The sequence below is a fragment of the Clinocottus analis genome, unplaced genomic scaffold, assembly GCF_023055335.1.
Source record: "Clinocottus analis isolate CAN_PGR_092001 unplaced genomic scaffold, fCliAna1.0.p SCAF_14, whole genome shotgun sequence".
In the NCBI taxonomy this organism is placed as follows: Eukaryota; Metazoa; Chordata; class Actinopteri; order Perciformes; family Cottidae; genus Clinocottus; species Clinocottus analis.
The window spans coordinates 2797786-3073038 of NW_027175865.1; the positions used below are offsets into that span (position 1 = coordinate 2797786).

The 275253-nt window shown below is 45.5% G+C and overlaps 27 protein-coding genes, 2 long non-coding RNA genes and 3 other non-coding genes across 52 annotated transcripts; 18 read left to right on the forward strand and 14 right to left on the reverse strand.

Moving 5' to 3' along the window:
• The first annotated feature begins 3845 nt into the window (after positions 1–3845).
• Positions 3846–9431, forward strand: mbpa (myelin basic protein a). 5 transcript variants are annotated; one of them, XM_068575527.1, is made up of 7 exons: positions 3847–4132; positions 5946–6041; positions 6412–6438; positions 7337–7357; positions 8675–8758; positions 8889–8909; positions 9291–9359. In XM_068575527.1, exons 1-6 carry the CDS (start codon positions 4013–4015, stop codon positions 8889–8891), a joined length of 351 nt encoding a protein of 116 aa, XP_068431628.1. In that variant the 5' UTR covers positions 3847–4012; the 3' UTR covers positions 8892–8909; positions 9291–9359. The 5 variants fall into 5 exon arrangements, with proteins under 5 accessions (XP_068431626.1, XP_068431628.1, XP_068431630.1 ...); XM_068575525.1 differs by lacking the exon at positions 8889–8909 and having other exon boundaries at positions 3846–4132; positions 9291–9431; XM_068575529.1 differs by lacking the exons at positions 8675–8758; positions 8889–8909; positions 9291–9359 and adding an exon at positions 7783–8650.
• A 2013-nt stretch (positions 9432–11444) lies between these two features.
• zbtb22a (zinc finger and BTB domain containing 22a) lies at positions 11445–16051 on the reverse strand. 2 transcript variants are annotated; one of them, XM_068575059.1, is made up of 4 exons: positions 15412–16051; positions 14494–14712; positions 13572–14394; positions 11445–13010 (listed from the first exon to the last, which is right to left on the reverse strand). In XM_068575059.1, exons 2-4 carry the CDS (start codon positions 14698–14700, stop codon positions 11893–11895), a joined length of 2148 nt encoding a protein of 715 aa, XP_068431160.1. In that variant the 5' UTR covers positions 14701–14712; positions 15412–16051; the 3' UTR covers positions 11445–11892. The 2 variants fall into 2 exon arrangements, with proteins under 2 accessions (XP_068431160.1, XP_068431161.1); XM_068575060.1 differs by lacking the exon at positions 15412–16051 and having other exon boundaries at positions 14494–15391.
• On the forward strand, positions 15902–22013 carry scn1bb (sodium channel, voltage-gated, type I, beta b). Its single transcript, XM_068575064.1, has 6 exons — positions 15902–17263; positions 17359–17522; positions 18530–18767; positions 19143–19284; positions 20827–20905; positions 21477–22013. The coding sequence occupies exons 1-5, from the start codon at positions 17215–17217 to the stop codon at positions 20894–20896; spliced, it is 663 nt and encodes a 220-aa protein (XP_068431165.1). The 5' UTR covers positions 15902–17214; the 3' UTR covers positions 20897–20905; positions 21477–22013.
• Positions 22014–22114: 101 nt separating this feature from the next.
• Positions 22115–26034, reverse strand: naxe (NAD(P)HX epimerase). 3 transcript variants are annotated; one of them, XM_068575061.1, is made up of 7 exons: positions 25896–26034; positions 24811–24998; positions 24584–24692; positions 24260–24370; positions 23838–23948; positions 23329–23476; positions 22115–22873 (listed from the first exon to the last, which is right to left on the reverse strand). In XM_068575061.1, exons 2-7 carry the CDS (start codon positions 24981–24983, stop codon positions 22674–22676), a joined length of 852 nt encoding a protein of 283 aa, XP_068431162.1. In that variant the 5' UTR covers positions 24984–24998; positions 25896–26034; the 3' UTR covers positions 22115–22673. The 3 variants fall into 3 exon arrangements, with proteins under 3 accessions (XP_068431162.1, XP_068431164.1, XP_068431163.1); XM_068575063.1 differs by having other exon boundaries at positions 25962–26025; XM_068575062.1 differs by having other exon boundaries at positions 24811–25026; positions 25896–26021.
• A 1083-nt stretch (positions 26035–27117) lies between these two features.
• Positions 27118–33835, reverse strand: LOC137784615 (lamin-A-like). Its single transcript, XM_068575428.1, has 14 exons — positions 33672–33835; positions 33131–33284; positions 32299–32673; positions 30785–30941; positions 30241–30366; positions 29949–30119; positions 29705–29830; positions 28817–29037; positions 28454–28727; positions 28256–28363; positions 28054–28173; positions 27908–27964; positions 27541–27741; positions 27118–27435 (listed from the first exon to the last, which is right to left on the reverse strand). Exons 3-14 carry the CDS (start codon positions 32652–32654, stop codon positions 27400–27402), a joined length of 1953 nt encoding a protein of 650 aa, XP_068431529.1. The 5' UTR covers positions 32655–32673; positions 33131–33284; positions 33672–33835; the 3' UTR covers positions 27118–27399.
• A 668-nt stretch (positions 33836–34503) lies between these two features.
• Positions 34504–41239, forward strand: usf2 (upstream transcription factor 2, c-fos interacting). 2 transcript variants are annotated; one of them, XM_068575846.1, is made up of 11 exons: positions 34504–35614; positions 36291–36334; positions 36575–36690; positions 37213–37332; positions 37517–37670; positions 37763–37850; positions 38146–38190; positions 38735–38793; positions 38920–39011; positions 39249–39377; positions 39801–41239. In XM_068575846.1, exons 1-11 carry the CDS (start codon positions 35577–35579, stop codon positions 39888–39890), a joined length of 975 nt encoding a protein of 324 aa, XP_068431947.1. In that variant the 5' UTR covers positions 34504–35576; the 3' UTR covers positions 39891–41239. The 2 variants fall into 2 exon arrangements, with proteins under 2 accessions (XP_068431947.1, XP_068431948.1); XM_068575847.1 differs by lacking the exon at positions 38146–38190 and having other exon boundaries at positions 34505–35614.
• A 595-nt stretch (positions 41240–41834) lies between these two features.
• tekt2 (tektin 2 (testicular)) lies at positions 41835–45243 on the forward strand. The gene is made up of 10 exons (XM_068575935.1): positions 41835–41940; positions 42549–42708; positions 42824–42949; positions 43154–43359; positions 43454–43597; positions 43713–43827; positions 43975–44082; positions 44228–44371; positions 44499–44578; positions 44696–45243. Exons 2-10 carry the CDS (start codon positions 42553–42555, stop codon positions 44883–44885), a joined length of 1269 nt encoding a protein of 422 aa, XP_068432036.1. The 5' UTR covers positions 41835–41940; positions 42549–42552; the 3' UTR covers positions 44886–45243.
• Positions 45244–46762: 1519 nt separating this feature from the next.
• si:dkey-211g8.9 (free fatty acid receptor 3) lies at positions 46763–47821 on the forward strand. The gene has a single exon (XM_068576007.1). The coding sequence runs from the start codon at positions 46763–46765 to the stop codon at positions 47819–47821; it is 1059 nt and encodes a 352-aa protein (XP_068432108.1).
• Positions 47822–52275: 4454 nt separating this feature from the next.
• Positions 52276–53211, forward strand: LOC137784996 (free fatty acid receptor 3-like). The gene has a single exon (XM_068576008.1). The coding sequence runs from the start codon at positions 52276–52278 to the stop codon at positions 53209–53211; it is 936 nt and encodes a 311-aa protein (XP_068432109.1).
• Positions 53212–55069: 1858 nt separating this feature from the next.
• ago3b (argonaute RISC catalytic component 3b) lies at positions 55070–70710 on the reverse strand. Of its 4 annotated transcripts, XM_068575373.1 has the most exons (22): positions 70547–70710; positions 70070–70353; positions 67117–67300; positions 66855–66975; positions 66475–66683; positions 66217–66353; positions 65917–66051; positions 65160–65247; positions 64911–65058; positions 63934–64053; positions 63693–63836; positions 62655–62821; positions 62147–62331; positions 61814–61973; positions 61609–61699; positions 60740–60934; positions 60443–60577; positions 60119–60220; positions 59732–59931; positions 57505–59392; positions 55989–56116; positions 55070–55408 (listed from the first exon to the last, which is right to left on the reverse strand). In XM_068575373.1, exons 2-20 carry the CDS (start codon positions 70086–70088, stop codon positions 59284–59286), a joined length of 2649 nt encoding a protein of 882 aa, XP_068431474.1. In that variant the 5' UTR covers positions 70089–70353; positions 70547–70710; the 3' UTR covers positions 55070–55408; positions 55989–56116; positions 57505–59283. The 4 variants fall into 4 exon arrangements, with proteins under 4 accessions (XP_068431474.1, XP_068431475.1, XP_068431472.1 ...); XM_068575374.1 differs by having other exon boundaries at positions 55070–56116; positions 62655–62788; XM_068575371.1 differs by having other exon boundaries at positions 55070–56116.
• Positions 69670–73652, forward strand: olah (oleoyl-ACP hydrolase). 2 transcript variants are annotated; one of them, XM_068575379.1, is made up of 9 exons: positions 69670–69842; positions 70145–70250; positions 71715–71821; positions 71912–72042; positions 72216–72354; positions 72468–72567; positions 73035–73204; positions 73287–73369; positions 73486–73652. In XM_068575379.1, the coding sequence occupies exons 3-9, from the start codon at positions 71799–71801 to the stop codon at positions 73626–73628; spliced, it is 789 nt and encodes a 262-aa protein (XP_068431480.1). In that variant the 5' UTR covers positions 69670–69842; positions 70145–70250; positions 71715–71798; the 3' UTR covers positions 73629–73652. The 2 variants fall into 2 exon arrangements, with proteins under 2 accessions (XP_068431480.1, XP_068431481.1); XM_068575380.1 differs by lacking the exon at positions 70145–70250.
• Positions 73653–73999: 347 nt separating this feature from the next.
• slc9a3.1 (solute carrier family 9 member A3, tandem duplicate 1) lies at positions 74000–88918 on the reverse strand. 2 transcript variants are annotated; one of them, XM_068575369.1, is made up of 16 exons: positions 87340–88918; positions 80645–80947; positions 79661–79821; positions 78468–78546; positions 78127–78304; positions 77817–78037; positions 77507–77709; positions 77327–77416; positions 77157–77227; positions 76942–77071; positions 76719–76861; positions 76168–76294; positions 75785–75958; positions 75578–75632; positions 75383–75475; positions 74000–75040 (listed from the first exon to the last, which is right to left on the reverse strand). In XM_068575369.1, the coding sequence occupies exons 1-16, from the start codon at positions 87713–87715 to the stop codon at positions 74775–74777; spliced, it is 2670 nt and encodes an 889-aa protein (XP_068431470.1). In that variant the 5' UTR covers positions 87716–88918; the 3' UTR covers positions 74000–74774. The 2 variants fall into 2 exon arrangements, with proteins under 2 accessions (XP_068431470.1, XP_068431471.1); XM_068575370.1 differs by lacking the exon at positions 87340–88918 and adding an exon at positions 82068–82206.
• A 1175-nt stretch (positions 88919–90093) lies between these two features.
• On the reverse strand, positions 90094–94230 carry LOC137784590 (uncharacterized). Its single transcript, XR_011077419.1, has 4 exons — positions 94053–94230; positions 93807–93969; positions 91821–91913; positions 90094–91471 (listed from the first exon to the last, which is right to left on the reverse strand). It is a non-coding gene; the product is annotated as an uncharacterized lncRNA (long non-coding RNA).
• Positions 93964–101608, forward strand: lipea (lipase, hormone-sensitive a). Of its 4 annotated transcripts, none has more exons than XM_068575376.1 (11): positions 93964–94005; positions 95861–96223; positions 96644–96928; positions 97043–97133; positions 97224–97369; positions 97465–97650; positions 98172–98324; positions 98507–98651; positions 99319–99546; positions 99856–100283; positions 100806–101608. In XM_068575376.1, the coding sequence occupies exons 2-11, from the start codon at positions 95984–95986 to the stop codon at positions 101058–101060; spliced, it is 2157 nt and encodes a 718-aa protein (XP_068431477.1). In that variant the 5' UTR covers positions 93964–94005; positions 95861–95983; the 3' UTR covers positions 101061–101608. The 4 variants fall into 4 exon arrangements, with proteins under 4 accessions (XP_068431477.1, XP_068431476.1, XP_068431478.1 ...); XM_068575375.1 differs by having other exon boundaries at positions 93975–94005; positions 95976–96223; XM_068575377.1 differs by lacking the exon at positions 93964–94005 and adding an exon at positions 94030–94393 and having other exon boundaries at positions 95976–96223.
• A 1379-nt stretch (positions 101609–102987) lies between these two features.
• apoea (apolipoprotein Ea) lies at positions 102988–105098 on the reverse strand. Its single transcript, XM_068575792.1, has 5 exons — positions 104990–105098; positions 104742–104791; positions 104207–104366; positions 103427–103714; positions 102988–103324 (listed from the first exon to the last, which is right to left on the reverse strand). The coding sequence occupies exons 2-5, from the start codon at positions 104782–104784 to the stop codon at positions 103018–103020; spliced, it is 798 nt and encodes a 265-aa protein (XP_068431893.1). The 5' UTR covers positions 104785–104791; positions 104990–105098; the 3' UTR covers positions 102988–103017.
• Positions 105099–106864: 1766 nt separating this feature from the next.
• Positions 106865–108738, reverse strand: apoa4a (apolipoprotein A-IV a). Its single transcript, XM_068575793.1, has 3 exons — positions 108699–108738; positions 107797–107950; positions 106865–107444 (listed from the first exon to the last, which is right to left on the reverse strand). The coding sequence occupies exons 1-3, from the start codon at positions 108736–108738 to the stop codon at positions 106865–106867; spliced, it is 774 nt and encodes a 257-aa protein (XP_068431894.1).
• A 2745-nt stretch (positions 108739–111483) lies between these two features.
• Positions 111484–112462, forward strand: LOC137785085 (apolipoprotein A-IV-like). Its single transcript, XM_068576123.1, has 3 exons — positions 111484–111517; positions 111599–111746; positions 111833–112462. The coding sequence occupies exons 1-3, from the start codon at positions 111484–111486 to the stop codon at positions 112410–112412; spliced, it is 762 nt and encodes a 253-aa protein (XP_068432224.1). The 3' UTR covers positions 112413–112462.
• A 994-nt stretch (positions 112463–113456) lies between these two features.
• tomm40l (translocase of outer mitochondrial membrane 40 homolog, like) lies at positions 113457–118428 on the reverse strand. Its single transcript, XM_068575538.1, has 10 exons — positions 118392–118428; positions 117032–117240; positions 116830–116897; positions 116481–116573; positions 116273–116374; positions 115557–115662; positions 115290–115412; positions 115126–115202; positions 114912–115014; positions 113457–114242 (listed from the first exon to the last, which is right to left on the reverse strand). The coding sequence occupies exons 2-10, from the start codon at positions 117237–117239 to the stop codon at positions 114103–114105; spliced, it is 1020 nt and encodes a 339-aa protein (XP_068431639.1). The 5' UTR covers position 117240; positions 118392–118428; the 3' UTR covers positions 113457–114102.
• Positions 118429–119361: 933 nt separating this feature from the next.
• LOC137784474 (probable ATP-dependent RNA helicase ddx6) lies at positions 119362–130198 on the reverse strand. The gene is made up of 13 exons (XM_068575165.1): positions 129981–130198; positions 127118–128232; positions 126922–127026; positions 126580–126709; positions 126219–126365; positions 126003–126097; positions 125722–125844; positions 125230–125358; positions 124870–124986; positions 124711–124774; positions 124530–124631; positions 123947–124167; positions 119362–123861 (listed from the first exon to the last, which is right to left on the reverse strand). The coding sequence occupies exons 2-12, from the start codon at positions 127355–127357 to the stop codon at positions 123953–123955; spliced, it is 1467 nt and encodes a 488-aa protein (XP_068431266.1). The 5' UTR covers positions 127358–128232; positions 129981–130198; the 3' UTR covers positions 119362–123861; positions 123947–123952.
• Positions 130199–130694: 496 nt separating this feature from the next.
• msto1 (misato mitochondrial distribution and morphology regulator 1) lies at positions 130695–135609 on the forward strand. Its single transcript, XM_068574986.1, has 14 exons — positions 130695–130867; positions 131583–131712; positions 131839–131908; positions 132176–132251; positions 132653–132710; positions 132799–132949; positions 133162–133276; positions 133387–133521; positions 133610–133762; positions 133952–134083; positions 134183–134367; positions 134536–134640; positions 134935–135047; positions 135143–135609. Exons 1-14 carry the CDS (start codon positions 130784–130786, stop codon positions 135403–135405), a joined length of 1770 nt encoding a protein of 589 aa, XP_068431087.1. The 5' UTR covers positions 130695–130783; the 3' UTR covers positions 135406–135609.
• Positions 135610–136758: 1149 nt separating this feature from the next.
• LOC137784387 (serine/arginine-rich splicing factor 6-like) lies at positions 136759–142335 on the reverse strand. The gene is made up of 6 exons (XM_068574987.1): positions 142101–142335; positions 140441–140694; positions 138862–138968; positions 138406–138620; positions 138215–138292; positions 136759–137736 (listed from the first exon to the last, which is right to left on the reverse strand). The coding sequence occupies exons 1-6, from the start codon at positions 142205–142207 to the stop codon at positions 137181–137183; spliced, it is 1317 nt and encodes a 438-aa protein (XP_068431088.1). The 5' UTR covers positions 142208–142335; the 3' UTR covers positions 136759–137180.
• A 460-nt stretch (positions 142336–142795) lies between these two features.
• xkr8.3 (XK related 8, tandem duplicate 3) lies at positions 142796–146563 on the forward strand. The gene is made up of 3 exons (XM_068574988.1): positions 142796–143393; positions 144175–144362; positions 144601–146563. The coding sequence occupies exons 1-3, from the start codon at positions 143068–143070 to the stop codon at positions 145350–145352; spliced, it is 1266 nt and encodes a 421-aa protein (XP_068431089.1). The 5' UTR covers positions 142796–143067; the 3' UTR covers positions 145353–146563.
• A 354-nt stretch (positions 146564–146917) lies between these two features.
• LOC137784907 (XK-related protein 8) lies at positions 146918–148756 on the forward strand. Its single transcript, XM_068575882.1, has 3 exons — positions 146918–147247; positions 147472–147662; positions 147913–148756. The coding sequence occupies exons 1-3, from the start codon at positions 146952–146954 to the stop codon at positions 148671–148673; spliced, it is 1248 nt and encodes a 415-aa protein (XP_068431983.1). The 5' UTR covers positions 146918–146951; the 3' UTR covers positions 148674–148756.
• Positions 148757–149413: 657 nt separating this feature from the next.
• eya3 (EYA transcriptional coactivator and phosphatase 3) lies at positions 149414–161512 on the reverse strand. The gene is made up of 19 exons (XM_068575879.1): positions 161411–161512; positions 159171–159275; positions 158734–158783; positions 158480–158574; positions 157562–157642; positions 157397–157451; positions 156960–157069; positions 156535–156666; positions 156243–156328; positions 155483–155660; positions 155188–155357; positions 155002–155085; positions 154806–154895; positions 154365–154423; positions 154053–154210; positions 153772–153886; positions 153362–153483; positions 153167–153267; positions 149414–152422 (listed from the first exon to the last, which is right to left on the reverse strand). The coding sequence occupies exons 2-19, from the start codon at positions 159225–159227 to the stop codon at positions 152342–152344; spliced, it is 1824 nt and encodes a 607-aa protein (XP_068431980.1). The 5' UTR covers positions 159228–159275; positions 161411–161512; the 3' UTR covers positions 149414–152341.
• A 554-nt stretch (positions 161513–162066) lies between these two features.
• Positions 162067–173711, reverse strand: si:ch211-195b13.1 (STKc_SGK domain-containing protein). Of its 2 annotated transcripts, none has more exons than XM_068575881.1 (13): positions 173418–173711; positions 167016–167091; positions 166299–166377; positions 166167–166207; positions 166019–166076; positions 165828–165911; positions 165555–165686; positions 165340–165452; positions 165089–165212; positions 164912–165007; positions 164666–164821; positions 164465–164554; positions 162067–163974 (listed from the first exon to the last, which is right to left on the reverse strand). In XM_068575881.1, exons 1-13 carry the CDS (start codon positions 173443–173445, stop codon positions 163810–163812), a joined length of 1242 nt encoding a protein of 413 aa, XP_068431982.1. In that variant the 5' UTR covers positions 173446–173711; the 3' UTR covers positions 162067–163809. The 2 variants fall into 2 exon arrangements, with proteins under 2 accessions (XP_068431982.1, XP_068431981.1); XM_068575880.1 differs by lacking the exon at positions 173418–173711 and adding an exon at positions 167538–167790.
• A 22320-nt stretch (positions 173712–196031) lies between these two features.
• LOC137784908 (uncharacterized) lies at positions 196032–199855 on the forward strand. Of its 2 annotated transcripts, XR_011077438.1 has the most exons (7): positions 196032–197131; positions 197359–197401; positions 197746–197820; positions 198258–198327; positions 198861–198925; positions 199521–199639; positions 199734–199855. It is a non-coding gene; the product is annotated as an uncharacterized lncRNA (long non-coding RNA). The 2 variants fall into 2 exon arrangements; XR_011077437.1 differs by lacking the exon at positions 198861–198925 and having other exon boundaries at positions 196039–197131.
• On the forward strand, positions 197523–197658 carry LOC137785283 (small nucleolar RNA SNORA9). Its single transcript, XR_011077480.1, has one exon. It is a non-coding gene; the product is annotated as a small nucleolar RNA SNORA9 (small nucleolar RNA).
• Positions 198412–198547, forward strand: LOC137785282 (small nucleolar RNA SNORA9). Its single transcript, XR_011077479.1, has one exon. It is a non-coding gene; the product is annotated as a small nucleolar RNA SNORA9 (small nucleolar RNA).
• Positions 199009–199144, forward strand: LOC137785281 (small nucleolar RNA SNORA9). The gene has a single exon (XR_011077478.1). It is a non-coding gene; the product is annotated as a small nucleolar RNA SNORA9 (small nucleolar RNA).
• Positions 199856–201104: 1249 nt separating the features above from the next.
• Positions 201105–204489, forward strand: rbm43 (RNA binding motif protein 43). 2 transcript variants are annotated; one of them, XM_068576017.1, is made up of 3 exons: positions 201105–201160; positions 202478–202572; positions 202669–204489. In XM_068576017.1, the coding sequence occupies exon 3, from the start codon at positions 202669–202671 to the stop codon at positions 203779–203781; it is 1113 nt and encodes a 370-aa protein (XP_068432118.1). In that variant the 5' UTR covers positions 201105–201160; positions 202478–202572; the 3' UTR covers positions 203782–204489. The 2 variants fall into 2 exon arrangements, with proteins under 2 accessions (XP_068432118.1, XP_068432117.1); XM_068576016.1 differs by having other exon boundaries at positions 201140–201185.
• Positions 204490–206209: 1720 nt separating this feature from the next.
• Positions 206210–239530, forward strand: myo1g (myosin IG). 2 transcript variants are annotated; one of them, XM_068576151.1, is made up of 22 exons: positions 206210–206643; positions 209697–209905; positions 210589–210682; positions 210802–210967; positions 211901–211954; positions 212089–212184; positions 212406–212522; positions 212626–212832; positions 212952–213097; positions 213165–213279; positions 213383–213553; positions 213878–213948; positions 217135–217209; positions 217323–217455; positions 219484–219650; positions 220238–220445; positions 221615–221838; positions 222651–222795; positions 225229–225333; positions 225991–226104; positions 228804–228961; positions 238864–239530. In XM_068576151.1, exons 1-22 carry the CDS (start codon positions 206549–206551, stop codon positions 239024–239026), a joined length of 3033 nt encoding a protein of 1010 aa, XP_068432252.1. In that variant the 5' UTR covers positions 206210–206548; the 3' UTR covers positions 239027–239530. The 2 variants fall into 2 exon arrangements, with proteins under 2 accessions (XP_068432252.1, XP_068432253.1); XM_068576152.1 differs by lacking the exons at positions 225229–225333; positions 225991–226104; positions 228804–228961; positions 238864–239530 and having other exon boundaries at positions 221615–221698; positions 222651–222794.
• A 7921-nt stretch (positions 239531–247451) lies between these two features.
• si:dkeyp-92c9.2 (uncharacterized protein LOC571482 homolog) lies at positions 247452–253310 on the reverse strand. Its single transcript, XM_068576304.1, has one exon. The coding sequence runs from the start codon at positions 253220–253222 to the stop codon at positions 252242–252244; it is 981 nt and encodes a 326-aa protein (XP_068432405.1). The 5' UTR covers positions 253223–253310; the 3' UTR covers positions 247452–252241.
• Positions 253311–275253: the final 21943 nt, after the last annotated feature.

The following is a 275253-nucleotide window of genomic DNA, read 5'->3' on the forward strand; positions in this document are numbered from 1 at the left end:
AATAGTTGTTGTCACCTTTCTCACAAGACCTTGAGTTGGTAAGATCCATCCTCTGGAAACCACAAATATATCTATTGAGTTTTATGGCAATCCATTCATTTGATGTTGAGATATGTTAATTTGGACCCAAGTGCTGATCGACTAGTATTTGCATCTCGCTAGTTGCTAGCTAGTCTCGCTAATCTCGCTAGTTGCTTGATGATGGCTGCATCTGTTTCAGAAGAGTTTTAACTAATTCCTGAAGAAGCCCAATCTGTGTCTGCACACGTGATGGAACAGAGGACGTCTTTCTTTCTCCCTCTCCCTCCAGAAGCAGATAGATATTCAGCTGCTTCTCCGAGTGGGCGTCTTTGGTCTGGAATCGACATTCCTGCCGAGGGTTCAAGGATATCTCCCGTGTTTGTGTCCCACAGCTCTCTCGCAATGGCCGCCATTGTTTTCCCCGCGCCCCGGCCTCGACCTTCCAGGCCCCCGTCGGACAAATCCAAGACTCTTCTTCTGGACGCCGAGGCGCAAGCGGCGTGGTCAGCCCACTCTCCTGCATTCCTGTTCGCTACCTCTGTGAGGGCCCGTGGGTGCTGCGCCGAGGCCCAACGGCACGAACAGACGCAGCCTGTGTGCAAAGAAGAGTGGATAAACATGTCTCCCTCTGAGTCCATCCCCATTTTAATGTGTTTGTTCAAGAAACTATGCAACTATGGTTCCTCCATAGACTTCAGTTATACGGGCACTCGTGTTTAGATCAACGCTTCCTCCGCTAACATATTAAGGATCGAGTTCCTCCGTCTATTTATTGGCTGAATGCTCTCTAGTTGAGGCACGTGCGGTCGCCAAAAGATGAATAACTTTGTATTAGTGGCGGTATTATGAGGGCTAATTTTGAGGGCAGTGCTACTGGCGCTTTGAGCTAAATGCTAACTATTAGCATATGACGTGCTCAAAGTAACAATACTAGCATGCTAATGTTTAGCAGGTTCATCATCTGATTTTAGCGAAAACAGCCAAAGAAACTACACTTATGAAAAGTTAGGGATCAGAAAGTCTTTAGGATTCATCATCTGAGAACCACGAATGTCCGCACAACACGGTGGGGCCAATGTGCCGCGTACGTTTACCCTGATGAGTGAAAGGCTTTGACCTGCTGGTGGTGGCAATACAGGGAAATACAGGGGATCAGGAGGATTCATCATCCGGGGAGCATGAATGTCCATGGCAATCCATCCTACAATTTGTTCTCATATTTCAGCCTGGACAAAAGTGACTTTACCAGCGTCAGATATCTTTAGCAATATTAAAGAAGAGTCTTGTAGTTGTTTTAAGTCTATTGTTAACTGTGACTTAAAATTAAAAAGTACACTTTTACTAAATGTTGTCAAAATTGTCCGTCAAACCTTCCTTGAAATAAACTGTTTTATCAGTTAATTCAGTTTGCTGAATGACAAAAATGTTTGTGTTTGATATGGATGGGACATTACGTCTTTTTTCAGTGTATTGTTGCCCTCTGTGATTATTCTGTGATGCAACATATGAAAACAGCCAGCTCATAAGAAACTTATTAACTCATATCATGTGAAGAGGGAGAAACGTCCGGCTCCATTGTGCCGACATCAGCAGAGGGGCCTGGTAAAGAGAGACGACATGATGAGAGCTTCATCCTGTAACGCAGCTCAGCGGCACCGCGGCACAGCAGTCAGCGAACCTCATCTTTGTCCATTTTCTGTCTCATTTTGAAGGTTCAGCCCACGCGGTGGGCTTACCTCAGTGAGAGTCCATAAAAGGAAAGCGGGTCAGGTATTACTCGTTACGTGTCGGACTGCCGTCCGAAGAAACAAACATGGAGTCTGTCGGGCCGGGAAATTAATCCAGCCAGAAATAGAGAATAAAATCTCCTCATAGTCTCCTCACGTCCTGTTTTATAGAAGCATGCCACATGTTTTCATGTAAGTTATTATTTTGGGGATTGATGCTTCAGCCCACTTTACCTCGGACTGCTTCGTGCCCACTCAAATGCAATCATAATGAAAGCAGCAGGATAACAGGATGAAAACAAATTCATGAAACTCTGCAGCTGCTGTCATGTGTCACATGTTCTGTCGCATGAAAACAGACTCACCCGTTTTGCTGCACACTTTTGTTTTTCCGACCCCTGAAAGTTACTTTCTGACTTGAAATAAGAAAGCATCCATAACAACAAGTCATCTGTTCCAAAAAAAATATGAATATTCCGATGCTGCATGGGTGTTTTCGGACACAACTTAGCATAACAGATGCTGCTTTGTTTGCTGGGTGCTGAAGGCCGCAGCGGGCGAGCCGACACACCCAGAGCTCCTTGTCGTGATGAAATGTGGGACAATGGCAAAGATAAAGTTACACAGCTCCGACATTCAAAGATCATTTGAAATCATGCATGAAAATCTGACAATGGCAGAAACCAAGAGGTTGGACACAGAGACGTAACGCTGACCTTTAACTCCAGCAGGTCACCTGTGAGTGACACATAAAAACATCTAAAAGCTGGACACCTGAAGAATTATTGAGCTCAGCAGTGTGTGTGTGTGTTTAAGAAACATTATGATGGAAATATATGATGGCCATTTTAATCTAGGATTAATCAAAACAATACAACATTAGGCATCATTACCAAGAGGAACCACCATATAAAAACATATTAAAAAATATTCCTACTCTGATTTGGTATCAAAACCTTCCTTTCTGTACAAATTGCATGTTTCGACAATTAAATGGCGAACACTTCAGTTCTGAAAGCTGCTCAGAAATTGTCAATACACCTAGAAAACCCATTCATTATCTGATTCCCCAACTTCTGAAGTTTGTGGTTGTGAAGTTTCTTGAGGCTGTGATTACGTTGGAGGTCACAACAGGTCATGTTTCATCCCGAAAGGAAATTCAAGGTCCGAGTAGCTCAAGGCATCACAGCATAGCATAGCTAGCATAGCCAGTAGATATTAGCTAGATATTAGCAGTCACACCCAATTCCATGAGTTTTGGGAATCTCATAGCGTGGGCCTGTCTGTAGAGGGAAGATTCATGGGTATCCAGAGAATTATTTGCATTAACATCTCTTTCTCTCACCATGATGTAGCGTGACTCTGGAGCATTAGCTAGCCTTCTTCTCGACAAGCTAGCAGGACATGGTCGTACCAACCTTGAGGCGCTTTTAAAAGCCTGTTGCAGCCTCTTAAAGACAGCAATGTCGGGCCCTGGACCGCTGCGTTCCAGTTTGGTTCAATCTTTTTACATTTCTTATGTTAAATATTCATCCTTGTCAGCGCCGTTAGCCATAAACGTCAGTCTTTAGCCGAAGCTGTATGGATTTCAATGGTTTCACCCGAATTACCAAACCTGCAAAGTCACCACAGGTTTTCTTGGAGCAGACACAGATAGTTGGCGCTTGTCCACAGGTCTCCACACAAGAAGCTGTTCTCGGCCTTCCCGGGCCTCTCCTTATGTTAAACCGGGCGACCGTACATCCAATTTAAACTCGATCCATCGAGAGGATATGTGAGGCCGATTCAACAATGGCCTCACAGAGCCGCGGTGCTGCTTTGCATCAGGGTGTGAGTGCAGACTCAGAGATAACCCTTGTTGTCCCTACGGCCCGGGGTGAAGCAGATGGGGGGGTGGAGGGGATGGGGGACGGGGTGGGGGGGGACAAAGGCCCGGCCCATGCGGAGGGCGGCAGTGACTGACACAGCCACTGAAGCCCCGAAGAATGCCTGGAGCCGAGCCAGAGCCATGGACCTCACTGGCGTCCCCTCCCTCCTCACACCTGACCCTCCTCATGTCCCATGATGCCCTGCGGCCGCGGGGGGACGACACCTTCAAAGACGGCCCCCTTCGGCACGTCAGAGGACCAGAGAGCCACCCTGAAGGAGCAGCAGATCCCAGCGTCGGCACTGTGGGCTTCGAGGACCAGCTTGTTGGAAGAGGACTACCGACGAGACGAGACACAGGTCAACCACACCCGACCTCGGCGAGCACGAGCACGAGCATGGCAACGGCAAGCACCTCAGGACAGAGCGGCTTCGGGCTCGGCAGGAAAAAGAAGAACCCCGGTCTCATGGATCAAATTACCAAGTTCTTCGGAGGAGACAAAAAGAAAAGGAGCAAGGTGAGCGTCCACGCATCTGCAGCAAAAGGATCTTTCTTCTTCTAGAACTTCTCTGCTTCTTAAAACTTTGGCTTGATGTTAAAAAAAAACTCTTCAATCAGATCGTCAACGCACCAGACTGAAGAAGTTCAGTTCACGTATATAGTTATCCAACATATTAATGATGTCAGAAAAACAACGGCAATGCGTTTTTGGAGATTATCCACTGGGTTCAGAGACATTTAAGCTGCAGGAAAAAGTTACAAAATGCACACAAAACAAATCTAGATGAGGGTTTGCAGTGGACATTGAATCTCTGATCTCCTTCAGCTCGTCTCTGAAGCCTTCAGGAGACTTTTAAACTGAACTTCACACATTCTCAGATAGTCATTTAATTATTTTATATACTTTTTTGGGCTTTTTGCTTGAGCTCTGACGTCCAGACGCTCCTCAATAGAGCTTTTGGAGCGGCCATTGTCTCATTTTGGGCCTTTGAATATTGAGGCACAAGTCCACTTGACCTGCACTATATTTTAGGATTTCAATGTCATTTGAAAAAGCAAATTCACGCTCATGGTGCTTTTGTTTCTGGATGGAAGTTTTGGGGGGGTTTTGCCAGCCAAGCTCACCCGTGCTGTTATTTTGTGAGTAAATTTACACAGTACACTAAATTCAATAAATAGTGTAGTCTTCAATGTCAGCCTGGCCCTGAGCGGCAGATAGAAAACCCAGGATCGGACTCTTGGGCCCCTCGGGCTCCTGCAGCTCGCGCTCCTTTTCATCTGACATCCAGGTGTCTCCGGTGTGGAGGCTTTGCGTGGCGCCTTGTTGTCTGAGCTTGCATCTTTTCCCTCGTATGTCCCCGGCAGAAGAACACATGATTTAGATGGAGAGACATCAGTGTGTCAGATGTGTGAGATTGTGTGTCAGCCGGCTACGACCTGAAGAATCTCTGCAACCTGATAACGCACCATCGTCCACGACACAACCCTTCACCCTGTGAATCTGTAAAGGCTATTTCCATGGAGTATTTTTAATAGCCTCTAATTGATTTAATTAGCAGATTTCCTGTCTTCTCGCATGATTACGGTCTTTTTTTCTTCCTGTACATCGTGAGATGTGAAACTGCTGTAATTACTGTAATTATGACATTAGCTACAGACCGATTCATGGGACATGGCAGACGTCTTTTCAAGCTCATGCCACTCAAAAACTGCACAGTGCTGTTGAGTTACAAGGCAGTGCATGTGAGATTCAATGAGAGACCTTTTTGACCCTTTTGGATCACATCCCCAGTCATCTTTTACTCCTTATTACATTTTTTTCTTTAAATAAATAGGACGTGTGCTTACTTAGGTGTGTGTGTGTGTGTGTGTGTGTGTGTGTGTGTGTGTGTGTGTCCACGGTCCTCTGCAGCTGCGTATCCTGCAAGATTATAACCCCGCCTACTTTTTAGCGGTCCAGTAAAATGTACAGGATTTTAAATCCCTTTGGAAGGATAAGGATATATTTATTGTCATTGTAAAAAAAACATACAACGAAATTAAGTCGGCAACAAAAAGTTAGGACAGCAGTAACAGAGAAAAACATGTATAAACACATGTATAAGAACATGTATAAAACATGTATCAGAACATGTATAAAAACATGTATAAGAACATGTATAAAACATGTATAACATGTATAAAAACAGGACGTCCTACTTTAAAATGAGACATTTAAAACAATAGATCAAAGCTAAAACACAGGCATTAATGGTTTTTAAGTAAAATGTGTTATAAATATGCATTCCTGTTTCACGGTGACACCTCTTGACCTCTGTTGCTCCTCTCAGGGCTCGTTCCGGGGTCACCTGTCCACCTCGCCTCAGCAGTCCTCCGCCCGCCGCCGGACCAATGAAAACGCCGTGGTGCATTTCTTCAGGAGCTTTGTGAGTTTCATGTCGTACATAAAGTCCGCTGTGTTGCGTCACGCTGAGCTCCTCTGGTTTTCATCACGTTTAGTATTCAGTGTTTGACGTCTCACTCTGAGGCCGCTGTGAGTGTCGACAACACAGAACAAACCCAGTTCACCGCACGCCGCGTGAGCGTCTTCTGTCACGCTCTTGGCATCATCAGCTTTTCCCCTCGACTCCCTCGCTGATTACAAAGCTGCATGACTTCATTTCCACACTGATCGAGACAACTCAGGGAGCTTTCAATCAGCAGCTTAATAACTTGTTTGATTTCAGATCGGTGTTTGTTGTTCTGTCAGTCACTCTGTTGTTGTTGTTGTTGTCGTTGCTTCTCGGTGTCTCTCAGGTGTCCTCTCCTCGTCCTAAATCCAGGGTGAGTCTCATTTTTTCCTCACAATATCTGTAGATGATCTAAGATGCAGAGATGCATTGATCACTTTCCTTCTCTACTTTGTTCTCCATCATGTTTCTCAGCATCAAAGTTACAAGAGCATTTTGTTTTCAGCGTTTTTATTCAATACCTGGTCGGGCGTTTCATTGGAAACCTTTGAGCCATTATGTGTGGGAGTTTATAACTTCAGCACCAACCCGTTGGTAGCGTCACATTAGATGTCTGACGGCAGTGACGAAACAACTAAAATATGAAATATGTCCCATTAAAACTATTTATATCGCCAGCAAAATACTCGAAGCCAAAAGTCAAAGTTGACTTATTTTACTGTACATTTGTGGTACTTATTTGAATCCAAAACCACAATCTTTTCTTAACCCTAACCAAGTAATGTGATGCCTAAACATAAAGTCTGAAGTACAGTGGTCGTATTAGCCTTTCAATCTGTTGGTGACACTAAATGAAAAGTCAGGAGAGCTTCATCCTCTGGGGACCATGAACGTCTGGATACCAAATGAAATGTACAAGCCGTTATTGTGAAGCTGCTGAGGTATTTCCCACCGCCAGCGTGGCTAATAAATACTACACATAGTGGCTTTGAGTTGTCGATGGAGGGAGTGTTTTTGTGCAACTACTCACGCTTCATTTGACGGCGTCACAAAGCAAAAACGTTGAGGCCCTCTGGTCCAAAAAAAGTGAACCTACGTTGGTGATCGCCAAGTGGAAATCACCCATCTTTCACTCTTTTAATAAACCATCACATCGCTGCTAATCCCGCCCATTTAATATCTTTTAACTGGAGGCGGATGCGGGTACCGCGACGGTCCGCTCAGTGTTTCTCATCTCATCATGTCACTGTCTGTTTCTTTTTCATGTCCAGTGGAGAGACGCCCTGGGCTTGGTACGTCACACAACTTCCCTTCACGAATCGAACAAAAGCCCCGTTTTCTGACTGCGCCGCTTCATGTGTGTGTGTGTGTGTGTGTGTGTGTGTGTGCACGCAATGATCCCATACCCAATCCGTCTGCAGAGAGCTCCTCTGCATCGTGTCCTCTGTCTGCGGCGCGCCCCGTGACCTTTAACCTCCAGCGCTCGCCCTGACTCTCTCTCCCCGCTGTGTGCTTTCTTTCCTCCTCGAAGAGAAATACCCTTTTGCACCCGAGCGCATCCATTGTAGACGTGAACAAAAAAGCCGATTCTCCGAGGCCGAGCTGCCTCTAGACGCCGTCGCCACGAGAATAAAAACACTCCCGTCCGCTGCAGAGAACGTTGGCTCGTTTGGTAAATTCATGTCGTTGCAATAAATTCTTCTTTGCTTCAATCCAGAGCGACTCGCTGCCTCTGGATGACTTTGAAACCGCTCGACTATTTATGAACCACAGCCGGTAAACATTTTCTCTTAGGACCTCTTGGCCTGCATCTTCCTCCTCCTCCTCCTCCTGCTGCTCCTCTTCATCCTCCTTCTTCTTCTTCCTCACGCCACAATTCCTCTGTAACACCTCCACCTCCTCTGTGCCAAGAGGAGGACTCACCGATCCATCTGTTTTGGCTTTTCCACCTTCTTTGTGTCCTCTCATCTGTCAGGCGACCCTGGGACAGCAATGTCTATGTGTGTGTGTGTGTGTCTGTATGTGTGTGTGTGTGTGTGTGAAGGTTGCCGTGATCAGAGTGTTCATGTCTCCTCCCTCTCACAATAGCATGAGGAAGATCAGGAACAACTGTTTTCCTCCACTTCTCACTGACGCCGCTGTCACAGAGAAACCACGACGCTTACAAGCAAAGTCAGGGTTCTGTATTGAAACACGTTGATGACTCTCAGGCCTTCATAACTTGTCTAAAAGTTACATAATGAAGGAAAGAACACACATGATTGCACCTTTTATTGCCCACAGCACATTCAAAACTGCCCAAAAGGTCGATCCTGACCCGATCGCAGAGGATGAACGGTGAACAAAGCGAGTTTTTTCTCCCTTTTTGAAGCACTTTATCAACGTTATGTTGTTGTATCCGACAGCAGTAGTTGTCATAACCCTCCCTCTAAGATCTTCAAACGGTTTACTTACTGTCTCATCACGCAAGAGGGGGAAGGCCGTCGATGTAAAGCGGATTAAGCGTCTGCTTTGAAAGGTTAGGCAGTGACAGAGCAGTGGACCAGGTCTCGGGCCCCCGGTCTCGGGCCCCCGGTCTCAATCTGTGCTCACACGCCGTCTTTTTCTAGGCCTCGTCGCCGCGCGCCGAGAGCGCAAAGTCGCCGGTCAGGAGACGCAGAGACCAAAGCACACTGTCCAGGATCTTCAACCTGGTGAGCTGACTCCTCCCCCTTCTTCCCAATGTGTCACTCAAATACACTTCCTCTCTTTTCTATCTTGTAAGACTGGGCTTCATAAAAAAAAAAAAAAATCCTGTCTGTGTTTGCCCCTCGAATGCAACAGTGACGCTCTCACCGGAGACCAGTGAGTAATGAATAAATACAGTTTAACGACTCACCTCTTCAGTCCCATCCATCAGCGGCTGCTGTCATCTTAATAAACTCACCAGCTTGCGGGGGCGGCGTCCATCATCCGCGCACTGACACCGACATGTAAACCCAGTTATTACATCGCTCACACGCGACTTCATTCATGTCTGCAAGTGCAGATCTACCTCGACGTTTATCTTCAGCGTGGACGATCTGCTAGAAACCTCGATAAATGTGAAGTACTCGACAATCAAATCGCTCGTTCCTTCCGCACAGTTCTAACTGAAAGCTACTTCACGCCCTCATGGATGCCATCTCTGCGGATAGATAGCCTCCTCATCCTCCTCATCCTCATCCTTCTTCTTCTTCTCTCCAGGGTGACACCAAGTCCCGTCCGCCCCCAAAACGCTGGAGCACCATCTTCTAAGCGCTCAGACCGCAGAGCCGACGCCGACGGGACGAGATGGAGGAGGGGATCGAGCGGCAGACGCACAACCTCGAGAAACGCTAACCCACTAACACGAGCCCTCCCGCGTGTGCAGACGGCGACGGCGAAACCAAATCCGCTCTCCGGGGTTGCTTGCGGCCGCTGGGCCTCTCTGTTCTAATCCTACTTCCACGGATAAATCGCTTGTCTTGCTGTTTAGAAGAGGTTCTGGTCGTGCTTTTAGTAAAACACCCCGCCACTGTAGGAATCGCCCATCCCTTCCAGTATCCTGATTCGATGGTGCTAGTTTTTTCTTTCTATTTTGTTTCCTGTTGCGTGCAGTTTTTTTGTACACAAGTGGCGCTTTGTGTGCTTTTCTGGAAACCCGACACCGCCGAAACGCCCTAATGTGAAAAGCTAAAACGGGGCGCGGTCTGTTCCTCGAGTGAAACCGACTGGAAACCTGCGCTGAGTGGACTTTATATTGTTTTAATGCAACTTGTTTTTGTATAATTGTGCTTCGGTGTAATTAATGACGATGTACAGGATGATGTCATCCCCCCAAAAAATGCCCTTTTCAAAAGCACTGTCTCCATTGTAGCTCGTGGATGTCGTTTGTTGTGAGTTTTGTGGTTGCATCTTAAATTAAGTTTGAGGTTTTAACGTCATTTGTGTTTCCTTCAGAAGACGACGGGCAGCAGTTGGTTCAATCTGATGGTCGGATAGTATGTGGCTCAAAGGTTTAAGGTGGAGTGAGGCGGGATGAGGAGTACTGAACGTTGCATTCAAATGTTCTGACGTGTAATTTGTCCATTTTTATTTGTTTGTAATAAATGTGCATGCGACGTTTGTATGTTCACTTTAACGGGACGGTCAGTAGAAATGTACAGGTGGGTTTTGTTTTGCTGCACGAGTGTTACGTTTTTTAATGTTCGGCCGAACTAAAAATAAAACATGTTACGTCTTCTCTCAGCTATTAAAGGTTTTAAAATATGTCCATTCTGTTGTCTTCATTACATTATATCTACATTATATATTTATGTCTCATTCTTTGTCACCTTCAAATATTTAGTTGGCCTTCGCTGGACGCAGCAGACGATTAGCTAGCTTAGCATTATGGATACAAAAACTGCACAAATTGGACCCGTAGGTGTGAATGTGAGCGTGAAGGTTGTCATAAGTATAACTTTGCATCGTGTGGATCGTATTAGAGGTGAACTGCTTTGTTATTACAAGAAACACTCTTATGACGATAGCAGAGGCTGCAGCTTCAAGGTTTACTGAGAAACTCAGAAGGGAAAATAATTGTATCAGCCCCGAACTCAACCCATGATCCATAACTGAACACTGACACACACACGCTGGAAAAAAATCCTCTGGAGGCCAATCATCCATCTGAGGCGGTAATCCTGATATCAAAGGGTTGTACGAACTGGAAAAACAACACAACCAGATCCCAATTAAGTCCAGCTGTACGTTTTGTCCTCGGGAATCGAACGCCGAACAAAGACGACGCTCAGGAGCGGGAGAGATAATGCTTCACATCATTAGAAATAACGCCGAGATCGAACTCTTCAAGGACAACCGCCTCCGAGAACACAATTAGCACAGCGCGGTGTCGGCAACTTCTGTGTTGCCCACGAACACAAGCATTCACTCCAGCAACTAAATACATGTCTACAGTGAGAACATTGTGCCTCAAATGTATTAAAACTTTTGGTTGTGTACACTGGTAGAGCTCTCTATGTATAAAGAATTGATAGGTGCATATATTTCTTCTATTTTAAGTCTTTTGTAATATCTAGACCTTGAGTCTGTAATAAAAGATTGATTGATTGTAATTCCCCACACTGTGTGCTAATTTAACTGGCACAGTTTGTAATTGTACAGTAGCTAATGTTCGCCATTCAAATGGAAATCCCCGGCCGCTGAATACACCCGATTACATGAAATGAGTCCTATTGCTTGGCTCGTCATCTTTCAGTGTCTTTAAAGGAATCAATGGAGGACGCTTTTGTACGACGTGAACGCAGAAGAGAGCAAGAGAGACCTCTGCTGCTCCACCGTTGTGCTGCAAAGAACCGTTCAGAAAGGAGTGCAAGGTGTTTTTTAAATGAGCATTTAATCATTTAGAAAAATCTAAAATGCTTTTATAACAGCATGTACCAAGATTCCCTTTCTTTGCTTAGTGTGAAGAGACATCAATGTGTCACAGAGAACATCGTCTATGCCCTTTTATTCATTTTTATAATGCAGATCAATGGCACATGATTTATGTGCAAAATGCAAATTAACTTTTATTGGGCACAAGAAGTACCTTCACAACACAGATGTTCACTTTACAGCATCACTAAACAAGAACTTAGGCTATGTATGATTAAAAAAGGGCCACTTGATAACAGCATACGATTGTATTGTTCCTTTGTGTGTTCAAACAGCCACGGCATGACCAGAACAGACATGAGAAGGAATGAAAGAAAAGCGTCCGCTCACAGAAGCCGTCGATGATTTTGTGTCCGTCGTGTATTTGTGTTCAGTTCCACGTGAATGATTAATTTCCGCTGAAGCTCTCGCTCACCTCCTCTTTAAAAACGTGACTACCGGCGTCCAGGTTTTGCGACTGAGTCCTCAGCTCGTCCACGATGCCGGACACGCTGCCCAAGAGGCCGCGCATCCCGTCCTCCATCTCCCCGTGGAAGTCCACCTCCTCGACCTTCACTTGACCTCCTGTCGTCCCGAGAAAGGCCTCGCCGTCTTCAAACCCGTAACTGAAGCCGTCGTCCATGTCCGGCGCGGGCGCGCCGGCGTTGTTGCCGTTCGCCGAGGAGCTGGAGGCGAGTCTCTCGCATCGGGCCTGATGCCGGAGGAAGCTGTCCCTCCAAATGACCTTCTTTCCGCACAGGCCGCACTCGTAAGGCCGCAGCCCTCCGTGAGTCTTAAGGTGCTTGGTGAGGTGGTGCTTCATCTTGAAGGACTTGGTGCAGACGGGGCAGCCGAAGGGCCGCAGGTTGAGGTGCTGCATCTTCACGTGCCGGTCCCGCATGCTCTTCAGGGTGTAGGCTTTGCCGCAGTGGCAGAAGTGGACCTTGCCTGTGTAGGGGGCGCCGGCGAGGGACACCGAGGAGGACGAGGACGGAGTCGGGGGCGAGGAGGGCGGCGGAAACGAGGCGGACGACGGAGACAGGTGGCGGCTCGAGGTCGGGGTCGTCGAGCTCCCCTGTCCCGCGCCGGCGGAGGGCCAGTTCACCTCAGACGCCGCCATGGTGAAGTCGGGGGACGCGGGCACTAAAGGCCTCTGGGAAACTTGTCCCGTGCCATCTTCGATCTCGTCATATGTGCCGCGGCTAAACGTCCCTTCTGCGAAACACTCAAAGTCTGCGTCCTCCTCCTCCTCGTCGTCTTCCTCGTCGTCTTTACTGCAGCTGCCGGCCTCTCCGTCCGGCGGCCTCTGCTCTTGCTGAGACCAGGGACCCGTCTGCCACTGCAGCCGCACGGAGACCGGACAGGCGGGGCCCGGGACGCCGTCGCCCGTTTGGCAAGCGTGACCGCTGTGCAGGTCGGAGGCGGCGTCTCTTCCCGACAAACTTCTCTGCACTTTCTCCTTGATCTCCTCCGCGCTCGTCTTCACCGCGGCTTGTCCGACACTCTCATCTGAAATTGGGCGGAAGTCTGCAGAATAAAAGTAAAAACAAGATCAGATCAAGGAGAAGTAATACGTGACATCATCGCAACACCTTTTTTGGTGACATCACAGATATGCGTCTGTGAGAATCATAATCCCGGATTCCTGTCCAACTTCAAAATAAGTTATTCAGGAAAACATTTTGTAGGTCAGAAATACAACAATTAATTCATGAATCAATTATTTTAAAATGTTCATTTTGTGTTGTTATGGCAGTTCCCTTAATACATTTTACTGTATTAAAATGTCTTGGCGGTTCGGCACAAGAAGAAGACTGTGAAAAGACACAAAATGAAGACATTGTGGTTGCCGTAGGATTTTCCGCTTTCGGGCGACAACACTTCTCAGCATGTGTCAAAACTTAGAAATGTTTAGTTACGTTTCTCTGCGCCAATTTCGAAATCATTTCACAGTTCCACCACACAAGTGACCTCATTTTAAGACACGACCCTCTTTCCAACGGCGGAATTCCTCTTCAATAAAAAGGACTATTTGCGTGTTAGAAACATTATCAGTGGTCAAAGTGAAAAGAGGCCTTTGTATCGTACCGCAGTGCCCCATTTGTGCGAAGCCTCCTCCCTTTTTCTCTACCGCTGCTGCTGCTGCTGCTGCTGCTGCTGCTGCTGCTCCTCCTGCTGCTGCTGCTGCTGCTTCTCCGACTCCCTCGTCTGCCTCGATCCCTCTTTTCTCCTTCCTCCTCTTCTCCTGCGTCTCGTCACTGTCCCCGCTCTCTCTATTCAGCCTGTCGCCGCCCGCCGGCGCCTGTCGCTGTTGAAACCTGGCTTTCTGCTTCATGGCCTCGCCACCAGGGAACCCGCCGTGGTACCGGCTATTGTGGCCCGGTCCATCGTGAGCGAAGTGGCTGGCTTGCTTGCTGTGGCTCGAAACCCACGCCTCCTCGCAGTTGCCGTAATCGCCCTCCGCATAGCCAGCGAGGGCGTCAAGCTGGGAGTCGGCTAAGTGCTGAGCCGGTGACGGCCGCGGTCGCCCCCATCTGGGGAACTGCTGCGGACGCCGCCACGTGGCTAATGGCGGCAGGGCGTCCGGCTTTCTCTCCTTCCTCCTTCCCTCCCTTTCCAGGTACAAGCAGTCGGTGCTGCTCGGGGACTGCTGGCGGGACGCGGTGCCAGGGTGGGCCGCGGCGGCCTCCCCGGGGCTAGCTTCTGCTGAGGGCCGGGGCCTCTTCAGGATCTCCGTGCACTTGTCCACGATGTGCCACATCTGGAGGAAACTGGCCACGGTGACGTAGTTCACGATGTCATCGTGCACGATGCTCAGCTGGCCCGTGTAGGCCGAGCTCAGGACGCTCTCGAAGGCCACCGGGTCCATGACCGAGGGGAGGGAAACGGTCGTGACGTTCTTCAGCAACACCTGTCGAGAGATAGCAGAGAGAGGACGCACTGAGCTTTTGAAAAGACGGGGCCGAGCGGAACCTCATTGTGAACGAATTAACGATCCAAACCGGCCCACCTGGTCGTGAAAGTAAGGCGAGGATGCAGCGAGCACGCAGCGGTGAGCCCGGAACACCTGCCCTTGCACCTGGATGGAGAGGTCGCACAGCCGGCCCTCCTCGCGCTGCCGGTTCAGATTGTCCAGGACGGCAGCACGAGCACCGGGGAAGCACACCTGCACCGTCAAACCAGCGGGAGCAGCAGAAGCACTGCAGGTCGCATCCATGGTCTCACAAAACTACAGACAAGAATAAAACATTACAAAGCGCAAATGGACCATTTCGAATATTTTGTCCACACATTGGTTCTTGTACTTCTCTTTGCTCCAGTTACACTTTCTTTGTGTGGTTTTAAATTACAGTATGTGTGAATGACTAAAGTACAACTCTGGTAATGGAGTGATTACATTATCGAGCAAAAACTAAAAACACATCCTTAGATTTTCTCCTGAAAGTGTGTTGAGTCGGTTTAAATTGTTATTTGGACAAATCAAGTATCCTCTAATTACTTGTTTTCCCAATTAACACCAACAGTACCTAAACATATTCAGCTGGCTGTCAAACAAGATGAACAAAAGCAGTAAATCCTCATAACAGAGAAGCTGGAAAACGCCCCTTAACAATTCATTCATCGCCTTTTAAATGTATCGTAATCTTACATTATACCGCTAACTAGCGTTTGAACAGAACTAATCGATTGATTGGTTCAGCCACATCCTCAGGTGAAAGTGGGCAGCCTGTCTATAAAGATATTGATTTGTGATGAGCTTCCACCTGATGATCATCTGACGTTAGCTCGTTAGCCACTGTGAGCCCCCACACGGACGGTCGCTAAAAATCATTGTTATTAACATGAGGTCTGGTGTGTGCTCTCATTCAGCGTCTAAGTTAGCTAGTTAGCTCACACGTTAGCCAGCTAGTTAGCATCGTTACTTTACCTTCGGTGTGCCGGTGTGTTCAGCTTTTTAGTTTTACTTTTATAGAGAGCTTTGTTGGCTATGTGTAGCACAACATTATCATGCGTGAATTCCAAATGCAGCGTGACGTTGCCGTCGCTCCTCTGAGTCGGACATAGCGATAGCAGCAGGCTCGTGGGCGCCAGCAGCGGCGGCGGCAGCAGCAGCCGGCCCGGAGGCGTAGCTGTTGCGAGCTGGTCGACCAAACAGCATCGTCGATGCTAACTCGCGCCGTGAGAGCGTGTTTGGTGGTAAAGTGGAGTTGTTGTCAAATGCCGTTACACCGGCCAGCTGATACAAATCTTACCTAACTATGACTATTACTGTTATAGCAGCTGAACTGGTTATTATGCGTGGGCAGTTATTGTAAGTTACTAACTGACGCGGAGTTAAAGGACCGTTAACATTAGCATAACATGGCCCCGCCCCCCTGCTGGAGCTCTCTTAAAGGGCCAGTGCGCTCTGATATCAACTGCCCCGACTGTTAAAGCCCTTTGTTGCTCATTTAAACGCGCTGTAATCGCTCCGCGCGGCCCCCGCAGTGGCCCCTCGGACAGAGCATTGCTTGTTTCAGGGTAAAAACAGCGGGTCAGAAGCCAAACATTCGTCACGTTACAGGCACGTCCTGTTTTTCTCTCTCTCTTCTTTTACCGCAGTGCATCTGCAGCTTCCTGTGATGTGGCGCAGGAAGAAAACACGCACACACATGCAGGGACACACGCACACACGCACGCATCGGTAACAGGGACAGGACGCTTCTAATAGATTAGCTGTTATTATTTTTTGGGGGAGGAGGGCTGGCGTCTGTTTTACCCGCAATGCCGGAACGAGCAAAGCATCTCTTCTACGAGCGCGCGGCTCATTAGACGACTGGACATACAACGTCTTTCCATCATCCAGCTGTCATCACAGGGGAGTACGCGATTTTTTTTTTATCTTCATCCTCTTCTCCATCTTTTTCTTCTCGGAAGAGACGACTCGAGGAGAGGATGCCTCGATTCCAGGACAGTGTTCAGTGATCCGTTTGAAGATAAGAATTGCCCATCAAATCTGTGTTTAACAAGCCTATTGTTAGCATCTAACCTGCAGAATATAGCCATTTCTGCACCCAGAGCATGCAAATTCAATATATATATATATATGCACTGTATGTGTAAGTGTATTGCAGAGGGTCAGTAGCCTGCGTGTTGCACATTATATAAACACACCTAACCTTTGCAGAGCATGTGGCCCCAGGCAGGTCTAATGGTCGCTCTGTCCATCTCACGTTAAGACCTCAAGGGAAGAATAAACAGCAAATACAATTTCAGGGGTGTTGATCTGGGTAAACACTGTGAGTCAGACATCCAAATTGTTTCATATGCAGCTGGAAAATTAAAAGCAGAGAAAGAAGACACTGCTGGAATGCAGCAGCTATAGAGCTATACCAGGAGCGGGAGGGGGCTTTGGCAAGAAGAAGCATCAATAATTCAAAAAAAAATAACTCAGCAACCATTAGTGTATAACTGTTGAGGGCGTCCTCTCGGCCTGTGGGCGGATTCACTTTACGTTGCATGTTTGGCCGATTCAGTAAGTGACTGACGCTTCATCCAGGCTTCTTCATACAGAAAAAGAAAACCTTTGTAAACATCCGTTCAATTACTACAAAAGCGGGGGTCCAGTGTATTTGAAGTTTCAACAACAACAGTCTTTTGGAGCTCCACACCAGGAGCGCTGCTGGTGAAGTTGGTCCATTTCTTTGAGGCTCCTCATCAAATAAAACTGCTCCTCCAACATCCGGCTGACATGGCAGCATCACACCTCCTGCTCCTTACTCTCCTCTGCAGCATGTTTGGTGAGTGGAGTCGACCTGTGTGTGGCCTTTTGTGATGTGTTGTTGCATTGTGTTAAACCAAAGTAGTGAATAATGCCTTTCTTTGTTTCTGTCAGCCTACTCCCGTGGGGCCTGTGCAGAGCCGGACTCTGACACGGAGGCGGTCGCTGGCAAGGGCTTCAAACTGGGCTGCCTTTCCTGCAAGAGGAGGAGCGAGGTGCCGGCGTCCGCCACCGTCGAATGGTACTTCAGGGGGAAAGGAGAGGCCGACTTTAATCGCGTGAGTGTGCAAATCATCCTCCCCGGGAGAATTTCTTAGTCAGGTGCCGGCACGCAACATAACTGACGCAGCACATTGTGGAGTACAGGAAGTGTTTGTGCTTCCAAAGGAGTTTAAGTCGTGCAAGTATCCTTACAATCTCACTGTCCTTGAGACACAAGCTTTTTATATCTATATACAGTCCACACACCAGCTTTCCGACCCCCCCCCCTTCCCTCTCTCGCACACACCCACACGCCCTCCATCGCATCATAGCGCCCAGTGTCGAGGTCACGGTGGGGTTCAGAGGCGATCAATCGTGATATGTTACACCACAGGGATAATTAAAGCTCCAGAGATGACACGCGGACAGGTTGACCTCGTCCTGTGTTTGCACAGCTGCGATAAATTCAGCATAGCTTTATTTGGAAATCAACCAAAAAAAAAGGATTCCAACATCCTGTGCAATAAAATATTCCATAAAGTATGAACATCTGGATTTCCTGCTGTCTTTCTGTATGTCGCAAGAAAAACATGTATAAGGATACATAAAGACGGGTGCAGACACTTCAGGCTCCCGGATATGAAGTAATCTTACTTGCGTTTTTTTTTTAAAATGTGTATTTGTTCTTATTGTTATCATCTTTAGCACTAAAGGGACACCACTTCACTCCCCTATACGCTTTTTTATTGTTTGCTGACTGTTGTTTTTTCTTTTTCATACACGGTAGATTTATATGTTCTTTATAGACATATACTGTATATGTGTTACACATATATATATATATATATATATATATATATATATATATATATATATATATATATATATATAATGTCTACAGAGTTATACATCACTTATTCACTTATAGTTCATACAATAAAGAAGAAAGTAAGGACATTAAACTGAAAAACTTTGATATTTAGTGCACAGCAATATTCAAAGGCCTCATGTGTATGTAAATGATGTATGTATGTATATGTCGTAGCAGCATTTTTGACTAACGCTGATGTCTCTGTGGCCCCAGATCTACACCTACAACGATGAAGGCCCGAACATCGAGAGCGACAACTTCATGGATCGCGTGGATTGGAACGGAAGCAAGAGGAGCCACGACATCCAAGACGCGTCCATATACCTGCTCAACGTCACCTTCAACGACTCGGGCACCTACCAATGCTTCTTCAACCGCATCCTCTTCTACGACAACTACGAGTACAGCATCGTCATCAGCAAGGTGGTCCACCTCAGCGTGGTCGCTAAAGGTAGGCGCTGAGATATGAGAGCAGATTGCATCCCGTCCCCGTTGACAGATTCAGCTTCTCGGTTATTTCATGTGCAGTTCCCTCTATAAAATCACAGTCAGCACACGCTCTGAAAATAGATGGCCCAGTCTGCGTTTGCTGTGCACCCAGCGAGCCTTTCGAGACCTCCGTGTGCAGAGGAACAAGATCATAGCCGCTTTGAGTTTGATGCAAATTGTGATATTTCCCCATAAATGGTCAATGTAAGGGAAAGTATGTTATTTAGCCAGACAACCCTTAAAATGTACAAGATGATCAGCCGGGTTCTCTCCAGCGCTAAATATCTGTTTTTGGGGTTTGTCTGATTTCTTGATTTCCTGGCTTTCGTGCGTGCAGCCACCAGAGGGACGGCCTCCATCGTGTCCGAGGTCATGATGTACGTGACCATCATCGGCTTGCAGGTCTGGCTCCTCATAGAGATGATATACTGCTACAAGAAGATATCAGCAGCCGGGGAGGAAGCGTTACGAGAAGCGGCGTAAGTGTTTTGTTTTTCTATACTGCCTTACATCTGTGCACATATTCAACTCACAATGTGAAAACCCTGTAACTCCGATTTTAGTTTGATTGAAGGATTTTACAGTGCTTTTTTTAATTTTGGTATAGATGAGGTGATTCTTTCTTGACTAATGCAAATGACTTTAGCCAAAAATTAGTGGTCAAGCTGAACAGTTCTTGAAAAGCAGCCACTTTGGAGATACAAGGTTTTTATCCAAATAACATTGACGTGTGAATGTGTGTATGCTGTTGAGCCCAAACAAAGTGCTGGATTTTTAAGGCAAATACCTGCATAGATATTTAAGTTTCCAAAAAAAAAATCCAGTAACGATATATCACAACATAAACACAATTGTTTATTGATCAGGCTACCTTAAATTTGTCTGTTAAGGATTTGTTGTGAGTTATTAGCCAGCATGTATATGCTGATACTGATATATCGTTCGGGCTCTTAGTGTGCAAAGCTTGAAACAACACACAGCTGGAGTAAGACCTGGTTGTGTAACCGGGTCTTACTTCAAAACGCCAACATTTTGGCTGCAAAATCAATTGATTTCAACGGAATCGCCGTGATCTGTAGAGAGGAAGCTATGCTAGCTTATTAGCTTAACGGAGGGCTGCGGGAATACGCGCACGTTTTTTTAAAGCTTTTATGTGTTTTTAAAATGGCTGTTGCTAACACGTAATGAGACTACAAAGCGCATCATTTACTGCCTTTCTTTATCTTTTTGACAAGGGAACTAGTGCGATGCTAACTTCCTGTAGCACTCTAGCTCCACTTTTCTTTAACCCTCAGTCGGTCTGCTCCACCAAAGAGGAACGGTTTGTGGTTTTTGAGTCGATGCTACAAATATGTCTCTTAAATACAATGTATTGTCCTGTAGAAAGAAGCATGAGTTATTATTAGCGACCAGTAGTGATTTGCTAGCTCGTTAGCAGTTAGCTCACCTATACTGGCAAATAGTCGCTACACCACCAAGTTTCGAAGGACATATTTGTTTCTGGTGCGACTGGGCCTTTACTCTAAAAACCAAACTCTTTGAATATGTTTAAAATTACAATAAATGATGCTTTGAAAAGTGTGTATTTCCCCATGAATACTGCCATGCTATGTTATTCATGCTGTATTGTGAAGTCACACCTATAATTTTAAACTTTTACTTTGTTACATCCTCTCTTTGGTTCATATTACTCTCCTCTTCTTTATACCCGTTCTCTTACAGCACTTATTTTAAAGATTATTAATGTTTCCATCCAGTTTGTGCCTTTTCACTTGTTTGTCTCTTTGTCTCACTCCCTCTTGTCTATTTGTCATGTTTTTCGTCTTGTCCGTCCCACCCTGTCATCCTCCTCCCTAGTAAAAACCAAAACCTTCCTCCTGTAAGTCAAAAAAAAAGGAACACAAATCTGTCATAGATAGCTGTGATGTTTTTGTTTTTTGCATTTTTCACCCATTTTATTGTGCTCAAATTTGAAATTCGTCAGTTTCACAACGTTGTTTTTTTTTCTCTTTCTCTCCTAGAAATGCTGAATATTTAGCGATAGCCTCGGAAAGTAAAGATAACTGTGCGGGGGTGCAGGTCGGAGAATAAATAGCACAGGTATGTTTGTGGAAAAGCACGTCAGGAGCATTGTTCCCAGACACAACGCTTCCTAGAGCTGGGTATCGAACCTCCGTCCTTTTCAGTTTTTTTCTCCATTTTAAGAATTAAGTCATCATTTTGCCAATTTCAGACTGCACAGACTATGTTGCATTCATATCTATAATCAATTTTTGACAATTTTGGAAAGTAATTGTGAACACTTATTTTGTGCTGAGAGAAAAACTCGACGTATGTTTAATTTTTAAACCTCTCTATTTTACATTTGGACAAAGGCGAAGTGTTCCACATGTTTGCAGTCTTCAAGCTAGGCTAGCCTCAGCTTTTATATTTACCGTACAGTAAATATATTTAAAGAAATCTCTTGCTACTCAGCTACTCGTATTAATTAACTCTTGAAAGCTTGAAAGGTATCCACACAAAAACTCTTGATTGTGAGCTAGTATTAGAAAATAAACGCCCAGCCCTTGGTGTTTATATTTTTTAGAGTTTCTAATGTTTATGAATGAACAGGATGTCCTTTAAACACAGTGCTATTAAATGCATTAATACATGTTGTCTTTATCCTCAGGCTTCTCCAGTGGGCTGAACACATCCTTCCACCCTCTGACCTGCATGTAGACAGCTTGGGGGGGGGACTCCTCTTCATATCGAGCCTCTATTTTCCCTTTACCTTGACAGAGATCACACTTGGATAATGACGTACAAGGAGAGCATGGTACCAGCACTGTATATAGTCTTCTGCGCTGCAAAAGCATGTTCTGCACTTCTTGGAGAAATCTGTGCTGCATCAATGAGCCACATAGTCAACAGCATATCCTGTACCCTCGGCCTTCCTTTAAGTATACGTGTTCACACATTGATATCAAACTCATGCGGTACTGTGGGCGTCTCTTGGGACGCCACGCGGCTGATTAACAAAGAAAGCTTTATACTACATAATCACCACTTAATGTATAAATAGTACAACACACAACATGTACGTGAATTTACTTAAAAAAATACTAAATAGAATGTGATGGACTACGATAGACTGTCTTTCCAGTTGCTAGTTGTACATTCAATGAAATCTTAACATGTACTAATAAAAACTGAAGAAAAGTACACGCGGTGCCGAAGTCTTCCTTTTCTTCAGAGGGTGGAAATGGACGGCTTTTCGATCCAGAGGTAATAACAACGCGAACCACCAATCAGACCACCGACCGACAATCAGCGTTTGGGTTGTTTTTAATTTCCACCGCAACGTCAAAGTGCTGCGCTTTCACGTGAACAAAAGAATCATCCAGAGAGTTCATAAAGATCTATTACAAGCCCCACATTGGATTTACAGCCACCACCATCCACTTAACGGGAACAGATCAAATCCCCAACCTTTTTTTATTTGATTTATTTCCAAAGGCTGGACCGATCGATTGATACCGCTCTGACGCCAGCATGTTCAGGACAGAGCTGGAGTTAGGAAGAAGTGGAAATCGTGAACGAACACAGCGACATGTGCAACTGCAAAATAAGCAATTTTCACATATACTGTTATATATTCTGCGTACAAATAAAATCAAACAAGCTAAGTGTTTGCATGTGAGCTTTAGAAGCTAGCCGATTCCATCTGTTTTCAGTCTTTATGCTAAGCTACGCTATAACCTCCAGTGCGGTATCGATCTATTCATCCAAAGCTTAGAGAAAAAGAAAATAAATAAGTGGATGATTGTTTCCCCCGTCGTGTTTGAAGACACTCTTCCTCTCATTGCGTGCTCAGTGCATCGTCCCCCTACAGGCGTAACACACAGTCCAGGCCCGGGTACTGAGGCAGGTTGAGCTGGTACTTCCTCTCCAGGCCCGGTGGCACAAACCGGCCTCCCAGGAAGTGGTATCGCCCCCTGAACAAGCCGGCGGACTTCTTGGGAGCCGTGAGAGAGATGAGCGTGTCGGGCTGCAGTCCATCCGCGCTGCCCTGCTCCACATCCCACCCTGAAAGAGAATATGAAGAATAAAACGAACAGGATGTCAAAACCCGGTCCAGGATTCTTCTTCTTCAACGGTGAAAATGCAGAATAGATGGAAGTCGTGAATATCCGATCAGTTTTTCAGATGTTTCGGTTACAGGAGGATTGGTCTCCATATGCATGGAAGAAATAACCAATACAATACTTTGTACATGTCCCACATATCCCTGTGAAACAGCATTGTTTTCATTGTTTATACACATACATATATACACATAGTTTCGTCCGGTGTCTACTAATATCAGGTATCGTAGAGCTCTAGGTGCCCGCCTATGGAGAGAATTTTTTTCCTCTATAATTCCTGGTTTAATAACGGCAGGACGTCACTCAGTGACGACAGGAGGAGACTCTCAAAGCCGATTGGCTTCCGCGTCACCCGAATGAGGCGAATCCCTCTTCTCCAGCGGGTTGAGGACTGACCTGAGGGGATGTCGATGCTGGCGACGGGGACCGTCGTCTTCTTCAGCGTGTCCAGGATGGAACCGAAAGGCTCTCGCACCGCCCCCTTGAAGCTGAAGCCGAAGATGGCGTCTACCACCAGGTTGTAAGCCTCGTCGATCACCGCAGCCTGAGAATTCATGTTTGTTTTTTTTTAGGATTACTTATGCTGCGGATTACACATCTCCAGCATATGTAATGAAACATTTGGAAACATAAGTGATTGAGTCTGCTGCATCAGTAGTTACCAACAACACAATGGACTGCGTTGTCCATTACAATAAAATCTCTAACCCTAATTCCCCCAACGGGGATCATTAAGGCATCATCCACTCGAAGCTGCAGCCTCCTTGAGCTCCATCTCACAATGTCTAAAACAGATGCCGCATAGCTCGAAGCAAAATACACACTCGTGAAGACAATTAGCAGAAGGGCTTGTCTTCGGCCCCGTGTGTGGGATAGCGATGCTGCATTATTGATTAACGGCAAACCTCAGGCATCTCCGTCAGGAAGGGGATCTCCATTTTCTGGCACTGCGTGGTCAGGCCCTGGAACAGAGGCTTGTTGGGCTTCTTCGGGTACAGGACGGTGGGCTCGTAACCCTGCAGGAGGACATTTGTTATTTTCTATAGTTTAAAAAATTAACAGCCGCAAGTTAGACACAAGTTAGACACTTTTAAACACAAGAGGAGGGTTTCTTTAAACTGAAAAACACACTTTTTAGAAGCTCATTGTATTTTTGGTGTAAAAAATAAGATGCAAAAATAACTACAAACTATAACTGTCAAGTAACTATACTGGAGTACAAGTTAACAAGTACCCCAAAACATGAACACAATGACTCAAAACTGTTCTTCAGGAACTTTCCACCACCGCTGCAGAGTGTCTTGTCACTCGAGCGAAGGCCACTCACAAAGAGTTTGAGATGTCGTGCACAGACCAGGCCGTCGCCTCCATTGTTCCCAGGTCCACAAATCACCAGCAGAGAAGGTCTGGCCTTGACCAGGGAGGTGATGGGATAAGCCTGTTTGGGGGGAGAGAACAAATCCATTACACTATCTGACAAGGAGAAGAGGATTTTCTTTACAGCAGCTACTGAAGAGAAATGCTTCTAGCGATGAAGAGGTCAGAAGTAACGCAATCATTCCTGCCTAAACTCATTTAGACAGATCCATGTACTGGAAATCTGTTTTTTTTTTCCGGTAACACACAAGAAAAACCCGATTTGATGTCTCACCCTGCCGATGGCTGTGGCACAGCTGAGTCCAGCCAGCTCCATCAGCTGGTCCACGCTGAAGCCGTACTCACTGAAGAGCTCCTCGTCAATGTGCTGGGCCTCCTCCTGCCTGTGTGGAGCATCAACAGGTCAGTGTGGACAGTCTGTGTGTGTGTGTGTCGATACACACACACACTTATATTCTGTAAGTATTTCCGCTGCTCTGAATACAAGATGTCAAACTTTACCCGAGGTATTTGATGGTCTGGGCCATGGTGGAAGCAGGCCTGCTAGAGAAACAGTCCCTCTCGTGGTTGTTAGCTGCAGCGGACAGCGGACATGCCCCGGTGCGAGCGAGCACCGCCGCGGCCCTCGAGGTCACCAGGAGGCCGATACCGAACAGAGCCCGCGCACTCAACATCCAGGTGGATCCAAACTGCCGGGACAGAAGAGACCACAGAGATCTACTGGACTGAAGGAAGCCGGTCCACACATCCAATCAGTGATCAGACAGAATCCTACTGCAAGTACACCCTACTGAACAGGCTATATCTATTATTCTGGAGATCTTTTTTGTATTAATTGAGTGTGTAAAATCTTAAAAAAAACATCTATACAATTTCACAGAGTCCAGGGTCAAAATGTTTGGTCTAATAAATGCTGAGGAGATCAGTCAGTGGATCGAATAGTCAATGTATTAATCGTTTGCCGGTACCTGCTAGGATGTACTGCTTTGCTTTCTTTTATATTATGGTGAATTTAATTTTTTTTAATGAGACATTACAAAATAAAAGCTATTAGTAAACGTCAACTGTAGCTCTAGGAAACTGTGATGGACTAAAACAATGACAATCTATAAATACATCACTATCAGGACTACATCTCGAATTAAATTAAACCAAGAAAAGCACAAATGTTTTAAGCTTGAGCTTCAATTATGTGTTTCACAAAAGAAAATACAAATAAACACTTTTCATTTGTTAGAATTTCACCTTAAAAAAGAAAGAAAACTGATTAAAATCTGCCAAATGTGAAAAAATGTAGCGAACAGAGTGAGAACTAGTTGTTCTTAATAACATGGAGTTACTTGATGACTGCAACATAAACCTGATCACGTCAACACACATCACAATGACGTCACTGATCGTCTGCTGTCGTCATGCAGCTCCATCTGTACCAGCGTGACATAGCAGCTAGTTATCCTCTGATGGACGTGACAGGACGCGTCACGTCTGTTCATTGAAGTCTCTAAACAACCTAAAGGTGTCCGGGCTGCGCAGCGGTTGTATGCTAAGCTAACTCTCGGCTCGAGCTAAACTTTGTCTGCACTCACCGAAATGTCAGCGAGCCGTCCTTTAAAATAACTTCACATGCACGTGTCCTCTAGGAAACAACTTACGAGTCAATCACACACAGATAAAACGGCACCGAGCAACGACACTTGAGGCGCAATGGTGTCTCCCACTTCCGGGTTTGAAATCATGTAAACGCGTCGATTCTAATTTCAAAATAAAAGTCCGAGTACTGAGTATTGTTTTGAGCAGCGGAAAATGCTCTTGAAACATCAAAAGTAAAGGTAGCCTACTCATCGCAGAGAGTGTTATGTTGTTATATACTCTCTATGTAGGTAGATAGATAGATTTTAGACTGCATTATTAAATTATGTCGGTAGAATGAAAGCTCAAATATGAATCTGTAAATGAACTTAAGCCGCTGATTTATGTAAAAATAGATTAACAGTGGAAAGCTGCATTGAAGTGTCTTGAAATGGCACTTATTGTAAGTACATGTTTGAAGTAACTGTACTATATTACTTCACTCTTAACTTCATATGAATATAAACACATTATCACTATGAATGAAGTATCATGTGTGAGAGAGAAAGATTTCTCTTGTTTTGAGGTAGAAACACTTATAATGGTCAAAAGAACATCACAGTTATAATATAGTCGTGCTAGCTATAGAGAAAGAGAAGAAAAAAACATATAATTAGTCAAAGTCATCGTTGACTTTGTTTATCGTGCTTTTGGTCTATTTTTGTAAATTATATACACTCAAAATATGAGTGTATGAGGTGGAGAGAGAGATAACTGTATACAGCATATGTATATATTTATATATCTCTAAAATAATTTAAGCTGCGCTGGATAATTTGTACACTATTATCATTTGTGTTTTATTAACATGATATCAATTTTTTTTAATATATATATACTCATATTTGTATATATATATGTTGATGGTTTTAAATAGACAGCTGTAAAATATGTAATATATTTACTTTTGTTGGACCACAATTAAAACAGCCTGCCCATCCTAATATTTCTGTACAGTAAGACAACAGTCAATACTGCAAGTACTTCTACTACCACGTCATCATCATTGAACGAGACACATTCTGAAAACATTTTATTGATATCAGTAAAAAGAATACACAACATTCTGCAGATCTGTAACAAGGTTGGGGTCAATTTACTTGAAGTAGAAGCTCGTTTTATTTCATAAAAAAATCAAAGTAAGAGAAAAAAGAAATTTACTGCAATCCCGCTGCTGCACCATGTTCACAGAGTGTAAATCTAATGTAACTATATGAGAAGCATAAGAAAGTGATGATTTGTTTATCATCTAAACTATTTAAATCATCTTTCATATTCAAGAACATATTTCATTAGCATGCCTATGTACATTAGAAAAAAGCAGTATAAAGTTGTATTGCATTGAATAATTGAAAATGATTTAAAAGTACAACTACACTAAATAACTACTGGTAACTAACTAACTAAAGAAGTAATCACTAAAAACTAAAAAACAGAGTGTTCAGTGTGGGTCCAGGCGGCTCACATGATTGGACACTTCTCCATTCTGGCTCCAGTCTGAAAGGAAAGATCAACAAAGTCACCGTCATCTCAATCATTTCAAAATAAAAGCAGAATAAGTCAAACACTTTAGAAAGAAAGCCGCGGTGTTGCGGCGCGCACCTTGCGAGGCGTGCTGGTGCTGAACACGTAGGAGTGCGGCAGCAGACCCGAGGAGATCCCTCCGCTGCGGAAAGAGCGGGAGGCCGAGCTCACGGTGCAGTGGCTGCCGGGTTTGTCCGAAGCAAGTCCGCAGGAGCCGCAGACCACGGCCCGGCTCCGCAGGTTGTACTCGCTGTCTCCACAGGTGCTGTGAGCCACCTGCTGAGATCGGAGCGTTAACATCCAGACATTTCACGAGCACACATTATGTAGGCGTTGATTGATTTGCTGTGGTTAAAAACTGCCCCAAAAGCAAAGATTGTTTTATTTTGAAAGGGGCATTTGTCATGTAGATTTCTGCGGAATGCGTGAACACAATTGCTCTCACCATGTCATCATCGTCCTCCTCAAACTGTGTGCGGGTGACCTTCCTCATTGCCATTTCCTGGAGGGAAAAAAAAGTTCAGAGTGTAACACAACTGAAATAATTAAGGTTCAAATAAAGTAACACAAGACGGAGGGAGTGTAGCATACCTCGCCGTTGGCGTTTATCAAGGTGGTCTGCAACAGGTCGCCGGTGCCCCAGGAGGGCTGAGTCTTCCACACCAGGTCAGAGGGAGGATTGTGGGTACCACCGGCACCGGAGGCCCAGATCTGAGAGCGGGGAGCAAAGGGTGAGGAATCTGTTGTTCGTCGGCAATCTTGACTTGCGATTGAGTAAAAAGGCGCCGCTTACCGTGACCCTCTGGCCGGCCTTCAGGGTGAATTTCACCGGGAACTTGAAGATGATGGGAACGCCGGACCCCACCTGCCGCTTCACCTGCCAGTTCCCCAAATTCTGATCCTGGTGTGTTGCACAAAAAGTCAGCGGGTCAAACCCTCCGAGTCCGATTTCTGAAGCTGCCATGACCGGATGTCGGGAATATCGGCTCACCTCATCCGATTTGTTGCCCAGTCGGACGTATTTCCCGTCCAGGTCCACCTCGTCCACGGTGACCCGCCCGCTGGCCGAGGCCTGCTGGGCGATGCGAGTGCGAGCCACGGCTCCGCCGGCGACGCTGGAGGCCTCGCTGTCGGTGTCGTTGGGGCGGCGCCTCTTGCCGGGAGAGCTCTGGGCGCTGTAGTGGACCGTGCGAGAGTTGGCCGCCGACGTAGAGGAGCGACTTCCTGTCATTTTGGCGGGCGGGGGGCTCGGGGAGAGACGGAGCCTGCAGGGGGGGCAAACGAAGGTGTGAGAGGCGGAGAAGAAGTCTCTTTACTTTGTCCGATAAACTCATTGCGAGTCGGCCCAGCGTACCTCTGCTCCTCTCCCTCCAGCAGCTTCCTGTACGCACATATCTCCATATCCAGAGCCAGCTTGACGTCCAGGAGCTCCTGGTACTCGTCCAGCTGCAGTTGCATTTGCGCCCTCATCTCGGCCATCTCTCTGTCTTTCTCCCCCAGCATGCGGCGGCTGGAGTCGCGCTCCCGAGACAGGGCGTCCTCCAGGTCCCGCAGCTTCGCCTCGCGGGCCGCCAGCTGGAAGGAACAGAAGGATCACGCGGTTATTGTTTGACAAAAATTTGACAAGTCTGAAAGCCTAGCTTCATCGGTGCCAGACGCAATAAACATGCAATGAAATTATTTAATATGACTCTACTTCTCTCTTGATGTGTTCTCTCAGTAAACCTCGTAAACATGAGATGTTTATGTCTCAATCTCTAGTTTCAAGTCTTCTTCAATACAGCATGATGTTCATTAAGTAAATGATGGTCTATTTAGAGTAAAGTAGAGTATGGTAACCATCATGCTTTAGGGCGGGGCTACAAGGTGATAGAGAGGTCTCTACCACGGCGTTGTCTGGTCTGGGAGTTTTCATCTTACAGCTTGAACCCTTTCACAGTGAGTTCATGAAAGTAAATTGCACTTAAAAATGTGTTCTTCAGTGTTTGGTTGTCCTAAGCTCCACCCCTCTTGAGTCAGTTCAGGTTGCAAAAAACAAGATGGCGACCGCCTAAATTGTAGAACTTCAAACGGGTGACGTCACGGTGACTATGCCCACTTCCTGCGTTGAGCCCGGTGGCTCTACATCTGCACATGTGCGTCGTGATGCAATGCACCGTGCATGCGAGCGTCTCGCATGAGTCCCAATGAGAACCGGATCTGAACGCGATCTGTGTGAAGCTGCTGCTCGTTTCCCGGTCACCTGTTTCTGCAGCTGGCTGAGCTGAGAGGACATGGACTCCAGGCGGATCCGGGTCTGTTGGAGCTCCTCGTGCGCCGCCCCAACCAGGTGGCCGCTCCGGTCCGCCGACTGACGAGCGTTCTCCAGCTGACGGAGGGAAACAACGAGGTAGAGCGCGACTGAAACGCAGTCTGAACGGTGCGGTCCTATAACATGTCACCGATAGTTTATCTCTCACTGAACTCTTGTAAAACTGACGGTCTACCTTGGTGTTGTAGGTCTTCTCGATCTCCTCTTTGTACATCTTGACCTGCAGTTCGTGCTGGCTGCGCATGTCCATCAGCGCCTCGGCCAGCTTGCTTTCAAAGTCCTGCATGTGGCCGCTGTCCAACTCCACCATGCGCGACTCATGGCGGCGCTTTGTCTCCCGCAGCTCCTGTTGGAGGATCGCGGGGAAAAACCACACATACGGGTTTGGTCAATGTGGATGTGATCAACATGAAAGTTCCTTTTTGAAGAGGATTAACACAATAAGAGCTCTTTTCAGGGAGTCTGACCTCGGAGTGGAGATTCCTGGAAAACTCCAGCTGCTCTTTGAGGGTCTGGATGCGGTTCTCCCCGTCGACCCTCCTCAGCATCTCATCCTGCAGCTGCTTCTTGGCATCGGCCAAGCTGGTGTCCAGCTGAGAGAGGAGCAGAATATTAGCGGTGCACAAACGTTCACAGTGAAGAAACGTGCAGTGAACACAGTCGAGCGGCCAGAAGAGAAAAGAGACAGCTCTTCCAATCAAAACGTCTGAGCTCTGGCAGCCGTGACAGAAAAGCTAAAGTGGGCAAAGAAAACCACGAATGAATATTATATTCTGCTTTTTCTCCTCTTACAAAACTCCACTGGAAAAACTCCCAGATAAAGAGAAGCTAGTGGTTGAGACGGAAACAGGGTTGCGAAATATGTCTCTGATAAGCTGACATTGATCGTCACAAAGTGGAAACAAACAGAGGGACAAGCCCTTGAGTTGTAAAGCTTGTGGGCTAACTAATTGCAGAAAGATTGACCCCAGATGTGTTCCTCCCGGAGCCGAGCGGAGGGTTTGAGTTTACCTTGGCAAGCTGCGCCTTCAGGTCCCTGTTCTCCACCTCGAGGCCTCGCTTCTCGCCCAGAGCCGTGGACAAGGACGCGTCCTTTGAGTTCAGCAGGGCCTCCAGGTCTTTGACCCTCAGCTGCGCTGCGGCCAAATCGGACTCCTTCTTGGTGTTCCTGCAACAGCCCACACGAGTCTCAGGTGTTAAGTTTCATCTTGCCGACAAGCGCTGATACGGGATATCCTACTCAGACACACGTCCATTTTGCTTTGTGACTTAAGGGGCCGAGTGGAAAAAGGAGTTACTACAGTTTCCTTCACGTAGTCAAGTTAAACAAACATGAGCTATTTTTGAATAAGGATGCAGGCCGGGTCGGGTGAGGGGAAAGACCTCGGCGCGTATGAGTCACAGGCCACAGTGATCCTCATGTGCGGCGACCACAAACCACAGACGTTGGTGTTTGGCCCGAGACTCTGCCATGGCAACGGGCTTCGGCTTTGCCAAACACACTTCGGCCCCCGTCGTCTCAATATTTATGGAAAGAAGAAAAAACGGATCCCAGGGCAGAGCCCCGTAAACACTGCCACGTATTGTGTGCGTAGCGATGGCTGTGGCGAACGCAGGAGAAACTTGGGGAAAGAGTTAGTCATCGGCATCTGGATGTGGCGGCTCGGGGAAGGAGTCGGATTCGAGGTCCGACGTCAGACGAGCGAGGAGGAGGACGGCACGCTGGAGCCAGGGAGTGGCCCCGAGGCTCGCACGGTGTCAGCAAATTGAAGCATGGGGCTATTGGAGGCTAATGAGTAACTGTTCTGCTGCTGTGGGCCGCACGCGGACACGTTAGAGACGTTAACGCTGCAATCACAGACACACACTCACTCACACTTTAACGGGCACATGGGGGGCTTTTCCCTTGACGGAGATTTGGCTGAAAGTGGGGATTTCAGAAGCCTCGAGGCAGCAAAATATCTGGTTTCTGTCGAGTCTTCTCCATTTTATGAGAGGGCAAATCAGGCTGATTTCGTTTATTTTGGACCTGTAATCTTGGAAGGGAAGCTGCTAGCTAGACAATGCCTCGCTTTGTCGATGTCTGCCGTTGATGTCGGTTTAGTGAGTCTCACTTTAAAGCGAGCCGTTGTTACTTTAGCTGAACAGCAGCCTCTGTGGCCGCAAGTGCTAATTATGGGATAATAATGAACGCTCAAACAATAGTGGAGAAAAGAGGCATCAGAACAGTAGTTATATGAAGTTTGTTACCTTTAGCACCATAGTATTAAACTCATTATTATACTAGCTAATCATTACTAACCATATTGACTTGAGTGAAGGCATTTTTCAAAAGTGCATAGTCTCACTTTAATTGTAAACTAGTCTCACAGGCACACATGGACACTTTTGAGGGGTTCAGGGGCTTTCCTGTGCCGAGGCCCCCCGACAGACATCCTCCACCCCCTCAACCCTCGTCCACGTGATTTACAGTTTGACAACTTTTCCTGTTTCATTCGAGTTCGGACCGGCCGCGATGGACCCACCTTGCCTTCAGCTCCTTGTAGTCCTCCCGCAGCTTGCCCAGCTCCAGCTGCAGACGCGCCCGCTCTTTGGCCACAGAGTCCAGAGTCTGGCGGGCGTCGGCCAGCTCGGTCTCGTAGGCGGCCTTCAGGCCCGTCAGCTCCCGGCTGACCTCGGTCTCCGACTCGGTGATGCGCAGACGCAGGCCGGCGTTCTCGGTCTCCAGGAAGCGCACCTTGTCGATGTAGGCGGCCAGCCGGTCGTTGAGGTTGCACAGGTCATCCTTCTCCTGGAGCCGGGTGATGCGGTTCGGGGACAGCGGCGTGTTGGCACCTCGGGGAGTGTTGGCACCTCGGGGAGTGTTTTTGGGTGTCGCCATTGCCTTTTTTCTAGCTTTCCTGAAACAGAAGGCCAACTTAATTATCCTGAAAGTTTGTCCCTTCTGATGGACAAATGCCTCTGGAGGCTTTGGGCTGGGCAATGGGCCGGTTATATAACTAACACACAGGAGGATGGAGGCAGTTGGCCACACAGTTCTGTCTACAAATCTACATTCAGCATCCACCACTGTTACTATTCAAACAAGTGAAACACATGCCGGATCCGTCCACTGAGTTTTTGTTTTACATTCAAGGGAAAAAAAAGTAATAGCTGCAAGTTTAGAAATATAAAAGGAAACATCTGTGCATGTGTTTCCAGAAAGGCTTTAACTCTTTGTGAGCGTAATTACATAAAACAAGCAAAAGACAAAGAGCATAATTGAGCAAAAGACATGGGAGGGGTTGTCGACTCCACCCTAAAATCAAAGAAAAGTCTCAGAACACAAATAATGCCAACGTTCACAGCCAGGCCTACCTTTATAATGCTGCTCAGAAGAAGATAAACGTCTGCTCCGAGTACTTTTGTAGACTTCTCTTGCTAATCGCCTTTGTGTCGTCTTTGGGTCAGAGTTTCCTCTCTCGGTTCTCCAGCTCGGTTCTGTCTGTTACTGCGCTGTCTGCAAATCCATCTGTGGTGCCCATGTAGGAAGGAATGAGATGGGAGGAGAGAGGTTGGCCTCAAGTTTGGCACTTAGTAGGTGGTTGTTCCTCTCTCTCTCTCTCTTTCTCTTTCTCTCTTGCTCTCTCTCTCTCTCTGTCGCTCTCCCTCTCTAATGGGTGTGCAATCTGAATGAATGAGTCACCCGCTACTCAAAGAAATGCACAATGCCATGTGATACTTACAAGGGATAATTTTAATAGGATGAGTTCTATTCATTCGCACGTTAAAATTAAAAAGTTATAGAACAGGTTTAAACTTAAGTTTACAGAGCCCGGCGCTGAATTGATCCCACTCCCTCATTATTTAATTAAAACGTCTGAAAGGTCAGTTCAGGTTACAGGAACGGGTTTCTTACACTGGGGGGCAGTGGTCCTTCCTTTTGGGTGCTGTTTTGAAGGAAGTAGAGCAAAAATGTCCTTCCAGTGGAGAAAGCGAGATGCCATGTGGTGAAGGTCGCCCTACAGGCCAGAAAACTGTGGGAAAAAAGCTAATATGATGCTTTTTACATACAGAGGCTTTATTATTCAGATATCAGGTATCCCATGTTTAAATGCTTTCATGTTCAAAATGTACTTTATTTTGCTCATACGTCTGTCTGAATATACCTTTCTTCACCCTATATATATATATATATATATATATATATATATATATATATATATATATATATAGTCCAAGTTGTGTGTTTCATAGCTTATGTTATATTTGTGTTTAAAAACAGAGAAGTGTCAGCCAAAGAAAGACGTCAAGATGCATAATAGATATTTATTTATAGGTGTTCACAGTGTTTATGAGTGAGACAAGGAGAATAAATAAATCTAGAAGACACACTGTAAATTATATTAAAATGTGTATCAACGTTTCTGCATCGTTTTGAAAATGTTTTGTTTTTCCCCGTAGGTGAACTAAAAAGGCAATTTTCACGTCCGAGTAAAAAAAAAGTGGTCTAAAGAACTTCTAAATTACTTACGGTCTACAGAACGGGGATATGTGAAGGCACTCCAGGGGGTACGTGAATTTAAAAAAACAACTATTTAAAATTAGCATTCATTCACAAATCCTTTAAAAATAGTTATTTGATAAATAATGATTAAAACATACGTGTAGGTTCATGAACTGACTTTTATATTAAGTAGGTTATTTAATTTAAATATCCTAAAAACCCGGAGTCTCCCCCCCATATTAGGATGGTTTGACCCAACCTGGCACGCGCTACCTGTCGTCAACCGTTTGTCTATCGCTGCCGCCTTAAAACCAAACAATAAAGCGTAGCAGCAATGCTGCTGAAAACACGTAGGGACAAGTGCCAAAGAAGGCCAAAACAGAGCCGGCAAAATGCCGTCCGTTTTCGGACGACTATGTTTTAATGGGGCTGTGAAAACGAGAGTTGTGCGCAGCGTGGACGACATGTCATGTGGTTTGAGTGAAAACCCGTATTGGATCCCCGCGGTCACCTGGGCAAGAAGGAGAAAAAAAAAGTGCCCGTTGAGGAGCTGATTATCAGCGATATGTCAGACATGTACACGGTAATAAACCGTGCTACACATATAATATACAATATATATGCCATTTTCTCAAAAACGCGAGGCAAGTAGTCCACGCGCGTGGACGTTTTAATGCAGAGAAACCCCACGTGAACAAACACGATTAATTCATATGAACCACCAAACTATCTGAGTCACGTGCATGCTGGGTAACAACATCTGACGTCTCACAAAAGCCAAACGAAACAACTCCCAAAAAAGAGACTCCACACTCGTTTTTGTCACATTATAAACGAACAAAATAGTCCACTCCGTATCTTATCGGCCGCATGTCGCAGCTTTGCGCGGATAAACAGCAGCTGTGCGCCGCGGAGCAACACACACACACGCACACAAAAAAAAAAAGGAAAATCCAAGGGCAAACACATTTCCAGCGAACGAATTGAACAGGAAATGCTCTTCCACCCGTTCACCCAGCAGCTCGTCCCGCAGCCTGCACCGACCGGAGCACCGCCGCCTCCGCTGATCCGCGCAAACACCCAGAGCGGGGTTGTTTTTTAGCGCGCGTGTGTGTTTTCCGCACAGACGCAGACGACCGCCCTCCCGCTCAGCAGCGGCCTCCATTTTAGCTCCTTGCCCGGCCGCCGCCTCACGTGTCCTGGACTGTCTTTCTCACATGACCCGTGTGTTTGTCCCCGTGATCAGCGCTTCCATCTCTCCGCACATCAGTGTCGTTGAATATCTGCGTTTTTTTTATTGCCGTCGCAGAAAGCTTCATGGATATGCTGGAGCAGAGTCTGGACAGCTCGGCGAGGTGAGAGGCTGCCGGCCGCTTCCTGCTCCGCCGTGGCGCCTTACACGGCCTAAAAAACACATACACAGCCCTTGTTTGGCTTCTCTCGCGGATGCAAATGCTCTGTTTACAAACCCTGCATGCTCTCTTTACAAAAAAATATTGATATTTGTGCACTATTTTTTATTTTTTTTACTGTCAGTTTCATGATGAGATCTGCACCCGTAAATATATAGTTTTCAGCATAAACTGTGCTCCGTTTTGCAAGTCTGTTTTATTTACCTGACAATGAATGCAGCGCAGTAAATATTGCCAATTTCACCAGGGCGGTATTTATTAGCACTGTTGTTACTGTACATTACCTTTTTTAGTTTATTTTGAGGACTTAAAAGCTTAACTCTAACTAAGATGCATTCTTAAGAGTGTTATATTTTATTGTGAAGTTAGTCTCTCTTTGTGCGGTAAATCAAACCAGAAGCTTCGGCTTGATTATCAAAGTTACGATTTTCCGCCTAGAAGTTGCAGAAAACACATCTGTCACGCTTGCACGCCAGTTATGCATCTCTTTTATTTATGTCTTATCTGTTGCCTCCTCTCGTGGCCACCTGGGGGCGCTGTGCACTCACAACTGAGCTCTGGAGCCACTTTAACACACCTATGCTGATTAATTTCGTTTTTCTTTTCTTTTTTTTATTAGTCACGACAAACAGGAAACGGAAGAGGTGGTGCAGTTACAGGAAGGTGGGTGCCTCGTTTTCTGAAACAAATAATTTCTCAATTAAAAAGTGATTCAGCTTTTTCCCTCTTGACACGCATAAGAACTAAGATTTGAACCAATATTGTTGTTTAAAAAAATCCTCCTTTTTTGAGCAAACGTGTGCATTTCTGCAGTCTTTAATCTGCAGAATTGCAGAATTTTTTTATTCATGGTTCTGGCCCTGGTGCACCTCCACACACGTGTAACACGCTTGTTTGTTGCAGGAGAGTCGGTGGGGACGGAGGAGCAGACTGCAGTGACCATCACTGGTGTCCCGCAGGCTGCGTTCACTGACCACAATGTGCAGTACCAGTTCCGCACAGAGAACAGTGGAGGACAGGTGAGCCTGGGGCCGCGTGTTTGTATGTATGTTAGTTAGTTCTCTCCTCCACGACAATATACATTCAGGAAGTCTCATTCACTAGCCACAACAACAACGAGACAGCAACATTTATACTTGTAACTGCTACACAATGTCGGCGACAACATCACAACAAGACTTCTGTTATGTTGTTCTGTCATGCACCAATTCAAACTTTCATAAAAAAATATCACCAAAAATATCAGAGTAGAACTTTTAATGTTCCTCGGAGGAATGAGTGGGTTTTAACGTGTCAGAAAGTTAGTTTTACCGTGATAAAAACATGCTTTTGTAGAGCTTTCACAATATGGCAAATTTGTGTTAGCTTAACGCGAGCTAGTTAGCATTAGCTCGCTGGCTAACAGCCAACTACAGCCCTGTTCACACCACGTCAACGTGTGGATGAATCCACAGCTTGGCGGACTTGCCAATAAAGCTGTGAGGGTGCGTGTATGTTGACGTGTGTGTATGTATGTATGTATGTATGTATGTATGACGCAGGTGACGTACCGCGTGGTTCAGGTGACGGACGACCAATTGGAAGCGACAGCCGACGGGACCGGAGCCGTCAGCGTCGTCTCCACCGCGGCGTTTGCCGGAGCCCCTCAGGCCGTGGCTCAGGTGAGGAAGGAACGCCGTCAGACAGAAGAGCAATTAAAATTAAAAAATACTATTTAAATGTACTGTAACTTCCAACAAAGCAAATTTCTGGTTAACGAGTTACTCGAGGAGTCATTCCAGCTCCATGTGAATGTATAATAAATTGGTTGTTTTACTGTTTTGACCGACTGTTCACCGTCTCCAGGCTGTCATCCAGAACCCCTTCAGTAACGGGGGCAGTCCCGGCGGCGAGACGGTGGGAGGCGAAACGCGCTTCGCTTATTTCCCGGCCGCCACCGTCAGCGACGGGACGGCCGTGTCCGTGCAGGCCTCCGACCCGACGATAGCGCAGGCGGGAGGTGAGGATTTTTTTTTTTTTTAAGTCACGCCAAAATCCAAACCTGCAAGTCGAGCATCACTCGTCCTCATCTTTCGTCTCTGAAAACCCCAGGCCAGTTTTACGTGATGATGAGCCCCCCCGAGGTGCTGCAGACGACGGCCCCCCGCAGCATCGCGCCACGCACACACACCTACACAGCGTGAGTATGACCAACTCGTCCCAGCACGTTCCTCCCATCCCTGAAGTTACCAAATCTTTCTTTCTTTATTTCCTTCCCCCCTTCCATCCATCCACGTGTTTGGCCGACTTCTCACCTCCCCTCCCTCCCCCACTCCCATATTAACTTCACGGTGGATCGGATGTCCTTTACCTCTTCCTCCCCTTGCTGGAATGATTAGTTTTGTCATTGTGTGTACAAATGAAGATACCTAAAAGTAAATAAAACATCCAACATCTGAAAACCACACTCTGTCCCACTTACCTGCCATCCCCAGAGACCTTGGTGAAAGCGAGATGTTGCAGCATGGCAGTTCAGACTGGTGAGAAGAAAACTTTCACATACGACCCCCCCACCTCCTCCACCCCATCCATGTGATGTAGAGACACACGTCTAGTGTCTCACTAATCAATCATTAGCACCGTCCTGTCCATCATTGTATACTGACGGGTGTTGATTAACCGGCAGCTTCAGGCTTGATACCTGTGACTCCTTTTGGGATTTTTTTAAAATTCCAGGTTGTAATGCAACTAAATAGGAAAGGAGGCACCGCTAACGAATGCTAACAGCTAATACTCAGCACAAGTCGGTGGCTGAATCCCGCAAACCTTTGTCCTCCAGAGGGCCCGACGGTTGAGCCGAGCCTGCAGTTTCTTCCCCAAGGCTAGTAAAGAGCAGTTAGAGGAGCATCGGGGCGCTCTCCAACAACCAGCCCAACATAACGGCAAAAGTTTGATGCATCCGACCAATAATATATATTTTCTTTCCTGGATTCTAAGTCAGGTGTTCTATATTTGGTTACCACTGAGAGTCAGAGGATGTAATTATGATTTCACTGTCAAGTTTGTTTTGCTGTGTCTTGACAGGAAGGTGGAGGGTCCCCGGGCGCCCAGAGACGAGCGGCGAAGAGCACAGCACAATGAAGGTACACGTCCGGGTTTGATCGAGCTGATCGGTGTTTTTGTGAAAGATAATAGTTCAATCTGAAAGTTTTCCATTAACAGTTGTATTTCTGGTTAAAACAGTTTCTCTTTTTTTCTTTTCTTGGCAGTGGAGAGAAGAAGAAGAGACAAGATCAACAACTGGATTGTCACACTTTCAAAAATCATCCCCGACTGTAGCATAGACAGCAGGACTGGAGCGGTGAGTGCTGCTCCAAAAATCGGCTTTCAAAACAATAATATTCTCTGTAAAGACCATCACATTTTCCAAAGCAAGGTCAAATAGTGTCCGCAGTGACTCTCTCCCCGCCTCCAAGTCTGAATGAATACATGGGTTTAGTCACAAGACCTTTGGAAGTGAGACATTGGGGAGTGGAAATAAAAGGAAACGCTGAGTCATGTTTGATGTTTTAACATCTGGATGTGCTGTGTTACTCAGAGTAAAGGAGGCATCCTGTCCAAAGCGTGCGACTACATCCGAGAGCTGCGTCAGAGCAACCAGCGATTGCAGGAGAGTTACAAAGAGGTGGAGCGGGTGGAGATGGACAACGAGCTGCTGAGACAACAGGTGAACAGCTTAACTATGTATTATATGTAATATAATACTAATATCTCATAGGACATGGCTACAGTATGCAAAGGATGCAGGATGCAAAGTGAGTAAGGGTGAAAGTAAGCTGACTTTATTGTTTAACTCGGACGCAGCCAAACTATGTTTCATTTCCCCAGAAAATATAATAACAGGAACTAGAAGAGAAAAAAAAGGCCAACAAAATATAGATATCGCTACAGACGCACGTGAATATGTTTATAAGTGCGACCGGCTGTGGCGCACAAGCAGCCTCTCAACACAACATAGTCTCAGTCGAATAGAAGGACTTTGAAAGGCAGTGTCTAATTTTCAGAAGAAAAATAAATGTATATGAATCCCTTTTTTTATTTTTCTGTTCCTGTGCCTCCGGTCATCCCGCTTTTGTCTCTCGCCTCTTAGATCGAGGAGCTGAAGAACGACAACGCGCTGCTTCGAGCGCAGCTGCAGCAGCACGGCGTGGAAGTCAACGGAGACGCAACGCCACAGTGACCGTGGACTGGGAAGCGAGTGACGTCACTAACACATTGTCGCATCGTCCCACCCACCTGAACAATACCGGGAAAGGAATAGAACGAGAGACAATTTCCATCTGAAATTGGACCACACACACAAAGAAACACGTGCGCTGGCGAGGCTTCGAGAAGAACGCTGAAGGACTTGAGGCCGCCGCCTCCAGCTGTTTTCCGAAGCCGAACGCTCTGAAATCCGTTTACTGTGCGGCTGAATGAACCTCTCGCCTCGGCTTAACAAGGAATACGACCTCACAGCACCACCACGCTTGCACCAAACTTTCTTTTCACTTTTTAAATTATGAACCCACCACAGAAAAAATCCTTTTAACGACTTCAACTTTTTATCGTACCGCTAACTCCTTTTTTCTTTTCTTTTTTTTGTTTCTTTTTGTTCTCTTTTGCAGTGTTTGAAACTACTAAATGTGACTTGAATGATAGCTCTGCTTTGCTTTTAATTTATTAGCGTTTAAGGAATGTGTGCACAGGAAGCTGATCATAGAATTGATTTCCCCCCCAAGCAACAAATGCATAACGGACAAATCGGATATTCTCATCCCCCTCATCTGTCACCAAAAATAGTTTAATATTACTGTCAGTGGGTTGCATGTGTGTATCGTTGATCTGTGTGCAAGTTGAGGGAGCTTTTTCAATTTCTGCCTCTTTATACTGACACCTGAGCACCAGGCAGTGCTGCCAAACTTTATGAACGTAATCCAAGGTTGGTAAATACATAAAAACAACATACTTTTCTGACAGTTAAAGCAGATTTGATGGCGCAGCCTTAACAGAAGCCAGTTGGAGAACCTCGGCGTTGACATAGCTCAGGTAATCGGGATCGTGCACTGGCAAGTGGTTCAGTCTTCACACCGTTTAGTTTTCTCTCGTTAGGTGCAATGTACAGATAATTGATGATTTTTCATGGCGAGGAATCTTTTTTTGTTTTTTTTTATTGGGCATTAAAGTATGGTTGGTTTGTATATCTGCTTGATAGGTCACTGAAAGAGAGGTTTGGTCACGAGAGGTATTGGTTTGAGACCAGCCTCTTGTTTGGCTCACTAGTATTTTCTTTGTTTATGTTCTCCCTTTTTCCCACAATCTTCCCTAATCTCTAAACTATTGGGAACCGTTGCTGCCGACAGAGGACCATAAAACGACCACGGTCAGGAATGTGCTGGTGGTGGTTCGGATGAGAGTGATGGTAGTTGGAACTAACCAGCTTTTGTCTACACTGAAAGTCACCACAGCATGGAGAGAGAGGAGAAAAAACTATAACCACTGGCATGACTAATTCTGATACTCCAATAAAACAGAAGTGTTTATACCCGAGTTCTCGGCGCAGGTCATTCTGTGTGTTTCCGCAGGTCGCCTTTCAGCAGCGAGACGCATCGGGGAGTAAATGGACCCTCGGTGTCTCTTCAGGCTTTTGTTTTTCAAATATCAAGTGTTCTCACACCTTCTACGACCCAGTCACATTTTGTGACCACAGCAATTTTCAGCTTTATTTTGACCCCTACATTTAAAATGGCTGAAAATGAGTGTTGTATAATTATACAAATAATTGATAAGCAGATGTTTTAATCATGTACTTGGTCATTAAGGCCTCTCCTGACAACGTTTGGGCGACACTTTGGGTGTCATATTTGACCTATTACATTAGTATTAATTAGTACGTGTATCACAGCTATAAGAGGGTGATTAAAAAAATAATAATAAAAAACTTCTGAAGTCTCAATACAGTTTTACTTCATAATGACGTCACAGAAGTTGGAGTTTATATCTTATGTTGCGTAGTAACGTTACCGCCTTAAAGCGCGAGGCAGGACAAATACGCGACCGTCGCGCACGGTGTCGCGGAGAGTGACGTCACGAACGTTGCCGCGGCGTTTTTAATTATTAAAGAGACGTTGTGGTGCAGCCTGTTGCCCCGGAGACGGCGCCAGAGCTTATTACTGTAGGAGTCCCGGTCCAGGAGAGCCAGCACCCGCCGGTCTCTCTCTCGCTCTCTCTCTGAAAGCTCTGCAACTCGTGTGAGTAGAATTTAATAAGAAACTTTGGAACGCAAATTATTATTATTATTTTTGTTAACGTCACGGTGTCTGAAATTCAGCTTCGTAAACCCGCGGCCAGCGGCGTCATGTTTGCGACAGATAACGGTCACTTTACGGCCGCGTCAAAGTGAAAAGTCATGTCCCTCCATCCGCTACAAGCTACTGTCTCCTAGCAAACGTAAACACGGCCCATAAAGTTAAAATGCTTTTCTTTCTTCTTTTTAGTAAGAAGAATATGGGTTTTGTTTCACATGAAACTTTTGGAAAAGTATCAAATCTCACAAAATAGAAATATTAAATTAAAGCTTATAGTACTTTTAGGGAAACTTCTTTTCCCATACTGCACGTTGTACCTCATCATCAGGCATCAATCTTGTGTTGGTTTCTGGGTCATTCAGTTCGATTGCTTTCTCTTTCCTCTTTTGAAAGTAACATTATTCAATTCAATTCAGGGGCTTTACAATCTGTACACATACCACATCCTCAGTCCCTGGTCAGACCTTGCATCGGTTCAGGAAAAACTCTCCCAAAAAACACTTCAATGAGGAGAGAAAGTGATTTGCGATGTTTGCGTGTCACCGCTGCAGAAGGATGTCTACATTTCCCACAAAGCCCAGCCTGCGCCACACTGTGTCCAGCTGGAACAGCAACAACCACCAGCTGTCTGCCACGGCCCAACAGGAGCGACTGGTTTCCAACGTGATCCGGCAGGAGGGGAGGTCGCTACGCAGTGAGACCAACTTTAAGGTGGGTCCGTGATGGCGAGGAGGCGTCTCTCTCCAGGAGGAAGGATATTGCACAACCCCCACACATTGTCAACGCATTACTTAATATGTCCACATGGTATCTTTCCTCTCCGCAGACGACCTGGGATGAAAGCGATACCCGTGTCAGGCTGAAGGACCGGGTGTGGGATGTCACCCGGCGGAAAGACGAGCTAGAAATCTGCGCACGGAAAGTGGATGAAGAGATGGAGGCGCTGACTCTGGTGATTTATCGAAAGACCTCTGAAACAACTCATTCCATGTTCATAATAGTACAAAGATGTCTGGCCTACATATAGATGTGTGTTTCCCTAAGAGTCAGTATTAATATTCCTGGAATCAGTTCAATATACAAATTCAAAGACAACTGTGAGTTTGCCTGAGCTGACGGTGTGGTGACCTCGGCCTCGGTGTGTGTGTTGGGACAGTCCAAAGAACAAACCGAGCATGCCCTGGCTGCGACTGTCATTCCCCTGGAAGCCGGCGGTGAATGCTTGACGCTGAGGGACGGGCGGCGAGGGTACGAGCTGGCCCACGACACCGTGGACAAACAGCTGAAGAAAGAGGTGGGGCTGATCGAGAGCATGCAGGAGGCTCTGCAGCAGCTCATCGACAAGGCCTTCGAGCATCTATGGTAAGGGAAGCTACGGCGTGAGGCAAAAACCTGCAGAGGCATTTTCAGTTTGTTTGTTTTTTGGCGTGCAACCTTTCCGTGTTCTCGATGCCAGTGTTTTGCAGGAGGCTCGGCACGAGCTCACGGCTGACCTCCAGAACAAGATGGACGCCCTGGACATTGACATGTCATGCCTGTCGCTTACGGTTAAGTCATCTCAGATCTCCCTGAAGACCAACCCAACTCGCGTACCGCAGGGGTAAACTCGGGATGGGGGTGTGTGTGTGTGTGTCCATGATGAAGTGCATTTTTCCCAACTTTCCTGGTGAACACAAGCTTCCTTAGTTTAAAGTGCGGACATATCCTTGTTGCAGTTCCTCCACCCCACAGGAGTGGGTCCAGTTCAGCCAGTACAATGTGGCCCGTGCCCAGGAGGCCATGCAGGTGTCCCAGCAAATGAGGGAGGACATGAGCCTCACCAGAGCCCAGGTGTGCATGATGTAGCTCCACCTTTTGTAGTGTAAATACTTTTGCACAGGCCTGAATGAATCACAATTAGTGTTGTCAACTCATTTCTTCCATACAATGTGACACATCAGCGCTTCATTCCTTCTCCATCCTGTTTGCTCTCCTCAGTTGCAGAATGACTTGAACGCTCAGCACCGCGCCACAGAGTTCGCTTTTCGTAAGCGCACTCACCACGAGGACCAAGCCCGCGACGAGCTAGAGTGGCAAATAAGACATGTGAGTGACTGAGTAGTTTATAATAGCAGGTTTTTCATTGTTTGTGAAGTTGAATGAAAGCGTGCGGGGGGTTGCAGCAGTTTAAATCCAGCCATGTTCCTAGTTGGTGAGAGATCCTAGTTTCAGTGTCTCTTTCTGCCTGTAGACCGAAGATGAAATGGCAGAAATGGAGAGAGACATCATCGACCTGGATGCAGATCTGCAGGCGAAGACGGCCTCCCTGAAACTGGCTCACACGCGACTGGAGAACAGGACCTACAGACCTGGCATGGATTTGTGCAGGGACGAGGTTTAAAATACTGCAGCACCACTATTCCAAATATATGATATTAGCATTAGCAGCGTATGCTACGGTACTGCTCGGTGACTTTGCGTTCATGTGACTTTGATCTTTTTTCCTCCCCGTTTGCTCGCAGGTGCAGCGCGGCCTCGTTAACGAAGTCGATCAGCTGGAGGCCACAACCCTGGCTCTGAAAAAGAAGCTGTCTGAAGCTCAGTGAGTCTGATCGCCACGTGGATCTTATTGCCGACACACGTTTATTTACGGCTTGGACTGAAATCCCTCTAAAACGTTTACCCGTTGCTTTTCTCCCCCTCCCCGCTGCTCGCTCAGGCACTCCATGCAGAAGATGAAGCTCCATCATTCCCGCATGTTGGAGAATCATTCCAGAAAACGGGAAGCCCTGTCTTTGGAACAACGGAGCATGACCACGCGCTCCCGCCTCGCTCTGACCGCCTGCACCAAGAAAACCCCGGTGCTGCTGGTTCCACTCACCAACTCCAGCGGCAGGAGCAACCTGTAGCTGCTGGCTCAGTGTCGCCAGCTGGTGTCCAGGTCGGGGAAGGGAGGGGACACGACTCATAGATGCATGACGGGGACACAACTCCATGTTGAGCTTTGACTTTAGCTTTTTCTGTTCACACTGAGATACATTCAAGTCCTCTTAAAGTCTTGAATTAATTAATCGTCCCCATTGTTGCTGGAGGACCAAAACACACTTTTATTTATTTATTTCAAAAACATAAAAAGTTTGTTTGTGTATTTAATTTGTTCCGTGTTGTGTTAATAATTAATTGTGTTTATTTAAATTCCACAAAATAACTATAATGTGGATTATATGCTTGATTCCTCCCATCTTAATTAAACATTTTAGTCCTGAAGATATTTCTGGCGTCTGAATATATGTTCACAAAAATGTTTTTAGCATAGTTTTGATGATATGAATAGTTTTCTCTTTTTTTATGTGATACCAAATTACCACAAACTAATGAAAACATAGTTATGAATATTGCGTTGCATTTCTGCTCAGAATGCCTCGGTTTTTTATCATTTCAAGTAATGAAACGAGGCATCTGATTGGTTGTTTCCTGTTGAAACAAATGCATTTGCGAATCCAGCGACGTCATCAAACTATCAAACTAGGCCGAGCTGATCAAATAAGAATTGAGATTCTGTGACTTTGTGGCCTGTTTGTTGTTTGAAACGTGTGTGAAATGAGAGCTCGTGTGACCCGGCTGCCATGTTGAGTAATGGTTGCACCGAGAGAGAATTTTCTATTTGTATTGGAGAGTTTGGAGAGTCAGTTATCTCAGAAAAGGAAGTTCTGAGGTAAGCAAACAGACGGGCATACTTCCATAAAGTGCTTTGAAATGTGTTGAAACTAAAGGAGAAAAGGCTGAAAAAGTGCTGAAAAAAAGATTCTTTTCCGACTTAATCAAGTTCATTTTCTACCATTAGAAAAACAAGTATTTTTTTTTCTCAAACTATTTCCCTCAGGAGGTGGAGGAGACCAAAAACAGAGACAAAATCGAAATGCCCACAGCAACCTCCTCAGAAGAACTATGAGAGGTGTTAACTTCTGCTATTAAATGAGGTCAATAGGTTGTAAATACTTCCCTAGATATCAGAAGAGTAATAATAATCACATTTGCTTGCATGTCTTGAACTGCTGCGGGTCTTTTTCGTGGGAAAAAAACCCTTCTTCGGCGATTTTCTGCTCCATTTTCTACACCGACGAGCCCTGCGCCCGCATGGCACACCCACCTTTCACACATACTCAGTAAAGAACTCATCCTGCACCATAAAACCGAGAACAGCGCCCGACGCGACACAAACAAGTCGACGCTTTCCCCAAAGCCCAACCCGTCCTGTCCTCGCATCGACCATCAACTTGAGCACATTTATAACTTTACTGCCCTGGCCCTCCAGTTCATTTACACAGCCTGGGCTTTACGGGGACGTCCATGCGTTTCCTGACACGCTGAATTAGCCTGAATCACTGCACTTAAGGGCCCAGATGCTACCTGTCTGTTGCCCTCCACTGAGACGGCAATTAAGGCCGCCTGGTGCCTGCTAAATGCCCCCCCACTCCTTCTTCTGCATGACTGGATGCGCCTCCTTATCTGCGTCTCTGTCATGATGTCGTGTGCACCTCGCCCTCCTTCCTGCCCACCACGTGGCCACCGCCTCCTTTTTTTTTTTTCCTCCCTCCACTTTCAGAGTCGTCGTTCTCTCACAGCGGCGTTGGACAAACCCGGGAACTCTTGACCGCCTGTCTTCTGGGAGACGCGATCGATGAATGCTAGCGGGACGCGAGGACGACCGTGCGCCTAACCGCCCGTCAGATAATCCCGCTATTTGCTTCTCTGTGCGTCTACTTCCTGTTTTGAGGGAGGCATCATGGTGAACCGGAGCCAGGGCTTCCCCCCGGCCGGCCTTCCCGACGATAAAAGCACGCGTGTGTCCTACAAGGACTACGTCGCCCTCGCCGTCTACACCTTCACCTTCCTGCTGGGCCTCCCCGCCAACGTGCTGGTGCTGGTGGCGTACGCGCGCAAGGCCCGCAAGCGCGGCGCCACGCCCAACGTGGTCTACGCGCTCAACCTGTGCGTGGCCAACCTGGTGCTCGTGGCCTGGCTGCCCGTCAAGGCCCTGGAGACGTTGCTGCAGGACTGGAGGCTGCCGGCGCCCGTCTGCCCCGTCTACAGCTTCTTCCTCTTCTCCTCGCTGTACGGCAGCTGCCTCTTCATCACCGCCGTGACGGTGGGGCGCTACCTGAGCATCGCGTTCCCCATCGTCTACAAGCGGTACCGGCGCGCTCGCATCTCCTGCTTCATCAGCGCCGCCTTGTGGTTCGTGGTGCTCCTCCACCTCAGTTTCGCCCTCGTGGCCGAGGGCGGGGCCAACTTCGTCTCCGTCAAGGACGACGCCTCCGTCTGCTACGAGCAGTTCAACGCCTCGCAGCTGGCCGTGCTGCTGCCGCTGCGCCTGGAGATGTCCGTCGTCTTCTTCGTGGCGCCCCTGGTCGCGACGTCCTTTTGCACGCTGCGCTGCGTCACGCTGGTGTGGCGCTCGAACCTGCGGCCCCTGAGCAAGCGCAGGGTGCTGACGGTGGCGCTGTCCACGCTGGCCGTGTTCGTGGTGTGCTACGCGCCCTACAACGCCTCGCACATCGTGGGGTTCGCGCTGCGGGCCAACGTGGAGTGGCGGACGTACGCCATGCTGACGAGCTCCTTCAACGTCTTCCTGGAGCCCGCCGTCATGCTGATGCTGTCGCCGGCCGTGTCGCGGGGCATCGTGGGACGGGTGTGCGGACGGCAGAGCCGACGGAGCCGGAGCGAGGGCCGGCGGCGGCGGCGGCGCGACGGCGCCGACGGGGCCGCGAACGCCGGGGCGCCGCGGACGCTGTCGGAGAGGTGCCAGGCGGAGGCCGAGGTGACGAAAGAAAGCCAGGGGTGAGGTCATGTGACTTCAGGGATTTAAGGGGGCGGGGGGAGGAGAATAGGGAGGAAGCCAAAAGGAGAAACCGGATGACAACCGTCATGGACCGTCTGAGAGAAGCTGACCCTGCACATTGTTTTTAAAGGAGCAATTGTTCCCTCTGAGGCGCCATCTTGGTTTTAAAGCAGTCAGAGAGGAACAGTGCTGAACTCAACACCAGACGAGGAGGATCAACATGTCCGACTCTCTCTGCTCCAGGTTGTAAACCCGGGGAAAACACTTTAAACGTCGCCGTGTTCTCTTTTGGGAAAAGTGTTTTTGACGCTTTTCCTGCTGCGACGAGTCGCCGCCGTTCCTCTGAGGCCTTTCATCCAATGTTTGATGTCTGAAATCAGTTTTTATGAATGTCTGCTTGTTGGTGAACATGTTCGTTATCATTTACGTGTTTATGTCTTTTCACTTGTAAAATGTTCAAAACTGTCCTTTTCAAAATAAAGTATCTTATTTGCAAATGAATTTTCTTTAGGTTGTCTGTAGAGGAATACAGGATGTAGATTTATTCGTGAATGTTTCTAGCTTCTGTAAATATATATTATAAATCAAGTATTATAAGTTGTATTGAAAATGAATATACATTTGAAGAGGTTTTGCCCAAAAATGGTCAAATAGACATTAATGATGCAGGATTTTTTTATTATCAGCTCAAGTGTGTTTATCATTTCTGAAACAAAAACATATTTCTGCTATTTCCAGCAGCAACCTTCAGATACAGTGTGTTACTCCTCCTCCCTGTTGATGAATGAATCACCGCTGAAGATGCTTTACAACCACAACGTGCCGTCGATGAACCCTGACCGAATAGAAGAGGCCTCGTCTCAAAGGAGATGCCTTTTGATTTGATTTGGCTTCACGAGGCTTCCACGTAATTACAGCGGTCAGAAGGAGGATTAAAAGATGTTCCTGTTGCTCTTCCTGGCTGGAGAGTCAATACAGAAAAACCTACAAAATAAAACATACTAGACGTTTACATATCATGACTATCACGTTACGACTAAATCAAAACGCAGGGGGGTTGTAGAAATCATCTTATTGTGCTCAATTTGTGCACAAAGAATACATCATAATATAAAACAAATGAATGCAAAACAACAGCACTGAGTATCAAACACGAACAGAATGACATCACCTGCAGACTGCAGACCTGTGTGCATGTTTATATTATGTTGTGTGATTGTCGAGCGACTTGGACCTTGAATTTCCCTTTGGGGATCAATAAAGTAATTATCTATCTATCTATCTAAATCAACAAGGAGGGTAAAGTACTGATCATCCAGCTGTGTTTGCCGTGTTGTGTGTGAAACTCATCTAAAACCACAAAAACAAGCGACCGTGTGTTTGCAAGCGCTGGACTCAAAGTCCTCATGTGTAATACACCTCACACAGTCTTGTTAAAAACCAGGTGAGCAACAGCTGAGAGGGCCGCAGCCTGTTAATGGTTAGCCAAACGCACCGAACAACACAATGAAAGGGAGGAAATGACCCGTGATGGGCTGCAGGACGAGGTAACGCACGTTTCAATTAAAGCTGAAAAACAAGCAGCAACTGGAAACTTCAACTCAGACAGCTGGGCACCGCAGTGTGTGTACGGGAGTTGTGTTAGCCGTTAGCAACACAAAGCACAAGCTGTACAAACAGCTGGGTTAGCGCTAACCAGCCCGTGGGGGCGGAGTCAGCAGGCACTGGATGACTGAGTCAAACAAGCACTAAAAGGTTTGTCTTGAGAAAAGTGTGAGTCACTGAACCACCAGAGGTCCTCCAGCGCTCGTCTTCAGCGGTTTGCTGCAGCAGAATGAGAGATTAGCCGCGGACAGACGCGGAGATGCACACTCGTCACTCACGGGCGCCCAGACGCACACATCGCCACCGTGCTCCTGGAGAAATTGGCGATGAGGGACGTGGAAACAATGGAATAACTGCCACCGACACAAAGTGAACATCCGATAAAGAATATCAAGAACACAAATACGTGAATGAAAAAATATGTATTTTAAGATTGAAAAAGATTCTGCTGGTGATCAGGTATGATCAAGATACACGCCAGGTCTTTTTTTTAATGTTTGACCTCAGATCAGCCAGAGGTCATTCGGACGCAGCAGCACTTATCACAGGGGTGAACAACGAGTGAAGATTATTATTATTATTATTATTATAATTATTAGAAGTGGAATTCTGACGCTTGTTTAGTGAATTCACGTGCATTTCCTTTTCCATGTTTGGCTCTTATGCCAAAACTTTTAGCATATTTTACTTGTAGCTTTGTGTGTTATAGTATTTAAAGTGTGCCCTTATTAATAAAGCACAATGCAGAACCCCTTTAATAATAATAACAATAATGCATTTTATTTATATAGTGCTTTTCTAAGTACTCAAAGTCACTTTACATAACATAAATATCCTAAAAGCTCAGCAATAAAACAAATGATATATATATTTTTGAACAATTTGACTACCTGGGCTTCACAGGAAGTTAACATAATAAAAGGTCCCGCCTCCTGATCGCCCTCATCGGCAATAAAAGCAACAAAAGAAGGTGTAACTTTGAAGCCGCAGCATGTTTGCTTTCGCATGGCTGTGAATATAAATTAAAGCTCGTTGTTTTTATGGGCAGAGCGGAGCGATGCTCGCATCCAACATCTGCTCTTCTCTTTGTCTCCGCCAGAAAAAAAAAAAGTTAATACGACTCACTTCCACTTCCAGAGTCTGCAGCGGTTGCTGAGCTACGCTGTTTGGACAAGGAGGAGAACAAAGACGGCGTCCGGGAGATAATTAAACTTTCCTCACATATTGACGATGATACGGCAGAAATTCAGCAGGACTTATTAAGTGAAGCCCCGCGAGCCCGACACACACTCTGCTGCAGACACACACTCTGCTCCCGACACACACTCTGCTCCCGACACACACTCTGCTCCGGACGCACACTCTGCTACCGACACACACTCTGCTCCCGACACACACTCTGCTCCCGACACACACTCTGCTCCAGACACACACTCTGCTCCAGGAGGCCGGAGGCTGCAGCCGAGCGATGGAGAGCCCGCTTCACAGCGCTGAACAGAGGTGAGTCAGGTAACGTGTCCGTGACGCACACGCGTGTGCTTTTGTCTCCTCTTTTAAACCCGTGTGCTTTGTTCGGCTGGAAATATAAAGATTAAGATGTTAACTTGAAGGATTGTTTGTCTCCGAAGCCTCACGGCTGTGACAAAGACTTCCACCCAGCCTCTTGAAGTAGTTTTTAAATTTCTTTTAAAGATGACCTTTTTCGGCCTGAAATCTGTTATTTTCATGTCTTTGCTGATTTAAAATGTGTCCTCTTCTAATAAGATATAAAATAGTCCTTTATTAGTCCCTCAGTGGGGAAATTACGGGATTAGAGCAGCCCTTATTCACAGATTAAGGAATATAAATAAACAGGAGAACAGTAATGAAAACACAATTTCAAAAGTAAATGGTAAGACACAAAAATATGAAATATACAGATGGAATAAAATGAATAGTAAAAAATGTGTATAAAGTGTCAAGTGTAAAAGTATAGCAGCAAAAGTAATAATTGACTTTAAATGTGTGTTTAGGTTCATTCATAAGTTGTTGAAGGGACACAGTGTATTGATCCTTTAAAAGGGAGCGCTGTCCCTTTAAGAGAAGAGTTGACCTATTGCTGGTTTTCGTCTTTTCATTGCATTTGTTTTAAGAAATATATTTTTAAAAAAAGAATATACAGAGGACCGTCTCCTTTTTCATGTCATCTTCTTCTCAAGTTGCATCCATCAACGAGACTTCAACTCGGAGAGAAAGTGAAGTTTGAAAGACTTTAACGAAGAGATTGTTGGATATTTGAAGCAACTCGTCTACGTCTTGAAATAGTTTCAAGGAATGAGTTTATGTGAATAATCGATGCGTCGTTGCCTCTCACTTGTCTCACTCGGGGTTTCCTTCTGGAGGTAGTTTAAATGTTTCGTGGTACGCTAGCTAACATGCTCTTTTCCATTGGATTTTAGATTTTAATAATCTGTGGCTATCGTCGTTTTTGTTCAGCAAGATCATTTTTCTCAAATGGACTTCACTTTTATGATTATTTTATTGAACGAAAATGACGATACATGCAATAAACACAAAGTGCAGCTGAAGCTGATGGGAATGTCTTTAGTTTTATAGATATTTGGTCAAATGTTAAAGCATTGGATGTCTGTACAAAATCCCATGTCAAACTAATCAGTAGCTTTTAAAAAGATTTCATTTTTTTTACCAACTTAACTGTAGAAAGCCTTCGATAAATGTGAGCAATCACAGATTCAAAAGAGGGAATATCTCTCTAAAAGATCAACTATTCAGCTAAATCCGCCTTGACTTCTTTGCCGATATGATTTTTGCTCCCAGTGTCTGAGTCCGTCCTCGGTGTGTGAGCGGCCGCCATGTTGTGCAGCCACCGCCTGCTGCTGGCCGGCTACATCGTGACCTTCCTGATGGGCGTCCCCGCCAACATCGTGGCGTTCTGCACCTTCTGCTGCAAGGTGCGGCGCCGGGCGGCGCCCATAGACATCCTCCTCCTCAACCTCACCGTCTCCGACCTCATCTTCCTGGCGTTCCTGCCGGTCAAGATGAAGGAGGCCGCCGACGGCATGGCCTGGCTGCTCCCGTACGCGCTGTGCCCCTTCTCCGGCTTCCTGTTCTACGTCACCATCTACAACAGCACCCTGCTGCTCACCGCCGTGAGCGTGGAGCGCTACCTGGGCGTCGCCTACCCGCTCAGGTACGCCGTGTGCCGCAGGCCTCGCTACGCCGTGGTGGCCAGCGTCCTGTTCTGGGTGGTGACCTCCCTGAACCTCAGCATCGTCTACATCATGCCCTACGCCCAGTGGAGCAGAGGCAAGGACAACGACAGCGCCTCCGCCTCGCCTCCGCCCACGTGCTACCTGAATTTCACGAAGGCGGAGCTGGACATCGTGCTGCCGTTCCGCCTGGAGCTCTTCCTGGTGCTCTTCTGCGTGCCCTTCCTCATCTGCTGCTTCTGCTACGTGAACTTCATCCTCATCCTGTCGCGTCTCCCCAACATCGGCCGGCGCCGGAGGCTGCGCGCCATCGGCCTGGCGCTCGGCACCCTGGTGGTGTTCGCCACGTGCTTCGTGCCGTACAACGCGTCCCACGTGGTGGGGTTCGCCCGCCGGGAGAGCGAGGACTGGAGGAACGTGGCGCTGCTCTCCAGCACCTTCAACGCCTGCCTGGACCCCGTCATCTTCTACTTCTCCTCGGCGGCCGTCAGGAGCATGTTGAACCACTGCATCAGGAACGTGGCGGCGAAGATGCACATCCTGCGGTGCGGGGGAGGGGCCGCCGAGACGGACAGATAGAAGGACACGCCTCTTCCTTGAAAGCTCTGGAGGAATGTTTGGATGTCTTTTTTGAGAGTTTTGTTTTTTCATGCACTAAAAAAAAAGATAGAAATAGGAAATGAATAGTTGATTGTTAATCCAGTCCAATGTATGGAAGCCCATTTCCGCCACAAAAAAAAATAGGATGAAAAAATATAAAAATAAAAAATTAGGCTTTCCACCCCCCAAAAAAAGAGGACAATAAAAATCAATTTTTAAAAATTTTTTTTTTGGTGCAATTTTTTTTATTTTTTATTTTGTCCTAATATTTGTGTGTGCCTGGCAGAAATGGGCTTCCAAATATCTTTTTTTTTTTTTTTTTGCAAATTTTTTATTCATTCATTTTTTTGGTCCTAATTTTTAATTTGTTTGTGTGTGTGGCGTAAATGGGCTTCCATACAAATGAAAGAGGCTTTGGGCAACTTTGAGATGAAGCGACCTCTGTAGCTCACACAGAGCTGCTGGTTTCCTTCTTTCCCGTCATGATGCTACTTTTAAAAACTTTCTGAATCTACAGAACACTTTTCACACAAACAAGGAGCCCAAAGTGCTCCACTTGTTCCAGACAAAAGGGCTGCAGTCGTCACCTCAATGTGCGAGTTTATTTTTCTGTTACTTATCTGCCGATTCTGATTTTGTCGAGCTGCAACAGAGAGCGATACCAGCGGGAGTCATTGAATACAAACATTACAATAAAGACATTCTGCTACTGCCGTAGAAAGACACGTCCGCATGGCGTCACTTTGTAAACGCACCACGCGAGGCGAACACTTTGCTAGGATTAGGAAAAAAACATTGATGGGGCTTCAGATAAATACATAAACTGAATACATGTACCAAAAAAACACATCAAACTTCTAAATAACTCAATGATGCTTCCGGCCTTCTGGTCCGTTTGCTTGATTTTAGTCGTGGACAGACACACAGGTGCACACTCACTCACTCACACACTCACACACACACGATTCTCCTGGCGGCGGTGAGGGCCCAGGAGTTAGCCCGAGCCCGTCACTGAACGCAGCCGTGTCCCAACGAGGACGGCGTTTAATCAAAGTTGTGTTTTACAGGCGCGAGCGATAAAGCAATTAAAAATAACCAGCGGATGTCACATCGGCCGGAAGTGGAGACGGCTCACCGCCGAGCCGATTCAGTGTCGTGAGCACGGAGCGGCAGGAAGTGTAAACACAGAGATTACACAAAGGAACAGTTATAAAGTATGTCTTTCAAACAGAGGCGCTGATAACCGCCCCGCGGCCATTTCCTGCCCGGTAACAGTGAACAGCTCACGCCATGACGTCCCTTTATAGCGGCGCCGGAGTTCATTTATTAGTTTGCTGTGCACGCCGACGACGTGTCAAACAAACTTAATGAATCTCATCTCCTGTTTTGAGGGGAAAGAGTCTGCCGGGGAGCAATGCATGCTGGGTACCGTACCGCGATACACGCTGCGGTGCAGCTCTCCCTCTCATGGATCCCAGACTATAACTGTGATTTAGGGGGGAAAAAAACATTTTGCCTTAAAAATCTCCACCGTTAACCACACGGTGGCGCTAGCGGCCAAAAATCATGAGGATGCATCGTCTGGGGAGCATGAACGGGTGATGAGAACTGAAGGCGCCTCAAAGGGAGCGATCACGCCGCTCACCTGGAGAGAGATATATCAATCTGGAGGGATTTGTGCACCAGAAAAATCTGGATTTTTGATTTTGAACATGTAACTTGTGCACCGTGACAATCTGTGAGCGTCATCACCCTCTAAATATTTGCATTTCCTTTTTTTTATGACCACTCCTACGTTCTCCTGAGGTCCAAGTATATAAAAAAAACCAAACGCATGTTTCATACATAGAGTATTTATTCCAAAAAAATTAAATATGACAACCAAAAAAAAAGGCTCAACTTAGGACCAGGATCAGATGAGAGTTAAGACCCCCCCAAAAAATAACGGTCTTGACGTACAGTTTTACTTCTAAAAGTGACACCATTTAATAATCAGGCAAAAAAAAAAAAAAAGCACATTAATATACTGTGAAACCCAAACATTGTTTTCTTTGCGTATGATATGCAGCCAAGCACTGAAGAGATTTATTGTTGTGGGGGAATCCCTCGACGTGGGAAACGGGCACTCGAGGAGGAACGACTCAACCGAGGAGCGTTTTCGCGGGTCTGTAAACGTCTGAATAGGAACAAAAAATAGAGACGTGAGTACAACTGAAGGGGAAGGCAAAACCGGTTGCACGGAAACTTTTAGGGTCATTATTGCCGTCCATTGGAGAATGAACACCGAAATTCAAAAAAGGAGCGAAAGAAAAAGCGTCTCGATGGAACTGAAGAGGAATAAATAATGCTACACAACGTCTCGACTGAGCTACTCCTTACTACACAGTCGTGAGTGTTCCCCATATTTTTTATTATTATATTCGTTACAAATGTTAGTTTTTTGGGTTGTGCTTTGAGTGCCCGTCCACTGACCCCCCCCCTCCCCACACACACACACACACACACACACACACACACACACACAGGCCTTTTGGTCCTGTCAGCTCCACACTGATCAGTTCTGCATATTTTGTGTTCTTGGCATATGTCGGAGGTATCCACACGCACACACACACACACACACACGCGTAAAACAAATACATATACGCACACAGTCACGCCTTACAGTATTGTCATGTATCAATATATATACTCGTCAATGTAGACTCGGGCCTGCGGGCCCTTTTTCTCTGAAAGTTAAGATTTCTTTGATTTACTTGGTTGATTTGTTGTTTTTTTCTTCAGCACCGTCAGGAAAGGCACAGTCTGTTTACGGATAAAAATCGGTCCGAGGATGAACTTTCGACCCTCCTCCTCCTCCTCTTCATCCTCTTCCTTCTCTTATCTTGAAGAATACAAAGAAAAAAAGGCTCTGCTTTAGCGAGTGCATTGAGAAAATGGATCAAATTCAACGTTCACTTCTTTATGAGCGTTTGAGGCGACAACACAACGTCAGGAGGAGGGTCGGCGGTTCATCCCGTCACTTGCTCGACAAAAAAAAAAAAAAAAACGGCCCCGCCCCCAAAGCGGTCTCTGCAAAGCAGGTGGACGCCGCCAAAAAAACAAAAATACACATCAGCGTTGCTTTTCACACAAGTAAACCTATTGCATCATCAAATCACAGACCACCACGATTATTAAACGGCCGTTTCTATTTATCCACACAGCTCCCGTTTCAAATAGGACTTTGTTAGAAAAAAATAAGTGGTGTGTGCATTACATTAATACCTCTACATATAAATATATCTCAATATTTATTTATCATACTTTAAAAAAAAAAAAAAGCTTTTTTTTTGTATTTCATGGAGGACAAAAAGGCAAAGATGTCCCGCTCTGTCAGACTACAGGTGGAGTTACTGTACGCGGCTTCATGGGAACGAAGGCTCCAGATGGACTTTAAAAACAAGCACCAGCCAACAATGTTAGACATGCCCACGACTAATCCTCTTCAAGTAAAATTAAATGCTGGTAATGTCTGACATTAAGAAACGGATGCATGACGAGAAACACGGGGAGACAAGCTGCTCGGATATATGCTTAGAATTAAAATGTTTTAAACCGCGGGGGGCGACTTCGAACAAGCATCCTGTCTCCGTCCAACCATAAAAACAACTCTTTAAGTGCAGTAAAATACCATTATTCTCTTAATCTCTCTGTATCAATATATAGCCTCTGTGTATCTGATGAAATATTAAATAAACGTGACTTTTCTTTTCTTATAGCAGCTCAAGTTTGGTTGTGGTGACACGTGGCTTGCAGTTCGCGGTACAGAGCGGATCAGCTCGACCCTGTTAGGCCCCGCCCCCCAAAAACCCCACCCACCCCCATGACCAGGCACGTTGGTTTGGTCCAAGTGATGAAACCTCAAGGCTTCGTCTGTATTAAACTGTACTGCCGGGCCGTGAAGGACCACATTTCAACGGCGAACAACCGAGGAAGTTCTTGCGACGACGGCCCATTAAAAAAAAAAAAAAAAAAGGCGTGAATAATATAGATAAACTTCATAATGTTGGACTCTTTCATTGACGTGATATTATTTGTTATTTGTGTGTCCAAAAGTTTCAAAAAAATCAGTTTCCTCTTACTTTTCTCCAAAGTAGAGAGCTTTTTCTCAGAATAATCCACAGAAATGAAAAATAACTCAAACTATTGCCATTTTTTCTCAAGCAAAAAAAGCCCAAAATTGTGACAGCTGAGCTTTTTCTTTGTCGCGTATGACAGTAAACTGTGTACCTTTTGGAGTTTTAGACGAGACAGCCGCTACGTCTCCGCAGGCTGTGGGGAATCACAACAGACATTTCTGATACTTTCAGACAAAACGAGTCATTGATGGCGAAAAACAAGCAATTAGTTGCAGCTGCAATGTGACCGCGAAAGTCTTTTTGACGGGCAGCGAGTCCTCGTCGGGGCCACGGCGACGCCGCACAGTCCAACACAACAGTCCCGCGGTCACGTCTACCTTCACAAAGTTTGTAAAGTTCTTGTTGACATTAACTTAAACTACACGTCGACAAAAAAAAAAAAAAAAACGAACATAGGCACCATTAAGTCAACTGTACGGCAGGACCAACGTATCGGATTGCGGTGCATTGCGGTGAGGAGGAGGGAGGGGATTCAGAGGCGACCCAAACCGACTTGCGATTAAAAAGCTTTCCATCCGACCGACCGCTCACACTCGCAACCAAATCAGGCACTTTGTTTAATCTCCCCGAAGCGCCACCTGGACCTCGCGTGCTCGCAAACGTCTCCGAACACCCGAGTTCACAGTCACTTGCCAAAACTCACTCATAACAACACTGAGCTCCCTCCCACCGGACCGGACCGGCTCGCTCGGCGCCAACACCGCATTGCACCGACGTAGTTTCTCCACCAAATAAAAGAAAAGATAAATAGCAGAGAAGAGTGAAATGCACACGGTTTGGTTTAACACAAGCTTGAACTACGAGAGAGAGAGAGAGAGAGAGAGAGAGAGAGAGAGAGAGAGAGAGAGAGAGAGAGAGAGAGAGAGAGAGAGAGAGAGAGAGAGAGAGAGAGAGAGAGAGGAGTCTAAAGCGGTCTGATCCGCGGTCACGGCGTTGAATTTAAACAGTCGTCTTCATGCAGCTCGCCTCGCAGTAAGGCATCATGCGATGTACAATGCTTCATCGATGGCTGTACGAGGCTTTGTTTTAAAAAAAATAATAAAATGAGGATTTCATTCGGCGCTTTGCGTCTTACAGAGGAACACTGGCTTAAAGGGAGACAGAAGAGCAACCGCTGAGGCAGCCTGTTCGTCTGGAGGGGAATTAAACATAATAAAAAAAGAAAAAGGGGTCAAGCTTTAGTTTTTTTTAACGAGCTTTCTGTTGCCGTCGCAGCAGCACATTCGCTCGAGAGAAAGAGCGTTAGAGAAAGAGAGAACACACAGACAGTATTGTATCTAGAAAAGCTGAAAAGTCACAAACAAAACATGTAAAACCGTCTACAACATGAATCAGCAACAACCGGCTCGACGTGAGGCTCCTCACTGGTTCTGCTTCACACGCACCAGAAATCATCAGTTTTTGTATTCGCCTCTTCTTCTTTCTTTTTTTTTTTTTTTTAACACGAGGCAGCGAGGGGGAAGAAAAAAACAAAAACAGCTTTTGCGCCGCTGTCAAACCGGGAAAAGAGAGGATGAGACTCGTGAGTTTCCAAAAAAAAAAAAAAAAAAAGTGAAAACAGAATCCGTTGGGATGTAAATACAGCAGAGGAGGCAACGGTGACAGAGGGATGCAAAACAACTGGCTGGTTTTCAAATTGCATAACGTGGCTGTAACTCCTCTCTGGCTTACTACACCCCCCCCCTCCCGACGCCGCCGGCAGTCACGGCCGTCCTCGTCGGACTCCGGTGATCAAAGCGGCACCGGCACAAGGAGGTGGAGGGAGGGGGTCGCTCTGCCCGATGAGTCCATGTGGCCGGTGGGGAGTCAGACACTCAGACTGGCCGGGGGAGATGGAGGGAAGTCGAGTTGGGGTTGGGGGGGCGTTCGTTCAGGCAAAATACATGGTCGTCAGTGTGTCGTGGTGGATCTGAACAGCCTTGGCCAGCGCCTGGGGGTCCCTGCCGTTACTCTGGCCTGAAACATGGCTGCCCTCCGCACTGCCGGGGGGGAAAAAGGATGGACGGAAGGACCGGTGAGTGACAGAATTATTATAACTACATTTTTGCTATTTAATAGGGTCAGCATTGAACTTGGATAATGTATGAAACAAATCCCTGCTACATAATAACGTCTCAGAAAGCCACTTAATCGGACAAAAGAAATAGATAAAATAAGTGTTCATGCTTCAGAAGGCGCAAATAAGAGTTCAAACGTTATTTAGACACATTAAACTTCCACAGCCACAAACTCAGGACACATTTATAAGGTACGTTTCCAGATGCTACGATACTTAGCTCTTCTAGGAAATACATTTTAAAAAAGAGACTTTCTCCCACCTGTCGTGCTCTTTGTCCACCAGGTGGTAGCGGGCGCGGAAGGCCACCAGGTGGGCGTAGTAGGCCGGTGCCGGGATGGAGACGGAGCGCGTGCAGCGGACGTAGGTGTGGCACAGCTGGTAGGTGAGGAGCTGGAACTCGTCGCCAGTGAAGCAGTTGTCGTCCCACAGGACGTGGTAGTGGGAGGGCCGGCTCGTACCCTGCAGGCAAAACATACTTATTTTAGCCACCTAAAATAAATAATCACTCTTAGTTTAAGCGTTGTCTATTTTTAGAATGTTTCCAGCGTCTGGCCTTGCCGTCACACAGACGAGCTAATGCTAACACGCTTCAACAAAGGTATAAGCTAACCGTTTAGATATGCGGGCTCTGGCTAAGAAGGCGTACCTGGATTCCAGCGTGACTGCAGAGGTAAAAGTCAAACTCGTAGGGGTGGGTGATGTCCGTGTCCACCGTGGTGCCGGCAGGAATGTTTCCACTTCGTCCAACCTGAGAGAAAATTTAACAAACCGATTGAAAAGAACCTCAAAAATCCCTGAAAAATCCCCTTTTATTAGGGGGAGCAATGACCATGATGTCCCTCTTTAATCTCTCCCTTTTTTTTTTAACCTTCGACCCCAATTCATTAACTGGACCAAACAGATGAAGATAATCGGCAGCCATAAAATTTTACGAGACTCTGATAGCGTCGCTCCTATGTGTTTTCCTCACCCGCTCGTTGCGATCTGCACAGAAGAGACGTGTGTGATGGCGTTTCTGCACAACAATGTAAGTAATCCCCGGCTGGTATTCCTTCTCCAGACCGATGCACGCCTCCCTGATGGCCAGCAGCTCATAGTACAGCACCTACACAGAAAACACAGTGAGACATAAGTAAGCAAATGTGACATTGTTGCTACTATATAGCAGAATAATGAAACTGGTGTTAAGACAACCTGCAACAAAACGTGTACGATGACAGAAAAAGGGAGAATAATTATAATTAAAAAAAGAAACTAGAGGTTGTACCTGTCTGAATTGCCCCTCTGACACTCCGTCCCTGTAGAAGATGATCCTGGTTGGCTTGTAGCGGGTGGATTTGTAGAACTGGATCAAGAGCTCTCGCACCATGGAGGCCAAGTCCTGGATGACCTCCTGTCTCGGCCTCTGGACTCGCACCGTAGCGCAGTACCTGCTAGGGTGGGCGTCCATGCTGCCCACCACCTGCAGAGGCGCAGAATCAGTCAGAAACTCAATTACATGCAAAAACTATTGCGACTATTTTTTTCTCTGTCTTTTCACAATGCGAGTAATGTCAGTGAAATTCCACAATTCTTGCTGCCCGATACAAAACCACAGTAGCAGAAGTACACATTTGAACCAGAATACATCGAACTCATCATGATAATGTTATAATAAACATCATCTAACACTAATCTGTCCTTAATAGAGCTTGAACGCAGCATAAGGGAACTCAGTGATACCTCCTTTATCGTTAGGACTGTGATGCCAACCGATGCTAACAGCTAACAGCTAACGTTCTGCAGCTCTCCTCCAGCTGATTTCAACACGCACTCGTTATTCACATGGATTATTATCAAAGGGAAAAGTAGGACGTGTTCCCTGGACGCATTGATAGTGAGTTTACTGTGTCCTTTTGGATTTCAGACAAGTCCTAAGACGGTATCCGGCCCGGCAGAAGAACAAGTGCCATCCCATTTTCACTACTTAGTTCCAAAGTTCTGGTCCTTGTAGCTTTCCTCGTTATAGACACTCAAACTGGGCCCTAGAAATATGCATGAAAGTGCATTTTTTGGGCAGTAGACACAGGTTGATATGAGCAGTGTATGTGAAGACTAAATAGAATTGGCCATTTGTGTGTGTTCCTCCCCCCTCACCGCTGCAATAGATGGCTTTTTCCCGTCTCCTGCTGGAGGATGAGTGACATCCGCCCCGAGGAAGATGACAGGCTGCTGGAACACAGACGGTCTGGATGGAAAAGAGGCACGAAATTACCTCACGATCACGCTTTATCCTGTAATCAATGTTACAACGTGAAGCAAAAACTCTTGTTTATCTCTATTTGTTGTGTTATTTCTTTACCGCTGGTGTGGTACCAAGATGTTGTTGATGCCTCCCAGCTTGACGTTGATCTTGAGGCAGAGGTTGGAGAGGGTCTGAGGGGACGTCTTCACCACGTTCTTCACCTGCACACACTGCGTGGCCATGCCGAGGAGGGTGTCGCCCACGCGCTTCACCTCAGCTGCGGGTCAAAGAAATGGGATACCCCTTTAACTCTGCAACCGCCGCCTACTGTATGGACATATGAATGCCTCACAAACGGGTATTTTGAGCTCGAAATCAGCGCTTTATACACACACCGACTCCATGATTAGCCTTTGTTACCATCGCTGTGCCGTTATTCCTCTCTCTCACCATAGACGGGCGTTTTCCCGGGCAGGATCACGATGATGAGCTGCAGCCCAGCGTAGGTGTTCTTCAGGTGTCTGAACATGGGCTCCACGCTGTCGGCTCCCTGGGCGTATTTACAGAAACATGGCTGGCCTTGAATTGGCATCCCGGCGTCCTTTGAGATTTTGCGCAGCTGGTCAGTGAAACTCCTGAGAAGAGAAAAGAAATTACCATCCATAAAAATGTGTATTGGTTTAAAGTGATCTATGGATGTAAAGTCTGAAATTCCACTTGTCACTTCCGTAAATACCATTTAAAAGTACTCTAAATCAATATATGTTTAACTTTGTAATTCTCAAAATAAAGACCCATCTAAATACATTTGACTGGTTTCTTTAAAGCCAAAGACTTTAATTTTACTTAACCTGTAAATACAAGCATCATCATCATTTTAATCCATTGATAATTTTGTTTTTTTTTCCCACGCCAACTCAACTGAACTAAGCGATAACGGTCATTTCTGTGGACTCACTTCAGGATCTCCTCCCGGCACTGCCTCTGGGTGGCGAAGCAGGCGATGGCCCACATCTTGATCTCCACTCCGGTGTGAAACTGCTTGCCCCTCATGTCCCACACGCCGTGGCTGGGCGTGGCCACCGTGCGGTTCTGCAACGACAGCGCAGGGTTGATCTGCGGGGACTGGCGATCACACGGACACAAACGGCACAAAAGGACACGGACAACGGATGGATTGAGAGATTCAAAAAGGATTCAGGCAGCCAGTGGGATCAAGCTATACTGTGTAATTAATAGGCTCTGACGTTGACTGAACATGGCATTAGCGTTGCATTGACTCATGCGTTAATCGTATTGGTCAGACATGCAAAACAGAAACTACTGTCGAACAAAAACAGCCTCTATACGTCATCTCTCTACAAAAGCATGCATGTGTGAAACAATACAGAAACACAGCCGGTTTCAAGCTATAGCAGAGGAGATAAGACGTGTAGGATGCAATCAGAGATAAGTGGTTTACAGAGTGAGCAAATCAAATGTGAGAAAAAAAACAACTATAGATTGTTGTCACAGGGTTTCTAGGGAAGCCCATTTCCACAAACACACACACACAAAAAAAAAAAAAAAAATAGGACCAAAAAAAAATAATAATAATTAGGACCAAAAAATAAAATTAGGACCAAAAAAAAAAAGAATTAGGACAATAAAAAATAATGTATTAACTTTTTTTTTCGTTTTCCTTTTTCTGTATGTCCTAATTCTTTTTTTTTTTGTCCTAATTTCTTTTCGTGGCGTGAATGGGCTTCCATAATTTCCCCACAGAAATTCCCCGAGTGTGGCTCATTTAAATTTTGGTCGTACTGGTGATGGAGTTTCCCAGTACTGGTCACTGATCACTAATAAAAAGGGGCATACAGATCCACCAAATGAGTCAGGGTTGTAAATACAACTTGAAATTGGTGGGGAAAGCCTGCAGTCTCCAACACACACGCACACAGAGACGTGTTAATAAAACACACACGTGCAAATGAAGCGTGATTTAAAGGGAAAGTACCATGAAAGGTTCAGAGCTCACCCTGCCGCCATATTGCAGCATGGGGGCCGGCAGGACGCGGCCCGTCACCTGAGCCATCTCGTCTCGCACGCGGAACTGAAACTCCTGGACGAACGGGTCGGCCTCGTAATTTGCGCTTCTCACCTTTGAACACACAAAATGATCTTGATTTAAAAAACCAGCAACAACAAAAAAACAAAAACAAGGAAGCTTTGTGTGTCATGTTGTCTCATCGACTCACCAGCCTGCTGATCTCCTCCTGTCTGTCTGGGGCGGAGCGCGCTGTCGCTTTGATCATGGTCGATGTCTGGTTATCTGTTAGTTTTTTTATGCAGCGCTGTCCAGGTACAATGTTGCACACCTAAACAATGAAAAAATGAAGAAAAAAACCCACATCAATCCAGTTTTATTCATAGTTTTAATCCAGCCTGATAGTAAAAACACGCATTTGTGACCAAAAATCTGTAGTGTATGACGAAAGGTTTTCATTGGTCGTCTGACATTTAGTATGTTTTGTGTGTGTGTGTGTGTGTGTGTGTCATTACAACCTTAACACACGCCGGTAATTAAAAGTGAAAACACGACTGATTTTTATTCAATTTTTTAATTAAGAAAAATGCAGCCGTACTTGTTCCACCTGTCCCTGGCACTGAGAGGCCCAACCCAAACGACATTATTTGTCACTAAGAGCATTGCTGGTCCACCGTTGAAGATCAGCCCTTCGTAAGTGAGCCAGGGCATCGGTTGACGTTCAGTTTGAATCAACAGGAGGCGACTTTACCGCTACCTTCAGAGACGTGTTGATTTCTTTATCGACGCTGTACATTTGTGTGTTCGCCTATATGAGGCGCACCAGTGCATCCCATGTGAGAAGTTTGTAACCTCGTGCATCCATTTACAGCACACAGAAGCTGGGGTGGTTTACTTATCGCTTATTTGCGTCCGAAACAAGCTTTCGGACATTTTTCTGAATTATCTGGACGACTTGGACATGTGGGCCGCGGTTTAAAGACCAGAAACCAGGAAAAACCTTCACTCATTAGGTAAAAATGGGATTTTTTATTCACGGTACCAATTGTATTTTTTATTTCACTAGTTCATAAGTAAAAGTATAAATGAGCTTTGACTGTTTGAAACTGAATTTGAATAAATCTCACAGTAAAAATGTTCTTTAATTTGACCGGCATTTGGCAGCATACAGTCTCCATCGGTCCTTACCTCCAGGGGCAGGTAGGTGTGTTTCTGTTCCTGGCCCACCTGCAGACACGGCAGGTGGGGGTACTTTAGCTGCAGGCTGTACTTCTCTCTGAAGTACTGCGCCACTGTACGCTCGACTGTCTGACCGCTCTCAAGCTGCAACGGAAATCTGTGGATTTGAAGGCAACAAAGAAATCTCCTGTTAATGCGAGCCAGTGACAGCTTTGATTCAGAGTTAACGGGCGAGCCGGGTGCGAGGTAGAAACGTACGTCTGGAGGCTGGCAGGGCGTCGTGTTACATTGCAGACTCGGTACTTCCTACGCATGGTTCCACAGTGTGTCACTTCCACTTTAAGACCTGTGAAGATGGTGGAATAAGCATTGGCAATGTTTAAGCGACTGCAGCTTCAATTCATAGAGTGGAACAAATGAACGGGCTTCAGCTCCCATCCTTCATGCAACAAATACACTGATGAAACATACAAAGAGTCGACACAATTCATGACGCTTCCTCGTAGAACCAGTTGCTCTTGCATATTTCGGAGAAATAAAGTCAATGATGCCAGTTTTCTAAGAGGCTCATCCTTACAGTACACAAAAAGATCCTGGTGAAGATAAAAGTTACTCAGAAAGCATCTTCAGCCATTAAGAGAGCTGCTAAGGAGGACTTTTAAGAGGCCTAAGAGTTTCTTCAGCAGAGGAGAAAATGGTAAAAAGACAAAGAAGACGGAGAAATATTCTCCAAAAGGAGTTAATGAAACGCTACAGATGAGACCGTACAGGGATGATGTCTGTGGACTGATAGTGTTGGAGAAGCGCTCACTCCTCCAACCCAGACGCAACTGTGTTCACTTGTTTATACATTTACATGCTACTATTAATTAGTTAAACGTAGCCATAGGGTCAACCACACCTCACTAAAGTAAACTCTTACTCTCTGAAACCAATCCATCAAAACAGTGGCTTCCCAGACACAAAAAGCCATACAGGGTAAGGCAACAAAAGCTGCCTTTGCTTGGCGACATACCTTTGATCTCTTTGGTGAACTTGACCCTGTGGGAGTCCGTGAGAGGGCGGGGCTGCTCGTCAATGTTGTGAATGTCTAGGACCTCACACATGAACTGGATGACTGGCTGGGCTTTGTAAAAAGCTGTGGCTGACACTGAAAAGATATGGGAGGAGATCAAACGGTCATAACACCGCAATAGCTTTGGACAGAACCAAGCTAGCCGTTTCCCCGGGTTTACAGTTTTGCAAGCTAAGCTAAGCTAACCAGGTTCTGGCTGTAGCTTCACATTTACTTCACACACAGAGCATACATACTCACCATCGATGTTGAGCATCATTTTCCACATCGCTGGCCGCACCGACTGATGGAATCCAAACCAAACCTCTCTCCCTCCACCCAGCGGGTGGTCGTAGCCCTCTGGGGAGGAGAAGAAGGATCGTCCGACAGGCGTGTACCTGGCGAGGACAGACAGGGTCACAAAGGTGAGGAGAGCACCAGGATAAAACTCGTCCTGGGATATAGAGGTGCATTTCAAAAGTAACCTACAAACAAATCTTCCAAGGGAAGAAAACTCACTTCATGGAGGGCAGGTGTCGAAGGACCACGTCCACGGCGTGAACAGGGTTGGTGCTGATCGGTTTCTCCAGGTCCACCGGCTCGGCCACGGCGCGTCCCGTCAACACTTCGTGCAGCATGTGCCAGCTGACCAACGACACAAACCTGATGGTGACTTTAAAGGGCCGGTCCTTCCCACCGTCACCTGGCAGGGTGACATCCAGATCGACCTGAAGAGGGAAAAACAAGGATTTGACATCAATGATAAAGAGCCTCCAACCTACGAGCCTATTTTCGGGATGTCCCATTGAGAAGAGGGCAGTCTTCCACAATTTTAATCCCTTTGTTGGCCCAGACAACACAAAACAACCCCGTGCAAACATCTAAATGTCATGTCTTACCCCGCCGGTGGCGACCGGAAGTGGACTAGCAGTGTAGAGGCTTCTCTTCCCATCGTAAACTGGCAGGCAGTCGCCGAAGATGGTCACCTTGAAATGCTGGACCATGGAGTCCACCACCTCCCTGAAAAGCCACAATCAACATGCAGCATGAATCCAGGTACACAGCCAGTCCAACAATATAAAATGTAATTCCTTTGTTGTTTTTAAGAAGTATTAAATCTCAGATTGACATTCAAACTGGTCCACAGCTCTGTCCGGTTACCTGTTGACCCGGCGAGGACATTTATCAGGCTTGATGTCCACCTCATACAGGTAGACGTCGATCTTGGGTATGTCCACCTGGAAGCAGTTGGCCAAAAGCTTGATGGGCTTCCCAAGGGTGCCATAGCCCGGCCGCCTCGGCAGCGAGAAAAGGACTTGGGGTTCAGGGGCTGCTCCAACGTCTCCTACATCAGCAAATGCCAAAAGATAAATAACATCACACATCAATTATTACAGGAACTCTCTTAACAATTTAAAAGCATAGCGTCTGGACTAAAAGGTGAACGCCAACGTGGCGCCACGTCTGCTGGCAACTGTGCACGGATACGATATCCACATCAACCTCGTCCACGCTTGGTATTTATGTCAATTCTGGACCATCGCTGTCACAACATTCATCGTAACCTTATAACAGAAGCCGGAAGACCCGTTAACTTGAATGTCTTCCACTCTTTCAAAGGGTGAGAGGAAGGAAGTGGTTAATACCGTGGAAGGAGCAGATGGCGGGTGCCAACACAAAAGATGGTCAGAGACGATAAACCTTGCCTCATGTCAAACTGACAAAAAAAACGGAAACAAAAGGGCCGACGCTGCGGAGACCGTATAGAAAAAGGTTACGGAGTAGGTTGACATTTTGAATAAAGAACCGCTCAGCGATCACAACTTCTCCTGACTGATGTGGCCTTTGCCAGACGGAAGGAGAAGTGGGCGGGTGACGCACCACGCCAATACCACACCAATTTTCAGAAATGCCAAACTGGAAAGTACTTAATGCAAATCACACAACCGCACAATTTCCATACATGTGAGTCATAGGATCCCCCCCCCTCCACCCACACACACACAAACACACACATAATGACCTACATGACAATAAGTCTGCACACAGACCTCCAGCTGTTCTGATGCCAAGAGGCGAGCTTTGTTTATGATGAAAGAACATTTTAAAAAGTGTACAGCTGAAAAAGAGCCTGAAGAGTGAAAGTGGCCATGAGATGAGTGCGACAGAGCAGCTGTGGGTTGAAAATATGAAACCGTTTCAGCTGCTGTGAGGGGTCGAGGGCCGACCCTGAACCTGCCGTAACGGCGTCATTCAGCAACACACCGCTCGTCCCCAATGATGGCGATGATGCCCATGTTGCTATAGTTTCTCCATGGCAACTACTGACGGGAAGCGGGGGGAGAAACAGGTGCACACAGATTTGTCTCGTTCACCTTGAAGCGCCAGTGACAACCACTGTTACACATCCTTTTGGAACTCAATTTTACTGTATTTATATGGTCAGAGTCTTTTGATTATTGCGATGCCATTTTGGATACTTCATTATGTGATAATATCGGTTATTTACAGTGTAAATATGACTTCACCGGAGGTCTGTTTTTTTTTTTTTTACTTAACAAAAAACGCGACAAAACATCGTAAATGACAAAAAGAGGACTAATCAACTAAACAAATAGGTCTGTGTTTTAAGCAACATGCCTGACTCAATAAGATTATAATTTAAATTTCTCTGCAAAAAGTGACAGAAGAATTTCTATGTTCAATTATAGAAAACATCCACAGCTATGCAGGTAGATAAGCAGACATTCAACCAACCCACACACTCTAGGAGAGTTCTTCACTGATGAACCGTCTTACAGCCCAAACATCGCTACTCTAATTGGGTGCGGCAGTCCTTGGGGACTTGGCTGGGGAACCACAGGGTCGCCTGTTCAAGTACGGTGTGTGAACTGATAGCTGGAGAGGGGCCAGTTTGCCTTCAGTGTACTGCCGAGGTGCCCTTGAATGAGGAACTACGAATAGGACGATATGAAAATCTAAGTCCCGATTATCCTGGCCAAAATTGTTACTATTCCCCAGATGCCATGAAAGAATTCTTAAAATGACACAAAATCAAACAGAAATCACTTTACACAACAACTAGTTAAGAAGCAGATGTTTTACTGCATCACAGATAGGACTCATGTTTTTTAGTGAAGGCGTCTGTGTGTAATGTAAAGAAATGTAATTTCCCCCTCTGTGATCAATACAATGATGTATTTTTCTTCAAATAGTGGAGACTAACAACATGTAAAACTTCACTTCTATACGTTCAAATAAATAAGTTTTAACCTCATCTTTACACTTGTGAAGTCTAAAAGGCCAAACAGCTTTTTCATTGCCTAGATTCACAGTAGTACATCTGTAATGTAATGTAATATATATATATATATATATATATATATATATATATATATATATATATATATATATATATATATATATATATATATATGAGGGTATGCACAGTCTGACACTGTTATCAAATGTCAAAATGTGTGGATAATGAATGGGTTGGTTTCAGTGAACCAGCCAACAATCCAATAACAATCAATAACACACAAGCTGTGGCTCACAAATTGTGCCCCATGGCAATAAAAGTAGAGTGACTGCCATGCTCAATTGATTAGTAATTAACACAGGCAGTGGCTAACTGAACATGATGCATACACTAGAGTTGCTATGGCTACAGCTGGTGTGAAAGCCTCCCTTCAAACCGATTGGAGAACACACACACACACACACACACACACACACACACACACAGTCTCTCTCAGGCTTCACGCACACCTGACGGGATCACCACCTGCCTTTGACAGCCGGCAAAGAATGACGGATACAATAAGAAGGAGCACCCCGTGACGTACACACAAGACACACGCGCACAGCGGGCACGCCACTAACAGGTAATCCCTCTCAGCACCACTATGTTAATCCCGTTGGAGCTAGTGATGGGAATATCAGTAAATATAGAATACAAGTATCCACGAAAGCTTGGCAACTTCTTGATACACAAGCTTGGATCAACTTGCACCTCCCGAGTACTAAACAGGGGTCTCGCATTGTCTGTAAAAATGACTCAAGTGCAGCACCTGAAAAACAGATTAAGTGGCGGTTAGTCCGGGGATCCCACCTGTTGTTCCGATTTCCATTCATGAGGTCTCTGTCCGGATGACCCGGCCCCCAGTGATTACTTCTCCCTGCGCAGGTTCAGACCTCCCCCGCGGACCCACTGGCCGACACGCCGCCCCCTCGGCTCCCCGGCTTCAGGTCGCTGATGTGGAACCGGGCCGCTCGGGGGTCTCTCCTCGGCCGTAAGTCTTCTCCCCGCGACCCGCCGTGCCGCAGCCGACAGCTCAAAGTTGAACAAAATGTCCCCGCTTCCGTCCTTTTTTTTAAAAGTTCTCGCCGTTGTATCTGAAATAAAGAAAAAACAACAACATTGTGTCCAGTGTCGGAAACGTTAGTGACAGTTTCGACGCGGAGTTGGTGAAACTGAACCGAGAGTCGTTAGCGGTGAGCTAGCAGCGATAGTTAGCTTCAACAGTTAGCCGACGACAACTAGCAACTCACGAGCAACTCGACACACGAGAGCGAGGCGAGCCGTTACCCGGTCGGTGGATGAATCCGTCGTCCCGGTTAGTCACCGTGACAGTCCGGTGAAAAAAATACGAGGGGTCCGGTCACCGTAGGTTCACTATCCCCGGCGTTCCCGTCGGTATCGGCGTAACCGGTCCAAAATCTGCACTTACACCGCCCTCACGCTCGCCGACGTGAAACTCACCGGAATACAAAAATCAAGGCTTCCGGAAAATTGTTTCAAAATAAAAGCATAAATATCGAACGACGTGAGCTTTTTTTGCAAAGCAGGTCTTTTGGCGTTTGTCTAATAGCTAGTATTGTACAATACACACTAATAATGTGTAACATCATTTACTCAATAACTGTACGTTTGTTTTGTTTTTCAGATTTTATGAAATATGTAATAATCCAACCATTGACATGAAGCTTTGTTACCTTGTGACTGCTCATAAATTACCGACCTATCTTGGTGATGGTTCATAATTAAAACAAAAAATAAACACAATTTTGTGCAGCAGGAATATATATTTGCTTCTACTTTCCAACTCTGTATACTCTTGACCCCCTTTAGAGTGGGAACCAACGCCAAATATACTACAAAAAACACATAATGATATACCATTTTCCCAGAGGGCCTTTCTGCACTATTAGTAGTAGTACATTGCCTGCTTCTGAGGGCCTTTATTTGAATCTCAATGCATGATTTGTACTTGAAACTAAGCATTTTTTACTCATTAGCATTTGTACTTTGACTTAATCTAAGGATTATTATTGTTGCATTTACAGTCCAATAGTATCCCCCTCACTGTAAGATGTAAATCTCACAGGGTTGATTGTGGGATTTCCGGTATTGCCCTATTTAACGTCGTCTAGCTTGACGAAGCTGTCGCTCCCTCCTCCTCCTTCCCCTCCACCGAGGGAAATCCGTCAGGAAATACCAACTGTGAAAAACAACGTCACTTCCGGGAAACTTTTATTGTTCATCTCAACCACGTTATATTTTAAAATAACAGCGGATATTTCAGGTTTTGTGGGTTTATAGTCTGTCCTATTTATCCATGTACCATAATATTTTATGTATTTAATTTGTACAAAACACAACACAGGGTAAACCAACTGTTTCTTTCTGGACATACACACTCCATACTGTAGATGTCTCCACAATCCATAGATGTCTTTTTTTTTTTTTTTTACAGCGCCATAAAAGAAAAACCATAGAAGAAGAACAACCAGGAAATGTGACACATGAAGAGTCACCACTGTTTTTCTTGGATAAGTTAATGGAGCTGCCAGCAGCCAACAGGTGTGACTTGACACTCTTATGAATACTTGACTGTACGAGGAATAACTGCAGTCCCAGCAGATGTGAATCTTCTCCCTGGTGTTGAATCAGAATGGAAAAGGTGATCAGCTGTTTCAAGAAGAGCCCAGATGCTGTGGCCAGGCTGATCTGCTTCCCCTGGGCAGGTGGAGGCTCCATACACTATGCACGCTGGGGGAACGTCCTCCCCAGCTCCATAGAGGGTAATGCGCCATGTTTCAGTGCTGCACTTTGCCCTGTCTAGCCATACGGTTTGCCTCTGTAATGTAAATAATACTAATATAGTCTAAAAAACCCACAAAATCAACCTGTCACGATAGGATTGTTTTCCTATGTGAAATATATTGTAACAACTTTTTCTTCTTGTCTCTTTCAGTGTTTGCCGTTAAGCTCCCGGGCAGAGAGAGTCGAGCCAAAGAGCCCTTCTTTGAGAACATGCAGCAGATCGTGGACGAGGTCATCGGTGTGTTGTTACCGCTGCTGAAAGAGAAGCCGTTTGCTCTGTTTGGACACAGGTGTGATAACAAGAAGAAACTTTATATCCGTCATGACATCTCGCCCTGCCCACCACGCACCACTTCTGTTGCTATCCACGTTAACTCTTCCCTCATCTGATCTGGTTTTCTAGTTTCGGGGCCTTCGCCGGTTTCGCCGTGGCAGATGCTCTGAAGAGACAGCACCACCTCGAACCAGTTCACATCTTCCTGTCCGGCGCCTCTGCACCTTACGTGAGTAACCATAACAGTTTTAATAGTTTTTAAATTGGCTGTAGTTATGTGTTCCCTATGATGCTCTTCAAAGGTATTAAAAATAAATCAGAGATCAGCTGCATTGTGATGACGCTAATTGGCCTGATTTAAATCCTTGAAAAATGTTTTTTTTTATAGTGAGGGTAATCAATCAGTGCAGTTGAGATGTGTCCAAAGTACACAACAGCCTGGAGACAAGTCATGACATGTTAATAAGTGAATACATTTAATCCATCACGCGGACATCTGTTCCAAAAACCTGCAGCCGTCTTCCTTACAACACAATATTTTTGATAATTCATGGAGGAAAATGTTCAAGGACATTCTCAGACAGTGTGTGCAGGATTTCAACATCTGGTTCCTTGTATAGACTTATATTTAAGACCCTCTAGACGAGGGTTCGTGTTGCCGACCAACCGTCAACACGTTGCCCGTTGCCCTGTCAGTCAGAGACGCGCACCAAGACCCCGAAGAGAAGCGAGCTGTCCGACGACGACTTCCTCAAGTGGCTGGTTTCGATCGGAGGAACTCCTCCCGAGCTGCTGGCGAACCCCGAGGTCCTGAAGCTCTTCCTGCCCGCCCTGAAGGCCGACCTGCACGTGGTGGAGAACTACAGGTAGGGAAAAAAAAGTAGATCCATCCGTTCATTGGAAGCGATCTGTGATTGTGAGCGACACCTTTTGACTTTTGGCTTGCAGGTGCAACGAGCCGGACGGCCCGCCGCTCGGCTGCCCCGTCACGTGCTTCGACGGAAAGGAGGACATTCCCCACGACTTACAAGGTCATTTAATTCATGTGTAAATCACTCCACGCTGCACTTCTTGTACGACAAGAGCGATACAAATATTCGTATTTAATTGTACAGGACTGTATGTTCATTTGTATTCTTTCCAACAGCCTGGAAAAGCATCACATCCGGAGATTTCACCGTGCGGATGCTGGATGGAGCTCACTTTTACCTGAAGGAGGCCAAGAATGAAAAAACGATATTGGACTACATCACAAAGCAGGTGGAAACATCTGAAATGGACTATTTATGATGAATATTATATATATCGAATGACTTCATTGTAGTTTCATTCATTTAAATGTAGATTCATTCCAGAAGTTTTACATTTTGTCACAAAGTTTAATGTGAAAAAAGTAATTCATTCCAGCTCGATGGGGATATATTAATGTCATGACTGAAACCGATAATTATTAAATTAAAAATATTAATCTGATGGTTATTTATAATGGATTTAACCGGTTAGTTTGTGACGTAGAAAATAGTCACGCGTTCCTTCATGATCTTACTTTCATGTGTCGCTCCACCTCATCTGCAGGAATAATATCAATATATATTCCAAAAAAAAAGAAAAGAAGCCATGTTTGACACATTCATTATTATTATTAATAATTTATTCAAGTATAGCTGTGGTTTATTTGTATTACAATCTACTAATTAATGAAATGACTCACCATTTCACTCTGTCGTTCTTCTTTACATTTTTCTTTCTTAATCCATATTTAAATGCACTCAAAAGCAGTCAAATGTTGTTTTTCACAGGATCACAACATATATGCACCCGCTTAAGATGTGCACACAATACCAACCTTCATTTGTGAATAAATATCATATCTTTCTCGTACATGTGACATTTATACTATTTAACCTTGAGTATTGCTGTACTAAATGAGAAAACACACACACACACACACACACACAATGTAACATTCCAATTAGCTGGGATTATTTTCATAGGACTCTTGATTAAATGTGCTGTCTTTAAGAATAACACGACTCATAAATATGTACATTCTTGCGTCACATTGAGGGATGAGCTTCACCGGAGGGACGGACTTGCAATGTTTGACGTGTTTACTGTGAACCTGAGAGGGCGAATAGGACAATGTTCAACATGTGCTGGTAAATCACCTGCAGGCCTGCGCACGGGGGCCTCTGGCTTTCACCTGAAGCACCCTCTGCTCAGCGAAGGCAGACGCTAGAGCGACAGGAGGCGCTGAGGAGGCGGGCACAAAGGTTGTGGGACTGTGAATGTTGCTGTAAGATTAAGCAACGGGGCGGAAAAGAAAACATTCCCCTCGTCAATATTTTGAGAGTCGACGCTGCAAAGTCTGAGGTCAGGTGCTGCGCCTCAGGCGGCCCGGTTCAAGGGAGACGGGGGAAGGGCTGGTGGGTGCTGCTACATGTGAGGCGGAGGTGGAGGCGGAGGCGGAGGCGACCGCGGCTTGTCGTCCGTCTGCGCGAAGGAGTCGGCGGAGTCGGCGCTGACGCGGCGCGGCGCCAGGCGGCGCAGGTCGCCGGGCGTCCACGGCAGCCTCAGCTGGGCCCGCTGCGACGGGGCCACCGGGCCGCCGCTGTCCAGCTCCACGTCCGCCAGCCACGGGGGGATCTGCGTCGGCGCCATCGGGTCCAGGTCCGCCATGAAGGCCGGATTCTCAATGCCAGCTGCGGCAACAAAAAAGAGAAGAAACTGAGTCAGTGCTGAGAGAGTCTGAAGGTTAGAGACTCAAGCGCTGTACTGAAGTAGCACTTTAGCATCCCGAGGTTTGAATGCTAGACTAAAATACCTGCATTATAAAGTATTTAAAGCTAGCTCCACCTCAAAATGCTGCTTCCACATCGAGGCAACAGTGTTAACCATCTAGAGCATTTTGCTGATTATACCTTTGTCCCTTTATTTTGACTTTTACACGTCATGGAGTATTTCTAGAACGCTGCATGGTAATCTTAAATTAAGGATTAACCGTCGGTTTAAGATACGAGGACAAGATGGTGGATTTGTTTTACCTCCTCCTCTGTAGTTGACCATCATGGGGAAGGGGTAGGAACCGCCTGACGCCTCAAAGCCAGAGGCGTTGTCTCCCTCTGAGAACTCAAAATCTGAAAAAATAAATAAATAAATTAGGATAGTTTTTCAATAAAAGCACCTGGACATATCAGGGCTTCTGTATATTTTCTTCCAACTGAAACACGAGTACTAACCTTCATCACCAGAATAGTAGCTTTTACTTTTGTCCGTGGATTTTCCATTTGGCATCTGCAGGTGGTAGAAGTTTATTTTTTTACAGTTTACATCTTCAAAAAAGTCCCAAAACATAAAAAAAAGTATTGAGGTTTCGTACTCAGCCTTTTTGGCTATAGCAATAAATTCCATACATGCTACACTGTAGGTTGTCCAATAAAAATGACCTTTTGCTGCTGGTCTTTCTTTGTGTGCTTGGTAATCTTCTTTTGTTGAGCAACGCCCATCTTTGCAGACTTGAAGGACTCCAAACGATTCCTCATGGTCCTCTGGAAGATCTCCTGCACCTCGCCTTCATCCTTGTTGACGGCGAAGTGGCTCCGGCTGTATCTGTGACGGTGCTGGACGCCAAAAACAAGAAAACAGAAACTGAGTCAGTGTGACAGAAACTGTAGGTTTCATCATCGTCACAGCTTCTTCTGAAGCAAATTACAAACTGAGGGAGGATGGTTTGAAAGAAGTGGGCAGGTGACATCTAGTGAAACATGCTATGTTGTTGTATTCTGGGAAATGTAGTGTAGTGCAAATGAATGAAGTGCAGAGAGCCGACCTGTTTCCTGCCCTTGTACAGGTGCTGCTGCAGCAGGTGGTGAGTGTTGATGTCCTCTGTTTCCCTCACACCCTTCATGTTCTGCTCGTGCATTTCCAGGCTCACCGATGGCACAGGGTCTCTCCCACTGCGAGGGGGGGCGGGGGGGGCATATCAGTAACATTATCTCTTCATCATCACACTAAAAGCACAGCTCTGGTGTTGGCTTCTCCTCCAAAATGTGTTGAAGGATTGCAGCCACATGGCAATTTCTACTATTCTGGTTTGTTTCCGAGTGTGAGGGGGAGACATGCAGGGGCTGCTCGTGGTCACCAGGGAGCAGTGTCTGAACAGGAAGCAGGGGATCAATCCAAATAGGAGATCAACCCTTGTTTCCAACTTTTAAATGTTTGTTTTCCCTGCTCTAATGTCACAGTCCTGGAACATGCTGCACAGACTGTAAAACCCTAATAAAAGTAGAGTCTTTTTGGTTAATTGTTAATTGTTTCGCTGTTGTATCGTCACACTTCCCCCGTGATCGCGGTGCGAATGAAGGATAAATGTTCGCCCACCTCGTCGAGGACACGCCGTGATCTCCCGACATGTTGGCCGTGATGTCGGGCATGACCTCTGAGAAGTCGTCGTCGAACTTCTTCTTGAAGTCGATGAACGCGGTGTCGTTCCGGACAAACTCCAGAGAGCCTCTGCGTTCGCCCTGCAACGATCGAGACCAGACGACCTCCTTCACCGACCGCCGCTTGGACAAAACTTGCGTGTACCTGATTGCAAACGCACCTCGGCCACGTAGTCCATGGCATCCTTCAGGTTCAGCTGATGGAAGACGTTGAAGACGTAGTCGCGGTTTTTCCTCGCCGACGGCTTCATCAGAATCCTCGACATCCACTTCTCCTCGAAGTGATTCCACCTTCGAAGCGAAGAGAGGATTCGTAGCGTCAATCAAAACAGTTTAAATTGGAGTCGTCAAACGGTTCTGAGGAGTCTCTACATACTTGTCCCTCATGTAGTTATGTCCTATTTGTCCAGATATATCTTCTATGGCAACAAGCATGTGATCAAACACCTAAACAACAAGAACAGAGCTTCTGTAATAGTCGCCCGGTACTTTATGCTTCTTCTTCTTCTGCTTGTTTGTAAAAAAAGGGATTATTTCAAGCTTTACCTTGTTCTGTAATTTCTCCACGAGTGTGAGCTCCGTCGCTGACGCTTTTTTGACTTTAAGCCAGTTGACCAGAGGTTTCATCGTCACTCCCTGCAGCAGAAAAGAGATTCACGAGAAGGTTATGATGTGTTTTGTGTGAGAAAGTTAGCGCTCGGGAACCGGACAGCGACGTGTGTTCACCTGGAGAATGACGGTGAAGTACACCACGATGAGAGTGGTGCAGATCATCAGGTTCTTCTCCTTTATCTTGCTGCCATCCAGCATCGCGGCCAGGCCGTATGCGACAGCCCCGCGCAGGCCCCCGTAGCTCATAATCACCTGATCGATGAACTCCACGGGGACCAGCCTGAACTTGTTCAAGATCCAGGTGAGGAAAAACACACCTGCGGTGCGACAAACAAAGCCCGTTTTTCGTAAAAACCGCCTGACGTCGGACGGCGTACGTACCGATCGCGCTCAAAACCGACGGCGGAAGACGCTGGAATCCCACCGATAATTCTGTACACGAAGATGAAGAGGAGCGTGAGGAGGATGAAGCCCGTGTTCCACACCCAGATCTCCTTGTCGATGGCCGAGATCCCGAGGAACACGAAGATGATGGTTTCCGATCCGTTGGCGAAGACCTTCATGACGTATCGGACCGTGGCGACGGACCTCTCGTCCATGTTGGCGTTGATGTACTTCTGGCAGCACATGCCGCAGAAGACGATGCTACGGGGGAAACAAGCCACAGAAATACACATTTCTTAAACTCACAAATAGCTCAAACAGACCAGATGTTGGTCGGGGGGTTTACTCACGATAGGATGGCAGACAGGGAGAGCATCTCAGCGGTCAGGTAGGCGAGGTATCCCAGGACGAAGACGAACGCCGGCTCGATGATCTGGATGTTTTTAGTGCCGCGGGTCAGGAAGGAGATCAGCAGGCCGAACACAAAGCCCACGAGGGAACCGCCAAACGCCACCACAAAGAAGGAAACTGCAGGAAGAGAGACGACAGGTGTGTCATCCAGCATAGGCAACACTTTTATTCAGCGTGGCCCTCCGTGAACACGTCCATCTGTAGAGTCTCGTCAGCCAGGCAGGACTAGTTGCACATGTTATTCCTCACTGGCAATGTGTAAATAAATGTTCCTCCTCACTGATTCCTTTAATGATCTCCACAGCATCGATTCCCGATCCTCCCAGTGACACGAAGGCGTCGAACACATTGAAGAGCACCTGAGAGAAGAAGAAGAAACATCTTAGAAGAAGGTGGAGTAATTACTGGACTGATCCACGTCTATTCAGATCAAATGTTTTCTTCCAGGTGTGGACAGAAGTTATATGTTGTAGCAAATTTAATGACTTTAGACTTGACAAACCAAGACTTGAAACTCAACTTCAACACCAACGACCCGTGACTTCACTTGGACTTTTGTCTTGAAAACCCAATTATTAAAAAACATGTTGGTTTAAAAAGCGTCTCGGAAATGAATTAATATCCCTTTATTTCCGGGAATCTATGAACGTTAACGCTATTCATTCCCAGCAACACGCAATTTCCCAAAGTCCACTTTGTTGGAACAAATTCAACAGCATCCAATCAGGCTGCATATGGAAAATATTAAACTACAAAGGTTTGTGTACAAACACTGCAAATGGAAAAAGGACTCGTGACTTGAGAGCAAAGACTTCTGCTTTCTTCTTGTTGTTGTAATTATTCCTTATCTGCAGCTTCTATATTAATATACAATACATCAACTGCCTGTCACAAGGTTTCTTCAGTTTTCACCAATTGTATTAGAATTGTTTCTGCCATCCAGATACATCGTGTCTTTGTTTACACAATGTATGTTTTGACTTGAAGTGTTTCTTTCACTGCCATCAGATAAATGACACGGCGTATTATCCTCACATGACGATTATCCAATGTGTGTCGTGTCATTCCAGCTGATGTATATTAAGGTTTGTTTGCACTCATTCGTCTATGATTGACACCCTGGCTGGCACCTGCAACAAAAGTGTGAATTTTTGAATTTCAATGAGCCTCCGAGAGGTCAGAGTCTGTCATCAGAAAGGTGCGGAAAGTTGAAAGTCCCCCCCCGTTCCAATCCTCAGAAATGAATAGAGTGAAACTTCATGATTCATAAGACATGCAAGCAATATTTCATATTTGATTGACCTCTTCAAAGAGCTTTTTTATCATTGACGCGTGAGGGATAAGTTCAGAGTAAAGGCCCTCACATTAAAGTGCACAATGTTTGCATTCGTTACACTTTGTGTCTTGGCCGTGTACTTTTCCAAATGATGGATGTCTGAAACAAACAACAACGGCGTTGCGCGGCGTACGCACCACCGTCACGCCGTCGTTGAGCAGCGACTCTCCGAACACCATGATGAAGAGGACCTCGTTGACGTGGACTTGCTCGAACACGGCGATGACGGCCACGGGGTCCACGGCGGCGATCAGGCTGCCGAAGAGAAGATACTGCAGCAGGCCGATGTCCAGGTCGCCTGCAGAGGGATTTGGGTTTCATTTAAAGAGGGACAAATGATCCAGTAGCACTTTCTGGTTTGCAGATGGACGTGCAGACAACTTTCACTGGATTACTTTGACACTAAGAGGATCAGTGTGGAGGATTCATGGGGGTCTATTTAATTCATTTTGTATTGCCCAAAATCACAACTGCTAATTTGCTAAACTTCTACAATCTGTACACGTAAGACACCTCGTGTGGGGACGTTTCAGACTGCATCCACCTGAACGCCCCTCACCTCACCGCTCCCTTTCCTAGCGTCTATGTGAACTACGGTGGCCTTCAGGGTAACAGAAAAACGCAAAAGGCTTTCTTTAGAGTTTGGTTTGTCCTTTTTAGGCTACCGTAGAAACATGGCGGACTCATTCTAAAAGGTGAAAAGAAGAAATAATCCTCAGTTTCAGGTAATTATACACGAATGAAAACCAATAAATCCCCCTAAATGTTTCACACTGTTCCTTTAAGAAAACGTGATGATCCTCTGGTGAGAATCAGGAGTGTTTGAGACACAAAATCATCCCTTTTCTCCCCAGGAAGTGTAAATTCACACTGAATCTAAAATGTTTATGCTCAGCCAAATCAGAGCCAAATCAGAGCACAACTTCCTGTTGGAGTTGACAGTTTTTTCTTGTTTGTTTTATATTTATTATCTCTCTGAATAATCCCTGGCTATTTTATACCCTTTATCGAAACAAACTACAGAAATAAATGATGAAATGTATCTGGAAAAGCCAGTGGGACATCCCATAATGATCCTGACTCATTCCCCTGGAGGTACCCGGGCACCCTGAGCCTCTCACCCATGGCTCCGCCCATGTGACACCCCCACAGCGACAGCCCCAAGCTGGCGGCGTTCCAGCAGGTCCCGATGACGGCGTAGATCAAGATGGCCCCCATGTTGCTGAAGAAGAGCTTGTTGGGCATGGAGTAACCCGCGTCCAGGATGATCTGCGGCAACAGGTAGAAGAAGAACACCGTCGGGGTCAGCTTGAAGGTCTGCACCATGTCCGCGCCCCAGATGATCCCGCCCAGAACGAAGCCGAAGCAGATGAGCAAGGCACTCTCTGGGATCACACTGGTCACATGGTGGTTGGCCTCGATGACTGAGGGAAGAAGAGGAAGAAGAGGAAGAGAGGAAAAACAAACACAATTTATCGAGCGTCCTTCTCTAGTGGGCTCTCACGTAAGAACCAACACTTGGAGCTGACAAAGTTTAAAACTATTGCATCATAAATTAAAAAAAACAACCTCAACCTAAAACTTTGAGAGGTTGCAAAATTTGCAAATGATCAACTGTTGCGCTCGACTGAGAAAGTTGCACTTTTTGTTCCCGGCATATGATTAACCGGCACGGTGACGCGTGTGAAGGGTTTATTATTCATCTCTCTGCGTAACTAAAGTCAGACTTTTGCTTGAGGTCACTTGACTTAATGGCCTGACAAAGTGTCGCTTTAGTTGATTTATTAATCAAACTTACTGAACCGTTGGAAAAGACCCGTTTCAAAATGTTGATTTCTCTCCCGGCAGCCCAACGGTTGCTGGCTGATAAGATCCATTCAAGAGGGGTTGAAGATTAACGTCAGAAAACAATGGATGGAGGTCTGTTATGTTTCAAAGCCGTTCATATTTCAGTGTAGCGTGTGGATGTGGTCTCTTTTTACTTTTTTCAGCACACAAGTTTTGGCACAAAACGCGTGATGGAAACATGAGAAAAATATAGCATGTTACAATATTAGTCACACACACATGCACTGAATTGATGCTCATTTTAAATATATATTTTAAATCTCACGTACCCAAGTGACTCTATCATCTCACACAGAAACACAGAGGTTCAAACTATATTTTCAGGGGTTAAAAAATGCAGTAATATAAGATTTTGTTCTTGCTCCTTTCGTGTTTTTATTTTGTGAAGACAGTGGGAATGACTCGCTTGTGAAGGATCAGAGTCAGCGGCGTGGCAACAGGATAACATTGTCATCCTCTGACATTGTTGCTTAAATATAGCTCCACCTTATCTTGTTTCACGATTGTGTGTCGGACTGCAACATCCAAACTATGTGTGGCGTAACTCTGACGCTTTGCGGTTCAAAAAACAGTCATATGAATGAATAAACTAATGGAAACCGCCCGGTGACTGGTGGTCCAGATTTACCGCTCGACATCACACACAAAAACACCTTTTCTTGCACATTCTAGTTCCTAAACTGTTTGTTTACATACCCAATTTCGACAAACCGGCCACCAGTATCCACAACGCGACTAGATAGGGAGTCTGCACATGGTGCCACTTAAAGGTCACGACGGGTATTCCCGTGATGGCGCCGTGGCCGTGGCCGTGGCCGTGGTCGGCGTGACTGGAGTTGGATCTGGACTCGGGTGGCGGCTCCGGGCGGGAGTCTCGGTGCGTTGGCGCCACGTCCCCGTTGGCGCCGGCGATCCCCGAGGCGAGGCAGACCAGCGACACCGACCCCAACAGCCAGAGGTGCGCATATCCGCCGCGTCGCATTTGAGGAAAGTAACGGACGGAATAGAAAAAGAAAGTCCGATATCTCGGATGTGGAGGAGGTGAAGTGTCTGCACCGAGGCCGGGCTGACAGTGTATCGCACCTCTTATCCCTCCTGGCTTTTCTGAGGAGGGTTTGTGCTTCTTCTGTCTGACTATCGCTTGCTATCTGTTCACTACTCTTTTCCCTCTAGTGCTGCATCTTTCTATCTCAGGCTGCCGCTTCGTATCCTCCAAGTCCAACAGTCAGCAGCGATGCGGTGAGTTCAGAAGTGTGCAGAACCCCGGACTCAGCCTTTTATATGTACAATATCCCCTCTATGACCAAGGTTGTGTGTGGGGGTGTGTGTGTGGGGTGTGTGTGTGTTTGTGTAGGAGTAGCGGATGTCCAAGAAAGGTCTCTGGTTATTCAGTCACGTTTGAAACATTCTGTTTTTTTCCGGCCTCTGAGTGCATCCACTCAGGTTTGTCATGTATGTGTGTGTGTGTGTGTGTGTGTGTGTGGAGGAGTGAGGGCGTCAGTGATGGAGCAGAGGTCATTTGATCTTGACCGACCACCTGTGCGCGTGTAGTGACACTTCCACTGGCTTCGTCTCTCTGACTTGTGCGTTAGTAATGATTGACGGTGACGTTACACAATTCTGTTAAAGACTTAACGTGAGAGAGCGAGAGATGAGAAAGACACACTGTTGAACTGGGTGACATGTTCCTGTCATTGTGATGCACAAAAGCCACCGTAGTTTATTTTTGACTCCACCCTGCACACTCCCCAAAAGTGTATTAAGCCGCAGCTGAAAATAGTTCCCAGAAAAGTGCGCTTCTCTCCTGTTTCAATAACTTTGGCTAAAAACTACAGTGCCCAGTTTAAGAAGGTCGGATCGGTGATCTTCTGTAAAAAGATTTAAAAGAAGATTTGTTTTTGGACAACAGGCTGTCAGTGTTACCAACTTGGCGACTTTTTTTTCCCCGCCAGATTTAACATCTTTTGGAGCTCATGCTGCAGCTACTTTCATTTTACTTTTAAAAAAACTACACTTGTTAGTTTCTCAAGGTTACCGACCCTCTAATTTAAAGTTAATAACTGAGCCCCCTTTCTTTTTCTTTATATATGTTTGTGAGCCAATATTTAAGATTGATGTTGTCAGTGGGAACCAGAGGACTCGACGCGTACAGAAGCTCAGGAGACGGACGACCACCGAGTTGTTTTTGGTCTTTTCATGAGATGTATTGACTAAATGAAGAAATGTAGAATAACAGCAGCCTAATCCTTCACAGTTACATCACTCCAAAGTGACGGTACATTAGTCCACCTGTATTAACGATCAGGCTACATCCTGTGCTTGTTCCCTTGAGAGCTGATTGGTCGTGACGGTTCTTGTTGGCGTCCAGATGTCCCGTCCTGTTGGAGCAGGACGAGCGACAATAGCCTCAGTGTTTGGACCGGTTTAGGGATTTGACACGTGAGCTCTCGTACAATCACAGGTGTGAACCTGTAGTACTGTCCCAACAAAGGACAAACCATATCTGAGGTTGTATATCTTGAGTTGATATCATTGAGCTTGATTACTAATCACATAATGGCGGCTTCATATGAGGGAGACAGCGTCTCGGTTTCTGACGTTTTTAGTTCTTTTACTGAAGTAAAAGTATTAAAACTAAAAGTCCTGCATTCAAAACCTTACCGAAAGCAGATCTATTATCTAGTTTGCTTTCATTACATCTTTCAGACAGTAAACAGTAAAAGCATTAGATAATGCCTCATTTGCATATTTAAACATAATATTTCAGAAAACTTGCAATACAAAAAAATATTATCTTAATGTAAGGAGTCAACTGAGATTGATTCTTAGCCATATCTATTAGTTTTTCTTTTCCTCCTATTCACTTTTCGAGCTCAGAAATCTTTCATTTTAAGCTTTGTGACGTTGCTTTTTCCAGACGATCTTTAAAAAAGTGGATTGAGCACCATGAGGAGGAGCATTTTTTTGGAGATGAATGGTTTTCACTGGACAGCTGGGGTATGAAAAACTGTAAAATGAAAAGTAGCTACCGGTGCCAAATAAAAGTAGTAAAGTAAAAAGTACAAAATGTCCCTCTAAAATCTAGTAGAGTATAAAGTAACATAACATATTGAATTTGTACTTAAGTCCAGTACTTAACATGCACTCTGAAGGCTGTAAATCATCTTTATAAGAAAGTCTGGCGGCGCAGCCTGCACCGTGGAGCGTGACCGAGCCGGCTCGGCCTTATTAACTAATGACCTAATATGTCTTGCTGAACGGTAGCCGGCCTTTAACTTCCACCTTTCAATCATTCTGAAGTGGCCACGGCTCCGTGCACACGTCCACAAAGACACGTCGACTCCCTTCATGGCGACAACAAAGAAGGTCGCGTGGAGGTCGTTTCACAGACCGGGAGTTGCAGTAGCGGAGGTTCAGACTCGTTGTGTTATTGTTTGTTCAGGATGCTTCTGGTCAAATGAGCAAAACGACATAAAATATATCTAAATTACAACATCACCCACCACATTAAAGGGAGGGAACCTGTCGGATACACTGACAGTGACTGTAAATGTGAGAAAGAAATGTCCGTGACATTGAAATTAACCGCTTTCCGAGCCGTGAGAGATGCATGAACCTGCAGTTATTGTCCATTGTTCTTCAATTAGCACGGAGCAGAGAATGAAAGAAAGCAGGCATTGTCAATCTGTGAAGAGGAAACAAGGTCTGAAGAAACTTGTCCTCGTCTGCTCTGCGAGCTACGATGAGTACGCATGAAGTCAATATTTGATCTGCGCTCTTATTGTTTGAAATCGTGCAAGTTTACTCTATAAAAAAGCACAACATGAGTTCTTCTTGGACTTCACAGCACTCTCGACCGCAGTTATGTCAGGTTTCTAAACGTTAAAGGGTTGGTTAATGGGTTTCTGTTGCAGAAAAATCAAACATTTATGAGTCCTTTTATCTTTGTGTCCATAAAGGTTTAATCCCTATAATCAAATAGTGGATTTAGTGAGAACATTTCAGCGATGTCCCCTAATCCCCAAGTCAATGTTTCACTTCTACGCAGCCTTTGCTCTTTCTAACGTTTTTCTTTCGCCAATTTCAAGTGTGGGCTCAAGATTTCCTTCCAGGTACACGTGGGGACAAATGTCATCTTGTGTAATCTTAGGAAAATATTAGAAACCATAAGCTTGCAAATATAGATTTTAGATTCAAACCAATGTAAACTCGCTGAGGACAATTTTATGTACGCAACCTCTCCAAGTTACAAAGTTTGGAAGTTTGACTTTCCACAAAACCTCAATGGACAAAAGTCAGCAGCTGCAGAAACAGTCGCTTAAATCATACATAACTATATTTATTTGTTATCACTAATAATCTCTTCCTGTGCAAGTTACTGTCGGTACAAACACAGCTGTAACATTTTCGGCCAAAGGAGCTGCCAAAGCGTCTGATTTCATTGTTTGCTTTTCCGTCATTTTCTTCATCCAATACAGCCGACCACTGTCCCGTATTTATGCTGGTTGAAGTGTACACAAACACATGCGCACAGACACACACACACACACACACACATGCATGCTCATTCATTTACATTGTCCACAGTGCCGCAATCCATCTGCGTCTGTTGTGTATACATGAATTGCTAATGACCGTTCTAGGACAAGACATTTGGGAAAGGTCAATCTCTCCCCAACGTCCCCAATTGTGTCCGATTCCTTACTTCACAAGTGGAGCTCGTCCAATCAGAGCGATCAAATTTGATACACTTAGAAAAACGTGTATCAGGACCGATTTTATCCCTTTAAATATTTGACAAACCCAGTTGAACGCAAACCCTAAACTTTAAAATGAGGCTGGATGACTCGGTTTAATTTAACCCCCGTATCCACACACTGGAACGTGGTCATTTCATCCATGAAGATCACAACATCACCTCAAGTTTGACCATCGTCATGAAAACATACGGCATTGAAAATGTGTCACACATCGCCATTGGTGGAAAGTAAGTACATTTCCTCACATAAAAGTGTGAGGTACTTTATTTAAAGTTACTCCGAGGAACTTTTTATTTCAGATTTACAGCATTAAAGTTCGCCGAAAGCTCCTTCAGCTCAGACTCTGACTCTGGCAGGAACCAGCGGACAAACCCAGATGTGACTTAAGAGCCAGCTTCCACCAATAGTTGGAGCTTTGATGGGAGACGAGAACCCAGGACCCAGAACCCAGAACCCAGAACCCAGAACCCAGAACCCAGAACCCAGAGGACAGAGCCCAGAGCTACTGACTCAAGTGACTCAAGTGACTTAAGTGACTTAAAGTATCCGCGAGGGCCGAATGGGACATTTATTGACGACTGGTTCAACTGAAATCTCACTGTGAAAGAGTTCAAGTTCTGAAGACGATAACACGGACAACTCCCACGTCAAAAATGGCGTGGTAGAGACCTGTCAATCACAAGGTAGCCCCGCCTGGAGGTGCACCTTGCTTTATTTGACTCTAAATGGATCATTTAGATCAATGGCATGCCGTATTGAAGAAGACTTGAATCTAGAGATCGAGACCATAAACTCATGTTTACTGAGGTGATGAATCAAATGAGATCCATTTTCTCCCTTTTTTTTTTTTGGCAACCATAGGAGTCACCCTGATGGCCAGCAGAGACATTTAAGGCACTTCAGCATTGGCTCAACTTTTCAGACCCAGAGGTTGCAACCAATTGTGTCATATAATACAATATAATACATGAAAATGTTGCTGATGATACCTGTGTGCTTTTGCTTAATTGAAAGTCAATATAAATGCAGGACTTTTAATTGCACTGTGCACTGGAGTATTGATAATTGGACTAAACTAGAAGATCTGAGTACTTCCTCTCAAGCTGCTATCAACCATCTTCACCTGCAGAGTGAATTCTGCTCTCTACAAATTTATTAAAACAACAAAGCTCAACTAAGTCATATTCACAAATAGACAATAGACTCACCGAGCTTGCAGAGCCAGCTGACCAGGATCCAAAGGGCCACCAGGTACGGGGTGTCGACGTGGTGCCACTTCCAGCTCACGATAGGTAAGGTGGTTATGGGGCTCGCTTCATGACCACCGTCTTCGCCGGTACTTTCATGACCGGTGTCCCCGTCCCCACTGTCATGGCTGGAGTTTGTGGTGGTCCCCTGATGGTCGCCCGTCTCCTGTCCCGAGTCCGCGGTCCCGGTCTCGTCTCCCGTGTCCGCGGTCCCGGTCTCGTCTCCCGTGTCCGCGGTCCCGGTCTCGTGTCCCGTGTCCTCGCTGGCCAGACTGGGGCACCTTGACACCATCAGCGACATGCAGAGAAAAAGAGCAAATCTCCTCGCAGCTGCCATGTTTGGGGGAAAGTCACCACACAAAGTCTCGATGCTCTTGAGAATGTTTTTTGTGAGTCTGTTGACTCTCAAGTGCTCAGGTCAACCTCAGATAATGAGTCTTTCATTCCTCTCTCCCGTGTGCCCTCCTTCCCTGTCAGGTCACTTTTTACTTTGTTCAGACTCGGGTCCACATCTTCACCTGGCGTGAGCATTGTGGCCCGCTGTCTCCTCTCTGTTAGATACAGCTATTTACAGCAGGTGAAGCTCAGCCCATCTGATGCTCGTCTGTCTCCTCCCACTCTGCACCCAGACCAGCTAGTCCGGCTACTTGGGTGTTAACGCTTCAAAAGCAGGTTTGGACTGATGTTAAAGTTCCAGATTTATGGGATTTTCAGAAGCTTTTGTTTTCCTTTTAAATACAAACAACTTAATAGGAGCTTGAATAAAGTGGCTGGTATGTTCCCTCGATTAAAGCAAACAAACATCTTGACCACGATTTATATTTTTATTTGCCAGATTAAATGTACACATCAAGCTCAGTTCACTCGTCTTGAGGATAAGAAATACTTGATTGGTCAAAATTAAGCAAGTATTTTTGATAAGTTTCTCCATTCTGAAGATTTCCTGCTTTTTTCTGGCCCTCTGTGAATATTTGGGGATTTTAAATTATTCCTAAAAACAAGCAATTTAAAGACCACACCTTCGAGCTTTAATAAGTTGGAATGGGCATTTTTCTTTACTTTTAGGTCATTTTATAAATCAAACAAGTAATCGGTTAATGTAGGAAATACTTGGTGGATTAATCAATAATAATACATTCTCATTTGTTGCAGCCATTCATTGAGATTTGCACATCTAAGTAATGGGGACCAACAGGGCCGGCTGCACAAACAAGTTTGCCCATATTATCGAAACCAGCGGACCAAGGCGTCCAATCTCGGGGTCAACAAAATGATAAAACAAAGAGGAGACTTTGTCTTAATGTGAGATACCGCCTAGTTTCACCTCTTCATTTGGTTGACAATCTAAAGGAAGCAATTTGAGGAAGACGTGACTTCATTTTAAGACGTCAGAAGCCCAACACATTGCTAAACCACTTCGTTGGAAGGAGAAAAATGCACGTCATAAAGTAATAATCCCAATTGTTTCGGCCACTTCCTGGTTAAACCCTCACCCGCCACGCAGTTCTGTGTAAAGGCGGGATTGCAAATAAACACACATTTCAGCTATCTTCACCTTCATAATTCTCTTTCACTTTCACAAGCAATATACCTACAAAAAAATAAGATCCAAGTTCTAAGAGAAAATATCTTTTATGTATTTTACGTGTCCTCCTGGAGCAAACTGCATGTGGAATGATCGTTAATTAATTGTGAAATAAATAATTAATTAGGACAAACTGGCACCGCCTGCAGAGCTTTCTATCCTTCACTGTATCCTTGCCGGCTCGTGACTACCGCTGTGCGTGTGTTTGTCATAGTTTGACTTAATGTGTGTTCAGAAAGTATTAAATGATGCGAGCACATGGAGGCGATGTGACTCGTTTGTCTCCCTCATTGAAAAGGAGCCCCCCCCCTCCCTAACATCCTCACAGTACAAACACTGACTGTGTTGATCCTTCATTGCCGCTATGCATGTGTGTTTAGGTGACAGAGACTTGTAAATGAACCTTAGTTTGGACGTGCCGTTTCTTTCCTCATGGGTCCTTAATCAAGGTTTGGCGCCCTGATGGGCACGATCCCTTTAGTTAAAGTTTAAACAGACGTGTCGGTCCCAATCTCCTTGGAGGGATTAGTCAGAGCTGAGGTTTGGGAATCTTGAGGGAATATTCAATGAAAGGACCTTTCCAGAAATCAAGTATTTAACAGAGATCCCAAAAAACAAATGGATATAAAAGAGAGTTTTTTATTCATGTTTTCATAATATCCTGTTTTGTGTCTCATTGGCAAAGAGAGCTAGGGATGTTTAATGAAGAAATTCAATATTTTATGCATTAGGCTTTCGATGAATGAGACTGGAACTCAATTCTTAATTTGACGCTCTTCAGTTTGACATACTTTCTGGATCAATAAGACATGTCAAACTTACAAATCTGGATCTCGAGTGCTGTCGATAGCGAGACAAAAGCAAGATAGTTGATAAGACATTCTTAGAAAATAAGAGGCAAACAATCAGCAAAGGTTTAGGGATCTTTTCATGGATTTTGCGCAAAAATTATTCTCCTAATCCCATGAACTGACAATCCTTTCCGTGTCCTGGAAGAGAACGCCAGCATGGACTTCAGAGGAGCTGTTTGCACGCCAGCTCTGTTGACAGTTTATGAGTAAACTGGCTACATTGATCGCTACCTGGCTGAGGAGCGACCTGACACCTGTATCTCAGGTCAGAGGGGTCGCTGGACGGTCAGCGGTCAACAAAGAAGTAGAAAATGTAACGTCCAGTTTCACGGCAATCGATGCAAAAGTTTTCCGGATAATTAACATGAAACTACAAATATCGGCCTCATGGTGGAGATAAAAGTCAGAGGATCATCATGAATAGCACCTTATTCAACTGCATCAAATGTGATTTATATAATATATATATTATATAATATTATATAAGTGGACAATGTTGAGAGTAATGTGGCTATGGTGATTAAAAATAATTGTGCACAGTGTATTTATTGTGTTACCAGATTATTTTTTTAATCAAATTTCTGTTTTTTCTCTTTTTTTTGAGTCCCCTTGTTTGTGTAGAAAATCAAATCATTAGTTATTTTTGTGTTAACACGCCTTTAAATGAGTTATTGCATTAGCTTGATTTGTTCCATGACTTGTTGTCTACAGGTTTACATTTACATGACCAATAAATGTCTTTACGATGATCACATTGTACCAAATTTATGCTTGTTGAACTGCAGGTAGATTTGATTCACCTATTGAATACAAATCAAACCAAGAGTGAGATCAAATAGTTACTAAGCCATCCATCGATCTATTTTCATTATTCAAGGTCGGGTCGCGGTGGCTTAATAAAACAATATAGTGTTAATATTTAAATGAGCCCCGGGCCACTTTGTACTTGAAAAGTTGAAACTTTTTTTTGCGACTTCATCGAGTGAATGGAAGTATTTAGTTGCGTGAAATGACACCACCTCGTTTTTTGTTTAGACACCAGGGTGAGGGTTAGTATGTCACTCTCTTATCATCTTAAGTATTGATTCGGATTTGAAGTGAAGTGATAGGACATTTATAGTCGAGAAGACTGAGTCACAATGAGGGGGAAACTTCGGCGAGTCGAGAAGAAAAAGCAAACATCCTCATTGTTGTGATTGTGATAATTTGCAAGTTTTCAGTGTAATTATTTGGATACGTTGTCCCGGACAATCCCTCATCGATTGTTTTCACAGAATTGTGTCTGTCAATGAATAACCAGTGTGAGTCTGCGTTTTTTTTTTGTCAAATCATGCTCACAAACAATCCAACATGAGTTTTTAATCTCGGCCGCATTATTTTGAGATCAGAAAAGCAGTTTCTGTTGTGACAAAATCAAACAAGGAGTTTAAAAATAAAATAAAAAGACAGGGAATATACCTTTTTGGACCGATTTTTGTCCTGATATTTTCCACACAGATGACCCAATTGTCTCAAACATGTCAAAACAAACACTACTGTATTTTTCCCTCTCCTGAATGTAGCCGTTTATGAAAAGTCACCGCATGTCCACCTGCCTCCCGGTCCGTCTCTGGTGTCAAATTGCAGAGGAGATGATGTCACACAAGAGCTGTGAAACCTGCATGGACATTCGTCGGATGAGGGACGCGTCTTAGTTTATGGTTCACATGAGTGACAGAGATGTTGAACCAACAGAAGATCCCTGAGGTGACCTTCATTTACTGAATATATTGTGTCCTGCAAGTTTATCATAACTAAAGAACAGGCGATACTCTGCAACATAGACATCAATGGAACTAATGCACGTTCCACAGTGTGTCATATCAACACTTTAATGCTGCGTCATATAAGATGAATGGCCACAATAAAGACCACACCCATTAAATCATTCAACAGAAAGCACGGGTCACCTCGAACTGGGTATTTCAGGGAGACATATTTTATTTTACGAGACTATATTCACTTACCTCTGGACTTTCCTCGGAGCGCCAGTTCCTTCATGACGTCGTCTGCGATCTTAATATTGTTGACTGTTCTGAGGAATACCTTGCCATGCGATGCTGTTCAATGATAAGAAAAGCAAATAGAGGAGATTATAAAAAGCAGTTACTTCAGATCAGCCTGCAGATTGAAACACTTTGAATTTTGACGGATTTTACGTGGGGAGATGTATGTCATCAACATATCTTCACTTACACATGTATTTATTTTTTTCTGTAAAAATGTGGTTGAGGGGCCATTTTGGCAAATTTATCCAACTTATAAATAAAAATAAAACAATGTTTCTATTGAATAAATGATAACTTGTAGGATTATTCAAAATGTTCTATCAATATCCAATATAACCCATTAAATATATTTAATAAATAAAAATTACAATCAAGCACAATTCAAAGAAGACATCTGAATACTTTTTCGGAGGCTTTTTGACAAACTTAACTCTTGCCAGTCTTGTGGTTGAAAGAGCATTACAGAGACAGTTCACCCCAAAATTAACACATTTGACCCGGTTGCTGAAGACAATCCACAGTAATTGTTGTGAGCAGTTGAAAGAAAATAGTTCCTCCGTGAATCTGCTCACAACAGTTTCTAAAAGTCCTTTTTGATTTTGGGGAGAACTGTCCCTTTAATTAAAGTTCAGGCACACAAAACTTGGCCCTTGTCCAGAGAGTTGCAGATATGCTGATGGCCACTAGAGACTCTCATGATCCCACCACATACTGCAGTGTATTGCAGATATGTTGTGCAACGTTTCTTCTTCTCACTACTCTTTGGTGTACTCTGTGTTCGTACAGCAGTGAGGAGGAGCGAGTGTCCCATAGTGCACAGGACACCACGGCTCATGGCAGAGTTTCAACAGAAGTCTGTTGATAGGACACGAGTATGGAGGCCTTTTTTCTTCTGCTAGAGTTTCAGGGTCCTGGTATTGAGCATGCTTTTATTGGTTATTATGCTGTTGGATACATCAGAGCATAGCGCTTTGTCTCTGAAAAGGCTATATTTAATAGGACTCCTCAATAAACCTGTGAGTTTGACATGACATTAAAATGACAAACCAATTTTATAACATTGACTTGGTGTCATAACGTCAGTATTGTTTCTATTGTTAGAATTTGTTCATATTCTGAGTAGAATGAGGCTTTCATCTGTTTCATTTCCAGACTTTATGATATTGTAAACGTATAAAAGTGGGTAAACGTTGCATTAAATACGAAATAACTCTTTAATAAAACTCACGAAGGAAATACAATGTATGTAATATGATCCCAAACTGCCATAAGTCAGCCCTATTTTCCAAAATGTTCATCATTAAAACACTCCTTTTTGCAGTGGTGGAAGAAGCACTTTATAGCAAATTATATTTAAGTACAAAAATAAAAAAGTACCCATACAAAATGGCCTATTTTAGTAGCCTATAATATTCCTGAATTATAATTATCCATGCATTAATGTGTACATCATTTCAATGTTGAAGCTGGTAAAAGTGGGCTTTAATACGGTCTTCATCTAATAATAAAACATAACTAATTTGTTGATGAATCTGAAAACTATAAACTAATGGTTTTAACGTGGTGTATTGCAGTAAGAAAAACAATATGGAACTTCTGAATTAGAAGTATATAGAAGTATAGCAGACAATAGTAGTAACTGGCTTACCTAAAAATTGTAGTCAGTAATGGATTAATTGTACTGACTTTCTTATTATTAAAACACTACTCTTCGTAGTGGGGCAGCTGCACATGAGCAATATCACACTGTAAAAGCAAGTAAAATGTACTTAAAGTATCATAAGTAAATATAATTATATGTTCTCATATGCTTTGAGTGCAAACAAATTAACTAGCAATTAAGCTGTGTAATAAATGTGACACTAGTAAAGTAAAAAGTACTCTATTGTAACGTTGGTGGAGAACGTTGGAAGTATAATGAACTGAAAAGTAAAGTACAAGTACCTCAACTCCGCAGTGTGGTTATTGGTTTTCCAGCACTGACTCTGTGACGTAGCTTAGCTTCACCTGTTGATCCCTTCATTATGCTAACAGCCTGCTCACCGGGGCGCGCGCGGGCGCCTCGCGCGCTGCTCACGTGACGTTACCCAGCATTCTGCGGGGCGCCCTGAGGCAGAAACATCAAGGAAGAGGATGCGGCTCGGTAAGAGAAGTCTCTTTTAACTTACGACATGTCACGGATACACTCACGGGTTTCTGCCGTTAAACCGCGTTTTATCTCGACGGTGGACGTTCAAGACGAACAAATGTCGCCGTGTTTCAACGTGTTTGTCAGCACTGTGAGCAACAGGGTGAGGCGACGGTTTAAAGTCCTCCAACTTGGGAGGTTGCGGGTGAAGTTGTCGCCGACAGTTGCTGTTGCTCGGTAACCGTAGCAGCGAGAAGGATTACGTAAGAGGCGTGCGCGTGCGAAGCAATGGAGACATGTCATAGGAAGAAGACAGGAAATGTACCAACAAAATATGCGTTTTTAACGTTATAGGAAGCTGATCTGTGCTGGAAAGTGATACGAGCGGTGGGCAGTGACGGAGGTGAGCCCTTTGACAGGTTTACGTCACCTATCAGCTGTGTTTGGTTAGAAGAAGCTGCTTGGGATTAACCGGGGATTTTTATTTTTGTTTACCAAAGTCGTCTAAGTCTGATTTTTGCTAAACAGAAACTGAAAACTCATTAACTGAATGAAGTAACTGAGTAAAAATGAAACTAGGCATATACATAATAACTTTCACTTTTATTTAATCCTTTCGACCATTTTTGCTTCTAATCTTAATCCAGCATAAATCTATGTTATAGAAGATATAGACATACATCTCCATGTGTAAGATAATAATGCTATCATAGAATGGTGTCTGTCTGAAGGCAAACTAATGCATTCCTATACACAATATATAAGTCACATGTACATTTATATCTCATTCATTCACCTTCACACAATTCTTGATTTAATGTGACACTAGACAGAAAAAGGGTCTATATAATTTAAGACGGTTTGTGGTGTTCTTTAAAGCCAGTATTTGCAATGTGGTTGTTTTTAAGAAATACAATTAAAGTTGAGGTAAATTGTAATGGCTGCATCTTGTATTTCACCAACAGAATTATACTTCCGGTGTGGAAAAAGAAAAATCACATTTAGACTATTTTTGTGGGTGGGTTGAGTGTGCTGGCTACAGCTCCAGCCTCAGATCACACTGAGGCCTCCTGGCATTAAATATCTTGGTACACGGCGTCCTTTGCAGGTTGCTTAAAGGGCAAAGGACCAGCATATTGCTGCTGTCATTAAACCCAAACATCTGCCCACAAAGACACAAAAACAGACAAACCCAATCAAGCACGTGGCAGAACTGTGATAACGCCTACAGTGTTTATAAACAGTCTCCTGATTTCAGTCTTAGCTCAAGGCCGACACGGCGCTGACATGCTGCTGTTGACACTGCAGAGATTTAATTATTTTTAAGAGTATTTAAAGCAGCGAAGTGGAGCGGCTCCAGGAGCATTAACATGATGGCTTTCATGTCGTTTGGGATTATTGTTTGACTAATGTCATCTAAAGCATGCAGTCCATCAACTCATGTCAAATTCACTATCTGCCTCCTCCCAAAAGTGTAAAAGAAAGAAAACATTTAAAGCGTATTTCAAAGCCATGATCAATGATGTCGTACTCTGCATATTTGTCATGCAGCGACTGGATGTATATGTGCAATCAATCTGACAACATAAAAGCACGTTCGAGTAACACATCCGGTCGTTTCATCTATTCCGAGTCTTTGTGTTATAATTAAAACAAAAGCGGGTTGAGTTGATGCTTCATCTTGACTTTTGGTGTGATTATAATCATCTCCAGTGCTGACAGGCTTAGTTTGAGAGAGCTATCTATCCTCAGGATGTCCTGGAACTTCAACCCCTGACCCAGCAGATAAGGAGCCTACAATCCCTTTTTTTGCTGCGGTAGAGGAAGCGATTGAGTTCACCCTTTTGATGTGATGTCCCTCTTCTTCTAGACAGACGCATCACATGTCTGCAGAGTGGAGCAACAGACAGCTATTAAAAGAGGTTAAAGAAGGGTTCTCTTGTCTCTCTTCCATCTACCTCCCCTCCCTCCCCAACCTCCCCCAGCTTCAGACATGGATTACAAGGTTGTGTTTGAAGCCTTGGAGACAGTATGTGAAGACAACCTTTCTTTTCTGTGTGGGCCCTCCGATCTGCCGTATGGAGCCGTTGCCAGGCGTCTGGTCACGTGCATGAGATCGATCCAGGAGCACGGCCGAGCCCTGGAGCCCGTGATCGCCGGCTTCACCGCCGTCTTCCACCATTACGACTTCGATGCACAAACGCCCGGGAATGGCTACCGCACCCTGGCGAAGGTACGACTGACCCCGCTGACTGAATGTATTGCTGCACTCACTGCTGATTTGTTAACATGAGATGTTACATGGACCAGTTTGAATCATTACTAACACGTCTCACTGGCTTTGTTGCGTTCTTGTAACTGGTGTCATTCTCCATTTTTTTTGTATTAACAGAAATCTCATGAAAAGACCAAAACCAGCAACGTGTTAGCTAGTCCCACCCTTTCTGTGGCTGTCTGTGTGGCTCTTTGTTTTTATTTTTTTTGGACAACAATGGAGCCTTATGACACAAAGGGAGCAACACAAAGCTTTTGACTACACATGTTTTCATGCTCATTGTTCACAGCACCAACAATATGAAACCCTCATCTTTTAAATGCAGACTCTGCACCGTCTCAGCAAAGGTTACAGTACTTTTCTCTCTGTCCCTTTCAGGTGTTGCTGTCTTGCCTTATGCACATCATCCACAAGGGGCGGTACATCGCCGCCAATTACAACAGTGCCTTCTTCAGGGCGGACCACAACGCGTCCGAGATGGAGGCGTACTGCAGCGCTCTGTGCCAACTGCGTGCGCTGCTGCACCTCGCCCAGCAGCTGATCAACGACAACGGCTTCGGCCAGCTGTACTCCATGGAGGACGGGGACATGAGCCACCGGTTCGTGCAGGAGTACAGCTCCATGCACAAGGCCTGCTTCTACGGCCGCTGTCTGGGCTTTCAGGTCAGAATTTCCCACCAAAATATGCTTTAAATAACTTGGAAAAGCATGTGTCACTTGTTTTATTATCTGAAACCAAAGTTCTTATTGTTATCTATCCATTGTTTCTTATCGCAGTTCTCGCCCACTCTACGCCCATTCCTCCAGACGGTTGTCATCAGCATGGTAACATATGGAGAGACGTACAGTAAACAGCAGTCACGTTTGGGTGAGTCTTTCTTTTGCCCATGATGTCATGGTGTTGATGGAACATTTTCCGGAAGTGTTTCACGCTCAAGTCCATCGCCTCCTCTTCCAGGTCTAGCGGCCCTTTCCCTCCTCACATCGGGGAAGTACGTCATCGACCCAGAGCTGCGGGGCGCCGAGTTTGAACGCATTACCCAGAACCTGGACATGCAGTTCTGGAAGTCCTTCTGGAACCTCACAGAGTCCGGCCTTTTAGCAGTAGGCAGGGTCGATTATCCTTCGGCAGACTCTCGACTCGGCTCCTCTTTAGTGTTTTTAACTGCTCAATGCCCCACATGTGTCTCCCCGTACAGGGCTTCAGCCGGATAGCATCTTACCCAGTGCAGGTGAACTTCACCCTGACCCTGCCCCCGGTCACTCTGAACCTCCCGCTGGCCTCGGACCCCAGCCTAACGGCCCCCGTGTCACCTCCCGTAGCCCACTGGGGCCCCGGACCAATCCACATGCGTCTGATCTCCCATGAGCTGCGAGAAGGACAGGTGAGGCTCCACATGTCTAGTACGCGGCAAGGAACACAAATCTGGTCCAGACATAGTGTTAGACAAATACTCCTACGAAGAATATGAATAGACATTTGATCTTTGATCTGTTGTAATTAGTCTCTTTTTGTCCTGTGATGAAATCTGCAAATATCTGACCTGATATCGACAAATCGATCTAAGTTAAAAGTTGTTATTGAACACTCTCAAGAACTCGATAGATTGGGCTGAAATGTGACGACGCGATCAATCGTCTGCATGAGAGATATGACACAAAGGTGTACAAAGGAATGTACAAGCAGACCCAAAGCCATAATTTACCAATAAAAACTGTATTATTGCTTATTTTCTTGGAAATTCCACCTAATACGGTTTCATATTACAACAGAAAATGTGTAAATCAGGTTTGGAAGAGGTCATTCCTCATGTAATCCTTCTAATTTTGGAAGACAATGGCATGTTTTGTTGCTTTGTGTCCTTTTATTATTAATTACTTCGTGACTTGTCCGCACACTTTTTAGGAAAGCGAAGAGCTGCTCGCCTATTCTCGGTGCGAACCCCCCACCATCACCGCGTCCCAGCTCCCCTGGGTGCAGACGCAGCCCCGCTCCCCCTGGCTGCTCATCCACTTCCACGGAGGCGGCTTCGTGGCCCAGACTTCCAAATCCCACGAGGTACGGCCGCTATAACTGTATCGCGTGGTTACTACTGCTGCTGCTCGCCCTCTTAATCCTCTTGTAATAATAATACTTGTATTTAGCACCCAGACCTATCAACCCAACTTAGTGTTTCACAATAAACGTGAACATGTTATTTCCATTCACCGCGCGCATTTATTCTGCTCTCCGTGAATCAGAATTATCTGCGGAGTTGGTCGAAGGAGCTGAGCGTGCCCATCCTCTCTGTGGACTACTCGCTGTCACCTGAGGCGCCGTTTCCCAGAGCTCTGGAGGAATGCTTCTACGCCTACTGCTGGGCTCTGAACAACTGCCATCTGCTGGGTGCGTGGGTGCGCGTGTCTGTGTGCGTGTGTGTGTGTGTGTGTGCGCGCGCGCACGGCCGACACAGTCAAAACAACACAGGGCTGTTGTGAACCAACAGGGAGAATTTTTGTCTTTCTTTTTTTCCCTTTTTTTTTTTATTTTACAGATTTTAATGGCAATCTGATTATATTTGGGGATTAACTGCATATTTACATGCATATGTCAGCACACTTGTATTTATATATACAGACAGCCTATACATAAAACTGCCCAAATATGAGAAAAGTACTTTAAAACGCATGCAAATGAGTATTTATTAATTGTGTGTGGATTCAAAATGCAAACGTGTGGACCATTGCATTCACACATGCAGCTCTATGGACGGCTGTATTTCTGCAGAAAGCTTTAGAGAGTCAGTGCACCATCACAGATGTTCTCTTCGCAGATGTATGTAGCACTTGTACACAGTGTACCTATTTCATTTGGGGCTGTTTGTCCCCCAGGACTGGGACATGCTCTCCATATGGCATGTGAATCGTTATCTGCACACTATCAAAATGTGGAAAGTGTCACATGTGCCTCCTCCCATGTGGAAAAGGTGGATAAAAATAAAGAAATGTGGCGCCATATAGAAGTGATTATGATAGGATCAGAGGTGTAATGGTGTTCACGCCGTGTGTCTCAGGCTCCACGGCGGAGCGCGTTTGCCTGGCGGGCGACAGCGCCGGAGGAAACCTCTGCATCACCGTGTCCATGAAGGCCATATGCAGCGGGATCCGGGTCCCCGACGGCATCATGGCCGCCTACCCCGCCACCTTGCTCACCACTGACGCCTCGCCGTCCCGCCTGCTCACGCTCATCGACCCGCTGTTGCCTCTAGGTGTCCTCACCAAGTGCATCAACGCCTACGCAGGTGTGTGTGTACACAGCATTGTTTCACACCTCATTTAACACTAGAGAACTTTCCAGCGCCACCGGAACAGAAAACAGAATCTCTGAGGGATTAAAGTACAAACCGGATAATGTTGTTGTATAAAATATGTGTTGCTTCCCTTTCACCTTCTCCACCCTCTAGAGAAGTAACAGCAAACATCTAAAAGTATCTGTTTCTACGCTGACAGGGAAACATCTGCATTATCTTTCTCCTCTCATGTGTGTTGGGTATTTGTTTGTCCGTCTGTCCGACTCCTTTCGCTCACGTCCCATAATCCCCCTCGCCCAGGTGCAGACTCCCAGACGGTGCAGACTGCTCTGGGCAGCGGCAGCCTGAGCGCTCTGGGCAGAGACACCGCCGCGCTGCTCAGCGATCTCACTCAGGGAGCCTCCAACTGGATCCAGTCCTTCCTGGACCCCATGCGGGCCACAGGGGGCGTGCGCTCTCTGTCGCCGGCGGCGGCGCAGACGAGGTCACCGAGCGCCACAACTCGCAGGACCCCGCCCACTGCCAACGCGACAAACTCCGACGCGACAAACGCCGACGCGACAAACGCCAAAGGTCACAGGGATTACCCAGAGGGCTTTGAGCCCCTGCGCTCCGAGTGCCTGGCGTTTGTTCGCCCGACTTCCTGCCCCGTCATCCGGAACCCGTTCGTGTCGCCCTTGCTGGCTCCTGCCAGCATGCTGAGAGGCCTGCCGCCCGTGCACATAGTGGTAAGAGTTCAGCCCTACGAGTTAAACCTCATCTTAAAGAACTAACGGCAGCAGAGGCACAGATACAAGATGAGTCATATGACTCCGAATGCCATTTCCCGTTACTTAATTCATCCTTTTTGAAAAGGCTTAAGGAATCCTGCGCTGTGGCTGTCGATGTGGAGTCAGAGACAACGATGCATGTGTGTGTGTTGGTCTCGCAGACTAATAATCCATAATGGTGACCGGTTGTTGCAGGTATTCTGTCCCTTTTTTTAAACATTCCTTCCTGGACTGCATGCTAATTTGGCCCAGATTTTCTCCGGCCATTTCAAAACAAGCACTTTTGTCTTGAGACACAGACGGCTGGATGTTAACTTTACCTTCCACGAGCAGGTTTCATGTGTCTTCAAGAAGATTTCCATGCTTGCTCAGTTCATGCTCACACACAGCTTCATTTTCATCTGATGAAGCAGTAGAAATTTCAACACAGGACTAGGTTTGAGTTCTTGTTTCCTGATCCTTCCCCGCGTCCCCTCACAGGCCTCCGCTCTGGACGCCCTGCTGGACGACTCGGTGATGTTTGCCAAGAAGCTGCGCGACATGGGCCAGCCCGTGCACCTGACGGTGGTGGAGGACCTGCCGCACGGCTTCCTCAGCCTGTATCAGCTCGCCAAGGAGACGGACGTCGCCGCCGATATCTGCGTGGAGGAGATGAGGACCATTTTCCAGCAAGGAAACCTTCGCAAGCGGCCAAAGCTGGGAGAGACGTCTCCAAGCGCCAGTCAGTCGGGCTGATTTAATCTTCTTTTTTTCTATACCTGCTGTTCAAAAAGGAGATCTAACATAATGAGAGAGGGATGCAGTTGATTTGAGGAAAGGAAAGAAGTCAAAGGGGGAATTATGAGGGCTGCGATGAGGGAAGCTTAGAGAGAGAGAGAGAGAGAGAGAGACTTTCTCTACCAGCTGTGATCTGAAAAGATGACATATGTCTGTCCCAAGATTTACATGTTCAAAAACACACCATAAGACTATTACAGGCTGTGAGGAAACTCCCGTCACCAGCCGCCGTGGTCGCTTCCTAACCGATGTACTGATTGTCAGTCACGGGAGCTGCTGTGCCTTCGAATTTAAAGTGCTGCTAAAGTGTGTGAAGACAAAGCTTTGCCGACATCGCTGCACAAAGGTTTACTTGCACAGAAAAACACACTTCAGATGCACTCTCCTTCTTAGTAATAATGTTTTGTTTACAAGCAGCATGCGGACATGGGTTATTAAAAGTTACTTGCTCTACTGTAAATTAATTAACATTTGGTAAATAATATTTAACACTGTTTATTTTTGAAGTCTGCATTAAATCCAAAAAACTTCCAATGATGGCTGCTGTTTCTTTCTTGTTAGCTCCTCCGTTAGCACAACCTGAAGAAACCGCTCCACCCGGTTCAATGTCATGTGAGTCAGAGCGGATGATGCGCTGCAGCCGGCCCTCGTCCTTGGCGGCGGCTGCAGCGTGCCAGACGGTGATGGAGGAGCAGAGGATGGACTCAATGATGGCGGTGTAGAAGAGCACCATCATTGTCTTTGGCAGGTTGAATTTCTTCAGCTGCCTTCAGTCAAAACATCACAACAAATAACACGTAAACCAGAAATGTTGTTAAACAAGCCAACAATAATATGTAGAAACATTATTATGAAAAACATTCAGAAAAAATTAGTATATGATTGCTATCATTGCTGTACTCGAGCTCGATATTGCTGACAGCTTCACATTTCGCGTCCTACATGCTAACTCTGTCGCCGTTGTCACAGTTCCCATGCGGTACCGGCTCTCGCTCTCTTCTGTTGGTCGTCCCTCCTCATCAGCCGTGGGTGATGCTGACATGTGGACACTTTAAAATGTGAGCCGTGAAACGCGTCTGCAGACGTCCAGACCGCGGCCACGATGCTGCTGCTCTCTCTGCTGGTGTTGGTGGGCTCCGGTGGTGAGTTGGAGGGCAGCTAAAGGGTTTTTGACGCTCATGGAAAACCTGGAAAAGTCATGGAATATTAAAACGGATATTTCCAAGCTGGTAAAAAGTCATTGAAGAAACTAATATCCCAAAAGTTTAGTAAAAGTCATGTAAATGTGTTATATTCATGTGTTCATGGCGTTAATTTACGCTGAGTTTGAAATAATGAATATGTTTTTAAAAGAAAGAGGCTCAAAATATAAGCAGCATACATACAGGCATCTATATAAATGTTTATTATTTTAATCAAACCATTGTCTCTCATTCATTTGTGTCATTTAAGGTTTACTGTATGCTTTGAATCCTCATTGTAGTTTAAATACTTTTTCATGCTTACATCCAGTTTTCTCAAAATGTTTGGTCATGGAAATTTGGTTTAAAGTCATAAAAATCTATTAATCAGAATGTGTATGAACCTTATATAGATTTTATGAAAGGCCTTTTTGTAACGAGCTTGAAATAAATCTTTCTTTTGCGTGCTCTCTGTTAGAGAAATGTCCTCTCGGTGTATTGCACGTTTCAGGGGTCGCGACCTCGTGCAGTCTGAGTTGATTTCAGCGTATTCACCTTAAAAGTGAGACCGTTTCAGATTCTCCACCTATCAATGGAGGCAAGTGTGTGATTGGTGACGTTATTGATGACCACTGGTTTTCTCCATGCACACGAGCAGCTGTTTTTATTCATTTATTGAAGACGCCTTTCCAGACATAATGACTGTTGGACATGTGCGGTGAAACAGAGCAGCATCACATGCTATCGCTGATCATGGAGACGTAAGGCTTGAGCCAGTCCTTCAGCTCCTCCATCTTGTCCTCCAGGGTGGACCGCAGGTCTTCGGCGGTCTTCTCGAAGCGCTCCTTGATGTCCTCGGCCGCCGTCTGGATCTTGTCCTTCAGGGTCACCGCCTGCGACTGCAGCAGATTGTTCAGGCCGGTGATCTTGTTCTGGGCGTTCTCGCCCACCTGAGCAAAGTAAGGGTCCAGACGCGTCCTGGCGTCCTCCATGTTGTTCGAGGCGCTGGCCTGGAGATCCTCGAAGAAGTTACCGACGTGTCTAAAGGGACAAGGACGGAAGGAAAAGACTCAAACACTTCAAGATTCATCACGTAAGACGACGGAAACGAAAACATTTGGAGTTGTCGACGCCTCCGCTCACCTCTTGATTTCCTCCGTGTCCTTGTTGAGGCGCTTCCTCATCTTGCGGGCGTAGGCCGAGACCCTGACCTTGACGTCGTCGGCGTTCTGCTCCATCATGGTCTGCAGCTCCTGGCCGTACTTCTCCATCTGATCGCGGCCCTCGCTCATGTGGTCGCCCAGTTTGGTGGTCAGCTTCTGCAGGTCTCTGCCCAGCTTCTCCGCGGCGTCCTGGGTGTAGGGCGTCAGCTTGGTCTGCAGGTCGTCCTTGTACGTGGCCAGCTCGGACATGCTGTCCTGGATCAGGGTGCTGGAGGCGGGGGAGGGAGGGAGGGGGCGGGGAAGAGCAAACAGAGGCTTTATTAAAGATAAAACAGGAGTTGTGTTTGTGTTGAAGCCATGTACACAGAATCAATGCTGAGCAGTTGAGAGAAGATTCAAAAGTATCTGTGAACCAATAAAAGTCCACATCAGAAGTCAGGGATGTGGACTTGAGTCCAGGGGGCACGCCAGGTCTTAGTCAGCAGCAACATACATGTGTGTGTCTCCACACTGACACACGCTGATTGTTAACTCAGCTGAGGACACAATCTGAGTTGTGTAACCGTGCAGAAGAAGAGGAAGAGGAAGAAGAAGAAGATAGAATGATCCATCAGGATAGAAAGTCCTAGATTATATCCAAATATCTATATTACCAAATATGAGCTGCATTCACAGCACACGGAGGTCAAAGGTCAAAGGTGCAGATGAACTGACGTGTTACTCCGACAGCTTTCCACCTCTGCGACACAACTGAACTCACTTCAGTTCCTGGCTGATCTGCGAGCGCTTCACGTCCGTCAGCACGCCGTCGGCCATGGAGTTGAGGTCCCCGAAGTAGTTGTTGAACTTTTCCACCGCCTCCTCCCAGGGGTTGTTCCACCCCGACACGTCTCGACCCTTCATGCTTCTGGCATGGCAGCCTGCGATTAGACGGAGACCAAACGAACTCAGATGTTCACTTCAGACAAACCTTTTCAGATGTGGAAACAGAAGCTGTGCAATGGGATACGGATGAAAAGTGTCAGGATTTGGGACCCGTATTTAGACGACATGGACACTGAGGAGTCCAAAGACAGATTTTAGATATTGAGACTCTTGTAGCTGCATAAACGTGCAACTGTCATTCACTTCCATAGCTCCTTTTGCTTCCTTTGTATTATTATTGTATCATTTAAATTAGCAGAAGCAGTGCCGGTAGTAAAGGTAGTACAAATAGTTAAGATCTTTCAAATTCTCACTCTAAATTAGACTGTAGCCTGTGTTTTCTGAATAAAAAGAAGACATTTTGGACTCACCTGATAGGACAGCCAGCGCAAGGATGACAGCAAAGACCCTCATGATGCAACTGGAATTTCACATAATGAAAATGTTGACATATTATCTCTGTTTTCTTTCTAGAAAGCTCAATGTTTTCTCCATTGAACATTGCTTTTAAGACTGAAAACAAACAAAGAGATGCGTCATCGGCGTTACTTTTTCTTTTTACACATCAAGGGAAAACTACAAGACCAACCAGCTGTGAAAGAAAAGCGGTGAGACTCACCTCCTGATCCAGATCAGTGGCGACTGAGACACTGACTGATCTTTCTACGCAGCATTTATGCGCTTCAGGAGGATTTAATGCGATCCAATAAATGTCAGCAGAATCGATAACTCGCGTCCGAAGTTCCCAGCATGAACTGCGTTGTTGTCATCTTTTATTGCTGTGTGTGTGTGTGTGCGTGTGTTATTTTGGCTCCACGTCGCACACTGAAAGTTCACATGCAAGCACACGTCAGAAATTAGGAACACGCAAAATATTTGATCAGGGGGTCAAGGCCCTTTGGGATAGTTTGATTAAACTGCACGGTTCCCTCCATGGAAGGCCGTGCAGTTTGTGTGCACACAAAATAACACATGAGAACTGAATCGCAGCAGCATCAGATAATCAAAAATCTGAATTGCACACAAGTGCTTTTGACAACGGTTAAAAAAGGCCAAAGGTCACATATTTAATGTCATTGTCGAGCTGATCTGGTTCAGAGTCTAACGAGCGTTTGTACAACTTACGTAACCTTTCAACAAGATACCTTCCACACAGATTGGGTAATCAATGAAATACTTTATTGGCTGTAAGCGTGGAAATGTACTGGTGGCCGAAACAGATGTAACACAAAGTTAAATGTAGTGTTTGTGTCACACAAGATCCTGTTTTCAGACATTCCTCTCATCTTCTGCAGGACGATTTGACTCTAAAATCTAACTAGTGACGAGGGACCAGAAGTAGATGTTACTTTATTTTGGCGGGTCACAAGCCAAAAAGGTTGGATTAGAGAAACAAGTTTGTGTTGTTGTTTTTTATCAGCTTGACTCTTTGAAAGGAGGTGAAGACGAAAAGTGTCATGTGACGTGCACGGCAAAGGACAGGAGGGAGAGACTTTTGGTGCACATCTCTGTTGAGTTATGACAATAAGTAACACTGCAACACTTGTGTTTTGTGTCTTTTATTTGCTTCAAAATTAAAGCGTTTAAGTTTTACAACACTGGTTGTTTCCAGTCGTCATCAGGAAATATAGATACTGTATATTGTTGTTGTGTTTTTCCCTCAAAAATGAGAAAAAAAGAATATATTTTTCTGGGGGATTTCCTTATTTTTGGTGAAAAAGGAAAAAAAAAATATTATATATAAAAAATATTTATTTAAAAAATAAGCAAATCCCAAAAATCGAATATGGAGCAGAGTGTATATATATATATATATATATATATATATATATATATATATATATATATATATATATATATATTTTTTTTTTTTTTTTTTTTTTTTTTGTTTTTTTTATTTCCTTGTTTTTGGTGTATCAGCCTTGGAAAACTTTCCCCTCAGCTGTAAGAATTTTGGCAACTGCTATTCGTTGCTTATTGCTCTTTTTATTTTGCACATTCTCGCTCCGTGTTGCTGCTCTTTCTGTGTCTGATGGTTTGCTCAACAGCAGCAACCGTTGCCAAAAAGGCTGCAACGACGAGACGGCTGAGAAACACTGAGACGCTGAACAATTACACAAGTAGAGCAGCGTTGTGAAGTTAAACTCACAAATAAAGCTGCAAACACGAGCTAACTGGTCCCACCAGTGTGTTGATTTAAAGAAGAAGTGTGTGTGTTTTCAACATAAACTTGCATTCTTATAGGTGAGATTATCTTTGTTGGAATAATGTGGACAGCCACAGATGCATTTACTGGATTAAAAGCTCTTTTTCGAACTGATGAATACAAAGAAAATGAAAGCCCAGAACACATTTCATCTATTTATTGCTGTTTTACAGAAGAACGCTGACAGTAAACAGTAACACTATCGAGGAAATATTGACATCAAAATCCGAAAAATTAGCTATTGCACTTTTTTTGTCATCTGTCCCATAAACTCAGTAGAGAATCCGCTCACTGGGTCATCCTGGTGAAAGACTCCCACAGAGCAGTCAGCTGCTTCTTCAGGATCTGGGTGTCGGCGTCCAGCTTGGACCTCAGCTCCTCTCCCCTCTGAGCCAGGTTCTGCTGGATCTCCTGGGTCTTCTGGTTCAGCTGGGTCTCAAAGCTCTGGGTCAGGGGCAGCATGCTCTTCTGAAACTCCGACAAACTCTGCTCCATCTTCTCCTTAATCTCCTCGGTGTAAGGGACCATCTGGGCCTGCAGCTGGCTCACCCTGGCGTCCAGCTGCTCCCTCAGATCCTGGCTCTTGGTCAGCAGGACGGCCTTCAGGGCCTCGGGGTCCATGGTCTCGGCGTAAGGGGCGGCGTCGCTCTTCAGCGCCTCCACCTGCTTCTGGAGCTCGGCCAGCAGCTCGTCGGCGTACGGCTGCAGGCTGGCTCCCACCACGGACAGGTCCTTCTCCACGCGGGTCTTCAGCTGCTCGGCCTCCTGGGTGAACTTCGTCATGAGGTCCTGGGTCAGGGGAGCCACCTGGACCCGGAGAGCGTCGGTGAGCTTGTTGACGGCGTCGGTGCTCTCGGAGATGAGGGTGCTGCAGGGACACGGAGAGAAATCAGTCACGGAAAACTCGTTTTACTCGTTTATGGACTCAACACACTCTCCAAGATGATCACCAATAACATGAATGTTTAATGTTTGACTCAACACACTCTCCAAGATGATCACCAATAACATGAATGTTTAATGTTTGACTCAACACACTCTCCAGATGATCACCAATAACATGAATGTTTAATGTTTGACTCAACACACTCTCCAAGATGATCACCAATAACATGAATGTTTAATGTTTGACTCAACACACTCTCCAAGATGATCACCAATAACATGAATGTTTAATGTTTGATTTCCTAAACACGTCTTTATAACTCCGAGACTCTTACTTCACTTCCTTTCCCAGCTCGGACTGTCTGATCTGCTTCAGCGAGTCCTCGGCGGTCGAGGTTGCCTCTGCGACGTAGTCCCAGAAAGCGTCCTTCACCATATCCACCTGGCTCTTGGGCTGGTTTTGCCGCACGATGTTGGCATCGCAGCCGGCTGAGAGGACAAAAAGTCAAACGCATTTATTCCCACAGTGAATATTTTCACGTTCCAACCCCCAACCTTTTAAAACCCAATCCCCCCTCCTCAGGGGAAGAAGACTGTAAAACATGGCTTGTTTTATGAAAGAAAAGCCCCAAAACTGCTATATTTGGATGTTTTGAACACGATAAGTAATATACAAGTAAAATATATTGTTTGCTTCATAAAAGAAAGCAAATGTTGGAGCCTTCGCCTGAATGTTTTCTGCACTAAACCCTCTCTAACGTTGCTCTGCTTCACTTATCAAAGTCAACCTTTGCAGAGAGAATGTTCACATGTTGAATGTTCACATGTTGAATGATCACATGTTGAATGATCACATGTTGAATGTTCACATGTTGAATGTTCACATGTTGTGCTATGATTTGGGTTAGACTCAGACTTTACAGCTGCATCATTTCCAAAAAATAATTATCCTTAAAGTGTTTTTCTTCTACGCGGACCTGAAACCTTTTCATTTTTTCCTGTGTGTCATCTTCGTTTATTCTTAACCAGTAACACATAGACTGATATGTGCACATCTAAACACAATCTCACATGTGTAGCCTTTTATTATAACACCAAAATGATTCAAATAGCCCCAGTGGCTGCAGATATGCAGCCTTTTTTAGTTTGGGTATGACATTTTTCGAGGAAAAGGCCTAAAAATAGAGCGGTTTCCAAAAGGTTGTTGATTTCCACATCAATTACAAAACTTTCTCACCAGTGAAGACGGCGAGGACGAGCACCGCGAGGACTTTCATGACTGCGTCTGAGAAGAAACACGCAACATTAGTTTGGGGTTATTTTTGATCCGATAACCTGAAAAAAAGGGCCGCGGTCCTGCCGGCGTCTCACCTGCGTGGATGCTTGCTGTTCAGTCAGCGGGCGGTGGGATTCAGTGTGTGTGTGTGTGTGTGTGTGTGTTCTCAGCTCATGGCAGTGTGTATATATAGGCAGTCGGGTCCTATGGAGGACGCACAGGAGCAAAGGTCACCGCAGAGTGCCGTGCTGTCACTGCTGCCTCCACACCACGACGTCACCGCTGTCTGATGAAACCCCGCGGAAAGAAATGTTCGCTTTTTTCCAATTTAGTCATGGATGTATTGTTTTTATGAGACACTTTCTGGGTCCATTATTAGAAGAAAAAAAAACATAAATGTAAAAATGTAAACTCAAAAATAAGCATGATACTATTTTTTAAATGTTTTTGACTTATAGGTTTCATGTCGTAGCTCTGAAAGAAAGATTTGTTTCCTGTGTTTGAAATGCTTTGTTTTTGGAGACAACTAATTAATTAGATTGTTTATTTAGATTTGAATTATTTAAATTGAAATTGATAATGACAATATCTTGAAAAAGAGTCTATAGCCACGCCAGCATTGCACGACTGCTTGTGAGCTCAACGCTACTGTTAGCATGCTAACGTTATGTTCACAATGAAAACGCTCATTTTTAATAAATAAAGAAAAGCAACACATTTTAAATATATCCTGAAGGAGAACATGAATCTCTGAACTACATTTCAAGACAATCCTACAGTTGTTAACACTTAAAAACAACAAATATTTGTAGTTTGGTGGCTCAAAGTAATGCATTCTGGCAACTTACACATTATTTGTTTCTATATATATGCATATGTAATCATTATGTTGCGTCATATTTGATTCTAACTAGTGGAAAGTCACTCAGAGGCATAAAGGGTCACTCGTTACGCAACATCTCAGTGACACTGAGAAAGAAATGTCAGCAAAGATAATGAAGCCGTTTCCATTTTACTCTGTTGCAGCGCAAATAGTGTTGTTTTTGTTGATTACTCCGTTATTTTTTGTCAATAACTCCGTTATGGAGCAAACATACATATTAACTACATGAATGCTCTCAGCGTAGAAACAAAGGCGAGAAAACGTTGATGTTTTATAGTGAAACTGGAGCAGGACTTTGATCCAGTTGTGTAATCAGACCTGCAGATAATCCCAACTGAAGAATGTGAAGTTTCTTTATTTTCGCTGCTGACAAACTGATAACACAGAGGACCTCAAGTCTTCCTCCTGCTGCTGCTGACAGACATCCGACTGTTTTCATGTGACGCACAAAGCACCGTGAAGCCAATTATATGGTGAGCTGGATTGAGCTGGAGATGCCTCACAAGATGTCTCTTTTACCCGAGCAAATTTCTAGTTTGTAAGTAAATTATCTCCAAATTTTTTGCGACCTCCCAAAAAAAATCACTCCAAAAAAAAAAAAAAAATGGATTGAGAGCAAAGGTTTTTTTTCAAGATTTTTTTTTCAAGTTTTTTTGAGCAAATTTTAGTTTAAATTTTTTTTCTTTCTAGACTTTTAGTTTTTAGAAATTTAGTTTTCAGAGCATTTTCTTTTTTGGAGGGGGGGCATTTTTAAAAAAAAAAAAAAGATTTGGAAATAATTTACTTACAAACTAGAAATTTGCTGGGATAAAAAAAGACACAAATCTACCTTCACATAGGAAGAAATACATTAAATACCCAAAGAACAGAACAAATTAATTTGTTTTACCTTTGCGTTTAAGCAAACCACTTTTTTCAAACTACTACTAGCAAACTAGCAAACTAGCGACTAGCTAGTGAGCAGCGTGGAGCATTTAGCGGCCAAAGAGAGTTGGTGGAGACCAAAAACAGAGCAACGAGAGGGTGAATGTACTTAAACTCATGAGGCCAACACAAACAGCGGGATGCTAACGCTGCTCCCTTATCTGCTGGGTGTTTAAAAAACACGCCAACACGCTCCTTATGCTAACGTCCTGCCAGGATTTTGTAGGTCAACAAGAAGTTAGCATGATTCATGTCTTTAAAAGTAAAAACATGAAGCTACGAACCGGCTAATCCAAGTTTGCGTCTATTGAGCCGCTTGTTAGCATCAAGCTTCAGGATTCACAAAAGGGGTTTTTACTGGCGTATGTTAAATCGTACAAAAAAACTTTAAAATGTTTTAAATAACTAAAAAGGCATTCAAACAACCTTTTGACGGAGACGAGGGAACCGTCAATTCTGCGTTTTAGGACGCATTGCCTCCTTGTTTCTTCTTTATAAGGTGATAATCAGCCATGATATCAGCTCCCAATCTATTGATGCGGCTTTAAGAGACATTTTCAGACACGTTAATTTGCTATATTCAAATATACTACTTGTAAATACATTACTAAAGATGCCAGACAATATGCGTCACAGGACAAATAAGGTCGATGACACAAATTATGACGTGGAGCGACCGGTGACAAGAATCTGTCCAGCGGGGCAGCTGGAGAAGGACTTTACTCTTCGATCTGGCTATAAAAGATCCTCACGGGCGCCTGCACAACACACGTCATCAGACTCAGTGAAGAAGAGACGAGCTGCCTCTCTCTGCGGTAAGAGATTTCATTGTGAAAAAGCTTCCTAGCTAAATAAAAAGGGTCAAAATATAACTGTAAAGCGCCTTTTTTTTTTTAATTGTACATTCATTTTCTTTATCCAACAGAGCCAAATTCAATCATGAAGGTACTTGTGGTTCTCGCACTGTTCTCTGGTGAGTTCATTTCTTTTTCTTTGTAATAAAAGTAAAGCACATCTGGTCTGGGTTTCCACTAAAGCCGCCTTGCATCCGCAGTCTGCAACGCCAACGTGCTGTGGCAGGAGCCCAAGACCAGTCTGGATCTGGTGAAAGATGCTTTCTGGGACTACGTCGCTAAAGCGACGCACACCGCGGAAGACTCTCTGACGCAGATCAGACAGTCCGAGCTGGGCCAGGAAGTGAAGTAAGCGACGCTAGAGAAGCTCAACCGCTTGAGAAATCCACCAGCTGTTCCAAATGTATTAACTTTTCTCTTCTGTCGTGCGTCAGCGCCGTGATCTCCCAGAGCGCCGACACGGTGAACCAGTACACCGTGGCTCTGCGGACCCAGGTGGCTCCCCTGACCCAGGACTACATGACCCGGTTGACCCAGGAGGCCGAGCAGCTGAAGGCCCGTCTGGAGAAGGATCTGTCCGCCGCGACCAGCAACATGAGGCCGTACGGCGAGGAGCTGGTGGGCAACCTCCAGAAGCAGGTGGAGGCGCTGAAGAGCGACGCCGCCTCCTACGTCGAGGCCATGGACCCCGAGGCCCTGAAGGCCGTCGTGCTGACCAAGAGCCAGGAGCTGAGGCAGCAGCTGGACCAGAGCGTGAGCCAGCTGCAGGCCCAGATGGTCCCCTTCAGCGAGGAGATGAGGCTGAAGATGGAGCAGAGCTTGGAGGAGTTTCAGAAGCAAACGCTGCCCCTGACCCAGAGCTTCGAGACCCAGCTGAACCAGAAGACCCAGGAGATCCAGCAGAACCTGGCTCAGAGGGGAGAGGAGCTGAGGTCCAAGCTGGACGCCGGCGCTCAGGACCTGCAGGCTCAGCTGGCCGGTCTGTGGGAGTCCTTCACCAAGACCACCCAGTAAACCGACGCCTCCATCAGCCTCAAGGCCGCCACACCAAATATTTATTTCAGCTTGACCCAATGTATATTTTACTAAATAAAACAATTTGACAAACAACTTCTGTCTTTTTGTTGTCTAATTATCATGCAATTCTAATTATTGGGATTCACACACAGAACATTTTTATATTAGGACTGTGTATAATTAAAAAAGGGAAATTATATGAAGGTAGGTTTGTGTCTTTTTTACCCGAGCAAAGTTCTTTTCTGTAAGTAAATTATCTCCAAATATTTGCTCCCAATTAAAAAATGTTTTTTTTTTAAAAATGCTCTCAAAACAAATTTGCTTTAAAAACTAAAATTTGCTTAAAAAAAAAAATTGTCTTAAAAAAGAAATTCACTAGACCAAATTTTTTTTTTGAGAACATATGTTTTAGATTGTTTACAAACTTCAAATTTGCTCTGGTAAAAATAGACACAAATCCACCTTCATAAAATTACTAAAGCTGCCCTAAAACACACACACACACACACACACACACACACACACACATTCCTCAGTGCGTGAAACGCTTTGTGCAAAAGTGATGAAATAAAAGGAAATACATTCATCATTTTTTTTTTCCCTCACGTGATTCTTGTTCCACGTTCAATAAATCATTTCACAAATTATTTACAGCCGAGTACAAATCATCTCTTAAGCTATCCTCAATTTTTTTATATATTTTTTTAAAGTTGTCCCTATTTTAAAATCCTAAGGTTTATATTTCCGATACACGTGGTCAATATTTTGCTTGAGATTATTTGAAAACTCTTTGCCATAAGCACTGATAATCATCTGAAAGAACTTGTAAAAACAAGTTACAGGTAGTAAAAGGATTTGTGACCAGTGATTTTCTTCACACTTCTCCGTCCCTGCATCTCTTTTATTGTCGCAGACATTCAGAGTGTTTCCTCTCCTCGGGTATCAGCGATCAATGACCGATCAATGATTATTGCTGTAACTCCAAACGGACCGAGCGCTCACATGAACTCACACTGAAGGAAACGACCACAGAAGCGCAGGTTTTGTTTTTTGTAAGAAATGGCATTTATCAGTTTCCAAGAGGTATATACAGGTCATATATATACTGATCCATATGCATGTAACATAAAAAAGGCAACAAAACAAGTGATGGATTGTGTGACATGCAGCTGGTAAACTGGTCTGTAACCAATGAATCCCCTTTGAAACAAACAAAAGACAACGATTTCATTCACCGCACGCCAAGACAGACTTTACAGTAAAAAATAAAACAAGAATAAAACTCAAGACTGGAGCGAGAGGCACTGAACTCAGTGAGGTAAACGATGAGTCCTGTCATTCTGTAATGTCTCTTCATGTGTTTTCTACTGCCTACTCGTTTGTGTTGAGAGTCCGCAGTCAACAAAATTCCTGATTAATCGCATCGTTGCGCTTCGGCTCATTCAGGCGGCGAATCGTACGTGATTACACGCATTGGATTCCCATTTACCTCCTCTTCCTCCTCCTCCTCCTCCTCCTCCTCCTCCTCCTGAAAGCAGTAACGCGATGAAGGCCGAATGGAGCGTCAGATTGAAGAGGTGATGGGACACACACACGCACACACACAGTCACACACACTCGGCGTCGTACATGGCGTCGTCTATCCGTTCTGCGAGGACGGTCTGTGTGGGCCGGTCAGCCCGCCGCTCTAACCGATGGTGACGCCGAAGCCGCACTGGAACTTGTTCTTCTGGTGGTTGAGGAAGGTGCAGAGGACCAGCGAGAGCGGCAGCGGGAGCAGCTTCTTTTCTAGCGTCGCTCCGACCACCCAGTTACTGTCGACTGACCCTGGAGGGGACAGAGGAGGTCAGAGAAGAGAAGAAAACACCTGTGCACTGACACCTGAAACACATTTTTAATGCAACATTAAAAGCTCATCTTGTGTTCTTGTGATTAAGTTATTTCCATTTCATGCTACTTCATACTTCTTCTCCTGGGTAAATACTGCATCTTTTACTCCACAGTATTAATTTAACACCTTCAATCAATCATTCTAAATCTGCAAAATAAAAATAACTAAACTAAATATAATGTCAACTAATAAATGAAATATTCATGTAGGTTCATTGTTAGCCCGACTTTTACCCGCTGCAACATTTAATTGCTAAACACGCTTCAATCATTATAATCCAGTAATATAATAAACATAAGTCTGAATTTGACTATTTTTACTTTTGAAATGTTAAGTAAAGTCTGATGTTAATTAGTCTTTTAGATAATATTTACTATTTGTAAACTGCGGTATGCGATATTACAACTTTTATGCATTTCACGACTTCACTGCCAAAACACAATCACATCTTTTGAAGGAATAGTTCAATATTTTAAGAATATATAATAGAATATTCGTCACAGCCGTCTTGTCTGGGCGTACAAACATGTCAGGTGCTGGTTTTAAAACATCCATCAACAGTTTAACAGGTGATGGATGTGCATGGAAGTGGATGCACGTCGTACCTTTAAACAGCAAATTAGCTTTAGGCACATCTAGCTGGTAGCCGAACGACACGCTGGTGTCCTGCATGCGGGTGCTCGCCTCGTACTCCACGCCGAGCTGCAGCTGAGGGGGAGAGAGCGACGGGCCAGTGAGAGCCTGGAGGAGGCATGAAGGACGGCTACAGAGCCACGCGCCGCCTGTGGTGACTTTGTAAAGCCACGGGGTCAGAGTTACCTGCTCGTTGGCTTTGTGGTAGTATGAAGCGTGAGCTCCCGCCGAGCCGAGCGTCAACGTGGCGATGTAGTTGCTGCCTGCAACGGAGGGAGGTCACGTCAGAACCAAATAAAATCGACCACAAACGTCATTTCAGCATCATGAAGCCTCAACCTGCGCCTCACCTGTGTACCTGCCCACTAAAGACACGACGGTGCCCTCCTCCCCCGGCCTGCGGTGGTAAACCAGCTCCCCTCCCAGAGCCAGAGCCGGCGTGATGGACTGGAGGTAGTGCGTGACGACAATACCTGGCAGGCGGACGACAGCAATGAGGGGGAGGAGTCCAGGTTCAGAACAAGTCTTTTGGTTCAATTAGACATTTAAAAGAAACTAAAACATCATCAAACACTTGATGGAAAGAGAGTTTATCCTCTGGAGGACCGGAGACGTACCGGAGCCGACGAGGACGTCGGGGTTTGCGAGAGTCACCGTGGCGGTGAAATCTTCTCCCTTGATCTCGGCGTCGCCTTGCCAGTTCACAAACTTGTTTTGTTGCGTCTGTGGACGAGACGCAATGGCAAAGTTAACATCGCGGTCTGAGTGATGTAAGATTTTAAAAGGGCGACGCCCATATCTAGATTTGAGATTTATTGGTCGACAGCGTTTAAAAATCCACACACATACTTTTTTTTTTTTAAAGTGCCAATTCTAGTAAATTTCCAGAACATAAATCTGAACATTAGATAAAAGGCAAGGTTAAAATGATTGTTTCATTTTGTTTAACACACTTTATTTCTGCATAAATGAGTAAATATTGTCGACTGTTTCTTCATGTTTTAGTACTAAAATGCTGTATGAATATAATAAAAGAACAAACCCCTCAGTAAAAACCTGAAGAACAGAATGAAAGTGCAAAGTTTGGTATTTGAAGAGCTGCTGGATTTTAGATGTTTTATTTTCCACAAAATTATGTTTTTACCTCGATCGATTGTAAAACATTAAAACTAAATAAAAAGCAATGCTGTTCTGTGGTGAACAAACTGTTTTGCCCCTAAATCAGGTCGAACGTGTCATTTCAGAACTACTGATCGGCCCTGACAGCACATATACCACAACGGTAGGATCAGCAGTACGTTACACAAAAAGGTCCAACAGGGGGAAACTTCACCTGGAAGGCCAGTTTGGATCGTACTCTGTTGGCGACCTGGTGGATGACCTGAGCGTTAAGGCTGCCACTGTTGTCCATGTCTCCAACCATGACTGGAAAAAACTAAAGCAAAAAAACAAGCCTTTGTTTTACGGTTCATAAATAAAGAATATATACACGTATGAAATACATTTCAGACGAGATTCGAAGCGACTTTACGGCAGCGTACCTCTGCCGGACCCATCTGTTTTGTTCCGACGTATGTAGCCCCGAACCTGTAGGTGGAATCTCCCATGGTGCTTAGCAGCACCGTGTGATTCACCTTAGATATGGATTGAAAAAAAATGCAAAAATTAAAAACCTTTTACACATTTGAAGTTCACTTTCTCTAGTTTGATCCAAAGTGGAATTGCTAAAATGTCCCTTTGCACTTGGTTTGTTTCGTCTCAAAGACCGGAGAAGACTGAGTTTAAGGTTTAGACGACCATCTTAAAGGAAAACTTGAAGCTTCTGAGACGCAGTCTGTGTTTTGTTTGGCAGCTGGGTAAAAGAAATGCGTGTAAAACAACTTAACTGACCTGGAAGTGGTTGCTAAGGCCCTTGTTAACAAATAGCCTGACGCCTTCCATCTGCATCGGGAAAACCTCTGAGAAGAAAATCACGGATGAGCTTAATTGCGGAGCAGACACATAAAAGATAAAACCGGGTTTCTTATTGTTATTTGAGGGTTCAGAAGTCACACCACGCTTCTCATGACTATCTTCAATCATCACCAGTCACCTTTGCACTTGCGGTGGCACTCATCAAATGCACCGGGGTTGGGTAAGGAGGAGTCCACCTCCTGCTCTTGGCCCGAGGAGGAACTCGGGGCAACCGGAGGCATCCCGAAGCCCGGCGGCACCGTCAACCCGGGGCCAGGGGCGGCGCCAATGCCGCCAGTGGCGGGTGGCGGCGGGCTCGGAGAGCTGGCAGCTAAAACACTGCCCATTCTGGCAGAGAGATGTTAGGAGAGGAAGCAGGAGAGTGTTTGGCTGTTAGCACCATGGAGTCTGGAGGCGCATCAACACGGGAGACAAGTGACATGTCAGCTGACATAAGAGCTGTGAAGATGTAGGTAACTACGACACTATACATAATCAATAACAGTGTCATTGATGCAGGCAGACCAGCGTCTTTTTCTTTAGACTCTCTGTGCTCTGTTAACGCAGACGTCTTTCAAAGCACACGAAAAACCTTTCAATCACCGAAGCCGTGTGCTCACGCCCTGATCCCTGATCAGATCAGACTTAATGTGCAGCTGTTGCAGCACAAAGAAAAAAGAGTGCAAGCGGCAATTTTGGCACAGTTTACATTTAGATTAAGATAATAGGTTGCTCATTTCTCAGGTTGCTTCTTGGTGACTCTATATGATTAACCCCTAAAGAGTCACCTAGCATTATTGTAGGATTATCATCCATTAGTTGTTGGTGTAATTGCTGATTAAAGGGGCCACTACCTGCGTTTTCAGGCACTTAAACATTAACCATTTAAACACCAAGTCGGTTAGATCAAAGCTTCCAGAGACACCTAATGTTGACCTAAACGCTATTTTAAAGTAAGAAACTGGTCATTTTGTTAGCTCCGATAACAAGAGCACATCACACACCCTGATGACATCATTGGGGGTAATTTTCTCAGAAACTTCCCTCCAGTCAACACACTGTGGCACAGGCCTCGCAGGTAAACTAATCTCACGTGCACCGTTACAGTAGGTGCAGTGCCCCTTTAACCTTTCACACAGATCATGTTCATTCAAATGAAGTTAGAGGAGCAGCAGCTGAGAAAGGCCGGATAGTGATAATGAACCATAACGTTGTGTGACTGGACCCGGTTTCTTCTGTCAGCGAGGAACTGCTCTCTTTATAAGACTTCGCTCATGTTTTGAATGAAAGCTGCCTCACCTAAAAGCCTGTGTGAAAAAGTTAGCTAAGCTAGCTAGCTTCAAACCAGCAGGTGACAGGCTTAAAACAAAAGGTTGCTGCCGGTTTATTGAAACAAAGATCACTTTGTGAGATTTAAACCACCAAAAAAATAGCTAATATGTTCCCAGCTAAGTCATTTATTACGTAAAACACATAGCTAGCTAACGGTCTCTACTCACGTTGTGATATCCAGAGGACGATGCAGCCGGAAGTTAAATCCGGTAGCACCAAAGAAGAAGACACGAGCGACGCGAGAAACCCGCCCATTTTCTTAGGACGCGTTATGATTGGATGTCGGCACATGACCCTGAGAAATGATTGGCTAAAACGCCCGTCGGTCAATTCTCGTTGCCAGAAGAAACGAGGGGTCAAAGACTATTGGCTAATGGGAGTGCAGTCCGTTGCAGAGGGGCGGGATGTTTAAGTCTGAGGTTACCGGTTGGTAGAAAGCAGCAGACAACAGAGCGAGTCAAGTAAAATGTTATAAAGGAATACCTTCAAGGTCAAACGGCAGCCTGGGGGTTGTGTATGTGGCAACGATCTCAAAAAGTTTATTTTTAAGGTGGCACAAAACAGCACCTCTCTTTAGACACAGCAGCACCTTGCTGCTGTTTTTACTGTATGCATGTATTATGTGGGCGTAGTGTGCACACCTGTGTACCAGAAGCATTACATGTTTGTTGTTCCTTATAAATATTGTAAATCAATTAATGTATTGACCACTAATCACTAGCAATTGCAATTCTGTTTTACCAGTTGCAATACTTTCAAATTATCCAGCAAGTACTTCCTGAAACTATTTTAAGTCTATGCGAGACATGTGACCATCAAGCATTTTCAACTTCAGTTGATGTCTTTATATATCTCTGCTGTATACAAGGGAAAGTTTTATGAGTGAAACACAGCCAAAGCCTGCTCTGTCTCATTCCACTATGGGTAAGCACCACCTAAGCCTGGGCAGAGATGTCAAATTAGTAAGTATTCTACAACATTCAAAAACATTGTTTTAGTCCTATAAAGTTGGTTTGCATAGTAAAACTCAAAATGATCTGCATCGTTCTCTGTTCAGGCGATGACAGATGCAACATGGCCGCTGCCACGGCTAACAGACCATGTATTTGAGTCAATAAAATAAAACACCAGCCTGCATAGATTCCAAATCAATTTATTGAATTGTATAACCCCTGCAGGTATTTCCAAGTTACAACAGTAGAGGACAGAGTGATCAGCACAAGTGGATGGAGTACCTTGTGCCTCTCCAATGCATTTTGGAAGGAAAGAAAACAAACGATGCAAGAATTACTTCTTTTTTTTCCCCCTGGTACCACCAATAGTTAACGTTTTCATTCTAATGGTATGAACAGGAAATCATGGGACAGTGATGGAGGGAAATTAACAGACATCCAAAAACATGGAGTCTGGTTTTAGGTTAAGTCCAAAAATTATGCAACTCACCTAAATAAACATTGGGCTGAACATTGTTCTGGGAGCAGCAGGGGCACCAATAAGTACATTTATATATTTTAAAAAAAAGATTTTTTTTTTAAAGAGAATTTTAAGTATGAGACGACAAACCAAATGTTTTTTGCGAGCCGAATTAGAATCATACTGTATTACCACTCTGTATCCATGTTGTAGACAAACTACAAATGCAACTTTATCCTCAGCTACATAAAATAAAAAAAATGTAAGCGCCAATTTAACACCACTGTTTTCTGTCCATATTGCAGGGGAAACACAACTGGGACGTAACCCTCAGCTCAGCCAGTCTGCTGAGGTCATCGTTTAGTTTGGCTGAATTAGCCTAAAGTGTGGGCGAGTCTCAGTGAGTGCAGCAAATCAAGAGATCCAAGTTCATTCGGCTACACGCAGTAGAAGTTAGGGGCAGTTCAATCATAAATGCCTTTTTTATTTTTAAAAAAGGTCAAGAAGTTCCCAGCAATTTAGAATTTGTAGAATCCCAGAACTGCCATTTTGTATCCAAAGCCTCACCCTTTTATTTTTAAGTTACCCTTTTCAAACAAGTTCGACAAATACCCCTCCCACGCCCACCCCAACCCTTACGCACTCCTGAGCCCACAGGCCAGAGCACACACGCACACACACACACACACACACACAAAGACGTCTCGACACCACCAGATGACGTCAACAAAAACAAAAAAAGTCACTCAACAACATTCAGGACGGCATTCCTCGTGGGCTCCTTTGTGATGTTTGACTTGAGATGGTTAGCATTAGCGTTAGCTCCAGGCATCATTCTACCTGTTGTCATGACACTGCATCACAAAAGGTAGAACATGGGCCGGAGCAACTGAAAGTTTAATGAAGTTGGAATAAATGGTATTTTTTTTTTTGTTCTTTAGGCTGTCGAGCGTTTTGAGAACCAATTCCTGGGATGAAGTCTAATATTTAGTAATCGACGACAGCCAGGAAGCATTTATAATAATATCTAACGCGTCATGGACACAACTATCCGCACCGGGTCCCGATGGGTTCAGATAGAGATCAGTGTCTGATCTTTGCTGGCATTTGGGTCACAAAGGAGACGATGGAATGACCGTCAGGGACATGAAGATGATTATGAAGATGAAGAGGAACATGAAGGACATGAAGATGAAAGGGACATAAAGAGCGACATGAAGATCTAGAGGGACATGAACAGAAACAGAACAGAAAAGTGCAGATTAGAGTCCGCAGACTGAAGCTCCTGGAGGAAGAGGGTGATGAAGAGGAGAAACAAAGATCCCGTCCCCGACGCCTGTAAACATCCTCCACACTGATATTTAAGACGTCGCGTGCCGCTCGCCCGACAACACAAAGTCGAGTCTGCACGTGAAAGCACAGAAAACAAACAAAAAGAAGAGCTAAATGAAGTAGCTCCGCCTCCGTGCAGCCTCAAACTGTTAAACGTGTTCCAGAAGACCGGTCAGCCACCAGAGAAACCTCTTCCTGGTGGAGTTGAAGCTGCACGGAAACGCAACGATTCTTAACCGAGCTCAGTTTCAAACGTACAGCTCACGCTTTCTTCCTTTTCACCACACACACACACACCTTTCTCAAACAGTTGCCTGCATCTCTCAAACACACACAAACACCTCACTCGGACGAACACACGTCTGTCTCTCTCTCTCTCCCTCCCTCACACACACACACACACATCTCACATACACACACACACACACACACACACACACACGTCTCACATACACACCTCTTTCTCAAACAGTTGCCTGCATCTCTCAAACACACACACACCTCATTCAGACGAACACACGTCTCTCTCTCACACACACACGCACGCACACAAACACACACACTTATCTCTCACACACTGACACGTCACTCACACGTGTCTCTCACTCACTCACACACACACTCACACACACACACCTTTTTTGGTTTTGCTTCAATGTAAATCCTGAAAATCTATTTCAAGAAAAAAAAACAAGAGGAAAAAAAAACAACCTCCTCCTCCTCCGCTCTTGAAGCAAAGTATTTTCTTTTTTTTTTTTCTTTTTTTTTTTTAATTGTAAACGACTAGTGTAAACAATGAATCATTTACAATTGTGTTTCCTCAAAAGGATTCATAACACCTCGTATAAAGATTGCCCTGGTGGAACATGGATGCAGTTTCTGGAGGGAAAAAAAAGCAAAAAGAAAGAAATGAAGCGCTTTGATCGTCCGTCACACAAACAGGTTCAAGAAGATCACAGCGCTTAAAATGCTTTCCAGAAACTCGCTCCAGTATAACTTAACACTCTCTGGCATTTAAAACACAAAGAAAACTAGGTGTTGTGTACTTCTAAGAAAAAGAAAACAACTTAAATCAAAGTTTTTCTATTTGCTTTAAGTACCAGAGAGGCACAAAGATTCAAGAGCCCAGAGAACGTCTGATGAAACACAAAAAAAACTCCACAAATAACCCAGTGCTGAAGCCTCACAGTCCCCTCTTCAAACTGCTTTAAGAGACATCAAAAATAAATCTTAAAAAGCAAAAATACAGTTTTTTTTCCCCCCCTCATCATCAATGAGGCTCTAAAAAGGGACAAAAACCAAGAAGTCACAGCTGCCTGTTCAGAGATGCTACAATTTTGCTTTCAGAAAACACAGAGCCCACCCCTCGCACGTTTAGCATCAGGAAACAAAGCTGTGCTGGGGACAATAAAAAAGACTATTTAAAAAAAAAAAAAAAAAAAAAAAGATATTGCTGCTGCCGCAGAAAGAAAACGGACGTTTCTCGGTTTTAGTTGTGGTTCTACTGAAGGTCGACGCGCCCTCTACGCAGCGAGCGGACGCCACCGCTCCTCGGCCCGTGAAACCAGTTCATATCCAGCACGTTTCAGGAAGGCAAAGCCCGAAGAGGAGTTTCTATCGCAACAGCAGCGACGCAACTCCAAGAGCTTGGCATTCGACCTCTGGGCCAGAGAGTGTTCACACATTGGCAACCAATACATTCACCCACTTCCATTTTGTCACCATGGGGCAAAGTTTGACCTCAGTATTTGGAGGGGGGAAGAAAAAAAATTCCAACTTTTAAATTAAAAAAAACTGACTGAAGCAATCTGCACCAAAAAATAAAAATAAAAGCAAAAAAAAACCTATTGTTTTGCACCAACTTCCACAAAAACTACTTATCCCTCGGACGCGTCGATACTCAAGTTGTGTCCCAGCTCATGATGGCAGACGTTGGCATCAAAGCTGTTGTGAACCAGCTTCTGATGGGAGGAAACCAGCGTCAAGGCTGCAGCGGCCGGCGGGTTTACAGCATGCACAAGCCCGATGACATTTCTCTTGGTGCAGAAGAACATCCGGACGTCCCGGTGCGTCTAAGTGGCTGCAGGTTATAACGTCCATGAATCAGTGACGGGGCTCTTGTCTCCAGCAGTCTGCTCGTACTAGCGCTGCTCGTGTACTATTCGTAGTGAAAGAGGGGAGAAACAGTCACGGAGTATTTAAATAAAGCTGCCCTTTTTTCTTTTTTTTTTAACTCTTCTTTATTGCAACGTTCACATTAAAAAGAAACGTTCACATTCAGGATGTTTTTTTCTGTTTTTTTAAAAGGAGTTTGAGCTGCGTTGCTACACACCTCTCAGCAGGAGAGTGTGTGTGTGTGTGTGTGTGTGTGTGTGTTGTCTTTTTCCCCTTGCATAATGAATATTTAACTAAACTTGGGTTTCTTTTAAATTCATCATATTTGTGCTCGTACTCTGCTGCCCGACAGAAGATAGCAGGCTATGAATGGATGAGTGCACATGGGAGTAAGTAAGGCACTTGAGTGACGACAACAGTGTTAAGTGGACTGGTGGGAGTGCACAACCATTACAACGTTTAAAAAGGGGGCCGGCCTTCGCTGCAGACGGTGTCGGCGGTCTCCGGGAAACGCCGGCTTCACAACGGCTTTGATAAACGCTCAGCTCATACGCACGGTCTGGGTTTGGTGCAAAACAATATGGTTTCTCAATTAATTATTTAAAAAAAAAAAAAGAATGAGGCAGCTCTTTTGGTGGAAGAAAAAAAGGAAATGCTTTAAAAAAACAAAAAACAAAAAACAGCCTTTACGTCCGTTCGACAGGCTCTGGTAGGAACATGGAACGGACGAGTTTCCTGCGTGCAAGCGATGACGTCTGTGCAGAAGCCTGCAGCGTCCTGTAGGGCGACAACACAACTCTGGTTAGGAGGAGGAGGAGGAGTCTCACATCTGTTAGCAGTAAAAGTCGACGAATCCTCTCGCCTGTTTTTAGGCGCTGTCCTGTTGACGTCCTGGTTTCTCCTCGATCGCCTCCACGTCGCAGTCGCCGCCGGACGTGTGGAACTCGGCCACGTAGAGGCTCTTGTCGATGCTGCTGGGGATGGGCTTGATGTCGGTCACCAGCTGGTCCTCGATGGACTTCAGGTTGAAGCGGTCGTCTGACGTGATCAGGTTGATGGCCAAGCCCAGGTGACCAAACCTCCCTGAGAGAGAGAGAGAGAGAGAGAGAAAGAGAGAGCGAGCAGAGTCAAGAATCACAGCCTTCAAACCGTCTGATTTATCCCTCTATTCCGAACCATGACAGACTTTTCTTTCAGAGAAATTCATCGTTGAATGAAAAACTAATTCAGATCCTGTCGTGTCCAAAGATTTTCAAAGTGAGAGGCAAACTGTGCAGATTGCGTACTTAAGTCATCCCACAGGAACAACCAGTACACTTCCAGCTCAACACATTGCATCAAGCATTAAAACAAGCGGACGAATCTTTGGGCGTTTGTATTTCTTTGGGTCATAATCTTGCTTTGCATTCTTCTTGAGCGAGGCTTTCAAATAATAAACGACGTACCTGATCTTCCGATGCGATGGAGGTACGTCTCAGCATTCTTGGGGAAGTCAAAGTTGATGACGACATTGACAGCCTGGATGTCGATACCCCGGGTGAAGAGATCTATTGGAAGAAATTAGATTGCAATCTCTGATGCCCTATGTGGCTTAAACAAAAAAGATTCTATACAACAGAGACTCACCCGTGCAGACCAGGTTTCTGCACAGTCCATTTCTGAAGTCGTGAAACACACGGTTTCTGTATTCCTGAAAACAAACATGATGTCAAAATGCTGCAAAAAAAAAAAGAGGCAATCTGAAAAATTAAAAAAAAGCTCAAAGACGTGGTTTCTTGTCCTCACCTGCATCATCTTGGCGTGGATGTAGAAGCAGGAGTAGCCCAGCTGCGTGATCTTCTTGGCCAAGAGCTCCACCCTTTGAGTGGAGTTACAGAAGATGATCGACTGGTTGATCTGAAGCTGTGATGGAGAGAGAGAGAAAGAACGTCATGGATCACCAAGTACAACCATGCGTCTCGTGGATCAAATTGCTAAAATGATCAATTAACTGTTGAATAAGAGGAAATGTGGCATTTTGTTAAACATTACCCACTGGGATGCAACCCAGAAAAAATTATGCGCCACAGCATTCTGAGAAGGAGTGCCGCTGGCTGGCAGTTTAAAATGCATGGATGCTGAATATATACACAAGTAGTCAGTTACCCTGGAGAACAGCGTGTTGAGGCAGTGGACTTTCTGCCTCTCCGTGACGTAGGCGTAGTATTGAGTAATGCCCTTCAGCGTCAGCTCCTCCATCAGGTTTATCTCGTAGGGTTTCTGAAGATGCTTGGCCTGCAGCAACGACACAAGGACAATGCAGTAGTTTAGAGTGGATTTAAAAACACTTCAAAACTGGCAGAATTATCTCAAATGTACAAGCATGAAGGGCTTTGTTTTGTTGATTATTAAACTCCTAACAGTTAAATGAAGCTTTACCCAGCCGAGAGCAGAGTAATGTCAGAATTTCAAAATGCAGTAAAAAAGTCTTGGACTCATTTACATCCTGGCCGAGATGCTCTTAAAGACTGCAGACTAACACACACAGAACTGGACACCGCGTAAGAACAGCTTGGTCTGCAGTGGGAGCCGAGCGGTGCCAAGTGGCCCCGAGCCATCGGGCCGGCCGAGTGGTGCAGCAATTAGCCGACTACCCACCATGAACTTCTGCACGCTGATAGGGAAGGTCGCGGAGTAGAGCAGGATCTGCCTGTTCTTGGCCAGGAAGCTGATGATATCCTCGATGAGCACCACGAAATCCTGAGACAGCAGCTTGTCGGCCTGAGAGGAAACGGGGACATTTTAACATGAAGCGGGATAACTAACAGATTTAAATGAGTAAGGAATAACAGACATGTGAAAAAAAATATATAGAACTGCGACGCATTAGACTTTGTAATGATTATGAGCCAAAGTTTTAATATTTTATTTAGGTTTACCTCATCCATCACCATCATCTGGACTCTATCCACCTTTGCCACTCCCTTCTTTATCAAGTCCAGGATCCTACCAGGCGTGGCGATGACAACATGCACTGAAAAAGGTGAAAACAACATAATGTGTTTACCCTTACATTTGTAGTACAGTTGCATTTAAAAAAAAATAATCTAAACACTAGAACTGAAGTCGGGGAGTGAGACAGTGCGGCTTCTTACCGGTCTCATCCAGACGCATGATGTCATCTCGCAGGTTGGTGCCCCCGGTGGTGGCCATGACTTTGACTCCCCCCAGGTGTTTGCTGATCTGGATGGAGATCTGGCTCACCTGCAGAGCCAGCTCACGGGTCGGAACCATGACAAGCGCTATGGGCATGAAAACAATTAAAATGACTGATTACTGGTAGAAAGATTTACAAAGAAACCGCTTACAGACAAGATAAATTATAATAATAGAAGGGTCCAGATGACGTAGTGAGGGGTAAGGAAGATGGAGAGGAAACCAAATGAAGAGGGGACACTGGTGACGGAGTTGGTGGAGAAGATGGGTGACTGTTTACAACCACATGCAGCGTCTCACCCTGTATGTGGTCCTTTTTTAGGTCTATTCTCTCCAGCAGTGGGATGAGATAGGCTCCACTTTTCCCTGTTCCATTCTTAGCCCGAGCCAAAATGTCCCGTCCAGACAGGGCAATGGGAATACTCTCCTCCTGGAAGGAAAAGAAAATACATTATCTTTAGTCTCATTCTGTAACGAATGTAGTGCTGCAACATAAATCTCATCTACATGATGGTTTATTGCACCTTTCCATTAAAACAAGCTGGCAATCCAAATACTTTTACTTTGTTTTTTTAAATGTCGTGATCACATTAGGTTCCTCTGGCTAGTAAACACAATTTGAAATAAATAAAAGAGCCATACCTGGATAGGTGAAGGTTTCTCCCAACCCATCTCAAAGATGCCCATAAGGAGTTCCCGTTTGAGACAGTAATCTTCAAATTCATTCCCCTTAGTGGACGTCACATCCTGCATCAGACACAGAGCAGTGAGGATGAGAGCAGAACGTCAGCGTTAAGACTCAGCGAGCGGAGACAAAGTGCCAGCGAGCTGGACTCACCGAGGTTTGGACCCTGTTGTCTTTGGGTGGGAGCTTTAGGCTCTTTTTCCAGTCATCTCCAAACTTGATGCCTCCTTCCTGAGCAGCACCGCCTCCTATCTGGGGTACACCCAAAGCCTTTCCTTGAGTTGTGGGTGCTGGCTGGACTGAAGCTGGTTTAGTCTGTCCTCTGAGCTGCCCGTTCTGCTTGTTCAGTCCCATGACGACCGGGCCAGCGTTTTCTGTTCTGGCGGTGGCCATATTGTCCCGTTTTCCTTGTTTTTTTTATTTATTTTTTCCTTCTTCCAAAAGTATTAGATTTTTGCCTCTTAGGTTTTTCTTTTTAAAAATTCTCTTCAAAAGTAAAAAAGTTTATAAAGCATTAACAAACAATATTCTCTATTATTTTTAAGTCCAAAGCTTTCACAACTGAAGTCAATTGGTAGTATTTACATATACACATGTACGTGCAGTTCGGTCCCCTTCAACAACAGAGTGACTGACGTACAGGAACAAAAAAAACAACAAAAAACACGTTTTTACACAAGAGCTCTTCAAAATGAAGAGAAATTTGCATTCATATGCATGTATATACTTGCCCACAATATAGAAAAATTATATGTGAACAAGTATCAAAGCAGTTCAAGTCCTGAAATAGAACAACTAAGGCAATCTGAACTTGGGGAACAGCCTCTTCAATATAATCTTAGTTCAATGCTTAAACTTCTGTTTCTAAATTGAACATTTCCTCTTTCCACTTTGAGTCCATAGAATTGCTCAATATCCCTATTCTTGCAAAAAAGGATGTCCAACTTTGTACACGTTTTCCCCAATATCCTATAGTCTGTAATGCTTTCCGTTTGTTTCCACTGGGTGTGGATATGTCGCTCCACTGTGTGGAAAAAAACAAAACAACCTGGACCCTGAATTCACAGACACAAAAGGGGTTTCTAGTCCAAAGCCAAAAAGCTTTTCACCCCCTTTGAGTCCTCAGTGTGCGTCTCCGTTCTCCTCCAGGTGCTCGACCCTCTCTCCCCAGACACCGCAGGTCTTCAGGTCGGTGTGTGAAGTCTGTGAGTGCAGCTGTGTTCAACCCGCTACCTCCTCAAAGTCAGCCAACAACTCAAACTTGTAACCTAATGAAAAAATACAAAATTAAAATCAAAAGGGTAAAAAAAAGAAAGAAAAGAAAACACGGTCAGTGGATTAACCATAAACACTCAAGCAAACTAACTTGAGAACAACATTCAAATAATCCATCAAATAAGTACCCAAACCTGATGACATCTTCAATGCAAAGATTGATATTGTTTTCCAAATTTTATATAAAAGACTTGCTGTTTCCTGCCTCTTATCTATTGGTCAATGCATGTCAGAAAACAGAAGTTAATTTGTGACTCCCCATTAGAGATCGACCGATCAATCGGTTTGGTTGTGTAGACCAGATTTTTTTTTTTTACAAACTTTTCTTATTGATTAAATGGGTTCCAATGGTGACCGATGGCTGTGCAGCCGCCACCTGATGCCCACCACTGCTTTGCATAGAAGCTCTATACACATGACAACGCCCACAATTGCTGAAAATGTGTGCATGGGATTAGCTAATAACCTAAACAACTGTTAAATACAACAAATAATGTACTCCGCTCAAAGGTATGGAGCAGGAAAAAGCAATCGGTCGACATCTAATCCCAAAAATGTTTTGACTATATATAAATTGTGAAGCGTTGCACCAAAGAGAGACATCTCTTCTCTCTCTCACACACAAACTACACAAGAAAGAAAAGATAGATAGATATCATAGAAACAGTTTAAACAGGTAAACAATTGTGTCAAGCTAAATTTGTTCGATTCCTCATGTTTAATAATTTGGACAACCTATCTCATCAACTTTGTGATCCCTTTAGGAGAGTTGACCACAAGGTTGGGAAGCAATCAGGAGCAATTTCCTCGTCATTGCCAACACAACAGTTTACAGACTAAAAAAGGAGCACACACACACACACACACACACACACACACACACACACACACACACACACACACACACACACACACACACACCTATCAAACTACGTCGACAGGTGCACCTTTGATAAACACTACCCTCGCCAGGCCTGGGTGAGAGGCTTTAAAAGCTAATTCGCTAATTTGCACAAGTGAATTTGCCAGATGTCAATCTTCTGAGGCCGATTAGCGAAGCACAAACTGCCAGGATTTAAAACACTAAACACCTACACTAAAGACTCCAGGTCTGACTGAGGTATTTAATAATTACAGTTTCATTAGTGAAAAACTTCAAGTCGGTCAAAGTCGCACCGACTAAGTGTTCCGTTAATTTACTTCGGCCAGTTTGAACTCGTCGGCTCGTATCGCTGGGGTTTTCTGTCTTATGACCGTTAAGTTACTCTTGTTATTTATCATTTCCAAACTCCTTTGGTGATACGGTCAACGTTTACCGCTATTAACTTTGAAATAGTCCAACCATCTGTGTAGCCGTGTCAGTTTCTAGTAATGTCCCTTAATAAAATCAATAACGTAACGTCTCAGGTGAGACAACATGACGTTGTTGGGCCAACGTTCCCAAAGCTAAGCTCTAAGCTAACCAACCTCTAAGCTGGTCAACACTCGGAGGGTTTTAATGAGCTTTTAATTACTAAATTTGACAACATACGTGTACAGCATGGCAATGATATCGTTAAATGTCGTTGACGTCACATTAATTTTATTGTTAACGTCATATACGGCACAATTAGCATGTTCGTTAGCCTTGGGGCTAATCTAGCTCAACAACTCCTCTCGCTAACGTTAGCTGTGAGCTAGCTCTCAACAACTCGAATGTTTTTAACGGGAATAGGACGGTTTCGTGTCTCCGCAAACCTACCTTAGTTCCTCTGTTATTTTTACAAGGTGTATTCAGTGTGCGGTTGATCGGCTGCTTCCTTTACAATCCCATTTATTTACTGATTTTTACTTGAAATAAATCTCCTCTATTGTGTTTCTTCTTCCTTTAAATCAACATGGTCGCCTTCTTCTTCGTCTTCTCTTCCTCGGTGGCTCTCTCCAGTTTATGACACTTGACCCTCTGCGGAGCTGCTGCCACCTGGTGTCACACTTGGTTACTGCACAGATGATTTGGTACTGTCGACAGGTTTCAAAAGAAAGGCATATTTTCATGGAAACCGTCTCAATTCAATACAAGACAATTCAAAACAATATCAGTATTTACAGAGATATTAGAACATAATATGTTTCATTGACTTTATTGCTGTTGCACTATTCTGGTATTCTAAAACTGTATGATTGAGTTACAAGTTTCCAAACCGTTTTTATATCATTCAACAATTTCTGCTTCGACAATACAACAACATACAACTAAGAATGTATTTGGACTTTTTTTAATGGACATACAGAGCGTATTTTTCTGTTTTAATGCAGAGATCGCACGTGAAGCTCAGGCACGGTGAAACCAGACTTTTACACCTACGTCACTCACTCACAACCAATCACCTTACGTCTTCGGTTTCTCTTGGCCAATCACAGAAGCTCCTTCATTTGAGGCACGACGTCGCGTTAGGTTGTTGCCGTCAGTGTTGTCATTTACAAAACCCATGTTCGAAACATGTCCACCATGCTCAAACTTACAGATGACTTTGCATTTTATTTCGACTGTTGATTTCGGCCACGATGACTAACTTTTGTAGAGAAGTCATCACTCTTCAGTTGGGACACTATTCAAACTTTGTCGGGACTCACTGGTGGAATTTACAGGTAAGTGGCTAAATTAAGCTAGCTAGCGTTAGCTCTGCATGTGTTAAACTTCGGGGTAGAGGTAGCTGACGTCAGCGGCACCGTGAATGTGCATCTTGCGGTCCTTTCCAACATACCGGGGACATGCGACGTGATTAAGCAACGATCACGGTAACGGTTTGTGATGCTAACGCTGCTAATTGTCAAGTCAACACTCGACAAAAGCCCCTTTGATCAGCTGGGAAAAAAATGTAACTTTATTTCACGCAGCTAAACAAAAATCCCAGTTTTTATGAGCTCACAATGAAATGAGTGGATGGTTTTATCATAAATTAAATTACCCGACAGTCTACACAGGGGATTAAAACACAAAATACAGCATACATATAACCTCAGCAGTAATATTAATTCAGTGACCTCATATGTAAAAGTAAAACACTGAATAACTATACCTCTAACTACTTATTATGTACTTATTTAGTAAATTTCTAAATCCAGGAGTTTTACTTACGCTGGAGTTTTGTCACAATTGAGTATTTCTACTCATCATTGTGTAAATGCACAATACACATTACGATGATGATGATGGAGTTTTAAGTTCTTACTTCGTCAGAAGTTTTTAAATGTTGATTAATTCATAAAAAAACAGAACTTATAAATTGTACACAAATGTAGCTATTGTGGTATTTTCATGAAAATAAAAATATGCAGCATCATAGTCTTTGTTTGCACGCAGGATGCGTCTTTATCGTACGACCCAGAGACGCCGCCGAGCGAGATCCAGAGCGACGTCCTGTTTCGTGAAGGACAGACAGCGGGTGGACATGTCACCCACACACCTCGCCTCATCGCCCTGGATCTCAAAGGTAACTCCTTCCTGTCACATGCTTCTTTTTTAATGTAGGTTTTGTGTACTTGGACTCTGGTCCAGGCAGTAACTTGGATGTGTCTGCTGCTCGCTGAGCTGAATCATCTCACTCTTTCTGTAACAGGAAGCCTCCGGACTCTACGGCAAGAGGGAAGTCTGTACGACCCTGGCGAGGACACCTCCGCCGCCACATGGTGAGTAAATAGCCTCTGCACGCCCACACGTGTACATATTTTAGGGCCCAGCAGAACTACAGGTGAAGTGCATCACTTGTGGGTTGTTGCACCTTTTGAAACATTAAGCGTTTGCTCGACTCTTTCTGTTCCACATTTATTTTTGGCGCCACGATAGAAAGGCTGTAAGAACGTAATGAATAAAACCCAAACTGATGGATGTGTCCATTACTAAAGTGTATTTTTATCTCATGTATTAAAAGCAAAAGTCTCTGTTTGGACAAATAGGGAGGGAAACATCATAAAAGTCGAAGAATGTCCGTATCAGAAGAACTCCTTCCTCGAAGACCTGGACAAGCTGGATGTGAGTATTTATGTTGGAAGAGACACATAAGACTGTCCTTCACAATATTGTGATGCCAAGCCAGTTATAATGGTGATGATCTATATATTTGAAGGTGTGTCTTGATCTAGTATGAATTGATTGTATGCTACATTGCTGCTTTTGACATTGCTATTGATTGTACGTTTTCATAGCAATCAAAAGAAAACAGAAGATCACCACTACCACAATCTTTAGTGTGATTGTAAGCTCATGGGCTGTTGTCACCGTTTATAATAAAGGTGTCCCATGTATTTGCTGTTTCACCAGCCTGATGGCATGTTTGCTTCTGTTTATTTATTTTTTTAGATTCTCCTTGAGAGGCATAGTGTTGCAGCTTGATACAGTTATCGTGACGGCTTTCTTTTTCTCCTTGTCTCTAGAACGGGGAGACTCTTGCTGAAGATGATTTTTACTCCAGTCCCCAGCCTCAGCGCTTGGGTAAGAAGACCCTGAAGGAAACATGCTCAAGATTTACTGTCGCATGTAAGCAACGACCATTCATTTAAACTCGTCGTCCCGCACACAGGTGCAGTGCTCGCGGACACCGTGAACAGTCAGCTGGCTCGAGTCAAAAAGGGCTACCGGCTGGAGGGCAGCGTGAAGGTGTGGTCCGACTTCCTCAGGATCTACCTGCACCCCCGCACGGTCTCCGTCATCCACCAGTACAACCATGACGGGTAAGGTCCTGCTTCCTCTACTTTTGTTTGGCAAAAAATGAGGGCTGTGAATTTCCCTCCACAAGGACAAAGACCAGCTGATGGATGCAGGAACCGCTTTTCTCCTGAAGATGTCAGGCTTTACACAGATGTGGGCTTGAAAGCCAGTATTTGGTCATATGCTGTGAGTGATGAACAAAAACTAAAAAGTGCCGTCTCTTATTTGTGTGCAGGGAGGCTCAGCGTCTGGAGACTTTTGGCCAGGGCGAGGCGCTGCTGCAGGGGCCGGTGCTCGAGCAGCTGGAGGACCAGCTGCACTTCTTTGTAGAGGAGTGTGATTACCTTCAGGTCCGTCGTTTTCCATTTTGTTTTTAATGTATTCAAATAGCTTAAACTTGGCACTCCATCTCCAGTGAAACTGCGACTGATCTATTTCGCCGCGCTGTTTCTCCCCTCAGGGTTTCCAGGTCTTCTGCGACCTGGCCGATGGCTTTGCCGGCCTGGGGTCGAAGGTCACGGAGCTGCTGCGGGACTCGTACGGCGGCCGAGGCATCCTGACCTGGGGGATGGCGCCCGTCAGCCACCCGAACACGGTGAGTCGCGGCGGCGCTCCGAGAGAAAAGTAAGGACGCGTGGCGAGCGGAGCTCCTGTACTCACCGCGTTGTCCCTCGCTCAAGCAGACCCCCATGAAGGAGCTCTACCACGTGTTGAACTGCGCGCTGGGCGCGGTCCACATGGCCGACCACAGCTCCTTCTTCTGCCCACTGACGCTGCGCGGTGGACTGGGGAGGCGGCCCTCAGCTCCCCCAGTGTTCCCACACCTAAATTATGACGTGAGCTTTTTCCCTCTTTTTTTTTTTTAAATTACTCGTTATTATCAGACTTTCAAATAAATGTTTAATGGTGACTGCTGTCACATTATATATATATTTTAGGAGATTTTCAATGCCTCAATGGGACTTTTTTTTTTAAGGTCATGTTAAAACTTCCAGCATAATAATATATATCTCTTTCCGTCTCAGCCCTACCTGTGGTACCACTCCAGCTCTGTCTTGGCCCTGGCCCTCGATGCCCTCACGTTGCCTTACAGGCTGAAGAAGGACAGCGTTCCCATGTGGCAGCTGGCCGACTCGCTGGCCGTGTCTGGTAGAAAGGTGAGGTGAACCCGCCCCCCTCCCTCCCTTCCTAACTCAGCTCCCACTATTTGTTTTGTTTAATCTGAGCCTCTAAAAGTGTGATTTTTAAAATCCTAGGTGGTGGCCGCTTACGGTGCCGTCCCCTTTCCCATGATGCACGGCGGCTCTCTCCCCGACGCCCTGAGCGCCTGCGCGGACGCGCTGCCCTGGAAACCCCTATCGTCTTGCCCCGAAGCCGCCGCCGGCCGCTGCTACGGCCAGTGGGCGACACTCAGAGGCTTCGAGGGCCAGAGGCTCGTCAGGTGAGAAGATTGTGAACGCATGAATAATGCACCTTCACGTTTTACACTCTGACTTTTCGTTAATTCCACCTTTTTTTGTAAATATTTTCATCCATTTTTATGGTTGCTATATCTTAGAAAAGGTCAGTCCTCACATTAACCCCCGCCAACACCTTCACTGTGTCGCAGCTCTCTGGCTCCAGGCACTCAGCCGGCTTCTCCTCTGCACGGGCTGCACAGCGGGGAAGACGTCCTGGCGTCCTACATCCAGTCCTTCTATCCGACGTCGCCTCTGTGAGTCCCCGCACCGTTCCTTGTTTCAGGAATTGTGTGTGTGTCAAAGTAAAAAAAGTCAGTTTTATTCGTCAATTCTTCCATTTGTGCAAACAAACAGAAGATTTGAAATTGTGTTTCTCTTCTTTCCGAAAGAAAGTGAATGTAATAAAGTGCAATAACTGTAAAAAAAAAAAAAAAAAAAAAATAGAACATATAAACAAGATAAATTAGGAAACTATAATAGACTTTAACTCTGTATTACAGCAGCAGTCAGACCAACCACTAACCCAACTCTGCTCCCTCTCTCTCCAGCGCTCTGCAGTTGTTGTCGACGCCCAGTATGCTGACGCCCCCATTCCCTCAGATATTCAGTCAGTCTCTCGGCGCTGAGGGCTTCCTTCAGAGCCGGTCTCCTCCGCCTGGCGGTGAGCGCCGTTCTACGTCACTTTGCTCTGTTCGTAGCGCAACGCAATGTTTTTTTTCTAATGTATTTATTCTGAACGAACCCCCTTCTCTGCAGGCCGGCCCCCCGCGGTCTCCTCCGCGCCCGTCCTCACGTCCTTCCAGTCGGGCCCCAATGTCGGCTCGTGGCTGTCGGAGCTGCACCGCGACGCCGGCGCTCTGAACGTCTGCCGCGTGGCGCCCAGCTTCCTCTCCCAGGGGCCCGAGATGGCCGACTACAAGGAGGCCCTGGAGGATCTGCGCAAGCTCGGTCGGTGTTACAGAGACGACAGCGGCGGCGTGACGCACACCTCCTCGGAAGAGGACGACGACGACGACTGACGCCAGCGGCCTCGTGGATTGACTGCCGGCTTTCAGCTCGCATGCACTGAAGGACACGCCGACAGAAGCGGGAACATTAAGACGTTGAAACCTCGACGCGCGTGGAACTCTGAGGCGACGTTTGTAGCATCATGTGACCTTTTGGAATTACTGTAACTGTGTTTTATACCAAGGATGTGCTATAAAATGGCTGCATTTACATTAGGATGCTTGTCTCTCCTGTTTTGCGCACTGGTTGCTCCAACCATGAAATCATAGCACAGATGACGTGTTTGAGCGTGAAGCTACGCAGCCCAATCTGGGACTTTCATGACACTTTTTACATCACGTGGAAGCAGAAAGCTTAACTTTGGCTTCAGATTGTGGGGCCAACATTCGTCTGTATGAAGGCTGACCAGATGACTGGTTTGCTTGCTTTATAAGTCGCTCTGGCGCGACACAGCAGGCTGAAATATTAGAAATACAGCTGAAATATTAGAAACCTCTCATCTTAACCTCATTGCCGGAGCTGAAAGTGGCCAAAATACAGAAAAATGGCAATCTTATATTAAACGAATGTCAGCAACCACAAACGCTTGGTAGGATTACTTGACAGTTGCCTAGTTGGAAGACATTTTAGGCAGATGGTTTGTTTTAGGCACTTAAATGCCATAGAACGGTCAAACAATTGCTTTAAGTTTCCTTTCCTGCCTGAAGCCCAGTCGGCTCTTAACCCATAAAGACCCACGATGTCATACGTCCTTTAAATGTTCCATATACAGCTTTATACTTGATTTTAACTCATGATGTCCCTAAGTGACACCTAGTGAACATCTTGGTGGGTCATGCGATTGTGTGTTCCCATAACAACCTCTCCAAGATGGCTGCTCCAGGTTGTAACAGATCTGAACGAAGTGCTAAATTTAAAAAAGCTTTTTTTATATTGCTAAAGGTAAGATTGACCACATTTTATATTGTTTAAGCCAAAGCATATTAAATACATGTCTAGGAAAATTATGATTAATAAAAATGTTTTACCATTAACACCCAATGTGACACATGTAATGTCTCATATTAGACACCACTTTGAAAACAGTCAAAAATATGTTATATTTATTCTGTATTATGTCCCCAAGCATTTTCCAGCTACAGATTTCTGAGGTTTATGGCTGAAAGAGTCACAAAGAAGATAAACTGTTCACTCCGGTTTAACATTAACTGAATTGAAACGCCCAGCTCGTTAGTTCATAGATGTACTTAACCCACAAGAACCTGGACCCACTCGTCCTATAAAAATACTAAAATATCAGGTCAAAACTTGAATCAACACAATCAATCGCTCTCTGACCAAAACAAAAACTCGAATCCAATGACCAATGTAGAACAGGTGGCTTTTAATCTGAAATAAAATGATACAAGGATTTCACAAAAAGGTGAGACGGTAGAATTTAATCCCACCCGGCATTTTGACTAAACAGTATGCTTCTACATTTGATTAAAAAAGGCTAAGACACGCACCATACCATCATTTAAACTTATAAAACTGAGATTTGCACCCTGTTATTTTACAAACAACCCCATACGAGACAGCTCTAATGAAAAAATATGCAGAGTAAAAGTCAAATGAAATGGAGTAGCGTGTGCATAAAAGATGTCGAGTGCCTGATCATCTACAGCTATTTATCAAAAACGGGGGGGCGGGGCAAGTGTGGGGGGGTTCGGGGAATGTAAATGGGGGACGGGAGGAGGGAGACACTGGGAAAAGGGCGCAAGACAAAAACGGTTCAAAATCTGAACTACGAGCGGGAACGGGAGCGAGAACGAGACTGGGAGCGGGATTTGGAACGGGATTTGGAGCGGGACTCTGAGCGGGAGGCGGAGCGGGAGCGGGAACGGGCTTTGACGGGGGAGGGGGAGCGGGACTTGGACTTTGATTTGGACCTGGCTCGGGGCTTCGATTCGGCAGGGGAGCGAGAGCGAGAGCGGGAGCCGCCGCGCTCCACCTCGCCTCCCTCCTCGTCGCTCTTGGGCGGCTCGCGGCCCTTGGAGCCGGACTTTCTGGAGCGATCCTTGAGCCCCGATCTGGAGCGAGACCTGGAGCGAGAGCGAGACCTGGACCTGGAATCGTCCTTCTTGTTCTTCTTCCCGTCTTTCTTAATTTTTTTACTCTTGGGGCTGCGACTCTTGGGGCTGCGGCTCTTCGGGCTGCGGTTGGGGCTGTGGCTCTTGGCGCTGCGGCTCCTGCTCCGCTCCTTGTTCTTCGGAGCGCCGTTGCTGCGCTCCTCCTCCTCCTTCTTGCCCTTGATCTGGTTCTTCTTGCTACGAGATCGGCTGCGGGAGTGGGACGCCGCCCTGCGGACAAAACCAGATGGACCTTTGATTCTTTGCTCTTCTCAATGTTTCTCACTCCAAAAACTACAACCACACGAGACGTGGAGATTATTTTTACTCTGCTGCCACATTCCGCCTTCTTTATGGCAGGTATACGATCCATCAGTCGACAAAATTAAACAGCTGTAGATATCAGGCTTCTGCTTGCTGTCAGCGGCTATAGGCTACGAGCACAGCAGTGCATGCAGCTGTGCGCTTTCACGGAAATCTATTCATAGAAACACAAGCTCTCTTCTTACTAAACTGGAGGCCCAAAATCTTTAATTGGGGGATCGAATGCAGTTTGGACTCTGCAACTAAAACAAGTATGTGCACGTCTTCTGTACCAAGAACCATCTAAAAGTCGGCTTCTTTAAGTTAGTTCCTCTTTATTGGCGGCTCTATCCGACAGAAAGGTGTTATCCAAACTATCAAGGGGGGATATTTTTGCTTTTCTCACCTGGAGCGGCTGCGGCTGCGACTGCTGCTCTCACTGCGACTGCGGCTCTTGCGAGACCTGCGGCTCCTGGAGCGGGACCTGAGAGCACACGGAGCAACCATTAGCATTATCAACAACCTCTCCAATCCCTCATATGCTACCGCTATATTTAGAAAACACCAAATGGGCGTCGGGAAGCCATGTGTGATTACCTGGAATGGCTGCGACTGCGAGAATAAGAGCGCTTGCGACGGGCTCCGGGGCGGTCCTCGATGAGCCGGATCTTCCTGCCGTTCACCTCGGTGCCATCGAGCTTCTCCAGAGCCCTCTTCATGTCAGAGTAGAGCCTGAACTCAATCACCCCCTCGTTCCTTCGGCCCTTGTGGGTGTCAGCATAAGTCACCTCCCCTGCCTGCCTCATGTAGTCCTTTAGGGAAATGGAAAAACACAGGAATTAGGGGGAAAGTGAGGACTTTATGGACATGCTCAGCTCAAAGAAGGAATGTACGAGGTGACAAATTCAACACAAGAGAGGGGAAAACACATTAGCATGACATCTTAGTTTGTATTTTGAGGTTTGTAAGAACACTTTCAGTGCATTACCAATTGGCTTTTGGATATTAGCGCCTCCACATTTGAAGAAGGAATAAATAAAATAAGTGCCGTACCTTCAAGTCCTGCCAGCTGCAGCGGCTGGAAAGATTCTCAACAATGAGCCGATAATCTGTCCTTATAGGTGGACCATATCGGTCTCTTCCCCAGCGACCATATCCACCTTTTAAGGTAACAAGGAAAGGACAGAAAAAATGAGGGCCAAAAACAAACTGTGATAGTGCATTAATACTGAACTCGAAGCTACAGACTACAAAATATATCAATATTCGCTTGGGGAAAAAGAAAACAAAGGGGAAAAGCAAAAAAGTGAAAAAAGAATCGTTATATCCTATCAAAAAAGAAGGAGTAAAAAAAAAAAACTAAATAGAAATAGTAATCCAAAGCCTACTAAACCTAACATTTGTAGCTTATTCAATTTTGGTAAAAAAAAAAAAAAGTGTCAATATGCCTTTTTTCTAAATAAGAAAATAAAACATATCTGATCAAGGAAGTACTTACGGTGAACTAAAGCAAGTTTCTAAGCTATCTTATCTAACAACATTTCACTGTTACAAAACATGTTCTTTTTTTCAGGCACCTATAAGAGCTGAACCCACATCTGTTCCTAACCCCATGGCATCCTCACCACCCGGCCTAATGGGAAAAGCGGTCTTCATTCACAATGGCTCCCTTTTTTGGTCTGCCCAGGGGCCCAGAATGGTCAAACCACACTCTTGGAAAGGGGGGACACCATGGCCAGCAATAGGGGCAGGCAGTCAGCAAAGGACTCTTTCAATTAAAACATTGAGGTTCTTTGTTAAATCTTTACCTTAAATTGACAATCATTTTTAATTAAAATAAAAAACGGAATAAGACATCAATATATTACAATATATTTAACAATCAAATATTTTTACAATATTCAAAAATCAAGACATTCATATCCTTTCCATCAGAAAGCTATTTCCCCATCACATACAACTTAATTTTCAATGGATCAAATTGTAACCCAAGAAATCTTTCAAGTTATTGGTGGCTCTGGTGCACACAAATTTAATTGCATCATGCATTGAGGTGGAAATCTTTTCCCACGCAAGACAATAAAAACATAAATTGCAGCTCTGGCGTGCCCTACCCAGAAACCAAGACATGCCTTTATGTTAAAAAGGCCATCGAAAAACCTAGAGGACTCATTGAGGCCAGGACAATAGCAAATTCAGATGAGGGGGTGCGGGTGTGACTCGAAGACCAAAACTGAATTGAAAACAACTTAGTTTGGAGTTTAAGTAGACTGTCCAGTCATAAGGAATGTAGATGAAGTATCAGTAGAGGTGGGCAAACTATTTGTTGTTGCATTAAAAAAGGGGTTTCTGGTGCATAATTTAACCATAAATAAGTTAGTATCTTCATATTGATGCATATTTTTTCCATAGAAATGTTCAAATACAAAAAGCTGCACTCAATCCACCTTGATCAGAGTTTCAAACTTACAATTTAAAAAAACACTAGCAGATAAATTGAATGCACAACAGCCACCAAGGACTTACATTTTAGGCCCTTTGAAATTTAGATCAATGGTTCCCTGTAATGAATGAAACCCCGCATCAAATGACAGTCATGTGAATGAAACACAATTCTCAGTTGAACACTTACTTCTCCCACCTCCGCCGCCATCTCTTCCACCATCTCTTCCTCCGCCGCCACCTCCTCCACCTCCTCTTTCGCCGCTGCCGCCGCCTCCACGTTCGCCGCCGCCTCCTCCTCCACCACTACCACCATAACCTCCATCCCGACGGGGTCCCTTGGTGTGCTCCACAATGACCCTCTCCCCACACAACTCCTTGCCGTTCAAGTCATACACAGCATCATCTGCATCACGTGGGTCATCAAATTCAACAAACCCATACCTTTATAAAAGAAGAGAACATGTTAAGACCTGGCGACAAAGGATTTGGATGTAAATAATCGAGAACACAAAAGGAGGATTGGCCAAAGATACACAATACACCTTCCACTTAGATCTGTTAACTCAATAGTAAAACAAAAACAATTTGGTCATGGCTGTCACATGTACCTTTAAAAAAGGTGTTTTGGACCTGGTTACAGATCTCATTCCCAGGTGATGTTATACAGGTATTGCAAGATTACATCGTCCATGCGGGTTAATTTGAAAGATAAGTGAGACAATGTCAAACTCAATGTCTTGTGGACCGGTATAATATTGCTAGTCTGGTGTTAATACAAAGACGTAAATATACAAAGGATTCATCCATTAGATCAGCATCAGAAAAATAAATCAGCAACAATTAGTTGTTTGATCAAAATGATAACAAAAAAATCCACAAGTTGTACGTTCTCAAATAATACATTTGTGGAATTATTTTACAGCAAAATATATATGTATGACTGTTAGACAGACAAAACAAGTGGCACTAATATGCATCTAGTTTGGGCTTGTCAAGTGGAGAATGAAAGAGAATAGATTCGGAGGCTCAACCCATTATTAAATGCACACATAACATGTGTTGACTGCTGAATGATGTGTAGGAATCGGTGCATTTCATGTAAAAAAAATAATAATAGAACACACGTTTGGGATTTTCATATAAAATATTGTTTATGTTCTCAAATGCAGACTTAAACATATATTTTTTAATTTTTTTTACAGTAATTAAAAAACAAAAATGTTACAGCGATGGACCTAGTGGGCGAATTCTGTGCAAAACCTAACGGACAGCTCCGAAAATACGCGTGTTTCAACATGTAACTGAGATGTAATTTCTTATTCACAGCAAAAACTGCTCTGCTGAACAAAGCCGTCTGAACTCGTCGTCTCGAGGCGTGATCGGGACGCACCTATCTCGGCGATGCGTTCAGACTGTTTATTTTTTCGCCCAGCTTTGCGTTGAAAGTAGAAAGCGGATCCGATCTAAAAGTTATTCGCGATTGAGACTAATTTGTGTACTTGTTTAGTTCACGATTTGCTTGCAATACACGCGCCTGCCTGTGACATTGCCACGTCTAACCTTAGCAGACAGCTAGACAGTTATCGTGGCCGCCAAACGCTCAGAATCACAAATCCATACATTAGTATTGCACCAAGAACAAGCATTAAGCCAAACTAAGACTTTACAGTACGGATGTGTGTTGCAATATCGGCTGTTTCGTGGGTAAATGTAAAAATGGTAGCTAGCTAGCCAGCTAGCATTAGCAGGCTGCAGCGAACTAGAAGGCCCAAACCGCACGTTATCGTCACGGTGCGGCCTGTAAAGCTACACCGACAACGGACATAAATAAACAGCCTCAACGTTACCCGTTTTTCAGGTCGACTTCGAGTATCTTCCCGTAGCCTTTGAAGAATCTTTCCACGTCCTTTTCCCTGGCCCTGTAGCTCAGTCTTCCGATGTACACCCTCGACATCGTGTTAGCTTGCGTGTGCTAACCTTGCAAAATGTGGGATCCGGCTTAAACCGAACGAGCGCAGAGATGAGGCGCGAGGCTGCAAAGACACATTCACGCGCTGCTTTGATACAATAGGGCGCTGCTGTGAGGAGGCGTGTCTTCTCCGCGTGGGTTCAGGCGCCCTGGGTTCAGTCTCTCAGGTATTCACTAACCGGCGCCAAGTAAAACAGTTTAAATGAGCCTCGCCTTAAACTTTTATTGGTCCCTAATTATGATTAAATGATATCTGATTCTGAAATTATATATTATGTTTACTTTAATGTTAAAATTGGTAAAAGTGGGACTACTTTTGATCAATTCGTGTGCTTTATGGGTACATTTCCCCACATAGATCAATAAAGTTGAATCCTCATCTAAAATATGACATACTATTCAAGTTAATGACTATAATTAGTAAAGTAAGGGTACCTTAAATGTACTTTAGTAAATATAAGTTGTTCTCCCAACATGTTAAACTCTTTACATCCTGGGTTCGAGACCCGTCGCTGCGCACACGAGCCGCGGTGGGCGGGGATAACACCGACACAGACCGAGAGGGGGGGTCATTACAAACACCAGCTGCTCTCCTATGTGTCGGTTATTTGACACTCTTTTTCTACCTAAAACCATGTCTGCGACGCCGTTACGTCAGCCGTTTGATGGAATTCAAACTGTGGCTCAAATGTTAAAGTGTCTGTAACTTCTCTCTCCAAATGGCTTGAAGAGTCGCGGTGGGAGGAGATAACGGTACAGGACGTTAGCCGAATGGTAGCTAACCAGCAACAGGTCGGTTGGTTGGTCGACTAGCAAACACACCAACAACACACCAAAAAACTGTCATGGAGCGCGCGACTTTTTCAAAATACTCCTGGATCGATTTCGCCTTCTCTGTGGTCGGAGTGTGCACCTTCCTGGTGGACTGGGGCTCGGACGTGTGGGTGGCCGCCGAGTTTTACTGCCGCGGGGACCTCGTCTGGTTCGGGGTGCTGGTCGGCCTCATGGTCCTGTCGTCCGTCGTGGTCCAGACGTTCAGCTGGTTCTGGTTCAAGTACGACCGAGAGCTGCCGGGGTTCCGCGCGCGGACCGAGGGCGCCTCCGTGTTCTTCGGGGACCGAGTGAAGCTCTCCTGCCTGCTGCATGTGCTGCAGCTGGGTTTCCTCTGCAGGTAGAGACACACACACGCACACGTACACACACTCTCACAACTAATTGATTCACCGTGCAAACACACTTTAATGAATCCCCCCACAACTTAAAACAATGCACCTTTTTAGCTCAGCTGCAGGAGTGAATGAATGAGTGTGTGTTTATGTTTTATTTATTTAACCTTTATTTAACCAGGTCGGTCCTGTTGAGATACAATGCCCTCTTTTCCAACAGAAGCCTGGCCCAGACAGCATCATAGAAAAGTTTCAACAGTCACAAGACACACAGAAATCACATAACACACGTAAAATACATTAAAAGATGAAGGCAACAGGACTAAAGCTCCGGTATCGGCACCAAAACAAGAACAAATGCACTCCGATTTCTCTCACACAAGTCTTCAAAGTTTCAATGTTGATGCTCCTTTAACTTTAGATATTTCTGCAGTGAATTCCAAGACAGTGCTTACCAAATTCAGAGTAAACTGTGTGTGTCTGTGACTTGTGAATAAGACCAACTGGATATTCCCACAGAGCAAGGAACTAATACCATTCGACAGGTGCCATGACCATAAACATCACATGTCAGGTGTGGCTGAAGGTAAAGCCACTGACTCAGAAGAGAGCTCTGTGCACAACACAGTGAGTTAACGAGGTGTGAAAAGCACAAATTGCATCTATTCTCCATCACGAGAGGACGTTTATCTGCGGGCCGGTTGGTATGCGATGCGGTTTTCTCACGATCTGCAGTGTCACGCACCCTAAACGGGGCCTCTTTTTTTTTTGTTTCTCTCCACGCAGGCACATCTCCGCCATACGACAGGGCTTCAGGGTGTGGTGGCGGAAGGAGGGAGGCTCGGAGTACGCCGTCTACCTGACGCACGACCTCAGCATGCTCCGGCTCATCGAGACGTTCTGCGAGAGCGCCCCCCAGCTCACCCTGATGATCTACGTCATGTTGCACACGAACAAGGCCCGCACCGTGCAGTGTGAGTGCCTGCTCGCTGGATTGGTGTCTTTTACTGTTTATTTATATTGTTTGTTGTTGTTTTTTTTGGTTACCATGTGTCTCTGTGTGTTGTAATCCCGCAATTTCCCCACTGCGGGGCTAATAAAAGATTATTTTGTCTCTTCAAAAGCCGACTTCCCTGGCCGGTGACGATGCAAATGTGTGTTCACTTCCTCTTGATGGTGTAACTTCTTCTTCTTCTTCTTCTTCTTCTGCAGTCGTGAGCATCGCCGCCTCCACCACGTCCATCGCCTGGATGGTGGTGGATTACCACCGCTCCCTGCGCTCCTTCCTCCCGGACAAGGCCAAGCAGGGCTGGTGCTCCTCCCTAATCTACTTCCTGTGGAACCTGCTGCTCATCGCCCCGCGCGTGGCGGCCCTCGCCCTCTTCGCCTCGGTGCTGTCCGGCTACGCGGCCGGCCACTTCCTGATGCTGTGGTCCGTCTTCGCGCTGTGGGCCTGGCGCCAGGGGACGGACTTCATGGACAGCGCCGGCGGCGAGTGGCTCTACCGGGCCACCGTGGGGCTCATTTGGTACTTCAGCTGGTTCAACGTGGCGGAGGGGCAGACGCGAAGCCGCAGCGTCATCTACCACTCCTTCGTCACCACCGACGGGGTGATCCTGCTGACGACCTGGTGGTGCTACAGGGACCCGGTCCAGACGGAGTCGTACGCCCTGGCTCTGCTCATCGCTCTACCTCTCATCTACCTCCTGGGTCTGCTCTTCAAGGCCCTCTACTACTGCTGCTTCCACCCCAAGCTGTGGAGGCCGCCGGTGAGGGACCCGGGGCTTCCCGACGATCTGCCCGACGCACAGGTGCCCTTCAGAGACTTCTCCATCCAGGACCACGCCCCGTCCTCCCAGCACCTCAACAAGCGGATGGCCTGCCACGCCGCTCGCTTCTACTCAGAGAAAGGCTTCCTCAGAAACTCGGAGGGCACAAATGGAGCGGAGTCGCCACATCTGTGACGTCTGGCTTTTCAGTTTTTTTTGTGTGCGTCACCGACTCTGGAATCACTGATGACGTTTAGCTGCCTTTTGTTGTGAGAGTCCGTGTCCTGTATGCGCTGGAACGTCACCATCATGGACCGAATCACAGGCTCAAATGCAGCATTTAAAACCAAAACCTGGGCATTATGGACCAAAGCGTTTTTATATCGGTACACATGACATATTTGAACTAATCCAGACGCACTTCATCACATTGATGTACACATAGCAGCAACCTGCTTGTTGAACGTGCCACGACGTCCTAATATCACGAGATATTAACGAGGGCTGCCGCCGCGGTTCATGATTGATGACTGTTATGATCTTACTGTATATGCATTGTCATATGGATCAACTCTACTTGAAACTAGGGCTAGTTTGAAAGCTATTTCATACATTTTCTACAAAGCAAATAGTTTTTTTTTTGTTATCGTTACACATAAAGTAAAACTGTACGAGTCGTGGGGGAACTTTTCTATACATCCCACATAGTTATATGGGCATGTTGAACACCTTGTATTACCAAAATACAAACATAAATATGAAAAAATAATATTAAATAGTCAACATTTGTAATCTTTATATTTTAATGAGCAATTTTGGGATTTCTGAGGTTTTTACATGAGGTATTAAAACATGTTGTGTGTTTGTTGTTACAGCTGCTACTACTGGAACCTATTTGAAGGACTTTGAATGTAGACTTAAGGTCTCCTTTTCTAATTTCTATGTTCTGTTTTACACCTCTGGACAGGTTTTTACCTTTATTTAAAAGATGTTGATGGCGTGAAATGAGTTCAAGTCGAGCGTTAATTCTTTAAATGTCAAGTAAGAACTACGCTATTTAACGGCAGGCGACGTCTCTCTATCGCGTCGCTGTTTGTTCAGCTTGATGTCACGCTCTCTGTTTACTTCAGTGTCTGTGTACAAACTGTGCTACACTCACTATTCAAGGCCGTTTGTGTTTCCTCTCTTCTCAAGGTTTCCAGCTTTCCTAAAACTTAATTAAAAATGTTTTTTTAAAAACTTTTTTTTCTTCTTTTATTTTAACATCTTTTCGGTTCATTATTCGTTTCTGGTTCAAAGGTTAAAAAAAAAAGTGTTGTGGATCCACTTCTTTGTCAACAAACTACTGGAAGTCAAGATCACGACTGCTTGTTAATATTTTACCTCATTTGCCACGTGCGATCATTAAAGTGGTGCCGCTGTTGTATTCGTATTAGCTTTCTTTGTTTGTGTGTTTTTGTTACAGTAAAGTAACTTTACAAGCAGAGCTTCATTGTTAAAGTGACAGCTCTCCGTGTGTGTGTGTGTGTGTGTGTCACAACTATAATACGACTGTACGCCTTTAAGATGTTACGTAACCGGACAGGACGGGTTGCACAGTATTTAAACACTGAACCTTTGCCCACTTTCAGTTGTATTCTTCTTCTCCAGCAGGGTGACGCTGGAACCGCTCTTTTCCTGAAGAATGTAGCCGCTCCTCAAGCCGAGAGAGAGAGAGAGAGAGAGAGAGAGAGAGGAAGGAAAGAGGAGGACGGGGAGGACATGTGAACTTCAGTTTGACGGGAGTGGGCCGCTATGGGTGTGTTCAAGTACTCCCTCTGGGACTTCGTCTTCATTTGTCTGGGCTTGTTGTTCATGCTGCTGGACATCGTGCTGGACACCGTCACCGTCGTGGCCTTCTACCAGGAAAAGGCCTACGCCAGCCTCGGCATCTTGCTGCTGCTCCTGCTGGGCTCGTCCGGCCTCGTCCAGGCCTTCAGCTGGCTGTGGTACAGCGACGAAGACTCCCCGAGGCAGACGAGGGTGGAGAAGTGCCTGAGCCCCGGCCTGCTCAAGCTCTTTCACGTGCTGCAGCTGGGAATCTACTTTAGGTAGTGGAAACTGTGTGTGTGTGTGTGTGTGTGTGGGGGGGGGGGGGGGGGGGGAAGCTGGTTTGTGAATGATTCATTTCTCTATCACGTGTGGCTTTTTGTTTCGTTTCTGTCGATGCATTTAGGGGAGTCGGGAATAGTTACAACACAAGTTATACCGCTTCCTTGTTTACAGACGATCAGATTTGATTTCAGCGCACTTTGTTCAAATTGTGTGTGTCAAGGCATGCAGGTGTGGTGGAGATCTCCCTGTGCAACGCCGGCTCAGGGGTCAGCGACCCCCAGGGCGTCGCCGTGTCCCTGAGCCACGACCTGAGCATGCTGCGGCTCATCGAGACGTTTTCGGAGAGCGCCCCGCAGCTCGTCCTCATGCTCACCATCATCATGCAGAGCGGCGAGCTCGGCCCCGTGACAGGTGCGCTTTCAGAGTCCCGAGTGTACATTCACCTGTGGACATGGACAAAGGAAACCCAACACCATGTGTACGGCTAGATGCTAGCAGAGAGCTCATGTGCATTTAAATGGCATAAAGACATCTGGAAGGCTTCCCAAAGTTCGAATAAATATCCTCTGTATTTGACTTGTAGAGCACGACTCGAGCTAACTGTGTCATCTTCTAGAAGTTGAGTATGTCGTCTCATATGACTCCTCCTCCTCCTCCTCAGTGTTGAAGGCCATCGGCTCGGCCTCGGCCATCGCCTTCAGCGTGACCATGTACCACCGCTCCCTGCGCGCCTTCCTGCCTGACAAGCAGAAGCAGCGGGTGATGTCGTCGGCGGTCTACTTCCTGTGGAACCTGCTCCTCATCTCGTCCCGCCTGGCCTCCCTCGCCCTCTATGCCTCGGCGCTGCCCTGCTTCATCTTCGCCCACTTCCTCTGCTCCTGGGCCGTCCTGTTCCTGTTCGTGTGGCGCTCCCAGACGGACTTCATGGACGGGCCCTGCGGCGAGTGGCTCTACCGGGCCACCGTGGGCCTCATTTGGTACTTCGACTGGTTCAACGTGGCGGAGGGGAGGACGCGGTACCGGACCCTGCTGTACCACAGCTACATGCTGGTCGACATGTCCGTCCTCTGCGCTCTGTGGTGCTGGAAGATGAGCACCGACCCGCCGTATTTTAAAATCCCACCCTGGTGCGCCGAGATCGCCGCCGTCAGCGTCGTGGCCGTTTACATCCTCGGCCTGCTGTTGAAAATGATGTATTATATGTGCTACCATCCGAACATAGCCAAGGAGGAGCTGAGAGGAGCTGAAGAGTGCAGAGTGGGACAGGGACCGACGAGGATGTTCTCTGGCGACGAGACGGATTTTCATTTGCAGTCAGCCACGTACGAGGACCTGGACGTGACTGACCGCAGCGCTCCAGCGCCCGCCATCAAGCATTACAATAAAAGAATGAGGAAGTTGGCCGAGAACTTCTACTCCTGACCCGCATCGCTGGACGTCCACCAGACGTGAAGGTTGACCCGGACTGTGACCCACTAACTGAGTAACGGCAGATTCAACCTCACTCTCTGCCCAGAGTCCATTTTTTATTCTAAAAGGACAGATTCACAGTTGTTCCAAGTCTGTGAAAATTCCCACGTGGACATTTTAAATAGTTGTAACTCTTCCTCCCGCCTTAATGCCTGTGATGACTCATTTTTTACTGTTTTAATATGAGCAATTGAATGAAAGCAATAAGACAAAGGACTGTATGAGTCAACTAACCTATTGCACTACATATGAATATGACCTCAACCGTTTTAATGTAAATTAGTTATGTTTTGATTGTGTGGCTTTATTTAAATTTATTTAGAATATTTAATTGTTTTACTCATGTTCCTATTCCAATAAAATAGTTCAACTCATTGAAAAAAACAACTTTAAATGATTAATCACATAAATGCCAAGATTTTCAGAAGTCAAACCTAAATTCTGACTATTTATTGTCACCATTTCTTCAAAAGCAATTTAATGCATTTACTTTAATGTAAACACTAAATGTTGCCCATCTTCCATAGTTAGTCATTTTTAGTATTTAATACATTTAATTTAAGTTCAAATGTACCTTAAGCTTCAAAGATCAACTAATTTTGCACGACTACATTTAAAGGCCTTTGTGGTTCTTAGTTTGGAAAATTTCTTGTAAACAAGTTTTTTCCACTGTAATAAATAAGACACTTGAGTCTGAAACTTTTTAAAGTTTATTTAAACTGTATTGAGTGTCTAAAGTACACAGGAAAACCTTCCAGGACTGTGTCCAGGTCCTAAGCGCCTACCGAGAGGAAAATAGTGATTATTGTAATTAAATTAGCATCGATTATTATGATAAGTGTTCAGTTTGCAGGATCACATTCAGGCTCTTTACATTACCCACAATGCATCCTCACAGGACCTTGAAGATGAGATGAAATACTTTTTTTTTTTTTTTAAACAGAAAAACAAAACACACTATTTAAAAAAAATATAACAGTATTTGGCATTAGAAAGAAAAAGACAAATGAATATAGCCCCTTAAACATATTTAACAACCATGGTGTACTTGAAAACTGACATTACATGCAGACGCGGGAAAGAAATGCACAGAAAACACATCCAACAAGCAGAAGAAACCAAATAATAAAAAACGCAAAAGATTTCATGTGGTCAAAGTTTCCTTATTCGTGTGTCAGGAGCCGATTGACCTTTTCCTCACGTAGACGGCGTGAGTTCCCTTCGGCGAGCTGCATTAAACACGCCACGCGTTCAGAGCGATGATGGCGATTGTCTCCCGGCGATGCCGTCGCGTTTCACAGCGACAGAATAAATCTCCTTTTCAAAAGGAAGCAGAAGTCTCATACACAAGGCAGACTGCGTAAATGTGGGAGAAAAACAAACAAAAACGTGAACGTATCGTCACTCCATAGTGAGATATCTACTCTCGAAGAAAAGAAAAAACATGTTGCGGACGCATCTGACAGTAAGCACTGAGCAACACACACACACCTTTTCTAGAAGGCCTTCCAAATACAGTGCAGACAAAACTAAGTCTAGTAACAAAACACACTTTAAAAAGGTTTTTAAAAAAAAAAAAGTAGTAAGATAACACTTTGGATAAAGAAACAACGCAGCGATAAATGTACCAAACAAACAAAAAGCCTTACATATACATATATATTTACCTTTGAGAGTATGCATACAGATGATGGTTAAAGGCACGCTATAAATATGCACAGTCACGCAAGACAAACAAACACACACAGATGTACACATTCTTAACGGTCAAGCTGCAGGTGTGTAAATACGACATCATCCTCAGGCTCAGTATTGTTCAGTCGTAATCTTGTCGTAGAGAGGATGGAGGGGGGGGGGGGGGGTTGACCTCTTCGTCTACTAAATGTCTGCATGTGAAAAAAAAATCCCTTAAAAATATAGTTAATGAGCAAAGTGGAAATGCACTGCAGTCATCCTTTTGTTTGGTTCTCTCTCCAAAACGCCTCCCAGAGGTCGCCCTGCTGAAAAGTCAAAGCTATGCAGATAAGTCCGTTTTGACACAAATTGCAATATAATCCCACGTTTCGAGTGGCGCTCAATTAATTACGGTTTAGTAGGCAAACTATTTTGACTTTTTTTTTTTTTAATCCCTTTGTTTCGATGGCATTATTTTTGGTTATTCTTATTCCTCCACGTGGTAAATGCTTGTTTTGAACCAAACTACACTTGAAAAACCCAAAAGGATATTCCGCTTACTAAATTTCCATATATTCTTTACCTCTGCATTGTTTTAGGTTGAAACCAAAGCAATTTAATGAAATAATCAATAGTAACAGATCATTTTGCGTCACGACAATCAGCTAAATCAAATTTGACAGGAAGTAATGAAACTATGCATTTCCTTTTTTGTGTGCAAGCGATCTGTTTTGACCATCAGTCGCATTAACAAAGCAATTGCTCAAGAAGTAATGAGTCAATTCTGGACATGACTCTCCCACAATGCAATGCGTTGCAAAAGTGAAAGAAGTTTAACATTCGCACATCGTCGCATGTATTATGTAATTTCCTGCTCAGCATAAAAAAGCTCATGGATGTACTTTTTTTGTGCATACTTACAGCTAAAAGACGGTATGTTTTTGCAGTGTATGCAGTACATACTGTATTAGAAGTAATATGTAGAATGGATTTGGGACACAGCGTTGTGATTTGCCTCACACTACTCGACTACTTTTGCTGCGGCGGGAGAAACTCCAGAGTCATTGCTGAGACTGATCAGTTTGTGGGCGGAGCCTCCAGCTTTGGTTTCACGTCGCCGAGTGTCATGAGTTTAGTTTGTCCGGCACCTCGGACTCTCAGCACGCGCTCACTGACCACAGGTCAGATCACACACACACACACACACACACACACACACACACACACACACACACACACACACACACACACAGCGGAGGTCAGGACAGTTGACTGGCGGTGCGATCTGGGCGAGTCACGACCAAGTTAGATAGCTGAATGGCTGCATGGGAGAGTAATGGTGGGATTGTTTGATACGTGTGAGTCTTTGATGTGAGTGCGACACTAAATTTGCTTTGATATTATTCTCACAGCCGAAATAAAAAAGCGGCAACAAAAGAGAAGAAAGCCAACAAAACAACAATGACGCTTTTTGGTTGTTTGAATCCAGAGAGAAATAAAAATAAGAGAGGGATCGTTTTCGCCGCAGGACATTTTGCTACTTAAAAAAAAAGACAATTAACCAAAGAGGAGGAAAAAATAAAATATGGATGTCTTCCCTTCTGTGTCCGAATCAGTGCCAGTTTCATCCGTGGGGAGGCTAGCTGCCGTAGAGGAGGGAGCGCCGGGGGCCGTCCAGTCCGTGTCTCTGGCAGCTCCGACCCAAAGTTCCCCCTCAGTGCGTTGCCCTCGCACATCTACGCAGAGTCACGAGTCGTCAAGCGAGGGCAGGATTTCTAATATGCGAGCGTGTGTCGTCTCGGGGGGGGTCGGAGGTGAGGGGGTGTGGGGTAAAGGGGAGGGGCTGCGGAGGTCACAATGTCACTCCACAGGCCGGCGGGACGCCGCCGCCGACCGGGTGTTTTTGTTTTTCTCCCTTTGGTGTGCTGCGTTTGACGCCGCCTCCTTTACAAGAAGTCCAGTTCCAGCGCTTGGTGCAGGGACACGAGGTCGCCGTGGGTGGAGATCCGCCAGAAAGGCATATTGTGCTGCGGACAGAGAGACAAAACAGTTTTTAAATACGACTCCGACTGGAATTTCCATTTCATTTGAATGAACAAATGCGGGGAGGAGAGTCATTACAGTCTGGAAGCAGGCTGCTAAAACACAGGCACCACGGTAGTTTAGGAGCCACTTGGATCGCTTTAACATTTACTAACTACAGCAACTGATCAACATGGTCGTCCTCCAGTCCCAGAGAGTCCCGTTTCACCCGTTTCAGTCTCGACAGTAGCGCTCACACCTGGATTTGTAAGCTGGTGGACGCCTTTTTAAACAAACAAAGCGAGAAGATTCTGAGGAAACACCAACGCAACTTTGTTGAGCAAACTGCCGACAGACTAAGAGCTTGTGTCCGCATAGCGCTGCTGCTGTTGTTCTTGTCTCCCACGAGCACTAGTGTCTTTTGTCAATATGTCCCAATGGAGGAGAGCGCAACGGGTTGAAAAACGCTGAACTTTACAGAAAAGCGCCGGTGACGTCACTGTGGAAACCGGAGGGGAAGCTTGTTTTGTCTGTCTGTCCTGAGCTTTCCATATCGGACAGAAACTATCACAACAAAAGCCTGATTGTGGGTGCAGATCGGCTCCGTGAAACCAATAGAGACCGAATAGATGACAAAAGCAGAGGGACTTTGGAAGCTGTGGTACAGCGGAGGTTAGATTGGTCAAGATAGTCATAAAAACTAAAAGCAGGGCAGACGTGAGGAGACATGAAAACCTTCAAACATTCACCTGTTTTGCCGCAAACTCCTCGTCCCGCCCGTCACCGATCACCACGTACGTCACCTTCTTCCCGAAGCGAGAGACGATCCTCTCAAAGCAACTCTCTTTTCCTGCGCGGAACCAACAAAAGATCACTAAAGCAGCATTTTACCACGAGAAGTGGAGAATGAATCGTGTGTTTTTTTCTCTCTCTTCAATGCGTACCTATCTTGGTGGCGCTGTAGATGTTCTCGATGGGGAACACGTCTCCCAGGCCGTAGAGCAGCACCTTCGCCAGAGCTGGAACCAGCTGGGTGGTGGTGACCAAAACATTCATACACTTCCCCCTGTTGGTATGTTACACACACAGAATATGCATGAACATACGTGGCCACAAAGACAAAAACAAGACGCTTAAAACATCATTTGAGATTTTTCAAAGCAAGTTCCAGCACAGAAAAAAATCCTAGCTCAGCTCATGTGTTTGTCTCTTAGGGTAACGGTTGCATTATTGCCTTGTAAAGCACATTCAATGGCCCCCCACTTTAATCTAACAATTCACACGACTGTGCATCTTGCTGCAGAGTGTGACCCGGGAGATTTCTTTCCCAAAGCACAATAACCTCCGTTCAGACCTGGACTGGATGAGCAGCAGAGACTTGAGCGCCGTGCAGAGCCACGTGTCCGTCACGTTCTCGATCTCGGACTGAAGCCGTAGAAGCAGCTCCCTCTTCATGGGACTCAGCAGGCCTGGAAGACACGACGGTTAGAAATACGACCTTAATAGCACGAGATGGACCATAAAAGCGATGCACTTTTCTTCTGAAGGCTTTGGTGGGTTTGATAATGCCGCCCAAAAACCACACAGACAAACTTTGGCATCTGCAAAACAGATTTGATCCTGATGCAAACTTACCTCCGACGTTCCCTTTAAAGTTACTGTAGATCTCTTTTAGCCGGCGGTAGCGGAAGGCCAGTTTCCTCATCCACTCCACGCCTCCCTGGACCCCCGCGGTGGTTCCTGAGGCGCCGCCACTGGAGCCATTGAAGCCGTCCGACAAGAAGTTGTAGGTACTAGATTGAGGGAGAGAAACACTTGTGATTCGTTTGCACGAGGGGAATAAAATCTGCCTCCCGAGTCAGTGTTGAAGTGTGTCTCAAGGCTAACGTGTGTGTTTGTTTGTGTGTGTGATGAGGTAGGTAGCCACTGTACTGTTCATAAACACACCTCAGGTCCTGTCCATTGTCATCGGAGGCAACGTCCTCAACATGAACCTGATCACATTCCTGAAACAAAAGTTATTATATTATAATGTATAGATTAAAAAAAAAAGGCAACTCAATGCATTTTCCAAGTCATAATATAGTCACAGGCTTCAGATTACGCATCTCTGTAGCAGCCAACAGATGACATTATGAACTTGGAGAGACCAGCGTTTGTTTTTTTCTGACTTATCAATCATGGCGGAAATAAGCACCGACACTGCTTTGAACACAGCGTCAAGCAGCCATTTGGTTCGTTGTGGTTTCAAAAGCACCCACATGAATGGAAGGACAACTAGTTAGTAAAGGAGGTTTCTCATTTCGTCACGCTTAGCCTCAGCTGCTGTGACCGACAGACTGACGTGAAGCCTCCCTTCCTGCTGCGGCTGACGGTGGCTCACTGTACCTCCAGGTCATTGAAGAAAAGGTGAGTGTCCGCCAGCTCAAAGATCAGCTCCTCCATCTGCAAGCCCAAGTTCAGCACCGTCGCCGCGTCCTGAACGAACACAACGCAGACCCACAAGAGAGTCAGACCGCTTTTTTTCCCCCCATCGCTGTTGCTTCATTTGTTGGGAACCGCCTGCTCATTCACGGAAACAAACCTTGCCAAACTTCTGCGCGTAGGAGCCGGTGAGCAGCGAGTGGAATATAATAATGGTCTCGTCCAGATCCCAGAGGAAAATGCGCTAAAATAAGGAGGGCAAAAACAATATTACACTTTATCCTCACCTGTATAAAAATAAATGTGTCTGTGTGTGCAAAGACGAGCAAACTGCAGACTCGCTCACCTCCAGTTCGCCGTCAGCAGGCGGGGAGCTGTCGGACCTCTTGCCCTTCCCTTTGGCTTTGCCAACAGAGTTCCTGCGGCCAACCTCGTCCTGATCTCTGGCACCGGCGGGGACGGCCACGCCGGTAGGAAGCGCCGCGCCTGCCGGGAGGTTCTCCGGCGGGGACGCATCTTAATACGAGCAAGTCTGAAGTCAGTACTTGAAGAAGACGCTCAACGTGCCGACAGCCACCAGCATGTAATCGACTGCTCACGTTTAAAACAGAACTAGCGTCAATCAAAAGTACTCAAGTTACCTCTGGGAGGCAGACCGGCTGAGGCCGCCTGCTCCGACTTCACAGCTGAATACCCGCCGGCTCCAGCGGCGGCGCCCTGGTCGTCGCCGCTGGGCAGGCCGGCCGGCACGTAGCTGGGAGGCAGAGCGTAGTACTGAGAGAACTGATTCTGGGCCACCGAGTTGTAGCCGCTAAAATCCTGGGAGGAAAAAAAAAAGAATAAATAAATTGTGATCAAAGGTGAGCAACATGAAACGGTCTGACGAACGTTATGCAGGAAGATGAAATAGAAGAGATAACATTCTTAAAAATATTTTGACAAAAGCATTTACATTTTGAAGAAACTAAATACATTAAATAAACACATTTACTTGTATTCTTTGGTGCTTTCAATGAAGTAAATATTTTTCTGTAACTGCAGATAAAATACAATAATATTACAGATGAAATTGTTAAAGCTGAGATGCATCTGTGAACATATCTGCATGTTATACTGGGGGTTGAAGTGCTATTACAAAAAAATGCTGTGCCATGGTTTAAAAAACAAAAGTTTAACATAGCACAGCACTTCTTTTTGTCTATTGCAAATATTTTGACTGTTTAAATATGTATTTTATGGAACACTTTGTTTATCTTTGTAATTTCCTTCCAGGAATATATGAAACAGATGCACCGCTGTATCACTTCTACCAAAAATACTTTGAGAATTGAGGTTGTGAATCTCAAAAACTAGTGTTGTCCTTTTTTTTTGTTTATTGGGAGACACTCAGTGACCCTTTACCTGGTGGGCCGCTGTGGTGGAGGTTGTGGTGGCGGCCGTAGCTGACGGGATGCTGGAGTACACACTGGCTGTTGTGAAGCTGGAGCCTGCAGAGAGAAAGTGCTCAGCTAAAACAGTGTCAGAAGAAAATGAAGAACATTTTTTTTTCAAAAACACAGTATTTGAGGTGATGAGCAACAAGAGAGGAAGACAGAGCTGTGCCACCGCGAGATCGTTGTGTTTCAGAAGCTCCTCGCGTTTGCAGAGGGTGTGACAGCGTTGTCTTGTGAGTCAGAGTGAGGTTGCAGCTTGCCTTGGTATGAGTAGTGCAGCTGGGCTGGCTGGGTTGAGGTATATGCGGGGCTGAAGCTGAGAAACCCAGGCTGGCCACCAGAGGGCGCCTCAGGCAGCCCTGTCTCTGTTTTAATGCCTGGCCACATAGCACCTGAAGATGACAGGAGAGCAATGGAAGCGGAGAATGAAAGAGGCAGCAGTGGGGGAAGTGAATAACTGAGGATGGGGGGGCAAAAGTCAAGAAACCGGGTCCTTCAGTTTGAGGTGTGGCCGTTTAAGCGAAGATCAAAAGAGCAAAATTGATTCCGACAGCGCCAAAGCACAGTAAGGCCTCTAAAGCAGAGTGACAAAATAAAAGGGTGTGATCCTAGCTTTTGTTTTTTGTTTTTTTTAGTGAGCAGACAGTGTTAAAATAGGCTGTTAGGGTAGGAGCGGGGGACCAACCAAAGGGCGGGAGGCCGTAGGTCTGGCCGGTCTGGGGGAAGGCCGAGTACACGGTGGACTGGGCCAGCGGAGGATAGGCCACCTGGCTGGTGTATGACGTCACTGCCGGGCTGAAGGAAAGAAAAGTGTTTAAAAAAAAGTGCTACTGTTTGGGCTCACAACATTTGGGTGGAACAGAAGCAACACAAAACCGGTATATATTCCTCGCTGTATTTTAATTAGTCACATTTATTGAGGAGGAATAAGATGCAAATCCCCATTTAAAGCAGCAGCTACTATTGGGGTGTTGCTTAATGCGAACACTAGGGCTCTTTGAGAAAAGAATGATATCACCCACATTGGCCGCCAACAAATTGCTGTCTAAATTTCACCTCCTTAAAATCGGTGGAACATTAAAACGCAATAAATGGCAAGACGTTCACATGCAGTGCACTCACTTGCTCCCCTGATAGACTTGTTGGGTGTAATCAGAAGTTCCCGTTGAGTCTGCAGCTGTGAGAAAAAAAGACAACTGTTTCAGTTCGACAGACAAGTTGCAGCAGCTTTCTTCTTCTTGTAAAAAGGTCTTTGACGTGCATCGATGCGTTTCTTTCTGTTCGTACCAGCGTGTGCATAAGAGTTCATGGAGTCGCCGCATGCTTGGGTTGCCGCTCCTCTGTCCGCGTCAGACTGTTCCTGATCACCTGCAATCACATGCACTGTCAATATCTTCCAGGCATAGGTGTTGGGGGAGAGATGCTGAGCGCGAGAATAAGATAAAAACAAGTGGGGAAATTCAAGTCGGTCAGCGTGATAGAATTGGGTCGCTAGTTTCAGCCGCTAGTTTTTGGCGTTTTGGCCGTTGCCGTCTTGGTTTGTTGCAACAACAAGTGACACGAGAGGATGGCGCTGGAGTAGAGTACTAAAGCAACCCCTGCTTCATGGTCTATTTGACTCTAAATGGACCATAATTTACAAAATGAACATCATGCTGTATGGAAGAAGACTTGCAACTAGAGATCGAGACCTTAAACTCAAGTTTAATGAGGTAATAAATCAAGAGAAAAGTCGAGTCATCGTCTCATAAACGTCTATACAATCTGACTTCTTTGTGCAACCGGAGTTGCCGCCCCTTGCTGACTATTAGAAGGAATGCAAGTCTAAGTACTATTTCTTTACACCAGGATGCTTCCAGCTGAAAGGCCACTTGGGGAAGCGACTTTTCGCTGCACTTTACTAAAAGGTGGTGAAGTTGATAGTTATGTAGAAAATAAACCACACAACGGTGAGATTGATGCCTGATCAGAAGTGTTTTCAGTTAGTTTAATTGTGTTGGTGTACAGACACTTTCCTAATCTGTGTCTAATCCAGAGACTCAAAGGGGGCTCTGCGTCTGTTACACGGCATGAAGGCAATAACGCTAATGCACAGCAGACTGGCAGGTAGATTTGTCTTGAAATGTTAAGACTTAACTTTCATTAAATTAAGAAATGTCACGACGCTTTGCTTTTGGGAACAGTGTGGTCACATTTTCTACTTACCCGGATCAAGCTGGGCTGTGGACAAGGCAGAGTAAGAGCTCTCCTGCTCCGATGAACCCAACACTGCAGCCGGACTCCTGTCCTCACCTAAATTACTGGAAGATCCAAATGAATCAAATCAGAATTACAAAAATCTTAAGACGACAATCAAGTAAAAGAAAAAAACAATCTGCTGTGTAAAAATCTCGCTTTAATAAATAGTCAATTCAAAACTATAAAAATTTCAGATGAGACAGATTCCACTACAGACCGACCTGGGCTCTTTCTCCAGTGAACCCTCGATCTCAAGCCGCTGCTTCTTTGCCTGAAGACACACAAAAAGTTGACAGAAAGGTTTTTAACTTGTAAATCTGCTGCTTCAGAACTGATGCGCATCTTCTTTTTTTCCCCATCCTGTATATAATTAGCCATAAAACCAAGCCACTGAAGCTCAATAGTAAAATATACCTTCATATTACTTTTGAAGAATATGTTTCCTTCAGAGTGGCATGTATTGTTTCAGTATGCAACGCATAAGCATATATGCTCTAGATTATAAAAAAAGAATACTTGCATATATAAATGAAAATAAAACTATAATAAACTGTGAAAAAAGGGATGCCCAACCGACTGCAGCTGGATCCCCGTCAGCTCATGTTTGCATCCTGAACTAAAAAAGCAAAACGTTTCGTGACGTCTCGTGCGGACTCACCGGCAGCTCGGGCAGCTCCTGCGAGTCGACCATCTCTGCAGCGGAGCGAGCCGACATGTCTGCGCGCACAGCCTACTCTCTGCACCGGGACAGCGGGTCCGGACCCTGCGAGCAAGGATACACTGAATACATGCAGGGTCAAGCCTTATGTAGCGTCCCGACGCGTGACTCTTCCCCCCCCACGCCCACTCCTTGAATTTCATAAATGCACATCAATGCAGCAGCCGCTATCTCGGGGCTGATCAGCGGGGAGGTAGCGGCACTGGGGGAGGTGGAAAGCGGGGCACCCTGGTCCGACTCCGACACCCCCTCCCGCCCGCGCTGACGTTGCCCTAAATCCCCAGCACGCGCGTGTTCATGGCGGGATTAAGAAAGCGTGCCACTTTACATGTGCCCTAACCTTCACTCAACGAAAACATAATTCTCCGGGAGCATTAACTGCTCCATGGCAAGCTGTCGTATCAATAGATCGCCCCGAGGCGGGATAAGATCTCTCCCAGTTTTGTCTGCCGCTCGCTCGACCTGCCTCTCTCCCCACCTGACATTTACCTAACTGACAAAAATGTCAAGCTTGTATAAGTGAACTAAAAAAAAAAAGAAAAGGGGACGACATTTGAATGGGGAACGGGGGCCACGTGATGATGTCCCGCCTGCGTTTTTGTATGCGAGATATTTCACGCGTTTGCGTAACTCCACTGAGCCGCCAGGTAAACAGATCCTCTGTACTTGCTCAGCGGCACTGACCCCAAAACATAGTGGGCTCTCACGCGGCGGGGGTTGGAATAATATGCCATGGCTCATTTTTTAAAAAGCCAGCGACGAGGGGATTTTGATGAACACTGCTGCTTTGTCTGGACATGTGCGCGCACGGAAACGCATGGACCGGATCGACTATATACTCGACCCGGAGCATCGTCCTCTTTTGATGGGTTCGACTGTGTTTTCTCTGTACCTCGACATCACTGCTAGAGAGAGGAAGCCCTCGTTTGGTTTTGAACAGATTATCATGCATTTGACAAAAGAAAAACATCTAATGTTTGGAGTGGTTTAATTTTCTCATATATTTCCTGAACGTGTTCTGGGAAGAAATGTTATTTGGTATTGTATACAAAAAAGAGAGACGCTGATTTTGGGAGATATTTCCATTTAATATTTTTTTAGAGCTCAAGTGGCTAGAACTGAGATCGTAAGGTATAATAAATAAATAAATAAATAAATTTCATAAAATATTCTCTTTAGGATATATCCAACTGATCTATGTGTCTATTTCCTCTATAAATAAGGAAAGCAATTTGGAAAATCGCGGGATGTATAAAATCCTTTCATAAATAATTATTCATATGACGTTTGCTCTTTAGTAACATTTCAATATAAAAAAGGAGGAATGCTAGCTTAGTTGCAGCTACTCAGCAATAATCAAATCATTCATCATTGTTTGCAGATTACAAATACATCTGATGCAGACACCACTGTATCATTCAACACCCATGTTTCCGGTATTATGTGTCCAACACTCTGCTAACCAGCACCGTTTGCCTGAAGAATAAGAAGAACAAAAAGACAAACGAGCACAGCATCATCAACTCAAAGTAAAGTTCTTATTTATGTCATCTGCAAATGTTAGCCGACAACCGTTACGTTAGCCGAATCCAGCAAATAACCCAGCCTGGGGTCGGTCTGCTGTGAAGGTGAAGTCTGACATCTCACCAATGTCCTGGGACACTGCGGCTCGTTTGTCTTTAGTTTGGACCCGGAAACATAAGCTGCACCGTCAACACATGAGGGTAGATATCAGTAACTAACCAATTAACCGATACTCCGGGCGACTGTGACGATAAACACTAATTAAGCGTCGCACCCCAGCAATTAGACGGCACCGTGGAAGCTTCTTAACAGCGGCGTTAGCTCACCGCCGTTAGCAGACAAGAGTCCCTGCAAGCGCTATACCGTCACTTCTGATAGAAACACTACGTGTCACGCACCCTCAAGTTGACACGCCAGTTGACTAACGTGCTTGGGGTCAATAGTGTTTTTATAACTAAGCTAGCTTTGAGCGGCACTTAGTTTGGCCCGGGCATGAAAGTTTTCCGCTCCAGAAATTAGCCGGGAGCAGCAGCCATTGGAGCGGGTACTGAAACGGCATCGTGTGAAAGCGTCTCACTCCCGCTGCACCCGGCCGCGAAGCTCGTCGCAACACAAAAACACTCCCGGCACACACAAAGGATTAACCCCAGTCTTACCATTGAAGGGGCGAACGAGAAACGCTTTTATTGAAGCGCCTTCGACTGAATCCACAGTGTCAAGCTTTGTCTGTTGTTAGGGAGCACTATTTTGCAGGAAGTTTTGCGTTGCTGGGCCTTCTGCGCATGTGCGGTATGTTCATTCACAGGAGTCCTTTCTTTCTTTGGCGCGACGAGGGGGGGCGACGACAGGTGTGGCTGTGCGTGAACACAGGTGAGAGACAACATATGATACAAAACCCTCATGGTAAATGTTGTCTGCCAGCGTCACTAATTATAAATGCATGTTAATGTCAAACAAGTTGTAGAACATGAGTTAAAAATGGTTAATTACGAGTTTGGCTAATTTTAAGCTAGCTGAATATCTGTGGTTGAATGTATTTAGCGACATTTACTCAAGTCAACCAATTAAGATTTTTTTTCTTTTTTATACCTTTACACCATTGTAATTCAGAGGAAAATATTGTCCATTTTTACTCCACTACATTTATTTGAATTTGTTACTTTGTGGACGTAAATTAAGCAATATATATATATATATATATATATATATATATATATATATATATATATATATATATATATACACACACACACACACACACACTACATTTCATAGCATCAACGCAACAGCAGAATTATACAAAAACAGCACATTTGAATTTAGATAATTTATTTGCCATTTCCGATGCAGATTACACAATTCAATATTTCAGTTGATCATGTAAATTATCTTTTATACAGTAGCAGTGGCATGAAAATAAATACGCATAAAAAATAAGAAACTTCCAAATATGGAAGAAAATGATCTAGAACTGCTGTGTGTTGCCTTATTTAAATTTTTAAAAAAAAGAAAAAAGCAGGCTGGAAATTCCACATCTAAAATGTTTAGACTCATTGCAGAAAAACAAAGTCATGAACAATCTTTGTGTGAGTGAAGATACTCGCTTAATAACTTCATGAATACCAGATCATAAATTACAATGAACACGTCTGCTAAAAGAGATTAAATGACAATTATTCTTTTGGAGTTACCAAGATTTTATTGCACATTCCTCAAAACATAATGCAGCAGGCCAGTGGTTTAACACTACAGTGAAAAGCCAGCACCACCTAGTGGTTCTTTTTTTCAAATTAATGAAGCATGTTTTATTTCTACATATCATTTTTTTAGATTAGGGACCAAGGTGTTTCGGGAAAAGAGATATGTACACACAGTAAATATGGATCAGGCTGCCTTGGACAGGCACAAGACATTCACAGTTCCTCACTACATGATGCATAAATATCCCAAAATTGTAATCACAGGTTCTATAGTTTCTCTGGAGTGTTTGCCATAAAACAGTTTTAAATGAGTTTGATACACAGTAAATGCTATCATTGATGTGGGTCTGTTATTGCTGGTTGAACTCTGTTTCGCACTCTCCTGATCAATAAACAGCAGATATATGTTAACACAGTCACTGATATATAGATATCGGGAAACATTTAGAAATAATTTACTAATATATGCAGAACTTTCTAAAAAGTAATAAGTGAACGTTTGTAGTTTATTAAAACAAGGAAAACCGTTTTGGTTTTGTAATAAAATATATGTAACTTTTTCTTCTCCTACGTAGTACAGTAAAACTTTGATCTTTTTTTCCTTTAGGACAGACCGGTCCGTAGAGGTGTTTGCGTTAAAGCGTGCCACAGCTAACCATTTGGTCCGAGTATCACTGAATAGCTTCAAATAGCGACATGCCCCTCTCCCTTTGTCCCAAGCGGAGATATGCACCGAGGAGTGGAAAGATATGAAGCCGTCTCATCCAAAATTGCTGATGCTTTAAAGCGGAGCGTTTTCTTGACCCCATGTTTCCTCAAGTGCAATTGAGCGCCCGCCTTGGAAATAACACAAACGGTTTCCTTAACACACGCAGACATGTAATGAAGGCGTCAACCTTAATGGCGAGCGCCCTGGTCAAAAGTCCCAACACAAGTTGTATTGTGGTTTTTGGATGAAGCTGGCTTTTGCCAAATGCCGCCGCCGCCGCCGTCCATACTGCCTTTCGGAACCTCAGGCACTTCTCTTCATGTCCCCTCATCAGCAGCTGTGAGAGTGATGCTTTATGAACCCAGAGTGCGTCCATACTTGGCACACATGTGTTCTAGTTGCAGGTGGTCGAGGCTGAAGAGTTGGGCCGCTGTCGCCGTAACAGCCCTCTGCACACTTTTCATGCACGACATCTGCCCCCACCTTCCCCCATTGATATCCATGTCCATTTTGTCAGTTAGATCCTCAAATCAGGGTCTGTAATGTCCCCCCCCCCCTCCTCAAAAAAAATATTTCAAAAAATAAATTTGCTCCTCTGTCAAGACCGTCCCGTCTCTTGTGAGTTCCCAGGCAGAGCGGCTGGCGCTCACATGAAAGAGTGGCCCGCCGGGGGGCCGTAAGAGAAGCCTGGGAACGCGCCGGCCGCCTCTTTGACGCTGCTGGTCACGGACATCGTGTCGTTGCACAGAGAGGAGGAGACGGGCATGTGGGTGAACTCCGGGTCAAAGTGTTGCAGGTCTGTGGGGCCACTCTGTGAAACGGAAGGACACAGAATCAGAAATTTACTTCCAAGGAAAAAAAAATGTCGGGACACTTATGGCGGTTCATGGTCATTGTGTTCGTGGATGTTGATAATAAGTTGATTGTTTTGGGTCATTGACCATGCAAACATGCCATGGAAGAACACTGGTTACTGTGAAACAGGTAGTGGATCAATCGACTGACCAACTCGGATTTTATTCTGAAGCATAAATTATTGTTTTGGACTGTTGGTAAAGACATCCCCATGGACTCTGATGGGAGTTTGTCATACTTAACATTTTATGGACCCAACAGTTGAGTGTAACAGAGATAACCTGCAGCTGTATGTGATTGCGAATAGAAGGTTTTTGTTTTTTAACAGCTGCTTTAACAGACAAGTTTAAGATGTCACACAGGGCTTTTGGGAATCGTTCAACACCGACATCATGTAGACAAAATGCCAGAAAGCCATCGGTTGCGGCCTTGAGTTTGAAACTCACCACGGAAGGGATGAATGGAGGCGTGATCTTCTTGGACATCAGGTCCTCCCAGTTGATCGGCGAGAAGAAGGAATGGTACTTGAGTTCGAGCTGCAGGGGAAATCAAAAAATGTCTAGATCAGCAGATTGACAAACGAGCATTACGGATCTCTTCCGGGTCTCTGTGTCAAGTGGGCTTTGGGCTCAACGGTGCTCACTTACAAAGTCATCCTTCACCCCCAGCCTCTTGGTGCGGTCCTTCTGCAGGAGCCCCTCCAGCAGCTCCCGGCCCGAGTTCGACACGTTGGGCTTGAGCACGGGAGACTTGTGCAGGATGTTGTTGTACATCTCGGCCGTGTTGCGACTGTAGAACGGGGGCTGTAGAGCAGAGGTTTAGGTTTATTTGATGCATTTAAAAACAAGCCGTGGAGTTGAAATAAGAGGCGTAAAGTTACAGATTTCACGTACGAGTCCGTAGAGCATCTCGTAGAGCACCGATCCCAGACACCACCAGTCCACCGTGCGGTCGTACGCCTGCTTCTGGAGAACCTCGGGGGCCAAGTACTGCGGAGAAAGCAACAAGAAGGTGTCAAAATGCGTCTGCACATCAACGATGTAAGAAAGCCCAGAGGTTTTGTTAAGTACCTCTGGCGTCCCGCAGAAGGTCGTCGTTGTACTGTTGTCTGTAAGGCCTTCTTTGCAGAGGCCAAAGTCTGTGAGGACAATGTGTCCCTGTGAGTCCAACAGGATGTTCTCAGGCTTCAGGTCCCTTTTAAAATAAAGAAAGTAAAAAAAAAACATCATTAAAAGGTGACTGCAAAATGACTCCTAGAAATTTCCTCCTCCGGTCAGATTTACAAATGCCCACTAGGGGGCGCCGTAGGACCGCTCATTACCTGTACACAATGTGCAGGGAGTGGAGGTAGCCAAGTGCACTTGCAATTTCAGCAGCGTAGAACCTGGCTCTGGGCTCCAGGAAGATCCTCTCTCTCTGGAGGTGGTAGAAGAGCTGCGGGAAGAAAAACACACGTGTCCGTCAGCATCAAATCCTAAAAATAAAACACTCCCATGTTCCAACCTTGCATCACTATGTTGTGAGATCTTAACGTACCTCCCCGCCGTTGACGTAGTCGAGTACAAAGTACAGCTTGTCAGTGGTCTGGAAGGAGTAGTGCAACCCCACCAGGAAGGGATGCTTGATGTTCTTCATCAGCACACTGCGCTCAGCCATGATATGCTTTTGCTGGAGGAAATGCATAGACTTTAATACATCGTCACGTTCAACCTGATACCATCCAACATCAGGAGACGGATCTGGGTTCATACACGGCGACGTCGTGGAGTTTTAACATGTAGTGTGCAATGTGACGTGACTAACACATACCTCTTTCTTCTTCAGGATGATTTTCTTCTGCAGCACTTTGACGGCGTAATATTTGGTGGATTCCTTGTGCCGAGCCAGCAGAACCTGTTCACAGAGCAAACATTTGGCATCGGAGACGGTGTCGGGGTGGATTCAAGCTAGAGAAGGAAAGAGAAGCTGGTATGTACGAGAGCGAAGTTTGTCAGACTCACCTTTCCAAAGCTGCCCTTGCCGATTATTTTGAGGTAGTCAAAATCACAGGGTTTGATCCTGATGAAGAAGTGACAAATAGATGATTAGAGTTTTTTATTTAACACACAATGTTCATTCAAAATGGAGGCATTTCATGTGGCTACTTACTGAGTGTCCTCAGCCAGTGAACTTCTGGAATTTAGGCACATCTGTAAGATATGGAACGAGGAAATGTATGAGGACATTGACATATTTTGGAAAGAAAATGAGTCACATAGTCAGTAAACAGTTTCTGCTCACCAGACTTTCAGGAAGTGGGTCATCTTCGCCGTCCTCGTTTTGATTCTCATCAATCTTCAGGAAGTTGTTAACTTCAACGCTGGAAAATAACCAAAAAAACCACAGATCTGGTTACAACATGACCCAGATCTCAGGCTCTGAAGCGCTTTGCATGACCGAAGAGCTGAGCGAGACGGTCTGAAACCGACCCGTTGAGGTTCAGGACGCGGCCATCAAACATGTGACGGGCCCAGCCCGTCAGAGAATAAGCTTAAGCCGCTGACCCCTGACGAGAGGGGTTTCAGCGGGCTCTTCAGGACACGGCGGTCCAGATCAGTTCTTTTTTCTCACCGGACTCCAAATTGAGGGTCCGGTGTTGAGGGAGGGGACGGGCCAGGTATCATGCAACAACGGAATTACCGGTTTATCCCCTACAGAAGGGATTTGGTCGGAAAGGTGATTATAGGCGGTGGCGAGGTTGCGAGGCTATTCCTGCACCTTGCTCCTCGGGCCCAGATTATGCCTTTTCACAGGGTGTCCTGCCAAAACGCAGGCCGCTGATTGGATTGGCCTGGCGTACACTGACCACGGATGGGCTCACGGTCCAGAAATAGATACCAATAAGGTCTGACTCCAGAGATGCCCTCTCACCTGAAGGCTCATCTAAACGCCAGATTTGTCCATCCTAAATCAAACACAGGGGATTGGATTACCGTATAAAAAAAAAAACACACTCACTGTTGACAGATATGTGGGGTTGACACCAGCCTCTGGATGAAGTCATTCAACCCCATTTTCCTCTCCTTGATGAAAGCTGCAAAGAAAGAGAAGGGAGAATGGAAAATCATAAATAATGACATTGACATTTACCACACATGTAATCCTCTGTTAGGGTACAAGCTCGCGTGTTGCGCCCGGATGGACCTCTAATGCTGCGGGCTTATAGGTTATGCAAGCCTCGGGTCACTCGTTCAGATACAACAGCGGCTGCCAACCCGGCATTTTCCATCTTGGACTGTCACGGCACCGACAATGACCATGTGTGACAATGAATTAAATACTGATTTATTATCAGGTTCTTGTGATATTTAAAAAAAATAAAAAATAAAAAAAATAAATTAAACAATTCTAGAGAAGTAGAACGCAACACAATTTAAACTCGTGTCTGTCTTCCTGATCAGTCCGCGGGCTCGAACCCCTCCGCGGCACTGATCGATACATATCGGTGGTGGAGTCGTGATGTTCGTTGGAGTTGCTCACCAGTGAGGACGGTCACGATCCCCCTCATCTTGCAGTAAGTGAGATCACAGCCAGCTTCAGTCACCTCCATGGTTTGCCGATCGATAAAATATCCAATTTAAAATATTTAAAAAAAGAAAGAAAACCAAACGGTAAATAGTCCCCGCGCGATCCTTTTTTAACCGTCGCACCGTGTCACGACCGTTAAAACCAGCGGAGCTCTAAACGTGTCGCGCGCTGCTCTCAAATGCCGCTGCTGCCCACACTGCGCGAGCCAGCTCGTTTATATATACGGAACACGTGGTGCTTTTTTTTTTTTTTTAAACGGTCACGCCCCCCTTCTACTTTTCTTTTTTTTTTCTCACACGTCACCCGCGTTACTAAGGCAACTGCGTGACATCACGGGATTCCGCTGCAGCCATGTTATGTCTGCTGAGGAGAGCTCACCGCAGAGGAGGCGAGAGGAAGCACCCTCCTCCTCATCCTCCTCCGCATATTCTCTCTCGGTAGAAATCACCCACACAAAAAGGATTAAAGTCAAGTTATGAAGATGGGGGGGCGGGGCATCTGCAATCCCGTTCTGGTCAAACATGGTCAGCCTTGTGTTGCTCTCTGCAGTCGTTTTATTTTGAAAGGACATGGAGAAAATCTATCACGATTGCTGCGTTTCAGTGTTTTTGGTTTCTTGACAATTTTTCACACCACGCACATGCTAAGGAATTGAAAAAAAAGGAAAAATAATAAACAACACCGCATTGCATAAGCCACATATTTTTAGTTTCCCACAGATTGCCACCAGCTCTGTATTCTTAAAAATTCTTAGACTTTTTCGGCTGAGGAGGTGAAGGTTGTAAAGGTTGTGACTTGGCACGGCGGCATTATATAAATTCAGAGAAATGGCCCATGACGTCATGCTGGGTCTAAGCCCGAGCAGCGAGGTGTCCAGCTGCCACAGATGTGGCTCGCTGAGCCTGCCGTTGCATAACTATGCCATAATGGAGAGAGCTGTACGACCGGGGGAGGAGAGAGAGGAGCCGCCAAGCAAAGGTTTCCAGTGAGCGCTGCTGATTTTGCAAAGCTTTTTAAATTAGGGAGTGCTTATTGAATCATTGTCACAGAGCTGGTGAGGCTTTGAGCGTCTGTCAGTGTTTTGTACACTTTTACGTCATCAGAGAGAAATATTGAACGTCATAGAAATGTTTTCCCTTTTTTTAACCTATTTTAACTCATTTAGTTGCTCTACAGAGGAAGAGATTCTTTTTCTTCAAGCAAAACGCCAAAAAATGAATAAAAAAGGCCAAACATTCTCCGTTTCCAGCTTTGCAAAAACCAGGATTTGCCGCTGCAACTGACTTTATTTGGTGTTTTGGACTTTTATCTTTTACTTGATGTCATTTTTTCTGATAACACTTTAATACACATGATGATTTTTGACTATTCTCCACTGGTTTTGGTTACAATCCTATTTGAAATAATAATGAATAAAATAACAACAATATTTAATTACAAAAGTCGCGATAATGACGAATGGTTGGACTTTTACTTCCGAAAAAAAACAAGCGCATCAGTCCTCAGAGACTCATTCATCTGTCAAAGGGAAACTCTTGGGTCTTGTCCCAAGTTTGACATGTGACAGTCCTGCATGATTGTAGAGGAAGTGAGACAACACAGGACCGGTCGTTCTCGTATCGACGAAAGAGGAAGTGTCGTATCTGCGGGCCCAGAGGAGCCTGTCCCGCTCGGCTTCAGCTCTGTTTCCTCACAGATCGGCGACACCTCTCGCCCGGCTTCGAGTGAGGCCTTCCTCTGAATTATTTAGGTGTGTTGTCGTGTAACATGTCGGGAAGACAAAACCCGACTCGGGGCAGTCCCGGTGACAGCGTCACCCCACACTTCTGTGCGTTTTTGATTTGCATAGTTTTCTGTTGTGATGGAACTGAGAGTCGTGTGCCGTGGAGCAAAACGCAGCTGCTTGAGGCGGTATTTCCCCCACCTTTTTGTTTTTCTACACACTGTCTTTACGAGTGAGAAGTGTGAGGAGACTCTCACATGCACGTCGGTGTGTGATTCGCAATCTTTTCCTAGATCATCTGTCTCGTGGAAGTTGTACGATTGAACCGAGCTCGCGTCAGAGATGGTGTCCTTTTTCAGTCTCTCTCCGGTGCCGGGTTATTTAATTTAGCACCTTCCTGATCGGGCCCACGCTTTCTGTCGCAGACGGGCAGCACTTCCTGCTCGGTGACGGGCGCCTAACAGATCTGGTGAAAGCCTTTCCAAGCACTCCGCGGGGTTGCCGTCCGTGGTAACACTTTCGCCACAATGAATATCGGCTCTTTGTATCGACTGAGCTGAGCTTCAGATTTTCTGAAACAGAGGTCTAACCAGCCGTAGGTGATGTTTCTGGCCATGTGGGGGCGACAGAAACACGTACTGGACACAACATTGAAAACGTTGACATATCTTTAACGTTTCAAAAGGAAGCTGGAACGCATTTAGCTTACGCAGCGGTTTCCAAAAGCTCGATGACTCCTTCTGCACTCAGGGCCGTTTACAAGAAGTCATCCAATCACACTTTAGGACTTTGGGCGACCAGATAGCGACACCGGTCGCGTAAAACCGCAGCTCACCGCTTGCTAGTCGTCGTAGCTAACGGAGCAATATGGAGAAACGAGAAGGGAAGTTAGTTTGAATGCCAGCGGGCAAAAACCTTTTTTTTTTTAACGTGGTCGAGGTTTATACGTTCACCTGCATAGACGCTGTAACTTCAGCTCCACTCTGACTTGAAGTTGACGTGTTAGTAAACACATCCAGCTGCTACGGAGCAGCGTTATCACCCGTCTGGAGTTGCGAAGGTCCAACATTATCTCTCTCTCTCTCTCTCTCTGTGCTCCGTTTTTGGTCTCCACCATTTTCCCGAGGGACTCGTCTGTCGCACTAGTCTGCTCGTCTAATGTCGGCTCACCGGCTGGTCTCTAACTGTTCAGTGCCGAGCACACAAGTGTGAAGTTTGGTATTTAGAGCTTTGTTTGCCGGATAACAGCTGCCCGTCACCATCCTCTTTGCTGCTGTAATCCTGCGAATGTCCCTGCTGTGGGACTAATAAAGGATTATCTTATCCATGACAGTTAAGTGAGGACTGAGACTCATTATATCACTCTGTAAAGCTGAGGGGAAGCCACGGAGTCAACCGATGAACCTCTGCGGGTTCACAGCTACCTTGTTGATATCGTGCAGACTGCTCTTACCATCTGGATGAAAACATATTCTGTCTGCTGCGAATTAAAAAATGGGTTTCACCCGCTTATCAAGTTGCAAAGAGCTGAAGATGATACATGCTTTTGTTTTTGTAAAGCAAAATATGGTCTCGTTTTGGATAGTTGGAGAAAAAGAAATCCTCCTGACAGTACATTTAGATTTTGGCTCACGTTGTGCAAATCGAGCAAGAAAAAGAGAGGCAACATGGGAAAAGTCTTTGCTATTGTGCGCTGGGTGGATGTGAAACGATCCTTCTGGTCTGTTCTTTGTATTTTCTTTGTCCAAAAAAGTGAAGCCGCACCTCCCCGAGGCAGCAGAAGGTGCATGGATGAGTCACAAACGGGCAAAATGGTTCCTCGCCGACCAGCAGCGGGGCCGGCAGACAGGAAAAGGCCGTCGGCTAATAAGGACGGAGGTTCTCTAATTACAACGTGGCTGCTACGCGGATGCATGCTTCACACGCACACAGTCATGCCAACGTGCTCACACACACACACACACACACACACACACACATATATATACGTATTTAGACACACACACACAAACAGAGAACCGCCGTGAGGATTCAGACCGGAGGTGGCAGTTTGGTTTTGAGCCCCAGCGAGTGGGAGCACATTTTTTGACTCACAAAAGTAAGAATTAGTCTTTCGTCTTCGCTTCATGAGATGTTGTTTTTCTCCGTTCTCCACGGGGGATTAAATGGTTGCTCATACTATTACTTTCATCAGATTCTCAGAGCCGCACAGACTCTGCTGCTAAATTATTACAAATGAAGCACCGCTTTAATTTGCTGCCAAGCAAATTGGACGATCCTGCCTGTTTGAAAGCGCAAACCCACTATTTATTATATTAATGTGACTGCTATTCCTGCTGTATGTTGACTCTGGACAGCAGGTTTTCTGTTCGTTACTGAATCGCTTCGCAGATGTTTTGAAAAAGACAGCAACATCGTTTTTTTCCAGAGCACCAGACCAGTCATTCACTAACTGACTGAAGGTCATGAATCGGTGGCTGTGACTTCCTTTATTGAATGCAGTTCCTGTTTCTGGCCTGCACTGTGATCATATGAACACAACGCTTGGAGGGACACACAACAACATTTGAGCATCATCATTGTCCTCCTCCCGCTGCACACAAACTATCCTGAATGAGGCGAACACACAAGTCATTCCTTTGATCCAGCGCAGACCTCATGAGGTCAGCCACCGCTGCGAGACGTTCATCCGGAAGTCACCCGTTGAGAATCGATGAGTGTGGCGGCTGGAAAGCAAACTCGCTAATAGTGCGTGCAAATTGATGTAGGTGATGACCAATTTACCAAAACAAGATAAAAATGAGCCGCTGTTGTCTGACTTGGAGTTCAATCGGGGACGGATCTCACAGTGGACATTGTCAGAGGGATTGCCACAAACCGCAATCACTCAGTCAGGTGCAGGAAAAATGATCAGGGAGAGCTCAGTTTTCAGGGATCTGAAATACTTGGTGAGAGTCCAATCCCCCATTTATGGCTACGAACGCTCACGATGCCCTCTAATCCAAACAGATCCCATGCTGAGCCTCCCCAGACCCCAATGAGTGAACTAGCACTGACATGCTAGCCTTGTGATGCTCCAGAGTGGCGGCCAAATATGTACTTTCTGTCCGTGACCAACACCCCCAAAACACATCCAGGTTTGGTTTCGGTGACAGCCTGAATGGAAAGGTCTGACATTTCTGAGAAATGTGCTTCTGTGGAGTAAATTTGAAGCTGCTGCTAGCAGCCGGTTGGCTTAGCTTAGCATAAAAAACAACAACGATTTCTTGTCAGAGCACTGTAACTTCCTGGAGTCTTGTCGTCACAGTGAGGTTACCATGAAACCAGCAGAACAGATGCCACAAAGGAGCTATAGCGCGTTAATTAGTGGGCTTTAAAGGTACTGGTGTTTTATTACCTGGGGAGTATTTATGCTAAGCTTACCGTCTGCTAGCCCTAGCTTCGCGTTTACCACACATACGTGAGGGGAGTTTGGGTTTTCTCATCTCATTCTCTGCATGAAGCACATTTTTCCAACAGTGCAGAACTGTTGCTTTAAGATTTAAGGAGCTTGATCTTCATCCGCGGGACCCAAAAAAACACACGGACGTTTTCGCTGTCCCTTAAATCACCCGTTCGTTCAGCCCTTTGTCCAAATGCAAAGGCACGGCAGAAGCTTTTTATCCTCTCAGGTGACAAACGCGATGAGGAGCATGGGTGCTGCGCGGAGGGCGAAGAGTCCTCTGCCCTCGGACATTGAAAAATTAACCGGACAAAGCAAGGACAGACCGAGGAGCGCTGGATGATGCCCCTTGTTTTTTTTGGCATGTGTTTGTTTGTGCAGCCAAAAAGCAATCGCAAGCAGTGGCAATGACGTCGCAAGCAAGCAGAGGAGCAACGCAGAAAGGAGGAGGAGGGCAGAATAGTTAATAAACAGTCTTAAAGATACAAGAGTCACATGATTAAATAGGTAACAAACAAACAAACAGGATAATATTCAGAGCTAGACGAGAATGTCAACCCAGAAAAAAAGAGGGAAAGTTGCACGTCTCGTGGTGCATCCTCCTCTGCTGTGTCGCTGAGAGGCTGAGCGTTCATCCGCCAGACAGTGAATGAAAGGGAGCGCCTACCTATGAAGGATCTCTTGCCGCTCTTCATGTCCTCCCTAAGTGTTTGACCGTGTGGCGATTCTCTGATGAGCGAGCGTCTGTCTGCCGCAGAGCGTCCAGGTGATTGAGTGCATGAGAGAGAGAGATGTGGTCCTCCTGTAAAATGCGCCTCCCTCTCCCTCCGTCTTCTTCTTTTTTTTCTTTTTTTCAAAACGTCTCTCTCTGCAGCTCTGATCGGGAAAAGTCTTTCGATTCGCAGGCAAATAAGTTTCCCCGCTGCACTTCCCTCTGCTGTTTCTTTTCCTCTGCGACCAAATAGCTGAAACCGAAGATCTGTGACGCACCTGCTTTTCCTCCTCAACACACCCTGCCCCCTACCCCTCCCTCTCTCATTGGTTCTTTCATCTACCTAGAGAGCCTCGAACAAAACAAAAAGCTGGTGTCTGGTTGCGCGGAGCGTGGGAGTCCCGCCGGAGGGGGAACTAGTCTCCATGACGGGGGGAACCACCTGAGGAATACAAGTGAACAGACAGTACTGTTTTTAAAAATCTGCTTCCCAATTGGTCGCCGCTGCACAAATGATGCATCGCTGCTGGTCGGCCTCCACCAACCTCCTTCATTTACCGTCCCCGAGGAGTTTCGTGGTAAAATCGCCCGCTTAATGTCACTCGCTGACAACCATGATGCTATGATAGCTCACTCGTTGATGAGTCGGGTCCGGTTGTTAGGCAGAGAGGTGCGGCGCTGAGTGACGATTGGGCTTTTTTTTTGGGAACCGGAGAAGTGGACTGCAACCGTACCTCATTTGACTTGACCTGGAGGACGGCTTGTGATGCATCCAGGACTCACGCTCGCGAGAAACATCGCACTTTTCAAACTACTTGTTGCTTTCGGTGCTAATTGGTCGACGACAACAAGAAGACAACAATATGTTGAGCAAATACTCCGTCAAAGCACAGACCCATACGAGAGGTAGACGTATAGTCGGCGCCACGCGTCACATTGCTTTGGATGGCCGCCATCTTGGATTTTGTCAAATCCCTGCCCCTCTGCTGAACTACTAACTCCACAGCAACCACCAGCTGCTCCCACGTTATTTAAATAAAAAAAAACCCTCAAAGAGAGTTTACAAATGTGCTAAATGCTAATGAACTGCACAGCAGAACTGAGTGTCCTCTTTTAAAGCTTCCACTGAGTCATCTTATCTCTGCAGCCCGGTGTTGAAATGAAGCAGCTCCGCCAACAAACATATTTTTTCAGCCTGCTCATCACCTTGAACAACACCGCACGACACAGCGCGCAGGCCAAGAGAAAATAAATACACATTGGTGTCGTGTACCTTGAGAAAAGGATTTTTTTTACAGATAAGAATACAGCATTTCATGATGAGGCCGAAGCATGAGAATACAATGTGACACCACTGTGACTGGACAGATTTGCATGTCATTTAAATAAAAGGGCGAGCGCGAGCAGCGCGGCTATGAGTCGGTGTGACATGGAGCGACTCAGACTTGTGATGGTTTGTCACCGACGAACTTTGGCTTCGTTGTTGGGTGTAGGTTTGGTCCCAGCGTTAGTAGGAACACTGTTATTTATCAACAAAACATCCACTTGTTCCCCAAACATTCATTTCATATCAATGTAAAGTGAAAAAGCGAGACGCAATCTGAAGACACTCCTGGGCTCTGAAAAGAAATCAGTTTAATCATTAAACTAAAACAAAAATAATAACATCATTTGACATTAAATGTCATGGGAAAATAACGGTTGTTCCTCTTGTAGAAAACTATACTCTTTACCCTTCAGCTGTCACTTTCACACTATCAATCACTTCATTCTGTACACTTTACTTATTATTATTATTATTTTTGTTTGTTTTTTACTTGTTGCATCTTTACTTATTTACTTACTTGTTTTATCTAAATTTTTACACTTTAATTTTGTATTATCTGTGTGTGTGTGTGTGTGTGTGTGTGTATATATAGATGTGTGTATATATATATATATATATATATATATATATATATATATATATATATATATATATATATATATAATCTTTTTAATTAAATTTTTAATTTTATTTATTTATTTATTTTACTTATTCCCTCTTCAAGCAGACTTGAAGTCTAAAACTTCACTGCGTGGGCTCGACCCCTTATCCTCCTGCAGATCGGCACCTGCGCTGTTGAACGCAACCCTGTGGATGTGAAGGACAAACGTCTCGTGAGCGGGATTGAGACCACGGCGTCTGTACAGTAGGTCGTTCTGTGAACAGCCCCGGCTCACCTGCTGCCATCTTTAACCCGATTAGCAGTAGGTCATGTTGGGAGAAGGATCTGTCGTGCGTGTGTGTGTGTGTGTGTGTGTGTGTGTGTGTGTGTCGGCTCAGCTCTTTTACTATACCAGTCGAGGCTGTCGGTTCCAATGAAAACTCTCCTGGAATACAAGTCTCTCTTGCCTTTTTTGTCTGTAGAATTTGCACAACTTCAGGGGAGGTCAAAGAGACACACACGGAGTCTCGGCCTCAAGGGTCACCCACTGGGTGATTTAAAGGGACTCTCTCAAGACGAGGAGCGGCTTATCACCCGCTGCGACGTAAATAGAAACAAGCCAGGCCGCTTTAATCGCACTAAGAACCGTGTGATGCTGACTGTGAAGTGTTGAGTCACACATGGCGTGGAGAGAGAGAGGTGAACTTCCCCTAAACATCCCAGTATTATAAGAAAAGGGAACAGTTGGGGGAAATGTGTAAGTTGCTTTGAATAAAAGCGTCAGCTGAATTAAATAAATACAATGCTGTTCATGCCCCAGAGAGCAGGCTGGAGAGTTTCCATCCTGACATGCTGGCGTACCCTTTACCAGCGCCTGTGAGGTGGCGTCAGCATTAACATGTGCTGTGATTGGTCAGTGGGCCAGCGTGACTTGTGTCAACAGAAAGCTAGCTAGCTGCTAGCAGAACTCAGTAGGAGCCAGAAGAGTTCAGGCTGAAACATAAGCGCTAGCTTTTGCCTCTAGCTTTTGCCTCTAGGTTTTTCAGCTAGCTTTTTCCGCTCGCTTGCGCCACTAGCTTGCCCCGCTAGCTCGCCCCGCTAGCTTGCGGGGTGAGAGTCGCCGCGACGCGGGGAGGACAACAGGGAGTTTGATTGCTGCTTCCTCTGCTGAGACGACCCTGTTTTACAGTGACATTGCTTGTGAAATTCGGGAATATTTCACCTAAATTTTGTAACGCATGTCTACGTAACTGCTGCCAAAGGTATTATCGGAAGAAATCCACAAATCGGTTTTACGGTAGTTAATCTCGTTCCTTCTGATCGTGGTTCGTGCTCTTGAGTGTGCGGTGTTCTAGCGCCACAGTTTTGTTGGATTGTTTTGTTATAATTTAATGTGACTGCCTCTTTTTGATGTGGACAGCATGGATTGTCCCTTAATGACGCAGCGTATTTATGTAAACAATATCAGAAGGCCCGGGTCGAAAATGCACGGCCCGCCACTGGTGTGTCGGTTTATTTTCCAGCACACGCTTGATGTTTCACTTCACAGCTTTCAACTCTGACTCAGCCTCTTGAGAGACGCTCGCTAAAAGGAGTCGGACAAGACGAGTGCATTCGCCAATCCCTCCGTCTCTCTCTGTCTCAACCATTTACCTTTTTAGAGAACAGAGACACAAGTTTGTCAGAAGAAGAAGAAGAACACCGCCACTGACCCACTTTGGATGCCTCAAAAAGAAAGCGACACTCAGTGCGCTGAAAGGCCGACTGTCCCGCCGCACTATTAAACTATGTGACGGCTTCATTTCGGTCGGTAATGAGGACACCGCGTCCGCGCTTTGCTTGGATTATAGCGGGGCATCTGGCCAGTCTACCCCCAAGGACACAGCAGGATGGAAAATATGCTGTGTAAAAATAGAGTTCCCTCGTTCCCTCTCGCTGCATGTAAGTCTCGGCAGTCCCCTGCTTTTTTAAAAATATTTTTATTTTATAGGTCAGAAAAGACAGTAATGACACACATTACATCACACTAAAAAAGGTCAGACCATAATCCCTCCGCTAGAAAATGTCCTCATCTGCCAATTCCTTCATCGTAGCTTCTTGTGTGAGTGCAAACACGATGAGTTTGAACGTCCATCGCACACACGTTGTGCTGGGAAAGTTACACAACACCTCTGGCGGTCGCGTCGCGCTACTGGAGGGGATTACGGGGGTCCTGGGAGTTGAGGGCAAACTAATGTATCTGTTGCGTAATCTGTAAATAAAGGCTTTTCAAAGAATATTACCTCATGTCCTCTTATGTATCGGGGACAGCATGTACACATTTCATTTTCTCAGATTCTTCCCTCTGAAAACTGAAATTTTAGTGTCAGAATGGATCCAATATTTACTTTGACTGTGGAGCGAAATAATCTGTCATAATTTGTGTTCACGTACACTTGTCCAATCGGCGCTAGTCGACTCAGGACCTGCCGCTGTCGTCTCCTAAAGGGGCGTGGCCTCTTTAATGTTATCATAGCCACCTATTAGCCAATCAGCAACAACAACAAAAAATCCTTCATAGTTCTGTGAAACAACATTTATTAATCTCAGTTTTAGAGCTAGATTAAGGAGCTCGGACATCAGGAGGGAGCTTGAAGTAGAGCCGATACTCAGCGGAGGTGGTTCATCTCATCAGGATGCCTCCTGGACGCATCCCGTTAGAGGTTTTCCAGGCAGGTCCGACTGGTAGGAGACCTCGGGGGGGAGAACCAGGACACGACGGAGGGATTATATCTCCCAGCTGGCCGGGGAACGCCTCGGGATCCCCGAGAAGGAGCTGGAAGTTAGAATTTGTGCTTCAAAAGAAATAGTTTCCGATTCATTTTCTTCTTCTGTCGAACTTGAACACCATCTGCAATGAATCCAGACTGCAGAGAGGAGGGCTCTGTTATTTTAGACAGCACCTGTTTCCGTATTTTCTCATTTTCCAACAATAAAGTCTGGTCTGTCGGCATTCGTGTGTTTTACTCAACGACTTCTTCCGGCAACTAGAAGTAAAAACTTTGCCTCAAACGCTGCCAACGAGTCGACGTTGGCTTTGAGGATGAGCGTCAAACAAAGAAGTGCTGCGTCATCGCGCCGGGCGTTTTCAAGCCGGATGTGCAGCTCGGTGTCCGCTGGGCTTTAGGCGACGTCGCCGCAGCTGGACTTCAGAGAGCCGGCCGAGAGTTTAGAGGAGGACGATTTACGTCAGCCCGCATCCCAGAGTTTAATATTTATGAGCCCGTCTGCCGCGACCGAGTTAGAGAACGGCTCTGGAGACGAGGAACGGGGAGCAGGTGCAGGCCTGAAGCAGCAAGTGGTGATGACGAATCACTGCACATTTCCCCGAGAACATGACTGGGAACATTTACATAATGTGTGTGTCTGTGTGTGTGCGTGCGTGTCTGTGTGTGTGCGTGAGGTTTCCAATGATACGGACTCACAGGAAGGCATAACATGTGATCCATCCGTACTTTTAGTTGGCTTCATTTTCACATTCACTATTTCCACAGGAAACGTCGGGGAATTCCTTTGAGGCATTTTTTTTGACAAAAATAGAAATTCTGTGTTCAAAACCATATTCACTTTTACATTCAGCAGTTTTTTTCTTTCATTTTGATTAGAGCGGAAAAGATTATGATCAACAGAAAACCACAACTATTTTGATAATCCATTACTCCGTCATAACGCTTGTTCCAGCTTCTCCAATGTGAGTTTTTGCAGCTTTTCTCTGTTTTATAATTCTAAAAACTAACTTTAAAAAACTTTGGGCATTTTGCAGTATTTTTCTGATAGTTTATAGACAAAAGAATGTATTAATAACATGAGAAAATACTCAGCAGCTTGATCAAGAATAAAACAATCACACACCCGAGCAACCATAGTCAAATGTAGCGTAAGTTAAATGGTATAAAATTGGAAAGGTTATTACCTAAATATCTGATCAAAGAATGTATGAGTCAATACACACTTTATAATGTACAATACTCAAAGCGCTCAATGCTAATTTCCAAAACTAAGACTGACACTTTGATTGATTTGGTCCCTAAAATGAAGCCAGACAATAATGTTGCCCTTGTTGGTTTCTGCAAACAACGGATTCTTCGAATGTCAATGTTTTTGCTCTCGGTCAGAGCAACACACACGTTTTCTTTGCAGTTCAGCTTCTTTCAAGGATTCATAGAGGCCTGAAGAAGTGAAAGCATTCTGCATTTCTTCAAATAAATGATTGATTTGGGAATCAGTCCACCAATTGAGTCTATGAACTACATCTTTTCAAGTTAATCACTGTCAAAAATAATATAGAGGGGCTGTTTCAAGTTCTGCCAGGCTAACTGTTTCCAGCCTTTATGCTAAGCTAAAAGCTGTCGCTCCACGTTTAGCAATTGATATCTTTCCCACAACTCTCGGCTAAAAAAAAGCAAATAAAGCAAAATGCGAGAATATTTCTTTCAGCTCAACTCAACTCAATGGATCATTTCTGCTCTCAGAGAAGCTTTATGTTCATAAAATAACGTCTGACTCGACCGTCGCTTTGCTCTGATGAGAAGCGGTCCAACCTGCATGAACTAATCAATATTTTTGAGAGTACCTGACATTTTAAAAAAGGGCTTACATAAACAAGTGCATAATTAGCTTTTGAAAGGATGCTGGAGAGCAGCAACAAAGGGCTCATGAATTAGTCACCTCGCTTGTGTTTTTCCTAAGTGGACGACCAAATCACCAAACTCAAGGCCTCCAAACGTTAAAGGCTAAACTGTAGATAGATCCAGCCTAAAAAATATGATGTCAAGACTGCGTTGCATCCTGCTGCCTACCTGTGATAGCCTCATGTAATCAACAAGTCTCTGTGTGAAACTACAAACTGACAGTGTGGCAACAATCCCTCCAGACAAATCTGCAGAAGCGCTCCTTCATTATCCACGAGGGAAAAAAACTGCTCAGCGGCTCGGATCCGACACCGACCCGGATCAATGACCTGAACACAAACCCCTCTGTCTCCTGAGCGCACGTGAAACCACACGGCTCGTCTCATGCGGCGCGACAAAAGAGAGCATGTGCAGTCACATTACTGATGGAGGAGCTGCTCGTGCTCGCCGCAGAATGGGCCTCTTGTTTGCCGACGTCACGCGAAGAACCCTGTGATGGGATTTAAGTCCTCCTGAATGCCTCACAGAAGACAAAAAGTAAAGAAGTGTGCCCCTCAGGTGCAGAAGATAGCCGGAAGGGGAAGAAGAAACTTTCCAGGAAATACTCACGGAGCTGCCGTTGCTTTTTCAAGGAAAAGGAGGTTGGTGACGTGAGCGTCTGCAGTCGCTCGCTGTCCCATCGACACACAAAACCAGGTAAACCAGGTACGCAAAAGAGCCACAGGGGCAAGCGGAGCGTGACTCGCTCTGGAGTCTCGCTGACACGGTTCATTTAAATGTTTGAAAAGACCTGCGGTGTTTGTCTGAGACTCTCAACTTGGACTTTAATGTCCCCGAAGGGGGAAAGCAAGAAAACACACAGACTCCAGCGTAAGAGTCATAAATCATAATAATATAAACTCGGTACAAGCACATATAGGTGCAATAGAATATATAAAACTTTCACAGTTCACGTAGGAACATTTGCATAGAGGTGAGGACATAACTAATGACATATTAAAGGCCATAAATCAGAAACAATTCTTATAAACGAGACTGACTGACAGAAATGCAAGTGTTACCCTAAAGAAGTCAAAGTTTACAGCTGTCTGATTCAGCTTGAAACTTGTTTCTATTCATTTAGTGATGGAGGTTCACGATGCATGAACATTGTTGAACATTAAACAATACAATATTTAATCTTAAAGTAACTCAATAATAAAGCATCGTCATAAAAAATGCTAAAACACAATAATAAAAAACAGTAGCAACCTTTTTCAAAGTTGATGATTGAAGTAAACGTTGATTTATAATCATTTGACACACTTCTAACACAAACATTTGTGGTATTTGAACCCAAAGTTGCCGTACAGTACGGGATGTTTTAAGGACCAGAATATTCGGTGAATGATTTGTGTGTTTTTTTTCCAGCGGCGTAGCTGCTGTTCTGTGGCAGGCAGGTGGTTGCAGCTCTTTGTTGTGCCTTAGTTGTCTCGTATTTCTTTGAAAACCTGAATATCAAAGTCCTGACTGGCCGACCTGTTTTGTTGCTGACAAAAGGCCGTCTGATCGGCATCCAGCCTGCTACGACCCGCCAGAGGTTTGAGATCCTTCTTGCACAAAGTATTCACATCGCGATGTTTTAACTTAAACTGACATTCAGCGAGCAGATGTGTTACCACAACAGAACAAAGACGCTTTGTGGGGGGAAATAAGGACAGACTTGGGGTATAAAGTAACATAAACGGGAAATATGCCAGCAGGGAATGATAAGTAACGGGTAAGTAGAAAAGCCCGCCACTGTTTTAAAGTCCATTGGTCCATCATGAGCTGGAAAAATCTACATTAGCACTATTTCCTTTCTCCGACACCCTTTGAGTTATGTTCCCGGTTCTCACATTAATAAATAACGTCGCTTTAGTTTGATGACTGCTGCACATTCTGCTCCGCGTTCACGATTAACTCTGCTGATTGGAGTCGGAAACGAGAATCCGCCGTCTCAGTGGAAGAGATGCTGCTGCTGAGCTCAGGAAAGTTTCAGCGACGGTCACAAGGGAGCTTACATAACCCGGAGAAACTGTTTGGTTAAAGAACTTCATGCACACGTGCAAAGAAAACCAAAATCTGGATTGTTGTTTGTAAAAAGGAGATTTGACTCATTGAATTTTGGTGACTCTGTAAAATGAAGGAACAGAAAAGACTCTTTCTTAAAGAAGTTAAGTAGGAAAAATGCAACAAACAAGGAAATAAAAACAAAAAAAGAAGTTAAAATGTGAGTAGTCAGGCTGATGATGCAGCACAATAATCATGACCCATTAATCCGGATTTTGCCTCCTGATTACTTTTTGTTCTTTAATTTCCTCCCTCTGTCTTCTGCCACAGACGTCACTCGGCCTGATTGCCAGTGTTCCTCTTACATAAAGCACGAGGCCGGCGGCGGCGGAGAAAACACACAAATCCTCGGGGAAAGACGAAAGCTCTTTATCTTCTTCTTCCGGTTGCGTTCATGCATGGCTGCCGCGGGTCGGCTTTCACTTCTGCATCACCTCGGGTTGTTTTCTTTACATCGCTGAGCCTTTTCATTCCTCTCTGCGTCGCGGTTGCATAAGAAGCCGGTGTTTTTATTTATTTATCCCTCTGAATTGAACTCCGCTGGTGTGCAACTGCTGCAGCCGGACTGGACGACGTCATGCAGCCGGACCAGAGCTGCTCTCAGAGCAGCGAGTCGTCTCCCAACAGCTGTGTCCTCACATCAAAGCTGCCACTTTGACAGTTATCCGGTACCAAAACACACATTTTCTCAAGGAGAGTCGTCGCCTGATCAATTAGCGGCGGTCAACTTAACATTTCTTTAGAGACACTTTTCTTTTCCCAATTCCAGCTTCTGAAACGTAAGAATTTGCTGCATCTTTCCCTATGTTGTATATACACATTTAATTGAATATCTTTTGGTTGAATTGGTCAATTTTTCCCTATTTTTCTGTTTATAAAAAAACAAACATGCAGATAAGTCAGAAAGATATAAACAATTGAAGTTCAGCCTGAAGCAGTTAGAGTATTTAGTCGAGTGTTTTCTTTCATCGTATCATGATGAAGCGCCCGCGGTGCTCGTGGATGACGGGCTGAGAGAGAGCGAGCGCTCTAATTGGACGTCGAGTGGGCTGATGCGCATATTGTCGGCATGTAATTGGCCCACAGTGAGGCTGGAAGCTGTGGGTTTCCTCCTCTGTGTGATATGAAGGTCAGTCAGAAAAAGGAGCAATGAAGAGAAATCAAACTGCAGCGTCGGCGTACAGAGAATAAACAGCGATGTGTATTTGGCGTCGTCTCTAAAGTGTGATGCGCTTATGGATATGAAGTCTTAAATACTGTGATTTCTTTTTTTACCCCTATAAAAATCCAGGCCTCAGTCTTAATCCCACAGGGAGTCTTCTAATGGAGGATTTTAACAGCAGATTACAGCTTAAGACTCTGCTACATGATGCTGGATTTTGATTTATTTCATTTTTCTGTACTCGTGCTTTTCTTTTTTTTTTCAGACGTCATGAAACGGCAGATGGAAAACCGACATAATGAAACTGAAAACACCAACGCCGGCGCGTTTAGAGACAGATGATGCGTCTCTCAGACTTCACCTCGTGCAGGTAACAAAGATTACAGCCGATAAAATAATCTATACCAGGGGTGTCAAACTCATTTTAGTGAAGGGGCCACATGCTGCCCATCTCAGGTGGGCCGGACCAGTCAAATCACAGCATAAATAACGACAAAATTGCTCTATTTTTAAATCGTTGGTGAAGGTTTTTGGATGATGAACTCTGTTATAAGTTCTTTTTAACAATTAACTAGCAATGTAAAGACCAAACATTCAGACATCAGCGCTCTTTTTATCTGCCTGGACTCTCCTCTGCAGATTCCCTCGCTTTGTGACGCCACTTTCATGACGTGATCCATTTTTAACGACCTCCAACACAATAATATCAGTGCTCACATCAGTCACCGTGTCATTGTGTTATTTAGTTTGTGTAATCCCGGCTTGTATCCCAAACTGTGCAAGTTTGATCCTTTAATTCAATGATTGGTGTCTTACAATTCTGCAGTCATTCAAGAGATGTTATAATCATGTTACTTTACAGTTTCATTCGCCGTATCACTTTGTATTTTTACTCAAATCTGTCAGGAGATGGTTGACTCTTTTTTGAGTTATTGTGGCAGATTTTGATTTTCACTGTGAAACCTGTGCCGGGTTTATTCTGCACCCAAAATGCATCGTCGCCGCCGCAAGCGAGCCGGAGTCACGCCCTCTGGTTGGAGGTGTTGTTGGCGCCCGGCGGCCTCGGTCTGTCAGGTCTGTGATTCATTTCCTTTCCGGACAGCTGACGGAGAAGAAGCTTCACACTTCCAAATATTCACTGACGGTGAAGCACCGAGACAGACGTGAGCGGCGAGGCTCAGGTTCAGATGCGATTCAGCCGCGAAGTGAAAGAAAGACTCGCCCAAAATCACTTTATTCAGCTTTTGAAACGCATCATAAAACCCTGACGCTGATACAAAGCGTGCTATAGTTCTGATTTATACTTTATGAAGGCTATACAAAACTTCCCTCAAACATGAGAGCTGTGTTCAGAGTCTTTAAAGAGATCCTGAGGTCATGAAACCATAAACCCTGCTCTCTATTAGACATATTTATTTGTACAGATATGCCTCATAGATCTGTGTAGTGAGTAAGCAATACGTTGTTGTAGTTGTACTTAAGTAAATGTACTTTGATACTTTCTCACGACGGCTGAGCTGAACATATCCGCTTAATGCGCGAGCTCCTCTCAAGAGACATGAAGCTGGATTAAAAGCTTGTTTGGGTGCTCCGTCGCGGAGATTTCTGCATTATTCATGGAGATTGTGTAATCTTGTCCCACATCCAGAACAGCACACGTTTAATACACGAACGCTTCTCTGTCGACACATTCCAGACGCAGAGAGCGACTTGATCCAGTCTTATCGGACAATTTGGGTTTAATTTGTCCAAAGTGAACGCTGCAGAGAGCATCTCTCTCTCTGTCTGTCTCTTTCTTTCTCTCTCTCTCTTCCTCCTCAGCTCTGTCGCTCGTGTACCTTGTTATGTAACCGTCCAGCTGAGTGATTGAATCATTCGTGTACTGTACCACCATGCCGGACAAAAAGCTCCTGCTTCATTTCTATTGTTAAATAGCTGTGTGTGTGTGTGTGTTTGTGTGTGTGTGTGTGTGTGTGGAGAGCGGTTTTAAACGAAGCCAATGAGGAGGATGCGGTCTCTCTCTCCTGGTTGCCTCTGATGCTAACCTGCAGGTTTCATCGGACTATTCAATCCTACTTGGCTGCCATTTTCTTTTTCCCAGAGTCTCCTCACTTGTCTCTCCCGGCTCCCCTTTAAGGTCTCGCATCATGTCTAACTTTAGTGGATTATAACACATCGGTATTGGAATTAATCTGCAGACACTCGGGTTATAAATGAGTCCACATTTTTTTTATGGATGTCAGTTTTTGAGCCGAAATGTGAGGCTTGTTTTTAGCCCAGCTGATTGTCAGAAAGTCTTTTGCTACTGAAACGGATATTGATCACTTGAGGCCTCTTTAAGAGGAGTGAGGAGTCGTGGTGTAAAACAATCAATAAAAAGTTGTGAATAACAATAAGCCGGCATGTTCAGAAGGATGAGAGATAAGCTGCGGACAGACAGACAGGCGATTGAACACATCATCTCATGCCGGGTGGAGATAAGCATCCGAATTTGAGTTCCCAAAACCAATGAGCTTGTTTCAAGGTGAAGATTAAAGTGTCATTGTTGTGTAGAAAAGTGTCCTCTTTGGTCCTCTTCCAAAGTTTGACTGATTTGTGTTTGACCTTGTAAAAAGTTTAAAAATTGCCGTGAAACAAAACATGTGAAAAGCGGTTATAACCCCCATAAACAGCACGCAGGCCTGAAATACGGAGGTTTCCACTTCCTAGCTAATCAAGGGGATTTTTTTTTAACGGCTTCGTGTGAAGACAAGAGGTCGAAGGCGTTAATCGCAGCGTGACGCAACTGCTTCACCTTTTCTTTCTCCATTTGTTTGCTCAAAGATTCACAAAGGGCGCAGGGTCACACGAGCCGGCAGGAAAGGACAAACTGTGGGGAAAAGCTTCGAGGCGTCTCGTTATTGATCGTCCCGACACCAACAAATGTTCTCAAATCTCTCCTCGTTCTTTCTCCCAGAGGAATGCCCGTGTGTTTTTTCAAGTATGAGCTTCTGAGACTCCTCCTGCTTCCCCTCCAAGCCCAGGGATTCCTCACATAAGACAGCTCGCTATTCTTTCCCGAAACAATGCCAAGTTTGTCCGGTGCGTGCGTCCTCTGGGCCCCGACGCCGTCCGTTCGCTCGGCCACCGAGGGAGGTGAGGAATTCTTTCCACTCCGCGTCTTCCCCCGGAGAGCGCAGCTTTCTACTCGCTCTGGTTTGTATAGACACAGGTGGAAAGTGGGTCACCGCAGTGCGCGTGAAAGCGTTTCTTATTCTTGAAAAAACACCGACGCATCTGCGACGGGGGACGGCAACCCGTACAAAGCGAGCGGATTTATTTGGGCCAAGATGGCGCCCTCCTCCAGCTTGTGAGCCTCTTATTCGTGTCGCTGCCTCCCGGTTGTGACATCAATGCATCGTTTTGCATAAACGGAGACGACGCTGCTGTCAAGAGTTCCTGAAGCAACGTTTTTTTTTTTGCCAATACCGGCCGGGCTTGGATCAACAAACCCGTGCAGCATCCAAGCCCCCTGCATGCCTCCGCCCTCTCGTTCACGGGGCTCGCGGCCCCGCCGATGCCTTTTTTTGTAAATAGCACCGTGTCATCGGTTCGACGCAGAGTCGCTCGTCACGCCTCGCCCAGCTGGGTTTGTTGCCGCTGTGCAGAACAAAGGGAATAAAACCCGTGGGAGAAAAACAGTGAGCTTGTTGTCTCCGCGTGGATTCAATATAACTTATTACAGGCTTTAATATGCTCAGCCAAGTTCATCTGCAGGCCGGACCGGAGCTTAACTGACTGATAATCTTTCTGCTGCAACTCCTGCACGGACAAATGTCACAGGGCCAATATCGAATGTCATGTTTGTAGACGCATGACTCACAGTGTTTGTACACAAGCAGGAGTTTTTCTGTGTGGAGTCAGACCTCGTGTTCATGGGCTGCATGTTGTAAATATCTCTTTTTAAAGCAGTCTGCCAATCTTGTGCTTGATTTAAATCACCAACCTAAGTATGTACACACCCGTCCATCCATCCATCCATTGATCCATCTGTCTATATTTTAATTTACCGACAATGCAAACTGAACATTTCCTACTGCTGCCCCTTCACATTAAAAGCATGAAGTCAGTCACATTGCAGGTGCAAGTACTATTCTTTAATAAAACAAGTTTGTTTGGCTGCTCTGAACAGTTGCGCCAGTTGCTCATTTGTTGTATTTTATACATATTGTATAAGTAGCAGCTCAATCGTGACGGTTTATAACATTTTAAACAGACGGCTAGGTCATAAAAACCTTTCAGCCTCCGTGGTAACAGCAGCTTTTCTCCTTCAACCTGGGAAGCAAATGGATGCAAGCGGTTTCTCCTTTGTCGCTCGGCAGCGAGCAGCTGGTTCGTTTCACCAGACCAGAGATCAAAGGGGTCCTCCGCTTCCACCGCCGTCTCATGCTCTGCAGCCTTTGAAGTTTGCTGCGTTCAGCCTCAGTTCGGGGATAAAAGAGCATCCTGCATCTTCCGCGAGTCCCACAATCGCTGCTGCGTCGCTGCTGCACGTCCCGGTGTCGGGCGGATGCAACAGGATGCGAGCGCATTTATGCAAAGGAGGAAGATCACGTAACTGTTTTATATCCAAGGAGAGACTCCAAACACAGCTGAGCTTCTACAGGCAGCACATCGCCCAGCGGCGTGAACCCTGTGAAATACCAGAGCCGAACTTCAAAGTGTGAACCATCCCTGAGTGCAGGGGACATGTTCACTGGGAAACTGTGATAGCTGGAAGAATTTGGGGCAGTTTCATGTCTGCTGTGAATCACGGCAGCCATGAATGTTGAAGTGAGAGGCAGACGAGCTTAACAAATACATGTGATAGGTGCTTTGCAAGATTTGGACCATTTCTATGAGGCGGTGCGGGGTTGGCGTGTTTTTGTGGGCAAACCCTGGACGTTTGCATTGCCAATGGTTCCTTGAGCAAAAAGCTAATGGGATTTTTTTTTTATAATTGCAGAAAATAAGCTCTGTGGCCAACAAAGGTTTCAGGTACTTGCATGTATTGTTAATATGTACACATAGACACCACTATTTATGTCAAGTATCAAAAGTAAAAACTATTTTTTAACGGCTGTGTAGGCGGCAGACCTGCGGTGTGATGACGTCTTGTAGTCTCATTTAGCATCTTGTTAGCAGCTGCCTTTTGAAGACACTTAAAAGCTTTAAAATTCAAATTACCAGTGTATTTCATCACAGAACAAAACTTTAAAATCTCGTAAGCTTTTGTAAAGAATCAAGAACTTCTAACCAAAAACTTATTATATCCACACAGCTCTCAACATGGCGACAATTAAGCTACCGGCGCAAATTAGCTGAATTGTATTACTGTACATGTGGGATGTTATTTTGATGTAAACGGCAGCAATGGTTTGTTTTGAGCCATAATGGTTCCAGTTTGTAGTTCGTATTGCGAAGTGGGAGATCTTGTAGCAGTTGGAAATGTCCCCTAACTCTCCAACAATTTAAACTGGGAGGGTGCTCGTATTTACGGTCCTGGTGGTGTGAACATGAACGCAACATCACACCAGACTTTCCTGTGGGCAAACCAGGGAATATCTGTTTGGTGAATACTTGGATAAACATTAAAAGTCATCTTAAGGACGACGTTTTTGCTTCAGTATTTAGTGTAAAACAGGGTTCCCGGAGGCCCTCGTGCCTTTTAAGCAGGCCGGTCAACGGTCTGATCATGAGAGCGCAGGCTCGCTGATCTGAATCATGGGAACCGGAGGGCTGATCACTGGTGAACCGTCTCGGCTCCTTATCTCACTAAATCATATGACAGAAGCAGAGACTCGAGAGGTTTACACTTTTACAGCATTCCTGACCTCGTTCATACACACACACACACACACACACACACACATTTTTCGACTGGTGTTCCTGCTCATGAGAGCCACATGAGTGGAATTAGAGTAATATCCGATGAGAGACTTATATAATGGTATTCTACAGCCGCCCGGCCTGTAACCTTTCTTTCCTTTTATTTACTCTCACGCAGACACACGGGACCAACAACAGGACGGAAATGAACGCCGCCTGTTTTCTCTAGATTATTCTGGGATAAGACAAAAAGTGAATCTCCCTCTATTTGTGAAAGTCAAACGGTGTTGTTTGCACATAGTTTCACAGACGTTTAAAGCGTTAGTCATAGCTCTGGTCGTTGACCTTCGGGCACCAAAATTAGCACGTTGGAAGCAGTTTATGTAAGAATTTAGAAATGCAAATTCCTGGGAGTGAACACAAACAGTCTGGTGTTGGTCTGTTGGTTGGATGTTTACATCCTCTGGGAATAATTCTGCACGATAATCTCAGGGGAAAAAAAGAAAAACATCAGTCAGAAACAAAAACAAATGGTGCAACTCGCTCAGAACTAGAAGGATTAGACATCCAATGTGGAGCGGGTACATGAAGGAGACTTCACTCACATCTGACTTCATGAATGAATAAGCAGATGAATGGATGAAGAATAGTTTATTAGGCGAAAGCTCCATTGTTCAGTAAACTAAGAGGCATCAGTGACATACAGACAAATACAACTACCCTTCATTATTCTCTCTTTCAGCAGATAATGAAAAAAGGGCACTTCAGAGGTTTGGACATAATGCGGAAAAAACTGCAGAAAAATACAGGATTACTTATTTTAAATGCAGTAAAAAGAGAAATAAAGATGTTAAGATGTTGTTTTCACTAAATGCAGCAGCAGGAGTTCGACTCGTAGTCCGTTTTTGTCTGTGAAATAATCGTCTCCTTTTATCTCACTCGTGACCTCGACCTCGAACCGTAAAGGACATTTGCGTCAGCTTCTCTAAAAAGACGACACTTCACACATTTATACACCAGCTGATGTACAACTAAGTGTCTTCTACACCATCACCGGATCTCAATAACAGCTGGAGCGCGGATACACAGCAAGCTGAAATCAGAACAAAATAAAAACCTAGATATAAAAGTTAAAGAGATTAAAGCGCTGATTTGTAACGAGAGAAAGTGAAACATGAAGTCCTGGTGGGGCCGAATTTAAGCTCTTCACAGCACATAAAGGTAGAAAAAAACCACAATGGAGGTTGTTTTTTAAAATGGCGCCGTCTAAGGGGAGACTTCAGGGTGTGTGTGTGTTTTTTTTTAACAGTGGGTGACGGCCCCTCGGGGCCCAGCGAGAGTTTTTTTTGTCCCAAGTGTTCCCGACATGAACATCAAAGTGAGCCGAGCGCTTCCCGGCAGCAGCGTGGAGGATTCCTGCAGATACGCTCTTTCTCCGACTCTGGCTCGAGTGTGTCGGGCTAATTATAGCAGCTCGCCGCCCAGGACGGCTTCACACACACATCTGGTGTTGTGTGCTTTCTGTCACCCCTCCGTCTCTGACGGGATCCCGCTGAACAAAGTTCACTGAGAGACAGCGCCTTGTTTTTTGTTATTTAATCCCGACTCTCTGCTGTTTTCGCAGTGGAATGTGGCAGAAGGTCACGCAGCTCACTCTCCAGTTATTGCTGAGTAATGAAAATCACATCGCATCTCTGAGCGGCTGCATTTGACCCATCTTTGGTTAAGGAGCATGTTACCTATGGGGGGGACTGGGAATCGAACCGTCTACCTCAGGGGTGTCAAACATACGGCCCGCCAGGGTGCTCAATCAAAAAAAAGAAAAGTTTTTTTTTTTTTTAAACAAAATTAGCAGAGCTGGGATTCAAACCTCTGATCCTCTGCTTATAAGACGTACATGCAAACTATTGATCCACAGTCGCAATTAATGTGAGCACTGATATTAATGTGTTAGAAGTCGTTAAACATGGATCACGTCATGAAAGTGGCGTCACAAACGTGTCACAAAGCGAGGGAATCTGCAGAGGAGGGCCAAGGCGGACAAACAGAGGCCTGATGTTTGAATTTTTAGTCTTTATGTTTCTAGGTAATTGTTGAAAGACCTTAAAATAGAGTTTATCATCTAAAAACCTTCACCAATGACTTAAACATAGAGAAACATTGTCGTTAATTATGCGTTATTATGCTGTGATTTTTCTGGTCCGGCCCACTTGAGATCAAAATGGGCAGCATGCGGCCCCTTCACTAAAACAAGTTTGACACCTCTGGTCTACCTGGTGGTAACGGGACGATTTTCCCGCCTGTTTCCTCATGACTTGCGAATGAGTCGGCAGTATCTTCTGCAGCTCGTTGACAGTTAGAAGTCCTCAGGCAGGGAGGGAAACAAACGAGGAAGATAATCTAATAAAGTCACTGATGCGTCCAGCCATGTGGAGAGCTGCTGAGAGCATCCCTCCTTTGCCATTATAGCCGTTGTTAATTGATCTTCCCTCTGAGTGGGGCCCCGGTGTAGAGCAGACAAACGTCCCTGCACGGGCTCCATTAGCGGCTGGACTTCTGGCTTATCGGCTTGAGCGACACCACCCACAGGTAGGCCGGGAAACAAACAGGCAATTATGAGCGTCAGATCAGCATGTTCTGTCCCCGGACCTCCTCCCTCTAACCTGGCCTGCTGTCAAGCTGCTCGTGCCCTCCCCTCCAACCCGCCTCCGTCTGCCTCCTCGCATCTACTTCACAATTACTGCCTGTCTGGTGGAGCGATAATCACTGCAGCAAATCAAATCAGGCTCCAGATCCGCTCCTGTGTTTCTGCTCCATGCGTCTGCTCGGCTGCTGCTCTGATGTCGGGGGCACGAGATCAGAACAAGATGTCAAAGTGTGTTTTCGAGGGCCTCCTCTTCCTCTCCCTCTGCTTCTCCGTCCGTCCCCCAAGGTTACAGCCGATAAACACCACTGGTGAAAGGGCGGAGGCCTGTCCACACTGCCGCAGAAGTATTCAAAATTCACAGTACAGAAATACTCACCGACGTGTAAAAGTCCTGGAAGTGTTATCAGCGTTGTGTCACGACCCCCCCCCCCCATACTTCTGGCGTGCCTTTGTTGGAACCAAACCCATCCTCACTCCACCCTTCATTTTGATCTCAACTACACACCTGTTAAGTTTCATGTCTTGAACGATAAGCCGCCGTCGTGGTGACAACATCCGTCTACAGGCATACAAACCTCAAACTGTCACGGCCGGTAGGACTTATATTCATTAAAATAGTGAAGTGAGTGTAGCTTCACGTGAAATGTATTCAGTACGCGGCGAGGAAAGGTTTTTTTTTCCAGCATGTGTCTAAGTAAGTGGGTAATTTTCCATCAGCTGAGATGCAATCTTATTATTACTGTGGCGTGTTTGTCTTGCCCTCAAAGTGGAAAAAAACCCAACGGTGATAGCTAACTCTCATCTTAACTCTTCGCGTCTCCCTGGTATTTTTATGGGTTTGTACTTCACAAGGTAAACCGGAGACGCAATAAAAATGTGAACTTAAAGCCATCAACGCCTGCAACGCGTCGAGGAAGGAGCCTGTTGCCAAACATGTTTGCCGAGGCCACCAAACAACTCATAAAGATGCTCTTATCGCTCATGCTGTTGCAGCAATACCCGCTTCTTGCCTCGTTAGCTCAAGAACAAAAACACTTTGATCCACTTGAGCGGCAATGCTGCTGGGAAACATTCAGACTCCGAGATAAGGAGTTGATTTATCTCAACAGCGGTTGCATGTGCATTTGTCCCCGGGGGAGAACGCACAGATGCGAGTGTTTGCAGAGTCATGAAGCCGGGACACTGCGTCATGTGATCAGGCTATTAGAGCGAGATCTGGCCTGCCTAAATTATGTGGACGTAATCCCCAGCGCCATCGAGTGTGAAAGACGCATGCGAAGGCCTGTGGGGGTGGAGGTGAGGAAGAGGGCATGAAGTGATTAGGGTGGCACACTAGGGGGAGGAGGGTGGGGCGGCTGAGTCACGGGGAAGAACGTCCTGCTGCGACGAGCGCAGTGAGGCCTGAAGAGGCTGCAGGTCGCCTGGTGGAGAAATTGTGTAGCTGGAAAACGTACACACACACACACACACTCGTTCAAGTCTGCATTCTTGGTAAAAGTTGCAAAACCGCTCTGAAAATACTCCGGTAAAAGTCCTGCATTCAGAATGTAATCAGTGGAAAGTGCCACCGTGATCTTCCACTCTCTGCACGCGTTGTACTGCAGACGCTGCACAGCAGTTTTCCTAAATAAAATTGTTTCTTAAAATGTTAAAAGTCCTCATTATGCAGAATTTGTGGAGATTTAAAGATGTAACTGAAACTCTGACTGATGGAAGAAGTACTAACATTATATAAAATTAGTAGTGATACGTAGTACATTGTAGAAATAGAACATCTTACTTCAAAGAATCGGCATTAAAATATACTGAAAGTACAAGTACGTCTGAATCATTAGTGTAATATATACCTGGATTATAATATAATGAGTGATGCATGTACACAGCAGCACTTTAATGTTGCGGCCCATAGAGTCTGAGGTCATTTTGGTTCATGATTCGTGATTTCCCCAGACCACCTGTATGAAGTATTTCCCCTGGTTTCTGCCGTCGGGGATCAGGTGGAGAGGATTACGGGGCTCATTAAAACCCACAAAGTCCGAATCAAACCCACAAAGCCTCTCGGGCCGCCAGCTCCTGAAAGCAGCTGCGGCTCGGCTTGTTGGAACAAAAGATGCCAGAAGTGAAACCTGGAAGTACTTTGGCTCCGTTGCAGACTGTGAAGGAAAGCCCACTGACACACACAGACCCGTCTAACACACCAAGGGAGGACACGTCAAACACGGCAAAGCACCTTCCAGACAGACACCAAACAATACCGCTACATAGGCGTGTATAATCTATTTGTCAAGTGTTCAAACAGCTGGGCAGGAACAAGCTGCTAAAAAAGCGAACCATACAGATGTTTTATTTACTACTATTATATATAAATATACCAGTGTCGTATCGTATTCGTGGTGTCGTATCAAATTCTGGTTTCGTAAGCATCGGGTATCAATGTGTGCCTCTGAAAGGCTCACAACACAAACAAATACATGTTTTAATGAACTATAAACAAATAGTTTGCATGCTTGATGATTGCATAGTAGTTTGAGTCATTTATCAAATATTGGCATGTTCCAGCTTCTTAAATGTGAGAATTTCCTGCTTTTGTCTGGGTTTTTTTTGGTCATTGTAAATTGAATACTTTAGTGTTTTTGCACTGTGAATGAGAATAAATTGAAAACTTCCTCTTTGGGTTCTGGGAACTTGTGATTTTCCTATTTTCTGACATTTTCTCAATGATTAATCGTTAATCAGGAAAAAATACTGTATTGATTATTTGATTATATAACCTACGGCATCTCTCGGGCGAGGCGGCCTCTTCTGGAGCGTGACAATGTCGGCCAGCTGATACAACACACACACACACACTCATAAAGACATTATTCACATACCGACTGATCTAATCTCGCTTAAGTCTTACAGTGTTGGAACAAACCCAACTTCTCCCCCTCTCTCTCTCCCAGCAGGTGGTGGTCACCTTGATGCAGATCAGGGAGCAGTGACGTCGGCGCCGAGCGCTCCTGGACGGTGGATCACAGATCTGGTCCGGCGGCGTGGACGGCCGCCTGCGATCGGGCCGATCCTCTGACGTCCGGCGCTAGTCGGATTCATCCGGATACGGTTAATTAACCTCTTGACCTCTCAGCCGGCTATCGGCGAGGCCTCTGTTGTTGTTGCTTTACGCTTTTATTCCAAATCAAGACACACTTTCACGTTCTGTTGCTATTTGATAGATTGATAGAAGATTTTAAGTGAATTGAAGTAGTGAATTTCGATCAGGGTTCAGCCCCCGTGTTAGCGACGGCCCGGCCTCAGTGTCCTCAGCAGCAGCTGCTCGCTATGACATAACGGCTGATATGAAAGTCATCTCATTTTTGGAGAAGCTTTTTCGGTCATGGAGCTATTTTAAGAATTCGCCCACAGGAGCTGAGACGTGTGGTTGATCTCGTTGTTCGTGCTTGTTTTGGTTTGTAGGCCGCTGTTCCTATTGTTGGTGGCGTTGCACAGACATGTTGGGATTGACCCAGGGGCATGGTGGGAATCACATCTGGATGGCACACCGTTTTGGCAGAAAGGTTACAACTCATGCCTTTTCTTATTTACAGCTGCAACAGAGCCGAGATCTGCGATGGCGCCGGATTAGTTTTTAATGAGAGACACAGACTTTGCTGTAAACGTCTCCTGGGTCAAGGTAAAAAAAAAAAAAAGCAGCTGAAACGGCTCGTGTTTAGGTCCAAACACAGATTCAGATTGTGCGTCTTCTTCATCAGCATGCGAAACACGTTGTCAGCTGGGCATCACGGCGGGACAACAAAGCTGAAATTCATTGCGGACGTCTGCCGATGGTGCGGGCCTCGACGGGTGGCCCGGGCAGGAGCCTGCTCCTCTATGGCTTGTATTGTTCTTTCGCAGTCTGAGTCATCCACCACGAGCGGCCTCCTCGTGGACGCTCCCGACTCCCACCAGCATCGGCTGTCCAGCCGGTTATCACAGCCTCCTACATGCAAAGCACCTTCAAACCACTTTATACAGTATACACTGTTTCATTCTCAAACCCTGTCACCAATTTGGTTAAAAGTGCCCCTCCCCCTCTTTATTTAATAAGAAATGTCCTATAAATAAGCTGTAGTGTGCCAAACTTATCAGTCGACTTTCCATTCAGTCCTTAAGGTAAAAATGTAGTTTTCCTTTTGGTCTCATTGTGAAATGTCTAATATAAGGAAGTAAGTTAAACTGTGTAACTGTTGTATAGTTAATTAATTTATGTGTGTCCATTTGTTTGCATTTGTTTTAATAAGACAACTGTAGAAATATTATGTACAGTCAAAGATCAGTTTACCTTCACCTCATCATCAAAGACAATTCAGAGTCAAACACCCTACCGCCATTTTCTGGTATTTTATTGCCCCCTGCTGGAAGAACCTGTGAACTGCCGTAAAACGAAAGTATACAGATCTTGTACTTTAGTAAACACATACTATTAATACCACCACATGGTGTAAATATTCTTTAACAAGTATAAGTCCTGCATTAAAATACATGAATCAAGTAAATTACTAAAGTTTAGCATCAAAACAAACGTTAAGTACAATTACTCATACTTGCTTTAATATGCTGCATGGAGTTTAATCTACAATAACACACCATCAGTTATTAGTTAGATAGATAACTAACTAGTCCCTGATTAGTAACTCTTTCTGTAACAAACATGTGGAGCAGTTTAACGTACATGACTATAAACTACCGGACACGTGCACGTGATTGCACGTTCACGCGAAACTCAAAAAGGCTCCACTGCGCCTCTAGCGGCCAAAGATTTACATCCGGGTATTTCAGCACCGCTGTAGAGAATGAATGAAGGCTTCGTTTAGTGCGTTACTCAAGCAACTAACACACACCAAAGCCAGTAGAACCAAGATAAATATAACCCGTGCATGTACATTATTGTCTAAGGGTGGAGATTGGGATTGGGCCTTGGTGGGCATTCACATGTGTTCGCCTCTGAGGTCATGGTCCTAGTTATAGTTATTGCCTTACAACCGGTAGAGGACTTCCGGCCAGAGAGAGCGGGAATTGCCGGAAACGTTCTCATGGCAACTTCTTTTATTATTTAGGGTCAACAAGACAAATTAATAGTACTGGTTTCCTTTAGTTTGGTTCATTCTTGTCGAGTACACCCTTTGGCCGCACTCCAGGGTAGTGTGTGGCGGTAATGCATCCGAAAGCTGCCAACCGACATTAAAACAAAAAAAGAAGAACTTTTTCCCCCCCGTGCGTCGCCCTAAACATACGTCACATCCGGGTAGATGGTTCATTTGAGCAGACGGCGGACGATTCGAGAGGTAATGTCCGTGATAGTTATCTGTCTCCATCCGACCCACGTTTAAACATGTGTGAAGTTTGTGACCTCTTGAAACTTAAATTGAAGCGTGAAGTCGTGATGAAATGTCGACATAGTTGATTCAATTGAGTTTTTAACTGTTTAAAGTCCAGAGGGGAAATGCCGGCGGTGCACTTCTGCTAGCTGAGCGTTAGGTTTTAACAGCCGCTGTTTATTTTCTGTTAACAGACTGAAGACGCACGTGTGTAACGTCCAACATCAAGATGTCCAGGTAAGAGAAATCAATGTATTAAAACATGTGTATCCCAGCCCGTTAGGCGTGCACTGTGTCGTGATGGGCGTGTGTGCGCCCACTAAGTTATGAACTTGTAAAGTTTTAATTATCGTAAAGTGTGCAGACCTTATCCAGCGAGGCCCAGCCTGCCGTGGCTCCGTCCTTTCCTGTTGTGTCTGCTAGAGAGACGCGAGGTGGTTTGAGGCCCGGCCGTGACGCTTTACGGCAGGGTTATAGGTAAACCTCCGACAACCCGCAGCAGGAAGCGCCTGTTTACGCTTAACGGTGAACCATTACATGTTTATGACTACATTAATTGTGTTTACCGGTTTTCTTCTTAGTTATGAACACCTTGCTTGGGGGTGGCATCCACGAGCCAGCGAGGAGACCACGTGACACATGGGAGCAGTCTGCAGGTATCCACGTTTGCTAAAGATTGTACTTTATCGGTTTACAATTGCAATTTTGGGGCAAAAATACATTGCACAATGTGTGTATGGCCAATTGACATTTGCAGTCATCTGTTAAAGTAAAATTTATGAAGTTCCTCTTGAGCTGTTTTCAGCAGGTTGGATCTGATCTTATCAAGATCAGAATTTGATTGCACTACTTTGACATGGATTTATTCTATACATTACAAATGTTTGTTTTCCTCCACTTCAACACAACTGTCAGCAACACAGATTACTTTGTACTATCAAGACTACACATTAGTTTCACTTTACGATTGCCTTTTTATGTAGGCTGTTAAAGTCTCATCACTTATTGGCACGTTATAGTTGTGATCTTTTTTAATTGTACACTGTAACAATGCCCAGTACTTTGCGTAAGATATATTTTTTTATTTTAACAGGATCAAGCCCGGCCTGGCTCGGACCCCCTGACTTGACATCTGGTGCTAAAGTATGAGTGAGCTGGAAAAAGTATGTTATTCCCTTTTCTTCCTAATGTAAAGTCCACACAAAGTAGTGGTCTGTCGTGTTTTATACTTGCGATACCGCTACGTTGTGCAGACCTTATCCAGCGAGGCCCAGCCTGCCGTGGCTCCGTCCTTTCCTGTTGTGTCTGCTAGAGAGACGCGAGGTGGTTTGAGGCCCGGCCGTGACACTTTACGGCAGGGTTATAGGTAAACCTCCGACAACCCGTAGCGTGATTACAGGATCAGAATTTGATTGTAATACTTTGACTTGGATTTGTTCTGTAACTTGTGAAGCACATCCTTTTAATGGCAAGACATTACAGATGTTTTCCTCCAGTTCAACAGCTGTTTGCAACAGATTGCTTTGTTCAGTCAAGACTACACATTTGTATCACTTTTCGCTCATACTTGCCTTTTTATGGAGGCTTTTAAAGTCTGATGACTTATTGGCACATCATAGTGGTTGTGACCTTTTTTCATTGTACACGGCATGCCCAGTACTTTTGATTAAGATATTGTATTTTAATATTTTAACAGGAATGAAGCCCTTGCTCAGACCTCCTGATCTTCATTTGGTGCTCAAGTATGACTGAGCTGAAAAGGTAAGTTTCTACCTAATGTAAAGTCCACACATGGCCTTAAAGTAGCCGTCTGTCATGTTATATACTTGCGATACCGCTACGTTGTGCAGACCTTATCCAGCGAGGCCCAGCCTGCCGTGGCTCCGTCCTTTCCTGTTGTGTCTGCTAGAGAGACGCGAGGTGGTTTGAGGCCCGGCCGTGACGCTTTACGGCAGGGTTATAGGTAAACCTCCGACATTTGTTGTCTTGGGTTTGGAGCCGGACGACGTGATTCCAGTCACTTCTATTGACTTGACTTTCTTTGCTTTGACAGGAGTGGAGATGTTTTGACGTTAAAATGAACAGTTTGTTCTTCTTTCTACCAGTAAATGTGGAAGTTGAACATAAAACATCCACCTGCAGTCAGGAACCTGTGACTTTTGGCATTAGAATTATTGACTCAAGTCTTAACTTCTGATGGGTTCCCATTTTATTTCCTCAAATGTTGCTGTAGTTTCTTATAAGTTGCTCCCTACTGCTTTCATATACAGCTCAGTCACGTTAACCAATGACATATTATATGAACATGCATGTACTAAAAGCACTGTAATTTAACAATGCATATATATTTTTCCAGGGTTTCACATCTTCAGCCGGCATCAATGAGAAGAGTTTACCAACAGCTGTGTGGATCCAAGTTGTGGCGCCTCATTGAAGCTGAAGCGTGTTCACAAAGCTGACAGGACTTTGAAGAAGGTGAGGATGCAGCGTTCCTCCAAACAGGCCGCTGGCTTTTTGCTTTTTGTTTTACTGCGAAGAATTCATTAGACTGTTTTCTTTTTATTTCCAGATGTCGTTGGAGAACCAGTTCCTCTGCTGGAGGAAAACAAAAGTCACATTTTTGCGTTTGCACTCAAGTTCATTGCAGTTTTACTCCAACAAATAATAAAAGAACATATTCTTGCACCTGGTCTTCCTTTATAAGTTATATTTTGTGTAATAAGGGAATCCGTTTAGCTACTGAAGCGTTGGCATTTGACTGGCCTGTAGGTCTGAGGCCTGTAGGAGAGGCTGTCTGAACATAAGAAAATGGAATTGGTCTCTTTCATTAACAGAGTATCAGTTATATGTCCAGGATGATTTCTGTATTAGGTTGCTTGTTGTCTCCTGATGGACAAGACCGCTGACTCCACAGTTTCGGACTGTTGGGAATCGACCCTGTGACGACGCAAATGTACGTTTTGCTTTCAAGCATCTGTGATGCCTCCAGTGTTCTTTATGGGTCAACTTTCGTTGACGTTTTAATATTTCCAGTCTACAGTCTTAATTTGAACAAATGCTACCATGCACTGTTTTGGCCATACCACCTTTGGTAAGAAATATAGTTATGTTTAATCAATGAGCTCAAAGTTGAAACCCAATTCATTTAAAGTCTTCTGATTAGATGACAAATGCAGCTTGTTATGTAGCTGGTCTTCTGGCTGAAGTGGTTTCAGCAGACCTGTGGCACGAGCAAACATCAAGGGAGGAGATGGACCAGAAACTTACATTCATGTGTTTATTTGTGTGAATCCAAATGTAATCTCATCACATCTGTTAATGCAACAAGAGATCCTCTAAATGCATCGCTTGATAGAAACTTTGTTTTAAATATTGAACTTAGATTATTCTGAAACTCAAGTTGTAATTCACTTAAAGCTCCACGTGAGGGAGAGATTGCACCATGTGTGCACTGTAGGACTGCTGGAGGTGAAAGAAGTAATCACTCATTGATGGATCATGGGATGTTTCTACAGGCATGCTGAATGACAAACTAATGAGGGACAAATGTAAAGCAACCTCAGTAAATAAAGATGAATTAATAACTCACTCATTGTACGTCAATGTTTTTTGTTGATGTACAATTTATTGTCTTTAATCACCTGTTAGAGGTGGATTCTGGGTGGATTCATAAAGGCCTTCATGCATTGTTTGCATGCAAGCATCTTAAATAAACTCTTCATTAAGTAATGACAGCTCTATTGCATTTAACTTAATTAAATCTGAACTTTTGTATTATTTTGTGCACTTTATTCATGTGGCATGTCGAGGGTCGCTTTCCTCAGTAAACAGTCACCACGGTAGGAATCCAGATTTATTTTCCCATTCCAAAATAAAACAAAAAGAATTGTCAAGTAGAAATAGTTTTATTGTGAAATGCATGAACTGGAAACATGGGGCGGAAATGACGTCAGTTTCGGTTTCGTCCGCATCGCTACAAAATGTAATGAAAGTCATGTAAGTGACGGGAATGAACTGTAAAGTAAGTTATAAATGTAGCGCAGACCTTCGGCCTGTCGCATGTACTGCAGTGTACTAGTACACAACGAAATACTAGCTCGTGAAGTACACGCGGTAAGGTAGTACTTTAGCTTGGCAAACAGAGTAACTTCTCATTTCTTTTCTAACGTTACTTTTATCCGCGACGTCACCTTTACAGACAATGGACGTGTTTTCTCTTTTATTTAATGTCCAGAAGTTTGGTTAGAAGTTGCAGCATCTCTTTCTCTTCGGAGGAAACGCCCCAAAATCACAGTTTCACGTCGCCGTGACGCGTTACCGTGTGACCTTTGACCTCTACCGAGCAGAAACACGGAGGACAAGTGTCTCTCCCTCGAGCTGTCACGTGTGTTTGCTCACGGCCTAAACACGGAGGATGAAGAGGAGGAGGAAGAGGAGGCGCTGCGTCACATTTGAGGAGAATGAGTCTCTAAAAGTAGACAACAAGAGTGTTCATCAAAGTTTCAGTCAGGAGAGACTTATGCCAAATTGAACCCTTCATTCAGTGGTGTATAAAGTACCCATACTTGAGAAAATGACTCCAGTGAAAGTCACCTGTTAGGATACTAATTCAGTAAAAGTCTTTAAAAAAAAAAGGTTACCAACGAGGCAAACACGTGGTCTTTAACTCCATTGATGAATAATGTGAACAGAGGTACCAGAGACAGTGATGTTGAACCACTGAGCAGTGAGAGAGCGTCAGGTGTGCCGTGGTGAATGTCCAATTTCACTTAATAGGTCCCTAAAAACATTAGTCATTAAGTAATTAAATACTCTTCCATGCCAGTAGGTAGCGCAATAATTACTTACATATGTGCTGTTTTATGCTACAATGTGACATTTTGTAACAAAAGGTTGAAAAACGCTGCCATAGACTACATGCAAGTGTGTATATTTGTATATGTATGAGGGTCTCTGTCTGTTTCCTGTGCCTCATTTCAGCAGTGCAGTTTCACCACACCGAGCTATTTTTACACAACGTCTTCGCTGTGGAGACGAGAACGGTTGTTCATCTTCTTTGTGACTTCTTCGCAGCAATTTTCAAATCGATTTCCGCATGAAACATGTATACCTTGTTGGCTGTAACGCATATTTAATCAGAATGTAATCCAAAAGTATACAATACAAACAGGGGTGAAGTCTGGATAACATCTGGGAAAATGAGGCGAAAACAAAACATAAAGGCATCATCACAAGTTCAAAAAGGGAGAACGGACAACGAGTCCTTCTGTGATAACTGAGGCCGATCAGGTTTTCATGTTTTCCCTCCCACAGCTGTGCCGAGAGTCTCGTGAAGGAGCTCCCCCGTGCTCTGGAGGTGAACGGTCGACAGCAGCGTTGAACATTGAAAGCATCCCGAGCGCGTTGAGGTACCTGAGCTCATCAATCCTTCGCCGAGTCTTGACCGTCTGTCTCCTTGTGTCCTTGTCTCCTCATGTTGTCCTGTTCCCCTCTGTCGTTCTCAGATGGATTTCCCAGCGGAGGCGACGGTGCGCTTGGACGTTTTCCCCAACCGGGCGGCGGTGCGGGACGTCCTCCGGTCGCATGGCTTCGCGGTGACGGATCTGGGCGGCGATCGGGTGCGCGTGAGGGGCTCCTTTCGGGAACTGAAGGCGGCGAAGGCTTCCCTGGAGCCGCTACTCGGCTCACAAACCACCTCGGCGGCCCCGAAGGCTTCCTCCTCCGGAGCGGTTCCCAAACGCCCCGCCGTGTCAGACGGCGGCGGAGGCCGAGACAAGCGCCCGCCTTCGCCCAACCGCGCCCGCCCCCCGCCTCGGGCGCCTTCGCCCAACAGACGCCCGGCCTCTCCGAAGCTTTCTCCGCCGCCGGGCCGGCGCGCCTCCATCGGGCCCGGGAGGGAGTCCTTCGTCGTGCACTCGGATGTGTTCAGGTACGCGGAGCGGCTCCGGAAAAAGGACATCAGCGGCATCCTGGTCGGCCATGACGTGCAAATGGAGCCGCGGGAAGTGGGCGAAAGTTGCGAAGTCGCTCTCCTGGGGAAGAGCGCCAGAGTGGCCGCCGGTAAACTGCAGAGCCTCATGGAGGATCTCAGCAAGTCGCTGCGCACGCAGGAGGTCCCTCTGGCGGCCATGGATTGGGAAGGCCAGGCCCTCTGGAGGAGGATTCAGAACGAGCGAGGCGTCTACCAGTCCGTGGTCGTGTGCCCGATGAACGACCAGCTCCACCTGATAGGGCCGTCCGCCGCGAGCTACGAGCTGAAGCAGAGGCTGATGGGAAGGCCGGTCGGACGGACGGGGAGGAGCTCGGAGAAGAACTCCAAGACGAGGAGCAGCTCTCTGCCGCCTGTCAGTCGAAGGGGCGGCGGCGGCGGCGGCGGCGGCGGCGGCGGCGGCGGCGGCGGCGGCGGCGGCGCTGGGCCGTCTCCTGCCGCTGGTTTTGGTCAAGGCGGCGCTCTGAGGGGGAGAAGCCCGTCCGAGTCTCGGAGAAACACCCGGCTAGAAAGCGTTAATGTGCAAGAGAAGGAGGACAAGCGTCCGCCTCCCTTGTTTACCAAGAAAGCCCTCAAGCAGTTTATGCTTAAAAGAACAACGGATGTAAAGAAATATTTCAAGAAATGAGCAGTGAGAGAGAGAGAGAGAGAGAGAGAGAGAGAGAGAGAGAGCACTGGATTTTGGTCTCAGTTCACATTTTCAGTCCTGTTTTTGGTCATTTGTCTCTCTAGTTGCAGTCACATGGTGTTCCACAGCAGAGCAGGTTGTTACTGAGGAAAATAGCAGTTACTGATATTTGAGTGTTGAAGGAAAAGTTAGACTTTTTTTTAGGGCAATTGTGGTTTATTAGAGTCGGGGGATGAGTGTAGCAGCTGGTCTGATGCGGCCGGACTCCCAGCTAAAGCTTCAACATGTTGTACTTTGAGAGGAAGGTTAGCTTCCAGTGGTGGCCTTCTGTATCTGTGTGTATTTGTACACATGCAGCACCAATATGCTGTACTTTTGTACACAGTAATGTAAATTATAGACTCTGACACATTGTTTTCTTCTGATGTCAAACTTTTATTCTAATCATGCAACAATAACCTGTGCACAACTTTATGTTACATATTTAGTTATTTTAAGCCTTTGACACCTCTCGCACAATTGCGTTGTGTTTCGTTCTTGCCGGCTGCTGTGACTGTACACAATGTTGATCAACTGAATGATAAAATGTAATATTGGAAAAGCTGAAGGATAAATATGACACTGAATTAAACAAATGAGCCTTCAGACCTCTGGCTGGTATTTACACGTCGTGACGAGATTCATGTGTTTGGCATCTGTTGTCACTTTGTGCGTCTCTGTTAAAGTTGTCGTTATCTCTGCCCAGAAGACCATGGGATGGGTCGAGCGTGCACCTCTGCGTCTGTCCACGGCTAATCGCGCGTACTTCTGCAGCGAAAAGGTTTGAGGTGTGTTTGTAGGAAACACAAGTACACACACCGCTGAGTACCTCACCGCCGCCGCTCTGATTGTCTCGCGTCGCGTGTCTGTCACTGACACCCGAACGCATCACCCAGATGGAAACAGAAACGGACACGAGAGGGAAGCGCGACCAGGAAGTGAAACGGGCCTCCGACAGTCGACATGCAGAGAGAGGAAGTGCTCGCGTCAGAGGAGGAGCTAACACGCAGTGTGCTCACAGGAAGCTGCGTGTGTGTGTGACTGGACACTGTTGCCTCGATACAACATCAACTGAACCAACAACAGACGCAGTAAAACACAGCCGGCTCGCTCTGTGTGTTTCTGACAGACCTAAACGCTTCAGCTTGGTGGTGAAGTCCCATTACGCATGAGTTTCCATCAAAGACGGCTTCCTACCAGAGCTGCACCCACCCGGTGGCTGAGACTGTGACTCAGAGGCCTTTTTCTTTTTCACCGTGATAACTAAAACACATCTGAGATCTCTCCACCTCCACACAGCGCGGTGGGTTTCCCCTGTCGGTGTTTTGTCTGTCACGGCATCTCAAAAGCCTTGAACTCATCCAACAGTAAATGATTTGGATGTGAGATTTTTTGGTCATTGCGACGTCATCTCGGGGTCAAAAGAGGGAAACGTCAACATGGAGGTTTATTTGGAGGATTTGCCGACAGATTGAGAGTTTGTTACTGAAAGTGTTGCGCATCAAAGCTCCATCTTGTTCCAATACCGGCTTTTCCTGGAGCCTTTACCTCCATCACGTGGTCTTCGTCACGTGGTCTTCATCACCGGATTGAGTTTGCTCATCGCGGAGAGAGGGATCGCACGCTAGCTCAGTCTGTACTTCCTGTTTCCTTTCTTTTCCTCCCACTCTCCCAGTAAAATGATCTGTTCAGCGTCCAACTGCTGGTTCCCCAAACTCAACGGGTTTTAATTTGGATGGATGAAAAAAGGTTCAGGAGATTATAACCTTTGGTTCTGCGATAGATATCAAATGTGCATTTGAACTTTTTACGTCCGCGTCGCACTTCGTTAATATCCTCTCGTTACAGCGTTTTACTTCTAAAGATCTTATTCACTCTTCAAAAATCACAGACGTGCTGTTGCTTTGTGAAAGTTGATCCTTCTTAACGAAACGTGTGAGCGTCATAAACGTTTTTTTTCCCCCCGTGTAATAATCCCATAATCATATTTCACACAGGAATGTGAACAGTGTTCCTCGGGGGGGGGATTCATGAAAAGTTCAAGAAAAAAAAAAAAAGGTCAAACATGAGTCACGATTCCCGTAGTCTCTCTGAACGTAATCACGCCCACCTACACGCTTACATTCGTCATACATGACAGACAATACGGCTGGATTTTTGTCTCCAGCATCTGAAAAAAAAAGGTTTCTCACGCTGCAGCTCCCTCAGGGAGACGCTGTACTGCCGATGCCAAGTCAAGAAAGGAAATGCCACGATGCCTCCCTGGAGATAAAGCCCATTTTCTACCCCCCCGTCCCCAAAAAACTGCACATTTAACCGCTTCTTGTCAGATGCAGGTTCCTGTTTCCGGGGAGAAAAGAGACGGAGGAGGATGCAGAAGTGGTACCGGCTCTTAAAGATAGCCTCCTGCTCTTTATATAGACGAGCGCGAGGGCCCGGCCTGACTGACAGGCTGACGTGCTGTAGCCTGCAGACCGCAGCTCTCGAGCACACCCTCAAATCCACCAGAGAGCTGGCCACGCCCACAGCACACACACACACTCACACACACACACACACACACATTCTGTCGACACTACCGGGCCCCAGAAGTCGACCATACTTCTCTTTCTTCCTCCTGTAGCGGCTTTCTGTTGCTCCGGTCGTCTTGTCCGGCTTCTATTTTCTTCTTTTTTTTGTTTGTTTTTTGTTGTGTGTGTGTGTGTGTGTTTGGTGAAGACGGACAAGGATGGCGGAGCTGGAGGGCCTGGAGTTTGGGAAGTCCGACTTTGTGCTGCTGGATGAGGTGAAGATGGAGCAGTTCATGGACAACCTGAAGCTGAGGTAAGAGGCCCGACACGCCGCTCGAGGAGGAGGAGGGTAACGCTTCCTGCTCACCTCGCATGTGGAGGAATAACGGTTCCTGAACACACACCTTTAGATGAGATTAAACGCGTGTATTCTTACACTTTACTGTCTCTGACATCAGCAAAATGTGTCTCAATAACCGCCAAGTCGACATCATCTCGGCCACTCGGTTCGAGTGAGAGAGGACGTAAAGATGACGAGCGAGAGTCTCTTGCGTGTTCCCGCTCTTACTCCCTTTGAGGAGCTCGCATATGAACTTGTGGTTGATGCGATCATCAGCGCGCTACACACTGTGTGAAGCACATGGGCAAACCTCACACAGCTGCTCTCACCGTACATGTCGCTTTTCTCTTGTCTTGTTTTGTGACCTCTCTCTCTCTCTCTCTCTCTCTCTCTCTCTCTCTCTCTCTCTCTGTCTCTCAATTCAATTCAATTACCTTTATTGGCATGAACGTTGCAACAACAATATTGCCGAAGCGTCAAGACACAGCACAAACACAAATAGGTACAACTCACAGATAACAAAATCTCTCTCTTGGCACTGGTCCAGTCTCACTTCCTCTGTGTGGGCATCGTGTCCTCAGTTCAGACTGTCAGGAGTCGGGCCGTCATCAGAGGACGAACGCCGACACGTCTCTGGATTCAGAGAACTGCCTTGTCTCGCAGCCTGTCTTGCAGTGTCGGTTGGCCAATAACGCGCATGCTGAGTTTCATCACGCAGCTTGATCAGACTTGTCAGCCGGCACTTAAGTTCGTGCCGTCGACTTCAATGATTTACTCTGTTTTCTACCTGCGAGTTCAGGGGTTTGCGTTTCTTTATGTTTGCATGTTAGAGTTTTCCTTTACTGGTAGAACTGAGGCCTTCAATGTAAAACAGAGGATTTGTGCTCCTTGATGTGGTCTCCCATCGATTCAGCCACCTGCTCTGTGATTGGTCAGTAGATTACCAGGAAGGAGACCGGACTGACTTCTCTATATTTGTTTGGCACCAAACCCAACTGTTGCTGGGAGGAACACTTAATAACTTAGCAATTTAGACAATTTCTGCTTTCATTTTTTGTAAGAAAAACAAAGATGTTTATAAAATAGGAGCAACCTCCTGTGTGACTCAGGTGAAGCTATAATCGTCTCTCGCTTGTGTCTCGGGGCGGTGAAGCTGAACTCTGAAGCAGCTTCTGCTTTCCTAAAGATAAAGTCTGGTTTACCTCAGACCAAAACTAACGGGGCCTTCCGGTTCTTCTTGTCAGCTCAAACACAAATAAATAAATAAATAAAAAAAGTCCATAAATGGAGACAGTAGTCAACTATCAGGAGTGTGAATCACCAGAGGTCCCACGATACGATATTATCAGAATACTTAAGTCTCAATACGATATTATCACGATACGATATTATCACGGTGTGATATTATCACGATACTCAAGTCACGATGCGATATTATCAGAATACTTAAGTCTCAATACGATATTATCACGATACGATATTATCACGATACGATATTATCACAATACTTAAGTCTCAATACAATATTATCACGATACGATATTATCACGATGTGATATTATCACGATACTCAAGTCACGATACGATATTATCACAAAGTGATATTATCACGATACGATATTACCACGATACTTAAGTCTCGATACAATATTATCACGATACGGTATTATCACGATGTGATATTATCGCGATACTCAAGTCACGATACAATATTATTACAATGTGATATTATCACGATACGATATTATCACAATACTTAAGTCACGATACGATATTATCACGGTGTGGTATTATCGCGATACGATATTATCATGATACTCAAGTCTTGGTACAATATTTTCTCGCTACGATATTATCACAATATTCAAGTCTCGATACGATATTATCACAATACTCAAAAGTCTTGATACGATATTATCACAATACACAAGTTCCGATATGGTATTATTGTGCTACTCAAGTCTCGCTGTGATATTATCACGATATGATATTATCACGATATGATATTATCGCGATACACATGTTGCGATGCGATATTATCACGATACTCACGTCTCGATCCGATGTTATCACGCTACTGCAATACGTTACGTATTGCGATATATTTCCTTTTTTTCAACTGCAAATTGTCCCCAAAGGAAAACTTTGTCAACAAAAAATAAATTGATTATTATTCCAGGACCAAAAAGTTTAGAATTGATTAATTAAAAGATCGATACTCGGCTTTCGTGTGTTGATACATTATCGGCTTGCAAAATATCGCGATATTATGCTGGACCAATTTTTTCCCCGACCCCTCTCAACTATATGTAAATGCCTGACACAATCTATGGTAATGGGAGGAAGTTGTGACGTCTCCACTGAAGAAACTCAACATTTCTTTAAAAATTCAAACATAAAAGTAAAGAGTTGAGAAAAAAACGTGAAGTTTAAGTCCTCATTATGAAAGTGTTAGTTGTGAGTGAACATGAAAACACCAACAACGCAACAAGCTGTGTAGTTAGAGCAACACCACGCTTCTCATTTTCAGCCCCGTCTCCGAGAAATTGTCAGTTTTGTTATGCGTGAGAAGTGTGACGTAAAGTTTCAAATGAGTCCATCGAAGGACGTCTGGGCCAAACCAAAGGAGTTTTGTCGTGTTTTTTTTGTCTTGTTCACACGTCCACACCCGGATCCCCGCAGCGCTGAAGTAAAGCACGATTCCACTTGGCTTCGCTCGGCCTCTTGACACGTCAGTTTCTGCCTCTTCCAACGCAACACAGCCACACGACGCCCTTTGAACCGCAGGTTTCATTTCCTGCTCTCGGTGTACACACACTTGTGTCACTTCCTGCCAGGAAGTTACGTGGTGCACAAACCTTTCTGGAGCTTGTAGCTCGAAGGGTTTTCGTCACGGGTGTTGTGAAAATGTCCTGTTTTCCCACTTATATAGAGACGCGGTACGGACACACATCATCTGTATTGTCCATGCGTCCAGTATGTGTGTGAAGTATGCCGTCAGTGTGTGTTTTCTTTCGTCTGGACAGGTTCGAGAAGGGCCGCATCTACACCTACATCGGCGAAGTCGTCGTCTCCGTCAACCCGTACAGACAGCTGGACATTTACGGAAAAGACACCATCGATGCGTACCGCGGCCGGGAGCTGTATGAAAACCCTCCTCACCTGTACGCCGTGTCCGACGCCGCCTACAAGGCCATGAAGAGGCGGGCCAAAGATACCTGCATCGTCATCTCAGGTCCGTCTGCTCGAGTGAAAACAAGACTTCTAGATGAATGAAAGAGGGACAACTTTGCTTTTCCTTGATCATTTCCTCTGCTGCTCGTCAGGTTCGGCCAGCGTGTGGCGCCAGATTAAAAGCTATGTAGCTGCCGACGGAGCATCTGTCGAAAGCTGCATTTAAAGTTTATTTTTCATTTTGATTTAATCTATTTTCCTTCATTAGTCAATGGATTGTTTGTTCTGACACCATGAGTCCAAGGTGACGTCTTTAAATGTCTCGTTATCTCTCAAAAACTCACAAGATATGTTGTGTATCTTCATAGAAGACAAAAAGATCATCAAATATTCACTTGTTAAGCTGGAAGTTTTGTCATCTTTGCTTAAAACATGCTCCGCCCCCGTGTCCGAGGAACTGACGCTCACAGACGTGACATCTTTTAAATCAGTTCCTCAAGCTTTAACAGAAAATATCTTTAGAAAAGTCCCCAAAACCTTTTTTTTAAAAAAATCCTCATTAGCATATCGTGTTATATTTGTTGGTTCCATTTAATTTTTATGGATAAATAACCACCGTGGCGCTCTCAATACAGCCGTGTGAGTAACGAGACATGGTGCGCAGTATGAATAGAGTTTCATCGTGGTTGTGAGTTTCATCGTGGTTGTGAGTTTCATCGTGGTTGTGTGTGTTTTGTATTTCAGGTGAAAGTGGGGCAGGAAAAACCGAAGCGAGTAAATACATCATGCAGTACATCGCGGCCATCACGAACCCGAGCCAGAGGGCGGAGGTCGAGAGGTGAGCGCCGCCTTCAGCTCAACACAACCATAACATCGACCCACAAGGGGTTTAACTCAAATAAATAACAGGATCATGAGACTATGATGTCATCATTCTTCATCTCTCATCCATCAAAGCGTGAAGAACGTGCTGCTGAAATCCAACTGTGTGCTGGAGGCCTTCGGGAACGCCAAGACCAACCGCAACGACAACTCCAGCCGCTTCGGCAAGTACATGGACATCAACTTCAACTTCAACGGCGAGCCCACGGGAGGACACATCAACAACTACCTGCTGGAGAAGGTGGGGGGGGGGGGGGAGTGGGGACCCTCAGGAGGGTGATGTCGTTGGGGACTTAATGATCCCACCTCTGGAGGAAAGTACAGCAAAGATCCGCTCATTTATTGTTTCTAAAATTACGCCCTCTCTCCCGGACGTGAATGTTTCATGAGGTGATGACAAAGAGGTGGGAAGGGAACATCCACGAATAGATGGATCTGTGAAGCCAACGCGCTGCCGCTGCCGCTGCCGCTGCCGCTGCTGCTGCGCGTTAATAAGCGGCTCGCCTGGGGGTTCGCCATGCTGCCGTTTATCCGCTGTGTTGAAGAGACGCCTGGCACTCGGCGCTGGTGTGAACGCTGGTGTGAACGCTGGGGCCGTGCTTCATTTTCAGAGGGCAGGAATGGGTTTTTAAGGAGACAAAGCGGTTGGCACACAACTGGTTATCAGTCTCAGGACAAAACTATGCCACTTGAAACACTGATAGACAACCGATGGAGGTGATTTAGTCGCTTGGTCGTGGATTTTAATCCGGGGGCTGCTGATTACAGACATTTTGAGTCCCGCGATCGTGGAGATCGGATCCATTTCCAATTGTCTCACACAAATGTGAGGTTTTGGTTTCAATCCTTCAAAAATCAAAGAGCATACAACTTCTTTTAGGAGGTTTGCAAACATGTTTACCGTTGACTTCAGTGTTACTTCTTTATTTGGACTAGAAAACTTGCTTTGACCCCTTTAAGAGCTCTCGTTGTTTGTCGTTTTTTTACCTCACACATCTGATTGCTGACCTCAAAAAGTTCCTCTTCGGGGAGTTGAAAGCAATTTTGAGAGAAACTGAAGCCAGAAGCAGTCGATCCAGGAGCTGGTCCAACAGACAGCGCTCAAGACGGTGTAAGAGCGTGTCAGGAGGATGGATGTCGGGTCTCATTGCAATAATCTGTTCTCCTGTTTAAGTCCAGGGTGGTCCAGCAGCACGACGGGGAGAGGAACTTCCACTCCTTCTACCAGGTAAACTCTCATCTGTTCTGCACAACACACAGCGAGCAAAATCGAATCAAAGATACCGTTGGATTGCCGCTCCGGCGGTTCTAATGACATTTCCTTCAAATTGAACTCGCCCGTTTGCTGGACATTTATCACAGTTACTGCGCGGAGGCTCGGATGAGATGCTGGAGTCGCTGCATCTCCAGAGCGACCCCGCCGCTTATGTTTACACCAAAGAGGGAGCTGCGACTGCCGTGAGTTTGTCGCCTCTGCGCCCTCAGCGGCAGGCCGAATGAGCTTCTAGATGAACGTCTGCTGCCGTGAAACGATCCATCTTCTCAATGCACACATTTGAAAATGAGTCATTGGCAAAAGAAATTGCAAAAATCCATCTCGATCGCCCCCTCTGAACTGCAGCTCAGATTCTTTTGACTGATGACGATAATCCCAAATCCCCTTTTTTCTCCTTCTTAAGACCTCCAACAATGATCGCTCGAGCCACAAAGCGGTGCTGAGTGCCCTGCAAGTGATCGGCTTCTCAGCAGAGGAGATTAGCTCCATTTATCAGATCCTGGCCTCCATTCTTCTGTTGGTACGTTGAAGCACGGGTTGCTCAAAATAGGACTCGTCAATGTGCATAATCTCGGATTTAAAATGACGGGTCTTGAGCTCACCTCGGGGGTCTGTTCCCTCAGGGCGACGTGCGCTTCGAGAGCGACGGCGAGAGCGTCCAGATCCTGGGACTCGACGCCGTCGGCCACGTCGCCGAGCTGACGGCCACGGAGGCGGACGACGTCTGCAAGAGCCTGCTGTTCCGCACGGTGGCCACCGGGGGCGGCGACGTCATCGAGAAGGGACACACGGAGCAGGACGCCTGCTTCGGGCGGGACGCCTTCGTCAAGGTGCCGCGCGTACACGTCACACGGCTCAGTTTGCTTCGACCAAGGAGGGATCTGTCACGGCACTCATTTTCACAGTCGTCACATCATTTCTAACTGTCGAGCTCCCTCACTCCCTGCAGGCTCTGTACGAGAGACTCTTCTGCTGGATTGTGAGCCGCATCAACAGCGTCATCGAAGTCAAAGGCTACGACCCCGTGCTGCACGGGAAGAACACCGTCATCGGCGTGCTGGACATCTACGGCTTCGAGATCTTCGACAACAACAGGTGTGTATTTTGGTCAGTAAGTGCAAAGAAGCCGTCGAGGCCGTTGCTCAGACGTTTGTTCCTCCAGCTTTGAACAGTTCTGCATCAACTACTGCAACGAGAAGCTGCAGCAGCTCTTCATCGAGCTGATCCTCAGGCAGGAGCAGGGCGAGTACCAGAGAGAGGGCATCACCTGGCAACACGTGAGAAGCACACACACACACACACACACACACACACAATAAGTGCATGTAGAAACTTGACGCACTTCCCCTCTCACTCAACAACCGCCCCGTTCACGCGCAGATCGATTACTTCAACAACCAGATCATCGTGGACCTGGTGGAGCAGCCCCACAAGGGCATCATCTCCATCCTGGACGAGGCGTGCCTCTCCGTCGGCAATGTCACCGACACGGTCTGCCTGGGGAGCATGGACGCCAAACTGGCCCAGCACCCCCACTACACCTCCCGCAAGGTGAGAGCAGAAACATGGACGCCGTGGGTTTGGGCGTGGAGGGCCTTCTGTGTGGAGGTTGCATGTTTCCTCCCCGTGTCGGCGTTTGTTCCCTCCGGCTTCCTCCCACAGTCCACAGACACGCAGCTCAGGTTAATTGGACTCTTAACGGGATCAGATATTCCAGATATTTCTTGTGTTGAAGGGCCCTTCACCATGTTTTCCCCTGAAGGGATGCCATGAGCTTTGGCTGCCGTCGTCCATCAGTACTCAGAGTTTATCCTTTATTTCATGCTGTCGTCTTGGGTAATATTTGCGCTCACAGCGTCTCCTCTTCATCTCCAGCTCAGCCCCACCGACAAAACCATGGACTTTCAGAAGCACTTCCGCATCCGCCACTACGCCGGAGACGTCACGTGAGTCGCTCGCACGTTCACGAGCTTTGGATATTAAACCATCCCTCGCCTTTTCGTCTTAATTTATTAAGATCCTTTTGGTAGATCAATTTGTAAAAAGGTATGTAAAGATGTGTGTGAGTGCATATTAAGGCTTTTTATCATGCATCTTGTTCCCAAAGCAGGATCATTTTTGTTTCGGTGCGTGGTCGTTTGGTTCGTCGTTCACAGTCTGAGGGCGTTCGTTGGGTTTTCCGTCTCCGTCGCTGCTCCGCTTCTTTGATTTGTCCGCCGGATTTAAACGTCACGGCGGTCAAGACCTGGCTTTGGTTTTCAGAAAAGATCCCCGCCGCTCACGTGTACCGCCCTCAATCAGGAGAGGGGAAGGACACTAATATGTCAAGGGAGGAGGAGGAAGGATGGAGGAGGGATGGAGCAAGCTGATGAGACCATTTCATAGCAGCAGAAGCAATCAAGCAGACGTGGTTTTATTGAGGTCCTCGACACGGGGAAATCCTGGCTAACGCCATGTCGAACACACACCGAAACACAGAGCAATTTCATCCATCTCTGGAGCTCAAGGCAGACAATCGCTCCCCGGACGGCCTCGTGTCGGCGTTCAGCAGCTTTCAGGTCCTTCACGTCAGTAAAAGTACCCACACAAGTACTTAGCGCGGGACGATGACCGGCGTGAGGGTTATATATAGTGTACAGTTTGTCACGGCATTATTACTGCGGATGCATTCATGAGCAAGGTGGAGGTAATTATTCCCTCCCATGAGATCATAATAATAATAATCTTATTTATACAGCACATTTCAAGCTTTTGAGCTTTCCAGATTAAAAGATTTACAAGTAATAACTTTATAGGAATGGCCAGTGTTCTCTCTGATGGACTGGTTCACTGACGGAGATTTATTCTCTGTGTGTAGAAACACTTTAACCTGGATTTAGTGACGTTATTCAACATTGAATGTAATCCAAAATACATATATTTAAGTACAGTGCTGGAGTAAATGCACTTTTCCCGGATAAAGAGCGTGTGTGACGGACCTGCAGCGGTGATGACAAGATGGCCGCCCCCGTCACTGCTCGTCCTCGTCACCCCGCCTCCTGTCGGGGGGGGGGGGGGGTGAGCTGTCACCCCTGCTGTGACCCCCCCCCCCCCCCCCCCCCTCCCATCGTCATCCCCGTCCCACCAAACCACATCTGAGTCTCCACTGGCTAAATATACCCCTCATCCCCGCCACCGCCACTCTCAACCCACCGCCCCTATCCCAAGCTTTGACCTACTTCGCTCCCTCCTCCTCCTCCTCCTCCTCCTCCTCTTCCTCTTTCCTGTTTCCTCTTTCCCTTCCTCTCCTCCTTCCCTCCGCACTGTACTGCAACACTCACCTGACTCTCTTCGCCATGCACGTCTCTAATTCCCTGCAGTGTTTCCCGCCTGCACACGCAGCACTTCCAGCGGCCGTAAAGATGGATCCTCATCCTCCCGCCGCACACCTTCACAGCCGCGAGAAGCCTCACATCTTTGTCGCCGTGAATCCCCTTTTCAAACCTTCTGCAGCGCGGCCCTCTCGCACCAGCCCTGACCTTCATACTTTGATGTACTTCACTCTAAATCATCCTCACGTCTCTGGAGGCGGGGGGGGGGGGGGGGTCGCTGCCTTTTCCTCTCCGGTCCGCCCTCTCCCAGCACCGTCCTGTCCTTGATGATAAGTGTCATGGCTTGTGATCGTGTTGTGCTGACTGCTCTTTACCTCTCTCTCCATCCCTCTCTCTCTCTCTCTCTCTCTCTCCGGTGAGTCCCCCCCTCCCCCCTCCTCCTCTCTTGGGATCGGGTCAGGTGGTTTATGGCGCACCGTGAGCCAAGAGGACACATCTGTCATCGCCAGCCTCCGCTTCTTTGCCTCCAGATGTGACACGGTCGCAGACAGGGCCACGCAGGCGGCATGTGACACGCTGTGTGTGTGTGTGTGTGTGTGTGTGTTTGTTAGAGAGGGAGGGATGCTCAGAGAATGTGTAGAAGAAATATGTGTGTGTGTGTGTGGAAGAGCAGGTGAGCTACTGCAGTGGTGGAAGCACCTTTACTCACTTTACTTTAGTCCCGTGTTGAGGTACTTGAGTCGAGTATTGTACATTTTTCTGTACATATACTTCACAGCTGTGGTCACGTTGCAGTTTGGTATGTTTCCATAGGACATGCATTGGATTGTAAGCCATTTCTCACATGATCTTGTTTCAATAACCGATGCTGAAAGATGTCTTTGGGTCTTAGTGAGAGCTTTACTGTAATACTTGAAGTACATTTTGCTGCAATACACACTGTACATTTGTGATGCAGGACTTTTACATATTTATACAACGCGTAAATACTTTTACTTAAGCAAAGGATCTGACTACTTCATCCTCCACTGATGTACTGTGAGCGAGTGTCTTCCACGCGTTTGTGACTTGTGACCTGATTTCATTTAAATACCTCTTTGAGATTAGAGAAGAGAGCTAAATATTCCTCTGTAGAAGTATTTATTTATTCCCTCTCTTTATCACCTCACCACACCCAAACATATATCATGTTTGTGAACCACTGGATTCGACTAAATAACTGTATTTCGAAGTAAAATGGAGAATAAAACATCACTCACATTGGCTGTTTTTCTGCTGTTGCAGAAACTTTGTTGAAGCACATTTCAACGATAATACTTCAGCACGAAGATGCGTTGTTTTTTTTTAGGAAACCATCCACACTGTGTAATGTATTGTTGGGTTTATTGGAGGCTCACGCTCCTCTCTTCACCCCCGGGGCTGGACGGCTTATGCAACTGAACAACCGTGACCTCCCGCTGATGCCTCAGCAAAACCAACTGAGCAGTTTAAAAAAAAAAGAAAAAGAAAAGGCAGACAGATTAGTTAGTAGACAGTTTTTTTCTTCCCCTCCAAAACGTGAGAATCTGAGCACGTTCCCAATTTTTTTAATGGTCTAATCCGCCCATCCTGAGGCCTGTGAATCATTTGAAGTAGTGGAGCCCGTCGACATCGTGCGAGTGACCCTTTTAGAGGCGTACGCCTGCTGTTTAAACTGTGACTACCTTGTGATTCTAACCTCTTTTTTTATGACACACCACTTCACTCCAAGTGCTCTAAAGTGGGACATCCCTCCTTCCTTGGAGCTGCTTCAATTACTCTGTCTCTCTACATCCATCACAGATACTCCGTCGAGGGCTTTTTGGACAAAAACAAGGACCTGCTTTTCCAAGATTTCAAGCGTCTCATGTACAACAGGTGCCAAATATATATCATGACGCTCTTGACGGTTCAGAAACTGGGTTGAGTGTCTGAAGAGTTGTTTGCGCACCGCTACGCTGCTGACCCAGTTCATGACCTCCATCTCGTAGCGCCAACCCCGTTCTGAAGGAGATGTGGCCAGATGGTCAGCTGAGCATCACGGAGGTCACCAAGCGGCCTCTGACCGCCGCCACGCTCTTCAAGAACTCCATTGTGGCCTTGGTGGATAAACTGGGATGCAAGGTCAGTGGTTTCGGTTTAAAGATGGACTTCCTGTTCGCTTCCCTTTGTGGTGCTAATAGATGAATAATGTACCGGCACGTTGTGTTCTCTCTGCTTTTGAGTCCATTTAAACTGATTTATTTAATTAAGAAAGTATTTAGGCAATATATAGTTCAGATGAATTATCTCAATTTTGTCCTTCTGCCTTTTAATAAATAGTAAAATCAACACAATAAATTAGTTTAGCTCCTAAGAGTTCTGCTCAGCTTGGAGTTATTTTTTAAAATTTCATTTAGTTTTGTGGAATAACTATTGTAAATCAATTGCCAAGTTACTGTTCACTCAAAATGCTTATTCCCAAATTAAATATATAGCTTTTTCTAAAGCTACGTGTCAGTCTCACCAGCTAGCAAACATTGGATCTGTCTCTAACTGCAGCGGTCAAGTTAGCTACACAGTAAGTGAGTTCTGCTAAGCTAGCTAACTTTAGCATGAGTTTAGCTTGTGTTGTCTCTGTCCTTATTAAGTTATGGGGAATAAGAAAGGGGAGATTCATCCAAATAGATATTTGTTAATAAGTAAATGTTGTTTAGCTTTCTTAAGGCCCACCACGGCTACAGCTAGCGCTAGTACTGCTACAGCTTTCTTGCTTTGAGGTATTGTGGTTTGACTTCATACCTTTCTGTGGCATAATCATTTTCATACGATAATACAGATCATATTTTGACCAAATATGTAGTTTTGGGTTTGAAGGGCAGTTTGATTTTGTGATCACATTTTCCTGTTGGAGTTGTGGTTGTTTAGCGCAGACGTGGATCTTCTCCCCGGTTTGCTCTGCACCAGGTTGCTCTTCTGGTCGCTGCAAAGCCTCAATGAGTCACAGACTATTCTGAGGCTGCCAGAGCGTCTGTGTGCGACCGTCGTCACCGTGCACGACAAACACAGGGAGCGAGATGCACACGGCAATGTGGTGTTTTTCTGTGTCAGAGAGTAGCAGTCCTTTGTAGCCGGCTCGTCCTCATCCCGTCTGGGGGATTGATAGGGCCGGTAAAGGATGATGAGGTGGCGCTGGACCACAGGATGTGCCGCTCTCCTCTCCTGCCCTCATCTAGCCGACTGAAGTCTTGACATTTCCTGCTGTTATTTCGGGACGGCCTGCTGTCAAGCTGTCGCAGCATCTCATCTCGGCGTGGCCGAGGTAAAATGAAAGGCAAGCTCCCCCCCCCTGGCGACCTTCAGGTCACGTTGAAAGAGCAGATCTTTTCTTCTGCTGCCGAACGGGAGCACCTGTGCTCGGTTCGGCCCATCTCGTCCGCTCCCTCCCCCCCTTTTCCTCCCAATTAACTGAGCTGGAGTTGAAACCAAGGGGTCACACGGTGCACACGCATCACCGAAAGTGTCTGTGAGAGAGTGAGAGGCAGTGAAAACACGGCCGTTTCTGTTCTGCGAGAGGACGGCGCGCTCCCCATCGGAGATCCCCGTCAAGGTGCAGGCCGTTCACTCCACGCTGGAAGGTTTTGTCGACCTTGTGCGGGTAAAGACGCCGTTAATAAGCAGGTGCGTTATGCGGCTCGGCTGCTCGCCGTAGCGTCTCTTGAAAGTGTGATTTAAGGTCGGTGAACTCGGCTCGCCGGTGTCGCGGCTCGGCTGTCGCAGTTTATTTACCCGCACAGTGGCGAACGCAGCAGTGATGAAAAACATGCACCAAAAAAATAAATAATCCAAAGACGAGCACAAGTTTGTGCAGGTGATAAAACAAGAGTGTTATTAAAAAATAGCGTCTCGATCAAGCAAACAAAAGTGTTGTGCACTTGCGTCCTGCTACGGCGGTACTGTCATTGTGGTTCATTGCATCCTTACGTCATACTTGCAGTATATATTTATGCAAATTGATTACATAAGTTAGTTGCAGCGATGGGATGTCATGATATTTCATGGATCCCAGCTGGGAAAAAAAGGCATTTGGTGTCGTCTTATTGAAAGAAAAGAGGACCTCTCCGCTGGTTTCCTGAGAGGATTGCCCCGCATCTCTTTGGTCTTGTCTTTCAGGAGCCCTACTACGTGCGCTGCATAAAGCCCAACGAGATGAAGTCCCCGGTGCTGTTCGACGACGCTCGCTGCCAGCATCAGGTGGCCTACCTCGGCCTGATGGAGAACGTGATGGTGCGCAGAGCGGGCTTTGCCTACAGGCAGCACTACGCTCGCGTCCTGCAGAGGTGAGAGGAACGAGACGCTGTGAAGCTCGAGTCCTGCAGCGTCCTCTGCGGCCAACTCCTCCATGGCCAAGTTGTATTTGTAGCTCATTTTACCACTCGTGGTATACAGCTCTGCAGTACCTCCTTACTACTATGATACAATTATAATTATAAGTCTGCAAATTGCATTTCACTGTGGAGAACAATGATGATATTTTATTGTCTCCCTCTGAGACTCAAGCTGAGTGTAGATTGCTGCGAGAAAACACTTAATTACTCCAAGGATTTGAGATTAAGTGCCAAAGTTTTGTTCATTATATTGATCAAGATCCATGAGAGCCTACACTTCCCATAATGCAACTTGATAGCTTCTTTCTCCTTTTGTCCATCGCCCACATCCTTGTCTATGTCAATTTCGTCAACCTGGTAAATCTCCAAACCCACAGAAGACATTATTCAACAGTACAGTATTACAATAACATAGTAGTACTTCCCATGACTAGTACATTTATTAGTGCCCCTTTAAATACAACCACTGACTAAAAACACTTATAAGAGCACCGGTATTACTTTAGTAGATGTACTGAACGGCGCTCTTGTGGCCGCAGGTATAAGATGACGTGTGAGTACACCTGGCCGAACCACCTGATGGCCTCGGACCGGGAGGCCGTGGAGGCCATCGTCACCCAGCACGGCTTCCAGGACGACGTGGCGTACGGACACACCAAGCTGTTCGTCCGGACGCCGCGGTCTCTCTTCACGCTGGAGCAGGAGCGAGCCGCCCTCATCCCCATCCTGGTGCTCTTCCTGCAGAAGGTCGGCCACATTAGTATCAGTGTCACCATTTTGTTTTGTCGCTTTTTCTGCACTCTGATGAGGTCGCATCGATCCGACTGTACAACTAAATGACACAGAGACCTGATTTAATGTTCAGCTGCGTCCGTGTGGTCTCAGTTAATCCGCCGCAACGTTATGAAGGTAGACTTGTGTCTTTTTTACGCAAACAAATTTCTAGTTTGTGAGTAAAATATCTCCAAATCTTTGCTCTCAATTAAATAAATTGCTCTAAAAAAAAAATGCACTCAAAAAAAAGAGGTCACAAAACAAAAATTTGCTCACAAAAAAGAGATTTGCTCTCGCTCCAAAAAAAAAAAAAAATTGCCCAACGTATAGTACATATGTACTTGAAGCATTCTCCAAAGCTGATTAGGGGACAAGTTTATGAAGGTAGATTTGTGTCTTTTTTACCCAAGAAAATTATCTCCACATCTTTGCTCTCGATTAAAAAAAAATTGCTCTCTCTCTCAAAAAAAAATTCTCTCAAGAAAATGCTCTAAAAACTAAAAATTGCTCTCAAAAAAGGAAATTTGCCCTAAAAAAAAAAAAAAATAATCTCAAAAATTTGCGTATTTTTTTTAGTGTGTTTTTTTTTTTTTTAGAGCAAATTTCTTTTTTTGAGACCAAATTTTAGTTTTTAGAGCGGATTTTTTTGAGAGTTTTTTTTTTTTTTTGAGAGCAATTTTTTTTAAAATTCTGAGCAAATATTTGGTGATAATCTACTTACAAACTAGAAATTTGCTCGAGTAAAAAAGACACAAATCTACCTTCATAAACGTTATCTTCTGGTTCCCAACGCGGGCCTCTGGCTCACAGTGGAGACGACGCTTTCGGCCTCATGAATACGAGGCTCCTGGTTATGTTTGACTGAAATTCATCTGCCAGCTTGAATCCTAATTTCCTGCAGCAATAATGGGATAATTAATGAGATCCAGGGCTACAGTTACATTACAGTCAATTCCTTCACTCGCTCAACACAACACCCTTCTCCTCCGTTCTCTCTCCCCTGACCTACTTTGACGACTCTGCAGAGAAGTCTGGCTCTTTAAACTGGAGCACGAGTTCGTCTGCAGCTCAGTGGGACTCGCTCGTCGCTTTCTGTCTTCAAAACGTTCCCTTCTTTTATTTTTGTGTCCCCCCCTGAACAGGTGTGGCGCGGGGCTTTGGCTCGAAGGAGGTGCCGGCGAATGAGGGCCATCTACGCCATCATGGGCTGCTATAAGCGCTACAAGGTGAAGGCTCACTTCTGGGAGGTGGAGCGGAGGTTCGCTAACGTGCGAAACATGGCCGACTACGGAAAGAGCGTGGAGTGGCCGACCCCGCCGGTGGCTCTGTCCCAGTTTCACAACAACACTGTCGCGCTGCATCGCAGGTCAGAGAAGTGAAACTCATGCTTCAGAAGGAACAACGTCAAATGTTTCTGTTCTTTTTTACTTGAAACAAACTTCTGAAAAGTCTAGTTCCAAGTCTTCTTGATCAAATAGACCATAAAGCAGGGTATGCTTTAGGGCGGGGCTACCTTGTGATTGACAGGTCGCTGCCAAAGCTGTATAAGTCCACTTACACGAGTAAGCACTATTGAGTTTTAAAACAGGAAATTAAACGGCACTCACATTTTTTTAAAGAAATAGTTTAACATTTTATACGGTAAATATGAAACTACCGTCAACAACGTTTGTTTTAAAGGTGGAAATACAAGAGTGTTGTGTAAAAATATGGCCAAATAGTGTTGAAAGTATGTCTGCAGTGTGTCCTGCTATGGCTCCTGCATCCTTATGTTAATGTCCTTCAGTATTTCTGTACATGTTTGTCTGTAAAATGATGCACTAGCCAAACAAAACAATACAATAGAAGCGGGCCTTCCCTGCTCTCAAAGTGGCATCGATACTCTCATTTGGCTCTAAAACACTAATTTGCATTGAAAACAGATCATTTTTTTAATTAATTCCCAGCAACTACAGAATAACTTGGAGGATTCTGTGGGCGTGTGAGTTTTTGGAACAGCGCCGATATGTTTTGGCGCCGCGGAGGCAGTTTTATTTTTATCCCCTCTCAGACCTCATCTTGAAGCCGTTCCTCCTACTGTATTGTTTTGTGTGTTGTTGTTTTTTTTTTTTGTTGAAGCCTTTGATGTATTATTCCGCCCACGTGATTCGCTGCCTCGTTCCCGTCCCTTGTTGTCAGGTGGTGGGCGAGGCAGATCGTGAAGAAGATCCCCCCGTCTGACATGCTGGAGGTTCGGGCCAAAGTGGCGGCTCTGACGGCGCTGAGCGGAGACAGGAAGGACTGGGGAGTCAGCAGAGCCTGGGAGAGGGACTACCTCGCCAATGTGAGGCCTCAGGGGGAACAAAGACATGCCCTTTGGATGTGCTTATTTATTCTGGAGCAGCGACTATCAATAAGTGCTGACACATATTGTATTGTTTCACAATATGAATATGCTTTTTGGACCGCAAGACCAAAAACGATAAACAGAACAAGAGGAGTCGAAACACACAAACATAGCCTTCAACTAGAATGAACAATGTATAGACTCATATAGATGGATGGATGGATGGATGGATGGATGGATGGATGGATGGATGGATGGATGGATGGATGGATGGATGGATAGACGGATGGATGGATGGATGGATGGATGGAAAGATGGATGGATAGATAGATGGATGGATGGATGCATAGGTGGATAGATAGATGGATAGACGGATGGATGGATGGATGGATGGATGGATAGATGGATGGAGAGATGGATTTATGGATGAATGGACACTTTATTAATCCCAGAGGGGAAATTTAGCAGCGCCACAAACTTTACATACAACAAATGTAATAATCTAAACACACAAAATAAGATAATAATAATATATATATATATATATATATATATATATATATATATATATATATATATATATATATATATATATATATATATATATATATATAAATATATATGCACAATGAATACAAATAACTGCTGTAAATTAAGGAAATTAAATTGAATGTAAACAGTGTGCAAAATATGTAAAATATATATTCTCAAAAACTATATATTTTACATATTTTGCACATCTAAAAGTATTCCCTCTCAATGAAGGAAGCTACCAAAGTGGCAGACACGCCGGCTTTTATGATGTGTTAAGGTAACTAAAGACGAAAAGCAGCTTTTTAAAAATGATGTTGCAAATCCAGCTGTGAGCGAGTGACATGTAGTGTGTTAACACGTCGCACAACAAAAAATACAAAACAACAAAAATCCCCCCGTGTTAAAAAATAATCCATTGGATTTCCTCACTTCAATTCATCGCAGCCAAAAACAAGACTTGCCTGAGTGGCAGTGTGCCGGATGACAGGCGTCCTGCGTGGTTGCGAGTGTGCACGGCGCATGTGACGACGAGGCTCCTCCCACAGCGTGACCGGAGGAGGGAGGGCGCTCTGAACACAGCCCTCCTTTAATGAATCCCACAGCCGGCTCATTTAACGGCTAATCTGAGCTCGCTCGGTGGCCCGGGGGCCTCGAGGAGACGCCTTCAGGGAGCCGAGAGCGTGACCGAGTCCCTCCCACCTCGCCGGCCTCCTCCTCCGGCTCCACGAGCTTGTTGTTAGTTCCACAAAGACCGAGAGAGAGGGGCATGTAATGCGGCGAGCGGTGACTTGTGTTGATTTGGATCAACTTTTCTGAGATACATTAAAAAAAAAAGGGGAACGTTAGACCAATTAGTTTAAGTTGCGTGACGTCGTTATTTTGAATTCAAGCGTTCCTCATAAATCAAAGTTGAACAAGAAGAAGAAGAAGAAGAAGGGAGAAAACTAATTAATTCCCATCACACACATCTTATTTCCTGCAGCCATTTACACCCGTCTACCATTATTTTATCCCCAGAAGCTGTAACATGAAGTCACATGGCTGCAGAGGAAGTCTCAAACGATCACGACCTGAACTAACTCGGCAAGGAGAAGGACTCTACTGAGCATGCTCCATGAAAACCCAACCGCGGTACACAGTTCTTAAAAAAGAGACAACAAACTAGACACGGAGGGAAACTCCTCCCCTTTTCCAAGAATGCTGTAAAAATGTCTGCAGAGATTTTGATCCCGTGAAGCCAACAGAGCGTCCGTGAGGTCGGCTCCTGGCGGCGGGCGATGAGGCCTGTTTGGCGTTGGATGAGGCCCAAGCCGCGGGTCAATCGAGTTCTTCCATCTGAAACTGTGGAAATCCATTTCTTCACGGAGCTGGCTTTTTGTCTTCCTGAATTTTGGAAGCGTACCAAAACATCATCGACATTTGGATTTCCCCTCACTGGGCACTAAGGGGCACGTCGGCGCAACAAAGGGATGTTCTCATACATTTGGTCACATGTGTTGGTTTATTCAGGATGAATACATCTTTAGAAATATATTTCAAGGGAACATTTTCAATGGACCTTTTGCATTGAGGGACTGGAATATATTAGCTCCCACAAAGTGAAGACATTATAGCAACGGCTCCCTTCTGTAAGAGGGAGGCAGTGACAGGGCTTGAGATTAGCTCCAGCATCCCCCTCCAACGGCACGTCACACACCGCGTCTGGTAGCAGCAGCTCGAGGCCGCGAGCTTTGATCTGCTGCTTATGGAATTAAAGTGATAAAAAAGAAACGAGAGGCTGAGAGGGGTCGCTCAGAGTTCTACGGCTAACGACGTAGCGACACACTCCCACGCCGCCGCGCTGCGACTCTCGGCTTCCTGGGTAATAATGACACAGGCTCTCTTTGGTTCCTGCAGGTGAGAGACTGCCCTCAGACGAGCTCCGGCTTCATCCGTGTGTCCAAGGAGCTGCGGAGCAAAGACGAGTACCGTCAGGTGCTCTTCTCCGGCCTCTGTAGGAAGGTACACAAACAACAAAACAACAACACGCTGACATGAAAATAGCTGGGGTCTTTTGTCGCTTCTTTTATTATTCTTCCTTCTCACCTGCTGCGTTCTCCGTCCACAACCCCCCCCCCCTCCCCCCCTCGCGGTCTCTTTTGAGTCGGCTCGCTTTTTGAGATTTCAGAAAGGGAACATGGAGAAGTGAGAAAAAACGTAATCAGAGGATTCATCGTGGGAGATTTCCTTTCAACTTTGCATTTTTAAAGTCGTTGTGATGGAGTCAGCTGAGGCCCTGCTGGTTATTTCACCTCATGATTAACTCTTATCATCTCCCCCGTGGATAAGAAAGGCCATGTTTTCCTTATCAGGGATTGCAGAGAGAAGGGCTTCCACTAAATTCTGCAGCTTTAGCCGAAGTACAGTTGAAGATATGCAGGCTTTGATGAAGGGAAATAAAACCTGGAACACCAGAGTCTTTGTGTCTCATCCTTCCATCTATCCTTCTGTTTTGCTTTGTTTCCTAAGTGTTGCTTGCTTGCAGATCCACAAGGGAAACTTGTTTTTGAATAGAGAGTAGTGATAACCTAGAAGATCCTACAAGTAGCACAAAAAAAAATCACAAAATACGAACATGGAGCTTTATCCTGCTCTGTTTTCCCTCCTCCGCTCTCTCAGGTGAATAGATTCAACAAAAGCACCGACCGAGGTTTGCTCATCACAGACAAGTGCGTCTACAAATTGGAGCCGAAGAAGCAGTACAAGGTTCTGAAGAGGCTTCCCCTGGATGCTGTAAGTACTCACACGGGAGATACACGCACAGCTAATCTAATCTAATCTAACGCCGGAGCGCTGCTCAGTCGTGCTCGGTATGAAAGCACTACGCTACTGAATGAGGGGCATTTTCCTCCAGGCGGGGATCTCGTAGCGCCGCCTTTGTCGAGGTTAAAAAGCAGTGATTAAGATAGTTAATGAACACTTTAATGTACATTTTGAATGTCTGGTCCGCACAACGGGACTGGTTGAAAAAACATATTGACATGCAAATTCATCGCACAGACAAAAAGCCCCAGATGTGGAACGACCTGATGAGCAACCACATCTTTCAAACTCTTATCGCTTTCTACCTCACGACCTTTCCCAAGGGACCAAGAACCTTTTAAAGAACGAAAACAAAACAAAAACTGCGTTTTGTTGGAGGAACCAGGAACATTTCAGTCATGTTTGGTCAGATTCGGACCTCCGGCAGCAGCAGCTTGTGTACCGCTTCATTCCCAAAACATAGACAGACTCTTGGACTGACTTAGAGGCGAGAGCTAGGAGAAGGTGTGTGTGCGTGTGTGTGTGTGTGTGTGTGTGTGTGTGTGTGTGTATCTTCTTTGACTTAAATGAGCTTTTGACCTGTTTTGTCAGGATTGCAAGGAGTGTGTGTGTCTGTTAGTGGGTTTACTGCGGCGGAGCTCTGACAGATATACTTAGCTTTAGAGATTCCTCACGTCTGAGGAGAAAGTGGATCAAGCATCTCTGAGGGCCGTTCGCTCTAAAAGTGAAGAGAGAGGAGACGACAGCTTTATTTAATCTGATGTTTGGGGTTCCTGGAAATATCTTTGAGAATGTGACGAGGTTACAGTGTTGACATCGCGTATTGTGTTGAAACAAGATGCCCGGAATAGATTTTCCCGGCTACAGCGAGCTAGCGTTATCTAATTACCCGACGCTAGCCCTCGAGTTAGCTGAAAACTGTGATCTTTGAATATTTCTAACAATTAACATGTGCAACAAAATAAATAATGTGATGGCTACAAACATTATACTGTGTTAAAAGACTGAGGCTGAAGCCACACTTTCCACACAATGAGTTAGCATCTTTACCAGCTGACTGTTAGCAAACATGCTATTAGCGTTGCGTGCAGCGTAGATGCAGATTATTATATTTACCATTTATAAAAGTGTAATTTCAAATGTTATTCCACTAGTATACATGTGTCACTGTCTACTTTCTGACACTTCCATGTCCTTGGTTGTTGTTTTTGTCCTATTTATATATCTGTATCATGTTACCTTGATTTTAAAAATCCATAATTGACACCTACTTAGCACACAGTGAGTCAGCACAGCTGGACGTCCAGACGTGTGTTTTTTAAAAGGGGAAAGAGAGAGAGAGAGCGAGAGAGAGAGCTCAAAACATGCCAGAGGGTTAAAACCCATCATTATGCAGCAGCGGAGCGGCTAAAGATAGCCGATGCCATTAAGCTCCGCTGCTCCGAGAGGAGGATACGAGTCTTATCCAGGTCAGGAGCAGAGAACAGAGAAGAAGCGGCGCATTGTGTCACCAGAGCCTTTGCAACAGATTCCTCGAGTTTGACCTTCATTGCTGAAAAAAGGCTGAAATGTCACTCAGGTCACGAACCCGTGGAACAACGTGACAAAACAGCAACATCACGCATTACTGTGACGGGTTTTCAGTATTTTTACTGAATCGATTGGAGTCGTCACAAACAAAGTCACGCAGAACAACTCGATTAGCACGAAATATGAACAACCGCTATGAGGCAAGTATTCAGTTGTTCAATAGAAAATGTATTTAAGTCAATTAATTTACTTTCAGATTCTGGAATAGTTTTAATCTCTCTCTCTACTCACAATGTTATTCTTTCTGTTACACTTACTGAACTACTGTACTTAGGTACAGCGTTTAGATATACTTTACCTCTATTCTGTGCTTCTTTACATTTTTATCACACAACATTTTAAAGCCAAATATTGAATGTTTTACACTACAGTTATTTTACAGCTTGAATTACTTCTACAGATTCAGTATAGATGAAAACTATGGAAGCCCATCTCCGCCACACACACACAAAAAAAATTAGGACCAAAAAAAAATAAAAAAATTAGGCCCAAAAGGAGAAATTAAAACAAGTAGGACCCAAAAAAAAATTTAAAAAAATTATCAATAAAATTTAAAAAAAAAATAAAAATTGAAATAAAATTTAAAAAAAATTAAAACCCCCCAAAAAAGAAAAGAAAATGAGCACAATAAAAAAGAAAAAAAATGATCGAGTTTTTTTTTCCGAATTGTTTTTTTTTTAGTTTGCCGGAAATGGGCGTCCATAGAAAACAGAAATATGGACTGACTAATAAATTACATGAATATAATCATCAGAATATTCTTCACAGTGAGTCTGTACAATACTCCAACTGGGTCATGACTTTCCCCTCACTGCACCTTCACCGCGCGTTACACCGCGGGCGGGTTTTCTCTCCCCCGACATACCGAGCAGAAATAATCCGCTGGCTTCATTCATGGTGTGATTTTTGATCCTGGATATTCTGCGCCGCACTGTATTAAATGTACAGGTACTGTACTATGACGACATAATCCTGACATCCTCATACAAATGACTTCCAGGCTGAAGGTGGTAGAGAAATGAGAAGCCCTTGAACCTAACGCCTTGCTGACTTGGTGGCGTTTCTGTGTCTCTCCGCAGTTAACCGGGCTGAGCGTGACGGCCGGGGTCGACCAGATGGTGGCGCTGCACACGTCCTCGCAGGACGACGTGCTGCTGTGTCTGCAGCGCGGCGAGCTGTGCGCCAACCAGGACCGCGTGGGCGAGCTGGTGGGCGCCCTGGTGGACCACTTCACACGGTCAGTTGGCACAGGCGGGTCGAACCGGGCCCGGCGTTATCCGCACACGACATCGTTTCTCTGTTGAGTCTTTTTCACGATGATGTCACACTTTTAACAGCCAGTCAGCTGCAAAAACGAGCACTTTTAGTGTTTATGATAATAGTCCAGTTTTCTCATGTTTCTCACTGAAGCTCAACCACAAGCAACAATTATTATTAGATTATAAAACAAAAAACATCTAGAATATTACTATATTAATCTCTCTATAATATACATAAAAAAGATAGCATTAAAGATCTGCTAACAGTACAGAAATAAATCAAATTACAATGATGTGAAGAGGTCCAAACTGTTTGTACAAAACTAGATTTCATACCACTCAACATACTAAACTATAAGTTAGCCTTGAACTTGTGTTTCTTAAACAAACATTGCTTTAAACTAAGAATCCACTCCTCCATATTCACTTTACATTTCGGTTGTTCATGAAGCCGCGTCACACGATCTGTTTCCCCTCGAAGAAAACATCCCTTCATTTAAATTGAGTTGGTCTTGAGCTTTAATCCATGAATGTGTCGGTTTGAGTGTCATAAGATGGGAACTCTACGCTACATGCGGCGGATTGCTCCCATTAGAAAGCTTTAACCAGAGAGGTGGAGCGAGTGAACGGCACGGCGTCGGACCGACGGGCGTCGCTGGTCAAAAGGCCGCCGGCTGAAACGGAGTCTATTAACGCAGCGTAACAATTACGCAAATCGCACTCTCGGCATTCATCACTGTCGGCGGTGTCGGCGCCATGAATCAGTCACGCTGACATTCATCACATTTATCACTCGGACCCGGATTTGTCATCGCTGTTTATGAACCCGGTTCACATCCACGTTCATCTTCTGAATGGCACCAGTTTTCACACGGAGCAGACTGTTTTTGTTGCACTGTGTGTGTGTGTGTGTGTGTGTGTTGTTCGTACACGGCCTGCTGAGACAGCCTCCAGTCTGCTGTGATTGGTTTCCCAAAGTATTAATCCTGCCAGGACCCCAGTGAGTGACGCACACACACTAACAAACACACAGTCTGAGGACGCAGACGAAGCCAAAATCCACCAAAGCCTTTGACCTCTGAAGAGTCGGGACTGATCCTTTTTGAGGTTTTTCCATCTTTAAAAAGTAGTTTGAAGGTTCATCCTAGAAAACAAGCTCTGCTCGCTTCTGATTTCTGCTCCCGATGCTTACAATTATTATTATTACACATCATACGTGAACAAACGTAATTTAATGTGTTTATTTTATCTTTTTTTTAGCTCAAGTCCTGTCTAAGATTCCATATTAAGCTCAATAAATCATACAAATACATACTGACTGCCGTCATACACATCGACTGAGCTGAAGAAGACGATGAATCTGTTAGTGTGAACTTCTTATAACACTTTTTTTTTTTGGAAATTATGAAAATTGTATCGTAGAAGTACATTTTGATCTGGAGATTGTTTTCTTGATCGTCTGTGAAATGCCAGAAAACAGAAGAATTGTTCATTTGAGAAACTGCAGGAGGTAGAATCACTGCAGTCCTGCAATGAAACTCCCCTTTTATCTTTGTTGAGATGTTCATTTGTTGTTTAGCGAGGTGTTGATGCAACGCAATAATAGATATTTTCGTGGTAATATTTGGTCCGCCCCACTTTTATCCGTCAGGCTCGACGACGTAACAAGAGATAAAAACGTCAAATGAGCTGTCGGCGCTTCGTCTGAGTCGCCTCGCGTCCGTTTTCGCAGCTCAGCGGCCGGACAGACGGCAGACGCACCTGGTGTGTTTCCACTTTCATGAGTCTGCCTGTGTGTGCATGCGCCGCTACAGCCGATCCCCACTGAGGCTTTTTGATGGGGTTTACGAGTCTTGGGGCAAAGGTTGCACCAACAAGCATCTTTTTAATCTACGATTAGTTTGAATCAGAAAAGAAGCAGAGCTCTGTTGCGCAATTAAAAACCAATCTCAGCTCAGTAAGTGAAATGAAAAGCAGTTGAATCAATATGACGAAGCTAAACCATCAGGTTTCCATCAGGTTTACACATCAACCTTGATGGTGCAGCCTGAGACATTTGGTCTGGTTTTAGTGTGTCTGCGTGTGTGTGTGTGTGTGTGTGTGTGTGTGTGTGTCTGCAGCAGCTGGGCGTCTCTGGTGCGGCGGGCGTCTCGGAGGGAAAGTCGACCATCGGGGTTCAGTTTCAGCTCCCCGCCTGTCTTTGTGCCGCCATCTGCGGTGAATGGGGAAGAGGGGTCGCGACCTCCACTCATGAGACAAAGTCAGGGGCGAGCTGTGGAAGTGTGTGAGCATGTGCGAGGGGGAGGAAGGAGGAAGAAAAGGAGATGACAACACACAAAACACACTCCTCTTGTGCTTCCTTCTGTCAAGGAAATGAGATCCCAGACTGGTGGAGTCTCTTGGCGTGCACGTCATCGTTCTTCCTTTCAGTTTGTGAGGCTTGGAGATCGGTCAGGGGAGGAAACAAGTCAATGGAGCGATTGTGGTGTTGTTGTTGTTGTTGTTTTTCTGTCTCATCTCTGCAAATCAAACACGGGGAGAGCGAGTCTGTGAGCCGGTGAGCGTCTGGTGGCTCAGTGAGTCGTACAAAAAGTGGGTCAGCGAAGGCAGCGTTAGAGGCAGAAGGTAAAAATCTGACTTCAAAGCCGCGCGGCGGCGGCGGCGGCGGCGAGGACGAGGACGAGGACGAGCCGTCTGGTTCTCTGTCGTGTCGCATCCGTCTCCAGCGGCGCAGTCGTTCCTCCCCGTCTCCTCTTTCCTGTGCGTATTCCCTCGTCTCTCGCCGCCGCTTTCCCTTCCTGTCACCTGGGTCTGAGATGTCGGCATGAACTCGGCGCGTGTGTCGGTATGTCGACTGTGTGTGTGTGTGTGTGCGTGTGTGTGTGTTTTTTGGAAGGGGGTTGGACTCGTGGACCATCTGCTGGGACAGCTGGGGGTGAAGGAGGGGGGAGTATGAGCGGGCTAAAGGAAGGATTTAGGGTATGATCCGCCCCGGCCTTAAAAGATTGAGGAGGATTCTTTACTTAAAAGGCAATTTGGGGATTGTATTATCTTTATTGAGCGCGACCAGAGACCGTTTTCTGGACGGAGACGTCTCCGTATCGACTGCGATGCGAAAGCAGAAGCTTGAGAAAGACACGCTGGAAGGAATAACGCATGCAGAAGTTTATACTAACCATACAAATACATCTCTTCTCTACTGTCGCTGCATCCAGATAGACGTAAAAAGCAAAAAAAAGGAGAAAAAAAAGTCATATTTGAGTATTTCTTTCATCAAATAGTGATTCACTTGATGGAATCGTCATCAATATCCTGACTTTGGAGGTCGAGGATGACAATTCCTCCGCAGAGGTCAAGTTTCACCACGTTGTGCTCTGGATGCAGCTTTTAAAAAGCTGCAGATAGTTTTGTCTTGTGTTATAATATAATATGATGTCTGGTTGGCCACGGCCGGCGCATTTGCTCCGCTCTACGTCGTCCGAGACGACAGCGGCAGCCTCTTTTGCTAACCGGGCCTCCAGGGCGACGCGGCGGGTCCGATGGTGCGTTCGCGACAGTAATAGATTCAAAGCGACGCTCCGATTTTTCGCGTATTAAAACTCCCTCTTCTCTCCCTGTGAAAACATGCAAATGTCTCTGGTTGAATCATCCGGCCCTCCAGGCTGCGCACATGAACTCCCAACAGATGTGATTCGGGGTGACCGGCCAACACCTTCACTTTTTTTTTTTTTACAAAGTGACACTCGATTAGCATTCGGGCAGATCATCTTCCTCCTCCTCGCCTTTTTTTGTGTGCTAATTTTCCTCTCGTCTCGTCCTCTCCCGGCTTCCTCCCTCCGTCTCCAGCAGAGCCTCAATCAGCACTTTCCCGTTATGAATATGGAAAGACCTGGGACGATGTTGCATTAATAGCAATCTTCTGGGTCGCCCTCCTCCTCCTCCCTTTTGCAGCGAGAAGACAACATGATTTCATTAACCTCAAAGCGTATGCGAGTGGTCTTGTGACGCGGCTTCAAGTCCAAAAGGACTTGTTGACTTTCTTTGTTTGACCTCGTCGGACGTCAACAGCTCGCCGGTTTTCGGGACGTCCGTCTCGATTCTAAATTCACTTTTTTAGGTCGTGAAAGGCGTCATCCCGAAGCCTGAAATAGCCTTCGGCGCTGCTCTTCCTCTGCCTCCCTCAGTGGCTGTCCTCAATGAGCTGGACTCAACAGGAGCGGCGGCTTGTTGCTCAGCTCGTCCGCTCACTTCCTGTCCCCCGTTTTGTCTTCGTCCTTTCATGTCCAACTCGCGTACAACTTCGGGAGTGTTTGCTTCTCTTTCTACTTGAATTCAGACGGACACGTTGGGCTCTTTTATCTGGCGGCTTCGATGTGTTAATGTGTTACTTTTCACACCCAAAAAATCACGTTAAAAACAGGAAAATATAAATATGAAACAACGTGGGTGGACATTTCCATGGTTCCATCTTCACGTTTGCAGCTTTTCCTTTTGAGGTCTGCGTTGTTTGTTGGTCAAAACAAACATTGTGAAGGTGTCACTTATGATATAGTTTATATTCTTATGTAACAATCGATCAACGAATAGAGGAAAACAATGATCTAATCATATCATAGGACAGCATAACACTCACAGGGGACATTGTGATACTTCAAGTACAATTTCCTGATTTTATTCCTGCATATTTTCCTGAAGCAACATTTTAAACGCAGGATCTCTGCTCACAGTCGTGTTTTTACCGCGTGGTATTAGTACTTTTACTCGAGTCAAGCATCTGAATACTTCCTCCACGGCTCAGAGTAGCTTGTAATTCAGCCAGGTGGATGTAAATGTTGTATATTAACTCTGACCCACTTCCTCCCCGGCCCTCATACAGCTGGCAGGTCATGTGGCTCGGTGGTTTGAGCCTCACTTCAGTTGATTACAGCCGGTCTTTAGCGGGACTTTTCATGACATATAAGCATGTATAGTACATAGAGTACACATAGAGTACATATTGTACAGTTCAGTACAAGCAAGGCTGGCGCCACGTTTAGTTTCGGTGTCGTAATGTGTCCGTCTTCCACGTCGTGACCAAACGCTCTTATTAATGTGATTAATGTCAGATTATTCTCAGTTTTCATGTCTGCATGAGTGATGTTCCGGTCACGTGGGGAAGTACGACACATGTAAGAAGCTTTCATGTTCATATAAACAATAGTTAAGTAAATATATAATATTGTGTCAGATCAACGTCACGCCGTGATCATAACTGAAATGCAGATCTTCACGAGTTTCCGATGTTTGTCTCAAGCGCGGTCGTCCAAGTGGACATAAAAGACGTTTTATAGTCATATGACTAATATAATTTCTCGTCCAATATGCCCATCACATCATATTTAATACACACGGAACAAATTATGATTCCTCATGACTCTCAAAAGCCTCATTCACACAGGATTGAAATCAGAGAGGGAAGTAAATGATAAAAAATAATAATAAAAGACGTAATTTTATCCGCCGGCAAATTTATCCGCTGTGCGGGAAAACCATGGGACCCTCATAAAAGTACAAAACCGAGCATTGTATTTAATAATTAGTATTACATTTACGTAACTTATTTAGCTGTAATTTCATCCTCAACACAATCGGTTAAAAAGCAACTCTTTCCTGATGTGTATTAAACCTCCGTACGATCTCATCATCAGCTCCTGCAGACGAATAAGCAATGTGGCTAATAGTTAGCATTGAAGTCGGCCTTTTGCCGTCTGAAGGGACGCACGCACACGTCTGCCAACGTCTTCTGTCGCGATCTAGACGTCTAAACCCTGAAAACGGGGCCAGGAAGTCTAGTTTTTCACTGCGGATGCTTGAATTGTCGTCCGCCGAAAAGCTTGTCATGAAATGTCTGCCCGGCGAAAACCAACAATGGAGACGCCGACGGCAGCTTTCACAGGAGATGTGTCGGCTTAGCAAAATCGTTCTCCTCTCCTTCAGTTGTCACACTCTTTCGCTGAGTTGATGAAACTCGGGCACAGTAAACGCAGCTCTTTGTTCAGCGGCGCTTTTTTAAAATGCAAAGCGCCTCTGGTTGGACCGGACCGACGCTGCAGGAGGACACGAGTCAAGTGAGAGTCACCCGAGAGGGAGAACTGCCGCGCTGCAGTTTCAACTCCTAACACCTCGTTTTACACACAAAATGCAACAGGAAGGGTGAAATGAATCCGTTCAAAAACATATCAAACGTGCCAGCGAACAGGATTTTCTGTTTCAGCAACCCCCTTTTGTGACGAGAAGCGATGGTGCTCGGCTACACTGAACGCTCCGCATCCCATTTTGCCCCATGAGCTCATCCCGCACGTCGACATCAAAGACAGACTTCACGAAGACGTCCTCGACGACTGCTGCCCGGCTCGTCAGATCACGGGGACTTTTCTTGTTCGGGCGTCTCGAAGCCTCTCGGGCGCAACTCACGCAGCCGGCGACCGACCTCCAAACTGCACCGGCATCAAAAGGCCTCTGCGGTTTCAAAAGACACACACACACACACACACACACACACAGAAAGACACACTTGCTGCCTTTTTAATAAAAATCCACCTCCATGCAACAAATGGATTCTTCCGCAACGTTCCCACCGTAGTGTCGAGCTGCAGTTTGTCGGTGAAGAAGGACTCTCATCTCTCCCCGAGTCCTCATTCACAAACAACTCCCTCTGGTAAACTCATTCGGCTCTTATCTCACAAACGTGTCGGCGGTCCTCAGAATTAATCAGCGCCGAGGAAAAACGATTGAAGCCGCTGGCGTTAAAGTACGTCACTCTCCATGACACACGCGTGTGGTTCAAGCCGCGGCGTTGCATCTGAGAAGCATATTTGCACCGCTCACAGTCAGCGCTCCACGCGTTCGCTCCGTCCTTTGTTACAGTGTGGTGACTCACATTTTTTTTTCCCAGAATGCTCCTGCGGCGAGCCCCGCGTCGCGGGGTGCAGCTGGTGGCGATTGGCGCGCGGCCTCCGATGACGGTGATGGTAATTTTTTAATGGATGATGAACGGCGTGTGACGCATTAGCCGGGCGGCTGAGGGGAAGCGCTCGTTGAGATGGCGAGGGGGGGGGGGTAAATTACCGGCTTGCGTCAAGTCGGGTGGGATGAATCCGACCTCGAAAAGGAGGATTGTGGGATGGAGGGGAGGGGCTCTCATGGATGCTACAGGTGAGAGACGGCTGAATGCATTCATATTGGAGGAAATGATGAAAAACAAGGTAAATTCTTTTAATATAACGCTGCAGTCTGCTGCCGATTAGCTTAGCATAATTAGCAAGCCCGGGTCTGTCCACCTTTTTAAAAGCTGAAATAACGTGTTGTTTCTCTCTTCTTCTATACAAAGTGTAAAACCGACAACCCACTGGCACTTGGGTTACGTTTGGGAGCGCGTCTCAGATTTCTTACTTGCTGTCAAGCGACTAAACAGACAGGTTTTATTTTGTGGGGGGGAATCAATACATTTTATGTGGCAGACAACAGCGCAGCACTTTCCTGGGTTTTGAAATACTTCCCTGAGTCGTGCTGAGACGACAAAAGAGAGAGTGAGTCTCGATCCACACGCTAGGAAAACACACTATATGAACACTTTTCAGTGTTAGCATCTCGTGATGGCTGAGAATCACTGTTGGGACCAAAATATGTGAATTAAAACAAAAAGGAATCTCATATACTGACAATTAGCTTTAAAGGAAAGCGGTACGTTTTCATTAAGATCCACTAAAAGGACTCGGTTTAGATCCTCCTCCCTGAGAGGTCAAACATCCACCTTTGTGTCTGAGATTTGTATTATCAATCTGTCAGAAAGTTACAGACGCTCTTGTCTTTTTGTCTCGGTGTTTGACAGAAGCGCTCACGTGAAGCGTGGCGGTCGGATGTGTATTCGAGCGCAGCTTCGGACGCTCTCGGCTGGGCCTTCGCGGCCACCGTCCTCAGGTGGCGCAGCCGGGAAGCTTTTCCTCGACACGCTCTGCCGGTGTCGGCTTCCTCTTTGTGGCGGCCGGTGTGGCGATGAGATCAGGGTCAAAACGCCGCGGAGGTCAGTGGGCTTCTGTGTCGGGGGGCTCGGCCCTCGCTTTGTGGGCGGGGGAGGAGGAGGCAGCTGCTTTACTGGACTCGGAGAGGCGGTGCGAGGGGCAAAGTGAGAAAGCGAGAGCGAGGACACACCTGTCGGACTGACGATGATGAACAGTGACACGGATTTGGAAGCGGCCGGGTTTTTTTGGCGCCAGGAAGAGACCGTTGTTTGAGATTAGAAAGCTAAAAAGCATCGGCTTGTTTTTTATCATTCAGAGAACATTCATTTCAGCTTCTCGTCCTGTCTCCAGAGTTGTGTCTCTCACCTGCTGCAGCTCTCTGCCACATAATCACATCGCCAGCACTGTTGCGTAACAGCAAAAAGCCTTGCGTAACCCGAATGAAGTTCACCTTTTCAAAAGGCGGGACATCGTCTGATTCACGGCCGTTGTTCTTCGAAGAGGACCGGCCAGTCTGGGGGGAGAGTAGCACTCCAGCAGTCTGAAGCGGTGCACTCGGGCCTTCCTGCCAAAGGAGGCGGACAGTTGCCAAAGGCGGCCCTGTGTGCACGAGCCAGCGCCGCTTATCAGCCGCATCATCGACATTCAGTGGCGCCCCGCAAATAGCCGCTTGGCAAACTCTGCGTCTGCTCTTCTGACGACGGCAAATTGAGTTAAAACGAAGTGCGTCCAGAGAGAGAGAGAGAGGGAGGGAGGGAGAGAGAGAGAGAGAGGCGAACAACTATCCCAATACATCCGCAAGAGGATTGGGGGAAAAAACAAACCGTGCACTCTCAGTGTCCGAGGCCTCGGGCCCCGGGGACGTGGGCGGATCCGGTGTGAGGCCATTTGCATGCACACTGCAGAGGGCCGAGCCATGTGCCGAGGGGCCAGCTTGTGTTTGCGGGGTCGCCGAGGCCGAGGCTGAGGCTGCAGGATCCCCGGAGGGCAAGAAGGGAGGAGGGGAGGGGGGGGAAGCAGCGACTTCACAGCGGATCATCTTCAGCTGACTGTGCAGCGCCGACACTTCACGGCCCCAACTGTCAGCAGAGGGAGCGGGGAGGCGGGGAGGCGGGAAAGGGCGACGCCGCTAACACCTGCGCTCCGGACGAGTCCGAGGTCAGTCGAAAATCGGCACGCGGCACGGAGCGAAGTGGGAAGCGATCAATAACGCGCTCCGTGTGGAGCTCAGGCGTTGAAACGGCGGGGTGAGGTTTGAACATGGAAACTGCGGAGGGTCGACGCGGTGAAACACGCGGCCGCTCGGGGTGAAACCAGGTCCATGTCGACGTGGAAGTCGGTCGCCTGAAGAAACACAACCGCTCCAGTTTGGCAGAACAACTGCTTTAAGGAAATAAAACACATTTTATTTTTATTAGACCTTCAGATGTTACGCTACATTGCTACATTGTTGTATGTGGTATTTTGCTTTAAAACACCTACATAAAAAGATTTGTTTTGCATAAAATACTCAACATTTTTCTTGTCGTAACTAGCCTTTATTTCAAAGTAGGAAACACGTTTTTATGTCTTATAAGTGAGACAATTTCCCCCCGAAAAAACTTACTTAATCATCAATTTTTGAAAGGTTAAAAGAAGGCCACTATTTTCACTCGTCATTCATCAGCGCGTTAATCTCGTTGACACACATTTAATATTTTAGACATAACACAAATTCTCTCGTGATGGGAGAGGGGGGGGGGGGGCTTTGCTGTTGGATTAGGAAACGAGGTGGAGATTAGGGCGAGAGGAAAGGAAAGGCATGTAGTTCACAGGCTGTGGGAATAAGCCTTTTTTTATTTATATTTTAATATGTGTTGTTTTGTCTTTCTCTCTTTCAGTGTAAGAAAAGTCCACTTTCCCGTGACGGTCTGCCGTTCGGCCCTGCAGCTCCACATGCGGGGGAAACCAAAGAGCGTCACCGTCGAAACCAAACCGGGTCAGACCGGCGCCGACTTCAAGAAGAGCCGGGACGGTTTCGTCCTGCTCGTCCCCGCTAACTAACCAGCTGGACCTCGGGGGCCTCGGCCGGACCGCTGCAGCTCTGCTCTTGCAGACCTCTCCTTGAAAAGCAACTGTTATCCTGCAAAGATCGTTTAAGTATTTAAAATGTCGACCCAGAGAGCAGAGTCTGTCTTCCTGGTCCTGAGCTGCAGGAGGACAATGTTCACCGGAGATGATGTCGCTGTAGAGACTCGCCACGAGGCCTTTTTCAGTGTTGCATACGATTTTTGAAGGTATTGTTTTTTTTCTTTCAAGACAAGATGGAACAAAAAACAGATGTAAACGCACTTTTTGAATGACAAATTGTACATCTCAACGCATAAAAGCAACCAAGAGAAAACCTTCCAGATATATTTTTGTACATTGAGTTGATTTTTAATGAAATGAGAACAACTTTTCTCCGTGTGCTTTGTCTCGTGTCTTAACAAAAAGACAAAAAAGGGCTCGGCTGTGACAATTATTCCATGTCAGAAGTGATAAAAAGGGAAACGGGAAGAAAGAAAATAAATTATTCAAGGTTTACTTGAGCTCTCTGTGTGTTGATTTCTCCCTCACGCTCACGAACAGACAAAACGCTGCAGACGAGTCGACAATATACGGGGATTAAAATGCAAATTCCTCAAACGTGCTTTGGGCCGTTAAAGGAAGATAAAAAACACATGAAAATATGAATGGAAGAGGTCAGGAGCCTCGTGCCGTGCTGCGAGCCAGAGGGATTTCCCTGCAGGAATGCAGTGGATCCCCAGCGTCGGCTGAAGCTCGGGTGCTTTGTGCGTTTGGCTTCTCCAACCTGCAGGTGACCTCCAATCCAAAGCGTCCTCTGAGCAGCAGCCGCTGGACTCAGTGACGTAAAAGCGCCTTCCTCTCTTGTCCCTTTGGTGTCCTCTGGATCCGATCAGCTGGGTTCATAAACACACACACACACACACACACACACACACACAGACTTCATTTTGCAGGATTTACGGGGACTTAAGTCGCTGTGATTAGGAGTGGGTGACGTTCAGCGCGGTTTCAGCAGATCAGAACGTCAAAGAAATGTTGCCGTTCACATTCGCCTATTCGTCTTCGTGGAGATGCATTTATTCGTCTTCGCTGTGAGATTTCAGCCTCGATGCACAATGCAATACTTTTTAAAACCTGAGTCACATATCATTTTATTCATGTGAATTTGTTTTGTTCGTAACTGAGCCAGTGTTAGCGAGCATGCTCACTGGCTGCTAGCTTGGAGGCTAATGTTAGCAAACTAAAAGGTGAATACTGTTGCGTAACGGTCATTCGTCAGTCCCCGACCTCATTGCTCGTTGCTGCTTCTATCCCATAATTTTCAACATGGTCGCAGAAAGTGCTTGAATTTTAAGAGGGGGGGAAAAAAACAAGATGGCAACCCTGGATTTGCAAAAACTTTCCTTTTCTTTGATGCGAGATTATCGTGTGACCTTTTTCCCGTTGAGGTCAATCCCTCTTAACCTCAGCCGTGTTGCAAAAACGGTTGCAAGTAGCAGCTAACGTAGCCTCGAGAAGCTAGCGGGCTACAGACGTCTGGCTAACTTCCAACACAACGACTCCAGATTTATCATTTATTCAACTCGTAGTCTTTAACTGACGCTGACTCAGTTGACATCACTTGAGGCAACACCCTCTTAACCCTGCAAACACACCTTCATACAATCAGGGGAGTTCTCTTGTTTCATGTCCAAAAGCTTGATTTTAAATACAGATGATATCCACTGTTATGTATCATGTAAACTTTCAGTATAGTTACTGGGCACCACTTTTTTTTCTTTGTTGCTTGATAATGTAGTTAGCATCTTCGATCGTTCAGCCTGTGAGCTTAATTCTGTCGTTTTCCTGCTATCTCTCTCCACAGTTAGTGCGACTTAGTGACGGCCGGCCTCCTGTGCGCCTTTTCTCTCTGACGCACTGCGATTCACCAAAAACCTCTGTGTGTGTGCAGATGTGTGTATTCATAGTACATGCGTGTGACTCGCATAACGGGGAAAAACAGACCATAATGTTGCAAATGTAACTGTGAGATGTGTTCATGTGCGGCGCTTTCACACCCATGAGCGTCAGTTTCACACTTCGGAAAACAGCCCCGCAACTCTTCAATCAACACTCTGCAACTTAAAATAACTGTAACTGCAAAAGAAAAGAAAAAAGTGCATCAGGTTTTTTTTACGCATAGCGAATGTGGATCTGTGAAACTATCGAAATCCGACTGTGGTCTAGTTCTCTGTTTGCGTGTATGCAAATATATTTGTCTTCGTCATGTGCCTCCATGTGTTAAACTCGTGTTTCGGGACAATGAACACTGGCTCAGCTTTGTGTTAGATCTGTGTTCAACGTACGAACTTAAAAGGTTTGATTCCTAAGAATGAGAAACCGTTTCCAACCAGCTCCCGGCCTTCATATGCAAATTCAAACACCGCTTTTCTCTCTTCTCTTTGAAGTGTCCGCGGTCCTGTTCGAGCACGACGACGCTCTCCATTTAGCGCGTGAGCGTCACACTAGATTGGGGCCCCCGAACGAGCTTCGACACCAATTCGCACCTTTTTGTCCCTGCAACTCGTAACGGTTCTCACGTGGCTGCGGTGCGACCGGGATCGCCAGCGGGCGACATCGACGCGTGAACAACCTGGGGGGAAGCTAACGGGTCTGGTTGTGTGAAACACAGGAAAGATCCTGTCTTCTCATCCAGTTTGATGTCGGACGGAGTCCTCGAGGACGCTTTGAGGCAGCGAAGGAAAGAAAGAGAAGAGACCTGGATTGCATTTTTACCAATGTGTGACAATACTTACTGTGTTATGCTAGTAGCAGCTAACATATTCTCGAGCAGCTAGCGGGCTAACAGTCTGGTTCACTTCTTTATTTCCGACTCCACGACCCCAGATTTTTATTACATTTTCAAATAATCCTCTAAATAACATCGTTGAGAAGAGGAAGTGAGGGTTTCTGGTGTGAAAAGTGCGCCTTGTTGCTGTGCACGTGACAAAGAATGATTTAGAAATCCAACTACAAACAGTGTTTCCATGCCAGACAATCTCTTTATGTATCAGCGTACTTCAGGTAGCACTGGAGGCTTCATGAACCCGATAACCAGGGCTCAGTATTTTTTTTTTATGTCTATGAAATTGTCCCACTTATTCTGAGATCTCATTAGTCGAGAGAGAAGTGCGAGTAAACATCCGGCAGAAATAACCCCCCCTCCTTACCCGCCCGGCATCTTTTTTGGCTCTCGTGCCCCATTTTGACGACAAGTTGTGTTCAGCGGCGAAACAAAGTTATTTGTGAATCTGATTCAAAGTCGGGGTGAGGGCATCGATCTGTGGCCCGATCGAGTCAGAAGTCGTGAGTGCTCGCCACGGCGGCGGAAAGAACCTGCGCTCAAGCAAATGACCTGGATTTTGTTTATTTAAATGACTTCTCCTCGGTCCTCTGTGGAGGCTGTGCAGAGTCAATCAGCTGCTCGGTGGAGAAACGTTGCATCTCTTCTCCCACTTATGCAGCGTGTTGGGCCCGAAGGTCATCAATCAGAAATGGAGAGTTTGTCTGTTACCTATTGAAGCCCATTTCCGCCAAACACACACAAAAAATAGGACAAAAAAAAAAAAAAAAAAAAATTAGGACCAAAAATAAATTAAAAAAAATTAGGACAAGAAAAAAAAGATTTAGTGATTTTTTTTTTTGTTGCCTATTTTTTTGTCGACTTGAAAAAAGGCAAAGTTCCCAATTTTATTTATTCATTTATTTTATTTTTTTTTATTTTTTATTTTTTTGGTCCTAATTTTTTTTTTTTTGGTCCTAATTTTCTGTGTGTGTGTGTGTGTGTGTGTGTGTGTGTGTGTGTGTGGTGGAAATTGGTTTCCATAGTTATCCTATAATCACTGATGTAAAAAGATATGATTTGCAAATTAAGTGCGGGATAGATGCAAATTCAAGCAGATCCTTTTCACCACTGATCATCTGATACACACACACGCACACACACACACACACCCCACACACACACTAATCATCGGATCAAACGAGGACAACATATGAATTCGCCAACGCTGGATCTTTTTCAAAGACACGTGAGATGTATCCATCGTTCTGTTTTGTTTGGGAGGGTTTTGTCATTCTTTGATAGATTTAGTTTGACGGCAGCTTGTGCAACAATTATTTCCCCTCAATTGTTTCCCCGTCGCATTCACAGCAGGATATTTTGTTCTGAACATAACGTTTCCAAATTGTTCTCTCCTCTGACAGCTCCGATCACATCCCCCCTCATCGCTGCGAATGCAAAAGCCCGACTGGCATTGCAGAGGTAAATATTGCAATCAGTCGAGTCGTCACAACGTAGTCGATTCTTTTCATCCCACTTTTGTTTGGGATTGCGATGACGTTTTCTCGGCAGGGTTCTCCTGCTTCTGATCTAATCCGTCAGGGCCGGCAACTGTTGATGCAATCACTTAAAGCGGCGTGCAATTCCATTACAAAAAAGACTGGCACCTGGTCGGCCTCTCTTCAGAGATTAGCAGCCCTGCAGCGAGGATTTGGTAATGAGTTGGAGAGGATTTACCAGTGGGAATATAATATGTGTCCCAGAGCTGCTGTGTTGTTTTTCCCCTCCAAATCCTCTCAGGGGCAGACCGGCCACTGGTTTGGGTGAGCGCTGCAGGTTTTCCCAGCATCCCTCCGTCATCGGGCCGTGGGGAGGTCACATGCTGGAGATTACAGTAACATGAGGGGGGAGATTGGTTTTTACTTTGGCTCGCTCTGAATCAACATGCCATCAGCCTGAATGCTTACTAATCAGGAAATATCTGAGAAGCCAGAGAGCTCACACTCGAGTTCCTTCTGAGCGTGTAAAACCACTTTCAAGCATTTGAATTGATGCGTTGTTAGCTGGCAGTGGTGGAAAAGGTATTTATTTGCGTGAAAGTAGTAATACTACAGTCTGAAAGTACTCTTTTACAGTTAAAAAGTCCTGCAATCAAAATGTAACTTAACATCAACACACAATTTGGGAGGTACATTTCTGAGCGTCAGATGAGAAGATTGATACCACTTGCTACATCGGAAGCCACATCTAGCAGCTAGTTAGCTTAGCATAACAAGCTAGCCAGGCCTTGTCCCTAAAGCTCACTGATTGACATATATTCTTTTTTAATTGTGCAAAAACTGGACGTGTTGTGGTTTTACGGCTAGAGGTTCCCCACTGTTCACAGTGTGTGTGCTAAGCTAGCATCTCCTGGCGGGAGCTTTATTTTTAGCATACAGCCATTAGACAGGTGTTGAACTTCTTATCTAACGCTGTGCAAGAAAGAAATGAAACGTAACCCAAAATGTCATTTATTTGTATATTTTTAAACTAAAAGCCAACAAAACATCTACAATCATCTGTATGAGTGTTGTAAGTCTACCTCTATTCATACTAAAAACCTTCAGTAATGTACAAATACATAAAGTTGATACAACATCTTACTGTAAAAGCACACAATGAACTTGTTTTCATGCCATGTACCTTGGTGTTGTTGCTGGTCAAGGTGGTGCTAATTTTAACTGCTTTATATACCAACGGGGTACTTTAGTATTGTATGTAAAATCTACTCTGGGAAGAAATATAATCAGTTTTATAGTGGAAAAGGAGTAAAAGATTAAAGCACAAGGAGCTCATCATTTTGGTGAAGTAGCCAGTACTTACTAAAGTACCGCAGTGATAAGATTGACTATTGGTTTTAGCACTTTATGAGGCTTTAATGGGACCTCTGATTGCTCTTCACACAACTCGTCATCCCGTCGAGTCTTCTGGAGTCTCCCTCCGGCGGTGTCCTTCGCCCAGTACTTAAGGGTGCATGACTGAGTGAACCATCTGCTCACTCAGTCAGGAGGTGCCAGCAGGCTGCCGCTCTCTAAGGTCCTAAAACTGTACCATTGATCTGCAAAGACTCTCACACTGCAGACTGACCCCATTACCACATATTCCTTTCAAATAGAACTTTCCAAACACTTGTAACCCCGCAAACCAATGTAGTTATTGAAGAAAAGGCTCCTCGGCCACTCGGTTAGCAATTCGGTAAGTAAACTAGCTGTAAACTAGCTGTAAACTAGCTGTACATGGTAGCCATTGAGCTGTATGTTGCGAGCAGATAAACATAAAACTAAAAACACCTTACGTTTTATAAAATGATCTCTGTCCACCTTTTGAAAAGGCACATCACATGACGGCTCACGTACACTGGGCATGCACAAGACGGTATCAGATTTTCTACACATTGCAGTTGGTTCAGTTGCAGAAAAATACTGCGGAGGAAAAACGGCAACAGAAAAAAGGACCAGAGATTACTCTTTGCTTGGACCAACGGCGAGGTCAAAATGTTGCTCAGAGTCATGTGATCGAGGCGTGACGAATCAGGGACGTTGTGACCGTTTTGACCCAATCGAGCAGCGAACGCCGACGTCTACGTCATCGTTCCCAAACTTCTCCGTGTACGTAAATCCCTGAGTTTTCAAACTTATTCGTCCTCAGGAGTGTTGTTAAAACTCCGTGCGGCGTATTGTGAACGTAGCAAAAGATTTTGCTGTTGTTTTAAAATAGGAAACGTAGCGGTGCGGACATGCTAAGGCTCAGCCGTCGCCATGTTGAGAGCCGTGTGGAGGCAATAGATATTGTCAATGTAAAGATTGTGAGGCCAGATGTTGTTTAGGAAACATGTTTTAATCTAAAGCTGACATACGCAGTAACTGTGGTGACGTTGAACTAGCAAAGTACGAGATTTGAAACAGCTTGACTTGATAATGGATGCCAAGAAGCATTGACAAAGGTTGTTTTTTTAATGCTCCCATCGGGCTATTAGAGCCTGCGAACAGCCGCCGAGGCTTTCAGGAAGCCACTGGGAAACACACTGAACCAGCTTACAAGTGTGACACTGGGAGGCAGAGAGCCGGGTGATTTGTGTCCTCACAGGACGGGAGAAATCTGGAGAGGTCTCAGTCAGGCTGTGGCGGCCATCTGCAGCGATGCCTCTTCATCTCATTTAATGAAAGCGGCCCGAGGCCTCGCCTCCCTCACCTCTCGGCCCTCTGAGGAATCCCCTCGGCCTCGCCGCCGCTGACCCCCGGCTCCGGCCAGCGCCATATGGTTTTTACCCGGCTTTCCCCTCGCTCCGGCATTGTGAACAGATTACAAATGGCATTTAAATAATCATTTTCCAATGCCATCAGACGGAGGGACCAGACAGACGCACCGCGCCTCGCCAAATAAGCTGCTTTGACTGAAAAGTCCTTTTTGAGTCTTAGTTTTATGGCAGGCATCTGTTGTGTGATAAAAGCTGAATGTGTCTGTTGAAACTGAAAACCCTCGCGTTTTTATTCGATGGCATTTGTGGTATTTAACAGGCTTGGGACCTGTATATTAAACTCTGTGCAGCTGTGTGTGTGCGTACACACATAGTAGCCCACTTTTTGCATTTGCTTTAGCACATTTTGCCATTTTCCACATTTCTTAAACACCTCTGAAAACATAAATACTTGTTGTGCAAAGATATTTAGATTGTATGAAAAGGAATAAATGCTCCAATCTGTGTTTAAATACATAGATTTTGCTAAAATATCGGTACTTTAAGTAAAATATACTCAAGTATTGATACAAACATTTAACACTACTGTGTTATAGTTAGTTAGTGATGCTTCAATGTGTTCATCACAGCTGGTAAACCTCGTGATCATTATTGTTAGTTTATATACAACTGGGAAGCTTAATACATAATAATACTGATAGTCTGAATCTGCAAAGTAAATCAAAGGAATGTATAAAAAGTACAATATTAGCGTCCAAATTGTAATGGAGAAGTATAAAGTATGAAAATACTCAAGTAAAGTACCTTTTAAATGTGTGCTAAGTACAGTACTTGTAGCAAATGTACCGTTTTTAGGGAAAAGCGAGCGAGACAGACCAAAGAGCGCGGTCGAGATACTCGACAGGTTTATGTGTATAAATAAGATAACACTCAGCGGCGGTGCTGGACGCCACTAAATGTGCACATAAAAGCTGCTTTCCTCTCCGAGAGGGGACTGTTGCTGAGCAGACGGCGGCGGCACAGCGTTTCCACCTGTGGTCGAGGCGGAGAGACGGTGGTGATTGACTGCAGAGCCATGCTCGGATGGAGAGCACCCCTCCCCCCCTCCCCCTCTGACAGGAAGCCAAAAGGCCATCTGCAGCGCCGGGGCCATTGTGTGGCTGTGCATTAAGCTATTTTATGTCCCACATGGATTTACTGCCAGTCTTAAGTTAGCGGGATGGCAGGCGGAGAGTATTTCATGTGCACTGTGTGGAGAACAAAGGAGGCTTTTTTTTTTTTTTTTTTTTAAAGTGAAGCGTGCGACAGCTCGCAGATGTCGAAGCTGCGCGTGTCATAAAGAGAGAGAAACTCCATTTCAACTCAATACTTTATTAAATAATCAACACAGTAGAAGTCATCGTGATGAACAAAAAAAAAAAGGAAAACAAACAAAAACAAAATGAATGAAACAGTCACATTTGTTTTTCTTCAAGTTTTTCCCTCCCGCATCGACAGTATTTCACTCGTAGCTACACGAGCACGCATTTTAGTGGCTTTACAAAAGTCACTGCAGGTGATGTGCCGCTTCATTTTGGTGTGACAGTTACAATGATGGCTGAAAACGTGGCAGAAGAGGAAGAGGAGGAGGAGGTGATGGACACCAGACAGTTATATATTTATCTCCGCGTTAACATCCGTCCGGTGTCGACGCAACACGGACGAGGTGCCGCGATGAATGCTAAAGTTGCGAAGCGCCTTTTTTTTTTTTTGCACGGAGGGGCGAAGCTCGGCTCAGTGAGGACCGCGGGCGGCGCTGCAGAAACAATGGCCGCCTCTGTGTCACCAGCTGGTGCATTGATGAGAAAGGCTATTGATAGCCGCTAGCTATCGGTTCTATATCGACACTGTGCTGCGGCGGTGTTCTCGTTTGAGGTGGATGACTCAGCGCCGTCACGTCTAAGCCGGCAAATGAAGAGTCTGGTGTGAGACAGTCGAGTCTGAAATAACCAAAGATGTGTTAACTTATAAGTTTGTGTCGTAGCTTGTGTGGGGTTTTGCATGCGTTGCTATTTCAGGACCGGGCCTGAGAAAACCAGAGTGGACCATTTATTTTGTGTTCTACTGTTTCTAAACATGAACGCCGCCGTCATGAGAGAGACTTTAATACCATTAACACTCCAATGAGAGCCAGCTTGAAGTTACCGGAGAAATAAATTGCTCATTTAAAACATCACATTATAAAAATCAAAACAGAAGCGGACGTAAAAAAAAAAAAGAAGTAGAAGAAAAGAAAACGTTTCTAAACTACCTGGCTCGCATGCACGCTACTACATAGAAATATTATTTCTTTTTGTTCTTTTTTCCTTCTTAACAGCTCTTTTTGTTACAAGCCCACATATTTACATCAGCGGTTGATGGCGCGCCATCGACTTCAACCTCACACCGACCTCCAGCAGCAGCAGCAGCACTGAAATAACTTAACACAACTCATGGAGCTGTGGCCACTTAAAAGGAAGTCTCGTGGTACTTTTTCATTTCTTATTGTCAGCAACACAACTAACAAGCCTGATAGAGCCTAATGCTCTGTTGCCCTGTGTCCAAAAACTATTTAAAACACATCAGTGAGCCACACTGTTGCACTTGAATGACGATGAATGTGGGCACTTTTCAAATCAATCCCACATCGAGCGTCTTGCTGCTTCGCAGGGAACCAAATGTGTGTTCATCCGCAGCTGAAAATAGTCCCTAACGAATGCATTATTTTCCTGGTTGAGCAACATTTGCTAAAAACTACAGTGCCCATCTTTTTTAGAAGTACAAATATACGTTTATGATGTGCCTTTAAACACAGAAATGGTAGAGAAGTACTGAAAATACAGCCTAATCCTTGTTGACAATAAGAAAAATAGAGTACCACCAGACTTTTCCATTAAATCTTGTATCACATTGTTCACACAAAACCCCCCAAAAGTCTCAATACAGAGCAGGTCCAAGGCCCATCTGATAAAAGTTAAAGTCCCAAACGAAGGTCCTATCTACTGAGGAAAGGTCCAGTTGGTTCTGACAGCTGGAGTCAGTCGGCAACAAGAGGCGTATATCATCCACGGAGATGTCACAGGCATCGCGTGTCTGTCAGTCAGGTACGTGGAGCTCGGGGGGTTTTGATTGGACGAGCAGAATTAGAGGTCCAGTTGGGATGCAAGTTCATTAGCTTCATGGACAGAGGTACCGAACTGAGGGGGCAGTCGCCTTCTTGGTCGCGACCAGACGACTCTTCATTTGGTGAAACGGCGTTAAAGCTCAATGAGGCCGAAACCCGAACATGCTCCCTCTGTGTCTACGCATTCAACGGGCTTGAAGAGCGAGTCGCGAGAGTCGTTTCTCACGGGAGAAGAAGAAAAAACCCGCTTCGGATCTATTGGCGAGGGCGGAAGTTAATATCATCAGCGCTCGAACGCGCTGTACCGTGTCTTCTGATTCGATTACCGTCCAGGTCTACAGGAGGCGCGTGGTGGAGGCAGATGTTGCCCTTAACTCTGACCCACATTCTCACGCGCACACAAGCGTCCCGGTGCCAACAAACGGCCCCATTCTGCCCTTCCTCGTCCTGACAATGGCTGGCGGGTGTGGGGTGTCAAATCTAATGAAACAGGCCCGGGAACAACAGCTGAGTGTGTGTGAGTGTGTGTGGAGACGGGGTTGGAGGGGTGGAACGAGGACGGAGGGCGAATGGGGGGAGATGGAGGAGAGGGTGGGGGGGGGGGGGGTGAGTCAAGACACAAGTGTCCTTGTCAAAGCTGGGGCCAGGGAGAGAGAGAGGGAGAGAGAGAGAGAGCGCTGCACTGACCAACGAAACCCAAAATGGCTGCCAGTCAGAGCTCCAGAAAAGGAGACTGAGCGTGAATCACCACCGTCACTCCTCTCTGGTCGACTGAGTGGAGCTCAAGCCAGATCCCTCAGGCGGGCAGTGAGGCAGGCCCGACTCCCATAAGCCTCGGGGGTTGGAGGAGGGGAGGGGGGGGGGCAGCCGGGTTGAACTTGGATGGTCTCTGAGGGCGTCCCGGTTTGCTGGAGCAGGATTTTGAAGGGCTGCCATGGGAGTGCGACACTTCAATCTCATCGGATCCTGAACCGTTTGCTTGTTTCCTCATGTTTTCATCCCTCCGCTCCCTCTCTCTATTTGATTGGGTGGGAGGATTAGGACTGGATTACCCCGAGGAAGGGGATGTGGAGCAGAGTGCGTTTGTTTGCACATGTGTGCGCAGGTCGCATCTTACGCGGACTCTCCGTCCATCATGTGGGTATAGATTGTGACAAAGTGGGGAGGTTGGAAAAACTTCCAGATGCCCAACACAATGAGATTAAGGCTCTGCTGCTCTGCTGCTTCCTCCACCAACAGCTTCCTTCTCTAAATTAGGGTTTCCTGAACTGGGCGCAGGACACACGACAGAGGTCACGGGGCAATAATCTGAAGGCTTTCATGAAGATTAAATGAGGAGAAATAATAATAAATAAAAAGGTTTCCTTTAATATTTGTGTTTTTTTTCTGGTTAATTTGAACTTTTCCAGTGGAAGCGTTCCTTCTTTGGTTAAACTAGTAACTACTAGTAAACCAACAAAGGTTCACAAGCCACAACGGTCGGCACACACTGCCCTGCAGCACATGTAGGGCTCTTTCTCTTGGGATACAATCTATACAAAATCAAAAATACAGCAGTTTTAATGTTTATGGCCTTTTTTAAGACGATCCAGCCGGAGGGCTCATCTGCGACCACCTCTGACGCATCAGAAGCACACAGGAAGTGGATCACTGAAGGCGTTGGAGCACAAACGCCGATGGTTCATTCAAGGGACTAATTCGGCGAGAGGCGGGAGCTGAGGGAGGGAGGAGAGAGGAAACGGGCCTCTTGATGGCAGACGAGGAAGCACAGCTGCCTCGCGAGAAAGCGGGACGAACTCAGAAGAGACGAGAAGAAGAAAAACCCATTCAACCGGAACAACTCGGACCCTGAGCTGCAACACGTGCGTCACTCTGCGTTTCATTCACTCAATGAAGCGCACGCGACAAGGTATTTAAACGTGTGTGTGTGTGTGTGTGTGTGTTTACGGTCCAGCCTGACCTGGATTAGCTCGGCACTCGGGCTGCCGAGTGGACAAGAAGAGGGGGGGGGGGGGGCAGAGGTTGAGAAAGGGGGAGGGGCTGCGGTAATCTGCTAATCTCATTAATACCACAGCCTGTGGGTGCCCTGTCAACAAGACACAGGGAACAAAGGATGGAGTAAACAGCTGATGACCCTGGCTGCCGTCCACTGCGCAATGCCGACACACACACACACACACACACACACACACACGATCCACTTCAATGCTTCCACAAGGAAACACTCCTGAGGTCAAATGGACAGACACAGAGGCAGATTTTGAGTGAGAAAAGATTTAAATAAATAATTTAAAAAAGAACAGCGACTGTCCCCTCAGGCCAGACGACCCCTTAACAAAAAGGAGCGCACAGAGCCTGTTCGTTTTGCTTTACTGGTTACACAGCAGGACCAGCAGGCCCTAACATGGACCGCTCAGCTGTCCCCATCAGTCTGAGTCACTTTTCACTGCTGGCACATGGAGAGAGGGGGGGGGGGGGGGTTAGCCAGCAGCGGATGTCAACATGTCTCCTCGCGTCGTCCTGGAAAAAATGTAACTCGGCCTCGGTGGATTATACCGTCTGCTTCATTCTCCTGTGGAGGGTCCGCTCCAACGTTTCAGAAATAAAAAAGGCGTCTGACTCTGAGCGACGGTGATGCCGAGAGGCGGGTGAGGAGGCGGGGCAGCTGGGGCCGGACACAGAAGGGACAGGTGGACCAAATGGCCCCTCGATTCAAGTAGACTCAGGCGGATATTCCAGGGCAAAAAAACAAAACACAGCTGTAAGCTTCTGTTAGCTAATTACCTGGAGGAGGGAGAGGGGGGGGGTCCTTATTTCTATCTGTGGATGGGCGGGGCAATGGCAACACACACAGGTGGAATGATTCAATACGTCTACGTCACTCTGTCAGAGTATAGGCCTCTGTTGCTCCTGCAGGGCCGCAGAGCAACAACACGGGGTCAGCAGTCTGTATGAGACAAATTAATTGTTGTACAAAAAAAGGCATGCGGTCCGCCAAAACTCCCGCTCTCACCGATCCAGCACCCGACTGTAGTCCTGGGGGCCGCAGCCGCCCTCGCTCTTCAGCTCGGCGAATATCTGCGTGAAAAAGTGCGGGTCGGCGTTGATGCGCAGCATCTTGCCGCTGGTGGCGTCGATGATGGCGAGGCAGCGGTCCCAGAAGGCCTCCTTGCCCGCCTCCACCAGGAAGGGCTTGAGCGGGTACGAGATCTCGTTGCCCATGTAGGAGTAGGACAGGTAGAGGCAGGTGAGCAGGATGGCCTGCAGCTCGTGCTCCGACGCCACCGCGTCGCCGTCCACCACGTCGCGGCACAGCATGTAGACGAAGACCACGTTGGCCGGCGTGACGAAGGCCTGGTCCTGCCAGCCCTGCAGCAGCAGCGAGCGGTCCACGGCCCGCAGCCACAGCACCGGGTCGGCGGGCGACAGGTGCTTCAGGCGGTAGCAGCGGCAGCACAGGAACTCCCCCAGGCAGCGCAGGAGCTCGCTGGTGGACGCCTGGACGATGACGCGCTTCGGGGACGAGGAGGTCGTGGTCCCCTGGGGGACCTTCTTCACCGAGGAGAGCTGCTGGGGCTTGCCGTAGCCGAATCCGTGGCCCTGGCCCATGCCGTAGCCGAGCCCCAGGCCCAGCGCCGCCGGGCCCTCGTAGCTGGAGAGGTTGGCGCACGACAGCGACTTCTTCACGTTCTCGTGGTTGAGGTGCAGCAGGGGGTCCTTCTGGTAGATGTTGATGTTGTTGTTGTTGTTGAGCGGGTCCCCGAGGCCCCCCGGACCGCCCTTCTTGGAGTTGCCCTTCTTCTTCGTGGAGGCGACCAGCCGCTTCCAGGTGAGCGCCGGGAGGAAGATGGACTGGCCCCGCTTCAGCCCGCGGTCCTTCTGGCTGTTGAGGGAGCGGCTGCTGATGCTCGGGTAGTGGCTGAGCGAGCCCGGCCGGTCGTAGTAGCCCGACTTCCGGGAGCCCGGGGACAGCGATAGCACGGTGCCCATGGCGAGACGGGGGGTCCGCAGGTGACAACCGCCTCGCTGCTACTGCTGCTGCTGCTGCTGCTGCTGCTGCTGCTGCTGCTGCTGCTGCTGCTGCTGCTGCTGCGTGGAAAGAGACGCCTTCGAAAGCAAAGCTCTTTTTTTTTTATTTCTTATTAATATCCAGCAGATGTGAACTCTGGACAGGGAAACGGCACGGAGAGATGAGTGCAGGCATGTCGACAGAGACCTGCAACGTTACAACACACACACACACACACACACACAGGAGGAGGAGGTCATTTAAATGCACTGTGAAATTATAACACGTAATCTCATTTAACATCCATACGGCTGCGAATTAACCCCCTCACTGCTGGCCCCCCAGGACATTACAGGCTCAAGCTGTGCAGCCAAAACGTGATTAAAAACCTCACTTCACTTCATTTTAAATTCTAGAGGACATCCCAAAGTTTGTCGGATTGAATATTTGGACAAATGTGCATAACTACAATTATGTAAAAGCATTTGATGTCTGGTGTTTTGGACAGAATGCACATGATGCTGTCAGACAGGGAGGCTGGCTTTTAAGAGGTTGATGAACGGCCAGATGTAATCTATGAGCTCCTAATCTCTGGAAAATGTAAAAAAAAAAAATCCAGGATTTTAAACTCATGCAGGAGCCAAGGTGGAGAATAGCACGTAAACAACACATTTTACGCACATTAATAATGTAAAATGTAAAGAAAGAAAGAAAAAACACTGTTATAAACCTCCTACTTTTATTTTACAACATTAATCTGAACATTTAATCTTCATCAGTCGACCACGGAGCTGCTTTGCTGCTCACCTGTGCGTACGAGATCTTCGGATACGAGGAGATGTTCTTCCTTTGCCGCAGTCCACCACAGTGGTGCAAAGACAGAAAGGAGCGCAAAAAGAAACGCGCTGTTCCTGCAGCCACAGCTGATCTCCACAGAGGAGGCAGCGAGCAGGATGCGATCTGTTTTTGCAGAATTCAGTGACCAAAAAAACAACAAGAAGAAGTCACTCTTGCAGAAGATTTGACCTACTCTTCTTCAAAGAGATGTGGAAGTGCGGGACAACGCGTCGGTCCTCAGCCCGGCGGGCTGCAGGTGTCATCCCTCCCGCTGCACCTCGAACCCTCAGGCGGGAAAGATGCCGATGCGCGAGACGAGTTGCGTCTGCGTCTGAGTCTCCATGTCCGAGGCGCAAAACTTTCACTGCGTCGGAGTCCGTTCAATGCATTCCATGGTCTCGAGATGAGCGTTTCGGGTCTGGCTCGAGAGGTTTCTGGTGTTCCGCTTCGCGTCCTCGCGCTGAGCTCTGCACGCGCGCACTGACCGGTGATCGGTCCGCGCGCGGTCCGACCTCTGAACGGCTCCTCGCGGAGGCGGAGCAGCAGCGCGGCTCCTCACGCTGACTCCTCCTAACACACACACACACACACACACACACACACACACACACACACACACACACACACACACACACACACACACACACACACACACACAGAGAGAGACGCATACGCACACACACACATTTATAATGTGGTAATGGTATACCAACAGTATAACTTAATAACACAATATCAATATATGTATACTGTGTTATTAATAGTATACCATGGTTATACTTTGTGTATATCAGAGCATATTATAAATATATTAGTAATGTTTACATACATTAGTAAAATATATTTCAAATATACTTAAAAACACAAATAGTACAATTTGAGTGCGCTATTACATACACAATAATATACTTAAAATGTACTAAGTTTAAGTCGTCCAAATTTAGCACAACTAATATACTTCATATTCAAATACAACTTGAATATATTAAGTAGTATTTACTTGAATAAAGTCAAATGAAATATACAATAAATCAAATGAACTGAATTAAATTCAACAAGTACATAATAAACAGTGATACATTTAAAAAAGTAATAACTGACGTTTTAAAAAGGTTCCTGTTACAACATTTCTATCAAAGATATGAAGAAGAATCACCTTCCAGAGAGCTGCAAACTCTCACGTTGCACCAGCAACACGGAAACATGCAGACATCGTCCCAGCCTGACCCCTCACCCCAAAACAACCCTAAAATATGATGACGTCAGAGCGGCTGCTTTGACCCTTGTGGTGATGAACTGTATGGCGAGCCGGCCCACAGACAGACTCACACCAGTTTGCATCTATCAGACTGTAGTTTGTTCTTTCCGGTCCCACCGGGACGACAACGTCCACCTTATTGCATCTCAGTGCTGCTTCGTGAGCAGCAGCAGCAGTGCAGTGGCGGCAGTACAGTGCTGGGTTGTTCAGTGAGTAAAATGTTGCACAAGTCTTTACACCCTGCTCTGCACAAAGTGGCGCTCGTCCCTCTGCGACACAAACTGCACGTGGTTGCAGAATGCATGCGGGGCGGCGACGGCGTGGCGCTTCAAAAGAAGCTGTGCAATATCGCCTCAGACGCACACGGGGAGGAAGAAGCGAGCTTCAGGTTGATTTATGGGAACATTAACACGCCGACGTCCTGCAAGACTCATGAGCGGCTCCTACGCCTCCTCGATATCTTCATTACGTCTCCCCCGCCTGCCCCCCCGTGCAGCGAGCGGCGAGCTCCTGTAGTCTGGAACACCACTCAGGGACTGATAAAACTTGATGAATCAAATCCAATTGGAAAGGGAAATATCGGATTATGATGGTGAGTTGACCCGCAGCCGGGAGGGTTTCACCGCAGGTTGGAGGGAGCGAGCCTCCGTCACGTGGCTCTTATTATCCAACGGCCTTCATAAGTCCATCCATGAGACAATACTGCTATGTTGTTGGGCGTGGAGCGGCCAGAGCTGTCCAGTGTAAGAGGATCAGATGCAGGGTTTGAATGGGGGAAGGCGACGAAAGATGAAGGAAACCATCCCGGCTTAGCTTTGGATCTGTGTGTGGGACTTATTCTGATATTCAGTTTACTGATGGAGATTATATCATCATGAATACATGTTTCTTGAGGGGCCTTGTGCTTTATTTCTCACTAAGCGTGTTGTTGAACCTCTCGGTGCTGTGGTTCATAACTAATGGCAATTATCGGTTAATAACATAGTCACTAATGCTTAATAAATCATTTATAGAGCACCTATTAGGAAGAACAACTTTTGGGTCGCCGGAAGAAAAAACTGAGTGGTTGGACCGCTCCTCCGATTGAAATGTGTTCATTTCTAACTTTCTGACACATTTACTTAACTAACACTCATGAAGTCATGAATGTCGAATAGAAAGAGCCAACATTATAACCGATATAACTCCACAGTGTTGTACGGGCACTTGGACTCTCTCCGGGAATCGAGGAAGATCTGTTTGATCGCGTCTCCAGAATTCCCCTAAGATGGGAAATTGTGGGAAACCGGAGAATAAACACACGAGAACAGACGGATGAGATAAGGAGGGTGGTGGTGGTGGTGGTGGTGGTGTGCGGAAAACGGCAAATAAGACATAAACATATGGAAAGAAATGTGTACAGTCCTGCTCTGGTTCCTGTCTCAGGAAGCGAGATGATCAGAGGTCTTAAAGACTCCCCTAAAGGCAGCCACAGAGACCGTGGTGTCACCCATCTAGAGGCAAACAGTACACTGTGAAGCTGTGCAAACGCACTAGGAACTCGTCTTCTTGCTTGTGAAAGATCCGGAGGAACGGCATCAGAGCCCTCAGATGTTCAAACCCCTCGTAGAGACTCTGCGATGCGCTTCCCACAGAAATGTGAAGGCCAGAAACCCCCCCGAGGCAGAGGAGGAGGAAGACGAGGCACTCATCATGCAGTAAACTCTGAAAGATTACAAAATGTAATACGCATGAGAATCACAACAAAGGACTTCTCAAGAGACCTTTTGGTTTAAAACCAATCACCTTATTTATTATGAACCACCCTACAGCTTGTTTGGCGTCTTTAAAAAAGTAGTTTGTTCAACTGAAAGTGTCAGCAAATAAAATCTCGCTGGTGTTGTACTTTGGTTGTGGATTACTCGAGTCAAACACAATCCCATGTTGAAACTCTCTCGTTCTAACACTAGTTTCAGCCTGACAGAGACGATGCAGACGTTACAAGCTGAGGCATAAACCATCTTTGTTTCTCTCCTCTGTTTCGGTTGTTTTTATACGTCAGTGTGAGCTGTATAAGGGAGATCTCCTCATTCAACACACACACACACACACACACACACACACACACACACACACACACACACACACTACTATTCCATCTCCGTCCCTATTTTCTCTGCTGGTCTTCCCACCAACAGCTGCAGGACTCTCAGCATCTCCTGCACAGCTGACCCGGATACACTGACGTCTATGAAAAGAGCTGTTGTAGTCCACTGATGACAGCACCCCCATCCCACACACACACACACACACACACACACACACACACACACACACACACACACACACACACACACACACACACATCAGCGCTTAACAGCAGCAGACCTGAAGCTGGGAAGAGGAGCACTGGTGGCTGTTTGTGTCTTCATAATCCCCATTTTGACTTTTTCTTTTTTAAATCCTGAGATTAAAAGTAGATGAATGACATTCATCTAAGCATTTGTTCAACCGAGTCAAAACGGATATTTAAAGCGGCTCATGTGCGTTCCCAAAATTTCTGGACAGATTGTTATCGTCCTCGTGGAAGAGGATCTCTTGGTCTGTGGGGATATGCTTAACCGAGGAGATACAAACAAGACTTTTTGCGCTAGACAGCAAACACGGATCTGAATCCTTCTTGGCCAAGTTTCTCCTGCTCCTGGTCCTTGGCCTTAAACAGGCCAGACAGGTCTAATGTCCTCTTCTCTTCGTCTGAACTGGTCCGTCATCGGCGACGTCCTTCCTCTTAGCGCTCAGAGTCGCCTCGGGTGGGTTTCTGCTTTCTTCAGAGGAGAGAAAAAACATCACAACATGAGTTTACTGAGTCACAACAACACAAACGCGGACGACAAGTCCTTTCAAACTAACAGACCAGACGGGCCGTGTACATTTATTAGTAAAGATGGAGGTTATCCTCTTAATACATTCATACAGTGCATAAAGTACGTGTACAAGCATACACTACTAGCATCAATTTTTAGATGTTTTGCGTCTGTTTGTGGTCACTTGCTGTCTCTTTTTAGTCATGTTGTGTCTCTATAGCTCCTCATTTTGGGTCATAAATCTTTGTTTGGTATTGTTTGCTGTTGTTTGACCTAGTTGCGTTATGTAATTGCGATTTGTACTGTCATGTCCCACATTCAGCAGCAAGAGAAGATGACTGGTGCAGTCGATAAAACAAATTGTTTCCTGCTTTGTGTTTTTTTTTAACCAGGGCTTACAAATGAGGCCCGGCAGCTGTATTTCCTTTTTTTTTCTTCTTCTGTTTTCATCACTGACACTTTTATCCACATCCAAAACGCGCAGTGGATCCGTCTTGCTTTTACGTCTCACACCCACGGATCTTATTTCATTTCTTATTTTTATACATCATTTTAAAACGAGGCAGCATGAGGAGCTCCTGGTTCCTCTGTTAATTTTCTACGGTGTGATTATGGCTCCTTTTTTTTAATGCCTTTCTAAAAGTGCAGTAGCTGCTGTAACGGAGCTTTACTTGTCTCGTTTGCCTGACATTGGATGAGTTCATGAAGCAATATAGTATCCCTGTAATACTGAAACATCCACAAATTATAGATTGTGTATTTACACGAGGCCTACTTGGCCTCAGCTGGAGCGGATTGTGTGTTTTGTGTGTCTTGCCAGAGCAGCGAGGCGGCACAGTGCAGGTCACAATAGAAACATTGCCACACAATACCTTACCTCGTGTCATTGGTGCTGAGGAAACTTAGGGAGGTAACTGAGCCTCGCAACAAGTACAGTATGTTTTATAGTTTGCTGGGACATACATATTATTGATTATGAGCATCTAGCTATCACCTGGATTAGTCTACTTAGAACTGAGGCGGCGTGCGCTGTCAAAGGACCTCTAGTTAGTGACGAGCTAGCTAGCTAGCTAACGAGATAGCTAGCCAACTAGAGGAGCTGAGACAGCTGGCTAGCTAGCAAACAAGTCACAGCTACCTAGCTTAATACTGATAATCAATATCAATAAGTAATGTTCTGTCTCACTTTGTGTTGTGTCTATTTCCCTTTTCTGTTGAGAAGATAACTGAGACTGTTGCTAGCTTTGAGGCACTGCTGGGCCTTAATGTCATTTATTAATGTTTGTAAAGATAGTCGTCACGTCAGATGAGGTCACAGAACATACTTAACTAATACTTAACTAGCGGCTAGTAACTACCTGAATTCATCATGCAATATTAAAACATGTTTATAAAGCACATGTTAACCGTTAGTGCATCATCTATAAGTCCTTAAACATTGGTTAATTGGTCTGCAATAAATATGACTTCATTTACAAATGGATAATTCATCATTTATAAAGTATGAAAACTCAATCATGAAACGCACAACAGTCACGCTTATTAATGAAGAATAAAACATTTATAACTGCATACATTATGAATTACATACTAATAAGTTACTAATGAGTGTTATTGTTGAAACAATGCTTTATAAATGATGAATTAACTGTTTACTTGTGCGTTACTAATGCTAAATTACTAAATAATGTGTAGTTATTATTAAGTGTAAGACCAAATATGAACCAGACAAGAGCAATCAAAACAAAAATGATGAACAGCATCAAGATAAGAAGACAAAGAAAACCAGAGCAAGAGAAACGGGATGTTAGACATCAGAGAGGATAGAAAACCAGGGCAGCGGCTTCACAGGAGGAAAACAACAACAAAAAGGAGGCCTTGGTGAAAGGAGGACTCAGACTGAGAGGGGGAATAGAGGTGAGGAATAGCGGGGAAAAGAGGAATGAGAGCAAGAGGGACGAGACAATATCGAGGCCACGGGACGAGGCGGGGAGGGACAGTGAACTCAGCAGCAGCTGCCGCTGGAGTCAAACAGGTTCACCTGATGACACATCTGTCTGCCTGACTCACACACACTCTTTAATCTCACTCTTAAAGGCCTGCAGAGACGTCACAGAGGGGAGAGACCACGCACGCCACCGCGGGATTACACGATGATGATGATTCACTTTCAGGCATTTTAAAAGATATCAAGTAATGACCTGGTTTATTGGCCACGGCTGACCCGACAGACGTCCCTGACGCACGGACCATCAGGTGTTTGTCCGGTCAGTTATGTGTGATGGACAATGCAGAGTTTACAAGGTACAAACACTGGAGTATGTATTTACAAAACAGAGATCACAAGTGCACACATTTATGAATTATTTAAGACTGGTTGCTTCTGTTTGGATGAATTGAAACCGCTTGCTTTCGACTTTGTGGCCTAACACTCTTCTGCCGGTGCATTACTGCCCCCTAGTGGTCAATTCAAGTCGACGCTGTCTATGCTGGAGGAGATTTCGTCAACGTTGTCAAAGTTTTGACAACACGAATACACACAATACAGAAGAAAAAACATCTTTAAAAACGTCGTTCATAGAACAATACTAAGACTACGCGTAGTAAAGTAGGTCCACCTTCACTGTACGCATGCGCGCTCCCGCTGACAGGTGCGCGCTTGTGAAAGGTTAATTACCTTTAGCAGTAGACTCGTGTGTTTAGCGTGGCTTGTTCTTGCTAAAAACAACATGCTAACCGAGGTACAAACGAACCCACAGCAACACAAAAGAGCTTGAAGACGTGGGATGCAACTTGTTAAATCGTCGGTGCTCACCTGTTGCCTTCAGGAGGAAGAGAGTGCAGCGCAGGTAATTAGCTCGTTGTGCTAGGTGTCGCAGCGTAATTGGTTGGCTTGTGTCACCGGAAGCAATTAACGCGAGAAAATGACTGCTGGGGGTAGTTGACAGGTTTTGTGGCCTTTGGTTTATCAAGCCAAAGTGTAGTCACACGGTTGAAAGCTTGTGTTAAATGTGCTGAAGTAAAATGTATATTTTAAATATTTGTCCATTCCGGTTGAAAGTCGTCCCTCGAGACTTTTTAAACAACTTTATTGAAGTCATTGCGGTGTTTTATGTGATTTTGGTGGCTGGAGGCGACATTGAAGTGCAACTCTTGCACCTCTTATAGTCCCAACGGAGACCTGCAGCCACTGTGCACTCAGTTAGCTCTTTATAGTGTTGCAACCTCTCAGACTTCATGTTGTTTAACTACGACCAAAAACTACATTTATGTGTTGTATTATTGCACAAGATCATAATAGGAAGGTGTTTTTTTGTTTAATGCGGTTGCACGAAATAAAAGATCACGACCATTGAGGTTGAACTACAGCTCTTAGTTAATTAACAGATTAATCAACCGACTAAAGCTCAAAGGGCAACTCTTTTTTTTCTTCATAATCTTATCTCTTAATACATTTGATGGTTCCTCTTGCTGTCTCTGGATGTTGAACGGTTGGTCAGTCAAATTTAAATTGTGATCCGCATCTTTTACTTTTTATTATTAACTTCTAGAACAAACAATTACTTAATAATCCAGATACTAGTTGACAGATAAATGAATTATAAAGAAAGTATTATTATTATTATTATTATTATTATTATAAGTAATAGTATAATTATCTTTAAAGACTCCTGAACCTGATGTCTTTCACATTACTCTCCAGTAGAGGGCAGTCAAACCACGTGGTTTTCTTGTTACCCAACGCTGCAACACTTTGCTCCTCTGTAGGTTGACTGATGGTAAATCCTGGAGTGACAGTGAAGTTAAGACCTGGCCTGCAGGCTGCTGGATGCTTTTAATAGCAGCACAGGACTTGGCAGCACGAGTCAAACTCAATTGAGCAAAGAGGCCTTTCATTACCAAAAGGTCCACACCAGATGAGCTGAGGACAAATACATCCCCACAAATAATTGACTGTTATAAGTCCAAAACCTGTCAGATAAACAGTTTGATCAGAGGGCGGTCCTTCCTGGTGCTCAATGAGTTGATTAATTGATAATTGGAGAAAAGAAATTTGCAAATGTTTTGATAATATATTAACTAATCAAAGTAATTTTTCGCAAAAATGCCAAACTTCTGTTTCACATTTATTATTAAATCTCAATTTATTAAAGTAAGTTGAACAAAACATTGGACATTGTCACTCATTCATTTAAAAAAATAATATGGAATATGTATAACTGCATTGCAATCTTTCCATTTCAGAGCTTTTCTATAACTTCACTTGAAATCCACAGTTTTATTAGCCACTAAGATTAGACTTTTAATATATTTCACTGCAGATTAAACAAATCTGATACAGCATGTTAAGTCTTCAACTTTAGAGTGCTGGTAGATAAAGTTGCCGCATGTTTTCCCTTCTGGTCTCTTGTATATGTTTGTGTGTTGGCCAAGCTGTCTGTCTTTAACCATCCTGCCTTGGAGGGTAGGGGGCCTGGTGTGTGTGTTTATGTGTGTGTGTGTGTGTGTGTGTGTGGGGGGTCAAACCTGTTAACCTCTCCATTGAGGAACACATCATCAGCGGTGGCCGATGTGCAGCAACTACACCTTCAGGCACACAGACAGACGCCCTGATCCCACAGGCAGAACGTAGCTTTCAGCACCGAGCGAACATTTGATCCGACAGCGGATCAGCCTACACCCCTCCGCCCCCAAATGTTTCACTCCATTGCTCGCTGCTTACGGCGTGCAGAGTGAGCGGATGCAATGGAGTGGATGGCAACATGAAGGCGTTCATGGCGGTGACTTCGGTGTTGCAGTTGAGGTATTAGCTGCGTGTTTAGGGTGCGATGGGATTTATAGGACCAGAAAGTGAAGCCTTTCAGCCCCCTGCTTTGGGATTTTGGGACTACTTGTTTGTTGTTGGAGCGCAGCCTGTGGTGTTAACCCATGACCTCGCCCGACCTCTGACCCGCGGGACGACAGCTCCATCCACGCGTCCGCGAGAGGGGCTGTCACAACGGAAACATCCAGAGCGCGGGGCCGGGCCGATGGGGGGGAGGGAGGGACAATTAGGGGTTGGTGTGGGTTCAAAACCGCCGGGCGAGCTGAGAGTGTCAGGCTGCCGGATACATAATCTGTCTCCAGGAAATTTGTAAAAAGATGCCACAGTCGGGATTAGGAGCTCAGCTTTGTTACAGTTTTCTCAGCAAGTGATGTGAGCCGATTGAATGACTGATTCAGTTTGCAGGGCAAAAGTAGTGTGCACACCCACAAAAGATCACTGCAAGCAATTTTGTAATACGCCCCCTGCAGCATGTTTAACAATACAAGCTGCCATGAATGTCTTCAGTCAAGTTTATTGACCTAGCACATTTAAAAACAACAGAAGTTGACCCAAAGTGCTCTCCAGTCGAGGCTGATCTGCCTCAATAAGGTAATTAAAGAAATAATAAGCGCATAAAAGGCAATAAAACATATATAAGTCTTCAATATTGGGAGGAGCAGCTTCATGGCTACTTTTTCATATGTTTGTAAAACCTGAGTTTAGTCTGACAAAGCAAGCCATTTGAAGACATCACCTGTTTTAGCAATTAATCGAGAAAGTGTTAGTTAGTTGCAGAAACTTTCTGTAAAATGTAAAAAACTTCATCCAATAGTAAGTTCCCATATAAAAAAGTAACAACTTTAAATTTTGTGACCCTCATTCTGGTGTTATGGGACAGCTAGAGATGCTAATGTTGCGTTTGTGTTGCTGACTCTCGTTAATTTACTTTTAATTCTTAACATCCCGATGCTCCACCATCAACATGTGGTCTTGTATAGATTACTTTTTTTTTTAGTGGCTGGATTGAGGAAGTTTGAGGTGAGGGGATTATTCTATGCCGCCTTTTTTCCTGGAGTTGTTTTGTGGAAACGTTGCATGGTAAATGTTTCTTTAGAGCATATACAACATGGAAAGAACGTTCAGGCCGAAGCTCAAGCGGCTCCGGGGGGAAACATCGGGTTCAAGTGGTCGAAGTTCCTGCTTTTACATCGCTGTTTATTTTATCTGGAGCGCTTTTGATGGCTCACTCAATTTATTGCAGTTTTTTTTGCTGATAGCCACCTTCCAGTGAGGTTACAAGGTCCACATTTGTCTTCTAATTGTTTTATTTATTTTCCAGGTGACAAGCTTTCCGTCTACATTGCCGATGGGACCAAACATCTGGAGTCCACCGCTCGAATAACTGCAGAGGGGCGTCTTCTTTTTTACTCCCTGAGTCGAGGTGGGTGACCACAAACAATCCGTGTGCCAGCACAGTGCCACTCACGGCCTCTTCAAAGCCATCGCCTCCAACATGTGAGACGGCTCGGACCTCAAAAAGAATGAAAAAAACAAAAACAGAAAAATAAAACCGGCAGACATTTTGCATTCCTCAACCCATTCCACAAAGTACAATAACTTCCTTGAATTCTTCGACCCTCGACGGCGGAGCCAGGGCACATCCTGTTGTCCTCGCGGCACTTCCTGCTCGCGCTGGCGGCTCAATCAGTCGCGCCGCGTCGCCATGGCCACTGGAAAACACCGTGCTCGCGCTTAGCCGGCACGCTAGCGGGGAATTTGCTCGGATAATTGCGGAGTAAAGAGATGCGGCATCGGTTGGATCATGTTTGCATCGGTTTGCAATTTCCTTGTAATGAGGGTAATTTAAAGTACGGAACATATTTGTATGATCATTTCAGTCTCTGTGAATGAAGTCAGAGCACTAATAGTGTTGCTAGTTGTTGTGTTTAACTCCCTAACATCCATTTTTTGTGTGAATGTATGTGTTTATATATAATCAAATAATTAGAATAGGAGCATATCTCCTGCTCAGTATTTGTGAAAGTTGTTGTGCGGTCTGATTTTTTTAAAATTCAGTATCAGCAACAGGATTGTGTGTCTGTGGACTCTCTGCACAGCACATCTAGCGGCGTGTCTGGTTGTGATATGAACATCTTTGTTGTGTTGCTTCGCTTGAAAAACACTCATCTCGGATGAGGAAAAATCCAAAAGCGGACCTCTACCCGGCAAACACCGCATGCCTGACACAACACAGAGAGACTTCCACCTCCACCGCCTGATGCTCTCGATCGTGAAGTCGGGGAAAAAAAAAAGCAGCATGGTGTATATTTATCTCTCGGGATGAGAGCTTGGTTTGTTTCATGAGCGCATTCCTGCTGCCAGGACGGCGCTCATTTGTCAGCTTCCAGCTGGACAGCCCCGGCCAGACTTTCATCCTGCTTTGTTAGAAAGCGAGAGAGAGAAAGGAGGAAAGCGAAGCCGGCTCTCCCGGGTACAGACCGACCCTGGAGGGATGCATTCAACTCTGCTTCCTGCACAGACTGGCCCTTTTGAAGGGAAGTTTAGCCGGTCAAAGGACGAGTCAGACATTTATTTTGGCAAGTTTTTCCACCGTATTTGTCGGATTGCTTTGCTTTTTGTTTTTATTTGTATTGATTCATCCATCGTCTCTGCACATAAACTCCACCTGCAAATATCGCAATGCCTAACGTCAGCTTTGAAAGCAGAGGGGCCCTCATACCCCGATGGCGAGAGACGACAGAGATAGCGGACCGAGGTGGCGGTCCATGACATCATGCGTCCCGTCCCGCATGCCAGCGGTCCAAACGCCACGCCTCCGCCTGCTGCCTGTAAACATGGTGGCTGACACCGGCTCTCAGCGCATTAGCGCAGGAATGTGCAGAATCCGCCTCATCGAGCAGACAGCCGGGGTTTGAGGAATGAACCTCGAGTCTTCCGCCGACCTCGATGAGGGTGTTCGTGACTGTACGCCTTCCCTCGCGAGTCGTCCCCGTGTATCTCGTCACGCCGAGGAGGTTTTTTTCACGCCTTTCGATGCGGATTAGCCGTATCGGATGGCACACCGGATGCTCAGGCGAGGACGTAGTTGCGCTCGGATATTCTGGAGATCGGGGTTTGTGATCTTGAACGCCCCTACACAACCGATCCCAAACACTCACAAACAACGCTGCGGTGCAGCAACAGGAATGTAGCGACGTTGCCTCAAGACCGTCGTCTCAAATTTCAACATACAAACGAGGATTTACGATCGCTGCTTGATAACCGCATCCCTTACAATTGTTCCCACTTCCCTCTCTAACTTCATGCCGCTTCCGTGTATTGAAGAAGATGATTCAGTGTTTCTTTGGATACATAATCGGAGTCCAGTCGTGAGTCACTTTGCTAAACGTTACTACGAAGCTGCTGAAGAATTCAACTCCGAAAAATGGATCATTATTGCTAATTATTTTTGCACATGCAAGGATGTATGTGGATACGACTTAGTGATTTGTAACAATAAACGGAGAACATAATTAAAAAGGAACACGGAGTTTAAAAGTAATTAAAGAGCCCGAAGAGTTTGAGCTACAAGTGCTTTTAGCGAATCTTTTGAGTGTGGGACGAGCTTCACAAAACATCTCTGGCACGCAGCCATTGTAGTCAGAAGAATTATTACCTTACATACCGTTTTAGTTTCAGCAATTAGACATGAGTCAAGCTGCTGTAAAATTAGATGGAAATATGCCAGAGGAGGGAACATGTTGACATGTTGAGACAGATGAAATTTATGAATGTTTTCCATGTTGCATATCATTTAATGAGCGAAAAACAAACTGTGTATCGGCTCGAACACGATCACCGAAATCCCCTCTAACCCCCCCCCCCCCCCTCCCCCTCACCGTCCTGCACGCTCATCAAAACTTCAGGGAAATATGTTGTGATCTCCTAACTGCTTTCCACCAACAGGGCAGCACGTCAGGAATGCTGCTTAATGTCACCGGCTGTCAGTCCGACTTAACGCCGGCTGCTCTGTAACATTGCCAATATGTTAAACCCTGTGATGTCATGACGGCGGAGTCGGGTGCGGGGGGGGAGCTGCCGGCACGCGATGTTGTTAATGAGGCGACGTGAGTGTGCACGTGTACCGTGTGTGTGTTTGCATGCGTGCACGCAGAGGAGACGTGAGGAGCAGACATGGAACAGATTTGTCTGAGAGCTCCCAAAGGTATTTTATTAGCTGTGTGTGTGTGTGTGTGTGTGTGTGTGTGTGTGTGCAGATCAATGCAGATTAAGACGCGTATGTTAGAACTCATCTTCTCTTGTTGCTGTGAGTCGCTGCTGTGTTTTTAAACGTAATCCCTGTGCTTTTGGTTTGTGGGCAGCTTCCTTTACCAATGATGCTAAACCTAAAAATGAATCTGATTCAGAGTGAATCCATGACTTTGGGTCCAGAAGTTCACTAAACAATCTCGGTACCTCCGGTCTCGACCTCTCTATCATATCACACGATCATCATCAGGCAAATGTTCTTATTTTTTCAGCTTATTTTCTCAACTTTTAAGCCATTGTGGATGAAATGTCCGTAAAGTGCACACTCCCTCTGCTCGTAGAGGCGTGCCGGATCCACTGTGGCGTGTGAACCGCGGATTAAAGACGGCGCTGTTAATGTGCAGGCTCTGTTCAGTGAGTGAGTATTGGGCAAAGGTAAATTATAACGTTATATCATGATGTGTTCACATGTAATCTCGTAAATTGTAGTGATGGTGAGAAACTTGAGTAAACGTAGTTTGAAGGAGGTGTTTACCTAAAACCTAAATGTATATTAGAGATGAATCATAAACTGTTTAACTTCCGAAACAGCTCTAAGCAGCATCAATAAAGCTACGAATGAAAAAAATGTGTTTTAATTAATTAAAATACAATCTTATATTTGCTTACACTTTTGAATGGTTTGTTTTTATGAAGAAAAACAAAACCCACTTTAAATTACTTTAACAAAGTAACAGGATGACATTTAGATTTTTTTGAAAAAGATTGGCGGAAAACCAGCTTTAATAATCAAAGAAATTGATCTTTATCTGCCGATATGGGTCATCAATGATCGGCGGGAACAAAATACGATCTCTAAAAGTTACTTTTGTGCTGATCTGTGATCCGATCCGTGAGTTTTATGATCGGTTTGCGCCTCAATCTATCTGCTGAAGATCATGTGATGTGATTGAAAGATCCATAACAGCTACTCAATGGACCTTAGGGATTATTTTTGTCAACCAAAATTAAGTTAACAAAATTAAGTTTCGTTAACATCACATCCACAAGCATGACTCCCCGTCATGACTACAAGCGCTATAATTCTTTCTAGAAAGTCTGTAAGGGGAGATGAGATGACTAGTTTGGGTTTTACCTGCAAGATTTGTACCTTTTTGCATTTGCTCATAAAAAATCAATGTGCTTTAAGACAATTACAGACGCTCATGCATTTGTAATCGTGAAGCAAACTTGCAAGATGAAGTAAATGCAGTATTGCGGTGGAAAAAAAGCAATTATTGATTTGTGTCAAAAGTCTAACGCTTTGTGCGAAAGCTCCTTCGGTTCAAAGCATTTAAACAACCGACCGCCAGGTCTCCATGCTCGCTACGCGTCTGCTCTTCAGCGCCGAATCTCACGTGAGCCTCGGCCGTAGTTGCTCGTCTTCGGCGGCAAGAGGGAGTGTTTTGTTGTGGAAAAACCTTTTCGCCCCATAGCAACACATTTTCACACAATCCAAAAAGAGAAATACAGTAGCAGTCAGATCAAAGGCTGCGTGACTTCAAGCACAACAGAACTTGCCTGCCGATCATAAAGCCCCGCCTCCTCTTTTTTTTTTTTCTTTTAACGCAGACCTCGCCATTAGGAACCCGTGCGACCAGCAAAACCAGCAAACGGAAAAACAGCCGCAGAGAGCGAGCGCAGCGGGGAAGTGGAGGAAGTGCTCGTTGTTTTTGGGTGTTCAGAAGGAGCTTTGTGCGTCTGAGTCACTCAACTATTTATCGGGTCTCTCGTTCCTACTTTGAATAATTTTATTTTTTCACCTGAATTCTTGGAAGGCCCTTCATTTGAAGCCCTCTTCCCTCTTTGCACATTGTTTTTTTTTTGCGTGGTTGAGGACTCAGCGGTGAGACTGTGGCTCCGGCTCCGATGCCAAACTCCTCGGGGGCATCCATAGTTCAGAGAGATTCTCACCAACGTAATGACCGACCGGCTTTTGTTCAGGAACGAAAATAGAGGCTTCTTTTGGAAGAAAGAAGATTACAGCTGTCAGTCACGTTGTCCCTTTTATTCCACAGCTCCACGATCTTTTAATACAAAGACCACAACACTGCAATTAAGACGCAGAGAACTGACATGTCGCGGCAGGCCGGCTGGCATCGTTCAGGACAAAAGCCTCAGCTGGAATCGGGTCAAGAAGACACATTTACACCTGTGTGCCACGTGATAGTTTTACGTTGGTATTTAACGACACACATACATATGCACACACACGCGCACACACACACACACACAAGTTCTTCAGTATTCAGCGAAAAAGACTCTAAAAAGTCAGTTTTATTATCAATTTTGTGCAACGTGCAAACATACAGAAGATCGAAAGTACGTTTCTCTTCAGTCCAACATATAATGAATTGTGCAATAGTAATAATAATAATAATAAAGGGCAAACAGTTGAACAACATACAACATTTAGACAACATAAATTAGGAACTATTAAGACTCTGAAAGCCTAAACGATAAATAAATGAGTAACTCCTTAGCAGCATTCAGACATGTGAGTCTAAAAGAGGATGGAGTTAGACTATTAGAGGACGGATTAGGACTATGAAAGACTATAAACTATAAATGACTGTAATTCTTAGCTCTAGGTTTGCACATGATATGACCAGCATGTCCAAAATAAGCCATGAAGAAACAACCGTAACAACATTTGGGCCATTTAACGTAGTCAGACATTCATCAGACCGTCTGCTCAGAGTAATCCCAGCGACCGGTCCGTCCGCTCGTTGTAATCTCGTTGTTTGTGGTGATGTTGACGGGATTAGTCGAGATTTTTGGAAATCACGCCGACACACTCGCATCATGACTTGGAGAAACAATTGATATCGCTCTCAGATTTTGTGATCAAGTATGTTGTCTATCCGAAGCACAGTGGGCTGTTAGCCTAGCTTAGCATAAAGATTGGATGCTGATGTTAAAGAAATATGGCAACTAACACCTCCAAATCTCATTAATAAATCTAAAATGGACAAGTTGTGTTTTTATGTTGAGGAACAGCGGCCGGCTGCAGTGACTGTGGCTTAGATAAATCCAACATTTTGCTAAGTTTTGCGAGTTTTGGGCTTGACGTTTCTCCCGACTTCCTGTCTTTATGCTAAGCTAACCGGCGCTGCACTGTGGCACCCGGCAGCTCAGTTTGTCTGCACGTGTTTTGTCGTCTTTCTGTGTCCTCGTCTGTCATTGTTCACCGCTGAAACGTCCGTTACAAGCGTCGGACGACAAGGAAACCCGCGAGTGGTGGGGATTACCGTCGTTTTATTGTTTGGAGTAATTACCTGCTGCAACAGAAACGCTGGTATTGTTTTCACGTCGTAAATCTCTATGCGCAAGTCATCATGGGAAAATGTGGTCCTGGAGACACCTACTGTAGCAGGAAGCACCACAGAAGTAGTTTAAAGTGCATTGCCAGATGTCTGTTACCAGCCACTCGCATTGACATGGATTGCATTGAACCGAAGAAATGCTTAGTCGACTAAAACTCTTTTGATTAATTTGCATATCTGTAAAACTACGTTTCTCCACAAAGATTCAAACAAAAGCGCCAAGTTTCTTGGAAAAAAGTCATTTAGCATGCAATAACAGCACGAAAGTAGTTTCAAAACATGACGGATGCTTCGGACAGCGTGTACATCGCCCTGAAGGAAACTATTTGAAGAGCGAGATGACAAACTCAAGACAAGTGACTGTCTCGCTCTAATAACTGAGAACATTCCAGCAGACAAAAAGTTCATAATGTTCCTAGAAGATTGGAAAAAGAAGAGGACGGAAACCTGTTTCCTGAGGTTTACTACTCTGGGTTTATAATGAAGTGGGGGTCTCGAGGGTACTAAACTTATCCGAGACCAAATCTTTGATTTTAGACGAGATGCCCACTGTGTCAAAGACCACAGGAGCGCGAGGGAAGAACCCTGGACTTATTTGACACCCAGCCTTCCAAGGATCAATGTGTCCAAGCTATTTTAAAAACAAAAAAAGTCCAATCGCGCGTGTATTTTCTTCGATCTTATCTTCTGATCTGCACCTCCTGTACCTGACCACGCCCAGGCCTCCGTCAGGCGATGACCTCACGGACTGGCTGGCTGTTTACTGACGGGTCCTGATCACAGTGCTGTTGTGTCTGTTGTTCTGTGGTGTGATTATGCAACATTATGCTGATTGTTTGCTGTGCTGGGGACATTCAAGCTTTCATAACATGCTGTAAGACACACACACACACACATACACACACACAGATATGTGGGTGGTGTGGATCATCGCATCTCATTTTTGGCAAATGTAAAAAAAAAAACATTTCTAAAATAGTCAAACTTTCTTTTGTTGCACTAAAGAGGCAACAGGATATATTTACTTTTTCAATATGTCGCCCAAAACAAAGTAGTTTCCTATTCACCCATTCAGTTTGGGGTTTGTATAAACAGATTATGTTTTGGTCTAATGCGCAAAATTACTGGATTATTTTTGGGAAAAGGGCAAATAAATGCCGTTGCATTCGACAGTGTCAGTGCGGCACTCGGTTTTTGTGTATCGAAAGTGTGTAATTTACCACCTCCAAAGTGTATTCAACCACAAACGGGACGAGCTGACGTTGCAAAAGACCGGTAAGAATGTTGTCGGTGGGAGCAATTACACTTCCAACTAAATGTTGATAGCAAAATCGTTTTCGTAACATGCAATTAAAATTTCCCAGAGGGTTTTTTAATCCACAATTTTAGCATTTAGACCACAAATCTCAAATTCAGCTGTGTTTGTGTTAATTGATGTTTACATTCAGGGTCCAGCAATTTCCAGATATACCTGCTGTATCCTCTTTTCTGTCGTGTTGCTTTCTAATGCAGCGGGAAGAGGCTTTTTCTCTTCTATTTTTTATGCAGTAGCCGGTATCTGTATTTAAAATGATTAATCTTAAGCGCCGGATGATTGCGAGGCCTTGCAGCGCAAGTCGGTGCAAACCGCAGGCTTGTTGATGGCAAGTCTATCCTTCAAAGGAACAGGTTCATTTTGCTTCTCGTAATCACGGTGAGTGTGGTGTCTACATGCTAGTTCGGGAGCAGGAGCACGCCCTGTGAGCATTCAATATACAACAAGATATTCAATAAATGCAACACCTCACCTCGTTTCACCTAAAAACAACACACACACACACACAAAAAAGCTGAATTGCATAACACAGCAGGGAGGCTCTCTCCTCGGGCCTCCTCTGCTCGCTGATGATAAAAGACGATAAGAGTGTTTTGTTTTTGAGATACTGGTTTGTATTTTCATAATATCTTTACCGGAGGAACCAACCGCCAAGGCGTTTGACATGAATTCTCATCCAGAGCAACGGGACGCTGCCAAATCACGAGTCGCGTTGGATCGTTTCACCTTTCGCCTTCATAACGACTTCCTTTTGAGCTTGCGAGGGCGTGGGATTTAAAGTGAGCGGCATTCCAGAGGCGGCTTGACGTTTTTTTTTTGTGTTTTTTTTTCCATTGCATCAGAGCCATCTGAAGGGCACGCAGAGGAGAAAATTGGTGTCACTTAAGCGAGACAAATGCGTCTCTGTAATCTTCAGCTTTTGGCATTGTCTTCTCAAAGAACAGGCAGTGATCCCGTTGATGCACGCAGGACGGCGGCGGCGGCGGCGTCAACATTTTTGACGCCCTCTCCTTCAAGATTGCAGGCAACATATTGTCTCAAGGGCCTGAACGCCGTCCGCGTTATTCCTGACTGTAACTTCACTTTAACGAGGCCGGCCCCAGTCCCTCCTCAGCGGGGCTCTTATCTGCAGCGCCGCAGGAGCCGCTCTGCTAGTTCCTGTTATTGCCATCCCTCGCGGCGCGCTCTGCAGGCGCGAGCTCGCACCCGAAGCCGGCCGCGGCCCCCGAGCGCTCGCCTTTTTCCACCGTCCGACAATTTGGGATTGTATAAAAAGCCGAAAATAAGGATTGTTTGTTATCACAATGCCAGTCTGCAGCGGCTTGAGCGTGCGTTGTTTTGACTCTGAGAACAATCAACTGTTGCAATAAAAGACCCCCCTCCTCCTTTTTCTCCCCCACTCCCTCCTTCCCTTCCCTGTTTATTTACAGCACGGGTTGCTGTAAAAATGTCAGTGTTTTTGTTTTTTTTACTTTGGCATAGAACAAAGAAGGACGTTCCTCTTGTGTTGCCAGCAGCTGTCAACTGGCAGTAGGTCTTAATTAATTAGATAATGATTTAAAGGCCTCTCGTGTAAGCCTGGAATAATGTCATCATCATCAAACCACAAGTGTGTTGAAGAGGAAGTTCCCAGGAGGTTGTCATGCTTGTCTCAACACGTCATACACTCGTTGTAAATGCATTGGAGTTGACTGTCCCTATCCGGTGCCCAATTTTAAACCTCCCTTCGATGACGGTTGTCTAAGTCCCGCCCCCGTTTGTCGCCGACGCCACATTTTTGCAAGCATTTTGCAAGCTCGTTTTCTAAACGATGAGTCCTTGATGACAGAAACACGTGAACAAAAGCCAACTTGTAATTCGTGGCCGTTAATTAGTCGACTTAAATGACAGCTGTTGCTGGCAGATGTAGCTCCACCCTACCTGTCTAACGTTACCTTTAATAAAAAGAAGTATAGCAATGAACGGCAGCCTCCATAACGATCGTACAGTTGCCTCTTCTGACTTGAAAGTGCATCTTCATTCCCGTTTGCAGACGTTTACTTTGTGTGAAGACATTTCCAAATGCCTCTGGGAACCGATTAAAAAGAGAAAACATTTGAATTTTCATTGTTGTGGTGCCAAACGGCGTGCACCTAAATCGCGTACTGGTGCAACTAATGCGAAGAGTAGGTCTGGAGCCAATTACGTCCTTCTTTTTCATTTCTAGATGTATCTGGAAGCTCCAAAAACCGATAAATGCTCAGTTAGCAGAACTGCTGTTTGGTGCACGCGGTATAAAAAGATGGAAACCATCAATCACCTGATCGTGTACTGTACCTTTAACAACTAGCTCTTTCTTTGGGGTTAGCACCACTTTATCTTTCGGAAAGTCTGGAGCCAACAACAGGAAGTTGGGCTGCGTGTTTGTGGAGCAGGTAGCTTACAGATGTTACGCAGCCTTTTGTCACACAAAAGCTGCGAACGCCGTCGCTCCACAAGGGAAACCAACTAAAATGGAAAACTACTTACTTACTTACTTACTGAGACTTAAAAAAAAAGAAGCTTTCCAGCGCTCCTCTTGCATCCTTTTCTTATGAAACCCAAGACTCTGCGTGTCAGATTGAGGGGGGAAAGGTGGGAGTGTCCCCTTTCAAAAAGAGCCCGAGAACAAAACAGGAAACCATCCCGTTGTTTTGGCTCGTGGTCGCTACAAGTGTTTGGAATTTCGCGGAGGTGAATTCACATGTTGTGTTCCCGCTCAGGTCAGAGCATGCACACACACACACACACACACACACACACAAACACAGCCACGATCGCACACAGTGGAGGGGAATGTCTGGCATGCCTCAATAAGCAAGACGCACAAAGACTACAAAACCCACCACTAACCCACTCCCCCTCCTCCCCCTCCTCCTCCTCCTCTCGTGGATGTTATGAAGAGCACTCGCTGAATAGACTAAATACCCGGTGAGATGGTTCGGTGACCTCGGTTCGAATCTGGACTCATGTTCTTTGTGAGTCAAAGTGCTGCTTGCGTCGTCATGATTTTGGCTAACAGGTTTTTGAAAAACACACACACACACAAAACACCGTGACCTTTTTTTTCCCGTTCTATAAACTTAGCACAGGTCCTGGAGCGTTATCTGCCTTTTTTTTTTCCCTTATTCGCTCGGGAAATTACTCAGAGGATGGATTCCTGGAACGTATCTTATCACCTCCAACAAGACAATAAGACAGTTTTGAAAGGAGCGCCGCTGTTTGTGGGTTTTGGGCTGAGCTCCTGCTGTTGTTGGTATTGTTTCTCGCTGCAGGAGGCTTTCCTGCACTCCCGTCTGG

Coding starts and splice junctions, on each gene's coding strand:
- mbpa (XM_068575525.1), top strand. CDS start 4,013: ATGGCAACGGCAAGCACCTCAGGACAGAGCGGCTTCGGGCTCGGCAGG. Junction 6,042..6,411: donor TGCATTTCTTCAGGAGCTTT/GTGAGTTTCATG, acceptor GGTGTCTCTCAG/GTGTCCTCTCCTCGTCCTAA. Junction 6,439..7,336: donor CTCCTCGTCCTAAATCCAGG/GTGAGTCTCATT, acceptor TTTCATGTCCAG/TGGAGAGACGCCCTGGGCTT.
- zbtb22a (XM_068575059.1), bottom strand. CDS start 14,700: ATGGATGCGACCTGCAGTGCTTCTGCTGCTCCCGCTGGTTTGACGGTG. Junction 14,395..14,493: donor CGCCTTACTTTCACGACCAG/GTGGGCCGGTTT, acceptor ATCTCTCGACAG/GTGTTGCTGAAGAACGTCAC. Junction 13,011..13,571: donor CGCACAAATGGGGCACTGCG/GTACGATACAAA, acceptor TTTATTCTGCAG/ACTTCCGCCCAATTTCAGAT.
- scn1bb (XM_068575064.1), top strand. CDS start 17,215: ATGGCAGCATCACACCTCCTGCTCCTTACTCTCCTCTGCAGCATGTTT. Junction 17,264..17,358: donor TCTCCTCTGCAGCATGTTTG/GTGAGTGGAGTC, acceptor TGTTTCTGTCAG/CCTACTCCCGTGGGGCCTGT. Junction 19,285..20,826: donor GAAGCGTTACGAGAAGCGGC/GTAAGTGTTTTG, acceptor TTTCTCTCCTAG/AAATGCTGAATATTTAGCGA.
- naxe (XM_068575061.1), bottom strand. CDS start 24,983: ATGTTGAGTGCGCGGGCTCTGTTCGGTATCGGCCTCCTGGTGACCTCG. Junction 24,693..24,810: donor CAGACCATCAAATACCTCGG/GTAAAGTTTGAC, acceptor TGCTCCACACAG/GCAGGAGGAGGCCCAGCACA. Junction 24,371..24,583: donor GTGCCACAGCCATCGGCAGG/GTGAGACATCAA, acceptor CCCCCCAAACAG/GCTTATCCCATCACCTCCCT.
- LOC137784615 (XM_068575428.1), bottom strand. CDS start 32,654: ATGGCGACACCCAAAAACACTCCCCGAGGTGCCAACACTCCCCGAGGT. Junction 30,120..30,240: donor CCAGGAATCTCCACTCCGAG/GTCAGACTCCCT, acceptor ATCCTCCAACAG/GAGCTGCGGGAGACAAAGCG. Junction 29,831..29,948: donor AGAAGACCTACAACACCAAG/GTAGACCGTCAG, acceptor TCCCTCCGTCAG/CTGGAGAACGCTCGTCAGTC.
- usf2 (XM_068575846.1), top strand. CDS start 35,577: ATGGATATGCTGGAGCAGAGTCTGGACAGCTCGGCGAG. Junction 36,691..37,212: donor CAGAGAACAGTGGAGGACAG/GTGAGCCTGGGG, acceptor TGTATGACGCAG/GTGACGTACCGCGTGGTTCA. Junction 39,012..39,248: donor TAGACAGCAGGACTGGAGCG/GTGAGTGCTGCT, acceptor TGTGTTACTCAG/AGTAAAGGAGGCATCCTGTC.
- tekt2 (XM_068575935.1), top strand. CDS start 42,553: ATGTCTACATTTCCCACAAAGCCCAGCCTGCGCCACACTGTGTCCAGC. Junction 42,950..43,153: donor AGATGGAGGCGCTGACTCTG/GTGATTTATCGA, acceptor GTGTTGGGACAG/TCCAAAGAACAAACCGAGCA. Junction 44,372..44,498: donor TGGATTTGTGCAGGGACGAG/GTTTAAAATACT, acceptor GTTTGCTCGCAG/GTGCAGCGCGGCCTCGTTAA.
- si:dkey-211g8.9 (XM_068576007.1), top strand. CDS start 46,763: ATGGTGAACCGGAGCCAGGGCTTCCCCCCGGCCGGCCTTCCCGACGAT.
- LOC137784996 (XM_068576008.1), top strand. CDS start 52,276: ATGTTGTGCAGCCACCGCCTGCTGCTGGCCGGCTACATCGTGACCTTC.
- ago3b (XM_068575373.1), bottom strand. Junction 64,054..64,910: donor ACACCTACCTGCCCCTGGAG/GTAAGGACCGAT, acceptor TTCATTGTTTAG/GTGTGCAACATTGTACCTGG. Junction 61,974..62,146: donor CGGGAAAACGCCCGTCTATG/GTGAGAGAGAGG, acceptor TTTGACCCGCAG/CTGAGGTGAAGCGCGTGGGC.
- olah (XM_068575379.1), top strand. CDS start 71,799: ATGGAGCTGCCAGCAGCCAACAG. Junction 71,822..71,911: donor GAGCTGCCAGCAGCCAACAG/GTGTGACTTGAC, acceptor GTGTTGAATCAG/AATGGAAAAGGTGATCAGCT. Junction 72,355..72,467: donor TTTGCTCTGTTTGGACACAG/GTGTGATAACAA, acceptor CTGGTTTTCTAG/TTTCGGGGCCTTCGCCGGTT.
- slc9a3.1 (XM_068575369.1), bottom strand. CDS start 87,715: ATGGCAGCTGCGAGGAGATTTGCTCTTTTTCTCTGCATGTCGCTGATG. Junction 77,710..77,816: donor CTTCGTGTACAGAATTATCG/GTGGGATTCCAG, acceptor GTCGCACCGCAG/GTGTGTTTTTCCTCACCTGG. Junction 77,072..77,156: donor CATAACTACATGAGGGACAA/GTATGTAGAGAC, acceptor TTCGCTTCGAAG/GTGGAATCACTTCGAGGAGA.
- lipea (XM_068575375.1), top strand. Junction 96,929..97,042: donor GCCGCTGTCTGGGCTTTCAG/GTCAGAATTTCC, acceptor TTCTTATCGCAG/TTCTCGCCCACTCTACGCCC. Junction 97,134..97,223: donor TAAACAGCAGTCACGTTTGG/GTGAGTCTTTCT, acceptor CTCCTCTTCCAG/GTCTAGCGGCCCTTTCCCTC.
- apoea (XM_068575792.1), bottom strand. CDS start 104,784: ATGAGGGTCTTTGCTGTCATCCTTGCGCTGGCTGTCCTATCAG. Junction 104,367..104,741: donor TGCGCTGGCTGTCCTATCAG/GTGAGTCCAAAA, acceptor GTCTAATCGCAG/GCTGCCATGCCAGAAGCATG. Junction 103,715..104,206: donor CAGATCAGCCAGGAACTGAA/GTGAGTTCAGTT, acceptor CCCCGCCTCCAG/CACCCTGATCCAGGACAGCA.
- apoa4a (XM_068575793.1), bottom strand. CDS start 108,738: ATGAAAGTCCTCGCGGTGCTCGTCCTCGCCGTCTTCACTG. Junction 107,951..108,698: donor CGTCCTCGCCGTCTTCACTG/GTGAGAAAGTTT, acceptor TTGTCCTCTCAG/CCGGCTGCGATGCCAACATC. Junction 107,445..107,796: donor GAGCTGGGAAAGGAAGTGAA/GTAAGAGTCTCG, acceptor GTGTCCCTGCAG/CACCCTCATCTCCGAGAGCA.
- LOC137785085 (XM_068576123.1), top strand. CDS start 111,484: ATGAAGGTACTTGTGGTTCTCGCACTGTTCTCTG. Junction 111,518..111,598: donor GGTTCTCGCACTGTTCTCTG/GTGAGTTCATTT, acceptor TTGCATCCGCAG/TCTGCAACGCCAACGTGCTG. Junction 111,747..111,832: donor GAGCTGGGCCAGGAAGTGAA/GTAAGCGACGCT, acceptor GTCGTGCGTCAG/CGCCGTGATCTCCCAGAGCG.
- tomm40l (XM_068575538.1), bottom strand. CDS start 117,239: ATGGGCAGTGTTTTAGCTGCCAGCTCTCCGAGCCCGCCGCCACCCGCC. Junction 115,663..116,272: donor GATCCAAACTGGCCTTCCAG/GTGAAGTTTCCC, acceptor TCTCGTCCACAG/ACGCAACAAAACAAGTTTGT. Junction 114,243..114,911: donor AGCTAATTTGCTGTTTAAAG/GTACGACGTGCA, acceptor TGTCCCCTCCAG/GGTCAGTCGACAGTAACTGG.
- LOC137784474 (XM_068575165.1), bottom strand. CDS start 127,357: ATGGCCACCGCCAGAACAGAAAACGCTGGCCCGGTCGTCATGGGACTG. Junction 124,987..125,229: donor TCAACACGCTGTTCTCCAGG/GTAACTGACTAC, acceptor TCTCCATCACAG/CTTCAGATCAACCAGTCGAT. Junction 124,632..124,710: donor CAGAAACCTGGTCTGCACGG/GTGAGTCTCTGT, acceptor TTCTTCCAATAG/ATCTCTTCACCCGGGGTATC.
- msto1 (XM_068574986.1), top strand. CDS start 130,784: ATGACTAACTTTTGTAGAGAAGTCATCACTCTTCAGTTGGGACACTAT. Junction 131,909..132,175: donor GACACCTCCGCCGCCACATG/GTGAGTAAATAG, acceptor TTGGACAAATAG/GGAGGGAAACATCATAAAAG. Junction 132,252..132,652: donor AAGACCTGGACAAGCTGGAT/GTGAGTATTTAT, acceptor CCTTGTCTCTAG/AACGGGGAGACTCTTGCTGA.
- LOC137784387 (XM_068574987.1), bottom strand. CDS start 142,207: ATGTCGAGGGTGTACATCGGAAGACTGAGCTACAGGGCCAGGGAAAAG. Junction 140,695..142,100: donor GAAGTCGACCTGAAAAACGG/GTAACGTTGAGG, acceptor TCTTTTATAAAG/GTATGGGTTTGTTGAATTTG. Junction 138,621..138,861: donor GCAGCTGGCAGGACTTGAAG/GTACGGCACTTA, acceptor ATTTCCCTAAAG/GACTACATGAGGCAGGCAGG.
- xkr8.3 (XM_068574988.1), top strand. CDS start 143,068: ATGGAGCGCGCGACTTTTTCAAAATACTCCTGGATCGATTTCGCCTTC. Junction 143,394..144,174: donor CAGCTGGGTTTCCTCTGCAG/GTAGAGACACAC, acceptor CTCTCCACGCAG/GCACATCTCCGCCATACGAC. Junction 144,363..144,600: donor CAAGGCCCGCACCGTGCAGT/GTGAGTGCCTGC, acceptor CTTCTTCTGCAG/TCGTGAGCATCGCCGCCTCC.
- LOC137784907 (XM_068575882.1), top strand. CDS start 146,952: ATGGGTGTGTTCAAGTACTCCCTCTGGGACTTCGTCTTCATTTGTCTG. Junction 147,248..147,471: donor CAGCTGGGAATCTACTTTAG/GTAGTGGAAACT, acceptor GTGTGTGTCAAG/GCATGCAGGTGTGGTGGAGA. Junction 147,663..147,912: donor CGAGCTCGGCCCCGTGACAG/GTGCGCTTTCAG, acceptor CCTCCTCCTCAG/TGTTGAAGGCCATCGGCTCG.
- eya3 (XM_068575879.1), bottom strand. CDS start 159,227: ATGTCGGCTCGCTCCGCTGCAGAGATGGTCGACTCGCAGGAGCTGCCC. Junction 158,784..159,170: donor AGGAGCTGCCCGAGCTGCCG/GTGAGTCCGCAC, acceptor GTGTGTCTTCAG/GCAAAGAAGCAGCGGCTTGA. Junction 153,887..154,052: donor CTTTAAAGGGAACGTCGGAG/GTAAGTTTGCAT, acceptor CGTGTCTTCCAG/GCCTGCTGAGTCCCATGAAG.
- si:ch211-195b13.1 (XM_068575880.1), bottom strand. CDS start 167,607: ATGGAGGTGACTGAAGCTGGCTGTGATCTCACTTACTGCAAGATGAGG. Junction 165,453..165,554: donor ACTACGTCAACGGCGGGGAG/GTACGTTAAGAT, acceptor TTCTTCCCGCAG/CTCTTCTACCACCTCCAGAG. Junction 165,213..165,339: donor TCCCTGCACATTGTGTACAG/GTAATGAGCGGT, acceptor TTATTTTAAAAG/GGACCTGAAGCCTGAGAACA.
- rbm43 (XM_068576017.1), top strand. CDS start 202,669: ATGGATTTCCCAGCGGAGGCGACGGTGCGCTTGGACGTTTTCCCCAAC.
- myo1g (XM_068576151.1), top strand. CDS start 206,549: ATGGCGGAGCTGGAGGGCCTGGAGTTTGGGAAGTCCGACTTTGTGCTG. Junction 213,280..213,382: donor AGGGCATCACCTGGCAACAC/GTGAGAAGCACA, acceptor GTTCACGCGCAG/ATCGATTACTTCAACAACCA. Junction 226,105..228,803: donor AGAGGCTTCCCCTGGATGCT/GTAAGTACTCAC, acceptor GTCTCTCCGCAG/TTAACCGGGCTGAGCGTGAC.
- si:dkeyp-92c9.2 (XM_068576304.1), bottom strand. CDS start 253,222: ATGGGCACCGTGCTATCGCTGTCCCCGGGCTCCCGGAAGTCGGGCTAC.